The sequence below is a fragment of the Phalangium opilio genome, unplaced genomic scaffold, assembly GCF_054372755.1.
Source record: "Phalangium opilio isolate 3A_F unplaced genomic scaffold, DU_Popi_V2 ptg000041l_1, whole genome shotgun sequence".
In the NCBI taxonomy this organism is placed as follows: Eukaryota; Metazoa; Arthropoda; class Arachnida; order Opiliones; family Phalangiidae; genus Phalangium; species Phalangium opilio.
The window spans coordinates 3,921,085-4,163,307 of NW_028324165.1; the positions used below are offsets into that span (position 1 = coordinate 3,921,085).

General features: G+C 37.2%; 18 protein-coding genes and 7 long non-coding RNA genes across 40 annotated transcripts; 17 read left to right on the plus strand and 8 right to left on the minus strand.

Annotated features, from left to right (window-relative positions):
* The first annotated feature begins 2,758 nt into the window (after positions 1-2,758).
* On the plus strand, positions 2,759-10,291 carry LOC149679439 (uncharacterized). 4 transcript variants are annotated; one of them, XM_089835216.1, is made up of 8 exons: positions 2,761-2,995; positions 3,093-3,158; positions 3,478-3,559; positions 3,629-3,733; positions 4,061-4,171; positions 4,250-5,156; positions 5,528-5,595; positions 5,699-5,845. In XM_089835216.1, the coding sequence occupies exons 5-7, from the start codon at positions 4,082-4,084 to the stop codon at positions 5,560-5,562; spliced, it is 1,032 nt and encodes a 343-aa protein (XP_089691342.1). In that variant the 5' UTR covers positions 2,761-2,995; positions 3,093-3,158; positions 3,478-3,559; positions 3,629-3,733; positions 4,061-4,081; the 3' UTR covers positions 5,563-5,595; positions 5,699-5,845. The 4 variants fall into 4 exon arrangements, with proteins under 4 accessions (XP_089691340.1, XP_089691344.1, XP_089691342.1 ...); XM_089835214.1 differs by lacking the exons at positions 5,528-5,595; positions 5,699-5,845 and adding an exon at positions 10,048-10,291 and having other exon boundaries at positions 2,759-2,995; XM_089835218.1 differs by lacking the exons at positions 5,528-5,595; positions 5,699-5,845 and adding an exon at positions 8,039-8,162 and having other exon boundaries at positions 2,760-2,995.
* On the minus strand, positions 5,303-11,728 carry LOC149679440 (uncharacterized). 2 transcript variants are annotated; one of them, XR_016365771.1, is made up of 5 exons: positions 11,581-11,728; positions 11,383-11,485; positions 10,063-10,107; positions 9,237-9,318; positions 5,303-9,176 (listed from the first exon to the last, which is right to left on the minus strand). It is a non-coding gene; the product is annotated as an uncharacterized LOC149679440 (long non-coding RNA). The 2 variants fall into 2 exon arrangements; XR_016365772.1 differs by lacking the exon at positions 11,581-11,728 and having other exon boundaries at positions 5,303-7,119; positions 7,208-9,176; positions 11,383-11,482.
* A 334-nt stretch (positions 11,729-12,062) lies between these two features.
* Positions 12,063-20,824, plus strand: LOC149679441 (E3 ubiquitin-protein ligase UHRF1-like). Of its 4 annotated transcripts, none has more exons than XM_089835210.1 (7): positions 12,063-13,588; positions 13,657-14,487; positions 16,800-16,906; positions 18,668-18,830; positions 18,910-19,050; positions 19,143-19,373; positions 20,541-20,824. In XM_089835210.1, the coding sequence occupies exons 2-7, from the start codon at positions 14,149-14,151 to the stop codon at positions 20,769-20,771; spliced, it is 1,212 nt and encodes a 403-aa protein (XP_089691336.1). In that variant the 5' UTR covers positions 12,063-13,588; positions 13,657-14,148; the 3' UTR covers positions 20,772-20,824. The 4 variants fall into 4 exon arrangements, with proteins under 4 accessions (XP_089691336.1, XP_089691338.1, XP_089691337.1 ...); XM_089835212.1 differs by having other exon boundaries at positions 12,063-12,609; positions 12,742-14,487; XM_089835213.1 differs by lacking the exon at positions 12,063-13,588 and adding an exon at positions 15,139-15,214 and having other exon boundaries at positions 14,343-14,487.
* Positions 20,825-28,742: 7,918 nt separating this feature from the next.
* On the plus strand, positions 28,743-30,868 carry LOC149679442 (uncharacterized). The gene is made up of 4 exons (XM_089835662.1): positions 28,743-28,876; positions 28,940-29,056; positions 29,121-29,641; positions 29,913-30,868. Exons 3-4 carry the CDS (start codon positions 29,593-29,595, stop codon positions 30,866-30,868), a joined length of 1,005 nt encoding a protein of 334 aa, XP_089691788.1. The 5' UTR covers positions 28,743-28,876; positions 28,940-29,056; positions 29,121-29,592.
* A 36,259-nt stretch (positions 30,869-67,127) lies between these two features.
* LOC149679443 (uncharacterized) lies at positions 67,128-68,094 on the plus strand. Its single transcript, XM_089835724.1, has 2 exons — positions 67,128-67,232; positions 67,302-68,094. The coding sequence occupies exon 2, from the start codon at positions 67,646-67,648 to the stop codon at positions 67,946-67,948; it is 303 nt and encodes a 100-aa protein (XP_089691850.1). The 5' UTR covers positions 67,128-67,232; positions 67,302-67,645; the 3' UTR covers positions 67,949-68,094.
* A 5,270-nt stretch (positions 68,095-73,364) lies between these two features.
* LOC149679444 (uncharacterized) lies at positions 73,365-77,198 on the plus strand. Its single transcript, XM_089835663.1, has 6 exons — positions 73,365-73,439; positions 73,507-73,569; positions 73,985-74,077; positions 74,180-74,316; positions 74,390-74,433; positions 75,811-77,198. Exons 1-6 carry the CDS (start codon positions 73,365-73,367, stop codon positions 76,746-76,748), a joined length of 1,350 nt encoding a protein of 449 aa, XP_089691789.1. The 3' UTR covers positions 76,749-77,198.
* A 2,150-nt stretch (positions 77,199-79,348) lies between these two features.
* Positions 79,349-98,735, plus strand: LOC149679445 (uncharacterized). 3 transcript variants are annotated; one of them, XM_089835221.1, is made up of 8 exons: positions 79,349-79,752; positions 80,867-82,298; positions 82,407-82,472; positions 82,801-82,882; positions 82,945-83,049; positions 91,034-91,103; positions 91,178-91,357; positions 97,696-98,735. In XM_089835221.1, the coding sequence occupies exons 3-7, from the start codon at positions 82,426-82,428 to the stop codon at positions 91,231-91,233; spliced, it is 360 nt and encodes a 119-aa protein (XP_089691347.1). In that variant the 5' UTR covers positions 79,349-79,752; positions 80,867-82,298; positions 82,407-82,425; the 3' UTR covers positions 91,234-91,357; positions 97,696-98,735. The 3 variants fall into 3 exon arrangements, with proteins under 3 accessions (XP_089691347.1, XP_089691346.1, XP_089691348.1); XM_089835220.1 differs by lacking the exon at positions 79,349-79,752 and adding an exon at positions 79,794-79,877; XM_089835222.1 differs by lacking the exon at positions 79,349-79,752 and having other exon boundaries at positions 80,531-82,298.
* On the plus strand, positions 84,062-100,014 carry LOC149679446 (uncharacterized). The gene is made up of 3 exons (XM_089835219.1): positions 84,062-85,933; positions 98,745-98,984; positions 99,557-100,014. Exons 2-3 carry the CDS (start codon positions 98,747-98,749, stop codon positions 99,724-99,726), a joined length of 408 nt encoding a protein of 135 aa, XP_089691345.1. The 5' UTR covers positions 84,062-85,933; positions 98,745-98,746; the 3' UTR covers positions 99,727-100,014.
* LOC149679447 (uncharacterized) lies at positions 99,921-102,661 on the minus strand. Of its 2 annotated transcripts, none has more exons than XR_016365774.1 (3): positions 101,825-102,661; positions 101,536-101,707; positions 99,921-101,387 (listed from the first exon to the last, which is right to left on the minus strand). It is a non-coding gene; the product is annotated as an uncharacterized LOC149679447 (long non-coding RNA). The 2 variants fall into 2 exon arrangements; XR_016365773.1 differs by having other exon boundaries at positions 101,536-101,694; positions 101,825-102,264.
* Positions 102,662-111,496: 8,835 nt separating this feature from the next.
* On the plus strand, positions 111,497-112,778 carry LOC149679448 (uncharacterized). Its single transcript, XM_089835664.1, has 2 exons — positions 111,497-111,966; positions 112,390-112,778. Exons 1-2 carry the CDS (start codon positions 111,545-111,547, stop codon positions 112,775-112,777), a joined length of 810 nt encoding a protein of 269 aa, XP_089691790.1. The 5' UTR covers positions 111,497-111,544; the 3' UTR covers position 112,778.
* A 427-nt stretch (positions 112,779-113,205) lies between these two features.
* Positions 113,206-143,822, minus strand: LOC149679449 (uncharacterized). Of its 6 annotated transcripts, XM_089835226.1 has the most exons (13): positions 143,361-143,822; positions 143,259-143,292; positions 143,082-143,152; positions 136,406-136,471; positions 135,706-135,787; positions 135,528-135,632; positions 135,065-135,196; positions 134,097-134,979; positions 131,449-132,113; positions 122,188-122,243; positions 121,963-122,122; positions 118,742-118,848; positions 118,512-118,663 (listed from the first exon to the last, which is right to left on the minus strand). In XM_089835226.1, the coding sequence occupies exons 4-12, from the start codon at positions 136,450-136,452 to the stop codon at positions 118,762-118,764; spliced, it is 2,217 nt and encodes a 738-aa protein (XP_089691352.1). In that variant the 5' UTR covers positions 136,453-136,471; positions 143,082-143,152; positions 143,259-143,292; positions 143,361-143,822; the 3' UTR covers positions 118,512-118,663; positions 118,742-118,761. The 6 variants fall into 6 exon arrangements, 4 of the variants coding, with proteins under 4 accessions (XP_089691353.1, XP_089691352.1, XP_089691351.1 ...); XM_089835225.1 differs by having other exon boundaries at positions 143,259-143,454; XM_089835224.1 differs by lacking the exons at positions 143,082-143,152; positions 143,259-143,292; positions 143,361-143,822 and adding an exon at positions 139,393-139,531.
* Positions 114,047-114,966, plus strand: LOC149679450 (uncharacterized). The gene is made up of 2 exons (XR_016365777.1): positions 114,047-114,282; positions 114,350-114,966. It is a non-coding gene; the product is annotated as an uncharacterized LOC149679450 (long non-coding RNA).
* Positions 143,823-146,771: 2,949 nt separating the features above from the next.
* Positions 146,772-154,825, minus strand: LOC149679451 (uncharacterized). Its single transcript, XM_089835665.1, has 2 exons — positions 154,798-154,825; positions 146,772-148,788 (listed from the first exon to the last, which is right to left on the minus strand). The coding sequence occupies exons 1-2, from the start codon at positions 154,823-154,825 to the stop codon at positions 147,512-147,514; spliced, it is 1,305 nt and encodes a 434-aa protein (XP_089691791.1). The 3' UTR covers positions 146,772-147,511.
* Positions 154,826-159,151: 4,326 nt separating this feature from the next.
* Positions 159,152-160,327, plus strand: LOC149679452 (uncharacterized). The gene is made up of 2 exons (XR_016365801.1): positions 159,152-159,750; positions 159,844-160,327. It is a non-coding gene; the product is annotated as an uncharacterized LOC149679452 (long non-coding RNA).
* A 1,934-nt stretch (positions 160,328-162,261) lies between these two features.
* Positions 162,262-164,296, plus strand: LOC149679453 (uncharacterized). Its single transcript, XM_089835290.1, has 2 exons — positions 162,262-162,523; positions 162,616-164,296. The coding sequence occupies exons 1-2, from the start codon at positions 162,501-162,503 to the stop codon at positions 164,150-164,152; spliced, it is 1,560 nt and encodes a 519-aa protein (XP_089691416.1). The 5' UTR covers positions 162,262-162,500; the 3' UTR covers positions 164,153-164,296.
* On the minus strand, positions 164,053-166,290 carry LOC149679454 (uncharacterized). Its single transcript, XM_089835289.1, has 2 exons — positions 165,612-166,290; positions 164,053-165,466 (listed from the first exon to the last, which is right to left on the minus strand). The coding sequence occupies exons 1-2, from the start codon at positions 166,084-166,086 to the stop codon at positions 164,280-164,282; spliced, it is 1,662 nt and encodes a 553-aa protein (XP_089691415.1). The 5' UTR covers positions 166,087-166,290; the 3' UTR covers positions 164,053-164,279.
* A 240-nt stretch (positions 166,291-166,530) lies between these two features.
* Positions 166,531-167,617, minus strand: LOC149679455 (uncharacterized). Its single transcript, XR_016365802.1, has 2 exons — positions 167,504-167,617; positions 166,531-167,407 (listed from the first exon to the last, which is right to left on the minus strand). It is a non-coding gene; the product is annotated as an uncharacterized LOC149679455 (long non-coding RNA).
* LOC149679456 (uncharacterized) lies at positions 167,172-168,116 on the plus strand. Its single transcript, XM_089835303.1, has 2 exons — positions 167,172-167,397; positions 167,472-168,116. Exons 1-2 carry the CDS (start codon positions 167,172-167,174, stop codon positions 168,026-168,028), a joined length of 783 nt encoding a protein of 260 aa, XP_089691429.1. The 3' UTR covers positions 168,029-168,116.
* A 2,037-nt stretch (positions 168,117-170,153) lies between these two features.
* On the minus strand, positions 170,154-178,530 carry LOC149679457 (uncharacterized). Its single transcript, XR_016365804.1, has 3 exons — positions 177,057-178,530; positions 176,803-176,982; positions 170,154-170,407 (listed from the first exon to the last, which is right to left on the minus strand). It is a non-coding gene; the product is annotated as an uncharacterized LOC149679457 (long non-coding RNA).
* A 2,494-nt stretch (positions 178,531-181,024) lies between these two features.
* Positions 181,025-183,663, minus strand: LOC149679458 (uncharacterized). The gene is made up of 2 exons (XR_016365806.1): positions 182,662-183,663; positions 181,025-182,592 (listed from the first exon to the last, which is right to left on the minus strand). It is a non-coding gene; the product is annotated as an uncharacterized LOC149679458 (long non-coding RNA).
* A 1,993-nt stretch (positions 183,664-185,656) lies between these two features.
* On the plus strand, positions 185,657-189,194 carry LOC149679459 (E-selectin-like). Its single transcript, XM_089835666.1, has 6 exons — positions 185,657-185,842; positions 186,440-186,617; positions 186,843-187,037; positions 187,586-187,771; positions 187,852-188,049; positions 188,620-189,194. Exons 1-6 carry the CDS (start codon positions 185,657-185,659, stop codon positions 188,853-188,855), a joined length of 1,179 nt encoding a protein of 392 aa, XP_089691792.1. The 3' UTR covers positions 188,856-189,194.
* A 6,579-nt stretch (positions 189,195-195,773) lies between these two features.
* On the plus strand, positions 195,774-198,938 carry LOC149679460 (serine protease 30-like). The gene is made up of 8 exons (XM_089835783.1): positions 195,774-196,174; positions 196,356-196,547; positions 197,378-197,532; positions 197,603-197,696; positions 197,763-197,927; positions 198,031-198,231; positions 198,419-198,631; positions 198,789-198,938. Exons 1-8 carry the CDS (start codon positions 195,979-195,981, stop codon positions 198,833-198,835), a joined length of 1,263 nt encoding a protein of 420 aa, XP_089691909.1. The 5' UTR covers positions 195,774-195,978; the 3' UTR covers positions 198,836-198,938.
* On the plus strand, positions 198,840-200,084 carry LOC149679461 (chymotrypsin-like elastase family member 2A). The gene is made up of 5 exons (XM_089835784.1): positions 198,840-198,959; positions 199,032-199,125; positions 199,188-199,328; positions 199,464-199,664; positions 199,864-200,084. The coding sequence occupies exons 1-5, from the start codon at positions 198,840-198,842 to the stop codon at positions 200,082-200,084; spliced, it is 777 nt and encodes a 258-aa protein (XP_089691910.1).
* A 12,328-nt stretch (positions 200,085-212,412) lies between these two features.
* Positions 212,413-221,027, plus strand: LOC149679462 (complement receptor type 2-like). Its single transcript, XM_089835667.1, has 13 exons — positions 212,413-212,590; positions 212,662-212,892; positions 214,165-214,353; positions 214,416-214,631; positions 214,685-214,870; positions 215,506-215,700; positions 216,542-216,703; positions 216,774-217,004; positions 217,743-217,937; positions 218,581-218,793; positions 220,025-220,243; positions 220,584-220,643; positions 220,957-221,027. The coding sequence occupies exons 1-13, from the start codon at positions 212,413-212,415 to the stop codon at positions 221,025-221,027; spliced, it is 2,346 nt and encodes a 781-aa protein (XP_089691793.1).
* Positions 221,028-223,092: 2,065 nt separating this feature from the next.
* On the plus strand, positions 223,093-225,249 carry LOC149679463 (uncharacterized). The gene is made up of 3 exons (XM_089835668.1): positions 223,093-223,117; positions 224,147-224,353; positions 224,921-225,249. The coding sequence occupies exons 1-3, from the start codon at positions 223,093-223,095 to the stop codon at positions 225,247-225,249; spliced, it is 561 nt and encodes a 186-aa protein (XP_089691794.1).
* The last annotated feature ends 16,974 nt before the right edge of the window (positions 225,250-242,223 follow it).

Sequence of the window (242,223 nt, forward strand, 5' to 3'; positions counted from 1 at the left end):
GTTAAATGGGAAAAAAGGGGATGTACCAGCTTATAGCTTAGTTTTAATCTTAATTTTGTAGTTTAATTAAAAGTTATTTTAATTTTTGTCCCAAAAATGTACGTTTTTGGTCGAATTTTACGTTAATTAAACTTAATTAAGTGAAATTAACGTTGGATTGTGGTTCGGCAGAGTAGATTTAGCTTATAAATTGAGATTAAATAAATAATTCACATTAATATCAATGTTTAATTGAAAATTCAATCCTTGCCGAAAAAACCCTATTTTACCCCAAACTTTTGGAATTTCCTGAATATCGATGAATTATAAAGACAATGTAAATTAATTTTAGTTTTAAATGGGAAAAAAGGGGATTTACCAGCTTATAGCTTAGTTTTAATCTTAATTATGTAGTTTAATTAAAAGTTATTTTAATTTTTGTCCCAAAAATGTACGTTTTTGGTCGGATTTTACGTTAATTAAACTTAATTAAGTGAAATTAACGTTGGATTGTGGTTCGGCAGAGTAGATTTAGCTTATAAATTGAGATTCAATAAATAATTCACATTAATATCAATGTTTAATTGAAAATTCAATCCTTGCCGAAAAAACCCTATTTTACCCCAAACTTTGGAATTTCCTGAATATTAATTTATTATAAAGATAATATAAATTAATTTCAGTGTTAAATGGGAAAAAAGGGGATTTACCAGCTTATAGCTTAGTTTTAATCTTAATTATGTAGTTTAATTAAAAGTTATTTTAATTTTTGTCCCAAAAATGTACGTTTTTGGTCGAATTTTACGTTAATTAAACTTAATTAAGTAAAATTAACGTTGGATTGTGGTCGGCCATAGTAGATTTATTTTATAAATTGAGATTCAATAAATAATTCACATTAATATCAATGTTTAATTGAAAATTCAATCCTTGCCGAAAAAACCCTATTTTACCCCAAACTTTTGAATTTCGCGCTTCTTCAAAGACTTGGCATATTTTTTCATTTCACGCCCATAATATTTTGCCGAAAAAACCCTATTTTACCCCAAACTTTGGAATTTCCTGAATATTAATGTATTATAGAGATAATATAATTTAATTTCAGTGTTAAATGGGAAAAAAGGGGATTTACCAGCTTATAGCTTAGTTTTAATCTTAATTATGTAGTTTAATTAAAAGTTATTTTAATTTTTGTCCCAAAAATGTACGTTTTTGGTCGAATTTTACGTTAATTAAACTTCTTTAAGTTGAAATTAATAGTCGTTGGGGCGAGAGAGGGTAGTTTAGTTAAGCTTATTTAGTTTCTGAAATGGATTTGAATGATTGCTTGATTTAATTGCGACTTTTAGTGTGGGGGCCGTATTTTATATTTTACCCCACTCTTTTGTGCCGAAAAGTGCCGAAACGTTCACTAATTTACCCCGAAAAGGCGAAGGCGAAGCCAGAACAGTCTTGGAAATAGCACAGGTCCACAGGTCAAAAACCAGTTTATTAATTGCTCGGACCAGTTTTTTTTATTCAAAATCCGGGGGTTACTGGTCCTTGGGACCAGTTTATTAATTGAGAATTTTTATGAAAATTCAGGAGGGACCAGTTTAAAAATTCTAGTCATTATAAATTTCTACTCCATGGATATAGTCTCCTAGCCTTGACATTTTCTCGTTCTTGCCTAAGTTGCCTTCCTTGCTACAACCACAGCCACTCGATCACGCTTTGGCTTCACACAATTTTTTTCCTATGTAAAAGCGCGTGTTGGTAATTATGGGCTTTTTCGCTCGAAAAATCCAAGGAGCCAGCTTTTAACATGACCGGCTATGGGAGGAACTCAGGAACACAGTTATTTTGCCCTAATTTTGAAACTACTGGTGCAAACCTCTTGAAATTTTAATGTGCAAAACAGCGTTTGCTATGTTTTGGAAATTTTAAAAAGTTTCCCTTCTATAGTTTTTTTGTATAAATATTAGAACGAAAATTAGCCCTACTTAAAGGGCTTGGTCTTGGAACGGTTTAATAAGTTTTTCCGTTTCACTTGTTCGAATCTCTTGAAATTTTAGTGAGAGGCACATTGAACGGTTTTAAGTTATGATGCAAAGTTTTCGAAGTTTTCAAAGAAACAATTCACTTCCAAAAAATTCATTAAAATTGTGCTTGTGCATAATCCTACAACCTATTTAGTCGCTTAGGGAAATTTTAGGAAAAGGACTATTCGTTTTAGAAGTTGGAAATTTTCCACAATAATTTAAAACCTTTAAATATGCCTTTCACTAAAATTTCAAGAGACTCGAACCAGTGAAGCTGAAGGAAACAAATTTAAACTGTTTGAGACTAAGCCATTAAATTATGGTTCATTTTCGTTTTAATGTTGTTACAAAAAGCTTTGTAAGAGAAAATTTTGCACAAAAGTACCAAACATTATTTTGCAAATCTCATTAAAATATCAAGAGATTTCAACCAGTATTTTCAAAATTAGGACCAAAAAACGGTGTTCCCCCAATGACGCAGTTAACTCTGATTTTTGACATAATTTTGCATCTATAGCCCGATCGAATGGGCTGTGCGTCAACGAAATACTCCCTTAATTTTTCAATAGGATTAGTAAAAAATAAATTAGGGATAGGGTCACTGGTCCCAAGGACCAGTTTAATATTGTAGACGCTGGGGGTCACTGGTCCCGAGGACTAGTTTCAAAAAAATCCTTATTTCCAAGACTGAGCCAGAAGTCATTTAGGATGTTTTAGCAGACGACGCATGGGAGATTTCTACTATTTTAGAATTTGGGGTAATTCGGCAAAAGTTCGGCAAAAATAATTTCGGGGTAAAATAGTGTTTGCCGAATTCCTTTGCTACGGTAACGGTTATCCTTTAATAATAATTTATTGATTATCAAAAAGAGTATCCATGTACAAGAAAAGCTCTTAATAAAAGTGGAAGCTTTTCTCCCAAAGACCCGAAAAACATAAAAAACAGAACAGTGTGAGTAACTGCGAAAGAAAAACGTTCATATAAGCCTTGGCTGGTAAGAATCTATATTGAACTGAGGGGAAAACGCTGAATCTTTGTTTAAGGCCATGTTTTTAATTATCATTAAAATGTTACCTATGTTATCTTAATAGGGAAACTCTACGAAGTATGATGGATTTTGTGAAGGATTGTCGTGTTATGGTCGAACGTTTAAGCTGGTAAGTGATGAATATAATGCTACTTGGGTGTCATAAAGGCGTGTAATGGATCGAAACCTGTCTTGAAAAGAAAAAGATCTTTCTTGCTATTTCAAAATTAAAAAATACTAGCAGAATAAATAATTTATACGAAGCTAGTTGTATTCAAAAAATGGGTTTGAGGAATTCCCTAATCTTGAAGAAAGTTGCAGTGTCAGTTGTCACAATCTTTTGAACTAGCTAAGCATGTTTTCTAAGCTTTGATAGCGAAAGCTACAATTGGGAAACCTTTCTTGTTATATGTTCGTTTTCTTCTGTTTGAAAATTTATTCTATTTTAGGGAAGATTTACAATTTCACAAACTCTCTGCACAAAATTCCGAAATGAGTTTAGTAAATCTTCAAAGGTTGGCCATTAAAGAGGTATTTGCGAAATTATTGCAATATTGGCTGTTTAAGGCAAATATAAAATTAGGGAAACTTTGTTTTTAGGAAATGAAGACTGAGGAAGATTGTAATTATGATCACTAGAGTAAAGATGATCTTATCAATGAAGTTAAAGCCAGGGATGATCGAGTCAGGGAACTGGAAGCCGAGGTATTTTTTACTAGTGTGAAATTAAGCACAGAAATATTGAGACACGTTTGGTATCATAGCCCATTGTGAATGTACAGAATGAGTTGTCGAATCTTATGTCCCTTAAAGTAGAACCAAACTCTGTGGGTGGGTGAATAATTAGGTTTATTTGTGAAAATACCAATCAGGATTGGCTCTGATCTAAGGGGATTGGTAACACATCCCTCTTTAGTAACAAAGAAACCCAACAAGGAACTTTGTTCTTTCTTGCTTGCCCATTTAAAATGTGTTCAGCCAATGAAAGTCCAAAGAATATTTACTGTTAAAATGAAATCTTATTTTGTTTAGCGTAATGTTTTAATTTCAAACATGGGAAAAGAGAGAGTGAAAACAACGTTAACGATAAATAAACAAATAGACGAAATTGAAAGACTCAATAGGGTCAATAAAGAGTTGATGGTATGGAACATTTTTCATTTTCATGGTCGATGGGAAAGAGTTACTCCAAAGGTTAAGAGTTGATTGTTTGAAAAATAGGAGAAAAGTGGAATACATCAATTAGCTAACAGTGAATTAGTGAAATCTGAACCCGTTGAAAATGATTCGGAAATTAATGGCCTGGAGTTATCTCTTCCAATTGTGATGCACAGTGTCGAAGCTGTCAATGTCCAAGGCATGCTGGGTAGAGAAGATATTAGTGAAGAATCGCCTGATTCTGAGCCTCAATATGTTGCCGAGGTTGGCAATGCAAACAACGAAACTGAAATTATCCCAAAAAAGTCTAAAAATGTGGGGTTTATAACGCGAATTACGAATGGGTGTGTCCCTAAATTGATATACAGTGACAATTCGCCACTTTGTGTGCCTTCGCCGAAGCTCGAGGTCGAAAAACAATTGAAAATGCCTCTCGACACAACGACGGAAAGTGATTCGTCACGAGAACCTCTTGAGAACAATAATATTATCGATTCTTATCGTAATAAATCACAAAGTGTCTCGACAGAGGGAGAAACTGACGAAAGATCAACTCGATCGAAGGAATTTCGTGTTCCTGAATTGAATGTTGAAGTTCAAAACCATTTGGATCTTTCTCTTGGCGCAAATGTCGAATGTGGTTCACTAGAATTAGCCGTAGAAAACGATCTCGATGATAACCAATCCAGAATAACCTGGACAGGTGCGAAGAAAACAGATAGACAAAATCGAAGTTTGGTACTGTGTTTGCCAAAACTGAAGCTTGTTGATCCAAGGCCACTGAATGGGCCAGTATGTGTTCCTAAACCAAAACGTAACCCAAATGAACTGTCAGAATTGACCTCCGTCTCTATGGAAATCAATTTACCCGAAGTTTCGATTGAAGTCGGAAATAATAGTTCGGTGTCCAACTTGAAGACATTTCAAGAAATCGCTCCAAAGAATTCCGAATCACGTTGTTCGGAAATTGGTAAGTCATTTTATACTTTAATAGTCTGAGTGCCTAGTGTTTGGTTTCTTATTCCTACGCCCAATGGGGGCAGGGCCGGATTAACAATTTTTCGGGCCCTAGGCAAGGCCTTAGTTCCGGGCCCCCCATCAGACCACAGTTTAAGATAATAGAGAGACATATTTTTAATTTGCTTAACACTTAACAGAATATTTAATTTCTTTTTTAACTCGATAGTTAAATTTCTTTCAAGCTAAAGAAATTTATCAATTATCTCTTCATAGTCTATGAAGTCGTTTAGTAAATCCTTTTCAATATATATATATCAAAGATAAAGAACTTAATTTTTCTTGGGCTACTGTGGTTCTGAATTAGTTTTTCACTCATTTTAGAGCTGAAAAGGATCTTTCGCCAATTGCATTGCTAATTGGCAAACACAAGTAAATTCACAAAATAATTTGTAAGTTTGGAAAAGTTGAAATAATATTATTGTTACGAATAAAGGAATGTAATAATTCTGGGTTTTTGCTTTCTTCATTCTTCACGAAATGTTTGAATTGTAGCAGTTTGTTTTCAATATTTAAATCATTGCAATACATTTCTGCCAATTCTTGGAAACCTCCAGAGAAAGTTTCACCGGGGCATTAAAGTTTAAAATAGGTTTGAACTTTTCATCAGTGACCTTGTTAACTTCGGATCGTTTTTAAGTATTTGTCATAAGATTGTCACATAAGACGTAAAACACTTTTATTTTGAAAGCGTCCCGTCCACTTATCATCGTTTTTAGCTACATTGTATGATGTACATCTACGATAAGGCTCTTAGTTTGGCCTGCCCTGTTGTACTCGTACTAGTATCAGTACCAGTAGACGTGAAATAGTAGCGCGTTTGGCAGTATAGAATTTTTCGTTCGTCATTTAAGGGAGAGTGAATGGGACAGAATTATGGTGATGTGATTTTTACGTTCGTGTATTTTAAGAGGATGGGGTTTATAATAGTAACTTTAAGCATTGCATTTAATTGTACCAGTTAGGTTAAGCATTCTGAATTGTGTTTTACGATTGCTCTACATATTTAAAGCGAGATAGAGGATTATGGTGTTACCTTAATTAAAATGGAAGGTTTAATACTCCCTTTAAAATTCCTGTCACCCGTCGACAATGAGGGTTTCACCCTTTCAATCCCGCTCCCTATTTCAAAATTCAAAGAAATCGAGGGAATTTTTAAAAAGAAAAACGAAGTATATTCCGACGTTATATTTAGAATGGTCTAAAGGAGATGTTTATTATTAGGAGTTACATGTATTTCTCCACAAATCTTGAATAATTTTAAAAGAAAGTACTAGCTTGTGGCCCCGAATATTACAATTATAACGTAAGTAAATTTATTGAAGTAATTATTAAGGGTTATAATTTTTTAGGGCATCGAGCGGCTATTCACTCTCATTCTCTGTACTTCTTTTAATGGGCATTTACGGGTATTTTATTTAACCACTGTTAAAGGATGCGCATCATGCGGGTACTCACGTTTTCCGTTCATGTCATACAATTATAATTATAACAGAAGTAAAAAATTAAAGTAATCAGTTTAAAAGAGTTAAGGTAGCGCCTCGAGGGGCTATTCACTCAAATTTTCTGTACGCCTGTCAAGTATATTACGATGAGGCTACTATTACGAGCCCAACCCTTGGGTCGCCTTGTTCTTTCCTGCACCTTCATCAAAGAACCGTTTTCGTATTTTTTTCCCTTTTTTCGTTATTTTGTTAATTATCTTTTTGTGAGCTGAGCCATTATTTAAAATTTTTCAAATTATCACGAACACCATGAATAGAGCTTATCAAGGAATCATAAAATGCAACTCCAGTGTTTAATGACTGTCAGTAACAACACGAATTCAAAATGAAATTTCATCCTCCGAGGATAGCCACTTCTGAAGATACATTTCCATTGAATTTTTAAGGTTTTTATCGTCTTTTTCTTTATTCCTTTATAAATTGCCACTTTAATGTTTATAAGTCGCCACAATGATTTGGGTAACGGGTTTTTGAACATTAGGCTGCCGTTACAACTCACCTGGCTTTTCCATGGTGTCAGTGACGTTATGTTTCAGCAGAGAGAGAGGGGGGAATATATATATATTTTTTTTGGATTTTAATTATATCAATTTTTGAAAACTGGCTGATTACGGGCCCCTCAGATATGCGGGCCCTAGGCAATTGCCTAACTTGCCTAGTGGTTAATCCGGCCCTGCTTAAAAGGTGCAGCATAGCACGTTTCTGAGTTTGAGTAACACTTTTATGAGTTAGCAATGTTTATAAAGATACCATACCACCTGATGACCAATTTTTTTGTTAATTTTATAAGGGATAAAAACATTTTCTTCAATGAATATTATCTTTTAAAAAAATTTAAAATATTTAATTTAATAATTTTTTTAAATGATTTTTTTATTGTGTGGATTGAATTAACTATTAAAACATTAATAAAGATGGAAGACCTTTTTAAGAAACCCGCAGTGTACTATAATTTTCCATGTTTAATTTAAACGGTGATTTAAAAGTTTCATTTTACACCGAATTTACACCAAAACTCAAGGCAATAAAACTCTCTTTTGGGTGAAAAAAAAGGTTTTCATAAATTATACCCTTTCAACACATTTTAAACACTTCTATTTCTTAAGGTGTAGCTTCATTTTCAAATTATTTTAACACCTTTTATTATGGTATTCGAATGTGTCATTTTATTTAATTTTGGTATCATTTACCTTTTAATGAATGTAGTTTTTAAGCCCTTTTACACACCTTTTATGTAAGCAAATAGTTTATAAAATATTTGCTCCATTTTCATATTATTTTAACACATTTTATTTTGGTGTAATTGATTGTGTTATTTTACTCCTTTTAGGTATAATTTGAGCACTTTTTATCAAATGATATTTTTTGAGGAATATTTTACAACATTCATTAAAGCTAATGGTGTTAATAAAATCAAAAGCGGATTATGCTTCACACATAAAGTACGTAAGTCCCACTTTTCCATAGCTTTGGCCATGGATTTCATGACATTCCCGAAGTAAAAACTAAGCAGACGAACAAAAAAGCTTTTAACCAATCAAAAGCCCCTAACCGTAGATAACCGCTTCAATGCCTGACCAATCATCGATGGTTATTACTATTTTCTTGCATGGGACCTCGACTCGACCTCGCCGTCGACATAACCGGAAAGCTCGGAAGTCAAAATACCGTAATCGTTCGTTAGTCGTTATGTTATATTGAACGTTTTAAAGTTCAAGTTTCGAAAACTTTCGAGTCATTTAATAAGTCTTCAACTAAATATTATAAGATTTTTATTAATTTTAACAGAAAAATAGCTCTGCGAATAATAGTAGACTTGAAAACTACACTAAGCCTTGGCTAGGTAACAGCGGTATCCCGATTCCCGAGCCGCCGGCGGCTGAGCTCGCCGTAACCGCGAGAACAGAAAACATTCCTCGTAAAAAAACAGATACACGGCGTCTTAAATAGTCCAAACAAAAGCTACCCAGATTGATAGGATCTTTGTTCCTTACTGCCAAATAATTTTTGGTATTGTGAATAGTTTTATCTAAAGAATATTTTAGACACCCTATTCAGTCTTTATAGTAGTTCCCTAATTTACGTACCAGGTAAATTGGTTCTTAAGGCGGAAGGATCGCAAGGATCCGAAAAAGCCGCGTTACCGAATTTTGTTCTTCCGCGTAAGGGGAGGTTCTTTCCTAGGAGCTTAGAGAATATCGTGTAGCTCTCCCAGGCACCTGTTACGTACTTCATGTGTAAAGCCTAATCGGTTTCTGATAAAATATCACACTATTATCATACCATTTTAACACCTTGTCAAGGTGTAAAAATAGTGCAAAATAAATTTTACACCACTACAACAGTAGTCCAGCTTTTCCCAGAAATACGTCCCAGTATTTTTTAATGTCCAAGAGGTCTTCTAGTTCTGCATATTCAAATCTCGTAGCCAGGGACAATTGGGGTTCATTTTCATCTACGGACTTTTCCTGATAAAACACCGCAATTAAAAAAAATTAGGCAATTTTAACCACAAAAACATGGCTCACCCATTCCTTTAAAAAGCCGGCGGCGTTGTCTGTAGGACTAAATCGGATTTTTGCGTTGGTGAATTTGCTGATACTTTCCAGACTGTCGATCAAGACGTATTCGGTTGAATCATGAATTTATTTATTAACATGAATATATATCTGCATTGACTAGTTAAACTACATATTCAGGGATGGGAGGGGCTTAGTTTGCGTGACGTCAGAAAATTTCCGGCGGTTTGTTTTTAAAGCTAAAGCTCTTGTCATGCGAAAGGCTAATTATGCTTGTCAATTGATCAACTACCGCATTAATTTTACCTTCAACAGCAGGAAAAGAAACAGCATGATCAATTCTCACCATTTCAGATGTTGATAGTTAATTGTCAACCGTTTCATTTTTTATGGCCAAGGCTTAGCACTTTACCAACAGTTTTCAGTTTTAGATTAGGGAAAACATTGTACGCACTTTATATAATTTCCTTTCAAAGATCAAAATCACTTTCGGACATCGTGTTGAGATATTTATTCACGTATCGGCGATCATTTTTAATATTCAGTTGACGCATTTTGGTAAACCTAACCGAAAATTTTATCCCTCGTACAATTTTGTTAAGCTGGTCGTCTGCTGTTTGAACTTCCAGATGCCTCGATTTTGATTGGCTACCGCGATGACGTTAAACGCGTATGTAATAGAAAGGTCCCTCCCATCCCTGAATAACATGATAGAAAGGCTAATGATACACATATATATTCATGTTAATAAATAAATTCATGGTTGAATATAATTCCGTTTTCAATGCGGATCCTATGTATATTGATATCATTAAAATAGCAATCAGCCACGAACCGATTGTGATCCTCCATGAAATGCATTTCGGAACCCGGACAAAGGCTGGAATATAATTTGAATTTATTTATCTTTTGGAATTGAAATTATCTTTTGGATTTGAAATTAACCTTTTGAATTGAAATTATCTTTTGGATTTGAAATTAACCTTTTGAATTGAAATTAACCTTTTGAATTGAAATTATCTTTTGGATTTGAAATTAACCTTTTGAATTGAAATTATCTTTTGGATTTGAAATTAACCTTTTGAATTGAAATTATCTTTTGGAATTGAAATTACCATTCGGAATAGAAATTTTCTTATGGAATAAAAATTATCTTTTGGAAATGAAATTAAACTTTTGAATTGAAATTATCTTTTGGATTTGAAATTAACCTTTTGAATTGAAATTATCTTTTGGAATTGAAATTATCTTTTGGAATTGAAATTATCTTTTGGAATTGAAATTATCTTTTGGAATTGAAATCACCATTCGGAATAGAAATTTTCTTATGGAATAAAAATTATCTTTTGGAAATGAAATTAACCTTTTGAATTGAAATTATCTTTTGGATTTGAAATTATCTTTTGGATTTGAAATTATCTTTTGGAATTGAAATTATCATTTTGAATTCAAATTTTCTTATGGAATGAAAATTATCGTTTGATATTGAAATTACCTTTTGGAATTGAAATTATCATTTGGAATTGAAATTATGCTTTGGAATTGAAATTATCTTTTAAAATTGAAATTATGTTTTGGAATTGAAATTATCATTTGGAATTGAAATTATCTTTTGGATTTGAAATTATCTTTTGGATTTGAAATTATCTTTTGGATTTGAAATTATCTTTTGGAATTGAAATTATCATTTTGAATTCAAATTTTCTTATGGAATGAAAATTATCGTTTGATATTGAAATTACCTTTTGGAATTGAAATTATCATTTGGAATTGAAATTATGTTTTGGAATTGAAATTATCTTTTAAAATTGAAATTATGTTTTGGAATTGAAATTATCATTTGGAATTGAAATTATGTTTTGGAATTCATTTATCTTTTTTGAATTGGATTTATCTTTTGTAATTGAAATTATCTTTTGGAATTGAATATGTATTTTGGAATTTAAATTATCTTTTAGTATTTCAGTTATCTTTTGGAATTGAATATGTATTTTGGAATTTAAATTATCTTTTAGTATTTCAGTTATCTTTTGGAATTGAATATGTATTTTGGAATTTAAATTATCTTTTAGTATTTCAGTTATCTTTTGGAAATTATGAAATTTGGAAAATATCCACAAGAGAAAGTCAATCGTCAAAAAAAATAAGTACTTACGCTTGGTAATAGTTTTAGTAATAAAATAATTGCCGGGCGGTGGCGACACGTGATTCCCGTTGCCAAGCAGCCATCGAAAAATTATTTCCCCCGACGGTATTTCCTAGAAGTATATTTATTGTAGTTGGGATAGCGAGAGTACATAAACGATGTGGCTTAATTATGGGCTAGACCATCTTGTTTAAAAACGTTTCGCACCAAAATTCCACGTGACTAACATACGGCTGTTAAAATAGTCTTCTTTATATTTTGCCACTCCGATCCGATTATTCATACAGCAGGACCTTCAAAAATCAGCGTATCAAAGATAGAATTTGAAATATTTTCTTCTTGTCGAAGGAAATCGGCTTAATACACTATAGGAAAATCCTCAACATTTCTATTTACATTATTTTAAACAACGGTAATATATTTAAAATGGCGATTCTTCTAATAGCCTTTTTAAACTATTTAAGCTCTCAATTAAAAACCTATTTTAATGCGAATAGCGACATTTTGGGTACTGCATGAAATATTCAATGAAAGAGATGAAAGAGTGACGAAAAAGTGGGGCTTTCTTGCTTGCTATGTGGTAAGTAATGTTATATTTATACATATATTTTTAATTTTTAACAGTAAAAATAGGTCTGCCATCTAGCGAATTGATAATTAGTTCAAAATTGAATTCGAAGTTACATGATATTGCTGATTTCATAGCTTTCCCGTAGATGTAGAAGCATCAGTTTTTTTTATTCACAATTTTAATTACCCACTAAATTTAATTCATTAATGTTCACCATAGATGTAGCTAAGACCCTCTGGATTCAACCTACATTTTTAAGCAGGCATATCTTATCAAATATACCTTATAATTGAACTTATCTATTATTATCAGGAATTTTGCACTTTGAGCTTCATCACGTAAATGTAAAGTATTGTCGAAGAAGCTTATAGCGATTTCCACTGACTGCACTAGAGCACTCTAAGTGCACTCTCGGCGCGTTTTCGTCCGTCACTGGGAACACGAGTGCAACACGCGCCCAGAATCGCGTTTTCCACTGACCACAAAAACTGCCCGAGAACTGCTCTTTCGTGCTCTGAAAAATTCGACGGAGCGACGGTGCTCGAGTATGACGTAATGAAATTAAAATGGCGGACCACGCGGTATCTCATACAAGACAGGCTCTCGCTTATGCTTATATATTTCTGGAATCATCTTCTGAAAGTTCTGAAGATGAAGAATACGAGGTTTTATCATTACTTTAAAGATATTACGCCTCGTCCTTAAACCAATAATTATATCAGAGACGTTGTCGATCATTACTCAAAATAGATTTTTTGTAAATTAATTGAAATGTTAAGTCTATTAATTGGTTTCAGCTCATTTGCGCCAAGATATACACACTTTATTACAATTTCGTCTCCGGCGCCAATTTTGATTATTCAGAGCGCGCTCGGACCTCTCGATCGTGTTCCACTGACGAAACTATTTTCTCCAAAACTCGCTGAGGGCAGTTACGTCATCCTAACCCTGAGAGCACTCTTTGGAGCAGTCAGTGGAAATCGCTATTAGCTGAAGAAAGGCGCGTAATTTTAATTTCCGAAATTAAAAATAATATAATAGGTTTGATTTAATTGATTACGTTAAATTTTGGGAAATTAATCGAAAATTTAACGTTGTAGTGTTCTATACTAAAAATCCACAGTACTTCGTTGAAAGAGGTTGTACCTGGCATATAGAAACACACTAAGGCGTTGGCTCGCTCTTGCTTAACCCTTGGCAGGACTGATAAGAGAAGTTATTCTTAAACTTCGCAATCAGTTTAAACCTGCAGCGTCGCTACTAAGTTAGGTAGTGAATTGAAATACACTATATACGAAGAAACAATTTTATCACCTGCCGATATGACGTGAAGGCGAAAATCAGCCAGCAACGATGGAACATAATCGTAGCTCTTTAAGAAAGAGAAAAACTAATGAAAAAGTTTCAAGCGGTGTCAAAATGATGTGTCAAACCAGTAGCCCTTCAGCGAACACGGAAATAATCGAAATGGAAAATAATGTCACAAGCGACGACGAAAGAATGAGTCAAAATTATACGAATATAAATTTACCACGAATGAATTTTGTTGTTACCAATACAGTTTTGAGCTCTGAAACAAATCACTTTTCCCAAAATGAAACGAATCAAACCACAACAAATGGTATCAAAATTACAAACACTAATGTAGGTATGACCTCTGCGCAATCGTTTTTTGATTTTGATAATGAAGAAAAGAAAATTAATGCCTACAGACCGGAGAGCACTTTTGAACAACCGGAATTGGAACTCGTTCGTTTAGAAAATATATGGTTCAATAATATGCGTATTTAAATGAAAATTTTGAAATTAAAATTGGAGTTAGCTAACCAAGAGTCTAGAAATACGATCTTATTAGAAGAAAATGACGCGTTGAGAAAAATAATCTCGGAAAAGTCATTAGAGAATGAAAAACTAATTTGCAGCCTTTCAAACTATGAGGAAGAATCAAATAAAAATGCCGCAAAAATTGAATCACACATGGAAACGTTTTGGAGGGAATTTAGGGAAGTGGAAAATTTATGTACGGAAGAAGGGATCGAATCGCGTCGTGTACGAACATTAAAGAAAAGCTACTTACAACTTCGTTTAAAGATCAACGAAACTTATAACTCATTTCCAAATACAAAACATAAGCTACAAGAGTATAAGGAAACGCGTGCAATCGCTGTTTGAAATTCTTTCACCTCTGGTGTTTGAAACCGAAAATGGATTCGGTACCAGAGGACGATTATTACTGCCGAGATTGCAAAATTGTCAGACCCGGACAAAAAGTGAAAAAAAAAAAAAATCCGAGAGTGTCCATCGGACCATCCACTCGTGATTGGGGTAAAGGCATGGCTTGCGCCGGAAGAACTAAAGAATGCACGATTGTGGCAATGGATCATTTTGGACCCATACCGGGAATAGTAGTAGGAATGTCCTGGCAGTACAGGAATCTAGCCGCTGGATCTGGCGTTCATCGCCTACCAGTTGCTGGGATACACGGACGGGAAAAGGACGGCGCATTCTCGATAGTGCTTTCTGGCGGCTATGAAGACGATCTTGTTAGTATTCGTAGAGTCTCGATTTTCGATGTACGCTCGATCTATCTTGGAAAAAATTCAAAAAAGTGATGCTAAGATCTGGCTTGTCGAAAAAAATAGGACGCCTGATGGAGTCGCTTAATTCCAGTGAGAGGGGAAAATGGGTTTCTGACTTTAGAATTAAAAAGGTCGTTTCATGATGTGTTGCCTCAAATGCAACGCCAAGTCCTAAAATGGTGTTGATGGATCATAACGTATTTAGATTGCTCTCAAAATAATGGCCCATTTTTCAAGTGCAGCGTAGATCGAAAATCCGTGTAGAAATTTCAAGCGAAGCTTAATTGTATTACGCTTCTAATGCATTGTTCTCTAAAGATAGAGCTCGGAAATATCTATCCATTATCCACGTTATTTTATCTTTATCCATACTCGAAAATTATCCACAGAACTTACGTGTTAAATCGTATTATAATCCACAACTTAGTTCATAAATAATCGGTTATCCACCAATTTGTGGATAATGGATAGAAAATGCCGAGCTCTATCTAAAGATGTATTTTCAAAAGCGTCACGTGTGTTGAGGGCAAAAATCTAGCGAGTGCGAGGAAATTTTAAAAATGATAGCGAAAATTGAAATAAATTTATCCTACCCGGTCCCATTTTTATCCTCAGCAAGAACCAGCGCTTTCGTCTCGCAGCAAGAGGTCCCGGGTTCGAGCCCGGACTGTGGCACCAGGTGGAAATCAGGGTACAAATGATCCTTCTGCGTAGAGTTTGCAAGTTCTTCTCTCCACGCTTGTTAAAAGGTGTTTTCCTCCGCGGTCTAACCCGGTTTCTCCTTTCCTTCAAAACTTGCCGAGGTTAACGGTAATAATTAACGGTAATAGTTAGTATAGGGCGCTGTAGGCTGGCTGTGGCATAGGGGCTAGCCACCACCCCTCTATGCAATGTAAACAAGCCACAGAGAAAGCCTAGATTATTATTATTATTAAAACCCACCTTTAGCAAAAGCGGATTATGCTTCACACATAAAGTACGTAAGTCCCACTTTTCCATAGCTTTGGCCATTGATTTCATGATATTCCCGAAGTAAAAACTAAGCAGACGAACAAAAAAGCTTTTAACCAATCATGAGCCCCCTAACCATAGATAACCTCTTTAATGTCAGACCAATAGGCGACGGATATTACTATTTTCTTGCATGGGACCTCGACTCTACCTCGCCGTCGCCATAACCGGGAAGCCCGGGAAGGCGAGTTTGCGGTATCGTTCGTAGTCGTTATAAAATATTTAACGTTTTAAAGCTCAAGTTTCGAAATTTTTTGAGACATTTACTAGGTCTTCAACTAAATATTATAAGATTTTCATTAAATTTCAACAGAAAAATAGCTCTGCGAATAAAATTAGACACGAAAAGTCGAAAACTACCCTAAGCCTTGGCTAGATATCAGCGACTGAGGCCGAGCGGCGCATCTCGAGCCGCCGGCGGCCGGGCTTGCCGTAACGGCGAGAACAGAAAAATACCTCGTTAAAAAACAGATGCACGGCGTCTTAAATAGTCCAAGCAAAAGCTACCCAGATTGATAACAACTAAATATTATAAGATTTTCTTTAAATTTCAACATAAATATAGCTCTGCGAATAGAATTAGACACGAAAACTACACTAAGCCTTGGCTAGATATCAGCGGCTGAGGCCGAGCGGCCCATTACGAGCCGCCGGCGGCCGGGCTTGCCGTAACGGCGAGAGCAGAAAAATACCTCGTTAAAAAACAGATGTACGGCGTCTTAAATAGTCCAAGCAAAAGCTACCCAGATTGATATTATTTTAACGCCTTACTCCCAAATAATCTTTGATATTGTGAATAGTTTTATCTAAAGAATATTTTAGACACCCTACTCAGTCTCTATAGTAGTTCTCGAATTTAGGTACGAGGTAAATCGGTTCTTTAGACGGAAGGATCGAATGGATCCGAAGGAGACGCGTTACTGAACTATTTCCCTCCGCGTAAGGGGAGGTTCTTTCCTAGGAGCTCAGAGAATATCGTGTAGTTCCCCCAGGCACATGTTACGTACTTCATGTGTAAAGCCTAATCGGCTTCTGCCTTTAGCGTAGTGAGGAGTGGTGCTGCAATGTTCACAAAAGGGCTACTGGTGATTTAAGTCGCACATATCTCGCTGATGCAGTCCTTTCTACGGGATATCACTTCCACTAGTGAATAAAATAATCAGCTTGAACTTCATTTATGTGGTGTTGTTGCGTGTGGGAAACGCCTATTTGATAGAAGCGCAACATTTCATCACGGATATATGAACAGGTTCATTTCTTTTTAGGATGAAGGCGACAGATTCTACTACACCGGAAGTGGAGGCCGAAGTTTAGAGGGCAATAAAAGAACGGCGGAACAATCTTGCGATCAAGTTCTAACCGGAGATAACAAGTAAGTAGTTTTCGACAAGAAAATATGGAAACTGAGCCTCATTCGAGTTTAGTTTTGTTATTTGAAAATCGAGACGGGAAAATAAATTAGGCATACCATATTTTGACATCATAAATATGTTGTCACTATCCGGTTTAAAGATCTGTAGTTCGCGCTGGCGTTAAACACAGGTGAACTGTTATTATTGCTACTTTTTTTCGTGTCATAACAGTGTCGTTAACATCAAGATAACACCAAATTTTTTTTATAATGCTAGAGACTTAATTAAGAGCTAGTTCGAGAACGACAAGCGAGAATTGACTTTACTCGGTTTTGCAGTCCATCTTCCTATTTACACTTCCTTCTACACTAAGCCTTTGACAGCGCCTCACCAGGCGTCGCTTTACGAGAATTTATGACGGTCCACGTAAATGAATCAATGTTGATTTTTTTTAATCGATTATTTAAACCCAGTGAATCTGATTTGGACTGATTTATTTTATCTTTTTAACCACCTTAAATAAAATGAACCTCGAACCGATTAAACAGTGAAATTGTGATATCAGTCATCGGTATACATCACCGTTTTATTGCGTATATGAAATGTATTATTTTTAGCCATATCGTAGTATACGATAGGCTCTTAGTTTGACCCGAGCCGTCCGTAGTAGTGGCCGGGGTTGTCGCTTCGTTATCGTCAGATTTTAGCTTAAAAGGAACTTTATATTACCACAACCCACCCATAGGGGTTACTGGGCTCGGCTAGAGATTTAATTTTAATTGTTTCAGGTCAGACCCGGGAATCGAACCCGGGTCGTTTGGCGCAGTAGACAGACATTCTAACCACTAAACCATAGAGACTTGATAGAAACTCTGAGTTTTTTATTATTTATTTTTATCTCTAAAATGTCGGGGTGATGTGGGGTGGGGTACCTCTTAATCTTTGGGGTCGGAAACTTTTGAATTTTTATCTGTGGGGTCGGATACTTATGAATTTAAATGTTTGGGGTTTTTATATTTATTTCCTTTTATTTATGTGTTAATTAAATAGATAACGATTTTCCCCGTTTCCTACCGCGCTCCTCATGTGTTTCGTTCTCGTTCGGTAGCTATCGCCATCTATGTTATGTTTGACTGGAACGTTTTGGCGGTTAATTCAAATGTGGGTTTAGATAGAGCTAACATAGTGTTAAATGAGCGTTATGGGTTTGATCATTTTAGCATTGCTAAAGGTAATTCGAGGGGATAATCACTAAAATGCGTAATCACTATAACTAAACTTTCTCTATCGAAAGTTTCTGGGCATAAGTCCTTGTTAGAAATTTATAAGATGCGATAAGTGTGCATCGGCATAAGTCTATGTTGTAAACTCATCGAGGGGATTATCACTAAAAACTTTCTGTTCTTCGATTCGCCGGAATATGCATAAGTAAATTTATACGGTTATAATTTAGTCCCTGTTTAGAGTAGGGAATAGAGGGGCTATTAACTCTGATTTTATGCACGGTAAATCAATTAAGCATAGAAAAAGATAGCGCTATTCACTCATTAGGGTAAGGTATAGAGGGGTTATCCACTCATTAGGGTAGGGTATAGAGGCGCTATTCACTCGTACGATATGGCTACTATTACGAGCCTTTGGGCCGTCTTGTTATATTCTATCTTGAGAAACTAATTTCAAATTTAATGACAGATTTACACGCTATTAGCACTTTATGGTTAACATTAGTTGATAGTCGCGATCATTTAAATAACCATAAAATATTTAATTTACTTTTCTAGAGCGTTAGCCAAGAGTTGCGCAACGCCGTTAAATGATAAGGAGGGAGCCGAAGCCAAAGACTGGCGGAGCGGGAAACCCATTAGAGTTTTAAGAGGTTTCAAAGGTTTTAAACACTCAAAATACTGTCCTGAGAAAGGTTATCGCTACGATGGCATCTATAAGGTGAAGAAATAACCTAAAGACTCGTATTTTATGAACCTATTTAGTGTTCAGGTGTAGCTAACTGAAGTTAAAATTGTAGGTCATCAAATACTGGTCCGAGAAAGGCCGTTCCGGATTTAAAATTTGGCGCTTCCTTCTTCGAAGGGACGATCCAACACCAGCCCCATGGACTGAAGAAGGAAAAAAAAAAAGAATTCAAGATCTCGGAATAGAAATGCAGGTAAATTTATTTGGAAGCAACGAAATATTTTGGTTTGAATATTAACAGTACTAATTTTTTAGCAAAGTGTTTAATTAATATTTTCTCTGTAGATGTTAAATGAAGCTTCATCGTCAGAAACCAACGAAGAAAGTAAGGAAAAACCTTCTAGTAAGAACCGGAAAAGGAAGAGATCTCCTCAAGACTCTGATGCTCCCGAACCGAAGAAAACGAAACCGATTCCTTACGTTATACCCGAAAGTGTAGTGGCCCTGATGTCAAAGGATAGCGTTAATAAAAGGATTTGGGAAGAGGTTAACTTGCTTTGTGAGAAAGGCGAAATAGTAAGTTTATATTTTATTACAATTTGATCACTCATTGCCTCCCATATAAGCATGGGCGAATACCACTTTTTACTATCGAGACGAATATCGAATACCCCAAAAATTTTCTAATCGAATACAGAGATGAATAATGAATTTTTAATGGAATATCGAATAATGTGGCTTAACGAAAATATAGTTTTATCGAGTGCTCGTCGAATATTAGGCCTATTATTCGCGAATACTTGGCGAATATCAATGCTAAAGGAGGTTGTTAGTAGCCAGTTTTTACAAAATATTTATTCGAAAATGACTATGCTTTTAGTGAAAGTACATTTTTAGGGATTAATATTTGACTACACACCTTGGTACAAAGATGTACCAAGGCCCTTTGCGAAATTGTCTGTCGAATATTTATCGAATAGTAAAAATGGGTTCAAACGAATACCGAGACAGTTATTGGTCTCGATATTCGATCGAATTATTCGTCATAGACGATCACGAGTATTCGCCCACCCTTACTAAGAAAATAGCTTTCCCCAATCAACTCTTAGCATCTTTAGAATTGTCTCTCTAGGGAGTGGTAAAATGGTGAAATTCCACGCTAAGCCAATTAGGCACATTCCCGCAGTAGGAGGAATCTTAAGCCACACCCCTGAACTCTTCATTTAAGGCCACCCGGTTTATCCTTTCCATCAAAACTAGCTGAGGTTAATGACAATACCAAAAATATATAGATAATATAAAAAGAAAACTTACACATTGTTGTTTAAACTTGTTCGCGCTGTGTAATATGAGAAATTGCCCATTTTTCCTAAAAATTAATTAACCTTTGGATCGCCAACATCGTGTACTATACTTTCTATAAACTCATGACGTCAAGAAGCTCTTACCTAATTGGCTAGTTTCCTCGCGAAGAAGAAATGGACTTGCCCAACAAAATTAGACTAGTTCAAAGAAATATGAACTCTTCGAGTAGAGTTACTAGCTTTGCTGGGGACACCAGAGTACCCGCGAATTTCTAGGGGGAAAACAAGTTGCAGTCCAAGTCTGAGTACCAGCCCAGGCCTAATAATGACCATTCTCTATTCCCCCACCCGTTAAAAGACTTATAATTTACCTTCACGCTTATAGGCTTGCCAGCGAATTGTTTTGCGAAATTAATATTATTTATTGTTATCATTTCAGAAATTCCTTGAAAAAGTGATCGAACAATTTCAGTGCACTATTTGTGGCATTTTAATGAATAGAGATCCCGTGAGTTTAAAGTGTAGCCACACTTTCTGTTTTAATTGTATAAAAAAACAACTAACATCAAAGCAATACGAGTGTTCCCTTTGTAGGACTGTCATTCCGAACGATTTCCGCCCTAGTCCTAACTTAATACTAAGAGAAATTTTAAATACTGTATTTATTTGAGAAAGGATGAAAAAAATGTTGTAGTGTTTTAAATTGTCTTTAAATTAAAGTTTAATTAAAGTTAAATTAAGTTTATTTTAATGCATTTACGTCTCGTAGCATATTGCTCCACTGTGGCTAGACTGAGGAGAGACTTGAGAGGGAGTGATGATCTAATGCTAAAAAAACCGTCATACAAATGGCAAATGGGAAAGAAAGTAGGAATTTTAGAGAGTAGGGGTGACCCTATAAACCCAAAAATTTTACCCCCCTTCCTTCCCCCCTTTCAGGGGGGGGGTTAAATATTTTGGGTTTATAGAGTCACCCATTGCGTTGGGGGGATTGGTGGGGGGGGAATTGATGACGTCACGTTATGGTTTTGGCGGGAAATTTGAATTGTTGCGTCCTTGGCTGTGGATGTTTTGGGGGCATATTTTAGCGTCCTTGGTTGTGGTTGTTTTGGGGGCATATTTTAGCGTCCTTGGTGGTACATGTTGTTCATTGTTGCGCCACCTGGTGGTGGTTTTCTTGATGACGTCACGGCTAATTTTTGATGACGTCACGTGGCTGGTACCTGTAGGGATAGGCTTATGCTATAGTAGGCTTATGCTATTGTAGATCCTGAAAGATAGGCTTATGCTAGGTTATTCTATGGAATATCTTGAAAGATAGGCTTATGCTAGGCTTATTCTATGTTAGATCCTGGGTGGTTTATGCAATTATAGATCTTGAAATATAGGTTTATGATAGGCTTATTCTATGGTAATCGTGAAAGATAGGCTTATGCTATATTAGATCATGAAAAAGATAGACTTATTATATGGTAGATCCTGGCAGGCTTATGCTGTATTAGATTCTTTGGTAAATGCTGCAAAAATATACTCTTATGCTAGGTTATTCTATGGTAGATCCTAGGCGTTTTACAATAGCTTCGTACATGCATTTTATAACTTGATCATTCAAAGGGTTGTAGTGAAATTTCATAAAACTAAATTTCTCGTTCTGTTTCCCTGTCTCGGCCTTTGTTAGAGTGAAGACGCTACCCTCGTTGAATACTATATTCCCCTCCATAACGGTTACTTTTATTTTCAAGTTTAAGTAACGATAATTACCCAAGTCGCCAGTTTCCAACGTGAAGAGATCCCCGTCCACTCCTCCATAAATTCCTTCAAAACGTCTTCCGAGATGCTAACAATGGTTCCATTTTTTTTGTCTAAACTAGGCTTGGCTCGTATCACCCCGAAAACGGCATAACATTCATGCCCATAGTCTAACGAGTGCATTTGCGCAGTTTTCTTCAGAGTACGGGTTGATATTTAGCCTGAGGGTATATTGACTGATGATTGTCTTTTTTTATTGTCCTTTATTGGCTACATACAAGGTGGTTTAGGACCTTAAAAGGGGGCGTGGCTAAAGCGTAACGAATGGAATTTATCCCCATCGGCTTTATATTTATAGGTAAATACGACCAGACGCGTTTTAATGACGTCAGGTGTCTAAATCTTAGGCTTATGCTATAGTTATTCTTGAAGCATAGGCTTTTGCTAGGTTTATTCTTGGTAAATGCTGAAAAATATAGTCTTATGCTAAGTTATTCTATGTTAGATCCTGGTAGGCTTATGCTAGGTTATTTTAGTTGTATAGGCGGAAGAATTAGAGTTTGTATTAGGTTTAGAACATCATTTAATGAGCACGAAAATCTGATTTTTCATAGAAATATTACTACAGTTTTTTTTCATTCGAATACTACTAAAATACCCATGAATATTGATTAAAATACGATCATTTATATAATACTACCTAAAAAAACACAAATTTTACCATGCACAAGTGGCTTATTAGAAATTAATACTGAATTTCATACGAATAATACAAAACTACAAGGAATTTATATAAAATACATGCAAAGGATATGCTGACTACTACTAAAATACCCATGAATATTAATTAAAATAAGAGCATTTATATAAAACAACCTAAAAAAACACCAATTTTACCATGCACAAGTGGCTTATTAGAAACTAATACTGATTTTTCATAGAAATATTACTACAGTTTTTTCATTCGAATACTACTAAAATACCCATGAATATTGATTAAAATACGAGCATTTATATAAAACAACCTAAAAAAACATCAATTTTACCCTGCACAAGTGCCTTATTATAAACTAATGCTGAACTTCATACGAATAATACTAAACTACAAGGGATTTATATAAAATACATGCAAAGGTTATGCTGACTACTACTAAAATACCCATGAATATTGATTAAAATACTAGCATTTATATAAAACAACCTAAAAAAACACCAATTTTACCCTGCACAAGTGGTTTATTAGAAACTAATACTGAATTTCATGCGAATAATACTAGACTACAAGGGATTTATATAAACTACATGCAAAAGTTATAGCTGATTACTACAAAAATACACATGAATATTGAATAAAATACTGGCATTTATATAATACTACCTTAAAAACACCAAACGTGATTTATATAAACTACATGCAAAAGTTATAGCTGATTACTACAAAAATACACATGAATATTAAATAAAATACTGGCATTTATATAATACTACCTTAAAAAACACCAAACGTGAATTATATAAAATACATGCAAAGGTTATAGCTGACTACTACTACTAAAATACCCATGAATATTGAATAAAATACTGGCATTTATATAATACTACCTTAAAAAAAACACCAATTTTACCCTGCACAAGTGGCTTATTAGAAACTAATACTGAATTTCATACGAATAATACTAAATTATACGTGATTTATATAAAATACATGCAAAAGTTATAGCTGATTACTACTAAAATACACATGAATATTGAATAAAATACTGGCATTTATATAATACTACCTTAAAAAACCCCAATTTTACCATGCACAAGTGTCTTATTATATACTAATGCTGAACTTAATACAAACAATACTAAATTACACGTGATTTATATAAAATACATGCAAAGGTTATAGCTGACTACTACTACTAAAATACCCATGAATATTGATTAAAATACTGGCATTTATATAATACTACCTAAAAAAAACACCAATTTTACCATGCACAAGTGGCTTATTAGAAATTAATACTGAACTTCATACGAATAATACTAAAGTACACATGAATATCGACTAAAATACAAACATTGTTATGATGCAAAGTGAAACATACCCTTTTTTTATGAAGCAAAAGTTGAACTATGATGCTTCCACAATTCTATTTCATCTCGAAAGTCACTGCCGTACCTGATTTAAATCTCTGGTGAATCATCTGTCCATTTGTAACACGGGCACAAGTCCTTAATCCGGTATTTAAACTCACCGCACAGAGTACAAAAGTTTCGCTCGTCAAGAAGATGTCTTCGCTCTTTATGGGTCGACATACGGATAAGGTTTTTAGATTGAACTAAAACACAACGTCTGAAGTGCGCACAGTCACGTGATGTGCAGAAATAATTTAATTGGCCGCAGTCAGGCACGTCTTTTAAAGTCCCAGCACAATGAGGGCAATGTAGATGACCCGTACGGGGCATGGGGGCATACCCTAGTTTTTTGAGGTTTTCATGAACATTTTCGGCCATACCGAAAGAGATGTGGTCAGATGAATGAAATATACCGGAATATTACTTATTATGCTAAAACTTTTACCGATCTTAATATTTCCGAGTAAAGTGTACACGAATATGGCTAGACTGTCTCTTGTGTTTTCTATTTAGCACACATTTTAAGGGACATTTTTACCAAAACAAGAATTACATATTACGTAAGGTGCATCGGAGGAAACACGTGATTTCTTACTAGCCTTGTCACCAACCTTTCTCTCCAGAGTTCGGAAGTGAAATGACTCTCTATAGTTTACAAAATCCCCTTTTGGCCACCCAGGTGTATGTTATATGACATTAAGGGGGAGGAGGGGGTCGAACATGGTTCATAACAAAATAATTTATCCCAATCTGTTTTTTTTACTTATAGGCAAACACGTTCAGACGTGTTGTAATGGCTTTTGGGCGCGTGGTCGAACCGGTTGTATTGTTATCAATGGGATTTATTTTGTCCTTTCTTTAATTGGAACACCCACTAGGTTTTATGACATTACAAGGGGAGCGAGGGTAAACTTTTATCCCCATCTGTTTTTTTTATTTGTAAGTAAACACGTTCAGACGTATCTTAAGGGCTTTGGGGGTGGGGGGTCGTACCATTTGTATAGCTATGAATGGAATTTGTATTTAGAGTGATTTATTGCTTTGTTAATTGGTGGCCCATCCTACCACCAAACATTTAATTGATTCCAGGTGGTTGCCCTGAGGGCATTATCCGGACAAGTCTCAACAAGTTATGTTTATGTAGCGTTAGCAGAGATACAACATATCATTAAACCGAAGCATTAACCTAATACGTACTATATTTATCAAAATTGTCAACCTCGTAATCAAAAATTTGTGGAAAACATAAAACGGTATTGAAAGAAGCATCATTCACAACGCATTTCGTGTTAGAAGTAAAAAACAATCGAAACGTTTTTGATCAACTACGTTACATTTTTTCGAAACGAAATTGAGCATTTAAAATTCCTAAAATCCCATAGGAATACATGGGAAAATGAATAGACCACCGAAACGAAATCAGTCGTTTAGCATACATTCTACCGACACGAAAAGCGTCATTTGAAAAACATTTCAAATTGTTAAAAACGTTTCCATAAATTTTAGCTAAATTTATCAAAATTACTCTATGTTTCACCCAAAAAACTTTTAATTTAGCACCGATTAAGAATTTAGGATACATTTCTTAACGGTATATACTCCACCCAAGGGGGGTGGGAGGGGGGAAGGAGATCAACAAAGATGTTAACGGCATGATTGTAAAAATAACTCACTCTGACACGCTGAAGGGTCCGTTACCATTAGGTGCGGGAGGTTGCTACGTTCTCCCCATCCCCATTGTATGTTTTGAGTTGTTATGGAGGCAAGTACACAAAGGTTGACAAGAATACGCCAGATCTTGGAGATCAACCCCCTAAAAACTAATTATTGTACTATTTATTTTATTGATCTTGGGAATGCTGGAATTCCTTAATCTCTGGTTTCAGAGTTTGGACGAGATTGTTTGAAGAATGACGTCATCTTACAAACATGTTGCAACGCGCCCGTAAAGAATAACTTAATCCTTTTGTTAAGAAATACTCTTTGTAATCTCTTTTGTATTTTTAAAAAATAAATGTGTCACCTTTTTAATACTGTTTTCTTTTATTTCATATATAAAGTAATGGAGGGGGGTAAAAGAGAGGGGTAGGAACTATTGGTGATAAATAAATCGAATATTTCTATCATCATATTCATTCATCATCATGAACTCGGAGCTGCAGAGATATCATACTTTTTACTCCTGGCCACAAGATGGAAACTAAAGTAATGGAGGGGGGTAAAAGAGAGGGGTAGGAACTATTGGTGATAAATAAATCGAATATTTCTATCATCATATTCATTCATCATCATGAACTCGGAGCTGCAGAGATATCATACTTTTTACTCCTGGCCACAAGATGGAAACTATAAAAAAGCTTTAAGTACAGCGGGGTTTTATTCGTTACATACCGATGATCTAGTACAGTGCTTCGAATGCAACGGCATTTTATTAGCCTGGAAACCCACCGATAGTCCTTACGAAGAACATTTGAAACATTTCCCTAAGTGCAACTTTATCAGAGGTAGGCACACAAAAAACATACCCTTTAGCATAGATGAAACAGAGACGTACACCAAGTCAATAAATAACAAAATAAAGACCGAAGAAAAAACACCTGAAAAACCCCAAGAAAACCAGGAAGAAATTTATCATACCTTTAAAGTTAAAACTACAGATCTCGAAAGATTAGTCTTGGATCTTTACGTTAGAAAACAACTAAACGCTTTGTATATCAAAGAAAAACTTAACGACTTACGTAAGATTTACAAATAATATTAAAATTTATCATCTTCCTTACGAAGATAGAAGAAATTACTATAGGTTAATCAAATGCAATTTAAAATGAAAATTGAAAAAATATCCTTATTGTTAGAACCTATACTTTTAAAAGAAAATAAATAACTTTTTACTTTATATCATAGTCTTTATAAATTTAATCCTACAGAAGCATCCTTTGTTATAAGCTTACAAAACTATAAGCCTACACAATCAATCAAATATTGACAGGTTGAGAAAAAAAAGAGGGGAGTACGTAAAACCCGGTCCACGCCTTAACAGTGGCCGCGCATCTTGTTTCCCATGCATATTTATGGAATTACAGAAGATGTAAAATATTATTTTCGCTTTGGTCGGTGGCAAAGCAATTGATTCCAAAAATATGTTGTTACACACAGATGGTGCACAGAACTAGGCATTATCTTCTATAAGGCGATGGTACGCTTGCCAGCGTTCTTCTCGATACAGCCTTCCTTTTCGTAGTACTCGGCTACGTATTGGTCTTTCTGCGCTTGGGTTACTACGTCAGAAGGCCAGCCGCTACTCTCCTGTTTTAGCTTCAGAAAGCAGTTGACGTAATTGTTAAAAAGCCCGCCTGATTTAGTTTTGGGGTCGTACTGAGATATTTTGTACGACCAGGCCTCGTGGAAGGAAGGGGGGTAAAATTTTTGGGTTTATAGGGTCACCCCTACTCTCTAATTTTTATCTCCGTTCCACAATTTTAGCTAATGCGCAGGCGCGAGTGACGTCGTTTACTACCGCCAGCAGAGAGAATTTAAAAATTCTCTCTGCCGCCAGCTTCCGCTTCCATCGACTGCTGCCCCACTCACTCTGTTCAACCAACAATCAACGTCTGTTGGGAGGAAACCGAGGCTTAATAAAAATGCCAAATTGTTTTTGTAACGGTTGTAGGAATGATTCAAGGTATTCGCTTAAAAATATATGAAAGGAATATCCTTCCACGCGTTTCCAAAGCCAAAAACCCAGATAGAAAAATGTAAAAGATGGATATTAGCTTCCACTAGCTTCTATTCACTTTCAATAAATTTCGAGCTTTGTTTTTGGTTTGAGAAATGGTTTGAAAACGATATTTACCATGTCGGGTCTTGTTAAATACTTAGGGTTACTTGAACAATTAAAAAACAACACTTCTTATAGTTAACCATGGCAGAAATTCAAACACGAACTTCCCCTTCTAGTTCAAAGCCGGTTTTTAAATTTGACGCATGCGCGCGGACACCGCGATGAGACCCCGAGTCAGCGCCAGAGAGAGACGGGTTTAGCCACGAAGCGAACGAACGCGCCTATTCACTTTCTTTAACTCTACCTCTCAAGTCTCTCCTCCCTGATAGAACGAACGCTTTACATATAGAGACGCGTATTCAAAATCCATCAAGTTAGGTTCGAAACCTTTAACTAACTTTTTAATGGTAATTAAAAACCTTTCACGTACCGTTTAAGCACCGCTGGCAGCCTCCATTTTCTGTTTACTTTGCTCGAGTTTTTTTTTCCTCTAGTCGGAATAAGTCATTCGCGTCTGTATGACCTATCCCCACGGGATCCAATGGGAAAGGATAGAGTAATGACGGACATGAAAGGGGTGGGGCTTACTTGTCCACTAACACCGGCGTAAGAGTAAAAGCCTAAAATCTCGCTACTTATGTCTTCTTATAGTAAATTCCTTTTTGGTTTAATCTATAGTTTATTACAATCGGCCGCAATTGAAGCTTTATAATTGATAATTTGCATATGAATATTATAAATATTCAAGGTCTATTCATTAAGGTTAAGTAAAAAAACCAGCCTTTTACTGGAGAGTTTCTCAAATCTATAAGCGATAAAAATTAACCGAATTATAAGAAAATTTGGTACTGGCCTTTCACTTCAATTTTTATTCAAGTGTTTCTGGAGTTGTAAAGTGCAATTAGCCTTATTCCTGATCAGCGCCACTAGGCTAGTGGCGAATTTTCGAACTATTAACTGACCATAGCCAATCAGAGGGCGCCAAAAACGGAAAGAAATAATTTTTTACATTTCTGCTTGTTTTTACGAGTTAGCGGGCAAAAATCGTCGGTAAACGAGTTTTACGCGTGATTATTTCGTCCTAGAAGAGAAAACATCTTTGAAATGTCTGCTTTAAGGTATTTTTCACGATTAAAAACGATTTCAAATGACTGAAAATAAACTTTCGCCTTTAAAAACAGGAAAAAAGCAAGTTAACACGTTAAGCCTTGGCTCAATATTGACAGTTGAGTTGTCACAGTTTCGACCATGGACATTAGAATACTATAATGGTTTCGAGAAGTGGTTGAGCAGAGAAAGTAAAAGAAAGCTCGTATTTTTTCTCATTCAAACAAGACGGTGAAATTTAATCCTCAAATTTAGTTAAGAAATGTCAAAAAGAAACGCCGAAGAGAGTGTGAGGCCCGAAGTGGACTTGTTGCTTCAACGTGTTTCGCTGAAGAATCTTCGAGGCGCTTATTCTGTATATGTAAGCAACCAAAGGACGTTACGCAAAAGATGTTACAATGTGGGACGTGCTTGGAATGGTATCATCCAAAATGCGTAAATTTAGAGGAAGAAGTACGACTTAATTTAATGCAAGATGAATGGTTATGTCAAGCATGTATTGATGTAATGGCGGTTAATCCAAATATGTCAAAAGAAGATAGGGCAATAAATACGCCTAAAAGGTAATTGGTCAATTGATTATGCAGTTTTTTAATTAGGTTTGCTTAGACTTCAAGGCCGAGTAACGCCCAAGAATGGTTGGGGTAAAAAATTAGAGCTGACCGACTTGTCTGATGGTATAGCGGAAACTCATGCTACAACAAAGCGTGAGCAAAAGCAAGGGTTCATGCTTTATAAAGAGGACAAGATTTTAGGCATTGAATCAAATCTTCAAGGTTTGTATATAAAATAAAATGTGAAGTAATTTACCATAAATAATACATACACATGCTTGTTTATATACATTGTTTTCAGGCTAGGAGGGTTCATACCATTTACAGGAGACCAGGCCACTCCGAGGAAAAAGTAGTCTGCACTTTTCTTCTACATGTAACCTTGTGCCAATGATATGAACCCTTCTAGCACCAATGATATGAACCCTTCTAGCCTGAAAATATTTAGCCCCAAAATTATGAATAATGTATATAACACGATTTTCTGATTTAGGAAACTTGCTTTACCTCCGTGCAACTTGTGATGCTGATAGAAGACCAACTTCTTATAACTTATTTAGTTGTTTCGTTATTGATGAAGAGCCCAATAGACTCAAATGGATATCATGCTCATGCCCAGCCGGAACCAATGGTGATTGTAAACATTCTATCGCGTTACTTTATCAGTTACTGAACTGCGTAAGGGCAGGAGAAGAAACATTACCTCTACGAGGTGTTTGTACAACCCGCCTTCAAATGTGGCATGTGAAAAAACCAAGAACTGACGAACCTCTATTGTTCAATGATTTAGAAATAGTGAAACACGATCCCACAAAGCAAAAAAAGGGTACTTTGGGAAGTCAGATTTCCACTTTCAATGTTATGCCGGCCGACGCTAAGCCATTATCAAGAGAAAAATTAACAAATTTTGTAAAACTTTTCGAACAAATGAACATAAATTTACCGGTTATTGGCACCATTAAGTCAAATGGGTGCGTGCCAGTTCAACCAAGAATAAATCAAAACGGAAGTATAATTGACAAACTGTGGGAGTGGATTGGGAAAACCGGTGAAAGGGAAAGGAACGCTAGTGTTTGCAACTTAACAGAAAACGAAGTCAAGGTTTTAAAGAGTATAGAAGTTGATTTGGCTGTTGCTAAATACATTGAGATTAAAACTCGCTTGCAAAGCAAGTCTCTTTATTGGCATAAACAAAGAAGTCACAGACTAACGGCGTCTATGTTTGGCACATTCGCAAAAATGAGAGCAACTACGGATGCGGTGAAAACCTTTTTGCAAAAGAGATCATTTGTTAAGGCCAAATCATTAGATCATGGGATAAGGCATGAATCAGAAGCGTTTGCATTATTTCTAGAAAAAATCCAAACTCAACAAAACACATCAGTAGGTTTGGTTGTAAACCCACAGTTCAGTTTCCTAGGTGCCAGCCCAGATCGTCTAACCTTGTAATAGTTATAGGAAAATAGGAGATTTACAATTGATTTACAGGAAATTATAGGAGACTAGCTGTTACCCGCGGCATCGCTTGAGTGTAGTAAGAACTTCATCAAGTATGGGTACATTTTACTGATTCGACTAATATTTTTGTAGCATCCTTGGAGCGAAGGCACTCGGCGTCGCCCATCAGCTCGTCGGGCCATTTTTTATTATTTACACGCAGACATACTATAAAGAAGGGTTTTTTAAAATCTGGCCGCCATTTAAAATGATGGCAACAATTCGATCCCGAAAGACCATTCAGCCCGTCTATAGGTTAAAGGAATCCAGTGTACTAAATATTCGTGAAATCGGTTGAAACGCGCGGACTTTCTTACAAAGAGAAGATTTGCTACATTTCTGGGCGTCATTTATTAAGATGGTGGCGGATTGGAAAAATCTTTCTTAGTACGCGCCTACTACTTACGAGTAACGTTCCTCCAAATTTTCAGCCTTCTGGGGCCAGCGGTTTGGGCTGGGCGATGATTATCAGTCAGTCTGTCAGTCAGTCAGGACTTTGATATATATCATGACATAAGCATATCAAACTACCCGTAAACGTGAATCGGCGGAAAATTAGCCACAGGCATTGTCTAGGTAAAACTCGGGAGACAAGTCTTCCTGGTGGCACAAAAGGGAAACTTTATTCAAATCGCGCAAGGGATGCTACCGGAAGCTTAGGAATAAATACAAGGATTAATATATACCTTATTCTTACCTATTATAAGCTCTACCTCTATTAATACTTGTAATCATAACAAACATTGTCGTCTGCTAGTGGGGCTAAAACGTGGATTTTGAAGTTCGCGTAATAAAGGCATGCGGCGACCTACACTTTTTACCTCTCCGTGTGACGTAGTCCAGGAGAGGTTCTGTAACGGCCGTGTCTGTCTGTCTGTCTGTCTGTCTGTGTGTGTGTCTGTCTGTCCGTTGTTATACCCACGTGACCGCGTTCGCAGTTTGCGTAACGGAGCAAACGTGTTCGCCATTTCCGAACTGCTTTCACAGTCACGGAAATGGCTCCTCTACTTGAGTTCTCACACCACCATCTTCTGATCTTTGTCAATCCCACATGAACACCAGTCTGGTACTTTTCTGGCTTCCAACACCATCATCTTCTGTTCTTTGTCAATCCCACATTGACACCAGTCTGCACTTACACTGGCTTCTAATACCACCATCCACTGGTCTTCCGTCTATTCCACATAGACACCAATCTGTATCATTGGCTTCTACTCCATAATCATCGTTTGGTTTTAGGATATACGCGGCGATCAGCTAGGGTTACGAGAAACGTCTAGCCTCCCTAAGGTGGGATCGGCCACCAAAGGTTTTCGCAATTGCGCTTTTTCCTTACTATTATAATGGGATCGAATCGTATATATACCCCAAAATTTGAAGAAAGCGGGCAAGAGGGGTACCCTTCACTTTAAACGTCAATATTAGCAAAGTTTGAGATGATTAATAGGTAAACTTTATTTTAAACGATTTAACTATTATTAATGTTAATTATTGAAGATTAAAATAATTAAAAATAATTATATTTATTTAAATATTAAAGATAAACCTCTCGTACAAAGAGAGATTATCACTGCCTCCTGTATCAACCAAGGCCCGTGCATGCGATATATTTCCTTCATTGCCTCCTATATCTACCAAGGCCCGTGCATGCGATATATTTCCTTCATTGCCTCCAGATCTATCAAGGCCCGTGAATTGTGATATATTTCATTCATTGCCTCCTATATATATAAAGGATGAGGGCAAAAGTGTTTTCATTGGATAATTTTATTTATATAATCTTCTCGACACGGAGAGGTAATATTTTGGCTTTCCCAACTTGTTACCTCTCCGTGTGACGTAGTCCAGGAGAGGTTCTGTAACGGCCGTGTCTGTCTGTCTGTCTGTCTGTCTGTGTGTGTGTCTGTCTGTCCGTTGTTAGACCCACGTGACCGCGTTCGCAGTTTGCGTAACGGAGCAAACGTGTTCGCCATTTCCGAACTGCTTTCACAGTCACGGAAATGGCTCCTCTACTTGAGTTCTCACACCACCATCTTCTGATCTTTGTCAATCCCACATGAACACCAGTCTGGTACTTTTCTGGCTTCCAACACCATCATCTTCTGTTCTTTGTCAATCCCACATTGACACCAGTCTGCACTTACACTGGCTTCTAATACCACCATCCACTGGTCTTCCGTCTATTCCACATAGACACCAATCTGTATCATTGGCTTCTACTCCATTATCATCGTTTGGTTTTAGGATATACGCGGCGATCAGCTAGGGTTACGAGAAACGTCTAGCCTCCCTAAGGTGGGATCGGCCACCAAAGGTTTTCGCAATTGCGCTTTTTCCTTACTATTATAATGGGATCGAATCGTATATATACCCCAAAATTTGAAGAAAGCGGGCAAGAGGGGTACCCTTCACTTTAAACGTCAATATTAGCAAAGTTTGAGATGATTAATAGGTAAACTTTATTTTAAACGATTTAACTATTATTAATGTTAATTATTGAAGATTAAAATAATTAAAAATAATTATATTTATTTAAATATTAAAGATAAACCTCTCGTACAAAGAGAGATTATCACTGCCTCCTGTATCAACCAAGGCCCGTGCATGCGATATATTTCCTTCATTGCCTCCTATATCTACCAAGGCCCGTGCATGCGATATATTTCCTTCATTGCCTCCAGATCTATCAAGGCCCGTGAATTGTGATATATTTCATTCATTGCCTCCTATATATATAAAGGATGAGGGCAAAAGTGTTTTCATTGGATAATTTTGTTTATATAATCTTCTCGACACGGAGAGGTAATATTTTGGCTTTCCCAACTTGTTACCTCTCCGTGTGACGTAGTCCAGGAGAGGTTCTGTAACGGCCGTGTCTGTCTGTCTGTCTGTCTGTCTGTGTGTGTGTCTGTCTGTCCGTTGTTAGACCCACGTGACCGCGTTCGCAGTTTGCGTAACGGAGCAAACGTGTTCGCCATTTCCGAACTGCTTTCACAGTCACGGAAATGGCTCCTCTACTTGAGTTCTCACACCACCATCTTCTGATCTTTGTCAATCCCACATGAACACCAGTCTGGTACTTTTCTGGCTTCCAACACCATCATCTTCTGTTCTTTGTCAATCCCACATTGACACCAGTCTGCACTTACACTGGCTTCTAATACCACCATCCACTGGTCTTCCGTCTATTCCACATAGACACCAATCTGTATCATTGGCTTCTACTCCATTATCATCGTTTGGTTTTAGGATATACGCGGCGATCAGCTAGGGTTACGAGAAACGTCTAGCCTCCCTAAGGTGGGATCGGCCACCAAAGGTTTTCGCAATTGCGCTTTTTCCTTACTATTATAATGGGATCGAATCGTATATATACCCCAAAATTTGAAGAAAGCGGGCAAGAGGGGTACCCTTCACTTTAAACGTCAATATTAGCAAAGTTTGAGATGATTAATAGGTAAACTTTATTTTAAACGATTTAACTATTATTAATGTTAATTATTGAAGATTAAAATAATTAAAAATAATTATATTTATTTAAATATTAAAGATAAACCTCTCGTACAAAGAGAGATTATCACTGCCTCCTGTATCAACCAAGGCCCGTGCATGCGATATATTTCCTTCATTGCCTCCTATATCTACCAAGGCCCGTGCATGCGATATATTTCCTTCATTGCCTCCAGATCTATCAAGGCCCGTGAATTGTGATATATTTCATTCATTGCCTCCTATATATATAAAGGATGAGGGCAAAAGTGTTTTCATTGGATAATTTTGTTTATATAATCTTCTCGACACGGAGAGGTAATATTTTGGCTTTCCCAACTTGTATCTTTTGTACTTATCCTATTCATAAGAAACCAGTTGTACTGTGTACACTACACTTATCACTAAGAGTTTTTCCCAACTTAAGTCTTAAAAGCCCGTACTAAACCGATTACCGCTGCCATTTATTGCAGAAGCAGACGACTGCTTAGATTTCCGGGTTATAAGGTGGTAGAGAGAATCGGGAAGGAGAGAATTGCTTCGTTTTCCCTCTAGGTGGCGTAGAACCTCAAATTTCTCTCTGGCGCCCTTGTACAATGGTGATTACCCGTGGCCTTATTGTGAATTCACGCTTACGGGTGGTTTGATATGCTTATGATCATGAGTGAATTATATACTAGCTCTCTATAAGTTACTCAGCCACACTGGCCTAATGTATCCAGCGTTTTCTTCCCGCCAAAAAAGTGTTACCTATATGCGACCTACAGTGAGAGAAAATAACACTTCTCCCGGCGCTTACGTATTTCCGGTAAAAAGCCGGAAAAGGAGATCAACCAATGAAACTTTGAACTGAAAGGTAGTTAGTATAAGCATACGACGTTTTAGAAATGTTGTGATTGTTTGCGGACGGTTCACAGTCGTATTCTATCTTTGAAATTATTTTAATGGGTTAGGGTTGGCGCAATAGGAAGTTTTATTTTTTTCGCATTAAAATGGCAGAATTTTGGATATTTTTTGACAAAGCCCAAATGATAGAAACTCATTTAAATTCAGACATCAGAGCGTTGCCTACGGAATAAAAAATTTTATTCCGTAGGCAACATTCAGAGGCAGGAACTATTTATGGTGAGAGAACCAAACTTTATCAAAAAATAAGAGCCTAACAACAACTTAATAGTCATCTCTGAAACCTTGCTAAACCTTTTAATAATGCGTCTAAAGAACTAATAGAAAAACTTAAAGAAAGGCCCAACCCATTTTTAACGAAGCCTGTTGTGAAACCAAAATTATTTTTCAATAAGCAAAAGAATGAATGTGACGCAACGAAGTCAAACTTCCAAAACCGTTAATACCATTTGGAACTATCGTCATTTTCAAGTTCTCGATATATTAATTTCAAAGCCCTAAGAGAGGGCGCCGTCTACTATCACTTTCACCCGCCTCCCCTCCTCTCGACTACTATTCGGAAAAAAATGCTGGATACATTACGCCAGTGTGACTGAGTAACTTATAGGGAGCTAGTATATGATTCACTCATGTTTATATAGATAAACTTAAACTTAAAACACGATCGGAATATCTGAATCACAGAAGCGTTAGCCTGTATTGTAAATCCACGGTGGCTGATTGCTAGTAGCAGAAGGGAATAAGAGAGAAGGGAGACATTATAGCCTGCTTTGGTAACGAGAGCCCGACCAACCTCAAGAAAACCGCGAAAACTTTGCGCAAGTACACAGATTTAACCAATTTACTGCAAATATAGTTCTTTAAGTTCTCCGCGGTATCAGGCGGCCTATTTGTCTGCTAGATTTTCATTCCCCAAAGGCTTAGGGCTGTCGATGTTTCGTTCTTGTGTAATTATAACTTAAGTATGTATTTTATTGAAAATAATTTTTTTTTAATATTAATTCAGAATAATTAGTTTTCATCTATTTATTACCTTCAAATTATCTGATGTTGGTATGTTCTCAATACCCGTGTATCTAAATTAATCGTACAGCTTGATTTCGTCTATCAACATGAAATTCGGCCATTTTAATCTCCTTCAATGTAAAGTTGTAAACAAACTACTTTTTATTCGTCAACCGAGACGTCACCTTCTTATGTGACGTCACAGCTAAGACAGAAGTTAGATAGCCAATCAGTGAAGGGTAGTTGATTTGAGGTTAGTAAGACTGTTGTTACGAGTGTAAAGCATTATGGAGATATAAAGTGTGTCCCTTCTCTCTTATTCCCTTCTGCTAGTAGCTAGTGGAAATCGGCATTACTTTCTGTCAAATTTCTGTTTCGAGTGATATATAACAAAACCAAAAGTGAGAGCGCGCAAAATATCTACAATTTCAAAAAATTGGAAAATATAGGAAAATTATCGAAATTATAGGAACTAATAGGAAGACATCCGAAAAAAGGAAAAATTATAAAATTTAGGAAATGTGGTCACCCAGCACAGGTCTATGGAATATGTTTGTGCACAGGTGTATAGATTGTTTTTGTACACAGGTCTACGTAATAATTTTTTAGCCTAAGACTTCGGAATCTATTTGTATTATTGCATCCACTGTGCTTTGCACGTGAAAACGACGGGAAGGCAAATTGACTTGGACTGGGCGTTGAAGCAATCAAGATTAATACTTCTATAATAGATGGTTAGGGCCTTGTTAGTTGAAACGCGGTAACTAATAAACGAGCAACACCACAAGACTTAAATGGAGCGCCTGCTTTACAGTATAAGTTTTAAAATACTAGTTTCTAAACAGTTTTAATTCATATTAAGACTGAAGTGACAGATATTAATAAAAAATGTCTTTGTACACAAAGACGCGAAAAAGTAAGAGCTAAGTGTAGAAATTAATTGTTTGAAGTAACAGATATTCAAATTTTCATTTTTGAAGACGTGATTATAAAACATCAATTATTTGAAAAAATTTCTTATCTTAGTTTTTTTCACAAAAAATTCAGAGAAACTACCTTGATACTACTGTTTATTTTCTAGAAACATTTGCTTCCAATACTCGGATATCTGAAAAATAGAGCTAGAAGAATTTATTTTTATATTTTAAAATTAAAAATATTGCGAACCGAAAATTACATTCGCCCATTGACTGTGATGTAGTTATCAGAGTCAAAAGGATATGTAGCTTGATCGTGATCTTTTGAGAAAGATACAACACGTCAATTTTTGAAAACTCGAAAACTTTAAAATTAACGAACACGTTTTGTTAAGTTTCCATACTTATTTTATTTTGTCTGCTATGAACGATTTTCTGTCCATTTTATTCTCCTTATAGGCCCGAATACTCAAACTATCTCTAAATTTTAAAAAGAAAATAAAATGCATACGTTTTCTATTTTTAAAATGATGCACATGTTTAAGGATAAAATTTATTACTTAAGGAATTTTGGTGAAAAAACTAAGATAAGAAATTTTTTCAAATAATTGATGTTTTATAATCACGTCTTCAAAAATGAAAATTTGAATATCTGTTACTTCAAACAATTAATTTCTACACTTATCTCTTACTTTTTCGCGTCTTTGTGTACAAAGACATTTTTTATTAATATTTTTAAGAGGCGATCGCCAATATTCTTATATTACACCATAAATATTTGTGTTCAATAAAGGGGTAGTGTCAAAATAATTATAGTACACAAAAACTATTATTTTCAATACAGGAACAATTTCTTGAACTTATGTTTATAGTAACATGTCTTATATATTAATAAAATTGAAAATATATACTTAGTTTAAAATTTATGATCAGGGATAATGTTACCAAAACTACAGTTGTAACAAATTTATCCAGTACCAAGAAGGAATTTATTATAAGAAGGCCTAAAAAGGCGTCCGGTGCGCGCGTGATAGTCGACAATCCCCCCTCATGGGTGGGGGAGGCTGGAAACCAAGGCGGGACTTAATATTTTATCTTATTCTATCTTTTCTACCATCTATCCCTTTTTCCTTTTCGTTAAGCCTTGGTTTGGTTTTTGGAACTCACGAAATTATAAGTATAGTACTGAGTGTTTAAGAAATTTTTTGAAGATTTTTTCGGTAGTGACAACGGCTACTGTTCCTGACAACAGCATGAGAAGAAAGTAGAATGGAACGCTGACGCTACTCAGGTCCAAGGCTACTGTGCTTTGCGATGGTCTCTTCCACATGAACTCTTCAATGGAGCCGTTTAACGATAGTTCCTTATACATGAAAACTTGCTTTTCGAAAAACGGTTCTAACCTGTAATATTATAGGCGTTAACGCTGTTAATCGATCATTGAAGAAATTTTTACTGACATCAGCTGGGGGTTCAATTGTGGTGTGCTTTTGATCCAAGTGGTGTTGAAAATTAAATGTTTGTAGTCGAGTTTCAGAACTTGTCGCGAAAAGTAAAATCTTCCCTCACTCAGTACAAGTTCTTTTAAATCGGGATTAGCCTGGTAATATCTCAGCAGGGAAATAATCACGTCTGCGTGTATGATCAGAGCTTTTTTCCCTTCAAAAATAGGAATGAGCACCTCAGACACTGAAGGATAGAGCAGTTTCTCTTCATCGAATCCGTCTAGCCATTTTTTAACATCTGGGTCCAGGGCCACCTGATACGAACCAATGACATCATAATAATATATAAAGGACTTAACACCAAGAAGGTTATTCACCCAATCTTTAATATATTTGAAATCGTCTGGTTCTACAAATGCAGGCTCAATTCCCGATTTGATCAAGTCCGAGAGAGTGTCGATGCAGTTGTAGCTTTCCGTCGAGAAGTCCGTTCGCAAGTAACAACCCAAGAAGAACAGAATGAAAGTCACTCCGATAAGCCACGATGAAGCGAGCAGTCGACAAGTAATGTGAGGCAGAACAGCAGGAATCGCTACAAAACATAATTATCCTATTCGCTTTAGGTCTAAATAAGGGCCCATCTTTCGTAATTAAAGGGGTTAATTGTATCTTCTTTACGAAGGTTTATTTATATGAATTATTAGGGATGATGTATTGCTTACGTTCGGCGCACATGAGCGAGGCGTTTTCCCAAAACTTTTCCAGGGTTTCTTGCGTCATTTTCTTGGCAGCTTTCTTAGTGGGCACCGCTTTATATTTGTTGGTTACGATGGAGTGAATTACAAATAAAATTGACAGAAGGACCAAGACTAAAACTATTAAAATCACCACCTGAATGAACCAAGAATAAAAAACTCAATGAATTTGTTATAAGCTCATTGTTTTTGAGCGAAATTTACATCGGTGTCCATATTTAAGAAGGACAAGAAAGTGGACGTGACTGTCACTTGGGGGCTGGACACGATAATCAGCTCGCTTATTCTGATTGGCGGAGACGGATTAAAATAGTCCAATCGAGTACAAAAAAATGAGCTTAACTCTTCGATCGCGATAACCTGAGATTTCTAAAACCAGCGAAAAGGATAATTACTTTGTGCTTTGTGATTCAACATTAGTCGTAAAATCGAATACCTTGAAAAAACTTGGCTCATAGTATATTTTACCATATTCGTCTGGCTCAATATAGTTCCCTTTGAAATCCAGTCTAAAAGTCATGGTCGAAATTTTATGTTAACATTGGTTTATAGCAGTCCGTTAGCTGTGATTCGTTTCTGAGAGTTCTTTAACCTTGCGTATGGTGAACTCGCGAAAACGCTATCATGAACTTTTGTTATAAAACAATCAGTTAGGCGGGGTTTGCGTATAGTTAGTTTTCACTTAGTTAGGCGGGGGTTTGCGAATAGTTAGTTTTCACTTCTGTAGAAACAAAATTCAAATACTTGCTTTATATAACTCGTTTCTGTATTGTTTCTCACCTTTTGGGGAGAAACGTTTCCAGGAAAAAATTGTTTAGGAGTTGTCAAACTAAATCGCCTCTTTTTGTTAATAATGATATGGTATTTCACCAAATCGTTAATTACAGTTGGAATGCATGGTCTTAAAATACAATGCACTATGCTAGACATTCTTTGAATCGCGTAAATTACTAGATAATTATAAAAACTCTCTATTTTATTGTGATAATTTAACCTTAGTTTTAGCAAGACAAAAAGTAGGCCCAAAAGGTTTCTTAAAAAATCGGGAGTCATTCATTTCAGAACGGAAATGGTGAAAAGGAGCGCGATATTTGAATTGAAACTTTTAAAGGTAGGGTGAAGAGGAAAACGAAATGATTTTTCATTGATTCTTCTACTAATTATAAGACCATTCTGCATAGTGAAACATCCAGGAAATATCTCCGAATGATTTTAAAATTCAAATTAGGCTCAGATTTAACGGATAATTTAAAATAAAGACCTTCGACCAATCGCGTAATGCAATGCCTTCCAGTTAACAAAATATCCGTTGCACGCGCCACGATTGTCACATCGTGAGCAACTTTTATCAAATCTCGCGCTAAATTTCATTTGGGATTGAGTGTGCCACAAGAATTTTGTTAACAAGAAGGCAGGGCGTTACACGATTCGGAGGTTCTTATTTCAAATAATCCAAAAAATCCTCTTAACCCTCCCTTTAAAGGGTGGGCAAAAAGGAAGTGAAACATCCAAGAAATATCACTGAATCCTTTTAAAACTAAAATTAGTTTGAAATTTCTTGGATAATTTGAAATAAGTATATACCTCCTACCAATCGAATAACGCCCTAGTGTCGAATGAAATTTATCGCGAGATTTGATAAACTTTGTGGGCGCTCTGACAATCGTGGCGCGAGACCTGGAGCATGGCATACATTTTTATTGATCTTTATAAAAAATCTCGGATTATCGTCGGCACGATAATAATCGACTTATATCGAGTTTTTCTAAATTCGCACACCCATTGGCTCGAAGGAGACAGCGAAGATTACAACATTAAGTCAATTCTGTCTCGTTCGGTCCAAATAATAGTCGAATCGAATTCCAAGTGTGAAATTTACTTTATGTTGAGGAATCGTTTTAAATATTCTGCCATGAACTTGGCCTTTTCCAATTCCAATTCATCGTCATCAATATTAAAGAACTGACAAGAAGTGAAAGTTTAATTGTCGTCAAGAAAGTAATCCTATATCCGAGAAACACCAGCAAATTTTGAAAAACTCACCGCAGGTATAGAAAAATTAATAGTTGTCTCATTTGCGTACCTATAATAATAAAATAATTTTCAAATCAACGAAAACATTTAGGATTTGAAAATTCAAGGTCTACCTATATTTAAAATAACGATCGTTTCCCACAAATTCAATTTCGTTCAATGCCGTCCTATGCATGGACAGTAAAGAGTTGGTGAGAGAAAATGGTTCTTCAGTAACAGAGTGACGCTAGACGATAGAGTTTGATTTGAAGCAAGTTCAAATCTCTGACGTGAAACCAGACTTTCTAAACTGAAACATAATTAAAGCACAAGTGTAACTTTTTGCTTTCCTTTTATTCCTGGTAAGCTGTCAGTACATTTTAAAAGAATGAATTTCACCTAGTTTATGACAATTGGCCGCAATAGAAGCTTTTGATTTGAATGGTTGCACATGAATATTAGAAAGTTTCTGGGTTACTTCAGTAAAGTTAAATCGATAACCAACCCTTTACTTGGGAGTCCTATAAGCAAAATAAATTAACAGAATTTTGGTGCTGGCCTTTCATTTAAAGTTTTTAATTTAGTATTTCTTCAGTATTAACGCGCAATTACCCCATACGGACATTGGGTAACGCGTCTCTACGCACCCTGTGGCCTGCGTTTTCTTAATCCGCTTTCTAAAACTGCAGTGGATTGGGTCAATTTAAAGAAATCATGAAGCTTGGCGAAATAACGGAAGTTAAATGGGGTTCTTTACTTATTCTTTAGCGGCGAATTAAACCCGGAGAATCTGATCAATACATAGTTTACAGACTAGGAGGATTCATACCATTTACACGGGGAGACCAGGCTTTACATGTTACGCAAAGAGACCCGACTGACTGGGTGAGTCTAAAGTAAGGCCTCTTTGTGTAAATGGTATGAATTCTCCTAGTCTGTAAACTATGTAATTTTGCTATGCAACATAAGAAGAGTTGGACACGCGATAAACTAACACAGGAAAAAGTCGGTTTTCTACGAGATTATATACCCTTTCTGAGACTGAATTCTACTGTAGTTAACTGTATGTACGTTATTTACCGTTTAAAAACCATTAGGTCGGTGGTTTCAGTAAAAGTTACTTAAACTTATCGTAATAATAACTCTTGGCAAATAATAGACTTGATTTTATTTGATAAACTTTTTAAGTGTTTCTAACAAAACATTGTAAAGAAAATTCGATATCCGGAAGCCAAACTTACTTCGTTCGTGCGCTTCAATCCAAGGTTTCAGGAAACGTTATCGCCGTTTCTAATTTAAATTTATTTTTATTGAAAAATGTTATTATGTACCGATGTCCCTCCGTTTGGGTCTTTCAGTCAAAAACAAATGAAGCCCATTTATAGCTTCCAGGTTGGCCTCTACTGTTCAACCTTGCATCATAACTTCAATTATTTATGAAATTGTTCAAATGAACCAAGTTAATCTCAAAAATTAAACACATTTATTTTCTATGGTTGTTCGGGTAGAGACTTTCTGGATTTCGAATCGGGTTCCAGTAAACAAATATCTGCTTGTCGGGTATCAGGGGAGGGGTGGAGGTTCTCAATTGGTTTTTGGGTATCTGGGTAATAAGACTTAGCCAAAAAATAGTTGTCAGGTACCAGTAGAGTATTTAAAGTAAGAAGAAATATTTATCGGGCAAAGTGATTATAATGGGCTTTATTGAATATTGATTACATTGGTGGACAAAATTCGAGAGTGTGTTTTTAAAATTGAAATGGTGACCTTTCATATGGAATTCGAGAGGAGCACGCTCGACATTTTTGTTAGTTTCGGCCAATCATCGATGAACTTTCTTGGGTATTTGTGAAAGCATGGCGCGAGTTTGAAGTCGAGCCTGCCGCTCCCTCTAATTTCCTTAGGACTTGATAGAAGCACATGTGTTTACAGCATATATTTTGCTTTTCTTAACAATTGTAAGGTTAAAGTTTTATTGAATGTTTTTATGAACTATATTTTTCTGAAATTGGTTCTGAATTTTTTATGCTAATTTCCTCGAATTTTAGACTTTAGAATATTCAAGGCCTATTTTTAACTAGAATTTTAATGTAAGGTTACTTTTAATTTTACTAGAAACATTAGAGAAATTCTAGTTAAATTTTAGGTTTTTAAAAGTGGATTTACAATTTTGTTGTACCTATTACATTATAAATATTTATGTGCATTAAAAGTTTAGTGTCAAAATAGTTATAGTTCACTGTAAATATTTAAGTTCAATAAAGGGGTAGTGTCAAAGTAGTTATAACACAATATAAATGTATATGTTCAACGAAGGGGTAGTGTCAAAATAGTTATAGTACACAACATATTATTATGTTCAATAAAGGGGTAGTATCAAAATATTAATGATACACTATAAATATTTATGTTCAATAAAGAGGTACTGTCAAAATAGTTATATTGCAATATAAATATTTATGTTCAACAAAGGAGTAGTGTCAAAATAGTGTTAGTACACAATATATATGTTTCTTTTTGTTCAATAAACGGGTAGTGTCAATATAGTTATATACACAATAAATATTATGCTCAATAAATCGACAATGTCTTGAATTTACGTTTAGTAACAGGTTTTACACTTAATCAAATTGAAAATACACATAGTACAATCTTCTTGAGCCGGGAAAATGCTACCTAAACTACAATTGTAACAATTTTATCCATAGTACAATTTTTAGCCTACATGAATATGCCAGAAATAACCAATAATTAAACATAAGTAACATTTCGCAACAAAAAGTATGTCACTATATGGGAGAGGTTAACGAAGGTCCATGCTTCTGAGTGCAACATCATTTCCACCAAAGCGATGGGTTTTTTTTTTGTCAAACACCGTCGTAGAAGTGATCACTGGTAAGGCAAAACCAGTTGGTACAAACACCAAGTATAATATGGTTTTAGAGATACCTGGAACTTTCTTAAATTTTGTTTCCATGTAAATCCCCTTGGGATTACGCATTGCGGATATTTGAAATGTTATACTTGTTGTGATTATGCTACTTATTTTTTATGAAATTTCTCCTAACTCATGATAGTTGGATCAAACGCAACACAGACTGAAGAAGGAAAGGAAGCAAGACCTAGTCTTGGCAATATAAAATAGAAAGTTCTTTGGATAACCCGACCTCTAGCCAAAGCAAAAATGTATTAATATAGATTTGTAACAATGAGGACGAGATTGTTTCAACAGAGCAAGCGGTTAATCGTTACCTTGAATATGAATATACATGTGCATTCACTAGTTAAACTACATATTCAGGGATGGGAGGGGCTAAGTTTGCCTGACGTCAGAGAATTCCCGGCGGTTTGTTTTTAAAGTTAAAGCTCTTGCCACGCGAAAGGTTAATTACGCTTGTAAATTGATCAAGTTCCGCATTAATTTTAAATCCAACAGCAGAAAAAAACCATCATAATCGTCATGGATTCTCAAGATTTCAGATGTTGGTACTTAATTTTCAACCGTTTCATTTTTTTTATGGCCAAGGCTTAGCACTTTACCAACAGTTTTCACTTTTAGATTAGAAAAAGCATCGCGCTCACTTAACATAATTTCCTTTAAAAGATCATTATCACCTTCGGACATGGTGCTAAGTAATTTATTCAAGTATCGGCAATAATTTTTACTAATATTCAACTGACGCAGTTTGGTAAATCAAACCGAAAATTGTATCCCATTCCCTCGTACAATTTTGTTAAACTGGTCGTCTGCTGTTCAAACTTCCAGGTGTCTCGATTTTGATTGGCTACCGCGATGACGTTAAACGCTTACGTAATAGAGAGGTACCTCCCATCCCTGAATTACATGATAGAAAGGCTAATGATAAACTTATATATTTATGTTAATGAATAAATTCATGATATAACGTGGAGGACAATACTAAGTATCAAATTGAAAAGCTACAACTACAGGGTTAAGACCCGAGAAATTGCGAAACGTTCTTCGTAGGTGCTTCTGATAGCATGCATGGGCTGTAAAATAAACTAATTTACATGTGTTTGTCATACTGGATTGTTCAATTTTGTTTGTGCTCATCATTCTTCATCTAGTCAATGATTTATCACCACTGTTTTATCTGTGCATATTCCTAGACATATTAAACTCTACCTGAATATCCGTGTTTTGCGACTGATTATTTTAACAAAATATTAATACGACTGTTTAGTGATAGTTAATCAAATTCATATCTTAATTTTTTTATTATCACGAATGTCACCTATGTTATAGTGTGGTTTCAAAATGGCGTAACACTCGGTGATTTCGTTTTTTAAGTACAGTTCGAAGAAAAATAAATGTGTTTCTTGTTTAGGGAATTCCATTTCACGTTCCAATCTAATAGTCAGCGTTTTAGGGAGTTAGTAGAAGATTATTTCGGTTATGACAACGGCTACTGTTCCTGACAACAACATGAGGAGCAAGTAGAAAGGAACACTGACGCTACTCAGGTCCAAGGCTTCAGTGCTTTGCAATGGTCTCTTCCATATGAACTTTTCAGTAAAGTAATCTATCGCTTGTTGCTGATACTTGAAAACTTGCTATTCGAAAATCGGTTCCACCCTGAAATAAAAATAAATAATAGTTTTATGTTGAAATTGTTACTGACATCAGTTGGGCGTTCAATTGTGGTATGCTTCTGATCCAAGAGGTGTTGAAAATGAAGTGATGGTAGTCGAATTTAAGAACTTGTTGCGAAAAGTAAAAACCTCCTTTCTTCACCAGGTGCTCATTCAGCTTGGGATCATCGTAGAAATATCTCAAGATCATAATCATAACGTGTGCTTTTATGATCAAAGCTCTTTCCCCCGATAAAATAATATTAAGCGCATCCAATGGACTTTCGGATAATTTTCGCATTTTTTCCTCATCGAATGCGTCTAGCCATTCCTTAGCAACTGGGTCTTGGGCCGCCTGATACAAACCAATGACGTCAGAAGAATAGAGAACTTAACACGAAGAACAATATATTAATTACATTGTTATAGAATAAAATTTACTTCGGTTTGCATATTTAAGAAGGTCCAGGAAGTGGATGTGACTGTCACTTTGGGGAAGGTCACAATAATCAGATTGCTTATTGCGTATGGCGGAGATGGAGTGAAATGATCCATTCGACTGCGGTAAAATGAGCTTGGCTCTGTCCACGCCATATCATGAGATTTCTAAAACCGTCGTAATGGGTAATTACTTTGTTTTCCGATTCCCAATCAGATTGATTAATGTCACGGTTATATTTTTATATCCAAAATCAATAGTTCGCATTTTTAAGAAATTCCTAGTTTTAGCCAATTATTCCTTTATTTTGTAGTCCCGAGATTTCTTCATTCTCACGCTATGACCAAAACTTCAAACCCTTGCCGCACCCTCAATACTAGGCTTCTCGAAGAGCCCCGTTCTACGACTCATCCATCACCCCTTATCTTTCGTTGTAGGCCCAAAAATGTCCAAGCGAATGTTTTTCGGGTTGTGGGTTAAAATGTATATGGGGTTAGAAATATGCTTTTGTGTTTAGTTAGGCGGCTTAGGCCATTTGAACATTATTTTTGTATTGTTGTATTACTTTTAAAATGTATTGGTATTACTCGCGTTCGTTTTAGCGGTGCCACTTAATGGTACCTGGTACCATTTTCTAAATTACTCTCTCTCGGGTGGCTAATGGCATCCATAGATATGCTCTCTCTCTTCTTGAACTTGGAACCTTCACCGCACTCCTGAGAATTAACTAATTGGACTCAAACGCGTTACCTTATTGGTCAAACCGGAAAAGCCCGCGAAAAGAAAGACACGGTTATTGGTCCACTGGAAAAGCCCGCGAAAGGAAGAAATATGGAGACTAAAATTAAAAGTGAAGAGAGTTACTTTTTTGGAGAGGCCTCGACCTGGAAGGAAGGACGCAAGGGTCCGGTAAAGACAAGGGACTCCGCCGAGCTTTGGAAGGAAGTCTGTTTTACACTAAGTACTGACCAGTACTTAGGCGTTGCTTCGGAAGAGCCAAAACCAGCGATAAGATAAACGGGCCGGTATTAACGGTGTGCGTGATTAATTCGCGACTTCACAGTGCGGGAAACGAGATATATACGAGAGAGAGAGAGAGAGAGCGCCGAAGTAAACTGGTACCGTACATGACTTTTGCTAAAAGACTGTTTCGAGTAATGATTATTTTGAGGGCTTTATTGAGCATGATAATTTAAGATTAGTTTATATATACCGAATTTTGCATGTTTAATTATTTTGCGGGATTTTAACATTATTTATGTCGGGGATTTATTTCACTTATTCTTTGTGTTGGTCTGGGCCTTTTGCCCTGACTCAAATTAATGCTATGATATTAAAATTTAATTCGCTTGGACATTCAAACCATTTCTCGTTATTCCACCTAAAATCATACCCCTAGACTCCCTATTCTTATAAATTTTGGTAACCACAATTTTTCTGAATGTAATATTGTTACGTATTACGTACGAGAATTTTGTTAACAAAAAGGCAAGACGTTACGCGATTCGTCGGCAGTCCTTGTTTAAAATAATCCGTAAAATCTGAACCTAATTTGAATTTTAAAATCATTCGGAAGTATTTCCTGAATGTTTCACTATGCAGACTGGTCTTAAAATTGGTAGAAGAATCGATATAAAATCACTTGATTTTCTACTTCACCCTCCCTTTAAGTAAACGGCATTATTTTATTAATTAGTCCGTGCAAAATAAATTCTCTTTATCATATTTTATCGAATATCCGTCTTCTCAGCAAATTGTAACCGTTGAAAAGACTACTAGTGGTGCAAACTTTAAGATTAATTGTCAAGCCACTAACATTTAAAACTATGTCCGTCAAGGTGCTTACATGTTAGTGAACACCGATACGAAATCCCTTTTAAATAATTTCATGGTAAAATGTTTTCGGAAAATGGAATTGTTCTTGAAAAAGAGTAGATATGCAATTTTTTGAATAAATTTAGAGGGAATAAATCGATTAACAGTAAAATCAGTTGATAGAAATAAATTGTGATTAAGGATTAAATTAATAATAATAATAATAATAATAATTATTAAAGAAAAATTGCAATATCTGAAACTTCAGTCAATTGATAAACCTCACTCATATCGTTTGTTTTTCGGCCTTGGATCAAACCAAGACATTTTTGTATAATATCTGTCACTTCAGTCTTAAGGCGGTAGTTAACTCTTAACAGGCTGAAATGTTTGGTGTCGTTTTTATTTCTTGCCGAACTTTATCTATTTAACCCTAAACTTTTGGATTTCGCGCCTATTAAAGTACTTTAATTAAAATTTAAATTACTTTAAGCGTGAAATAGAAAACATTTGACTTTACCAACGGCTTGGATAGTTTTAATCTTATTTAAATAGTTTATTTAAAAGTTATTTCAGTTTTTATCCAGAAAAATGTATATTTTTGGTTCAATTTCACGTTAATTATACTTAATTAAGTTGAAATTAACGTAGGATTCTGTTTCGGCAGTGTCCATTTAGGTTAAAAAATGAGTTTGAATAAATAATTAACCATAATTGCATTTTTGTGGAGTTTTTGATTCTTATTTTACCCTAAAATTAAGAATTTTGCGCCTTAATGTACTGTAAGGATAATTTAAATTAATTTAAGAGTGAAATAGAAAACATTTGGCTTTACCAACGGCTTGGGTAGTTTTTATCTTATTTAAATAGTTTATTTAAAAGTTATTTCAGTTTTTATCCAGAAAAATGTATATTTTTGATTTAATTTCACTTTAATTATACTTAATTAAGTTTAAATTAAAGCTGGATTGTGTTTCGACAGTGTTCATTTAGGTTATAAAAACAGTTTGAATAAATAATTGACTTTTATTGTAATGTTTAGAGGAGTTTTTGATATTCCAACACATTGCGTTCAATTTTTATCATACCCTTGCTAAATTTGCGGTAACGAAAAGAACATCTATGAATTAAGTTAATGAATGATGCTATTCTACAGTTTGGCTTTTATGTCAGTAATTACATCAAATGCGTAAATAATTCATAGCAATTTAGACAAATAAACAAACGGCAATGTGGACTGTGGAAGTAGCGTGTAACCGATTGGCGAACAGCGTAACTCTTTGACTCCCACGTGGTTACGTTGGAAAAAATCTCCGCTGATGTAAACATGAAAATTATTTCACTTATAAAATTACATAACGACACTGTCCTCCTGGATTAACCAGCACCACTGTTACTTATATTTATGGATTAAACAATCCACTGTTGGTAACAAATAGTTTAAAAAATGATTATGTAACATCATTAGGATTAAAAATTGTTTTAACGAATGATGATGCGTTGGTTGAGTTTCAGGAATTATATCACACACCTTCAAATTAGTAGAATTTTAGTGAGATTAACAAATAATGAAACCCTGTATACCTCATATGGGAATGTTGAATTAACTGAGCTAACGTAAACACCACTCGTTTAACTTCCCTAGCGAAAACACATTAAACTTTTTGTCATCATTCTAGTAGTATTTTGAAGTTTTCTAACTTTTCACAAGGTGAAAACAGTGAAAACACTCTATTTCAAGTATCAAAACGTTAAGAAATTGAATAGATATAACATTTTTACTTGAAATTGGAAGGGCTCCGGGACATATTTCAGAATAGCTCCTGGTAGTCGTTCACTTTTCTTTCTATGTTTATTATATGTAAAATTGGATGAAAAAAATTATGATGCAAAAATTTTTCGGCGCAAATGATTATTTAAAAAGTTACAACCGTTTAAGTCTTTGGTTTACGCAAAGGCTTAGAGGTCACGAATTAAGATCTCTGCAGACGAAAATAACCAATTAATTAGCTGGCACCTTTTCCAAAATATTCTCCTATTAATTGGCTGGCACCTTTTCCAAAATACTCTCCTATTAATTGGCTGCCACCTTTTCCAAAATTATATTCTCCTATTAATTAGCTGCCACATTTTCCAAAATATTCTCCTATTAATTAGCTGCCACCTTTTCCAAAATATTCTCCTATTAATTAGCTGCCACCTTTTCCAAAATATTCTCCTATTAATTAGCTGCCACCTTTTCCAAAATATTTATATATATTAGGCTTGGTTAGGTTATTTTAGGTTAGTTTTGGTATTTTCGTCTGCAGAGATTTTAATTCATGACTCCTATACGTGTATGGTCCTTTTTCCACTTATAATTGCTTTTTTAGCCAATGACATGGATCCCTAAGCCTTTGCGTACGCCAATGAATTAAACGCTTGTAACTTTTTAAATAATCATTTGCGCCGAAAACGTTTTGGGCCATAATTTTTTTCATCCAATATTATACATAATAAACATAAAAACAAAAGAGATCTGCTACCAGAAGCTATTCTGTAAAATTGCCGGTTTAATGTTATGTTACCCAGCCTTTTCCTTTAAATATGAGAGGCTAAATTGCTAATAAAACTTCACTAGCCCATCTGGAACAGGTAGAGGATATTAAGCCATAGCCATGTGGTCCTGAGTTAATGTTTGAATGTCGCTAGCCGGAAGACATAAAAACCTCTGGTAATTTATTCCACGCAATGATTACTCCATCAAAAAATAAATATTTCACCGCGTCATTTCAAGAATAGGGAAGGTGTATCTTATGGATGGCTGTTCCATGTGTTATAATTGTTGACGCTGTATTTAAAAAATATGTTTGGTCTGGACTACGTAGTGTAGTATTTTCAATCAAAACAACAAGTCTGGATAAAGGGGAGAGTCCTTAAGAGAGATTGCTTCTTTGGGACATTCTTCAAGTTCAAGAAATATTTTCATTACTTACCAGCTTAAAGGTTTCATCATCACAACACAATCTTTCATAGTATCCATCCCAATACTAAACCAAATTAAATTAATCATTCAAGACTCCGCAAGTCTTATTCTAAGAGAGCGGTAGCTCCCTTAGATAAGGCCTGATGACGGCTTTAATGTATAAGGAAGGTTTTTGGATTGGTTTTAACTTTTTTCGTATTAAGTTTATTGTTTCGAAATTTTTCTACTGAACTAAAATCCGGGCCCTTAATATGTGGTAAAAATTTCAAGATGATCCACCTAATAGTTTATTTTATAAAGCATAAAGTTGCTAAGGGTGGTTTTCATTTCCATAAAATTAATCACAGATTTTGGCGAAAAACTAGAGAATCTCCATAGAAATAACATGGGAAACTTTCCAAACTTACCCGTTTTGTAACTACCCTTACAAAAATAATTATACGTCTGATAGATTTGAAAACGGTCTTAAATGAAAGCCCCATTTTTAAAGTGGGCGCCAATTTTTGTTTCATTAAGAAAAACAAAGTTTAAGTATTGTTTTTAATAGTTTTAAGTACCGGCTCCGAATTACGTGGTTTACCTTTAAACTGTGGAACTTAAGACTTTTTTGCTTGGGTTAAGTAATAAAGAAAGTCATTCTAGGACTTACGTCGTTTTACTGCGGATAATCAAATTGGTAGGGCAATTAGCTAGCTTAATTGTCATTATAACTATTGCGCGTCCAACTAATTTAGTTGCGAAGTACAGATTAAACTTAATTAAACAAAATAAGCAATTAAAGATAATTAAGCAAAATAAGCAATTAAAAATAATTAAGCAAAATAAGCAATTAAAGATAATTACCAATTATAGGTAATTAAATTTTTACACGAGTCTAAACTATAACATCTGTTTGTGTACAAGTCTACGGAATCTGTTTAAGCGCAGACCTACAGAATATTTTTGTGCAAAGGAGTATAAAATCTCTTTGTGCAGAGGCCTATGCAATCATTTCGTGCACAGGCCTATGGAATATTGTTTTACACAGGCCTCTGGAATATTGTTTTACACAGGCCTATGGAATATTGTTTTAAACAGGATTACGGAATGTTTTTGTGCAAATCTGCATGGATCCTTTTGAGTATAGGAGTATGGAATCTTCTGTGCACAGGTCTATGGAATTTTTTGTTCATGGGTCTATGGTATATTTATGTGCACAAGTTTGAAGAATCTTTATTTGCACAAGTTTGAAGAATCTTTATGTGCACACAAGTCTGAAGAATCATGTGCACACAAGTCTGAAGAATCTTTGTGCACACAAGTCTGAAGAATCATTATGTGCACACACAAGTCTGAAGAATCATTATGTGCACACACAAGTCTGAAGAATCTTTATGTGTCCAAGTGAAAAATCTTTATTTGCACAGGTCTACGACTTCTGTTTGTTCACAGGTCTACGACCTCTGTTTGTGTACAGGTCTATGGAATCTGATTTGCTCATTTCTATGACATCTCTTTTTGCGCAAGTCAATAACATTTGTTTATGCTCAAGTCTAAAACATCTGTTTATATACAAGCCTAAAACATCTGTTTGTGCACAAGTCTAAAACATCTGTTTGTACACAAGACTAAAACATCTGTTTGTGCACAAGTCTATTTCATCTGTTTGTGCACAAGTCTAAAGCATCTGTTTGTGCACAAGTCTAAATCATCTGTTTGTGCACAAGTCTAAATCATCTGTTTGTGAACAAGTCTATAACACCTGTGTGTGAACAAGTCTATAACATCTCTTTGTGCATAAGTCTATAACATCTGTTTATTCACAAGTCTATGACATCTGTTTGTGCACACGCGAGTGACTTCTGTCTGAGCAAAGGTCTACGGAATATTTTTGAGCACGGGTCTACGCATTATTTTTGTGCAAATGGGTATGGAATCTTTTTGAGCATAAGGGTTTGAAATCTGTTTGAGCATAGGGGCATTGAAAATGTTTGTGCATAACTCTATGGAATCTGATGTGCACATGTCTATAACATCTCTTTTTGCGCGAGTCTGCGACATTTCATTGTGCACAAGCCTGTGATTTCTATTTGTGCACAATTGTACGGAATATTTTTGTGCACAGGTGTACGAATATTCTTGTGCATGGGTGTATGGAATATTATGGTGAAAATGGATTTGGAATATTTTTGTGCACAGGTGTACGGAATATTTTTGTGAAAATGGATACCGAATATTTTTCTGCACAGGTGTACGTGATATTTTTGTGCACAGGTGAACGTGATATTTTTGTGCACAGGTGAACGTGATATTTTTGTGCAAATGGGTAAGGAACATTTTTGAGCATAGGGATATGGAATGTTTTTGTGCAGAGGTCCATGGATTATTTTTGTGTACAGGTATAGGGAATGTTTTTGTGCAGAAGTCCGTGGAATATTTTTTGTGTACAGGTATATGACTCATGTTTGAGCACAAATCTATAGAATGTTTTGTACACCGGTCTAGGACATATGATTGTGCACAAGTCTATGGCATCAGTTTGTGCAAAAGTCTAAGAGATGTGTTTTTGCACAAATATTTGACATCTATTTTTGCACAAGTCTATGGTATCTGTGTTTACAGGTCTACAAAATATGTTTGTGCACAAGTCTGAAGAATCTTTATGTGCACAAGTCTACGGAATCTCTTGTGCAAATGTCGATGACATCTCTTTTTGAGGAAGTCTATGAAATCAGTTTTTTACACAAGCATATGACATCTGTTTGTGCACAAGTCTATAACATCGGATTGTGCAAAACCGTGTGACTTCTGTTTGTGTACAAGTCTGTGGAATCTATTTGTGCACGAGTCTACGTAATATATTTGTGCTCAAATCTATGGAATCTGTTTATGCGCTAGTCTACGGCATCTGTTTGTGCACGGGTCTACGGAAAATGTTTGTGCAAATGGCTGTTTAATATTTTTGAGCATATAGGGGTATGGAATGTTTCTGAACAGGTCCAAGGCATGTTTTTGTGCACAGGTCCATGGAATATTTTTGTACACAGGTCTATGTCACATGTTTATACAAAAGCCAATGGAATATTTTGTGCATAGGTCAATGGAATCTTTTCGTGCACAGCACAGTTTCATGAAATATTTTGTGCGCAGGTCTAGGGAATATTTCTGTGCAAATGGTTATGGAATAGTTTTGTGCTATGGGTATGAAATCTTTATGTACACAGGTCTATGGAATCTTTAGCACGCAGGTCTAAGGAATCTTTATGTGCACAAGCATATATAATGTTTTGTGCACAGTTCCATGAAATATTTTGTGCACAGTTCCATGAAATATTTTGTGCACATCTCCATGAAATCTTTTGTGCACAGGTCTATGGAAACTTGATGTGCACAAGTCTATAAAATGTTTTTTGTGCACATGTCTATGACTTCTGTTTGTGCACAAAACTATGGAATGTGGTTTGAACATATCTATGACATCTGTTGTGCTCAAGCCTGTGACTTCCACTTGTGTACAAGTCTACGCAATTTGTTTGTGCACATGGCTACGGAATCTGTGCACAGATCTCCGGAATCTGTTTGTACACAGGCCTACGGCATCTGTTTGTGCACAGGTCTACGGAATATTTTTGTGCATAGGTGTATGGAATATTATGGTGAAAATGGATTTGGAATATTTTTGTGCACAGGTGTACGGAATATTTTTGTGAAAATGGATACCGAATATTTTTGTGCACAGGTGTACGTGATATTTTTGTGCACAGGTGAACGTTATATTTTTGTGCAAATGGTTAAGGAACATTTTTGAGCATAGGGATATGGAATGTTTTTGTGCAGAGGTCCATGGATTATTTTTGTGTACAGGTAAATAGAATTTTTTTGTGCAGAAGTCCGTGGAATATTTTTTGTGTACAGGTATATGACTCATGTTTGTGCACAAATCTATAGAATGTTTTGTACACCGGTCTAGGACATATGATTGTGCACAAGTCTAAGGCATCAGTTTGTGCAAAAGTCTAAGGGATGTGTTTTTGCACAAATATTCGATATCTATTTTTGCACAAATATTTGACATCTATTTTTGCACAAATATTTGACATCTATTTTTGCACAAGTCTATGGTATCTGTGTGTACAGGTCTACAAAATATGTTTGTGCACAAGTCTGAAGAATATTTATGTGCACAAGTCTACGGAATCTCTTGTGCAAATGTCGATGACATCTCTTTTTTAGGAAGTCTATGAAATCAGTTTTTCACACAAGCATATGACATCTGTTTGTGCACATTAAAGTCCGACGCCGCCGATAGTACGCCGGCGCGCCGCCACATTTCTAGTTTTTAACCCCGCCGCCGCCGTACGTACTTTTAATCAGCGCGCCGCCCCGCTCCGCCGCGACGCCGAAATATCACCGGCGTACGCCGGCGTGCCAACCAGTCTTGGAAATAGCACAGGTCCAAAACCAGTTTATTAATTGCTCGGACCAGTTTCTTTTATTCTAAATCCGGGGGTTACAGGTCCTTGGGATCACTTTATCAATTGAGAACTTTTAAGAAAATTGAGGAGGGACCAGTTTAAAAATTCTAGTCATTATAAATTTGTACTCCACGGATCTAGACTCCTAGCCTTGACTGGTGCTCATTTCTGCCTTCCTTGCTACAACCACAGCCCACTGGATCACTATTTGACTTCACACGCCAATGTTTTTCCTATGTAAAAGCGCGTGTTGGTAATTTTGGGCTTTTTCGCTCGAAAAATCGAAGGAGCCATAGGCCGGCTATGGGAGGAACACAGTTATTTAGCCTGAATGTTGAAACTACTGGTTCAAATCTCTGGAAATTTTAAAGAGATGTGCAAAACAACGTTTGCTATTATTTAGAAATTTTCATACCATTTACTTTTATAGTTTTTTTTATAAATATTAAAACGAAAATTAGCCCTAATTAAAGGGCTTGGTCTTCGAACGGTTCTTCCGTTTCGCTTGATCGAATCTCTTGAAATTTTAGTGAGAGGCATATTGAAGGGTTCAAACGAACCATTCACTTCCAAAAAATTCAATAAAATTTTGTTTGTGCATAATCCTACAATCTATTTAGTCGCTTAGGAAAAGAACTATTCGTTTCAAAATTTTTAAATTTTTCACGATAATTTTAACACCTTTCAATATGCCTCTCACTAAAATTTCAAGAGATTCGAACCAGTGATGCTGAAGGAAACAAATTTAGACTGTTTGAGACTAAGCCATTAAATTATGGTTAATTTTCGTTTTAATGTTCTTACAAAAAGCTAGGAAAGAGAAACATTTTAAACTTCGCACAAGAAATACCAAACATTATTTTGCAAATCACATTAAAATTTCAAGAGATTTCAGCCAGTATTTTCGAACATGGACTGATCTTGTGAACACCACCACTTCACAACTGAGAACTGCATACGTCATTAATCACTCTTTGTTAACTTACACGCCTCTAACGCCGCCGCCGCCAATAAAATTGTATGCAACGCCGCCGCCGGTTTATAGAACGGCGCGCCGGCGGCGCGCCGTCGCCAATATGCCTAAACTTTGCAAACGCCGCCGCCGACAACTTTTTGGCGGCGTCGGACTCTAGTGCACATGTTTATACAAAAGCCAATAGAATATTTTGTGCATAGGTCAATGGAATCTTTTTGTGCACAGCACAGTTTTATGAAATATTTTGTGCGCAGGTCTAGGGAATATTTCTGTGCAAATGGTTATGGAATAGTTTTGTGCTATGGGTATGAAATCTTTATGTACACAGGTCAATGGAATCTTTAGCGCGCAGGTCTAAGGAATCTTTATGTGCACAAGCATATATAATGTTTTGTGCACAGTTCCATGAAATATTTTGTGCATATCTCCATGAAATATTTTGTGCACAGGTCTATGGAAACGTGATGTGCACAAGTATATAGAATGATTTTTGTGCATATGTCTATGACTTCTGTTTGTGCACAAAACTATGGAATCTGGTTTGAACATGTCTATGACATCTGTTGTGCACAAGCCTGTGACTTCCACTTGTGTACAAGTCTACGCAATTTGTTTGTGCACATGGCTACGGAATCTGTGCACAGATCTCCGGAATCTGTTTGTACACAGGCCTACGGCATCTGTTTGTGCACAGGTTTACGGAATCTGTTTCTTTACAGGTCTACGGCATCTGTTTGTGCACAGGCCTACGGCATATTTTTTTGAGCACAGGTCTAGGGAATCTTTTGTGCAACGTTTTATGGAATCTCTTTGGGCACAGGCCTATGGAATATTTTTGTGCACAGGTCTATGGAATCATTTGTGCAAATGGGTATGGAATCGTTTCGTGCAAATGGGTATGAAATTGCTTTGAGCAAATGGGTATGGAATCTTTATGGAAACAGGTCTATGACTTCTGTTTGTAAACAAGTCTAAGACTTCTGTTTGTGCACTAGTCCGTGGAATCTGATGTGCACATATCCTTGACATCTCTGATTGCGCAAGTCTGTGATGTATTTTTTGTGCAAGTCTATGACATCTGTTTGTGCACAACCCTGTGACTTCCGTTTTTGTCCAAGTATCCGGAATCTGTTTTTGCACATGTCTACGGTATCTGTTTGTGTACAGGTCTACGGAATATTTTTGTGCATGAGCCTACTGAATCGGTTTGTGCAGAGGTCTAAGGAATATGTCTTTGCAAAGGCCACTGCATCTGTTTGTGCACAGGTCTAAAGAACATTTTTCTGCAAATGGATACGGGATATTTTTGTGCAAATGGATATGCAGTATTTTTGTGCACTGGTGTACGAGATATTCTTGAGCATATTTTTGAGCATAGGGGTATGGAATGTTTTTGTGCAGAGGTCCATGGAATCTTTTTGTGTACAGGTATATAACATCTCTTTTTGCACAAGTTTATGACATCTGTTTGTGCGTAAGTCTATGACATTTTGTGCGCAAGTCTATGACATCAGTTTGTGCTCAATTATAAGGGATCTGTTTGTGCACAATTCTAAGGGATCTGTTTGTGCACAATTCTAAGGGATCTGTTTGTGCACAATTCTAAGGGATCTGTTTGTGCACAAGTCTACGGGATCTGTTTGTACACAATTATATGACATGTGTTTTCACAAGTCTATGTTATCTACGAAGCATGTTTGTGCACTCAGGGTGACCACAAATAACCTTGTAATTACAGGAAATTATAGGAGACTAGCTGTTACCCGCGGCATCGCTTGAGTGTAGTATGAACTTCCATCAAGTATGGGTACATTTTACTGATTCGACTAATATTTTTGTAGCATCCTAGGAGCGAAGGCACTCGGCGTCGCCCATAAGCTGGTCGGGACATCTTTTATTACTTTACACGCAGATATTCTATAAAGAAAGGTTTTTAAATATATGGCCGCCATTTAAATTGGTGGCAACAAATCGATCCCGAAAGACCATATAGCCCGTCTATGGGTTAAAGGAATCCAGTGTACTAAATATTTGAGAAATCGGTTGAAACTCACGGACTTTCTTACAAACAGAAGATTTGTTACATTTCTGGGCGCCATTTATTGGAAAATCTTTCTTAGTACGCGCCTACTACTTACGAGTAACGTTCCTCCAAATTTTCAGCCTTCTGGGGCCAGCCAGTCAGTCAGGACTTTGATTTATATAGATATAGATGTATAATTAAAAAAAAAACAAAAAAAAAACAGGAAAAGACAAGAGAAGTACTCTTGAAAAAATAGCAAAATATAGGTTGCAAATGCTTTGAAAGTAATAAGATTTACCATAAGTTCGTAAGATATGTTACATAAATTTGTCACTGGAAACTGAGAGCTTGTCTCGAAGTGACGTAAATGAAACGTCATAGATTCTCGTAAAGCGACGCCTGATGAGGCCCTGTCAAAGTCTTAGTACAGACTAAATAGGAAGATGGAGTAGAAATTCGCGTGTAGTCAATTCTCGCGTCGTTCTCGAACTAGCTCACATTAAGTCTCTAGCATTTCGAAATATAGGAAGTGTCATACTTATGGAACGTAATCTTAGAAACATATGCTATAACTTTAAAACATCAGAGACTTCCCTGACAAATATTTTTAGAGGCTTCCATAGCTTTGGTGATATATAACAAAACCAAAAGTGAGAGCGCACAAAATTTCAAAAAATAGGAAAATATAGGAAAATTATCGAAATTATAGGAACTAATAGGAAGACATCCGAAAATAGGAAAAATTATAAAATTTAGGAACTGTGGTCACCCAGCGCAGGTCTATGGAATATGTTTGTGCACAGGTGTATAGATTGTTTTTGTACACAGGTCTACGTAATAATTTTTTAGCCTAAGTCTTCGGAATCTATTTGTATTATTGCATCCACTGTGCTTTGCACGTGAAAACGACGGGAAGGCAATTTGAGTTGGACTGGGCGTTGAAGCAATCAAGATTAATACTTCTATAATTGATGGTTAGGGCCTTGTTAGTTCAAACGTGGTAACTAATATACGCGCAACACCACAAGACTGGAGCGCCTACTTTTCAGTATACGTTTTAAAATACTAGTTTCTAAACAGTTTTAATTTATATTAAGACTGAAGTGACAGATATTAATAAAAACTGTCTTTGTACACAAAGACGCGAAAAAGTAAGAGATAAGTGTAGAAAATTAATTGTTTGAAGTAACAGATATTCAAATTTTCATTTTTGAAGACGTGATTATAAAACATCAATTATTTGAAAAAATTTCTTATCTTAGTTTTTTTCACAAAAATTTCAGAGAAACTACCTTGATACTACTGTTTATTTTCAAGAAACATTTGCTTCGAGGAAGTTCAAATACTCGGATATCTGAAAAATAGAGCTTAGAGTCCGACGCCGCCAAAAAGTTGTCGGCGGCGGCGTTTGCACAGTTTAGGCATATTGGCGACGGCGCGCCGTTCTATAAACCGGCGGCGGCGTTGCATACAATTTTATTGGCGGCGGCGGCGTTAGAGGCGTGTAAGTTAACAAAGAGTGATTAATGACGTATGCAGTTCTCAGTTGTGAAGTGGTGGTGTTCACAAGATCAGTCCATGTTCGAACATACTGGCTGAAATCTCTTGAAATTTTAATGTGATTTGCAAAATAATGTTTGGTATTTCTTGTGCGAAGTTTAAAATGTTTCTCTTTCCTAGCTTTTTGTAAGAACATTAAAACGAAAATTAACCATAATTTAATGGCTTAGTCTCAAACAGTCTAAATTTGTTTCCTTCAGCATCACTGGTTCGAATCTCTTGAAATTTTAGTGAGAGGCATATTGAAAGGTGTTAAAATTATCGTGAAAAATTTAAAAATTTTGAAACGAATAGTTCTTTTCCTAAGCGACTAAATAGATTGTAGGATTATGCACAAACAAAATTTTATTGAATTTTTTGGAAGTGAATGGTTCGTTTGAACCCTTCAATATGCCTCTCACTAAAATTTCAAGAGATTCGATCAAGCGAAACGGAAGAACCGTTCGAAGACCAAGCCCTTTAATTAGGGCTAATTTTCGTTTTAATATTTATAAAAAAACTATAAAAGTAAATGGTATGAAAATTTCTAAATAATAGCAAACGTTGTTTTGCACATCTCTTTAAAATTTCCAGAGATTTGAACCAGTAGTTTCAACATTCAGGCTAAATAACTGTGTTCCTCCCATAGCCGGCCTATGGTTCCTTCGATTTTTCGAGCGAAAAAGCCCAAAATTACCAACACGCGCTTTTACATAGGAAAAACATTGGCGTGTGAAGCCAAATAGTGATCCAGTGGGCTGTGGTTGTAGCAAGGAAGGCAGAAATGAGCACCAGTCAAGGCTAGGAGTCTAGATCCGTGGAGTACAAATTTATAATGACTAGAATTTTTAAACTGGTCCCTCCTCAATTTTCTTAAAAGTTCTCAATTAATAAAGTGATCCCAAGGACCTGTAACCCCCGGATTTAGAATAAAAAAAAACTGGTCCGAGCAATTAATAAACTGGTTTTGGACCTGTGCTATTTCCAAGACTGGTTGGCACGCCGGCGTACGCCGGTGATATTTCGGCGTCGCGGCGGGGCGGGGCGGCGCGCTGATTAAAAGTACGTACGGCGGCGGCGGGGTTAAAAACTAGAAATGTGGCGGCGCGCCGGCGTACTATCGGCGGCGTCGGACTCTAAAGCTAGAAGTATTTATTTTTATATTTCAAAATTGAAAATATTGCGAACCGGAAATTACATTCGCCCTTTGACTGTGATGTAGTTATAGCTTTGAGAGATATACAACACGTCAATTTTTGAAACCTCGAAAACTTTAAAATAAACGAACACGTTTTGTTAAGTTTTCATGCTTGTTTTATTTTGTCTGCTATCAACAATTTTCTGCCCATTTTATTCTCCTTATAGGCCCGAATACTCAAACTAACTCTAAATTTTAAAAAGAAAATAAAATGCATACGTTTTCTATTTTTAAAATGATGCACATGTTTAAGGATAAAATATTTTACTTAAGGAATTTGGTGAAAAAAACTAAGATAAGAAATTTTTTCAAATAATTGATGTTTTATAATCACGTCTTCAAAAATGAAAATTCGAATATCTGTAACTTCAAACAATTAATTTTCTACACTTATCTCTTACTTTTTCGCGACTTTGTGTACAAAGACAGTTTTTATTAATAACGTCTGAGGAATCTTTTCCCTGTTATTTGTTCTTCTTGGCGAACGAGTTTCTTATTTCTTTTACTAAAAGTTTCTCTAATAATTTTAGTTTACCACTTGACGGTCCATAAGAAGAATGCCTAGCAGACGTAAAAGTTTGCAAAACCTCGGACTTGGACAGTGTGGGAAATAAGGCACTTTCACAGGCCAATAGCCAGTTTAAAAATTACCTGGGCCAGTTTAAAAATTAAACGCTTTGGGGTCTACTGGCCCTGGTGGCCACTTAATTAATTCAAAGTTTTCCCCCTCAAGATTTTGCATCATTAAATAAATACTATGTTAATCCCTAAAATTGTCTCGTCTTTGCTTCTATGCTGTTTGCTCACTTGGCATGAATTGTGATTGTGTATGTGGGAGTGGGATTATGGGTGGGTTTCATATGTCTGTCTACGCTTTACACAGTGTAGAATCTGTAGATGAAGTGATTTTTGCAGTTAGCTAAAGCATGGCTAAAGGGAAGATAATCTCTCGGTAGTCTTGTTTGGGTCTGGTCTCTAGGGAAAAGCAGCCTGCTGCCTTTGACTGTATTAGGGTCTATGGGAAGATAACAATGGAGTGTCAACTCCCTCCCTACGGGCCGAATTTTATAATTTAGCATTACTCAATAGTTCTTAATTTAAGACTGCAATATTTTTAAATACCCATACCTATAAAAACTAACCTACTAAGCCTACGCCCTAGCAAATATTGTCCAGAATAGATAATTTGGCCATAAATTACGAAAGCCTGATTTCTGAGGCTAAAAGTGGTAGGTGGCACCGTGGCCAGTTTTTTAATTAAAATACCTAGGTTCTACTTGCCACAGGTCCAGTTTTAAAAAAATCCTTATTTCCCACACTGGACTTGGAGGCGGTAATATTTTAGTACTGGAGTGGTATTAAGCTAAGAAAAGAATGCGTGTGGCACGTCTGCGGGGTGGGAAATAAGGATTTTTTAAACTGGACATTAGGCCAGCGATCCCCTTGACCTTGACGTGCCCTGGTCACTGGTCATGGTCCAGTTTATTTTTTCCAGGTCAGGGGGGGGGGGGTCGCTGGCCCATAAGTGTCCAGTTTTAAAAATATCCTTATTTCCCACCCTGCAGATGCCTATCCCAACATCCCATGGCCAACTTAGATAATATTCTTTCGGTGGTACAAGGCCTGTCAGCTTCACCCGAGCCCCATGTTAAAAAACGACTAGCAAAATCGCCCCTAGTTCCGACTTTAGCCGTTGGGTGCGCTACCAACCCAGTTTTCCTCGTAATTATTTTTCTATAGACTATATCAGTTGAAGAGGGGAAACTTCACAGTTGGACCTGCCAATAAACGGAGCTGGGTTTCACCCTCCTCCGTGCGGGCCACTGAAGAACTCTCTATGCTAAATTTCCCGCACAATATGACGCCTAGGCGGGGACTAGCGAAACCCCGCCTCAAAATCTCTCCTTTACCCCCCCCCCCGAATTGAAATAGCTCTATAAGAAAAAAATTCGGAAGTGGTCTCGTCTTTAAAGCATTTTTAATATATTTACCCATTTTTTTCGAGGCCAAATTTTAATTTATATTTTGAGACCTATTTCATAATTTTCAGTCCGTTACTTAGCGAATAATCAAAATTCGAGGTAATGTTAATCCATCTATTAATTCATGTGACTTTGTATTTTCCACTTTTCTTTGTTCTTACCTTAATTGGTGTTAAATCGTTAGTTTCATTAGAACTTAATGCGATGAAACGAATAATGAGGTTAAAAGTTCCGTGTAGGTCTGGTTTAATAATTATACAAAAACGAAGTTCATAAGGGTTGTGAATCTCGAAAAAGGAGAATAAGAACAGTTGCATGAACATTTGTAGGAAGTCCCACCATGTGGAGGCTAGACAGTTCCCGTAATCAAAGGTCTAACGATTATAATGGAGTTCAAGGCAATCATTTCAATTCATTTGACGGATTGCTCTCTAAGTGGATTAGTTGGAGACCAGTTGATAATGTATAGCGCAAATGCTTGAACATTTGGTAGATGTCCCGCCATTTGGAGGCTATACGTTACTCGTTAGAGTCGTTACATCTCGTACCTGTGATGGTGGAGTAAGACGACAATGCGACAGATTCGGTTTATGTGGAATGGGCGAGAGACTAGGCAGATGATGGAATAGTGGCCACTAAAACAGTGGATCGGTACTCGAGTAAAATAGTTAACATAGTGAAATACACTTTCCCCAATTACGGGAAAAAGCGTACTCAGTTCAGAAATGGGGAATACGTTTACTTCTATGTGCAACCCGGGAACGCGCTCTATTGTAACAAAGAACAGAAAGACAGACACAGAAACGTCCCAGACAGTACCTCTCAATAGCGTAACGTTCCTATAACAAAGAGGAGAGAGAGAGACGGAGAGATCAAAGAGGAGGGAAATAGGGAGAGAGAATCAGCATAGGCAGCCGTGATCCATGCGTAGTGAGAAGAGGGGAAAATATACGGTACGCCGCGGCGCTTAACGCGCAACTTATTGGCGCACAGTTGACGTGACAGGTTCTCCTCTTTCGGGCTACCAATACTGGAAAGAAATTTCAGTTACGTAGGGGATGACAGAGACAGAGGCGGTCAGGTCCCCCCTTTGCGCGAAAGAAGTGCGTCCTAAATCTTATCGTACCAGAAATTTTTGTTACTACCGCCCTCCACCCTATTTTTTCCATTTTTCGGCGGATTTTATAGAGCGCGTTTCTATCTCTCTATTTCCCTCCTCTTTGGAGAGATAATCAGTATAGGCAGCCGTGATCCATGCGTGTTGAAAACGGTGGTAAATCTACGGACGGTACGTCGCGGCGCCTGAGCGCAGCTTTATCGCGCATAGTTGACACATGGGATGACAGAGACAAGACAAGGAGGTCCATCCGCCCACGCGGAAAGGATATGAGTCCTGAAACTGAGCTTTTAGAAAACTGTTCTAACTACCCCCTTATTTTGCCATTTTTTAGCGCATTTTATAAAGCCTGTTTCTATCACCTTTCTCTCCTCTTTGCCTATAATAGAGGTAAAAATATAGTGTTAAGAATGTTTACCGGCGAAAAAACATAATCCACAAACCTTAGGTCAAATGGTCGTTAAATGTTTCCCTCAAAATGTTTAACAGATGTTCGTGGAATTAATTGCAAGCAAAAGAAAGGAAAATACAAGTTACAAGTATTTATTTGCTCTCCATTGCCCCCTCCCCATTTGCGCAATCGGCAATTCTGTAGCCTTGCAACCACAACAAGATATAGAGGCGTCTCTGTATTTTTTTTTTTTTTACTTTAGCATTAACAGTTACGGCCCATTCATTACAGAAAAGGATGAAAGATGGTTTTGTCCAACAAATTTAAAATGCTCATGTTACGATTAAAATGAAATTTTACATTGTCTAGCAGCCTTCAAGTACATCTAGTCATTCATGTGACTTCTACGTTCATGTTCTGTCAAATAACTCTTCCACGTACTTGCATAGTCACATTGATCACATTTGAAGGGTTTTTCGCCACTGTGAATGCGTTTATGCGCGACTAAATTAATCTTCACTGTGCTGGCATAGTCACACTGACCACATTTGAAGGGTTTTTCACCACTGTGAATGCGTTGATGTTTGATCAAATTATACTTCTTCGTGCATTTATAGTCACACTGATCACATGTGAAGGGTCTTTCACCACTATGAATGCGTTGATGTGCGATCAAATGAACCTTCTGCGTGGATCCATAGTCACAATGATCACATTTGAAGCATTTTTCACCTCTGTGAATGCGTTGATGTGCGATCAAATTATACTTCTTCGTGCATCCATAGTTACACATTTCACATTTGAAGGGTTTTTCACAACTGTGAGTGCGTTGATGCGCGATCAAAACATTCTTCCATGTATTTGCATAGTGACACCGATCACATTTGAATCGTTTTTCTTCGTTACCCTTCTTAATGTGACGTTGTGGACCCCTTTTATAATCAGCAGAATATTTGATCCGAGTTGAACGTTTCTTCTTTAATTTTCCTACAGAAAATTATTAAACGAAATATAAGAACGACACACATACGATTTACAATTAGTATCAAAAATACAGTAATATTCAAGCGCACTTCATAAAAAATGTAATGCTAAGGCCTGTACGAAAACTCAGTCTTAAAGAAAAGAAACAGTGCTGACTGATCAAGGCGCTAGGAGATGAACGAATATCAACTGAAATGCAGGAGAAACCTCGGCGCGAAACTAGAAAGGTCGTATTGATGCTGGGTGAACACAAGTTACCAATTTATTTCGTTCTTGCACCCCCTCTCTCTTTTGTCACGTCTAGTTTTTCACTTTCCTTCTCTGCCTGGCAAATGGGACCCCCGAGGTCTTATTAGTGTTATACTTTCCACATATGTGAAATAAAGTACAATTGACACATAATTTAAAATAACTAATGTGGATATACCTTCGATAGATAAAACTTATTGTTCCAAAAATCTGCGTAACCAGAAACAATATCTAATTTTAGCCAGCAACAAATAAACTCCGAATTTTTATTGAAAATAAGTACCAGCATAAGAAAATAATATATAGCTCCCTATAAGTATGAAACTCTTCATTTAAGCCATGTAAACAGCATTTTCTTTCATTGAAATTTTTAAAAAGGCTCTAAAGCCACCTATTAGGAACTTATGGCGTTAAAAAAGCTGATTATTTGTTTAGAAAATTTTCAAATTTTATATTATAATTAAATCGTTCAAGGTCTTGAAGTTCTTATTATGATAATTACATAGCTGATTAATTGCATGTCAAAATTATCATAATAAATTAATAGATGTCGCGAGATTTCGACGACAAAGGCTAGTCCCTACACATACGAGGTAAGGAGTGTCTCGTGTCTCTACGGGCGTGGCCAGAATTCCCCGGCCCATCGTGCTTTTCACGGACACCTTAGGTGGCGGTTTCGCCCCCCTTTACTCGTAGTGGCAAAACTACTCCCACGGGTAGGTGGCTTTAGAAACTTTTTAAAAATTTCAATGAAAGAAAATGCTGTTTACATGGCTTAAATGGAGAGTTTCATACTGGTACTTATTTCGACCAAAAATTCGGAATTTATTTGTTGCTGAATAAAATGAGATATTGTTTCCGGTTACACAGATTTTTGTAACAATAAGCTTTATCTATCGAAGGGATATCCACATTAGTTATTATTAATTGTGTCAATTGTACTTTATTTCACACCACACAAGTGGAAAATATAACAGTCGGGGGTGCCATTTTCCAGACAGAGATACAAAGTGAAAACTAGACCTGACAAGAGAGAGGAGGTGCAAGAACGAAATAAATTGGTAACTTGTGTTCACTCAGCATCAATACGACCTTTCCAGTTTCGCGCCAAGGTTTCTCCTGCATTTCAGTTGATGTTCGTTCATCCCCTTTTGGTTGATGAGGTCGTTTACTCATCGGCTAACGCCTTGATCAGCACTGTTTCTTTTCTTTAACACTGAGTTTTCGTAGACGCCTTAGCATTACATTTTTTATGAAGTGCGCTTGAATATTAATGTATTTTTGATACTATATTATAAATGGTATGTGTGTCGTTTTTATATTTCGTTAACAATTTTCTGTAGGAAAGTTAAAGAAGAAACGTTCAACTTGGATCAAATATTCTGCTGATTATAAAAGGGGTCCACATCGTCACGTCAGAAAGGGTAACGAAGAAAAACGATTCAAATGTGATCAATGTGACTATGCAAGCACAATGAAGATTAATTTCTTCAATCATCAACGCATTCATAGCAGCGAAAAATGCTTCAAATGTGATCAATGTGATTATGCCAGCACGCACAAGTATAATTTGATCGCACATCAACGCATTCACAGTGGTGAAAAGCCCTTCAAATGCGATCAATGTGACTATGGATCCACGCAGAAGGTTCATTTGATCAAACATCAACACATTCACAGTGGCGAAAAACCCTTCAAATGTGATCAATGTGACTATGCAAGTACGTGGAAGAGTTTTTTGACAGAACATGAACGTAGAAGTCACATGAATGACTAGATGTACTTGAAGGCTGCTAGACAATGTAAAATTTCTTTTTAATCGTAACATGAACATTTAAAATATTGTTGGACAAAAACTTTATCTTTCATCCTTTTCTGTAATGAATGGGCCGTAACTGTTAATGCTAAAATAAAAAAAAATACAGAGACGCCTCATTATCTTGTTGTGGTTGCAAGGCTAGAGAATTTCCAAATGCGCAAATGGGGAGGGGGCAATCGAGAGCGAATAAATACTTGTAACTTGTATTTTCCTTTCTTTGGCTTGCAATTAATTCCACGAACATCTGTTAAACATTTTGAGAGAAACATTTAACGAAGGTTTGTGGATAATGTTTTTTCGCCGGTAAACATTCTTAACACTATATTTTTACCTCTATTATAGGCAAAGAGGACAGAGAGGTGATAGAAACAGGCTTTATAAAATGCGCTAAAAAATGGCAAAATAAGGGGGTAGTTAAAACAGTTTTCTAAAAGTTCAGTTTCAGGACTCATATCGTTTCCGCGTGGGTGGATGGACCTCCTTGTCTTGTCTCTGTCATCCCATATGTCAACTATGCGCGATAAAGCTGCGCTCAGGCGCCGCGACGTACCGTCCGTAGATTTACCCCCGTTTTCAACACGCATGGATCACGGCTGCCTATACTGATTATTTCTCCAAAGAGGAGGGAAATAGGGAGATAGAAACGCGCTCTATAAAATCCGCCGAAAAATGGAAAAAATAGGGGGGGGGGTAATAACAAAAATTTCTGGTACGATAAGATTTAGAACGCACTTCTTTCGCGCAAAGGGGGGACCTGACCGCCTCTGTCTCTGTCATCCCCTACGTAACTGAAATTTCTCTCTAGTATTGGTAGCCCGAAAGAGGAGAACCTGTGACGTCAACTGTGCGCCAATAAGTTGCGCGTTAAGCGCCGCGGCGTACAGTATATTTTCCCCTCTTCTCACTACGCATGGATCACGGCTGCCTATGCTGATTCTCTCTCCCTATTTCCCTCCTCTTTGATCTCTCCGTCTCTCTCTCTCCTCTTTGTTATAGGAACGTTACGCTATTGAGAGGTACTGTCTGGGACGTTTCTGTGTCTGTCTTTCTGTTCTTTGTTACAATAGAGCGCGTTCGCGGTATTCCCCATTTCTGAACTGAGTACGCTTTTTCTCGTAATTGGGGAAAGTGTATTTCACTATGTTAACTATTTTACTCGAGCACTGATCCACTCTTTTAGTGGCCACTATTCCATCATCTGCCTAGTCTCTCGCCCATTCCACATAAACCGAATCTGTCGCATTGTCGTCTTACTCCACCATCACGGGTACGAGATAACGAGTAACGTATAGCCTCCAAATGGCGGGACTAGGGTTCTAAATCGGTAAATTACCATGGTAATTTACCATGGTAACTGTAATTTATGATTTTGTCGGGTAAATTACGAAAACGGTAATTACCGTGGTAATTTACGCTGGTAAATTACCACGATGGTAATTTACCACCGAATTTTCATTTCCTTCACTTGGAAAATGGTCTAAAAGCTCCATATTTTGCTCTACCAGTGCATGCACACTTTTTTCTTCCCATGAGGCATGAGTATGTCTTAAAAGGTCGAAGGAGCGTGGGAAAAATTTGATTAAGGAAATGAAATTTGATTTTCTCGTCTATTCTTATTGTAGAGTTCGTTTGCTTCAGCTGGAAAGCTGTAGTTTTTGGAAATTTCTAGAGATGGGCCCATACCTATACCAATATCGACACCGAAATTTGACTAAACCGATATATCGGTATCGGTTTAAATTGGTATCGGCCCTTCTAGAATTTTGTACTAAAAATGTGAAATAGCAATAATTCGCAAAATTGGTAAGAAGAAGAAAGTGGATGTTGCTGTTCAAAAGTATTTTGAGCTGCAAACATCAAAACTCGGTGTTTAAATAAATAATGTAAGATACTATGCTATAAAAAGAATAGCTGTGTTCAAGTGATATTTTTCGTTATTTAGCTTAAAAACGATCAATATAATTTAATTTTTGAATTTTCGTAAATTATCATGAACGGTAATTTACGCGGTAAATTACGGCGTAATTTACCATTTTCCCAAATTACCGTAATTTTCGAACCCATGTTCAAGCATTTGCGCTATTCATTATCAACTGGTCTCCGACTAATCCACTTAGAGAGCAATCCGTCAAATGAATTGAAATGATTGCCTTGAACTCCATTATAATCGTTAGACCTTTGATTACGGGAACTGTCTAGCCTCCACATGGTGGGACTTCCTACAAATGTTCATGCAACTGTTCTTATCCTCCTTTTTCGAGATTCACAACCCTTATGAACTTCGTTTTTGTGTAATTATTAAACCAGACCTACACGGAACTTTTAACCTCAGTATTCGTTTCATCGCATTAAGTTCTAATGAAACTAACGATTTAACAACAATTAAGGTAAGAACAAAGAAAAGTGGAAAATACAAAGTCACATGAATTAATACATGGATTTACATTACCTTGAATGTTGATTATTCGCCAAGTAACGGACTGAAAATTATGAAATTGGTCTCAAAATATAAATTAAAATTTGGCCACGAAAAAAATGGGTAAATATATTAAAAATGCTTTAAAGACGAGACCACTTCCGAATTTTTTTCTTATAGAGCTATTTCAATTCGGGGGGTAAAGGAGAGATTTTGAGGCGGGGTTTCGCTAGTCCCCACCTAGGCGTCATATTGTGCGGAAAATTTATCATAGTGTTCTTCAGTGGCCCGCACGGAGGGAGGGTGAAACCCAGCTCCGTTTATTGGCAGGTCCAACTGTGAAGTTTCCCCCCAACAACTGATATAGTCTATAGAAAAAGAATTGCAAGGAAAACTGGGTTGGTAGCGCACCCAACGGCGAAAGTCGGAACTAGGGGCGATTTTGCTAGTCGTTTTTAACAATGTGGCTCGGGTGAAGCTGGCAGGCCTTGTACCGCCGAAAGAAGATTATCTAAGTTGGCCATGGAATGTTGGGATAGGAATCTGCAGGGTGGGAAATAAGGATATTTTAAAACTGGACACTGGACCAGCGACCCCCCCCCCTGACCTGGAAAAAATAAACTGGTCCATGACCAATGACCAGGGCACGTCAAGGTCAGGGGGATCGCTGGCCTAATGTCCAGTTTAAAAAATCCTTATTTCCCACCCCGCATTCTTTTCTCATCTTAATACCACTCCAGTACTAAAATATTACCGCCTCCAAGTCCGAGGTTTTGCAAACTTTTACGACTGCTACGCATTCTTCTTATGGACCGTCAAGTGGTAAACTAAAATTTCCAGAGAAACTTTAAGTAAAAGAAATAAGAAACTCGGTCGCCAAGAAGAACAAATAACAAGGAAAAGATTCCTCAGACGTTATAGGACTTGCGGAGTCTTGAATGATTAATTTAATTTGGTTTAGTAGTAGGATGGATGCTATGAAAGCTTGTGTTGTGGTGATGAAACCTTTAAGCTGGTACGTAATGAAAATATTTCTTGAACTTGAAGAATGTCCCAAAGCAGACTTTAATTTTTAAGTCTAGTTTAATCATTTTTAAACTAGTCCTTGGGACCAGTGACCCCCCTAGTGTCCTAAATAATAAACTGGTCTCCGGAGTGGTCCCAGCCTTTATTCTTCTATAGATTTGCAATTAATAAACTGGTCCCGAGGACCAGTAACCCCCACTTTTTGAATTAAAAAACTAGTCCAAGCAATTAATAAACTGGTTTTGGACCAGAGGAAGTGTGCTATTTCTAAGTCTGTCCCAAAGAAGCAATCTCTATTAAGGACTCTCCCCTTTACCCAGACTTGTTGTTTTGATTGAAAATACTACACTTCGCAGTCCAGACCAAACATATTTTTAAATACAGCGTCAACAATTATAACACGTGGAACAGCCATCCATAAGATACACCTTCCCCATTCTTGAAATGACGCGGCGAAATATTTATTTTTTGATGGGGTGTAATCATTGCGTGGAATAACTTGCCAGAGCATTTTGTCTCCTCAGGCTAGCGATGTTCAAACATTAACTCAGGACCACTACATGGCTAATGGCTCAAAATCCTCTACCTGTTCCAGATGGGCTAGTGAAGTTTTATTAGTCTCTCATATTTAAAGGAAAAGGCCGGGTAACATAACATTATACCTTATAAGAACGGCCTTTTCGAGGGCCTTTTTCTAAATATAAAACGGAAATTTATTAAAAAAAAAAATAATCTCTTGTTACAAAAAATGTGTTATTTCGGAATTCATTTAAAGGGTATGGGAATTTACAATTTCATATCATATTTTATCACGAAAGTGGTATTATATTACACTTTCAAGTCTCTACTTTAAAAATATAAAGTTTTTAATATAATTGAACCAAAGTTTCTATTTTTAAAATCCATTGGAAAATCACGAAAACTCAGTTTCGATATACAAATCATTTTGTCTTGTCAGCTTGTTCGGTTGGTTTATGACATCACTATGACGTTGAGGAAAAAAGCGCGGGAAACCTATACGCGCGAGCGCGAGCTATACGCGTCTCGAGCTCTGTCCATGCTTTGATAGCGGAGAGAGTGGCACCATCTCGCGTGTGTGACGTCAAAAAGAAGAAAACGTTGTAGCCTTTCTTAAAAAGTGGATTTTAAATAATTTCATATGAAGCATTTTCAAATGCATATTGCCAAATAACTAGAAATCGGAGAATTAAAAGCTTCATATTTTTGAATTCACAGTAATTAATTCTATCTTTTGCTATATAAATCAGAGGTTTTTCGAACGAAGCTTCTCTTACCCTTTAAATTTTTTCGCCATTTGTAATTTACTCTTTTATTCTGATTTCACGAGAACTGCAAGACATTTCATGCGTATAAAGGCAGACCCCTTAATTTGCAGTTAGAATTAGGCGCCCGAAATAGTGACATTTTTTTTCAATTAACCCAAGATTTAGAAATTTTTGGCAAGTATAAAATGAACCAATTTGATACATTTTCACATAATTGGTATTTAACTATTAAATTTTGAATTTGTGTAAAATAATGTATCTACAGTACAACCCAAACCTTTTCTTGATTCATTTTTGAAGGAAAAGGTCGGAAAACAACATTTTACCTCAATACAAAAGAAAAAAATAATAATAAAAAAGATCTCTTATTACAAAATAATTAGCATTTAATTAATCATAAAAATTAGGGCTACTATGCCGCCATTGGTTTAGTAGCTTCTGCTAATTCGAACCTGATAAGCTCGTGATAGAGCGCACTATGCCCCACCTTACCCTTACTTTGTCTCACAAAGGTCCTGGCAACACTGTAAACTCTTAGTAGTTTAAAATATTAACATTTTTCTCCATTCCTTAATTTGCTTGTTCTTCGAAAAATGTTCCATGTTTCGAAACATGTCTTCATTCAAAGTTTAATTTTAGGAAAGAAATGTGTCTTCACAAACGGTCTTTACGCAAAGCCTATATGAATTTGGTCAATTCTCAAAGAGTTGTTCTCGGAGAGGTATTTGCGATATATTTGAACTATTCCTCGTTCTACTATGAAGTTTAAAATGGCAAAATTGATTTAGGAAATGGATAAGGAAGATTGTTACTTAAGCAAAGATGACAAAATGAAGAAACTGAGGAACAAGGTAATAATTGACAAAATAGTTCCCGCATTATGAGGAAATCTGTGCTGGTAGCGCAGCTAATGGCAAAAAAACGAACCTAGGGGCCATTTCGCCTTGCTTGAGTGAAAGCACCCAGTTTTTCCGTTCCTTATGAAGGGTTTATGAGATACATGATTAAAAATAACATTTCCTGCAGCCTCTCAATGACTAATGAACAATGAACTTTTTTAAATGGCCAATGATAAATTCCATTCTGATTGGCTGAAGGTTTAGAGGATAAAGGTCCCTTGTTTAAAGATTTATTAAAAATGAGGACCATTAATGTTATTTGACGTCATTGGTTTCTCATCTTTCTTGCTCGTCTCTTTAAAAGGCATTCTGCCTGAGGCCCCATGGAAATCAGCTGTAGTAATGGAATCTTACTTGAATTTTTCAGTTTGACGTTTTAATTTCAAACGTGAGAAAATCGCGAATGGAAAATGAATTAACTATTAATGAGCAACGAGAGAAAATTGACCTGCTCAAGAAGGTCAGAGAAGAATTGATAAACAAAGTCAAAGATCTCTAGGTAACCTATGAGGTTAGATATTAGCAATATTCTTTAATCATTGTTAATTGTCTAAAAAATTAGGAGAAAAATGGAGCAATTCAAAAGGCTAACGATGTATCAGTGAAAGTTGAACCAGTTGATTATGATTCAGAGCCAGATAGCCAAGCATTATCCCTACCAGTTGCGGAACAGCAACAACCTCAATCTCAAAATGAAAGGTATTGCGAGAGAAAAAAAGGTGTATTCATTTTATTGTTTTCATGGACTATTTATCACAATTTATTTGTATAGTTCGGAAGGACTCCCTACTGAGGCCAGGAACCGCAAGCAGCCTGGTGTGTAGATTTTCATTTTTAATGAAATACTGAAAGTCTCCCACAAGTCACTCGCTGGGTGCAAAGTTCATTGAACCAAACGCTGATGAGCTAGAACCGAAGCCCCGAAAAGTTTTACGGCAAATTTTAATAGCCTTATTAGTCAGTGGTGATGGTATGAAGTTGGGCAAGCTAGTTTTTGGAATCCTTAATGAATGTAGATTATACGGCAATGCAATGAACTGCTTCGAAGAATTTGATGGCTTAACATACAAGAATGAAATCTACTCGACCCATGTTGGCGAAAGTAGCGAATCTGATTTTATTTCGAAACTACTGCTGATGCCAATCGAAAAGATTAAGACATCGGCCCAAAATAGAAAATATTTCGAATTTCTCAACAGTCTTTTGAGGATCGACAGAGCATGCTGGGATATAACTTAGATAATCTGATAATCTAACCCATGTTCCAACCTTGACGTACTTTTAGACTCAACTATAACCTGTTTCAGACTAATTGTTAGTGGATCAATTTGGTTGACTTTTAACCTGTTGTTACCCACGTATATCGTCATTTGAACCACGCATTAACTTATTTTTTATTTATAACTTTAACCTTCTATTTTCGGTAAGGTTTAGCACAAAAATTCACCCCTAGGTCAAAAAATTTGGTTCTCTTAAGCCTTTATCAGTTTTAAGGAACAATAATAAAACCACATACAAGACATTTTCCATCAGTGCTAAGGAGAAATAGTTTAAGCGAAATTATTCTTGTAAAAATATAGTTTAATGAGACGGGAAGATTTTACACTCGTTCTGCTCTGTGGCTTGGTTTGGCGCAAACACAGGGGCTACACCCCAGACTATTTCTTTCGGGGGTTTCTAGAATTTACAAGTATTAATATAGTGGCGTTACTTGGTCCAAGTTTATATTTAGTGAGTGACAGAACGCAACCCTTGTGTATTATTTCTATTTTGTACATTTTGTATGGAACTATTAGATATTACAATAGGTGATTGATAAAATATAACACCACCAACTAGCCTCGCATTGGTTTAGAGAGAAGAAACTACTTCTTTTCTTTAATGTTGTGTCTTCACACGCCTAATTGGCATTCTAGCGCCCTTACAGAATTCTAAATACAATATATTTAATGTTAATTTGTAAACCACGATTGAATATAACTAGGAAATAGTAGACGCGACTCTGGGAATCTTTCGCGCGCTCCCTGTCCCCACTGTGTAACGATAATAAGTGGGCGGATGCATCAAAAAAGGGTATGATACAAGTTAAGACCACATCCTATAGTATCATCGCGATTTCCTCGTGTCGTATCTATATTTTCCGGATGTTACGTGATTATTTCCTTAATGAAACATAGTTTTTGCTTTTTGTAGATAAATCCAAGGAAAAACATAATCCTGAAGACAAAAGAGGTCTAGACCATAACATTAAAATTCTTACTAGAGGAAAAATCTTCAAATGTGATCAGTGTGAATTTTTGAGCACACAGAAATGTAATTTGACCAGACATGAACGCATACACAGTGGTGAAAAACCTTTCCAATGTGATCAGTGTGATTTTATGTGCGCTGACAAGAGTAGTTTTATCAGACATCAACGCGTTCACAGTGGAGAAAAACCTTTCCAATGTGATCAGTGTGACTTCGCTACCAAGTGGAAGTCCGTATTGATCACACATCAACAACTTCACAGTGGAGAAAAACCTTTCCAATGTGATCAGTGTGACTACGCATGCGCGTGGAAGTCTATATTGATCACACATCAAAGCGTTCACAGTAGAGAAAAACCTTTCCATTGTGATCAGTGTGATTTTAGATGCGCTGTCAAGGGTAATTTTATCAGACATCAACGTGTTCACAGTGCTGAAAAACCTTTCCAATGTGATCAGTGTGACTACGCTAGCGCATGGAAGTCTGTATTGATCTCACATCAACGCGTTCACAGTGGAGAAAAACCTTTCCAATGTGATCAGTGTGACTACGCTAGCGCGCGGAAGTCCGGATTGATCACACATCAACGTAATCACTCTGAAGAAAAACCTTTCCAATGTGATCAGTGTGATTTTGGTTGCGCTGTCAAACGTAGTTTTATCAGACATCAACGCGTTCACAGTGACGAAAAACGCTTCAAATGTAACCAGTGTGAATATTCCAGCACTCACAAGAATAGTTTAATCATACATCAACGCATTCACAGTGGTGAAAAACCCTTCAAATGTGATAAGTGTGACTATTCCAGCGTACAGAAGCCTAATTTGACCAAACATCAACGCATACACAATGGTGGAAAACCCTTCAAATGCCATCAGTAAGACTTTAGGTGCACTGGCATGAGTACTTTCATCAGGCATCAACGCGTTCAAAGTTGGGGGAAAGCCCTTTAAATGTGCTCACTGTGACTTTACTAGCGCATGAAAGTTCGTTTTGATCACACATAATACCCTTCATAATAGAGAAAAACCCTTCAGACGTGACTGTTGTGAATTTTCCAGTAAATATAAGAGTTCTTTTATAGGACATGTTCGCATTCACAGCTGTGAAATACCATTGAAATTCGATTGCACGACAGACATACATTCACGGTGGAGAAAAACCCTTCAAATGTGGTCGTTGTATATATTCAAAATAATTGAAAATGAAACGTATCAAGTAGTAATAGTGGAATGTCCATTATTCATTATACGTTAACACTGCTTTTTGAAATAATGTAAATATTTTACTTAATATGCTGATTTTATTGTAAGATCATTTTAATTGTTTGAGTTTCTCATTTGTAGAAATAGTAAGTTGTTCAAGCATTAAACATTCTAACTAATATTAAAATTCATTAATCGTGTTTAAATTAAATCAATTTTCAGAAGGTAATTTCAATTGAAGTAAGTTACCTTACCTTGGAACATTCTGAAAAATATGGTCAATTCATGGGGCAACATCATACTCCGCCGCTATTTCTTTCATATGAGCTGAAATGAATCATATAACCCTTGCTTGTATTGAGAATGAAAGATCTATATATGTTGAAACGTCTTCAATATTATGTTTTTGGGTCTTCGGGAGCCTTTTGAATATATTAGAGCCCCTTAAGAGACCTTGTATTAGACATATCAAAAAGATATCTAGAAACAGAGTGCCGTGAGAAGTCTTGTGTTAGACATATCACTAGATATCTAGAAATACAACCAATGATACAACGCCCTAAGAGAAGCCAAAAAAGTAGGTTATTAAGCAAAGAGCATTTCTCAGAAGTCTTAGAAGTAGAGCGCCCCATCTCAGAGGTCCGACATTCCCAAAAAAATACGGGATTTCGCGATTTTGCCAATGATTACGATAAAGATTTCGTGATTTTTGCCAAAGATTTCGTGATTTCACGATTTCACAAAGATTAAAGCAGGAATGAAGCTGAGACCACCTAATATGGCTACCAGAACAGCGGTAAGACTTGGGAGGGTGTCACGTACTACTATCCCATTGTTACTATTTCCAGGCGGCACCTAAGGTTTATGCCGTCCCACCGTCTCCCCCAGTTAGAATAGGGCGAACGGAAGCGTGGGAAATAAGGCGGTGGCACAGGGCAAATGACCAGTTTAAAAATTGCCTGGACCAGTTTAAAAATTAGATCGGAGGGGGTTCAGTTAAATTCAATTGGTATGCCCTACCCTAGTTGCAATTAAGGAGATGTGGATCATTCAAAAGAGGAGTTCAATTAGAATCTATGTGCCTAATTTGAAGGATATTGACCGTTTTCATGATTTTTCCCCGCAAAAAACCAGTATTTTAATTAATAATTTCGGTTATTTTTGATTAGAGTAAGTCATTTCATGAGGTATATTTAATTGAGAAAATATGGATTGATTTAATTGGGAAATATCTACTTTTACATAGCTTATCCGTAAAATTATTAGTTTGCTCTGAAAATGGTTATAGGTATTTTTTGTGGTTTAAGTCTTGAAGAATCTCTGATATTTTACCGATATGCTACTGCTAGAACATAGACTCTGTACGACCACAGTGTACAGTCACCACACTGATCATCAAGATCATTTTTCCGTCTGGAGGGTGACGACTGACGGGCCTGAGGCTGAGCCTGACGGCGGCTAGGAAAAGGTTAAAGCTATCTGCTAGAAGTTCTCCTGTTTAGTTTGGCGCTGTGACTTGTAGTGAATTCCTTTGTCGTTCCTCCTTTAAAGGCATTAATGTAAGTTTATTGATTATTAAAATTAGTATCCATATTCAAAAGTGGAAACGTTTACTCACGAAGACACGAAAGTGAGGAATTATAAACGATAAACGTCATATTAGCCCTTATTGTTTAGAATTTATATTAAACTGAGGGGAAACCCCATAATGTTTTGAAGCAAAATGTCACTATTTTACCCCCAAACCTTTAAATTTCACTACTCTTAGTGTATTTTAATGATTATTTAGATTAATAGAGCTATCTCAGTTGTGACGTCAGTGTCTAGGTAAAACGTCACGGGTTTAGCTTTGGCAGTGGGCGGCCATGTTTGGTACCGCTTTGGTTCTATGGGCAAATAGCATGGGTGACTTCACCATAAGCCTTCTGAGATAGCTCTATTTAAACGTTTAGTAGTAAAAATTACGTTCTACGAACGTTTATTGGAGTTTTCGTCTATTTAAATTTTACCTCTTAATTTTGTACCGGAACTCACTATTTTACCGAAACGACAAAGCCAAACGTAATTTTGAATGTTTTAGCAGACGACGCATTGGAAGTTTTCTACTATTTGGAGTTTGAGGTAATTCATAGCGTTTTCCTTTGTGTCCTCGCGGAGCGCTCCCAAGGAGCAATAAAAATGGTAGTAGTAGTTTCCAGCTTCGTTAAAGACTGTTTTTGAAGAATAGGATCTCCTAGTTTCATTCCTCCATGGGAGCGCTCCGCGAGGACCCAAAGGAAAACGCTATCAGTAAAAGTTGGGCAAAAGCACATTTAGTTTAAAATAGTGTTTCCCGGAATAGTGTTCATAACTTCATATCATCCCTAGCCGGGAGTGTGGCGCACTCCTGTAAGCCAAGCTTCTGGGTGGCAAAGTTTGAGGGAATACGACACATGTCGGCGATCCTACCCTATAGGTGCCGACTGTCCCGTGTCCGCCGGAGGTGACTTACCCCAATTCCACCTTCCGTCACCTCCCAAGTAAACCTCATTTCCTTCCCTGCTTATACACATTCGACCTAGCGGCCCCCGTCAGTGCTGGGCCGCGTAGGGTCTCCCGCTAAATTCTTCCTGGTGCTCAAGGCCTCACGGCTAAGCACTAGTGTTAGTAGGTGGCAAAAAAAAAATATCATCCCTAACTGGTAAGTAATAATGTGTATTAGCATGGAGAAAGGGGGTATTAGTGACACTTAAGTCTTTGTTTGGGTAAAATGGTAAAATAGTATTTCCCAGAAAAGCCTTCAGAACTTCATATTAGCCCTGACTAGTAAGTGACGCAAAATCTTTGTTTATGGCGATATTTTTATTAATAATAAAGGCTTTCGGATGTCATTTCGGACATATTTCAGAATAGCTCCTGGTAGCAGGTCACTTTTGTTTTTACGATTATTTGGGATGAAAAAAATTATGGTGCAAAAATTTTTCGGCGCAAATGATTATTTAAAAAGTTACAAGAGTTTAAAACTTTGGCTTACGAGAATGCTTAGGGCTCCGTGTTGCCTGCTACTACTAGCTGTGCCAACTTCAATAGAGCTATCTCAGAAGCAATAGTGTGACGTCACCCAAGCTATTTTCCTGTAGAACCAAAGCGGTACCAAATATGGCCGCCCACTGCCAAAGCTAAGCCCCTGACGTTTTACCTAGGCACTGACGTCACAACTGAGATAGCTCTATTCATAGACTTAATCCCCCTGCAGACGGAAAATCGCTTATCACTAGGTTTGGTTGGGTTGGGTTGGGTTAGGTTCGGTTCGGTTAGGTTGGGTTAGGTTTGGTTCGGTTAGGTTGGGTTAGGTTAGGTTTGGTTGGGTTGGGTTAGGTTGGGTTAGGTTAGGTTAGGTTTGGTTGGGTTAGGTTAGGTTAGGTTTGGTTGGGTTGGGTTGGGTTGGGTTGGGTTGGGTTAGGTTCGGTTAGGTTGGGTTAGGTTTGGTTGGGTCAGGTTAGGTTAGGTTATTTTCGTCTGTATTGATCTTAATTCCTGGCTCCTGTACGTGTTTGGTCCTTCTCTACTTATTATTGCTTTTGTTGCGCACGGTATGCATCTCCAAGCCTTTGCGTACGCCAAAGTATTAAACAGTCATAACTTTCTAAATAATTATTTGCACCGAAAAAGTTTTGCACCATAATTTTGTCATCAAACTTTACATAAAACAAACATAAAAACAAAAGAGACCTGCTACCAGAAGCTATTCTGTAAAATTCCCGAGAAATGATTAATGAATCTATATCTTTTTAATAAAACCATGAACGAAATAGTGAACAATCCAGGACATGCCTTTAATGGAAAAACCCGTCCACTATGTGTAGCAAGCGACTACTAGTTCCCCCTGTTGAGACAAGTTCACGCCAGTAGAACTACGTCATTTTAGGGACAAAATTAAAGGTCACATGAGAGGGTGGCTATCTAAAGCGGGATACACGAAATAAAGAATGCGGATTATGTAAACAGGGGAAAATGAGGTAAGCTGTAAATACCTGCTATCACTGATACAGTTTGGAAACACACAGTGCTTATTCTTAAATAACGACCAAATTCTAATAATTTGAAGAAAATTGAACCAGAGGTAACGTTTTACGCCATTAGATTTGAAAATATCTAATATTATTCTTTATTTGTTCACTCGCAGATGGCGTTAGCAAAACCGGAAATTAGAGCTTAATTTGTCCGCAATTTATTTTTCACTCTCAAACTTCCGTCCCCTCCGCCTATCTTTCCACCCCCTTTTTGTTACAATTAGTGGATATCTCGGTTTGTACGTGCAAAGGGACGGCTGTTAAGTCCTGGATTGTTCACTATTTCCTTCATGATAAAACAGAGCACACGACTCATATGACTTGAATCCCTAATTTAGTTTCGAAAGTTACCGATAGATGGCGTTTTATACGGCTACCCCCAGAAAATAGCGGCTGTCTGCTCGTTGCCCCTTCCGCGTCGACCTCCCATTGAATTGTATATCTACCCTTTTAACATATCTATGGATGTTATCTCAACTATTTTAATTATCCACTGCTATTTTAGCAGACGACGCATCCTGGTCAATGGCAGGGCTCTACATAAGGCACTAGTCAAGGCATTTGACTACTAAAAAAATGCCTTGACTACTAAAAAAAATGTCTTGACTACTAAAATAAATCGAAATCTGGGGGTTCACTAGTCAACTTGACTAGTAAAATAAATGCCCCAAATATTCGTAAACCATGCGTCTCACTAGTCAGTGACTACTAAAAAAATTGGGATAGGGGGCTCACTAGTCAGGCTGACTACTAAAAAAATATCCTTATGTTCATGGATCAATTTATTTATTCCAGACCAAGGGGGTGGCTGGCCCAGTGTCCAGTTTTAAAAAATCCTTATTTCCCACCCTGTACTCCCAAGGACTAGTTTAAAAAATATCCTTATTTCCCAGACTGATTGACGGCGGTTAGGAAAAAGTTAAAGCTGTCTGCTAGACGTTCCCTGTTTTTGGCGTTTGTACTTTGTAGTGATTAGTGAATTCCTTTGTTACGGTAACGGTTCCTCCTTTAAAGGCTTTAATGTATTTTTATTGATTATTAAAAAGAGTATCTATATACAAGAAAAGCTCTTAATAAAAGTTGAAGCTTTTTCTCTTTTTTAACCCCAAAAACAGAACAGTCAACAGTGTGAGTAACTGTGAAAGAAAAACAACGTTAATATAAGCCTTGCCTGGTAAGAATGTATATTAAACTGAGGGGAAACGCCCTTTTCAACACTAAATCTTTGTTTATGGCCATACTTTTTATTATTATTAAAATATTACGTATATTATCTTAACAGGGAAACTGTACAAAAAGTGATGGAATTTGATAAAGAATGTGGTGTTATGGTCGAACGTTTAAGCTGGTAAGTGATGAATATAATGCAAATTGGATCATGTTAAACAGGCATAACGGATCCAAACCTATTGAAACTATTATACCTTGAAAAGAAATAGATCTTTCTTGCTATTTAAAAAATAAAAAATGCTAGCAGAATAAATAATTTATACGGAGCTAGTTGTAGTTGTATTCAGAAAATGTGCTTGAGAAAATCCCTAGTCTTGAACAAAAGTGTCACAATTTAAGCATCGCTATGTTTTTCTTAGCTTTTTATAGCGAAAGCTACAATGTATGGGAAGCTTTCCTTGTCCGTTTTTGATTTACCTTCAGTTTGAGAAATTATTTTATTTTAGGGAAGATTTACAATCTCAACAACTCTGTTTTCAAAATTCCGAAATGAGCTTAGTAAATCTTCAAAGAGTGGCGATTAAAGAGGTATTTTGTGAAATTATTATTTATTTAAGACAAACTGAAGATGACGAAAACTTTGTTTTTAGGAAATGGACTACGAGGAAGATTGTAACTATGATCATTTGAGCAAAGATTATCTGATCAATGAAGTAAAAGCTAGAGATGATCGAGTTAGGAAACTGGAAGCCAAGGTATTTTTCAAAGCGTAGGGGTTTTTAAGGAGTGTGAAATTAAGCACACAGATATGAGAAAATTTAAATGGACAGTTGTTGAATCAGGTGTCCCTTAAAATAGAACCAAACTCTATGAGTGGGTTAATTAATTAAGGTTATTGGTGAAAACACCTATCAGGATTGGCACAAAGCTAAGGGGATTGGCAACACGTCCTTCGTTTCTTTATTAACAAAGAAACCCGAAGAGGGCCTTTGTTGCTGATCCCCTTCTTGCCTGTCATCATCTTCCCCTTTTTCTCGCTTGCCCCTTTAAAATACTTTCAGCCAAAGAAACTCCGAAGATTGTTTTGTAATGGAATCTCATTTTGTTTAGTGTAATGTTTTAATTTCAAAAATGGCAAAAGAGAGAGTGAAAACATCATTAACGATTAATCAAAACGTCTTGGATTTAACCAAGACCTAAAAAGTATCGATAAGAAGAGAGTTAAGCAAGTGACTGAAGGCCCAGATATTAAAAGTTTTTTTTAAATTAAGACTTACATGCTTAAGATGCTGTTCGGACAGTGGGACAAAGGACGATCTTCCTCATAGAGCTTAACATGGCGGGTGGGTAAAAAAGGAGAGGGCGTCGGACAGCCCCTTTAAGAAACTTATGTTCCATCACCCTATTCCATTGAATAAACTTAATTTACTGGTAGTCAATTTATTCCCTCTCAATAATTTGAAAAATTTACTTATCTCGGGTTTTCGAGCACAATTCCATTCCCCGTTTACATTTTATAACCACATTTATCATTTTTAGGAGAGTACGTGCATGGATAAAGAATGCGCGTGAGGAAATTGGTTTTCACTCTACAGGATAGGCAACTCCCTATCTCGAACGACAGCCTATTCTGTATATATTCTGTTACAACATCGGTTGTCAGCACGCGTAAAGCTAGGTCTCTATGTAATCTAGCCTTGCGCGTGCTGACAAGAGACAAAAAACTTCAGGATATTTTAAACGTTTTTAAATCCTGAAGATCCTGAAGTTTTTTGTCTCTTGACAGCACGTACAAAGCTACGTTACATAGAGACCTAGGTTTACTCGTGCTGACAACCGATGTTGTAAAGAGTATATACAGAATAAGCTGTCGTTCGAGATAGGTAGTTGCCTATCCTATAGCGTGAAAACTATTTTCCTCACGCGCATTCTTTATCCATGGTACGTGTATGACATTGTGTCGTTAATAGGTTGCTAACATATCCGCGTTCATGGCCTGAACGATTTATAGTGAAACCTATTGTTTTTGTGCAAATTTCAACAATGGCGGCAAATTCAATAGGGAAGTTATGATTTTTAGTCTTGGTTAAACTGAATATATGTAAGAGGGAAAGACACGGGGAAAATAGTTTGCCTTCCATCTCGGTCGATGGAAAGATCATAAAAAGAGTAGAGACGTCGAGGGGTCAACCCCCTGTATATCCCGAAACTGAGGAAGGATTGACATGTCTCTTTTTTAAGTAGAAAGGGTCTATAGCAGCGCTACGACAGACAAGGGTCACACGGTCCTATGCCAGGCCCATGGCGTCTCTATCATTTCTATGGCTCGCAAGCAGTAGGGGGGTGCATACTCTTCGAATTTTTTTTAAGGGTGTGAGAGTGTCAGCTGGACTCAGCTTAGTCGTAGGCCGAAAATTCTGACTTGGCTATTTTGTAATATAGCTTGCGTTCACCGAGTCGCGTGATCTAGGAGGCTGTGACTCGACTCTGCTACTTAGTCTGTATATATTCAGGAACAAGGTTAATGAAAGTATTAACGGTTTTTAAAGGAATATGGGATTTATCAGGGATAGCCCTGCATTTATATACTTGTCGCTGCTTATCTTATCTTCCTATATAAATGTAGTATTTCTAGTAGCCGCAGAGACTTCTGGTGGCACTCTGTATGCATTTGGTAGAATACTTTTATAGAAATTGAAATAGTAAAAAATATTTATAAAATAAAATTTGGTCGAATTATTTCGTAGTTGTCCTACTTCAAGCCGAGGAATGTTCTCAAAAACAATTACTATTTGGTGACGAATACCTTAAAAAGTACGTTCACACGGAATTTTGGATCAGCTTAACGCGTAATTGAGTGGGCTATTGCCTTGGTGACGAGGCCAGCGAAAGAAGGCATGACGCATTGACGCCGCATGAGAGTGGCACAAGGCGTACTTCTAGCCAGGACGATGTATACAACCAGCGTGGGAAATAAGGCGGTGGCACAGGGCAAATGACCAGTTTAAAAAATGCCTGGACCAGTTTAAAAATTAAATCGGAGGGGGGTCAGTGGTCCACGGGACCACTAAGAAAATTCAAGGGTAACCAGAGTCCAGACATTATCTCAACTATTTTAATTACCCACTTCTTTAGTTTAGCAGACGACGCGCCCTGGTCAATGGTCATGGACCAGTTTATTTATTCCAGGCCAGGGGGGTCGCTGGCCCAATGTCCAGTTTTAAAAAAATCCTTATTTCCCACCCTGTAACAACGCATCCTCCTTGCTCGTATCGGGCATAGCAGAGGCTAAAGCAGACTACGACTAAATCGTTTTGTCATTGTTACGTGTTATCATGGAGATACGCGTGTTATGGTATTTTTCATCACGAAATCCCCTAAAAATGATAAATGTGGTTATAAAATGTAAACGGGGAATGGAATTGTGCTCGAAAACCCGAGATAAGTAAATTTTTCAAATTATTGAGAGGGAATAAATTGACTACCAGTAAATTAAGTTTATTCAATGGAATAGGGTGATGGAACATAAGTTTCTTAAAGGGGCTGTCCGACGCCCTCTCCTTTTTTACCCACCCGCCATGTTAAGCTCTATGAGGAAGATCGTCCTTTGTCCCACTGTCCGAACAGCATCTTAAGCATGTAAGTCTTAATTTAAAAAAAACTTTTAATATCTGGGCCTTCAGTCACTTGCTTAACTCTCTTCTTATCGATACTTTTTAGGTCTTGGTTAAATCCAAGACGTTTTGATTAATATCTGTGACTTCGGTCTTAATTTTTATTAATTTTGTGTAGACACGTTGGTGGTTTTATATTGATTATTTCAACGCTTATTTCTGCATGCCATAGAATAGGGAGCTAACAGTTCTGACCCTGAAACGTCACACCCTTTTATCTCTTACTGGAGTTTCATCCCCCCTAACGGTTGGAAACAGTATTCTACGCGCAAAAATGCCAACCAGAGAGGGGCTGCGTGACATCAGACTATCTCTTCCCCCTAGCCAGTTGTTAGCTCCGTATAGGAAGTAGTTCATCATTCAATAGAAAATTGTTGAGAGATCGGAGCTATGGGAACGTCACATCAATATTTTTAGTCTAAATTGTATGACCAAAGCTGACAAAGATTGTAGTATCACACTATAGAGAGCTTTCAGATGGGATAGTAGTACGTCACACCCTCCCAAGTCTTACCGCGGTTCTGGTAGCCATATTGGGTGGTCTCAGCTTCATCCCTGCTTTAAACCCACCAATATGGCGGCGTAAATTACGTCACGAGACTCGGCTCCTCCTCCAACTGAAAGCTCTATTTCAGGTGGACCAAGACCAGATGCTCTATTAGAAATCTTTGAGCCCCATTTCCAATGTCATTATTTTAACAAGATCTTATTCAAAATGGATAATTTCTTTTAACCTTGATAGGAAATGAAACATATAGAATATGCCATCTTTAGTGGCGTTCTAACTTTAACCTAGTTTAAAGAACTAAGATAGTATTTTTTGTCGAAAATGGCATTAAATTAGTAAACTAGCAATACTTTAGCAATATTTCGGGGTGAAAACAAATCCAATTTTGCAATATTTTGGGAAAGATGTCAATTCGATAATAATAAGAAATACAATAACAGGCACACATTTAGTTTTAATGTTATTAGCTCCGCCCTTAAGTACAATTCTAATTGGATTCAGCCTTTGGGAAATTGAAGTTGGTGTTTAAATGATTTGCCAGAATGCTAGGAGGTCAGGCAATAGAAGTATGCTTTGATTTATCATTAAATATAGGAAATAACAGGATTAAATTATTATTTACTTGTAATCATGAAATTAATGTTATTTTATGCCCTGTAAACTATTTTATTTTTAATAAATAAAGTTAAATGACAGTTACGGTAATTTATTGATGACAAAATTTAGGGTTAATAATATTATTTCATATAATAGTTAAAATACAAATAGGAATGTTTTTAAGTAATGCCTGTTTAAAAATTACTTTCAAGTACTAAATTGCATTAAGAATGTTTTTGTTTGACTATTTTCAAGTTTTTAAACACGCATGATTATGATATTGGAAGGCGCAAATTATTTATTTAAATAAACATTTGGTTTGATACTTGCCACGTTTATTTACAGCATGTAATTTGGGCTTAATTTCCCTAGTTGTTATTTAATTATGGTATTCATTATAAATTTATTCCAGTCAATAAATATATTGTTTTTTACGTTTAAAGGTAAAAGTTGCATATTTTAAAGGGTTTTTCCAAAGAAAATTGTTTTTGACACCAGAAAGGCTTTTGAGGATAATTAGCGATTGCGTCCTGCTGCCAAAAAATAGACCTTAACAGGGAAAAGCTAAGAGTAACTATAATTAATTGTAAATGAATCTAAAATGTAAGTTTCACAATGAATGCGTGAGAGGGATTAAAAAAATGTTCAAGGACAGTCATACGTGAAGGTTGGATTTATAAAGTGAGAGACTTCAACATTATCGTATGAATGCCTATAATAATTTTGTTAATCTCTCAAGTGAACAATTCAATGATGAAAAAATATTTACACACATTTAATCCTAGGATTGTCAAATTGAGACAATATAATTGCCAGAAAAATAGTAAGCATGGGTTTTAATGTTATATTTTTTTAAGGTATAAAAAAGGGAAGGGGAGTTTGTTAAATTAGTCCTAATATACTTAAAGATGCTTTTTAAAATTGGTAGTGATTTGTTGGTGTAGAATCTGCAGTTTAGTTCAGAGAGTTAATGAGGTGCCTTGTATTTCGTTAGTGACATTTCCAATCCAGTTGATTTTAGGTTTTTTTCTATATTTATTACTATTGAACTCAGATGGCGTTGGGAGTTAATGTCATTAATTGTAGTTTTTTTACTGGTTCCATCGCGCTTGATTTTGTTTTGTTGATGTAGAATCTGCAGTTCAGTTCAGAGAGTTAATGAGGTGCCTTGTGTTTGGTAGCGACATCTCCAATCCAGTTGATTTTATTTTTTTTTCTATATTTATTACTATTGAACTCAGAAGGCATTACTGCTTAACGTCATTAATTGGCAGCAATTTTTACTGGTTCCCTCGACCTTGCTTTGTTTGGCAAACGTCCGTTAAACAATGTAATATACCATCATGGTATATTAGCTTTAAGGCGTTTTGATGAAAATTGAAATCCAAGGTTAATCAGTTGGTATTTTAGTGTAACGAGTGAAGTACTTGAGGTTTAATCGAGTGGTGAAGGAGGGGGGATTTGGGGTATTTCACCACCCGCGGACGCGGGGTAGTCAGTTCCTGTAGGGTAGGCATGCTGACAAGTCCCTTATTCCCTCAAAACTTTGTCGCCCAGAAGCTTGGCTTACAGGAGTGCGCCCAACTCCCAACATAGTCAAGCACATAATTTTAGTAACAATCCATTGCTGTTCTAAATTTTAACAACGTTGAGGCAACTTTTTGCCCGGAAAAGGTTTTTTTGCGAATCTATAGCTGTTATGAACTTCTATTGTGTTGATAAACTTGTAGGCGCGGCTTGCCAAACCGTAACGTAATTATATAGGGAAACCAAAGAGTTGACATGTATTATTTGGCCTTGATACAGCTTGATGTTCTATAGACACTGACTCAAGCCAATAGAAAGATTATTTCTTTGAATATCTTTGCTGTTCTTAATCCAAAGACGCTCTCACTCTTTGAACACGCCAGTATAAAGTGTCTGTTATTTCGGTGGAGAAGTTGAATATATTTCTTGATTTGTCTATCGAAGTCTTGTTGCGGGTTTTTTTCTAATGATGATGATCATCATATTTTTGAGCTGTGTAGGTTTAGTCTTTTATTATACTGGTAATAGCTATGATGAATTATTTTTCTGTTGAAGCTTAGCATGTAGTTGTACGAAATTAGTCTTTAAATTGTATGTTTCAAACTTGAAAATATACACTGCTTGTAGTATTTATTTCGGAATAATTTTGATCTTCGTTATATTAGTTACGTAAAGGGGCGGGGGTTGAAAGAAAACTTTACAATTTACTGGCAATTATATGTTCATTTAAATATAAGATTTTGAGGGTCTATTTTTAAAATTTTGTCACGCAACTCTTAACTTTAAGTTTGGAAACAGTGCTGCTAGAACATGGCAATTATTGTTTTGCGCGTGGGTTACCAAAGGGACAATGAAAAGGTTATTAATTTTTGGGGAAAAAAAATATTCCAGAAGGCTTTGCAAATTGTACCCCTGTTGGATTTACGCAATGCAATCTGCCACGCAGACTACCCCAGCTGGTGAGAAACACAAAGAGACTATGCAAAACTTCCTGGAATATTAATTGGAAAAATGGTTTAGTTGTTTTAATTACAAGGGTAATGTCTATATATAATATTGGTAACCACAATTTGGGAAATAATTTTCACACTTTATAAAAACAAATTATACAACAATAGTAGGATATTAGTTATAGGACAAATTAATAAGTTCATACGGCTTTTTTTAAGCCTAACTAATAAATAGTTTAAAAATCAATTTTTGTAAGTGGCATCGGATTGGGATGGGTAAACATTATTGATAAGTTATAGAAAGAAAAGGTTATATTAATAGATAATATTTAAACATAAAATCTTTGCTAATCTTTGATATTGTAACAGGATAATATTAGATTAGATTAATTTAATTTAATGTTTTTGAATGGTTTTAAATTGTTAATGTAAAAAAGTTATGGGCGTCTTAATTTAAAAAAAATAGCGCGCTTAAAAGAGAAAAAAATGGAAGATGCGAAACTGATATTTAGAAAACTCTTTGAATATATTAATTTTAATCAGTATTTATTTAAAATTTGGATACGAGTGTCTAAATCTCAGTTCAAAAAATCTGTTCAATGTTAACTAATAGGATGAGTTTGTCTCAATAGTTTCACCAGCTTATTAAAGAATTATATTTAATCACATAGCATTACCAACAGGGGTTACGTTTTTAGCGTGTTTTTTACATAAAACACAATTGGGGCAAGACTAATACAGAGTACTAAAAACCCTTCACTAGAAAATTCTAAAATTAATGCAAGAATCATCGCCTTTTTTTCGTAACAATAGCATGGCCCTACAATCCTCCCTCCTCTCCCTTTCACGGTTATTATAGTAGGCAACATCAAAATTACTCCAGAACCATCGTTAACCTTAAACTTGCTCTAGGATTAACAATCTTACCCAGTCATAAATTACTTTAAAGGGAATATGAAACTATTAGTATATCTTTGACAGATATGATGCTCCTTTCTGGTATGAATATTGAAATTTTGGACTTTACTCGGGGTAATTTTGATATGGATTCTTCAAGCACGTTAGATTCTCTTTAATGCGTTTGGACTCTTTCCAAGAGCAGAACAGTGACGTCAGTCAAGTTACTGACGAATCTCTCCCTTTTTCTGATCATTGTATCACTGACCTCGTACCAGCCGTTGTCTTTTCTCACAAAGTTCACATAATGTCCCTCACCTTTATGAATAATCACCCCTTTAGTTTTAAAAAGCATCTTACTCATAGTGACATTTTGATTTTCAAAACTTGATATTTTGGTCGAAATCTTAATTGGTCGACCATCTTTGTAATCGCCACGGAGAAGACACAAAAATACGTACTTCCCGCTGGATATTAATACATCACGCTCTTGTATTTTTGGGTTGTTACAAAATACGCATGGCACCTCTGTTAATCTCATCCTTTTTTCTAGAGATTTCCAATCAATTTTATCTCGGTTTTCTAGTGGAAGATTGAAAATGTTGCTTTCAACAATATTCTCCGAATTTTGTTCAACTTGACAATTGGGGCATTTGGTAACGTTTCGCGACTTTGACCAAAAAAGATCTTTTAGAACCTTAGAGTAATCGGCTTCCATTTCTTGGCTTAGTGTCGTCAAGAGGACCATCAAAAATTCACTGGCGTCTTGTTGATCGTTTAGCGTAAAATGATTTCCGACAACCATTCTCAGTTCCAACCCTTTACGACTGAAGCTTCCTTGAGAACTCTCGATGTCGTTTATCGTGTTATGGAGGCAACGTAAAACTGGTTTTTCAACGAATGATCCATTGTAAGATTTAACCAATTCTCTTAATTCCGGCACTAATAAGAGTAGTTGCAAAACGCTATTAGAATAGCACGTTACTTGGTCATCGTTAGCTAAACCCTTCAAGGGAAAACTATCCAAACTCTGTTGGGTTTTCCTTTTCTTCTTCGGTGTTTCTGCACATCTCTCTTCCTCGCCTTCTAAAAGGCTTTTAGATAGTGTAGGCGCACTTCTTTTCCTACCTCGACTTTCTTTCAACTCCGTTATTTCCAAAAGAGGCAGATCTGGCCTATATTTTTGCGAAGCCTGTTATACTCCATAATGGCTCGTCCATCCACCTTAATTTTAGTCGGATCGAACTGTAATAGATGGAGTCCGGCTAAGGACGTCACTCTCGATAAAGCCACGTACGCCATGCCAGTTCCGAATAAATTCGGACCCAAATCCATAATGGCGCATTTTAAACTCATGCCTTGGCTTTTGTGTATCGTAATAGCGTACGCCAGGATGACGGGAAACTGGGAGCGTTTAACGTAAATGTTTGCCATGAGCAAAAATTTGACGCAAATTTTCTCAACTAAAAAGTCAGTGTTAGCGTCATCGTTATTCGGTTCGCGATCTACTCTGAGAAAAATACCAGTAACGTTTCCTTGTTCGTCCTTCTTGAATCCAGTTACGAAACCCATCGTACCATTTACAACGCCTTTTTCAAAACTGATATTCCTTCTGACCATTATTCGGCAGCCAACGCAAAGAACTAACTCGCTCTCCAAACCGCCTGTTTTGGACGGTTCGTTTTGTAGCCCTTGCAGTCTCCTGAGAATGTTTTTATTCATTTTTTTCCCATAGTCAGCGAGTCTATCCTGACAACGAATGACTTCAACTTTCTCGCCGTTTTTTCGCAGCATATCAAAGTTGAATTTTACGCACATGGCTAATTTAGGCATCAAACAAATTGGGTGAAACCCTTCATTGGACAGCTTAATGAAAAGGTCCATAGCCACCTCGATGTTTTGACCTCCCTCAACCAATCTAGTTCCTAAGGTTGCAACATCAGCTTCGGAAATATTTCCAATTCTAACTCTGCTTAGAATGTCGCCGTAAATTTGGTCGTTGGCTTGTCTAACATTTTGCGTTAGTTCATCGTATTTAAAAAACTTCCAAAGATCACTTCCTCCGATGCAATTGAATCTAAGTCTGGCTTCTTCGGAAGTGATTTTGATAAACGCGGGATTTCCTTGAACCGGTGGCAATTGGAAAAAGTCTCCCAAGACAAGAATAAATACAACTCCACCAAATGGTTGGTTCATTTCCCAAAATTCGTTCAGCCTCAAGTGAACGTGTGTCAGTAAAACCGATGAGACCATAGAAATTTCATCAATAATTAACAGTTTTAAATTACCCAAAGTTTCTTTCATAATGCTCATATTGTCAGAACTTAGGGAATGGTATTCGGCAATACGCCCATGATCTACCGGCAACATTAGTAATCTGTGTAATGTTACGCCATTAACATTCAACGCTGCCAAACCCGTTGGCGCGGCAATTGCCACGCTAGCAGGATTTTGAAAGCGTCGCCTTACGGCGTTGGCGAGAGTGTCGATAAGAAACGATTTGCCAGTGCCACCAGGTCCCGACACAAAAAGGCACTTGTTTCTACATTTTTCTCCCTCTTGGGAGAAGTGATCCATGATGTGATCATAAATTCGCCTTTGATCCGAGTTTAGTAACGCCACATTGTCAACATCAGTCTCGAAATTCATTTCCATGGCAGCTTCCACATCAGCCATCGCGTGTTCGGTTTCGATAACAATTTCCTTCCCTTGAAGCGCATTTTCATTGTCGTCACTTTCAGTCTCCGAGACTATGGTTTCTGGCTCTTTCGCCTTTTTAGAAGCCTTCCGTTTCTTTTCAACTTCTTTGGAAACCGAGAGTTTCTCGTGGTATTCTCTCATGTCTTTTAACACCGAAAGCGAGTTTTCGAAAGCATCGGCGTATGTTTCAAAATCGCCCAATAGCTCAGTTTCGTCACGCCACGGTTTGAAGAGGATCAGTAGAGCGTGACAATACTGTTCTTTCTCCTCTATCGGGTCGTGAATGAAGTGCTCTATTATGTACGGCTTAATTCTCTTTCTCATGAAACCCAGATTGTTTTTCAACTGGATTACATTCGCATTTTTCTCGACACCCTCAGAGCGCATCGCATAATCGTAAAACTGACCAAATTCCCGCAAACTTAGATTTTCCAAGCTGTCAGGACGATTCGGATATTTGTCGTCGACGAACCCTTTTTGGCAAGTGTCCGTGCTTTCGGGGTCAGTTTCCCTCAATCGCGCGAGTTCCTTGTAACCTTTCAAAATTCTCGATCGGTTTTCTTTCAAGTTAGTGTTTATAAATTTAGTGCTGTCAGACTTGTTGAAAAGGTCTTGGCCCAGCATCATATCGAGAGCTTCATAAATTCCTATTTGCTTGCACGTCAAAGATTTCAATCTATAGGCAAATAATTTTTTGGACAAACTTTCGTTGCCTAACTCGGCAAAAGTTTGGTCCATGTCAGCCCGGTCTCCCTTTGTCACGTAAGCCGTGACATAGTTTGCCACTATTTCCGATTTGTCGGCGACAAATTGCAAATCCATGTTGGCTTTGGAAGCCAAAAGTAGCGTGGGATTGTAATCATTGATTAAAACTTCGTGCTGTTTTCTCGGCAAGTCGTACAGTCGTTTCTGCACCTTTTTCATTTTACGGTGACGAGTAACTGATCTAACAGAATTCATAGTAGCAATGTTTGTTACGTTTCGAGGGAAACCGTAACGACACACTTTCAATCCTTTTTTAGAATTTTTCACCTGCATTTGTGAGTTTGGAATTTTTTTACCAGCCGGTGTAGTTCCGGACTTACCGATGCTCTTGGCATCGAACACGTGACGTGTTTTTGCACGTAATCCAAAATAGTCTCGGTCGAAGAAGTTCCAATCTTTGGAGCGTCCTTGGCCCACAAAAGCATATGGTAGTGAGGTAAACCCCGAGATTGGTATTCAACCCTCCAAAAATGATGTTCTATCATGCCAAGAACTGGATTTTGCTTACACAAGACAAAGTTGTTTAACAGCGACCGCACTTTGTTGTGAAAGTGCAAATTGACGCTAAGTGGGTCTAAATTCAACAATTCAGCCACCGTCATCGACTCTACTCCTGGAACGTCTGAATTCACTTTTCTCAAGTGATCGTGCAGTTCCATATCATCGTACTCGGCCGGATTAAAAGTTAGAAGCCAGGTGGGAGGACCAAATTCCCGAATCATCGCTAAAACGTATCTAAGAACTTTATACCAGTAGTCCTTCGTTCCTCGAATATGACCCAAGAAAGTAGCTAAATTACTCTCAAGTTCTTTATCGCCAGATTCAACTCGATTGAGCAAATTTTCAACCCCAATTGGCATGGGTTTTTTAACACGAAGAACGTAGTTCAAACTGCTAGAAATCGCTTTCATTTCGCATTCTTGATAAGAATGGAACAAATAGGCGTAATCTCGTCTAAAAATTGGACTTTTGTTCAAAAGACGGGATAAACGATACTCTGTTTCCGTTATTTTCCCAAATGGTCTATCATCGTGCTTGCCAAAGCGACCCCGAGGGAACAAATGAACGAAGCTCATGTATTCCAGATTTTTGTCCCAAGTGCTAACCGGCTCCGCCTCGACGCGCTTCATTTGGTAAGCACCCAATAAATCCTTCGGTGGTTGGACGTTCACCGGATGAATAGAGTAATGATCGTACAGATCATTGGCTTCGCCTTCAGAAAGTTTTCGCAACAAAGCCTCGGGCTGTGTTAGAATTTTGTAGGCGTCGCCTGGTGCAAGGCTAGACTGATTTTCATCGTGCTCCTGCATGTTCGAAGCGTTTTGGTCACCTTGGACGTCGTGACTACTATCCGCTGGTCCTTCTGTTGGAAGCGCAGCGGAAGCGCGTGTCAACGCATCAGATCCATCATTAATTAACGCAAGTGGATCTGTTACGCTCAGTAATTCTTCGGGAGTCAATGAATTTTCATTTCCATCAATTTGTTGCGTGCCACAAATATAATCCTCGTTCATTGTCGAAATATCAATGTCTTTGTAAAAAGGGTTTATCTTTTTCAGCACACTGAATGCTTTCAACACTTTTTCGAGGCAAACAACCTGTTGCCAAACTTTTTTGTCCGCTGTGGGAACGCCATTGACCAAGATATGCAGTTCGTGATTTTTGGGCAATGTCTTGGGAATCATCTTCAAATTTTTCTCCACGGGTATTGGAAGATAAATTACTCTTCCCTTCAAAGCTTTAACCGTGCCAAACTGCATGTTGGAGTTGGTTTTGGTGCCTAACCGCACCACAGTGTGGAAGGCCTTCACAAGCTGAATTAAAACTTTCTCAAACATGTTTAAACTGGTGACATCTAGTGGAGGATTGTCAACTGCCAAGTTGTTCAGAAAACATCTGATGGGAACTTTACCCTTTCCTAAATCCGTAGCGCAGTAACGACATAGTAGCATGTCTGCTTCTCTCGTGTCGGAATTATTCATTATCCAGCCAGCTCTTAAAATCAGATAGGCCTCGTTCTCAAAAACAGCTCTGTTTACCAGTTTTTCTACTGCTCTTAAATCAGATTTTTTCAGTAATCTTAAACAGCAGTCGCAGGGCGTGTCGTGAAACTCGTTGGTGTTTAGCATTGCCCGAGCGAATTGATTCTCGTAAAGACTCAAGATTTGACTTTCATCGAGACTCGGCTGAGGAGCGTTAACGCTTCCTTCGGGAGCATCGTTTTGTTCCTTATTTAAATTTTTCCCACGTGTAGCAAGGGTTTTCCTTAATTCCGCCATGACATTCGTCACAGACTCGTAATCACCACTTTCAATTTCAGTTGAGATTTTAGTTAACGCGTTGAGTAACGCTTTGACGTGATAAATATTATTCAGAATATTTCTAATTCCCGAATAGTGAGGAGCCAGTTCAGCTAAAGCACGCAAATGACTTTGGCACTCTTCGCTATCAGCGCAGTAAGCAGTGTGTCCTAGGAACGGAACTATTCTCACCACTATTTCGTCCCCATCTGGTGGTATAGACACGTTTGATTTTTTGCAAAATTGTTTTCTTAATTCGCAAAGGTCCAAATCAGAGTCAAAAATTTTAGTCAAAGATTTTTCATTCGCATTGGCAACTGTGTTTACGAAAGCTAGTACTTTTGCAATGGCTCGAGTTCGAACATTACAAATATCACTGCATTCCCAATATACAGTTTTGTTTAAGGTTTCAATAAACCCACCTTCATTGATCACAAAATTTGCTTTTGGATTCTTCTCTTCAGTTTCAACAATGTTGAAGAGATTCGTAACAACACCCGACTCATTAACTTGTAAAACTAGTTCAACATTACTAGTTGCGTTATTGTTTTTCATGTCAACGATATTTCCCATTTCGTCAACAAACAATTCTTTAGTCGAACTGGTAGCACGGTCTCTCAGAACTTTTCTTATACTACCATCAGAATCCAATTTAAAAATTTTGCCGTAATGTGACTCATCGCCATTTTTCAATATTTTACCATTATTTCCAATCACATAATAGGTAGTTTCATGAAAATAGGCCTCTTTCATGCTACTGTGAAGCCTTTTCCCACCCACAACTTCTGTCAAATTGCCAGGGTCAATGGACCCAATTTCTTTGATTTTCTGAACAAAATCCTTAAATTCACTAACAATGCTCGTTAGTTGGGCGTGGTAAGCCGAATATAATTGCCTTTTCAAATGCAATATTCTACCAGCTAGCACTTGGCATTTTAGCTTGTGAGAGATAGACTTCGTGCGTTGTTTTTTAGTCTCACCGTTAAAAGACTCTGACGCCACCAGTCTTTCAGCTAGACGTTTGACTAAAAACCTTTTATAGCTTTCGGCTATAATTTTTTTGTTTTTCGTTTTGAAAATCCCCGCATTGAGGAGCTTTTTCGCAAAACCAAATTTATCTACTTTAGTTGGTTTATGTTTGGGTTTTAATTTTTTTGAGCAAAAAGCAACATTAGTGGTGCCACCTGGTGCCATAGCCCTTTTACAACCTTTTGCTGTACCAAGCGCAAGTTTACGCTGAACATAGTTATTTGCATTTCTTCTCTGAAAATTGTCTTGGTTTTTCAGATATAATTTCTTATTCTTAACTCGGTTAGCTTTCTTTTTTTGCAAAGCTTTACTGTTAACTAACAGTTCCAATTTATTTTGGGCTCTTTCTTTTTGCTTTGCTAAGCATTTATTTTTTCTCTTTATTTTCTCCCGACAAAACATTACGAAAATTTACGAATCGCACAAGAAAGCAAATGTTTTTCAACCTCTGCAGAGTTGTAATCAGTTCAAGCAGTACCGTATTTGACACAGTTTGCAATGGGTCACAAGGAAACCTTAATCCCACACTGGAACTTGCAATTTGGATACACAAAGAGATCCAATTAATGGACACAAAGAAACCCAATTAATGGGAGCACAGAGAACCCAATTAATGAGAGCACAAAGAACCCAATTAATGAGAGCACAAAGAACCCAGTTAATGAGAGCACAAAGAACCCAGTTAATGAGAGCACAAAGAACCCAATTAATGAGAGCACAGAGAACCCACTTGCCAAACACAAAGAATTGGCTGAATAAAAGGTACACAGGGTACCTTTTAGGCGCACAGAAAGAACCCAGTGTCAAAAAAAAACTTCTGACAGAATTGCAAATTGTAAAAAGAAAAAAAAAATACAATATAAATTAATGAAGATAATATAATTACAAGGGAAAGTGAAACCTATTAAGACTAAGAGTAAATAAGACAATTTCACAATCTGAAATGAGAACAAAAGTTATTGTACAATAGGAACATTAAAAAACCAAAAATACTTAAGTTTATAAATCATATAAAACCTTAAAAATTAAGATTCGTGGCAATTAATATTCTTTTACAAGTCTTCGGAATTGTAAGAGAACGGAACGACGTGGAAATTGTAACAATTCCCGCCAAAAAAGAAGCCAAGAGAATAAGCTTTTTTAATTTATTGCCCTCTGGAGTCTGGAACAGTAGCATGGAGCAATTATACCTGGAAACGTTTCTGTAAAATCATGCTATCACTCCAGTTTAATTGCTCTATGGTACTTCCCCTAGCCCGGGGAATATTTTTGGCGGGAAAGTACTATTACTTATTTACTTGTTAAAGCAAGCCGTTTATCAACCTCGTAAGTATGTTTTAAACACAATTTTTAATAGTTAAAATTATTAATTAACGGGTTTTGAAGCTAAGTCATAAAATTTGAAGTTATAATGTTTAAATTTATTGTCAAACTTTAAACTAGATAGAAAGTAATTGATTGTAAACTATTCAATAAAATTTCTGTTTTTCGGTTTGGGCTTAGTAATGGAAGGCAAAAACATTAAAGTCGTTAATGCCTACTTCTACGGCGGCGGCGGCGGCGGTCGCGGACGGGGCGGCCAGGGCGGCGGTCGCGGACGGGGCGGCCAGGGCGGCGGTAGCGGACGGGGCGGAGGACGAGGCGGCGGACGAGGTGGCGGTCGCGGACGGTGGCAATGGGTCCGCACTTGCTACAAGTGCAAGAAGGCCGGCCACATAATGCGGGAATGTCCGCAAAACGGAGGTACTAAATATTTTCGATTGCTTTTCCCAGGGCTACCTAAAAACTTCTATGCACTTCGTTAAAAATCTCATTTAGGGAAACTAGTTTTAAATTTAATAAAATGTTATAGAGAGCTTTCAGTTGGAGCCGAGTCTCGTGACATAATTTACGCTGCCATATTGGAGGGTTTAAAGCAGGAATGAAGCCGAGACCACCCAATATGGCTCCCAGAAGACTTGGGTGGGTGTGACGTACTACTATCCCATCTGAAAGCTCCCTACTGAATTTAAAAAAGACAGTGAAGTTCCCTGCTATCCCTAGGTAGCCCTAATGCAAGCAATCTTAGTTAGAGCCCTTTATCGCCATGGCTCTCATAGCGTAATTTTTTTCTAATATTGGCAATAGGGTAGAAAGATATTCTATGGTATAAAAGTATCTAAAGAAAATGGGATATTAAACTGAAATTGTAGGATTGAGAAACTCTGCATGTAAGACCAAAATGAATTATAAAAAAGTATATCGTACACAAACCAGCCAAAGGTGTTAAAGGCTCAAGCATATATATAGTTGTCTTATATACGGTTACATGATAGGTAATGCAACCACCACTACCACCACCACCCCAAGCACAACCACCACCACCCCAAGCACAACCACCACCACCCCAAGCACCACCACCACCACCCCAAGCACCACCACCACCACCCCAAGCACCACCCCAAACACCACCATCCCAACCAACAATATGGAAACACCACTGTAAATATTTTGTAAGTATTAAACCACATTTAAAAAAGTTAACACTTTTATTATATTGGGGCACAGGAAAAGAAGTTACTATTGGGGTTTTTTTTTTCATTAATATCTTGAAAGCCTAAGTTTTAAATATTTTTGCATTCTCAATTCTTTTCTTGAGTTTCAATTAAAAATTTTCATTGAAGATAATTAATATATTTTTTCTTATATTTTTTGTAGCATCATCACCATATTAATTTTCATTCAATTTTTTTGTCAAAAAGCATTTAACCAAATAAATTAATTTCATCCAAAATTATTGCATTCTTTTTAATTCATTTTAATGGACTAATATTCCATTCTTATTAATCCATTTTAGAAAAGTTTTATTTCCTTTAAAATAATAAATGGTTACCCCCAATCATTTGTTTATGCTTTGAACGGGAGAAATGGTTTCCCAGCCATTTTGTAATACCTTAAAGCAAAGCGCGGGTCCAGCGGGTCCCCTACAAGGCGACTTTCCTCCTGTACTCCCGTTTTGGCTTGGCAAAGGCTAGTGGGCGGGATTTATATGGGCACTTATAAATCCCGCCCACAAATGCCTCCTGCCTTCTCCAAGCCAAAACTGGAGTTCGTAAGGAAAGTCAACTTGTAGGGGATCCACTGGACCCGCGCTTTGCTTTAAACTTAAGACACTTTTGACCCGCAATTACGTTATTCCTTGACTTAAAAATGGTTATCTCTTGAACCAAATAATTTTTTCCATCAATATTCATCTATTTAATAAATTAAAGGACCGTTCTAATTAATCCATTTTAATAAATTTTATCCCTTGAACTTAAGAAAGCGTTTCCCAGTTATTTCTTTATCCCTTGAATTGAAGACTCATTTTCCCAGCCATGTTGTTATTTTTTAAAAAATTCAATTAACTTTCCCATCATTATTCCATTCTTTTTGATCCATTTTAATAAATTAATGTTCGTTCTAATTAATCCATTTTAATAAATATTATCCCTTTAACTGAAGAAAAGATTTACCAGTCATTTCATTACCCCTTGAACATAGGAAATGATTTCCTAACCATTTTGTTATCTTTTGAAAAAATAAACTAACTTTTCCTTCCTTATTCCATTCTTTTTGATTCAAAACCATTTAATTTTCAAGTTATCTAAAAAATGGTTGACCCGTTTGAAGCTACAAATATATTTCATAAAAACATTTTCTTATCCCTTTAACTCCTATTAACAGAAATAAACAATTTATACCAATATGAATGTATCATTAATTGCTGTAAGCAAATATTAATAAATGAAACAATTTCTTTATCAACTCGCGTTAATCAATTTCTTCAATCTTCATAACTCAATGAAACTTTGTCGAATTTTAAAGCAAATAAATGGTGTGGTTTCGATTAAACAAACGTTACTAGATGGTCCCGTAGTCCAAGAGTGGGGTTGACAGGGTTTATTTGTTTATCAGTGTGTAAACGGATTTAATTAGCCTCTATGCCTAATTGCTAATTAAGTCATAATTGTCCAATTGCTAATTCCAATTCAATTAGTTGCCAGTTAATTAGCACAGCTCTGGTTTTTTTGGTGACACGGTTTTGTGATCGTGCGACTTAATCAATCATTTATTCTACCAGCAATTTGACAAACAATTTATCTTCGTAGCAGTTATCATTGGCACCTGGTGATAATTAAAAACAGGCTATTGCTTATTGTTTTCTTGGGCAATGTTAAAATAATCATTATATAAATAAACTGGTCATCGTTTAATTTTTTCTTAGGTAACTAAAAATAAGCACTAAAAAAATAATAAAAAATTTAATAGTTACCCAACAAAAATGATTGGAAGAGTCTGAATAAAAAATATTAATTGGTTTGTTGACAGGGTTTAGTGATCGTGTGATCTATCGATTAATTTACCAGCAATTTCAACGAACAAAATGATGTACGTATTTGTTATCATTGGCCGGTGACACCAGTTTAGAAACCTGTTAACACACCCTTATGCGTAGAGTTTGCAAAAAGACATGAAATTTAGCACTTAAACTTAATTTTTCTCAAAATCCTTAAAAATGGTCCTAGAAAAAGGTTTAAATTTTCATATGCAAGGCCTAATACCGTTTTGCTTGACTGCATGTCGCCGTCAAATTCCTTTTAAAGCCTAAATCATACTAGTATCCACCCTTGATTTTCATTTCGTAACACACGTTGGATTCCTAAACCTCGACGCGCACAACGATTAGAAGCATTAAAATGCAAACACAACAACACACTGAGCGCATACATTTAAAACAAAAAACCCTCCTTATACATTAAGAGCAGTATGAAGTCATATCTGAGATAGCGATAGCTCTCTCAGAATAGTAAATAAAATTTCTCACTACAGCTGTTTTCAGGGCTAAAGCGACCGAAAGACGGCGGTAAAGAAAAATTCTCCGGCCCATTAAAGGGAGAGAACGAAATTCAAATGCAAGGCGCGTCCCATCAACAAACAACATTGAATTCGTTTTACGCAATTATAATATTGAAATAATATACAATGAAGTAATATTTAAGAAAACAAAGCACTACTTTCAAAGTCTAAACTTAAGTACGACGATACGAGAAGGCGAAGTAACGGGCAACGAGAGGTAAACATTTTTTTAAAAGGCAAAAATTAATGGTAAGCCAAGGCTTAGCGCAATTTCACCGCCTTAAAAAAAGTGCCAAGTTTAGAAATAGATTGTGGGACAATAAAAAGGTGGAAAATTATGAAATTAGGCTTATATTAAAGCTTGAAACCTACTTTATATTATATTTAAAATCCATCCATGAGCAAATCCTCAAAAAATATGAAAATGGCAACGAAAAAGGACCCACTCTCAAATTTTTTTCCCCTTAAAAAAAATGGCGGCCACAAACGGGGTAATTTATCACGGCGGCAATATTAAAGCAGTCTTATCACACTATCGATAGGCCATTTCAACCAAAAGGCATTAAGAAAAAACAATCGGATTATTATTACGCAACTATACGTAAAAAAAGGCCAATATTGGTCGCGCTGATATTTACCAATAAAACAGCGTATCCATGCTAAAATATCGCAGATTGGGGTAGTTTTTAAAATTTAAAATTAAACATACTTAAAATTAATTTTTCTCAAAAACCTTAAAAATGGTCCTAGAAAAAGGTTTAAATTTTGATATAAAACCGTTCCCAAACGTAACAAACGAATATTTCATTTCAAAAGGGTGGCGACAAAATGGCTAAATTTGAAAAAAACTCCATGTTATTTCTATGGGAAAATTTAACTTTTTCACCAAAAGGGCTGATTAATTTATGGAAATGAAAACCACCCTTAGCAACTTTATTTTTTATACAATAAACTAATGGGTGGATCTTCTTGAAAATTTAACCACATATTGAGGGCCCGAATTGTAGTTCTGTGGAATTTTTTCAAAGCAGTTAATACGATACAAAAAAAGTTATAACCAATCAAAAAACCATCCTTATACATTAAAGTCGGTATGAGGTCTTATCTAAGAGAGCTATCGCTCTCCTAGAATAAATAAGAAAATAGACGAAATTGAAAGACTCAATAGGGTCATTAAAGAGTTGGGAAATAGAATCAAAGATCTGATGGTATGCAACATCCTTCACTTTCATAGTCGATTGGAAAGAGAATTACTTTAAGAATGAAAGTTATTGTTAATTGTTTAAAAAATAGGAGAAAAGTGGAATACTTCAATTTCCAAATGATGAATTAGTGAAAACTGAACTCTTTGAAAATGATATGGAAATTAATGGCCAGGAGTTAACCCTTCCAGTTGTGATGCACAGTGTCCAAGGCAACCCGTGTAAAGAAAATATTAGTCAAGAATCACCTGTTTCTGAGGTTGGCAATACAAACACCGAAACTACCTTGAAAAAAACTGAAAATATGGGGTTTATAACGCGAAATACGAATCCGTGCCTCCCTAAGCCGAACTACAGTGACAGTTTGCCTCAAAGTGCGCCTTCATCTAAAATTAAGGTTGAAAACCAATTCGAAATGACTCCTGACACGAACACGGAGAGTGATTCGCCACGAGAACCTCTTGAAAACAATATTACCATTAACGACTCTCTTCTTAAATCGCAAAGTGTCTCGACAGAGGGGGACACTGAGGATAATTCAACTCGATCGAAGAAATTTCGTGTTCCTGAATTGAATGTTGAATCCGAAAAACATTTGGATCTTTCTCTTGATGCAAATGTCGAAGGCGATTCACTAGAAAGAGTCCTAGAAAACGAACTTGATGAAAACCAATCCGAAATCGCCGTGACAGATGCAACGAAAAGTGATGGACAAAATCAAACTGTGGAACAGTTTGTCGATCCGAGCTCATTGTGTGTGCCAGTGCATGTTCCTGAAGTAGAACGTAACCCAATTGAACTATCAGAATTGACCCCCATCTCTATGGAAAGCGATTTACCCGAAGTTCCAATTGCAGTTCAACATAATAGTTCGCTGTCCATCTCGGAGACATTAGAAGATGTCGCTCCAAAGAATCCAGAAGGTAAAACCTCATCGCCTCGTTCGGAAATTGCACGTAAGTCATTTCATTCTTTAATAGTCTTGAGTACCTAGATTGAGATATCATATTTCTAAGCAACTATTTCCGCCTAATCGGTATAAAGTCTAGTCGCGTATTTCTTTTAACTGCTCGTAATACAAAACGAATGTATTTTTCCCCCTCCGAAAAACGCGAATGATGGAGACAAGCCTCCCTGCTTTTGGACGTAATTCCGCTTTAAACTTAGATGAAAACTAGGGCTGTGCGAATAGTGGTTTTTCAAACCGAATCGAATACGAATCGAATAGTAAATCTCCTATTCGAAATCCGAATCGAGTACTCGTTTAAACGAATATTATTCGTTTTTAAAGAAATGTAGTTCGAGCACAAGGAAGTGTGTTGTAGAACGAGTAGAGACTCGTAGCTTCCCCTCTACTAAAAAGCTAGACCTTATTTGTCCATTAAAAGGGGTATGCATTTTGATCCTCCCTCCGTAACTAGACAAGCCCCTGTAAACATGAAAGATGACCGTGAGCCACTGACGTTGAAACCGGTTTTCGGTTAACCGATTAATATAAATGGCCGTTTTAACCGCTCCAAAAAACTGGACAAAAAACTGGTTTGTCAGAAAACCGATTTTTATCCGGCCGTTTATGATAGATGTTGAAAAATCCTATATTCCAACATAGACCCGAAGACCGAATATTAGTACGAATAGGTAGTACTAATAGGCGATAACTAGGGCCGTTTTCCATTGGCATTCTAGAATATACCAATGGAAAATTACTCCACAGGTTTTTCTTGGAGTGAGAACGAAAGTTCCTTTAAAATTGATATGTGTCCATGGTGGTAGATTGCTAGAAGTAAACAGAAGGTAAGTAACAAGTGTCGAAAAACTAAAACTTTTAATTTTGTGAATTGAAAAAACACTGATCCGGTTTTCGGTTTTCAATTCAAAAAACCGACCAAAACCTAAAAATTGAAAAAAACGGTGCTCCGAAGAGTAAAAAAACCGGTTTTCGGTTAAACCGGGCGGTATTTGACATTCCTAGTGTATCGAGTCGGAGTGCAGGGAATTTCTCAAGCGTTTGCAAATCTTATTTAAAATGCCTTTACTATTTTTAAGCTGTTTGCCTATAGGCAACAGCTTTATACGGCGACCGCTGGAAGCAGGCTGGCTGGCTTGCTGGCTAGCTGGCTGGCTAGCTGGCTAGCTGGCTGGCTAGCTGGCAGGCAGGCTGGCTGTTTCACGTTCGCGTTCATTTTCGTAAATTTAAATTACGCGGCAGAGTTTGCCGGAATTTCATTATCCACCGCACTAGCGACATCTATACTAAATTCGATCATATTTTCGACGAGAAAATCCTTACACTCGGAGGCATCGGGACTAGATCTCACGAGTGAGTGACGACGCCGGTGTGGGATGCGGATACTCAACGTTTGCGCCACTACGGATTGTTGTTAAGCTATTGATATTTTTCCTGTACTTTTCCACGCCTTGCTTATTGGTAGCGGGAATCCCTAATTTCGGGTTTTGTTAAAGACAATATCACACTGCAAACAGCGTTAATATGCCTTGCGCATATCTTGTTTCTATTTATATTAACTATAATATGGACAATATTCAAAGAGTTAAGCCGGGAAAAAAGAAAACTACGCCTTCTTTGAAACGCGTGTTCTCTAGGAGAATGGAGAAATGGCGTCAGAGATTGTAGGCTCGGTATGCGCAAAAATTATGCGAGGAACACTAAATGACTAGTACGCTTATGTCTAGGCCCTAGAGGCCCAGTCTCTACTCCTTCTACAACACACCTCCGTGCTAAGATTGAGTATTTCGTGAGGGAAAAACAAAACACCAGGAACTGCGCATTCGCGTTGAAATTCAAAAAGAAAAAAAAATGAAACCGCTCTATATATGTTATGTGACCATACTAGCCGTTAACATTTTCAGTCGAATACTCGTTTACTATTGGAATTTAGCACCTAGGAAACGATTACTCGGTTTATGGAACTATATTCGTTTTTAAAACGGTTATTCGAATTTCTTTTCGAATAACCGTTTTGTGAATCGAATACTCGTTTTTGTCAAAATGGCAAATTCGATTCGTCGAATCGAATACTCGATTCGAATTAAACGAATAGTATTCGATAATTCGAGTATTCGCACAGCCCTAATGAAAACTAATCTTGGGTCGAAAGCTCCTAAGCGATGCTTATTTTCAATCGTTGTGGTTGTAAATACTTAATAACAGTGGCATGAGGCCATATAGTTGCACACTTTAGTGTAGTTATACTGCTTATATTATTGAAGCGTACGCTGATTCACGTGATCAAAGCCCTTACTTTTCTTCAACATTGCTTGTTCGTACAACTTGACATTCTATTCTTTTCAAGTGCGTCTACACAATTCTACGTATTTAATGCCTTTTTTTTGCAAACTTTATGTGATGAGTACATCGTTAATTCTACCGTGAATGGTTTTTCTTCATCCAGGCTAAATTAATTCAGTATCAAACTTAGTAAGGATGAAATTTGTAACGTCCCATTAAAACGCGAATCAGAAAAACCTAAAATGAGATTAGTGTTCCTTTGGAAGCACGCAAGAAATTAATTTGATGAAACTCAATGCATTTACAAATTACACTAAGAAACTTCACATTTCTAGCCGCCATTTTTCAAGATGTCCGCGGATTCTGTATTTGTCTGAGGACCGTTTCAGTGATCAAATTTTAATCTAAAATATTTTCGGAAGTTGTTTATTTGTTTATGTTTATTTTTTCCGAATTTGACCGAGCTGCCTGGTTTATATCGGTAAATTTTAAAACTGATTTGATTGAGTTCTTCTATAGACTGGTAATGCGGCGAACCCCTGGCCTGTTAGAACATACTATTCTGGACCCGAAACATCTGAGCTTTATTATTAACCACTATTAAAGCATCGTTACATAGAATTTGAAAACTTTTTTAAAAAATAAAAAATAGAAACAATGCGGGCAATTCTCTAACTTTTTAAGCGAGTTATCTCAAGTGATAACTTTCGTCTAAAGGGTTTATGCCAACCTCGTGCCGTCTATGAGAGCGCGATATCTAAATAGGTGATTAGTCATAGGTGTCGTCAAACCTTGAACGAAAAGCGGCGGATGTTTCGCGAATTCCCCTCGTGCTAATAAAAAACTAGGTGGTCAAGTTAAAATTTCACGGTCTCTAGTTATAAAGCAAGCTATAACTTATGGACCAGTTTAACCCTTTCGATAAGTTACCACTCTCTCTGGTTTCGAGCCAAGTTTTCTCCTCGCCATTAAAGTTAATCTTCATCCCCTTTTTGTTGATATGCTCGTTTACTCATCAGCACTGTTTCTTTTCTTTAACACTGAGTTTTCGTAGAGGCCTCAGCATTACGTTTTTTTCTTTTAAGTTCGCTTGAATGTTACTGTATTTTATTTTTAATACTAAATTATAAATTGTCGTTTTATATTTCTTTTATATATATATTCTGTAGGTAAATTCAAGCAGAAACTTCGGTTAAAGTGCAACGTCACGTTAGAAAGGGTAACGAAGAAAAACACAAATGTGATCAGTGTGACTATGCACACAAGTATAAGAGAAATTTGATCACACATCAACGCGTTCACAGTGGTGAAAAACCCTTCAAATGTGCTCGGTGTGACTATAAATGTACCCAGAAGATTAATTTGATCAGACATCAACGCATTCACAGTGGTGAAAAACCCTTCAAATGTGATCAGTGCGACTTTTCAAGCACGCAGAAGGGTAATTTGATCGTGCATCAACGCATTCATAGCGGCGAAAAACCCTTCAAATGTACTCGTTGTGACTATAAATGTACACAGAAGATTAGTTTGATCGCACATCAACGCATTCACAATGGTGTAAAACCCTTCAATTCTGATCAATGTGACTATGCATGTACGCGGAAGAGTTCTTTGATAGCACATAAACGTAGAAGTCACAAGAATGAATAGATGGATTTGAAGGCTGCTTGACAATGTAAAATTTCTTTTTAATCTTAAAATGAACATTTTAAATTTGTTGTACAAAAACCATCTTTCATCCTCTTTTGTAATGAATTTGCCGAAACTGTTTACGTAAGAATCCATTAAATTTCTCCTTTCTGAATTGTATTAACGGAAACGGTGCGCATTGCCATTGTCAAGGACAGGAATCTTGGTTCACTAACCACCACCGTTTTCAGAATTAATTTTAAATTAAATGACGTTACTAAAATAAAAAATAAAGAGACGCCTCTTCCTCTTGTTTTTGGGTGCTTCTCTCCAGGCTAGAAAATTTCCAAACGTGCAATCAAGAGCAAATAAAAATTTGTAACTTGTCTTCTCCTATCTTTTGGTTGCAATTAATTCCAAGTGTATATGTTAAACATTTTGAGTGAAAAATTAAACGACCGTTTTACTTCCTTTTTATTAATTTTCATCACATTTATATCCATAACTTTTATTCGCCCTTAAACATACCTTATCAACGCTATTTTTACCTCTATTATAGGAACGTTATGCTATTGAGAGGTACTGTCTGAAACGTTTCTGTGTCTGGCTTTCTGTGCTTTGTTACAATAGAGTGCGTTCACAGGTTTTACATGGATGTAAACTCGTTCCTAATTTCTGAACCGCGTACGCTTTTTCCCGTAATCGGGGGAAATTATATTTCACTATGTTAATTATTTTACTCGAGTACCGATCCACTCTTTAAGTGGCCACTATTCCTTTATGTGCCTAGCCTCTCGTCCATTCCACATAAACCGAATCTGTCGCATTGGCTTCTAACTCCACCACCATCTATTCCGTATGAAAGAAATATTTCAGATTACCTTCTACTTCAGTAAAATCGTTAGGGGTACGACATGTAACGAGTAAGGTATAGCCCAAATGGCGGGGCATCCACCAAATGCTCACGCTATTGATTTGGGTTAATTTAAAATTATCGTTCAGTAAAAGACACGCATTATCCGTAAAATAGGAAACATTTGAGGCTGTACGAACACCATCTGAAGTTTTATCTTAATTTGTTATTTAATCTAAAATTTATCCATGTTCTTACCGAAAAAATTGTAATTTTGGGTTAATTTCACGTTAACTAAGTTTAAACAAACGTTACATCGTTGTTCATTAGAATAATTTAGTTGAAAAAATGAGCCTATTTGCAATACATAGTGGAGTTTTGGATCCTTGCCGAACATTCACTATTTCACCACAAACTTTTGAAGTTCACGCTCTTTTTTAAAGGCTCGGCATATTTTTCCATTTTACCCCATATAATTTTGCTGAAAAATGCCAAATAGTCACTATTTTACCTCAAAACTTTCAAATTTCACTACTGTTAGTGTATTTTATTGATTATTTAGATAAACTTAAACGTAAAATAGTAAAATGAGGTTGGACGAACAAATTTTGTATAAATTAGCTAAGTGTGAAATTGGAAACGGCTCGTTTTTAAATCTTAATTAAGTAGTTTAATTAAGGATATTATAATTTTTATCCAAAAAATGTATATTTTTGGTCTAATTTCTCGTTAATTATTCTTAAGTAAGTGGAAATTAACTTTGGATTGTACTTCGGCAGAGTAGAAAATGAGTTTAATAAACAATTCACTTTAATTGCAATGTTTAATGGAATGATTCTTGCCGAATATTCCCTATTTTACCCCAAACCTTTGAATTTCGCGCCTTTTCATGTACTTCGATGAAAATGTAAATGAATTTAAGCTTTAATGCGAAACATGGGGTTTGACCAACGGCTCGTGTAGTTGTAATCTTAATTAAGTAGTTTAGATATGAGTAATTCGAGTTTTTATCCCAAAAAAATTTATATTTTTGGTATAATTTCATTTTAATTATATTTAATTCATTTGACATATACCTTGAAGCGTATAAAACGAGTTGAAATAAATAATTTTCTTTAAATGCAATGTTTAGTATAGTTTCTTTTATTTTTATGTAAGACTTCGAAACCTTTTTAGTTTAATCTATGGCCAGGGATAAATTAAATTTTAGAAGTAGGAATGGAGAACGGTTAGTATTTACTTCAGTCCGACTCATAGCCCGGTATAGAGCCCCTCCCTCCAGCACGTAAGTGACGTTGCTGATGGGGGCGTCAAAAAATACGTAATTCCTTTTTGCCTCTGCAGCGTCTCAACATTTAATAGTCTGTGTTAGATTGTAATTCTTGACCTTTAACCTAATCTAGAATCTCACAGACCACTGACTGAACCTCGATAACCTTAAGCCTTGGTCTCGAGCTTTTATCGAACTTTTTTCCGAGGCTCGAAAACTTGTCGAGCCTTTCTAAAGTTGCTTATCGAGCCTCGAGCCGAGTACTTGGCTCGAGACTCGATCGAGCTTTCGAGTCCTATCGAGTACTCGCACAGGCCTACAAAAAATTGCAAGAGCTTCAAGAAAAACTAACAGACGCACAATGCGAACTAAGACAGTACCAGCAAGGCGCTTTCAAGAAGGTCAAACGAATTATCGAAGAAGCTGATGAAGGTTGTGGAGAAGCTTCTTTCCTCTTGGACCTTATTTACAACTTTCAGAAGAAAAGGCCTTCTTGGAATTTGGAAGTAGTTCGACAGTGTGCTGTTTGGAATTTACCTCACCAAAAGGTTATAACCATCCAAAGAAATCTGGATTTCTAACTCTTCCTTCGAAAAGTACACTTAAAAGGTATACTGTAAAAGGTATACTGGTGGAGTTGATGGGGAGACTGGTTGTACCAAGTTGGTGAAGGAACGCCTTGAAGCAGAAGCAAAACGTCTAGAACCCCAAGAAATATTTGTATCACTGATCATTGACGAAATGGCAATAAACCCCAAACTAGTTTATGACAAACGCATTGATAGAGTGTTTGGGTTGAAAGACTTAAAGAAACCACCAGCAGAAACCTCTTCAAATTTGTCAATGGATGACATTGATGAGTGTCTAAGTGAAAGGCCAAAGGAACCTGTAGTCGCAAATCAGCTCCTGTGCTTTGTGATTAATGGTCTTTCTACATCATACACAATACCAGTTGCTTATTTTTTTACCAGACAGACCACTGGGGAAGACTTGCATCGCCTAGTTATAATGGTCATTAAGGATGTTGAAGAATGTGGATTTTCAATTGTGAGAGTGGTCACTGACAATGCCAAGACAAATGTGGCCATGATGCGCCGAATGAGCAGTGGCCCTCGTTGCAAACTGGAATGTAACATTCAGCATCCTAATGATGAAACCAGGCGCCTTTTTTTAAGCATTGACCCAAGTCATATCTTAAAGAACCTCAGAAATAGATTCATGAACATTGAAACAGATGATGATTCTTCACTGATATCTGGAAAATTCGTAATTCAACTTTACGAACTTCAAAAAAACGAAACGGTCAAGCCAGTTAGACGTTTGACACGAAAACATGTGTATCCATCTAGCTTTGAGAAAATGAATGTCCAGAGAGCAGTTGACATATTTTCTACACCAGTCATCGCTGCCATTGAATACCTGTGCACGCATTGCAACAGTCACCCGCAAGCGTACAAATTTAGAAGGGCTGGACCTACTATCGAGTACATGAAAATGGTGCAAAAGTGGTTCGATTTGCACAACATCTGCAATAAGAGGCACTGTTACCAATCTCGTAATGACAACAAAGCACCATTCACCACCATTGATGACGAGAGACTGGAGTGGCTCCAAACCACTTTTTTACAATACATTAAAGGGTGACAAACAGCAAAATCAAAAAAAACTGAGATTTTGTGCCTAAAAGGTAGAGCAGAAAAAACTATCCAAGAAAATATATACTTTTAGTACATTCAGAGTACATTTTATAGTCGCAAAATTGCAAAAACCAAACTTGGCAAAATTTAAAGTCTGAAAAATTTCTGGGGGGCTCTATTTTAAATAGAGCCCCCCCCACGCGCCAGCGATTAGAGACATTGGAGATTCTCGTTCCGATTTCCCACGATTACTGCCTTGAGGGCGCGTGACCCGGCCTGCCGATCGCGAGAGGGCGAAACATATGCTTTTCTACGCGCCAGAAATAGTTTTAAGCCACGCCCCTAAATTGAAAATGTGAATTTCGCGTGGAATTTTTTGTGTAAAAACGGTGTTTTGTAATTCTTATTGTGAAAAAACGACTGAATATTTTTAAGTGATATTTTGTATGAGCACGTTTTACATCATTCCTCACAAAAAAAAAATAGGTTTCAATTAAATTTAATTTTCTGCACCTCCCCCTTTAACGACATTCAATTTGATAAACAGAAATTCTTTTTTACAACAGAAACTTTCGAGGCATTTAAGGTCACCACCGAGTCGACTGTCGCTTCTGTTGGCTATCTTCTCGAGCAAGGTTTCCACTACGTTTTGACCAGGAAGCTAACGAGTGACAATGTTGAGCTCTTTTTCTCTAAACTTCGGTCTATGTCAGGTGGAAATGACATGCTTGATGCCAGAGCAACTCTGTTTAGTCTGGAAAACATTTTGAAAAAAGGGAAAATTAACGCTTCTTCCAGCGGAGCAAATGTTTAAGCTGAAGATTTCCCAGAACATCCTGCCCATTCTAACACCGATTTTCATGACCAATTAACTACGTCAGGTACAGTATTAGAACCAAAACTTCCCTTAAACGTTATTTCCATTCTAGATGAGCTATCAGAACTCCCAGCTCCGCAGAGAGCAACACTAAACCTGGCTAGTGTTGCTGGATTAGCGGGATACATTATCAGATTGATGCAAGAAAGGAAATTTTGTGGCTTTTGCCAATTAAACATATCTGAACCACGTCTTCGAACACCTCTGCTTGACCTGATAAGAAGCACAGATCAGGGTGAACTTCGCTATCCAAGCCCAGCATTTGTCTCGCTGATATCCACAGTGGTATCTTTCGTAGACAGAGCAGTACCGCATTTGCAAAGCGCTCCTCACATCCGCGCAAATATATAAGAGCAATTTTGGAGAAAAAATCCAACGTTCACCAGTCCTTCTGTGTGAGTTTAATGATGGGGAGCATCCTTTGCTAGTTGCCAAACTCATTTGCGAAAAGCTTGTGCCCACTTTAATTGACAATATTTCTCGAAAAACATCAGAGAGATACGAGAAGACCAAAGAACTCGTCTCAAAACCACTATCAAGAAAAATTCATAAAGTGTAATCTTTCACTTAGGCCATGTAAAAACAGACTTTAATAAAATATTTTTGCGTTTGTGGTTTTTATTTAATAATCCTTTTGTTTCTCAACCAACAGGTGAAAAATTCGAAGCACCTTAATTTTTAGTTCTTGGTTTTTCACTTATTTACCAATTAATTGTGGCCATTAGTTAATTGATACAATAAATAAATAACACTTTTATTTGCCTTAAATACCATATTTTATTCAAAACACTTTTAATTTTTCAAATAAATAATTTTTCCTTCCAATACTTGTAGTTCTTGCTTTTCACTTACTTGCCAATTAATTGTAACCATTAGTTAATTGAAATAAATAACACATTTAACTTAAATACCATGATATTTGATTCAAAACACTTCAATTTTTCAAATAAATAATTTTTTCCCCCAATACTTGTAGTTCTTGTATTTCAGTCACATATTTCACAAATAGTTTTAACGACTAGTTAATTGTAATAATAAATAAAATATAAGACCTTAAATACAGAATTTTGATGAAGAACATATCAGCGGGATTGTTTGGGCCTAGTGTTTATATTTTTACTGAAAAACTATTCACTCTTGAAACTTGAAAATTTGTAGGACTTTAGAAAACGTTACTACGCACCTCTTCCGAAAATTTCACGACATCAGAAGAAAATAGGGGAAGTGGGTAGCTTGGGCAACTTCGCGAGGCGTCCCGTTTACGGATTTTTCGCGCCATTTCCCTCCCCGTGGGGGTGAAGAGAGATAGGATTTTTACGCGCATTAACACACGAGTGACGTGATTCTGTGGACAGTACGGTCCTACGCCTTCCAACTGACTAGAGGCGTCTGCTAGAGGCAGTGAGGCACTCAGGCAGAATGGCAGAGGCTGGAATCGAGTGGTAAGTACTAAATTCATAACTTATTTTAAAATATGTCTTTATTTTTAAAAACAATGGTATTTCTAAGTTCCAGGGATAAAATTAACTTGTCCGAAGTTTTAAACTGTGATAGGGAAGAGTTCAAAGTAATAAAGTTGTATCCAAGTTGTTGTAGTTTGATTTTTAACATTGGGATTGGTTTGGGTAGATCTTACTTTTCCTTTCAACACAGCCTGAGTTTTCTTATCGGTAGTTTCCTTGTACGTTAAATCACACTGCGTACTCTTAACGACATTCATTTTATTAAATAACCGAATTTTCGTCCTTAATTAAACCAATATCCGCATTAACCCGTTGCCTGACGTAACCCTAACTCAAACTGAAGCACAGCAGAAATATAAGCAGACTACACAAGTTAGTTCCACAGTTCGCTACATGGTGGCGTTCGCAATGAAATCTGGTACTATTTTATGCTTCGCGCCGATTGGCCAGATTCAAATTTTAAGGGTGGTAGGGGAATCGACCATTGTAAGTGAGAATCACTGGACGACTTGTATGGCTCAAGGCTACGGCTACCCACTTCTCCTATTTTCTTCTGACGACATTTGATCCACAAAAAGCGAAATTACGCCCATTTTACTTCAAACAAGACGGCCCCGGCCAGATTAGAGCCCCATCGTAGTATCCGACCCCAAAGATACAAATTCAGAAGTATCCGACCCCAAAGACACAGATTCAGAAATATCCGACCCCAAAGATACAAGTTCAGAAGTATCCGACCCCAAAGATACAAATTCAGAAATATCCGACCCCAAAGATACAAATTCAGAAATATCCGACCCCAAAGATACAAGTTCAGAAGTATCCTACCCCAAAGATACAAATTCAGAAGTAACCGACCCCAAAGATACAAATTCAGAAGTATCCGACCCCAAAAATACAAATTCAGAAGTATCTGACCCCAAAAATACAAATTCAGAAGTATCCGACCCCAAAGATACAAGTTCATTTAAGAATTAAATTCGCCACTTTCATTTTAATTAATGAAGTCTGATGGAGTATACGACCCCAAAGATACGATAAGGCTAAAAACCCCAAACATACAAATTCATAAGTATCGACCCCACAGATAAAAATTCAAAAGTTTCCGACCCCACAGATTAAGAGGTACCCCACCCCACATCACCCCGACATTTTAGAGATAAAAATAAATGATAACAAGACGGCCCAAGGGCTCGTAATAGTAGCCACATCGTACGAGTGAATAGCCCCTCTATACCCTACACTAATGAGTGGATAACCCCTCTATAACTTACCCTAATGAGTGAATAGCGCTATCTTTTACAATGCTTAAATGATTTACCGTGCATAAAATCGATGCCCTACTCTAAACAGTGATAAAATTATAACCGTATAAACTTACTTACGCTGTAATTCTAATATTCCGGCGAATCGAAGAACAGATATTTATGCCCAGAAACGTTTGAAAGCGAAAGTTTAGTTATAGTGATTATCCCCTCGAATTACCTTTAGCAATGCTAAAATGATCAAACGCGTAACGCTCATTTAACACTATGTTAGCTCTATCTAAACCCATACCCCAAAGATACAAGTTCAGAAGTATCCGACCCCAAAGATACAAGTTCAGAAGTATCCGACCCCAAAGATACAAGTTCAGAAGTATCCGACCCCAAAGATACAAGTTCAGAAGTATCCGACCCCAAAGATACAAGTTCAGAAGTATCCGACCCCAAAGATACAAGTTCAGAAGTATCCGACCCAAAGATACAAGTTCAGAAGTATCCGACCCCAAAGATACAAGTTCAGAAGTATCCGACCCCAAAGATTCAAGTTCAGAAGTATCCGACCCCAAAGATTCAAGTTCAGAAGTATCCGACCCCAAAGATTCAAGTTCAGAAGTATCCGACCCCAAAGATTCAAGTTCAGAAGTATCCGACCCCAAAGATTCAAGTTCAGAAGTATCCGACCCCAAAGATTCAAGTTCAGAAGTATCCGACCCCAAAGATACAAGTTCAGAAGTACCCGACCCCAATGATTCAAGTTCAGAAGTATCCGACCCCAAAGATACAAGTTCAGAAGTACCCGACCCCAAAGATACAAGTTCAGAAGTACCCGACCCCAAAGATACAGGTTCAGAAGTATCCGACCCCAAAGATACAAGTTCATTATAGTGATTACCCATTTTAGTGATTATCCCCTCGAATTACCTTTAGCAATGCTAAAATGATCAAACGCATTACGCTCATTTAACACTATGTTAGCTCTATCTAAACCCACATTTGAATTAACCGCCAAAACGATCCAGTCAATCATAACATAGATGGCGATAGCTACCGAACGAGAACGAAACGGGGAAAATCGTTATCTATTTAATTAGCACATAAATAAAAAGAAAATAAATATAAAAAACCCCAAACATACAAATTCATAAGTATCCGACCCCACAGATTAAGAGGTATCCCACCCCACATCACCCCGACATTTTAGAGATAAAAATAAATAATAAAAAACTCGGGGTTTCTATCAAGTCTCTATGGCTCAATGGTAGAATCTTTGCTTACCACGCCAACGACCCGGGTTCGATTCCCGGCTGCCATCCGAAAAAATTTTTAATTAAAATTAAATCTCTAACCGAGCCCAGTTACCCCTATGGGTGGGTTGTGGTAATATGGAGTTCCTTTTAAGCCAAAAAATAACGATAACGAAAGCGAAAACTCCGGCCACATGTACTACTACTACTACTACTACTACTACGGCTCGGGTCAAACTAAGAGCCTCATCGTATACTACGATGTGGCTAAAAAACTCGGGGTTTCTATCGAGTCTCTATGGTTCAGTGGTTAGAGTGTTTATGTACTACGCCAGCGACTCGGGTTCGATTCCCGGGTCTGACCTGAAAAAATTTTAATTAAAATTAAATCTCTAACCGAGCCCAGTTACCCCTATGGGTGGGTTGTGGTAATATAAAGTTCCTTTTAAGCTAAAATCTGACGATAACGAAGCGACAACCCCGGCCACTACTACTACTACCAGGAGTTCATAATAACCCCCCTTCGGGGGGGAAGTATGAAACTAGCCATAGAGCTAATGGTAAAAATCGCGAACAACAAGATTCTGTCGTTGCGCATAGAATGGATTAGCCTGTTTATGGACATACAAGTAACCTTACAGTATATCGTAGTGGTATCTATGCTCCTTGGTTTTCGTTACAAAACTTCCGTTGGCTGGGATCTCCGTCGAAAAGAAAAATGGCGATATGGTGGACGTAGAAACACGTTGCAATTCTTATATTAAAGATACTGGGAATAAATTTGTCCAAACCGTTTTAATTTAACCACGGAATTCTCACTCACACGTATCACAACAAAACATCATTGACGATCGTTTAAATGTTTCGTAGAAAACTAGAAACCCCGACTAAAAGCCAACTTCTTAGCCACCTAATTACACCGTTCCGACAGAAGCAGACGTGAGCCATTTTCGCTCCCAAAATCACAAGATAAAAATAGTGCTAAACCGGAAGTGTGGAAGTTAATGCGCGTGGGCATAAAAATGGGGTTACTATTTCTTTGGGAGTTAAGCGGTGTATAAATCCGCTGAGCTTTACGGCGAAACTTTGTTGTTACGGGCTTTTTAACCAGTTTCGTACTTCGGGTTATTATGAACTCCTGCTACTACTACTACTACGGACGGCTCGGGTCAAACTAAGAGCCTATCGTATACTACGATGTGGCTAAAAACGGCATTTTCCCATAGAGATAATGCTAATTCTTAGACTGCTTTGACGAACGTTATCGGTTGGGCCTAGTGTTTATTTTTTTACTGAAAAACTATTCACTCTTGAAACTTGAAAATTAGTAGGACTATAGAAAACGTTACTACGCACCTTTTCTTAAAATTTCACGACATTTGATCCACAAAAAGCGAAATTACGCCCATTTTACTCCAAAAAACGGCATTTTCCCATAGACATAATGCTAATTCTTAGACTCGTTTGACCAAGGAGTACTAATCGGTCATATTCTTGACTTTTCGCTGTTTGAACGGGCTTCTATAGCGCAAGCAACTTGCGTGATCGAGTGGGCTGTGGGACGAGGCACCAATCTGTATACTTAGCCTTCCCACCACCAATTCTGAAAATGTTCACTGTGAAGTTAATTATTCTCAGTTTTGCTGCCTCGGAATATCAGTTGCAACAGTTCGGACTGAACATAAAAAACACACAATGCTTCGTTGATTTTGATATTAAGTTTAATTTATTAAAATTTGGTCAATTTATATTTTACATTATTAGTTAACATCGAACAAACTTTCATATTACAATCTTGAATCATTTTCACTATTTACATGATTTTTGTTCTGATTACTCGCTAGTTGGGTCCTAAGAAAGCGTGATAGTTTGTTTTTAAAAAAATAGTTTTAGTTTTTAGACTATTTATAATGAAAGATTAAAACTAACCTTTTCACCACACTGCCTTTTCAAGCGCGTTGTAAATTTTTCGGGGCCCTTCTCTTACGTGGCCTTCCAGGGTTATACGCTGGATTACCCTTACGACTATTTGGAGTCTAAAATAGAGACGTTTCAATAGTATTTATTTATTTTCCAGCAAAAATTAATTAATTAACGAACAAGTTGGGTAAACAAAATTATACCTCTTTGAGGCGAGAAAATAACTATCTACCCACTTATTTACCTCGAGTTGCAATTATTGCTTTCTATTGATAAGAAACTGCTAACGTCAAAATGAAAATTATCAATTATACGTGTTATAAAAACTAATGTTCACAACTCGGTTGACGTGAAAACACTATCCTCTCGTTATACCTCAACAATGTATAGCTTTATTGCTAACTTTTTAAAATACTAAAGCTGGATTGTGTCTTACCTCACTAATATACATATATATATATATATATATTCATTTTATGTTGTGGAAAATTAAAATATTAAGGTTTGTGGGATTACTTAACATATTAGAAGATAAAAAAGTAGGCTAGGGTATGAAACAAAGAGTAGAAGGTGTTGTCTGGTATATTGTTTTACAGGTATTTAGGATCGAAGGAAAAATCGTATTCTCATTCATCAAAATACACCAAGAAACATTATTGTCTAACTATTTCTTTTACCCTTACAACGGAATAGTATTTGATAATAATATTCAAGGTAGACACATTGATTATGAGTACAATGCCGCAGTACTACTACTTATTTCTAGCCTTTCTAACATACTGATGGTTTTCCGTAAAACAATCAATTATAAAAAGTTTAGCAAAGCATTGCCAACCTAGAGTATAAAGGCCCGTTCGCTCGCGGCAAAAAAATCAGATTGAGGAAATTCAGTTCGCCAACTTTTCCCAATAGAGGCGCGATTTTTCATCGCTTAACTCACGTGATGTCAGAGAGTTTAAACATCTGACGACGGTTGGAGCAACTGGTTGCCACTTGCCAGTGGCTGGAGGTTTTTGAACTTTTTGTTTTAGTGGTCGACAATTATTTTAAGGTAAGAGTTTGCCATTCTTTTCTAATTTTTAATTAATCTGCACAATATATTGAATACGTAGTAACAATTTTGGAACTTTAAAATATAGTAAGCGTTGCTAAATAGTTGATTCCGCAGCTTAGGGCCTAAGCCTTTGCCTTACATAAACTTTGAAGTTTTTCAATTGCAATTTTTTTCAAGTTTGATTGTTATTTTTTCTTTTTTTAGAATTTGTATTTTATTCACACCGTTGAATAATATAAAATAATCTGATTGCTTTTGCATAAGTAGGAATATTACATATCAATTTAATTAGGTAAATACACAATTAATTCACCTTTAAATTATTTTTCGTTGAAATAGATGAAAATCTGTAAATTGCATACAATATGAAATAACTATTTAGCCAATATTGGATATCTAGTCAAGATCAATTTCAATAGTAAGAACAAGACCACACAAAACTTTGAAAAAACGCGCCCCCTATTGAGGAAAAACGACAATCCTATACAAGCCAAAGCCCCCCCCCCTAGTATTAGAGGCGCGAACGGGCCTTTATAGTTTATACTACAAGAGGTTACAAGTAAACCCTTACAATTTTGTCGCGCTTTCTAATGTATTTTAGCAATGTATAATGAACTCCATATTGATTTAATAGCAAAGGATAATTATTACAAAAACTATATTTAGGCACTGTATAATTAATGCCTTACTTATATACAGTAACATTGCTAATTAATATTGAAATCGTATAAAGAATATCTCCTCAACAAAAGCCGAGATACAACAAACCCCAAAAAATCCTTATTTCTCAGCCTGTTACGGCTACAATGACAGGGAGCCGAACATAAAGAGGTCACACAAAAGACACGTGTCCTTGGAATGACCCATATTAGTTTAAAACACGTTTCCGCACAATTTAAATGAGATCATAGTGTTTAGCAGACGGCATAATGAATTTTAAACTTTTTAGGACGGTCTGAGACAAGGACTAGGCAATATCCCCGTCGGCGTTACAGCGTCACTTTCGGCGAAAATGAGCCAAATAACGATGAAACCGAATTAAAAATAACGATGAAACCGAATTAAAAAATTAAACACCGTTAGCGGAATGCAGTGAGCAACAAAAAATGTCGAGTCCGCACGTTTAATTACCGAAATTCAAAAAATAACAGCGAAAACATGAGAGTGGAGGTATTTTTAGTAAGGTCTCAAACACAGTTATAGAAAAGCCCCGTCATGAGTCCCGAGGAACAAACAATACGAGCTTTTCCAAGACCTATGGCAAAACGCTGCCAGTAGATAAAACCAAAAGACGGCGATAACACGAAAAATAGTTTAAATCACTGAAAATTAAGTTTGATTACCGTTAACGGAAGGCTTTAGAAGTCGTTATGTGCAAAAATCAAACGAAGCCAACTCGATCACGCGCTCAGCAAAAAAAATCCTTATTTCTCAGCCTGTTACGGCTACAATGCGGCTCTGGAGCAATGAGTTAGATCTCTATGAGATAGATAGAGTTACAATTCAAATACTCGCGTATGCGTATTTTATTTAACACGTTTAAAAACTATCTTGACAGCTTGTTACACAGATTATAGCAGCAGACGTTAATAAAAAAAGTTCTTAGGGTGGCGCCACCCGTATTTGATAAAGATTCATGCTCGATAAAAGGTGTATTGCGAAACGTCGATCTCGAGATCTCACGTTGTGACTCTAGGTTTCATATATATATTCCATCTCATTGCTCTGGAGTAGTTTAAAGAGAGCGAAGGCGAGACGACGACGAAGGCGGAGCTGACGACGAAGGCGGAGCTAATCTTCCGTTTTTATGTCTTTTATGTCTCCGTAATATTTTTTCTCCATCATAGATGGCGACAAAATAATAAATGAGCAAAGATATTAGAGATTGGCCGATACGATACCAACAACGGCATCGGTACCGATATTTGGCTAAACCGATATATCGGTATCGGTTGAAAACTGTATCGGAACGTCTATAGAGATGGGTCGATACCTATGTCATATCGGTATCGGTACCGATATTTGGCTAAACCGATATATCGGTATCGGTTTAAACTGGTATCGGCCCATCTCTGATTTTAAGATATACTCAAATAAATAAACGTTCATCTGATCACTTACACTCTGTATAATTTAGCAGGAGGATTTTAGGGATTTTGAAAGAAATTGTACTAACCGTAGGAAGGTATAGAGGTAAACGATCCCCTTCTGGGAACACTCCGTGAATCCGAAGTTCGTGTAGTGCACGTTCGTTCGTTAATCCAAAATAACTCTCGCAGCCATCCACTCTACATGGAATGTAGAGCTGGTCTCTATGCTTTTTTTCGTGCAGTTTTCTATACGAAATGCAACGACGGTTAAAAAATGGTTTCGGGATATGTATAATTATAAAACTAATTACAGGCTGCTACGGCATTTATAAGAGCGATGGCAGTCTGGAAACGTGCATGTAAATTCCTAAAAAGAAGGGAAAAAGTTGAATGTTACAATCCTATGTTTTAACTTGGTGAAATATTATGGCTTTAAAGTAGTGTTTATTATTAGAAGTTACGTCTATTTCTCCATAAATCGAGAAAAGTTTTAAAAGAAGATGCTAGCTTGGGGCCCCAGATGTTACAATTATAACGCGAGTAAATTTATTGAAGTAAGCATTAAGGGTTATAGTTTTTGCCAGGACATCGAGGGGCTTTTCAGTCTGATCTTCAGTATTTCTTTTAATGGTTATTTTCGGTTATTTCGTTCTACCACTATTAAAGAATGCGCATCCGGGGGGCCGGTACTCACTCACTTTTTCCGTTCGTATCACATTATTACAATTATAACGGAAGTAATAAAAGGAATAATTTTAAAAGAGTTAAAGGTAGTGCATCGAGGGGCTATTCATTCATATTTTCTGTACTCCTAATTTTACGACTAAATTCCACAAATTTCGCTGATCAAATTCATCAAATTTCCCTGACCGAATTTATCAAATTTCCCTGACCAAATTTATCAAATTTCCCTGACCGAATTTATCAAATTTCCCTGACCGAATTTATCAAATTTCCCTGACCGAATTTATCAAATTTCCCTGACCGAATTTATCAAATTTCCCTGACCGAATTTATCAAATTTCCCTGACCAAATTTATCAAATTTCCCTGAACAAATTTATCAAATTTCCCTGACCAAATTCATCAAATTTCCCTGACCAAATTCATCAAATTTCCCTGACCAAATTCATCAAATTTCCCTGACCAAATTCATCAAATTTCCCTGACCAAATTCAGGAAATTTCCCTAACCAAATTTATCTAATTTACCTGACCGAATTCATCAAATTTCCTTGACCAAATTCATCAAATTTCCTTGACCAAATTCATCAAATTTCCGTGACCAAATTCATCAAATTTCCCTGACCAAAATCATCAAAAGCCCCTGACCATTTGCAATAACTTACATGGCGAACATTCCCGGCTGCGATTTGAAAAAATTTTAATTAAAATTAAATCTCTAACCGAGCCCAGCTACCCCTATGGATGGGTTGTGGTAATATAAAGTTCCTTTTAAGCTAAAATCTGACGATAACGAAAGCGAAAACGAAAACTCCGGCCACAACTACTATTACTACTACGGCTCGGGTCAAACTAACAGGATTCATACAAATTTTGGAAATAAATTTCCCTGAGATTTCCAGGTTTTTCCCCCATATACTTCCCTGAGTTTTCCAGGTTTTCCCGTATATGGAGGATTCTATGGAGCAAATGCTATCGAAGGACGGTGGGCTAATAGGACTATAACATACTAAAAGGACATGGCCGTATCTCTAGTAGAACCAAAGTTATGAGCCTCCTAATATAGTGTAATGTTAATACTATGGACTCCGTATGGAGGGTATTATTAGGAACATTTTGCTTAATTACGCGACCCCTGTTTGACAAAAATTTCCCTGATTTCCCTGAATTTTACTAAAAGTTCTATATTTCCCTGAGGTTTTTGTCAACTATTTATTTCCCTGATTTTTCCAGGTTTTCCCGGTTTTCCAGGATTGTATGAACCCTGTTAAAGCAAGGCGCGGGTTCAGTGAATCCCCTACAAGGTGGCTTTCCTTGCGAACTCCAGTTTTGGCTTGGCGACGGCAGGAAGCATTTATGGGCGTGTTTTATAAGTGCTTTTCTAGATCCCGCCCACAAGCCTTCGCCAAGCTAAACCCGGAGTTCAGGAGCAAAGCCACCTTGTAGGGGATTCACTGAACCCGCGCCTTGCATTAAATTAATTTCTTTAAGTTAATTTTTCTACATTAGCAATATGTTTAATCATTTTTACCTTATTAATAATTTTGGAGGTTTTTTCATTGTTCAAATTACTGCCTGAAATCAGATATATAAGTTTGATATTTAATCTTAACAATTCGCCACAGTATCAATGATCCAAATATCTTATCGTGAATGAAAGTGAATAGGCCTTTCCGAAAAAATTTCCCAGCCCGGGGCTTCTTGTTTAAATGGTCCTGCGCACGCGCACATCAACGAATAAACGTCACTGATACGACAGCGGGCGACATCTGGCGCTGGATTATTGGGATATAGTTAGGCTAAGCGCTTTTTTTAACGTTAATAAATAGATAATATTTACCCTATATTTTACGAAATTAAGTATGAATATTAACTATAACAAAAGCTGGAAACTCGTAAGTACAAAAATGCGACTATGACGTTGAATCTTAGACAGAAAGTGGCATTTATAAGTATAAGAGCAGGCCGAAGGAGGGGACTCCACTGCTTCTCCCTCGCTCTGTCCACCTTGCGGGGGGAAAATAGAAGAGCCCTCCAACAGCATACAGTGCGAGGATTGCGGGGACTGGTTTCACGCCCCCTGTGTCGATATCCCCGACGATGTGTACGAAGGGGTGACCAACGACTCGCGCTTCCATTGGCTGTGCTCCAAGTGTAACCCGTTCCTGAAACTCTCGTTCCGCTCTTTACAGGATAAGATAGATGAACTTGAAACTAAAGTCACTAAGATAGCGCCATCTACCGCTAACTGGGCTTCCTTTCGCGCCTCGGTTTCTGACTGAAGAGCCTCTGAAGAGCCTCGAGTCGGCTTGTGACTCCGATCACGCCCTACTCGCCACTGCCACTAAGGACATAGCTCAGTTACAGGCTGACCTCAAACAGGCTTACGATAGCCTTTCCTCTGCACAGGATACCTTACAGGGCTCGTTCCAGACCCTCACCCATCGGATAGACCACCTTGACGAGTCGATCACTTCCTTCAAGTCAGACCTCTAGGACAACTTCAAAACTTTTGAGGCTTCCCTCCTTGAGAAGTTCTCCCACTTGAGGCCCTCTGCCCCCACCGGGAGTTCGTCACTCCAGAGGTGCTTGACCAACGTGACCGGCGACTGAATGCCATCCTCTTCGGGGTGCCCGAAGACCAGTCCCCCGCTAACGACCAGCATCTCCTCGCTGAGCTGTTCGCTTCCTGCGACGTCGCTCCCTCGCCTCCGTTTCGCCGCCTCGGGCCGGTGCCCTATGGCGCCGGTAGTCGCCCCAGACCCATACTAATTACCTTTCCGCACACCGACGCCAAATGGGCCTTCTTGGGGCTCATTAAATTTCGCCGTGGAAGCGATCGCTCTTACGCCCTTTCGGCGCGTATCGATCGTACGCCTCAACAAATGGAGGCCCACCGCCGTGCCTGTGACGAACTGACAACGCGCCTTCGCAACGGTGAGACAAATCTCGCCATCCGGAACGACTCAGTCGTCATTCTGCCCCGTCCCACTGCTTCGGCCGACCAGTCGGTCCCGCCTTTTGCTGGCCCCACCCGCCACATTCGGCCGCCACCGCCTTCCCAGGGGTACGCCTACTCCTATCATCCGCCTCCCACTCGTGGTACCGGTAATATTCCATTCCCGCCGAACTTAATCTACCGCCCTTCGCCCGCCACGACTCCAAAAAACCTACTGCCCCCGCGCTTCCAGTCCTAAGCGAGGCGCGGCTCCCTCGCTCCGCCCTTAATCCTTTGGCCCTACCGTTTTCTCCCACTGATCGCTCCCCTCGCCTCTCTCGCTCCTGTTCAGTGCTTTCTGCCAATGTCAGAAGCCTGAACAGTCTGTACCGTAGGGACAAACTGTCAGCTCTAGTGCGCGACCACGACGCTCGCTTCGTTGCCCTCACGGAAACGTGGCTAACCCCTGCCACTCTCGACTGTGAACTCTCCGTTCCGTCGCTGGTCCTCTATCGCCGGGATCGCCACCCTTCCCTACGGGGCGGTGGTGTCGCTCTCTACGTCTCCGCTGCCTTCGACTCCCGTGACCTTTGCCTCTTTACCCCTGCGGAACTCTCGGGGTGGTCCTCGGACTGTGGGCTGGAGGCCCTCACGGTCTTGTGCCACAACACCCAGTCTAGCCTCCTGGTCTGTGTAGTCTATCGGTCCCCATCCTTTGACAACCACGGCGAACTTCTGCGGCTCTTGTCTCGGGTGAACGACTACTGCGCCACCCACTCCTGTAGTTCCCTCATCGTCGGGGACTTAACTACCCTCGCCTCGACTGGTCCTCGCTCGCGCCCGAAGCACTCGCTACACCTCAGGCCAGGGTGTTCCTCGAACACGTTGTTGACCTTCATCTCACCCAGCTGGTCACGTCTCCCACTAGGCAGGGTGTCTCCGCTGACTCTCGTCCCAGTTTTCTGGACCTTGTGCTTGCGTCTGACCCCGATCTGGTCTTCGACGTCACCAACTTGGCCCCGCTGGGAACTAGCGATCATGATACACTGCTTTTCCAGGTCGCTTTCCCCACCTCGCCTGCTACGCCGCCGCTCAGACCGATGCGCTATTTTTTCAAAGGGCGTTCAACGCCTACCTTGCTGCCACCGACTGGGGCTCGGTCCTAGGGGCCGCCTCTCTCGATGACTGCTGGGATGCTTTCCTGGCCGTGATCATGGTGGGCGTCGACAGTTTTGTCCCGTTTCGAACCATTCGCCCGGCGTACCCATCTAAATCTGTTCGCTCCCTTAAGTCCATTGACCGGAAAGCCGCTACATATAAACGGTACTGCCGCTTAAAGCGCCGCCAGGCTAGTCCCTTGTTGGTCCAGAAAGCCTACCGTGACTTTCGCGACGCCCGCTCTGCCCTCACCAAGGCCCAACGTAAGTTTAAGCGCAGAAAGGAAGCTCACTTGGAGTCGCTGATAGGGTCCAATCCGAAGGCCTTCTTTGCTCACGTGAACAGCAAACGGAAGAGCAAATTCACCATCACGGCACCGGAACGCGCTGATTGTGCCCTCACTACCCATCCCGTCGAAATCGCCACCATATTCAACAGCCACTTCGCCCAAGTTGCCTCGAACTCGCTCCCCCAACTTCAACAACGTTGCCCCTCTGCCCTGCCCAGCGCTACACTGACACGGTTCTCCTGTTCGGAACTGGACGTGCTCCGCCAACTCACCAGACTTCAACCCTCCAAATCGGCTGGACCCGACGGCCTTCACCCCTACCTGCTTCGCGCTCTGGCCCCGACACTGTGCGGTCCCCTGTCGATGATTTTTAACGCCAGCTTCGCCCAAGGCACCGTTCCGCAAGCCTGGCGTCTGGCCCACGTCACTCCCATCTACAAGAAGGGTGGTCGCTCCAAGGCCGCCAACTACCGTCCGATTAGCCTTACCAGCGTGGTTTGCAAAGTCTGTGAACGTATCATAAAAACCATCCTTGATGCCCATCTTGACGCCACGGACTTCGTGCACCCCTCCCAACACGGCTTTCGTGCCCGTCGCTCTTGCGAAACCAACCTGCTGGAGGCATCTCACTCGTGGGTTACTTGGCTAGATGATGGCGAACCAGTCGACGTCATATACCTCGATTTGTCGAAGGCGTTTGACACCATCCCAAGGAAAGGCATTACTGAGGGTCTCATCAGTGCAGGCATATCAGGCTCGGCGCTCAGCTGGTTAACCTCGTTCGTGACCGGCCGCATGCAGCGTGTTGTCTTCAAGGGTCAATCCTCCCCGCCTCTGCCCCTACACAGTGGGGTTCCGCAAGGGTCTGTCCTGGAGCCGCTCCTCTTCGGAGTGTTCATTAACTCGCTCCCCGCTGTAGTCAACGATTCGCTGGTCTTATTGTTTGCGGACGACTGTAAACTCTCCCGACGGGTCTCTGGCTTGGCCGACTGCCTTGCCCTCCAGGCTGACCTGGACGCTGTCCTCGCCTGGGCCGCAACCTACGGCCTCCACTTCAACGCCGGGAAGTGCGAGGTCCTGCACCTTGGAACGCGCAACTCACGCCACCAGTACCATGTTGGCAGTGCCCCCCTGCCACCTTCGTCGTCTGCTACCGACCTCGGCACCCTGGTCGACGAGGACCTGCTGTTCCGCCGCCATACCTCTAAAATAGTCGGCCGCCTGAACTCGATCTCAGGGCTGGTCAAACGTAACTTTTACTTTCGCTCCCCACGGTTCATGAGTACCATTTACAACTCCCTGGTTCTCCCATCCGTCGACTTTGCCTCGATTATATGGTCTCCTCCGCAGACGGGGCCCAAGACGTCGCTCACCAAAGCCCATAATCGTTTCACGAAACTTACCAAGGGCTGTGAGCGCCTACTCCCTGCCCGGCGTGACTCTCGGCTTCGTGTCTTGCCGCCGGTCCTCCGCCATCGCGTTAACGACCTCGTTTACCTGTTCGACTTGTTCCGCGGTGCCGTCGACGCTCCGGTCGCCAAGTACTTCGCACTTGCCCCTGAGACGCGTACCCGTGGCCATCGCACTCGCCATCGCCAGCACCACTTCACTGCCCGTGTGGTGAATGACTGGAACGCACTCCCCCCGCCCTCCTCGACTCTCCTGGCCGAAAGTCGTTTCGACTCGCCGTCTCGACCTGGCTCTCTTCCGTCCCCTAACCGCCGGTTCCCGTGTGCCCGTGTGTCCCTTAGTGTTTTTATAATTAATTTATTTTATTGGTTTTTGTTTTTGTTTTCTGTTTATTAATATTGTTCCTATCTATGTACTACTATGCTGTTTTTGTTTTTACCATGGAGGGGGGTTGTACCCAAGCCCTGGCGGCTTCACAACCCTATCCCTCGAGTTGCACTAAATAAATAAAATAAATAAATAAATAAATAAATAAAAGTAATATAAGAAACCTTCCTTCGGCTGCTTAAGTTAAGTCAATTTCATAGACTCATTGTAATTTTAAACTTTTCCAATGAAATAATTCATGCATCATTTCTAGATTTTGATGATAATCAATCATTAATAAACAGGCAGTGACTCGATTATAGGATTTTCATAGGTCTTTGCATAAAGTTTGAATTAAACCCTTACCTTGCCAAGGTATATGACTAACACTATCAGGAATACATAGATTTACTACTGGGAATCTTTAAGAGGCCATAGACCCCACACAAATATCTGATTGACTGTGAGGGGAAGCGCCAAAAACTTTTAAACCGCCTGCTCCTCCTAACTCGCGTCTTATTGGTTATGCGAATTTGTGGGACAGATCGAGATCATGACCTTTTAAGCTATCGTCTGCATCAGTTTCGGCTCGGAAATGGTCGGGAAGTGCGAGAATTTGTAACAGCTTGACGTTAACGACGTTTTTGAAGCGGAAATTTCTCTAACTGAAACTAAAGTCGACGATTTATTAGTTAGTGTAGCTCGAAATTCAGTATTGAAAACGAATGACGTTTGCCTCCCCTTAAACCCTAAGCCTTTGCATAAGGATACTGATGTTTTGTTTTTGTATAACTTTGGTGAAGAGTGGAAGGAATTAAATTGTTACTCCACCCTGTGAGAATTGTAATATCGAGTTGTTAACTGAAAGCGAGTCTCCAAGTATTTTCGCCTTTTTTTTGTGAAATGTAATCCTAGTTCTACTCGTTCAGACGACGTGTCAGGTTTACATACGGGTTCACCGCGCATAGGTCGCGGGAGTCGCGGCGCAGGTCGCAAAATACGTCAATGTCAAGTGGTTTTTAAGATCAAATAAATTATGCATGACGTCAACGGTGACGGTTTCTACACCTCCTCTCCTTGCAGTCAAGCACCCAGGCCCATAAAATGGCCTCTTAATGATTCCAAGTAGTAAATCTATGTATTCCTGACACTATACATAGATAGATTTTAAAATGGTGTTATTATCTATCTCGAAATTTTGTTCTTGTATTCATAATTTTCATCTTCTTCTTGGCTTCACAACAAACTAGATTTTCGTTTCGAAATAACCGTATGTGAATATTTATTAGCAAAATCAGGAATCTTCTATTTCTTTACGACAGACGGCTAAGCAGCAGTGGCGTCACTAGGCCTTTTTTGGGGGGGCTATAGCCCCCCCCCCAAAATAATCCGTAAACCCTACCAAAAAATTGCTGTTAGCAACCTAAAATTCTGTAGCAATATATAAAAAATTTTCAATATGAAACAGTAAAATTTTGAAGAAAAAAACAGATGGAGACAAGTAAAATGTTTCATGTTCTTTCGAAGGGAGCCCCAATAGTGTGGACTAAAAGCTAACCAAAACTAAAAATAAACCTAAGACGAGTGAAAATCCTTCATAATCGGTTCCGTAGTCCTTATCAATAAAAGGTTGTACATCTTTAAAATACGAAAAATTTCATGTTGACACAAATTTACGGATAGTTTTAAAGGTCTACACATTTTTCAAAGAACCCATTATGCAATTTTTAGCCACATCGTAGTATACGATAGGCTCATAGTTTGACCCGAGCCGTAGTAGTACTGGCCGGGGTTTTCGCTTTCGTTATCGTCAGATTTTAGCTTAAATGGAACCAATGAGCTCAGTTAGAGATTTTATTTTAATTAAAAAAATTTTCACACCGCACCCGGGAATTGAATCCGACTGGCTGGCGCAGCAGTAAGATACGCTACCACTCTGGGGTCGGACACTTCTGATTTTTTGTTTAGGGTCTTTGAATTTTTTCTTTTTATTTATGTGCAAATCAAATAGATAAAGATGTGGCTACTATTAAGTCCTGGCCATTGGGCCATCTTGTTTATATTAAGTTCTTATAATAACTTTAAAATAGTTTGCCCAGATTTAGCCCCCCCCCCCAAATTTCAAACCCTAGCGACGCTACTGCTAAGCAGACTACACTATAGTTTGAAGCGCTTTTTCCTCTTTCCCAATTCCAACGACCATATCAAAGGACTAAGATCTACCGTACCTTGTCCGTGAGCAATAGTGTCTGAATATGGTATTTGGCGGTTCGAGGATGTCTCGCGTGTTTTAACGTTATGCCTATGGCGCCTTGTATACTTCCCTCCCGTAGGGAGGTTTCTTATATTACTTCTGGTTTTATCAACAAGAGGCCGCGAGGCTTTTGACTGCAATAGCCCTATTTGACAAAATTTAAAAGGATGTACAATCCGTTACGTAGGGGTGTGGCCTATATGAAGCTTATCTTCCATGAAATAGAGCTCTACTGGGCATGCGTGGATTTCGTAACATTATCAGTGCATTGGAATGAGCTTCGGAATATCCCTTTGAATCCATGAGCCGAGTCATTCCACGTGACATTACCCAATCACTACTCCAAGAGAGAGTAACACTACTACTTCAAAATATAGCTCTTGATACGCCCCCTTTATAACGGATTGTACGCCCCTTTAACACATCTTTGCATTTATCTCATTGAAAAAATTTAAGGGCAGTACCCAGAACCCACCTTAATCACGGCAGCTTTTCTTTTCCTATTAAATCTAATTGGCGAATCTTTCTCATCTGAACTCAAACCGGCAGTGACGTTTGTTTTATTTACATCTTGCTTATTAGAATTGACGCCATATGGAGGAATGACGGTTGTTTTATTTACACCTATCTTATTAAAACCACTTTCGCATTCTCCATCTATAATCGCGCACTCTTCCGGTGTAAGAACGAACACGTCATCGTCATCCATTTCCAAGTCAAAAAATGGTTTGGCGGGTAGATTCAATCTTGAACCGCTGGGCAACACATAATCAACTTTTGCCACTTTTTTAATCGATTCACTTTCAATCAAGTTGACGGAATCGATATTATCTTCTTGAAAAATATCGACGGATACGTTTGCATTACCATTTATTTGTTTCGAACTTTCTTGGAAAACGTTTGGTGAACTAGTTAAAATTTTGGATTGAAACCTGACTGCGGCTTTAGGTGTAGATGTACCGCCGAGTCTGTGGATGATTTTAGCGTCCAATATTTCCGTGTCCTTCCGCTTACACGCATAATCACACTGTTCACATTTGAAGCGTTTTCTTTCTTCACCCTTTCTATTGCGACGTTGTAGGCCCCTTTTATATTCAGTTGAATATTTGAACCCGGTTGTACGTTTCTTCTTCAATTTCCCTACAGAAAATATAAAATCACAAACATCATTTACAATTTAATATCAAAAATACAATAACGTTCAAGCGAACTTCATAGTAGTGCGTACGAAAACGCAGTGTTACAGAATAAAAAAGGTGTGTTGAATCCATTATAGCAATTTTTGCTTTTTCCACTAACCTTGTGATGAAACAGTGTTGATTAAAGGCCTTAGCAGATGAGTAAACGAGCATATCAACAAAAAGGGGATGAAGATCAACTTAAATGGAGGAGAAACCTTGGCTCGAAAACAGAAAGGTTGTGCAACTTTTCTTTGACCTCAAATTAATTTTCATTCAATAGTTTTCAGACAGGTTCATCAGAACTTATTGCAAGATGAAACTTATGTTGAAGTATGAAGGACTGATTTAATAATAAAAATACGAGGTTCATAATTGTCATGAATCATTAAAGAGCAGGATAAGAACAGATGCGAACATTTGTTGTAAGTTCCACCATGTGGAGGTTGGACAGTTCCCGTAATCTTATCCGTAACGATTATAATGGAGTCGCAGACTTGCAGGCAACCATTCGAAGATGAATAGCGAAATTCCGGGAAAATTTTGCGTAAGCCCCGCCCCTTGGAGGCTAGACATTCCTAGTACCTCTAACGATGGTGATGAAGTAAAAGCTTATCTCAAATATACGAAGTAGATGGACACCAGAAGGTGGTGGAGTCAGAAGCCAATGCAAGAGATTCGGGTTATGTGGAATGGACGAGAGACTAGGCAGACGAAGGAATAGTGTATTTTGGATCCAATTTTTATCGACCATCGGAAAACACGGACACTTTTACTTCCATATGCAACCTGCGAACGCGCTCTATGGTAACAAAAGACAGACAGACACAGAAACGTCCCAGACAGTAACTCTCAATGACATGTCACTTGGAGAGGTAAATAGTAGCGTTGATTAATAATGTTTACTGAGGGAAAAAGTTAATAATCACCCATAGTCACACTGATCATATTTGAACGGTTTTTCAGCACTATGATTGTGTTTATGCGCGATTAAATGACACTCGCGCCTGAATCTATATTCGCACTGATCATATTCTTCGTTACCCTTTGAAATATGACGTTGTACACCCCTTTTATAACCAGTTCAATATTTGAACTTTAGAACCCCGTTGTACGTTCCTTCTTGACTTTCCCCACAGAAAATATATAAAAAACGACGTATATTGTCGAACGGTCGTATTTCAAACTTTTTCTTTGCTCTCAAAATATTCAACGGATTTTTAGGGAATCAAATGCCTGGTGACGCTGCATGATGACAAGTTACCCCTTTAATTCGTCCTCTCTATTGAATTATTTTTGGTCGAAATAAGTACCAGCGATGATAAGAAAAAAGTAAAGACCCTTGGGAGATTTTCATTGTTCAATTCAATAAATGTTAGGTTGAATTTTAAAAATAACATTAAAGTGTGAACGTTTTGTCCAACACATTTAAATATGTTTCAAATAGGATATAAAGGACATTTTACTCGGCTCTGTAGCCTTCAAATCCATTGTATTCGCCTATGCTTTTCCCAAATCTAGAGCGTTCTTCCTAAGGCACATTGATCACGAACAAGGGTTTTTCCCCCCATTTGTTAATGGCTTGTTGTTTGTCCAAATTAATTTCCCGTGTGCTTCCCAAAGAAACACTAATAACAGTTGAAGATTTTTTTCCTGCTTGGCGTTTTAATGTGGTGTTATAGATTTTGAATTAATATAACCCAAGATTAGTTTTCATCTAAGTTTAAAGCGGAATTAGATCCTAAAACTGAACACTGCATTCGCGATTTTTGAAAGATTGGGGAAAAAAATACATTCGGATTTTATTAAGCAAATCGAGAGCGATCTCAGAGCATTCAAATGGAATACGTTATTAGACTTTATACCGAGAAGTCGGAATAAGTTCCTTAGAAATACGACTTCTCAATCTAGGTACTCAAGACTATAAAAACTTAAAATGACTTACCTGCAATTTCCGAACGAGGCGATGAGGTTTTACCTTCTGGAATCTTTGGAGCGACATCTTCTAATGTCTCCGACTTGGACTCGGAACTATTATGTTGAACTGCAATTGGAACTTCGCGTAAATCGCTTTCCATAGGGACGGAGGTCAATTCTGATAGTTCAATTGGGTTACGTTCTACTTTAGGAACACACACTGGCACACTCAATGAGCTCGGATCAACAAACAGTTCCATAGTTTGGTGTTGACAATTATCAGTTTCCTTTGCACATGTCAAGGAGATTTCGAATTGGCTATCATCAAGATCGTTTTCCGGGGATCCTTCTAATGAATCGCTTTCGACATTTGTGTCAAGAGAAAAATCCAAATTTTTTTTGACTTCAATATTCAATTCAGGAACACGAAATTTCTTCGATTGAGTTGTAATATCCCCAGTGTCCCCCTCTGTCGAGACACTTTGCGATTCAAGAAAAGAGTCGTTAATGTTAATATTGTTTTCAAGAGGTTCTCGTGGCGAATCACTCTCCGTGTTCGTGTCAGGAGTCATTTCGAATTGGTTTTCGACCTTAATTTTTGGTGAAGGCGCACTGTCACTGTATTTCGGTTTAGGGACAAGACACGGATTCATATTTCGCGTTATAAACCCAATATTTTCATATTTTTTTGAGGTAATTTCAATTTCTGCGTTTGTTTTGTAAACCTCCTCCTCATATTGAGGTTCAAAAACAGGTGATTCTTGAATAATATCTTCTTTATCCAGAATGCCTCGGACACTGTGCATAAAAATAGGAAGGGATAACTCCTGGCCATTAATTTCCAAATCATTTTCAACGGGTTCAGTTTTCACTAATTCATCGTTAGGAAATTGAAGTATTCCACTTTTCTCCTATTTTTTAAACAATTAACAATAACTTTCATTCTTAAAGTAATTCTCTTTCCAATCGAGTATGAAAGTGAAGGATCTTGCATACCATCAGATCTTTGACTCTCCATTCCAACTCTTTATTGACCCTATTAAGTCTTTCAATTTCGTCTATTTGCTTATTTATCGTTAACGTTGTTTTCACTCTCTCTTTTGCCATTTTTGAAATTAAAACATTACACTAAACAAAATGAGATTCGATTACAGAACAATCTTCGGAGTTTCTTTGGCTAAACGTATTTTAAAGGGGCAAGCAAGAAAAAGGGAAACGCAAGAAGGGGATCAGCAACAAAGGCCCTCGTCGGGTTTCTTTGTTAATAAAGAAACGAAGGGCGTGTTACCAATCCCCTTAGCTTTGTGCCAATCCTGATAGGTGTTTTCACCAATAACCTTAATTAATTAACCCACTGATAGATTTTGGTTCTATTTTAAGGCACACCTGATTCAACAACTGTCCATTTAAATTTTCTCATATCTCTGCTAAAAAGAAACCCTATATGCTTTGAAAATACCTTAGCTTCCAGTTTACTAATTCGATCATCTCTAGCTTTTACTTCATTGATTAGATCATCTTTGCTCAAGTGATCATAGTTACAATCTTCCTCATCTTTCATTTCCTAAAAACAAAGTTTCAATAACTTAACTCAGTTTGCCTAAAACAAGGAATATTCCAATAACTGCGCAAAATACCTCTTTAATCGCCAACCTTTGAAGATTTACTAAACTCATTTCAGAATTTTGAAAAGAGAGTTGTTGAGATTGTAAATCATCCCTAAAATAAAATAATTCTTCGAACTTAAGGTGTATAAAAACTAACAAATAACAAGAAAAGTTTCCCCACGCATTGTAGCTTTCACTATCAAAGCTAAGAAAACATGGCAAAGCTTAACTAGTTCAAACAAATTGTGACAATCAATACTACAAGACTAGGGATTTTCTCAAGCACATTTTCTGAATAGACCTAAAAATAAAATAAACAAGCTGGCCATATATATCCGCCTGTTAAGGGGCAGATTGAAAATAAAGCAAGCGCCATCTAGTGAACAGAAATACAAACTCAAAGGTGACATTTTTTCATTGGCTGAAAACATTCTGACACTAAAATTCTGCCTCTGCGCATTTCTAAGCGAACCAATAAGATCACCCCTCATTCGTGAAAGCCCGGTTTAGAAACTCGTAAGGCCGTTGTAAATTTTGAATGAATTTATTTTTAGGTGTATACAACTACAACTAGCTTCGTATAAATTATTTATTCTGCTAGTATTTTTAATTTTTTAAACAGCAAGAAAGATCTATTTCTTTTCAAGGTATAATAGTTTCAAATTTCAATAGGTTTGGATCCGTTATGCCTGTTTAACATGATCCAAGTTGCATTATATTCATCACTTACCAGCTTAAACGTTCGACCATAACACCACATTCTTTATCAAATTCCATCACTCTTTGTACAGTTTCCCTGTTAAGATAATATACGTAACATTTTAATAATAATAAAAAGTATGGACATAAACTAAGATTTAAATGAACGTTCTTCTTTCACAGTTACTCACACCGTTCTGTTTTTGGCGTTAAAAAGAGAAAAAGCTTCAACTTTTATTAAGAGCTTTTCTTGTATATAGATACTCTTATTAATAATCAATAAAAATACATTAAAGCCTTTAAAGGAGGAACCGTTACCGTAACAAAGGAATTCACTAATCACTACAAAGTACAAACGCCAAAAAAAAGGGAACGTCTAGCAGACAGCTTTAACTTTTTCCTCACCGCCGTCAATCAGTCTGGGAAATAAGGATATTTTTTAAACTAGTCCTTGGGAGTACAGGGTGGGAAATAAGGATTTTTTAAAACTGGACATTGGGCCAGCCAGCCACCCCCCCTGGTCTGGAATAAGTAAATTGAACCATGACCATTGACCAGGACGCGTCGTCTGCTAAAATGAAGCAGTAGATAATTAAAATAGTTGAGATAACATCCATAGATATGTTAAAAGGGTAGATATACAATTCAATGGGAGGTCGACGCGGAAGGGGCAACGAGCAGACAGCGCTATTTTCTGGGGGTAGCCGTATAAAACGCCATCTATCGGTAACTTTCGAAACTAAATTAGGGATTCAAGTCATATGAGTCGTGTGCTCTGTTTTATTAAAAAGATATAGATTCATTAATCATTTCTCGGCAATTTTATAGAATAGCTTCTGGTAGCAGGTCTCTTTTGTTTTTATGTTTGTTTTATGTAAAGTTGGTTGACAAAAATTATGGTGCAAAACTTTTTCGGTGCAAACAATTATTTAGAAAGTTATGAGTGTTTAAAAATTTGGCTTACGCAAAGGCTTGGAGATGCATACCGTCCGCAACAAAAGCAATAATAAGTAGAGAAGGACCAAACACGTACAGGAGCCAGGAATTAAGATCAATACAGACGAAAATAACCTTACCTAACCTAACCTAACCCAACCTAGTGATAAGCCATTTTCCATCTGCAGGGGGATTAAGTCTATGAATTGAAGTTGGCACAGTAGTAGCAGGCAACACGGAGCTCTAAGCATTCTCGTAAGCCAAAGTTTTAAACTCTTGCAAATTTTTAAATAATCATTTGCGCCGAAAAATTTTTGCACCATAATTTTTTTCATCCCATTTTTCATAAAATAATCGTAAAAACAAAAGTGACCTGCTACCAGGAGCTATACTGAAATATGTCCGAGATGACATAAAATATACGTGTGTCCCCAAAATTGGTGTTTTCATTTTCCGTCGAAAACTGTTAAATTTTAGGCTGAAACGTTTCGCCGCTTTCACCTATTTTATCGGTCCGCGAACACATTTTGAACTAAAAATCGGTTTAAATTAAATTCTTAAGTGATTTGTGCCTGAAAGTTGTGCGCTAAGGATAAATATTCACCTCGAAAGAAGACTTAGGAGTAAAAAACTTAGCCCTATAATAGTGAACGAGGAACCAGCTCCGTACTCAACAAAGTCGCGATAGTATTCAACATGAAATTTATGTCATAAATAAAACGAAAAATATCTGTGAACAGTTTTTTTATTACGTGCTTTATATTTTTGAGCTTAATTACGGCGTTATAATTAAGTTAGGAGAAGTTTAAGTTAGCTAAGCGGCTAAGCCTCGGCCATCATGTGTGCGCGTCATCCAAGCCTTGGATTCCAAGGCAGCTTATGAAGGCGGCGGTGGCCGTATCATAAATACGCGTGTTAAGCCTTGGTCAAACTTTTGCTAATCTTCCAAGTTCATCTTTTTTCAACTGTAAAACATGGTTCGTGGCCGATGTTCAGACACCCAGCCTAACTCACAAAGTCCTCAGCCTACAAGAAAGACTCCCACTGAGACGCCAAATTCTCCTCTTCTTAATGAAATATCCGACCTCAAAGCCAAAGTGGACAACATACGGGCAAATTCTACAAACTTCAATGCTTCACCCATAACTCATTCAGTAACTCCACCCTCATCACAGCAACCTCCCTCTGGAAACGCTCAGAGCACCATTGCAAATGCTTTACCAGATAATACTCTCACTATGCCAATAAACTCTCTCCAAGTACCTGACAATAACCTTCCCGCCGACAAAATTTGCACCAGTTGCACACAGACCGTACGTAAAAATCAAAAAGCCCTCATTTGTGATATTTGCAACACCTGGTGTCACGCAACCTGTAACAACATCAACGATGCACTCTACAAAGCCCACGTAACCCACCCGTCAGACTGTTTTGCCTTTATGTGCTCCTCTTGTGTCAGCACTGGTCCTAAGCTAATCTCCACCATTTCATTAGCTATCTCTAAGATCACGCAATTGGAAACTGAAAATCTTCAAACATCCAAATCGGTTCCTGTCTTACTGAACGATATGTTCTCTCTTCAGGTCTCTCTTGCTTCGCTACAAACTCAATTGAAAACCCACTCTGATATTCTGCAAAGTGTTGATCTCCGTAAGCTGCAACAATCAATTGATACTTTTAAGTCTAACTCTGCCTCTCACGCTACTCGCCTCGAGGCCTTAGGATCACACAACATTCCCTGCCAATTAATCGATTTAACTGACAATTTTGACAAAACCACCTCAGAGTTAACTAACAATATTGACAAAACCACCTCAAAGTTATCTGACATTCACAAACGTTTATCAACACTTGAGCAGGCTGGCCCTCGAGCCTCAACTTCCTCTACAATTAACGACCCCTCCCAGTCAAATGTTTCTCCGAGGCAATACACTAACATCTCCGGTTCAAGAACATTTGAAAACTCTCACGGCCAGACCAAAGACACTTATAGTGTAGACTATCGTAAATACAACGCCCTAATCTTCAAGGTTCCTGATATAAACTCTGAATCTTCTGACCAATCTTTTATTAATAACTTACTTCAACAACTTGACTTCTCCCTAGCTGATTGCAATAACGTGTGTTTTGACCGGATAGGCCAATTTCATCAAGATGCTACTCTCCCGCGACCACTCAGACTAAGATTCCGTTCGGTCTCTGATCGCCAGTACTTTGTTCGCGAAGCGTCTTCCCTTCGTCGCTGTCAAGATTCAGGTTTCTCCTACCCTGTCACTCCTGATCGCTCCCACCAACAAAGACAATACCATCGCCAATTAATCCAAGAACTCAAAATGCGTAAAGCAGCTGGTGAAACCAATATATTCGTCCGTCAGGGTAAAATAGTTCACTCAAACACCACTGTGACACCGAACTGCTCCTTACGACACGATTCTCAACCACTTCTACCCACCCCTTTTCCCACTCAGCCTTTTCCACCCGTTTCCTTATCACATTTACCACCTCTTTTCCCTGCTTTTTCTCATCACCACACATCCTATCCTAACCCAGCCCAACAACCCTTCCACCCATCAAATTAGTATTCCCATTACCACTTTCTACAACTGCTATTGCTACTCCTAAATTAATTGCTTCGTCAAAACTAAACCCATCTGCACTGGAATTCCTACCTTCTCCTTCATCATATCTAAAACTCTTACCAACCTTACCGCCTGCCCCTCATTCGCAGTCAACTGATTCAAATCGATCTACTACTCAAGTATGCTTGTCAACAAATGTTCGCAGTGTTAATAGCGTTTTTAAAATCACCGATCTTCAACAATCCCTAAATTCATATTCCCCATTACTTGTGGCATTAACGGAAACCTGGTGGACAGAAGCAGATGATTCAATTAACCCTTACTATCCTGGATACATTGTCTATCGTTCTGACCGTCCTATCTCAAATGGAGGGGGTGTGGCTCTTTTAATACAAGATAAATACCCTTCGCGTCAAATCGATCCACAAGATTATCACCCTCTGCCTCACACTTCATTCTATGTCGGTCTTGACTACTTAACTGTCTTACTTACCTTACCACACGAAAGACTATTAATCAGTGTCGCCTACCGGTCTCCGACTTTTGACAATCACCTAGCAATACAAAACTATATGTCAGCATTACTCGATTTCCGTGAGAAAGAAAACTGCCCATTAATCCTCCTTGGTGACTTTAATTATCCTAAGTTAGACTGGTTAAGCCTTATACCTCTAGCAGGTGCGACCATTTCCGCGAGACAGTTCCTGACCTTTGTACAAACTCAAGCGTTAACTCAATTTGTCACTGATATTACAAGACACGGAGGTCTGGAGAGCAATGATAGTATACTCGATCTCATTTTAAGTAGTGAGCCATACCTAATTACCGATGTATCAACCCTTGCCCCGATAGGCAACAGCGATCATGCTACTATCAAATTTACGCTAAAGTTATCTTCATTACCTTACTTTCGTCGTCGACTGCGAAACTATTTTAAATGTGACCTTGCATCTCTTGCAAATCAATTACACTCGATCCAATGGACTATCCTGCTCCCTACACCTTTTGTCAATATAAACGCATCATGGGAACTATTTCACAATCTTCTCTACAATTATCAAGAATCACTTACACCTCTTCGCACGCTAGGTGGCAAGCCCAAATTATCCCCACGTTTAATCAGATCCAGAACCTTAAAAGTGCAAGCATGGCGTTCTTACATAAAAGCAATGAAGACATTTGCATCTCAGGCTGTCATTTCGGAAAGATACGATCATTACAGAAAAATGAGAAATGGTTTGACTAACCACTTAAGGAATCAGCACAGACGTCTAGAAAATACCCTACTACAACAAATCTCTCACAACCCAAAAGCTTTTTATGCCTATGTCAACAAACGGCGTAAAACCCGTTTTCCTATTGTTCAACTTCAGCGGCAAGATGGTACCTTTGCCACCAATACCTATGACAATGCAACACTGCTGAACAACTACTTTTCCTCCACTGTTGCTGATCCAAATGCGCCATCATATTCACCGTTACCTATGCCTGGCCTTCAAGATTTTACTTGTACTGAGCAAGATATCCATGCCATCCTAAAAAGTCTTCCAACGAACAAATCCCCCGGTTCCGATGGTCTTCACCCCTATATCTTGCGCAGTCTTGCTACTCAACTGTGTTCCCCAATTTATACATTAATCTCTCAGTCATTTGCAATTGGACTTCTCCCAAATCAATGGAAACAGGCAAATTTAACACCGATACACAAAAAAGGACCTAAAGTACTCCCTAACAACTATCGACCTATCAGCTCCATAAACGTTGTTGCCAAAATTTGTGAAACTCTTGTTCAACGTCAAATTATATCCCATCTAGAACAAACCAACTTTTTTACTACAGCCCAACATGGCTTCCTGAAGAAAAGGTCATGCACCACTAACCTTCTCCAAGCCACTGATAAATGGACTGAATGGTTAGATGAGGGTTACTATGTTGATGTGCTATATCTAGACCTAGCCAAGGCCTTTGACTCAATACCTCATGCCAAACTTTTAGAAGCGTTAAACTTGGCTGGCATAACTGGTCAAGCCTTAAACTGGATGAAGGACTATCTTACCCACCGTACCCAACGAGTTGTCCTTAATGGGATAGTGTCTGACTGGGCGTCAGTGGCAAAAGGTGTCCCCCAAGGATCAATTCTCGGACCCTTATTATTTAACATTCTTATCAATTCGCTTCCTCAAGTAGTGCAATCTGCCCAAGTGTTACTTTTCGCTGACGATACGAAACTATCCCTTAAAATACGTACTATCTCAGACTCACACCTACTACAAGCTGACCTCAATTCGGTGGAGCATTGGGCTGAAAACCACGGTCTCAAATTTAATGTGGACAAATGCACTGTCCTTCATCTGGGTCATTCGAACCCAAAATTCACCTACTACCTGTACGGTCGACCGCTATCTACCACTTTATCAGAACGTGACCTTGGAGTGCATATCGACACTGACCTTAAATTTACTACCCACACTAATAAAATTTGCAAAAAACTCCACAGCATCACTGGCCTGGTTAGGCGTAACTTCCTACGACGCTCACCGACTCTGTTACGTACTATATACAATGCTTTAGCTTTACCCCATATTGACTACTGCTCATCTATTTGGACCCCTTCTGGAAAAAATGTAATGACATCGTTGCAGAAGGCCCAAAATCGGTTTACAAAATTATCACCACTATTAGAAAAACTACCAGCCGCCGACAGATTATCTAAACTAACCATCAACCCCATCCATCAAAGACACCAGATAAATGACTTGTGTCTTCTTCATGACTTTTTTAATAACAAACTAGATCTGCACTTCGATACATTTTTCACGTCTTCAGTGTATACTAGTACGCGCGGTCATCCTCATAAATTGTCTAAACCACGTGCTACAACAACCGTCCGTCAAAACCATTTTACACGCAGCATTATAAACCTATGGAATGATCTCCCAGCAGATTTAGTATCCCTTAAAGATAAGTCTTGTTTTCGAAAGGCCCTTATATTACATTACACCCAAAATACCAACACAAATTACTATTAGTTCCTACCAACTATTAAAAGCTACTGTTATTTAGCCAATAATTGTTTCAAGGCTGTGTTTTATTTTATTTTTTTTTATTTTATTTTTTTTTTTCTTCTCTGTGTATTTTTACTTTATATACCATTTACTGTGATAACTATAACCAAATGTAAATATTTCTTACTTTTATATGCAATACCTGTGATAATTATAACCATTTGTAGTACAAGGCGGTCTCCAAAAGTTAACCTATGACTTTATGTACCAAACAACAAATAAATAAATAAATAAATAAATGACATCCGAAACATTTTATTAATAATAAAAATATCGCCATAAACAAAGATTTTGCGTCACTTACTAGTCAGGGCTTATATGAAGTTCTGAAGGCTTTTCTGGGAAATACTATTTTACTATAATTTCAATTTGCCCAAACAAAGACTTAAGTGTCATTCTTACTTACCAGTTAGGGATGATATGAAGTTATGAACACTATTCCGGGAAACACTATTTTAAACTAAATGCGCTTTTGCCCAACTTTTACTGAATTACCTCAAACTCCAAATAGTAGAAATCTTTCAATGCGTCGTCTGCTTTACCATAGCCCACTTGATCACGCACGCTGGCTGCACGCGCTCTAGAAGCCCGTCCAAACGATTTTTTTACATGTTAACTCGCGAATACGGCGCGTCACATAGGTTCGGTCTAAACTTTCAAACCCGTCTGGTTTTAACATGGTCGTCTATGGGAGGGGACCAGTTTTTTCAACGTTTTTGACAATATTAGTGCATCTACTGGTTCAAATCTCTTGAATTTTTAATGAGACGTGTATTGAAAGGTTTGATATTATCCTGTAAAATTTAAAGTCTTCAGCTATAATAGTTTTTTTTATAAAAAATAAAAATCATCACATAGTAGAGAAATTGAAGGATTTCTCTACCATCCAGACGGGTTTGAATTTTAGACCGAACCTATGTTATTCTCATTTTTAGGGTCGATTGAGCGGGCTTCTATAGCGCGTGCAGCCAGCGTGATCAAGTGGGTTATGGCTTTACATTCAAAATTACTTTTGGCTTTGTCGTTTCGGTAAAATAGTGAGTTCCAGTACAAAATTAAGAGGTAAAATTTAAATAGACAAAAACTCCAATAAACGTTCGTAGAACGTAATTTTTACTACTATACGTTTAAATTAATCTAAATAATCATTAAAATACACTAAGAGTAGTGAAATTTAAAGTTTTAGGGGTAAAATAGTGACATTTTGCTTCAAAATATTATGGGGTTTCCCCTCAGTTTAATATAAATTCTCAACAATAAGGGCTAATATGACGTTTATCGTTTATAATTCCTCACTTTCGTGTCTTCGTGAGTAAACGTTTCCACTTTTGAATATGGATACTAATTTTAATAATCAATAAACTTACATTAATGCCTTTAAAGGAGGAACAACAAAGGAATTCACTACAAGTCACAGTGCCAAGGATCAATTCTCGGACCCTTATTATTTAACATTCTTATCAATTCGCTTCCTCAAGTAGTGCAATCTGCCCAAGTGTTACTTTTCGCTGACGATACGAAACTATCCCTTAAAATACGTACTATCTCAGACTCACACCTACTACAAGCTGACCTCAATTCGGTGGAGCATTGGGCTGAAAACCACGGTCTCAAATTTAATGTGGACAAATGCACTGTCCTTCATCTGGGTCATTCGAACCCAAAATTCACCTACTACCTGTACGGTCGACCGCTATCTACCACTTTATCAGAACGTGACCTTGGAGTGCATATCGACACTGACCTTAAATTTACTACCCACACTAATAAAATTTGCAAAAAACTCCATAGCATCACTGGCCTGGTTAGGCGTAACTTCCTACGACGCTCACCGACTCTGTTACGTACTATATACAATGCTTTAGCTTTACCCCATATTGACTACTGCTCATCTATTTGGACCCCTTCTGGAAAAAATGTAATGTCATCGTTGCAGAAGGCCCAAAATCGGTTTACAAAATTATCACCACTATTAGAAAAACTACCAGCCGCCGACAGATTATCTAAACTAACCATCAACCCCATCCATCAAAGACACCAGATAAATGACTTGTGTCTTCTTCATGACTTTTTTAATAACAAACTAGATCTGCACTTCGATACATTTTTCACGTCTTCAGTGTATACTAGTACGCGCGGTCATCCTCATAAATTGTCTAAACCACGTGCTACAACAACCGTCCGTCAAAACCATTTTACACGCAGCATTATAAACCTATGGAATGATCTCCCAGCAGATTTAGTATCCCTTAAAGATAAGTCTTGTTTTCGAAAGGCCCTTATATTACATTACACCCAAAATACCAACACAAATTACTATTAGTTCCTACCAACTATTAAAAGCTACTGTTATTTAGCCAATAATTGTTTCAAGGCTGTGTTTTATTTTATTTTTTTATTTTTTTTATTTTTTTTTTTATTATTTTTTTTTTTTCTTCTCTGTGTATTTTTACTTTATATACCATTTACTGTGATAACTATAACCAAATGTATATATTTCTTACTTTTATATGCAATACCTGTGATAATTATAACCATTTGTAGTACAAGGCGGTCTCCAAAAGTCAACCTATGACTTTATGTACCAAACAACAAATAAATAAATAAATAAATAGAACTAAACAGGATAACTTCTAGCAGATAGCTTTAACCTTTTCCTAGCCGCCGTCAGGTCCGTCAGTCGTCACCCCTCAGACGGAAGAATGATCTTGATGATCAGTGTTGTTCTAGCAGTAGCATGTCGGCAAAATATCAGAGATTCTTCAAGACTTAAACCACAAAAAATACCTATAACCATTTTCAGAGCAAACTAATAATTTTACGGATAAGCTATGTAAAAGTATATATTTCCCAATTAAATCAATCCATATTTTCTCAATTAAATCAATTCATATTTTCTCAATTAAATCAATCCATATTTTCTCAGTTAAATCAATCCATATTTTCTCAATTAAATCAATCCATGTTTTCTCAATTAAATCAATCCATATTTTCTCAATTAAATATACCTCATGAAATGACTTACTCTAATCAAAAATAATCGAAATTATTAATTAAAATACGGGTTTTTGCGGGGAAAAATCATGAAAACGGTCAATATCCTTCAAATTAGGCACATAGATTCTAATTGAACTCCTCTTTTGAATGATCCACATCTCCTTAATTGCAACTAGGGTAGGGCATACCAATTGAATTTAACTGAACCCCCTCCGATTTAATTTTTAAACTGGTCCAGGCAATTTTTAAACTGGTCATTTGCCCTGTGCCACCGCCTTATTTCCCACGCTCCCGTTCGCCCTATTCGAACTGGGGGGAGACGGTGGGACGGCATAAACCTTAGGTGCCGCCTGGTTATAGTAGCAATGAGATAGTAGTACGTGACACCCTCCCAAGTCTTACCGCTGTTCTGGTAGCCATATTAGGTGGTCTCAGCTTCATTCCTGCTTAATCTTTGTGAAATCGTGAAATCACGAAATCTTTGGCAAAATCACGAAATCTTTCTCATTAATCATTGGCAAAATCACGAAATATTTCTCGTAATCATTGGCAAAATCACGAAATATTTCTCGTAATCATTGGCAAAATCTCGTACGTTTTTTGGGAATGTCGGACCCCTGAGATGGGGCGCTCTACTTCTAAGACTTCTGAGAAATGCTCTTTGCTTAATAACCTACTTTTTTGGCTTCTCTTAGGGCGTTGTTTTTCTAGATATCTAGTGATATGTCTAACACAAGACTTCTCACGGCACTCTGTTTCTAGATATCTTTTTGATATGTCTAATACAAGGTCCCTTAAGGGGCTCTAATATATTCAAAAGGCTCCCGAAGACCCAAAAACATAATATTGAAGACGTTTCAACATATATAGATCTTCCATTCTCAACAGTAGCAAGGGTTATATGATTCATTTCAGCTCATATGAAAGAAATAGCGGAGTATGATGTTGCCCCATGAATTGACTATATTTTTCAGAATGTTCCAAGGTAAGGTAACTTACTTCAATTGAGATTACCTTCTGAAAATTGATTTAATTTAAACACGATTAATGAATTTTAATATTCATTAAATGTTTAATTCTTGAAGAAAATTTTCTTTCTACAAATGAGAAACTCAAACAATTAAAATTATCTTACAGTAAAATCAGCATATTAAGTAAAATATTTACATTATTTCAAAAAGCAGTATTAACGTATAATGAATAATGGACATTCCACTATTACTACTTGATACCTTCATTTTGAAAAATTTTGAATATTTAGAACGATCACATTTGAAGGGTTTTTCTCCACCGTGAATGTATGTCTGTCGTGCAATCAAATTTCAACGGTATTTCACCGCTGTGAATGCGGACATGTCTGATAAAAAAACTCTTATATTTACTGGCAAATTCACAACAGTCACGTCTGAAGGGTTTTCTCTATTATGAAGGGTATTATGTGTGATCAAAACGAACTTTCATGCGCTAGTAAAGTCACAATGAGCACATTTAAAGGGCTTTCCCCCAACTTTGAACGCGTTGATGCCTGATGAAAGTACTCTTGCCAGTGCACCTAAAGTCTTACTGATGGCATTTGAAGAGTTTCCCACCATTGTATACGCGTTGTTGATGTATGGTCAAACTAGGCTTCTGTACGCTGGAATAGTCGCACAGATTACATTTGAAGGGTTTTTCACCATTGTGAATGCGTTGATGTATGATTAAACTATTCTTGTGATTACTGGAATATTCACACCGATTACATTTGAAGCGTTTTTCATCACTGTGAACGCGTTGATGTCTGATAAAACTACTCCTGACAGCGCACCTAAAATCACACTGATCACATTGGAAAGGGTTTTCTCCATTGTGTACGCGTTGATGTTTGGTCAAACTAGGCTTCTGTACGCTGGAATAGTCACACTTATCACATTTGAAGGGTTTTTCACCACTGTGAATGCGTTGATGTATGATTAAACTAGTCTTGAGAGTGCAGGAATATTCACACTGATAACATTTGAAGCGCTTTTCATCACTGTGAACGCGTTGATGTCTGATAAAACTACTTTTGACAGCGCAACCAAAATCACACTGATCACATTGGAAAGGTTTTTCTACACAGTGAACACGCTGATGTGTGATCAATCCGGACTTCTGCGCGCTAGCGTAGTCACACTGATCACATTGGAAAGATTTTTCTCCACAGTGAACGCGTTGATGTGTGATCAATCCGGACTTCTGCGCGCTAGCGTAGTCACACTGATCACATTGGAAAGGTTTTTCTCCCCTGTGAACGCGTTGATGTCTGATAAAATTACCCTTGAGACCGCACCTAAAATCACACTGATCACAATGGAAAGGTTTTTCTCCACTGTGAACGCTTTGACGTGTGATCAATATAGACTTCCACGCGCATGCGTAGTCACACTGATCACATTGGAAAGGTTTTTCTCCACTGTGATGGCGTTGATGTGTGATCATTACGTACTTCCACTTGGTAGTGAAGTCACACTGATCACATTGGAATGGTTTTTCTACACTGTGAACGCGTTGATGTCTGATAAAACGACTCCTGACAGCGCACCTAAAATCACACTGATCACATTGGAAAGGTTTTTCACCACTATGAATGCGTTTATGCGCGATCAGGCGACACTTCCGAGTGCTGACATGTTGACACTGATCACATTTAAAAGATTTTTCACCACTGTGATTGCGTTCATGTTTGATCAAATTACTCTCATTTGTGCTCAAAAATTCACCATGATCACATTTTAAGATTTTTTCTCTAGTAAGAATTTTTATGTGATGGTCTGGACCTCTTTTATCTTCAGTGTTATGTTTTTCCTTGGATTTATCTACAACAAGTTGGGAAAACCAAAATATTACCTCTCCGAGTCAAGAGGTTTACTACTACAAACTTATTTATCTAGAAATGGAATTATTTCTCTTTTTTGAAGTAAAAATTTACGAAATATTGAAGCAGTATTCCAAGCATAGCGAATAATACAGTAAAGCAGACGACATTTTACATCCAATAAGGATAAATCTTGGGCACATGGAAATCAGTCAATGGGGAAAAGATCAGGAAATGAAGTCTACGCTTCAGCTGTTTACCGTATATTCGATAGCTACATTCACAACTGGTTTGCAGTGTAAACACTATCGTCTCGTCTCACCTCAACAATATTCTTAGTTTGCCAACATGAATGTTAATGTTAAATAACACCAAAGCTAAATTGTAGCTAGACGCACTAATAGTCAATGCGCACCATAAAGAGAAAAAAGTCTGTAGCTACTACCCGTTCACCATTAGCCCTTTTACTATTCTAATTGCCACCATGATCTTTTCTTCTATTATAATATCTTAACCTGATTATTTAATAGTGTATTTAACTTTCGGCTCACTCTTAACCGTTGATGTCTCTTCATTTCAGACACGAAAATCAAAGCCACAAGTTTACTTCACCTCAGGCCTCAATTATTTACTCTTTGTTTCACTAAGCCTATTGCGGATGATACTTAATATACCCGCTGGAGTCTAGGCCTTAGTTTTCTTCATGAAATCACTAAACCAGGGATTATTCTATATGCAGATGTAGTATAGCTTAAGTAATATATAAGCAGCCATTTCAAAACACAATATTAAAAAAAATCTTTGGAATATCAAAATGAAACAGAGCTTTAAAGCTACAAAAGTACTAAATGCAACATAATTACGAAAAATACTTCCACATATTCACTTTATATTATGGAAAAGGGAATATTAAGGTTCTGTACGATTTCTTAACACATCAACACAAGGCTAACTGCTAACGCGACGCACTAGTGTAACAATGGACGGACACACACAGACAACAAGTTGGGAAAACCAAAATATTACCTCTCCGAGTGAAGAGGTCTACTACTACAAAGTTATTTACCTAGATATGGAATTATTTCTCTTTTTTGAAGTAAAAATTTACGAAATATTGAAGCAGTATTCCAAGCATAGCGAATATACCGTAAAGCAGACGACATTTTACATCCAATAAGGATAAATCTTGGACACATGGAAATCAGTTAATGGCAAAAAGAACAGGAAATGAAGTCTACGCTTCAGCTGTTTACCCTATATTCTGATAGCTACATTCACAACTGGTTAGCAGTGTAAACACTATCGTCTCGTCTCACCTCAACAATATTCTTAGTTTGCCAACATGAGTGTTAACGTTAAATAATACAAAAGCTAAATTGTAGCTAGACGCACTGATAGTCAATGCGCACCATAAAGAGAATAAAAACTCTGTAGCTTAGCCCTACTAATCTAATTGCCACCATGATCTTTTCTTCTATTATAAAATCTTAACCCGATTATTTAAGAGTGTATTTAACATTCGGCTCACTCTGAACCGTTGATGTCTCTTCATTTCAGACACGAAAATCAAAACCCAAAGTTTACTTCACCTCAGGCCTCAATTATTTACTCTATATTTCATAAGCTTATTGCAAGTAATACTAGATATACCCGCCGGAATCTAGATCTTAGCTTTCTTCATGAAATTACTAAACCAAGGATTATTCTATATACAGATGTAGTATAGCTTAAGTAATATATAAACAGCCATTTCAAATAATAATATTAAAAAGAATATTTGGAATATCAAAATGAAACAGAGCTTTAAAGCTACAAAAGCACTAAATGCATCATAATTACGAAAAATATTTCATCATATTCACTTTATATTAAGGATAAAGGGAATATTATGGTTCTGTAGGATTTCTTTACACATCAAAACAAAACGAACTTCTAACGCAGCGCACTGCGGCACTAGTGTAATAACGGACGGACACACACAGACAATAACATAGACTGCTTTTTAACTCTTTCCGTATTAATTTTGAATTGAGAAACAAGTTTATCTTAAATATTAAAATAAATATAATTAATATTTAATATTTTCTTCGTTAGTTATTCGCCTTATTGAACGTTACATCGTTTTAAAAAAGAACAATTAAACATTCTTGAGAGACTTGACTAATATTGGCGTTTGAAATGAAGCATACGCCGGTTGCTTCGCCTTAATCAAATAGGTAGTATATAAGGGTTTCGAATCGCAGTTATGGATAAGAACAGCGCAATTGCGTGAACCTTTGGTGGAAGCCCCACCTTAGGGAGGCCGGACGTTTCTCGTAACCCTGGTCGATCGCCGCGTATGTCTTAACCTTAAGGATGATGATGGAGTAGAAGCCAGGTGTGCAGACTGGTGTCCATGTGGGATGGACAAAAACAATGACCAGAAGATGGTAGTGTGTAGAAACCAGTGTGTACAGACTGGTGTCCATGTGGGATGGACAAAGACCAGAAGATGGTGTTGTGTAGAAGCCAGTGTGTACAGACTGGTGTCCAAGTGTAATGGACAAAGACCAGAAAATGGTGGTGTGTAGAAGCCAGTGTGTACAGACTGGAGTCCATGTGGCATGGAAAAAGATCCAAAATGATGGTGGACTATAGAAGCCAGTGGGTAAAGACTGGTGTCCATATGAGATGGACAAATGGCCAGAGGATGGTGCTGTTAGACAGGTAATGGATAATAGCTATGGTAAGTGGAATCCAAATTTCCGGGAACTGTAAATGCGGTCCGGAATTTGGGTAAACGTTTGCTCCGATTTGAAAACTGCGAACGCGGTCCCCTGGGGTGTAAGTCAATAACAACAGACAGACACACACACAGACACACAGACAGACAGACACACAGACAGACACACAGACAGACAGACACGTTGAAATTAGAACCTCTCCGTGACATACGTCACTCGGAGAGGTAAAAACATAGACTGCTTTTTAACTCTTTCCGTATTAATTTTGAGTTGAGAAACAAGATTATCTTTAATATTTAAATAAATATAATTATTTTTAATGATTTTAATCTTCAATAATTAACATTAATAATAGTTAAATCGTTTAAAATAAAGTTATACCTATTATCATCTCAAACTTTGCTAATATTGACGTTTAAAGTGAATGGTACCCCTCTTGCCCGCTTTCTTCAAATTTTGGGGTATATATACGATTCGTTTCCATTATAATAGTAAGGAAAAAGCGCAATTGCGAAAACCTTTGGTGGCGATCCCACCTTTGGGAGGCTAGACGTTTCTCGTAACCCTAGCTGATCGCCGCGTATATCCTAAACCCAAACGATGATAATGGAGTAGAAGCCAATGAGACAGATTGGTGTCTATGTGGAATAGACGGAAGACCAGTAGATGGTCGTGATTAGAAGCCAGTATGTACAGACTGGTGTCCGTGTGGGATGGACAAAGACCAGAAGATGGTGGTGTGAGAGGAGCCATTTCCGTGACTGTGAAAGCAGTTCGGAAATGGCGAACACGTTTGCTCCGATTTGTAAACTGCGAACGCGGTCACTTGGGGTCTGACAGACAGACATTGCTTGCCATAATAATTCGGGTTATTTCTTTCGTAATCTGGACCAATTTTGACTTAATTTATTTTGAACATTTCAATCACCTCCATACCGAATTTAAATCTAATTTAGATTAAAATTTATAATTAAATATGATTTTTAAAGAGAAAAGCTTACCGAGTTTAGTGACTTCTGGAGTCTGATTGGTCAAGGGAAGTTATACAAGAGTGTCCCAAAAATCAAGAACAAATCTCGTTTGGGCGTTTCGAAGAAATATACGAATAATACAACAACGTTGAATCGCCTTATTGTCTGGACAACTACAGTCTAAGGGGAGTTTGGTTCACGTACTGAAAGCGTTTAATATTCCAGACATTTGCATAAATTTCGTATTATTTAAAAAAAAATTCATCTCGTAAACAATACGAGCAGATCTATTATGTTTTGATGTTCACTTGACATGTTTTTGCGATCTACGTTTTGGGTATAAACAAATTAAAAACTCGTTATGTACCAGAGTCGTTAAAGGGATCGTGAAAGAGTTTCGAGTGAATATTCAATGCTGCTTCATCATCCCGTAGCAACAACCTAAGGTTTGAAAAACTGAGGTTTTCGATCTTTTCCGTTTATTCAAGATGATTGCAGTCTTAAAAATGAAGTTATTCCTACCCATCAGTTGAGTTTAATAAAGGAGAAATTTTAGGTCAGTTTTGAAACATTATCCATCGTCACTGTTCCTTTAAACCATACTTTCCCCTTCCCATGTTTAATTAAAAAAATCTGATAAAAACGCTTGACTGGTCTTATGAAGGAGCCATTGCCTTGCCAACTGTACAAGTTCCTCGTCAACTAACCAACGACAAACGTTCGCCGAAACTGTTCATTGTCATCGCTTCACTTGGCTGGTAAGTACAACCATAAGACTCGGCTTGAAGCGGAATTCATATTTTAGAAAATCATAGACAAAAACTTTGTAAATATCTTTTGAACTTCAATGTCTCGAGAGTTATTACTGAATTGTCTCTAGAACTTAACAAGACGATCGCTTTTAAGAAAATCAGGAATACAAACGTGTGGTGTTTCGCTAACTTTTCTTTTCGAGATATCGTTGAACAATGGGGATGTAATCGGTTGTCCGATTATGTTGGGAAAAAACAAATGGGGATTGAAGTGAATGTCCATCTTTTAATAGCCAACGTAGTTCTATAATTAATTTTTGGTGTTTTGAATATTTACTTTAGTTTGTAGACTTACAATTATTCAATGTTTTACATCACATAGAAAATGCTGTTCAGGTGGGTCTTTCTCATTCTGATGGTGGTAAAGCTTCACTCCCGCCGTATTGCTAGAACTCATAGTAAGTATATCGAACTGGAATCTAAACAATTATTTATAAAGGTGTGGCTACAACAAATTTTAACATATAACTTGATTCATTCTCGGGAACGGATAAAGACAGATTAGGTCTAGACTCGGAGAGGGGATATTTTGGATTTCTCAACTTGTTTTAATTATGATGTACTCTAACGCAGCATGTCCAGAGGACAGGATGAAACTCTGTAATGAGACGATGCAATGCCCGAAGGACACGAAGTTGCAATGCGTCTTTCACGCGCCACGTCCGAATCACGGAGCTTCTAAAGGTAGAATATTAAAGGAAATAAATAAAGTGGAGCATTCATGCATTGCAATTTAATGCACTAAAACAAATACGATTTCCCCTAATCATTTTATAGGGGGGAAACAACTAAATGATAGTAGGGTAATACTACAAGTCCTTTGCACTGCGTGAGCAGAATTATATACTAATGGACATTATGCACATTCTTAATAATAATTATATTGTTTTTGACTTGATTGAAATGTGATTAACTCGCACTTTTTGTAAATTCATGTATCTTCCAATATAATGAACTGTCACGTGGTAAAATTATGTTCTGAATTATTTTCTGTAAATAACGCTAATCAAATTGACAAGCGATGCGTGGTATAATACGTTGCAAAACAGCGCCTTAATCATGACGTCATCCATTCACTAAAAATGGCGGGGTAATTGAAACATCCTCATTGGTCCGTACATTACAACCAGAGTTGCCAGGGAATATAGAAATGCGGCCCCCTAATGAACCAGGGTGTTTATAATTTCAATACGATCTTCCACTAATTTCAGCAGAGTAGCAAACATCTTAAGGCGCAGCGCCAAATATACTTGGGTTATTTAACTTTGGATGGCCAGCCGCAGTATTAGGCACGCTCAGTACAAACCAAAAGCAGACATAAACTTCCAGACATAACTTTCGCCACGTCGTCGTATTGTCATAATCTTGGAGAAAAAAAATTCCAATTTAATTTCGTAAGAATAATATTAATATAATATTTCAAATAATACTTCACGATCTGTCTACACTTAATAGTTACGGCAGTCACAAAAAAAGGCATAAAATTTAAAAACCCATGACGTACAAGAATTGTTCAAGTGATGGTGAAACATTTTCTAGCTATTTATCAACGAGACATTTTAGAAGAATTATCAAAATATCATAATGTTTAAGTATGCAGTTTCCAAGATTAAATTGGATTCGATTATTGTTCTAAATAAAGCCAATTTAAGATGACAGTGTTTAAATATAACTAGACTAGGAGATTGCTTTCAATAGTTAAGGCTAGTCAATAAGTACTTTCGCCTTAAATATCCCTTTAAACTTGTTCATCTTGTCAAATATACTCCCTGGCCTCGTTATTTAAATCGAAAATTATCGTTTAAAAACGTTTTACAGTGTCATTCGTGCAAATGAAATGAACCAGTAAACTAATATGGAAGATTAATAAAATATAATTTCAAATATTACTTTATGATCTGCCTATACTTAAAAGTTATTGCAAGCATAAACTGTAAACAAGTTGGGAAAACCAAAATATTACCTCTCCGTGTCAAGAGGTCTACTACTACAAACGTATTTACCTAGATATGGAATTATTTCACTTCTTTGAAGTAAAAATTTACGAAATATTGAAGCAGTATTCCAAACATAGCGAATGTACAGTAAAGCAGACGACATTTCACATCCAATAAGGATAAATCTTGGACACATGGAAATCAGTCAATGGGGAAAAGAACAGGAAATGAAGTCTACGCTTCAGCTGTTTACCCTATATTCTGAAAGCTACATTCACAACTGGTTTGCAGTGTAAACACTATCGTCTCGTCTCACCTCAACAATATTCTTAGTTTGCCAACATGAATGTTAACGTTAAATAACACCAAAGCTAAATTGTAGCTAGACGCACTAATAGCCAATGCGCACCATAAAGAGAATAATAAGTCTGTAGTTACTACCCGTTTACCATTAGCCCTTTTACTAATCTTATTATTATTATTTAAGAGTGTATTTAACTTTCGGCTCACTCTGAACCGTTGATGTCTGTTCATTTCAGACTCGAAAATCAAAGCCAAAAGTTTACTTCACCTCAGGCCTCAATTATTTATTCTTTGTTTAACTAAGCCTATTGCGGTTAGTACTTGTAATACGCGCCGGAGTCTAGGTCTTAGTTTTCTTCATCATGTCGGTATGGTCAACCTTATTTAAACGTTGGTAAATTCCTTTTCATTTCACCTTGTTGACAACCAATAATTAGCTGTCCTCTTTTATTCAAAATTCCCCTTTTCTTAACACGTAGAGAAGAAGAGTATTTTTGTTAATTTTACTAGGCAATAATAGGTTGGGGGAAAGTAATTTATGTATAGTCAGTTCCCAAAGATCACTTTTATTCGACTAAAGTTCTTATTCTGAATTAGAGATCCCCCTAAATACCGGTACATCCCTTTGGTAACGATTTGTTCACAACCAATAATTACCGGACCTCTTTAATTTCAAGTTCCCCTCCCTTTTCTTCACTGTTTACATATTGACAAATTCGAAAGAGGCGTATTTTTAAGGGCTAGTAATTTATCGTTTCTAGGAAACTGTTGCTTTTACACGAAATAATAACGCATTTACTGTTTTTAATGTTGACATGATGGCAAATTCAAAGAAAGGTATTATTAGGTAATTAATTTTGACAGCTTCAACATGTAAGGAGTCGCCGTAGAGAGTGCGAGGGAAGGGGAAGTTATGAGACGCGAGTTGTTGTTTTGGACGGTCACTTTTTCAGTGAGCCCCCAAACTGGGCGACCACTTTTTCATACCAATTGATACTACAGGGAAAATATATTTCAGAGCGAAAATCTTTTTGGGTTTATAGGGAAAGATATTTTTTTACAGCTCGAGGGTGGCATCGTCACGATTTCCTTCGGGGTGAGAGGGTACTCTTTAAGCTTAGAATTTTTCTTTTCAGATCTTGTTTAAAAGGGTATGTTGTAGTGGAAAAAACAAGATGGTCAAGACCCCAATATAAGTTTTAGTTTTTTTTTATTATTATCCTTTGGAAATAAATTTTCAAATTTTTATTAGGGTAAACGTTGGTTAGGATACACCAGATATATATTTTGACGCACTGAAATTTTATTAGATTAGAGATTACGTAAACACCAAAATATTGTTGTACACAGTACAAATATAAATAAATAATAAAATTACACGATATAAGAATCAATAAATAATGAATTTCATAGTATTCAATACAAATATCAAGGCGTAATAACTTTCATATAACAATTTAAAGTAAAAGCGTCACCTTAAGAAATACAAATGAAAAAAAAATGTTTTACAACAACAAACCTTTCACGAAAAAAATAAATATATTATAGACCTAAAATAAATACCATTAAAAACTAATAAACCAAAAAAACATTTTAGGCGATTTTTTGATATTTACTCGATGCGTAACCCCTCTCCTCCTTATTTAGTTTATACACGAGTTTGTTTCTTGGGCGACTCACCATTACGATAATACGCGATACAAACCCCCCCTCTCTTCTCCTCAATTCGTTTACACGCGCCTTGGTATCTTGGACGACTCGCTTGGATGTCGGTATGGTCAACCCTATTTTAGGGAAAATTGTGATGTCCTTCGAGTCGAGAGGGGTACTCTTTAAGCTTAGATTTGTTCTTTACGGATCTTATTTAAAAGGGTATGTTTTAGTTAAAAAACAAGAAGGACAATACCCAAATATTAATTTAAAGAAAATCTATTTTCACAAGATTTACAAATCTTTTTCCAATTTAGTTTTAAAATATTTTTGTTGGGAAATTATTAAGCTATGAAGGTTAAATGGTTTTAAAGTACACTTGCAATTTTTCTTTTCTAAGGTGTCTTTAAATTTATGAATTGTTTCCGTAGGAGTATATAATTCATAATATAATTTAATAATTCGTTGAAGTGTTCGTAGAATGATTCGTGAATGGTTCGTCTTCGAATAAATATTTGTTAAGTTTGAAAATAATTTAGTACACAGTTTCAATCATACATTCCATAGGTCAAGTAAGTTCTAAATGTTTCGTTATTTTAGGTATGTGTCTGTTTAAAGTAAGGACTTCTATAGGGGATATTTTAAAATTAAAATCTTCGATATCTTGAAAAGTAAAAATTATACCCCCGAAAAACGTGTTAAGTTTAATATAATTCTGTTCTGTCTTATCCTCTAAATTTTAAAATTCTTTAGTTTTTTATCAGGATTCGAAGTTAGTAATTTATATATATCAGTCTATTTTTCCATAAAATGTTTCCAAGTTTCGAGAGGTAGAGAAAATCCTTTAAGATGGTTTTTTCTACTAAGAAAAATTTCAATTTCCATAGTAAGATAAAGCGTTTTACTTACATGAAATTTTGAATTAAGTTTCTTAAGACGTCCTTTCACCTTGTTTCTTTTAATAACGATAGATTCTGAATTATCGATAGGTCTTTTATTAGAAATTTCAGAAGTCATTTTGCAGATGTTTATTCTTCAGAAACAAATTGTCAAATGTCTATTCGAAGGTGCGTTGTTTGCCCTGAATAATGGCCCCCCTCTTTTATTCGAAATTCCTTTTTAGAACAGTAGTGAAGTAGAGTTCTTTTGTTAGCAAAACGTAGAGAATTGGAGTATTTTTGGTTTGTAATATTTCACTTTATCAATAATAGCCAAGGAAAAGGGGAAAGTAATTCGTATATTGTCAGTGTCCAAAGACCTTTTATCCGAAATAATGCCTTTTTTATTTCTATAAGAGATCCTCCCCCTCAAAGATTTGTAATTTATAGACTTTTAACGCCGTAGATACCTTTGATTTTGATTTCTTACCAGGTTGAAAACCAATAATTATAGGTTCTGTTTTCGAAATTTCCCTTTTTTATGGTACGTGGGGAAGAAGAGTATAATGTTTGGTTACTAATATTTCACCTGACAGTGATAGAAAATAAATTATTATATTGTTAGTACCTGAAGTCCTCCTTGTATTTAAAATAATAAAGAGTTGGGTAGTCAAAATTGGTGCAACTCCTCTTTAGTTAACTTCACTAGTGCCCAAAATCTCTTTTTCTCTCTAGACGGAGTAATTCACGACAAATGTTGGTTTTTTTTTCAGAATTCTTTATGAATGTTATTTCAAGAGATACGTTGTAGTCAGAACCCAAATAATAGATTTAATAAAAAGATTTTAAATTAAAAGATTTTCAAATCTTTAACCAAATATTTCTGTAACAATATTTCAGTAAACTCGTAACTTTAAAAAATGAAAATGCATATTCTAGGAGAGCGATAGCTCTCTTAGATAAGACCTCATACCGACTTTAATGTATAAGGATGGTTTTTTGATTGGTTATAACTTTTTTTGTATCGTATTAACTGCTTTGAAAAAATTCCACAGAACTACAATTCGGGACCTAAATATGTAATTAAAATTTCAAAAAGATCCATCCATTAGTTTTTCTTATAAAAAATAAAGTTGCTAAGGGTGGTTTTCATTTCCATAAAAATTTTACGATATTTTGATGAAAATCATGAAATTTTCCATAGAAATAACATGGGAAAAATTTAACAGATAGCCTTTTTGTGGAAGCCGTCATGAAATAACTATACGTTTGTTTGATTTGAAAACGGTTTCAAATGAAAGCCTCATATTTAGTATTTGTGCTTTCCAGCTTTCATTGATTAATTTTAAGTTTAAGTATGTTTAATTTTAAATTTTCAAAATTACCCCAATCTGCGTTATTTAAGCATGGATAGACTGATTTACTAGAAAATTGCAGCGCGACCAAAATTGGCCTTTTTTTGCGTTTAGTTGCGTCATATTAATCCGATTGTTTTTTCTTAATGCCTTTTGGTTGAAATGCCCTATCGGTAGTGAGATAAGACTGCTTTAATATTGCCGCCGTGACAAATACCCCGTTTGTGGTCGCCATTTTTTTAAGGGGAAAAAATTTGAGAGTTGGTCCTTTATCGTTGTCATTTTCATATTTTTTGAGGATTTGCTGATGGATAGATTTTAAATATAATATAAAGTAGGTTTCAAGTTTTAATATAAGCCTAATTTCATAATTTTCCACCTTTCTATTGTCCCACAATCTGTTTCTAAACTTGCCACTTTTTTTAAGGCGGTGAAACCCGTGAAATTGCGCTAAGCCTTGGTCGCTTCAGCCCCTTTAATGCTTCTAATCGTGGTGCGCAGCCATGGTGAATTAATTTCTCTAAGCCTTGGTCAAAACAATATCCATAGTGCACCAGGCCCGTCAATCTTATTTCCCATCCTGGTTTCCTCATATATGCTCTGTCTTCGAAGTCTGCTTTGTATTATGCTATGAATTTATGCTTTATTTATTTCGTAAGCATAGGTAACAGTAGTGATAGTTAAAAATGCCGTTATTTATTTACTCAAATCAGGGTTCCATTGTATTAATTAAAACCTTGTATTCTACCTAAATGATTAAAATGTTTCATTTGGTAATGCTTTATGAAAAACAACGCTCACTACAGAAGATTTATACACATATTCCTCACCAACGTAACACGTTTGTTTACCTTGTAAACTATTAAATACAATAAATACTATTGCCATTAACGGTGATTTTCTGGAAAGTATTGACAGCAAACCTTATTTTCTTAATTAATAGTTTACATATTTATAATTTAACTCAAACACACTTTTAACAAGTTATATTAATTGTGGTTATATGTAATATTTCATGAATGAAGCTCAGTTTCGAACAAAACCACTATTAGTGAGCCATCCAACAAACAATGGTTTGGAACTAATAATAATAATAATAGATGGAAATGATTAACGCAAGTTGATAAAGAAATTAATAATCTTTTGATTAATTATGTTAGAAAGGAAATGATTTACGCAAGTTGATAAAGAAATTAATAATCTTTTGATTAATTATGTTAGGAAGGAAATGATTTACGCAAGTTGATAAAGAAATTAATAATCTTTTGATTAATTATGTTAGGAAGGAAATGATAAACGCAAGTTGATAAAGAAATTAATAATCTTTTAATTAGTTATGTTAGGAAGGAAATGATTAACGCAAGTTGATAAAGAAATTAATAATCTTTTAATTAGTTATGTTAGGAAGGAAATGATTAACGCAAGTTGATAAAGAAATTAATAATCTTTTAATTAGTTATGTTAGGAAGGAAATGATTTACGCAAGTTCATAAAGAAATTAATAATCTTTTAATTAGTTATGTTAGGAAGGAAATGATTAACGCAAGTTGATAAAGAAATTAATAATCTTTTGATTAATTATGTTAGGAAGGAAATGATTTACGCAAGTTGATAAAGAAATTAATAATCTTTTAATTAGTTATGTTAGGAAGGAAATGATTAACGCAAGTTGATAAAGAAATTAATAATCTTTTAATTAGTTATGTTAGGAAGGAAATGATAAACGCAAGTTGATAAAGAAATTAATAATCTTTTAATTAGTTATGTTAGGAAGGAAATGATAAACGCAAGTTGATAAAGAAATTAATAATCTTTTAATTAGTTATGTTAGGAAGGAAATGATAAACGCAAGTTGATAAAGAAATTAATAATCTTTTAATTAGTTATGTTAGGAAGGAAATGATAAACGCAAGTTGATAAAGAAATTAATAATCTTTTAATTAGTTATGTTAGGAAGGAAATGATAAACGCAAGTTGATAAAGAAATTAATAATCTTTTAATTAGTTATGTTAGGAAGGAAATGATTAACGCAAGTTGATAAAGAAATTAATAATCTTTTAATTAGTTATGTTAGGAAGGAAATGATTAACGCAAGTTGATAAAGAAATTAATAATCTTTTAATTAGTTATGTTAGGAAGGAAATGATTAACGCAAGTTGATAAAGAAATTAATAATCTTTTAATTAGTTATGTTAGGAAGGAAATGATTAACGCAAGTTGATAAAGAAATTAATAATCTTTTAATTAGTTATGTTAGGAAGGAAATGATTAACGCAAGTTGATAAAGAAATTAATAATCTTTTAATTAGTTATGTTAGGAAGGAAATGATTAACGCAAGTTGATAAAGAAATTAATAATCTTTTAATTAGTTATGTTAGGAAGGAAATGATTTACGCAAGTTGATAAAGAAATTAATAATCTTTTAATTAGTTATGTTAGGAAGGAAATGATTAACGCAAGTTGATAAAGAAATTAATAATCTTTTAATTAGTTATGTTAGGAAGGAAATGATTAACGCAAGTTGATAAAGAAATTAATAAATTAATAATAATTTGATAAATATTATGGGGAAGAATATAATACTTCTTTTCCCCTTCTGATATGGGAACTCATGACGGAGACAATAGGGAGCTAACAGTTCTGACCCTGAAACGTCACACCCTTCTATCTCTTACTGGAGTTTCATCCCCCCTAACGGTTGGAAACAGTATTCTACTCGCAAAAATTCCAACCAGAGAGGGGCTGTGTGACGTCAGACTATCTGTTCCCCCTAGCCAGTTGTTAGCTCCTTATAGCTTTTAGACCAAACTACATTTTAAATGTCAGGAAGCTTTGACTGTAATACACCCTAAAAGAAAATCGTTCAAATTTCCTAACCGTCTTTTGAGGATTGACAGAGCATTCTGGGTAATCAGTATATTAATCTGATTGGTTTAGACGGCTATGGGCCGATTTTGCGCAGTAGTGGCTAGGAGTATTTAATGGCGGAAGTCGGGATCTGAAGTTTCGAGTTAAAATAATTTAGGAACTGGTTTAGAGCTTTACCACAAGCTCACAACTTAATTACCTTGTTGTTTTTGAAATGGAGTCTGAAATCGTAGAAAGGTAAGGAGATTTCCTAAGCTTGTCATTGAAAATTTTGAAATTACACAGTTTTAGATTTTGGCAAAGGCTTAGTAAAGTTTTTATAATTTCAGACCTGCTTTGGCAAACCTTTCAAATGAAGTTTACGCCATTCCAAAAGGAAACTGGACGAAACTTCTCAAGAATATCCCTAATACTTTCAATGATCAAACTATTCATAGGCACCATTTTTCAAGAAAGAGCGGGAAGCATAAACTAAAAGGCTATCGAATGTTCAAAGCGCAAAAAGTAACCAACGTTTTAATATCTCACGAGAAGAGTAGATCAATCTCTCATGTCAAATCTAAAGTCCACGCTTCATATACTGCTAAATCCATTTATTCTGTTCATATTGTAATGGATTCTGTTAGTGGCAATATAAAGAAAGGGGCTTGTGAATGTAAATCAGGTCAAGGAGGGGTTTGTTCTCATGTGGCTGCAACATTGTGGTTTCTCTGGGACTGTATCATGCAAGGTTTGACATTCATTCCGAATGATGTTTCACGAACTGACATTGCCCAAAAATGGGGGAAGCTGAACGTGAAGAATAATTTGTCCACAACGAACTTCAGTATTTTAAATTTTACAAAGCATACTCCTGGGAAAGAAGTTAGTAAAAGAAGCTCAAGGAAGCTGTGTGTGTCAAATTACGTTTCTTTGCCTGTTAACCCTTCTTTCGAAGAAAACAAGTCTCAACTAGAGAAGTTGGAAGTGGATTTTAAATCTCAAAACAAAAGGAGAATGTGGCAGGTGATCTTAAGACAGGAAAATCATATGCCATCAGAATTCATTCCAATCACCTATGGTCATATTGTTAACCAAAATGATATTTGTATTGACGAGTCTTTGAACAGCGAAATAGAGAGGCTAAAACTACCTACGCAGCTTATACATAGAAGTTCAGAATTGGATTTTCCAGAATCAGTTAAAGTGACTGTAGAAGAATCAAGGAAAATAGAAGAATACACAAGAGAGCAGTCTTCATGCCAATTATGGAAAACTGAAAAGAAATCTAGGGTGACTACATCACATTTTGGGTCAATCATTAAAAGAAAAGCGAAAGTGACCCCACAATTTGTTGCGACAGTTCGTGGCGGTGTAGATATAAGCAAATTAAAGTATGTAAGAGAAGGCTTAGACAATGAAGCAACTGCTCTTCAAAAATATTGTGCAATGAAAAACAACAAGGTTAAAACCTTCAAAGTTGGGTTAATTATTAATCCAGGTATGCCTGCGTTAGGTACGTCTCCAGATGGGCTCATTTATGATGAAGATATTAAAGAGTTTGGCCTCATAGAAATTAAGACCCTAGCAAAGGCTAAAGAACTCGGACTCAGTATTGACGAAGCTATTGCTGGAAACAATCTGAAAACCAAAATATGTTTGAAAAGAGACGTAACAGGAAAAGTCATTTTGAACCGCACTCATAATTATTTTTATCAAGTGCAAGGCCAGTTAGGCATAACTGGTTTGTCATGGTGCGATTTCTTTGTCGACACAGGAGTGGACTGTTTTTGTGAAAGAATCCAGTTTAACCAAGAATTATTTTTTGAATCAATGTTGCCAAAACTTGAATCCTTTTACTTTGATCATTTTTTAATTAATGTTTAGCTAAATTGTGATTAACATTTGTGATAAAGGTACAAAGCTTTAAAGAAACTGTTCCTATTTACATTTAACAAAGCTAGTTGTGATAAAAACACAAAGTACAAATTCCTTCGTTGCTCAATAAAAACTTTTAAAATTCCATATCCACTTGAATTGGGCATTCTTTTCTGTCTAAAAGTGGTTCATTTATAAAATTTTGCAGGTAGCAACAAATGTACCAAATTTTTTCTAAACTTGCATGCATTGAATTGGGAAACGTAAATTTAAGAATACGGAAACTTTTAATCTCTTTGATAACTCTTTCTATGTGAATTCTTACATTCGCAATTTCTCGAGTTCTAACTTCATCTGATAATGATAATTGTTTCCTACCACCTAAGAATGGGGGAATGTTTAGATCTACTCCTTTGGCAGCTAATAGATCATGTATTAAAAATCCTCGGTCCGCAAGAACCATGTCACCTTTTTCCAATTTTTCCAGAAGACCACTTTTGGCAGTTATTTCCACATCACTTTCTCTACCTGGAGCTAAGGGGGAGATAAATGATATAAAACCATTTGGCGTAGCTCCTATAAGAGCTTTTGCTGTCGTATGCCGCTTGTAATTTGAGTAGGTATCGCACTGAGTACCATAGTCAGAGGGCCTTTCAATAAAAAACTCAGTGCAATCAATGATAACCCTGGTTGTTGGAAATTTTTCCTTAAATTCATTTGGCATGTACTCGTTTATAACTTGTCTTGATGGCCAGATAGGGATGATGGTTAGCTTTCTGTATAATAAATCTAACCATGTAGTTATGTAATTACTAACACTAGTCAGAGATATTTGAAAGCGGTAAGCCAAGTCTTGGTTTAGAAGCCCAACTCTCAGTTTACATAATGTTAAAAATAACTGGTCCTTAAATTCTATAACCATAGGCCTTCCTCGAGAAGATTCATTCCTTTCCGTTGACCTTATATAGCCACCTCCTTTACTATAGAGTGAAACATTAGGTAACGCTGGTTCAATTTGTCGGTATAGAATATTCAGATCTTCAAGGCAAGAAAATCCGGTATAAAATCTTAACATCTTATCGCTTTTCGAGACATTTTCCAAACGAAATTTATTATTTTGACTTTCGGACTCTTTTTTCTTAACATCCTCTTGTAATCGCTGAAGTTGTATTTTCAACTGGGCGTTCTCTGTTCTTAAACAAACAATGGATTTTTCTGATTCCATCAAATCCTGCTGCAACTTTTTCTCGTTGATCCTAATCAAATCCAACTGTTTTCGAAGTTCATTAACTTGGATATTAATACCAGAAGAATATGGGTGTTCTGTAATGAAATTACAAATGTAATAACCACTTATGTATTTTACTATTCTTGCCTTAATAAGCGGAAGATATCAATGTCGCAGCTGAGGAAAGCTATACTTCTCAAGCTCTAACAGTGGCATCTTTGCTCATGGCTAGAGGAATACCTAAATGAAACATTTGCAGATTATTTTTATTCTTTACAATGGTTTTGACAGGGCTTGTTTCTTGCATGGACACTTTCGAACCCAGCTCTACTTCCGCTCCTATCTCCATAAGAATTCCTTTCGGATCGCTATCCAACACAACTATGTCCGAGATGAAAATGTTTTTTGGCAGTACATAATTGCCGATATATATTGGAACTTTGTCTTCATACTTCCGTTTTCCATCGTGATTAAAATGAAGGCCACAAACAGCACTATATTTTTTTGGTTGCCATCTTAGTTTTTTCGACGATCTAGGTTGATTATCACCATCCATATCAAAACTAAGCTGAATTCTGGCGATCCATTCTTCCTTAAGGGCAACATCATTAGGAAAAACAGAAAAACTTATCTTTTTATCAACTAGGTCACGGTGAACACGTGAATAACTCTTGCAGTTGTGTACACAACATGCTGTACCACGGTGACTAGTCATTGTTAATAATTTGTTTGTAACCACTTAAGTTCTAATACACTAACAGTTCACTAAGCCTTGAACTTTTTTGAAATTGAAAGAGCAGACGAATAAATTTATTCAACGAAACCTTTCGCCACTAGATGGCGTTGGTACTCTATTCGAAAAAATCCCGACTCGGCGATATAAGGTGTCCAGCTTGTTTATTTTCTTTAAGGGTCTATTGGCTTTAGGAATATTTTGAACTAATAATTCTACCCAAATGATTAAAATCTTAAATTAGGTAAGGCTTTATGAAAAACCACGCTTTCTACAGAAGATATCCACATATTTCTCGCCAACGTAACATCTTTGTTTATCTTGCAAACTATTAAACATAAGAAAAAGCACTGTCGTTAACAGTGATTTTCCAAGGAAAGTAATGACAGCACACCTTATTTTGTTAACTAATGGACCCCAGATTTATAATTTATCTCAAACACTTTTAACAAGTTTTATTAATGTTTATTTTGTTACATTTTAAATATTTTTTGTTTTATTACATTTTTAAATATTTTTGGTTTAATACATTTTAAAAAGTTTTGGTTTATTAAATTTATATTTTTTGACAGTTATGATTATTAATTTTTTTGAAAAAAGACGCTCTACAGTGCTGCCCCCAATAATTCGTCTTCAGCGCTAGCTACGTTAGTGGTGGTCTTTAGAACTTTCGTAACCGACCAATCAAAATTGTTTTTGCTGGTTTGCAATCAGGGTTGGAAATAAGAAATATTTCTTATAGGACGTGTGTCCAGTGACCCCCTATTTGACTCGAAAATTTATAGGACATTGTAACTGGAGTGTGCGTGCCAAAATATTGTCGCTTCTCCATAGTCAAGATATCAAAATTTCGGGATACTCATTGGTCAAACTGTCCATAGTTTAAAAAAAAGTTATGGGACATTTTAAAATTTTATTAGACAATGTCCACTGTCCTGTGCTTATTTTCGGTTTCGGGCTGCCAGATTCTGAGTGAGTCTGACGTAGCAGACGACAAATGAGTTTTCCTTTAAAATCCTCATAGAGTGGCACAGGCTTAGCAATTTTAATTAATATTTTAGTTAAAAATGGTTTATTGTTCAGTTTTTAAGTGTAAAAGTCGCACGGAAAAAGATAAGGGGATTTCGTTTTACTGTTTTCCTTGTGTAAATAAGAAATATGGGCCTTATATTGAAGAACTTTCGCGTAAAAGAAGGCAGGCTTGGGTTAACGCCTTTCATCTTGAAAAAAAATTTTCAACTTTTGATCTAATACAGAAATGGCATAGAATATGTAGTCGTCATTTTATTTCAGGTAAGAAATACTAAAATTAAAGAAATGGTACAAGTTTTAAAATTTTTTCATTAATGCAATGTATTTTAATTTAGGAAAACCATCAAATTTGGAAGATGAGACGCACTCTGATTGGGTTCCATCACTTTTCCTGGGATATAGAAGTGTGCAAAGCTTAAGATCTCCAAAATCTAGACTAGATTTACATAATCGGTATTTAGAGCGTTCTGAGAAGAAGAGAGAATTGGAATCAAAAAGTGAAAATGCGATCTCAATGTCATCATTGGGAAATGATCTCTTCGTTTCTGTGTTAACGGAAGATAGTCAAGATGATTCTGTGTTAACGGTAGACAGTCTAGATGATTCTGTGATTATGGAAATAAGCATTCTTGAAGACAGAATTGAAGATTCTGGAAGAGCTGAAGTTGCTTGTCAATGCGTACCACTTTTTTTAAATGCATCTGTTCAAGCTAATGTTAAAATGGTGGAGGCATCGAGTCAGACAAGCAATAATACATACAAAACTGCCGAAATTCAAACTGATCTAACCATAGAAAATATAAATTTTTATGAAGACTTCAAAAAATACAATCAAATGAAACGAGGACCGTTTATTATACTTGCCTTCCATCAATTCTGTAGTATCATTTGATTAGATTTAAGATGTTCATAGTATATTTTTGCAAATTTTAAATTTTTTATTGCACAATTAAGGTGGAAGGAATAAAAATTATCACAAATTAAGTTTTATCACTTTTTCTTTCCTGGTCTACCTCTACCTCGGTTTTTGCGTTGGTTTTTAGAAAATATTTTGTACTTGGGGCCTTTGTAATTTTTAAAGATATGTAATGAAAGTTATTATGAAACTATTTCTATCACAGTTCTCATTATCACAAGCTATCATTCTCCCCTCTTCCCCTTTACCGCAATAACAATACTTTTTATTGACCAGATTTTTACAATTGCGGCTAGAGAGTTCACTGGAATTTCTCTAATGCCATTATAGAGAACATTTCTTCTAAAATGCTTACAAACCAATTCTAATAATATGCACTTGTAAAAATTTTTTATACATTTTTGAATTATTTCTTCCCAAAGTTCAGTCAGGTAAAATTCTTTCAATTTTGACTTCATTCAGTGTCCAAATGACAAAAATCACAATAACTTCTATCACGGATCATCATTTGGGTTTGTACTTGATAATAGTAAGCGTAACTAGAGGACAGTTTATACTTCTTCGTTTGTTAACAATATTCCAAGCATGAAGATTTCGTAGTTGCATACTCGTCTATTTTTATTTCTCTTACTGAATAAGGGCATTTGATTTCTAATAATCCAAGACCGCAGCATTCGCAAGAAATTTTGTTATCAGGTGAAGCTCCCATGAATGGGAAATCTGGGTTTATAACCAATCCTGACATAAAACACAGATTTGCAGGAGCATGTTTTGAAATTTCCAAAAATATTCAAACAAACATCTCACCTCATGTCATTGTTTTCAAGCAAATTGCTTTAATTTTTAAACGTTTTCTTCCCTTTTATGACTGCATACTTATACTTTAAGACTTGGGCTCTTTCCACTAACATCTCTTTCTGCCACTTTCTACAAACTCTATATACTCCAAAAGGAGAATAATCGTTTGTTCAACAACGTTCAATTCTATGATATAAATGTAATTATAATTTTGCCCGTTAAAACCTAAAAACTACCCTTATGTGATAGATTTAACCAAGGTTTAACTAGTAAAACTTCCTTACATACAGCCGCAATTTTTTTTTTTTTTTTTTTTGTCCACCAACGTACACTAGTGCTTAGCCGTGAGGCCTTGAGCACCAGGAAGAAGTGAGCGTGAGACCCTACGCGGCCCAACACTGACGGGGGCCGCTAGGTCGTATGTGTGTAAACAGGGAAGGAAATGAGGTTTACTTGGGAGGTGACGGAAGGTGGAATTGGGGTAAGTCACCTCCGGCGGACACGGGACAGTCGGCACCTATAGGGCAGGATCGCCGACATGTGTCGTATTCCCTCAAACTTTGCCGCCCAGAAGCCTGGCTTACAGGAGTAAGCCACACTCCCGGCTACAGCCGCAATTTTGATTTTTAATAGGGCACCTTCCCCCTCTTTAAAGTTCACTTTTTTTCGGCTTTTCGCCCTTACCACACCCCACTCAGGGAGCACATTATCCTATTTTTGAGCTCACTGCCCCACTCGATCACGCAAGTTGCACGCACTTGCGTGATCGAGTGGGCTACACCCTTACGAACTCTGCCTCTTCAAAGTTCACTTTTAGGCGGCAACTTTCCGAAGCCAGGCTTAAGGTTCGTATTCCTCTATTAAAAACCTGTATTTAATTATATCTATTACTTCAAATTATATTTAGAAGTATTTTATGGGTTAATAAGTTGGTTATTTAAACCAACTTCATACATCGTTTGTGCTCAATTATTTTTTTCTTTCCAATTTTCCTTTTGTTAAAGTTTATGATAAGCCTATTTTTTATTACTCACATTTCATTATTACCTACATCATTGAAATCTGAGTGTTTTGCAAAGGGTTCTTTGTGTACCTTTGCAAATTCAAGGGTTTCTTTGTGTACCTTTGCAAATTCAAGGGTTTCTTTGTGTACCTTTGCAAATTCAAGGGTTTCTTTGTGTACCTTTGCAAATTCAAGGGTTTCTTTGTGTACCTTTGCAAATTCAAGGGTTTCTTTGTGTACCTTTGCAAATTCAAGGGTTTCTTTGTGTACCTTTGCAAATTCAAGGGTTTCTTTGTGTACCTTTGCAAATTTAAAGGGTTTCTTTGTGTACCTTTGCAAATTCAAGGGTTTCTTTGTGTACCTTTGCAAATTCAAGGGTTTCTTTGTGTACCTCTGCAAATTCAAGGGTTTCTTTGTGTACCTTTGCAAATTCAAGGGTTTCTTTGTGTACCTTTGCAAATTCAAGGGTTTCTTTGTGAACCTTTGCAAATTTAAAGGGTTCTGTGTGTACCTTTGCCAATTCAAAGAGTTCTTAAAAAGTTCCTTGTGAACTGCTGGGTGTAACAAACATATTTGCAAAACCCGTTGCAATATATTATTAAATACATTATTGTGACAGCCATTCTTGACTATTTAAAATGGTTACTCGAGAACAAGCTAAGCGGAAAAAAAAACGCCTTGCAATGGGGAAATCTAGAACAGAAGCTAACTTAAAATTGCAAGCTGAGAGTAAAGCTTTGCAAAAGAAGCAAAGTAGGCAACTTTGCCTTAAAAAGCACTATTTGAAAAAGAAGGAGTGCTTTCAGAGAAAATACGCAAATAATCAAGTTGCGCGTAAATCTGGCCTTGGTATTGCGAAAAAAAAAAAATTGGACTAAACCACGTGGTGGCACTACTAATGTGGGTTCCCAATCAAAAAATAAAAAAAAATATATGAAACCCACTAAACAAGATAAGTTTGGTTTTGCAAAAAAGCTTCTCAATGCGGGAATTTTCAAAACGAAAAACAAAAAAATTATAGCTGAAAGCTATAAAAGGTTTCTAGTCAAACGTCTAACTGAAAGACTGGCGGCGTCAGAGTCTTTCAACGGTGAGACTAAAAAACAACGCACGAAGTCTATCTCTCACAACCTAAAATGCCAAGTGCTAGCTGGTAGAATATTGCATTTCAAAAGGCAATTATATTCGGCTTACCACGCCCAAGTAACGAGGATAGTTAGTGAATTTAAGGATTTTGTTCAGAAAATCAAAGAAATTGGGTCCATTGATCCTGGTAATTTGGCAGAAGTTGTGGGTGGTAAAAGGCTTCACAGTAGCATGAAAGAGGCCTATTTCCATGAAACTACCTATTATCCTATTGGAAATAATGGTAAAATATTGAAAAATGACGATGAGTCACATTACGGCAAAATTTTTCAATTGGATTCTGATGGTCGTGTACGAAAAGTTCTGAGAGACCGTGTTACCACTTCGACTAAAGAATTGTTTGTTGACGAAATGGGAAATATCGTTGACATGAAAAACAATAACGCAACTAGTAATGTTGAACTAGTTTTACAAGTTAATGAATCGGGAGATGTTACGAATCGTTTCAACATTGTTGAAACTGAAGAGAAGAATCCAAAAGCAAATTTTGTGATCAATGAAGGTGGGTTTATTGAAACCCAAAACAAAACTGTATATTGGGAATGCAGTGATATTTGTAATGTTCGAACTCGAGCCATTGCAAAAGTACTAGCTTTCGTAAACACAGTTGCCAATGCGAATGAAAAATCTTTGACTAAAATTTTTGAGTCTGATTTGGACCTTTGCGAATTAAGAAAAGAATTTTGCAAAAAATCAAACGTGTTTATACCACCAGATGGAGCCGAAGTAATGGTGAAAATAGTTCCGTTCCTAGGACACACTGCTTACTGCGCTGATAGCGAAGAGTGCCAAAGTTATTTGCGTGCTTTCGCTGAACTGGCTCCTCACTATTCGGGAATTAGAAATATTCTGAATAATATTTATCACGTCAAAGCGTTACTCAACGCGTTAACTAAAATCTCAACTGAAATTGAAAGTGGTGATTACGAGTCTGTGACGAATGTCATGGCGGAATTAAGGAAAACCCTTGCTACACGTGGGAAAAATTTAAATAAGGAACAAAAGATGCTCTCGAAGGAAGCGTTAACGCTCCTCGGCCGAGTCTCGATGAAAGTGAAATCTTGAGTCTTTACGAGAATCAATTCGCTCGGGCAATGCTAAACACCAACGAGTTTCACGACACGCCCTGCGACTGCTGTTTAAGATTACTGAAAAAATCTGATTTAAGAGCAGTAGAAAAACTGGTAAACAGAGCTGTTTTTGAGAACGAGGCCTATCTGATTTTAAGAGCTGGCTGGATAATGAATAATTCCGACACGAGAGAAGCAGACATGCTACTATGTCGTTATTGCGCTACGGATTTGGGAAAGGGTAAAGTTCCCAACAGAAGTTTTCTGAACAACTTGGCGGTTGACAATCCTCCACCAGATGTCACCAGTTTAAACATGTTTGAGAAAGTTTTAATTCAGCTTGTGAAGGCCTTCCACACTGTGGTGCGGTTAGGCACCAAAACCAACTCCAACATGCAATTTGGCACGGTTAAAGCTTTGAAGGGAAGAGTAATTTATCTTTCAATACCCGTGGAGAAAAATTTGAAGATGATTCCCAAGACGTTGCCCAAAAATCACGAACTGCATATCTTGGTGAATGGCGTTCCCACAGCGGACAAAAAAGTTTGGCAACAGGTTGTTTGCCTCGAAAAAGTGTTGAAAGCATTCAGTGTGCTGAAAAAGATAAACCCTTTTTACAAAGACATTGATATTTCGACAATGAATGAGGAATATATTTGTGGCACGCAAGAAATTGATGGAAATGAAAATTCATTGACTCCCGAAGAATTACTGAGCGTAACAGATCCACTTGCGTTAATTAATGATGTATCCGATGCGTTGACACGCGCTTCCGCTGCGCTTCAAACAGAAGGGCAAGCGGATAGTAGTCACGACGTCCAAGGTGACCAAAACGCTTCGAACATACAGGAGCAGGATGAAAATCAGTCTAGGCTTGCACCAGGCAACGCCTTCAAAATTTTAACACAGCCCGAGGCTTTGTTGCGAAAACTATCTGAGGGTGAAGCCAATGATCTGTACGATCATTACTCTATTCATCCAGTGAACGTTCAACCACCGAAAGATTTACTGGGCGCTTACCAAATGAAGCGCGTCGAAGCCGAGCCAGTTAGCACTTGGGACAAAAACTTGGAATACATGAGCTTTGTTCATTTGTTCCCTAAGGGTCGCTTTGGCAAGCACGATGATAGACCATTTGGGAAAATAACGGAAACCGAGTATCGTTTATCCCGTTTTTTGAACAAGAGTCCAATTTTTAGACGAGATTACGCCTATCTGTTCCATTCTTATCAAGAATGCGAAATGAAAGCGATTTCTAGCAGTTTGAACTACGTTCTTCGTGTAAAAAAACCCATGCCTATTGGGGTTGAAAATTTGCTAAGTCGCGTTGAATCTGGCGATAAAGAACTTGAGTGTAATTTAGCTACTTTCTTGGGTCATATTCGAGGAACTAAGGACTACTGGTATAAAGTCCTTAGATCCGTTTTAGCGATGATTCGGGAATTTGGTCCTCCAACCTGGCTCTTGACTTTTAATCCAGCCGAATACGATGACTTGGAACTTCACGATCACTTGAGAAAAGTGAATTCAGACGTTCCAGGAATAGAGTCGATGACGGTGGCTGAATTGTTGAATTTGGATCCGCTTAGCGTAAATTTGCACTTTCACAACAAAGTGAGGTCGCTGCTAAACAACTTTGTCTTGTGTAAGCAAAATCCAGTTCTTGGCATGATAGAACATCATTTTTGGCGGGTTGAATACCAATCTCGTGGTTTACCTCACTACCACATGCTTTTGTGGGCCAAGGACGCTCCAAAGATTGGAACTTCTTCGCCCGAGACTATTTTGGATTACGTGCAAAAACACGTCACGTGTTCGATGCCAAGCGCATCGATAAGTCCGGAATTGCACCGGCTGGTAAAAAAATTTCAATTTCACAAATGCACCTCCAGTTGTTACAAGAAGGTGAAAAATTCTAAAAAAGGATCGAGAGTGTGTCGTTACGGTTTCCCTCGTAACGTAACAAACGTAGCGACTATGAATTCCGTTAGATCAGTTACTCGTCACCGTAAGATGAAAAAGGTGCAAAAACGGTTGTACGACTTGCCGAGAAAACAGCACGAAGATTTAATAAATGATTATAATCCAACGCTACTATTGGCTTCCAAAGCCAACATGGATTTGCAATTTGTCGCTGACAAATCGGAAATAGTGGCAAACTATGTTACGGCTTACGTGACAAAGGGAGACCGGGCTGACATGGACCAAACTTTTGCCGAGTTAGGCAACGAAAGTTTGTCCAAAAAATTATTTGCCTATAGATTGAAATCTTTGACGTGCAAGCAAATAGGAATTTATGAAGCTCTCGATATGATGCTGGGCCAAGACCTTTACAACAAGTCTGACAGCACTAAATTTATAAACACTAACTTGAAAGAAAACCGATCGAGAATTTTGAAAGGTTACAAGGAACTCGCTCGTTTGAGGGAAACTGACCCCGAAAGCAAGGACACTTGCCAAAAAGGGTTCGTCGACGACAAGTATCCGAATCGTCCCGACAGCTTGGAAAATCTTAGTTTGCGGGAATTTGGTCAGTTTTACGATTATGCCATGCGCTCCGAGGGTGTCGAGAAAAATGCGAATCTCATCCAGTTGAAAAACAATCTGGGTTTCATGAGAAAGAGAATTAAGCCGTACATAATAGAGCACTTTATTCACGACCCGATGGAGGAGAAAGAACAGTATTGTCACGCTCTACTGATCCTCTTCAAACCGTGGCGTGACGAAACTGAGCTATTGGGCGATTTTGAAACATACGCCGATGCTTTCGAAAACTCGCTTTCGGTGTTAAAAGACATGAGAGAATATCACGAGAAGCTGTCGGTTTCCAAAGAAGTTGAAAAGAAACGGAAGGCTTCTAAAAAGGCGAACGAGCTAGAAACCATAGTATCGGAGGCCGAAAGTGAAGACGATGAAAATGCGCTACAAGGGAAAGAAATTGTTATCGAAACTGAACACGCGATGGCTGATGTGGAAGCTGCCATGGAAATCAATTTCGAGACTGATGATGACAATGTGGCGTTACTAAACTCGGATCAAAGGCGAATATATGATCACATCATTGATCACTTCTCCCAAGAGGGAGAAAAATCTGGAAACAAGTGCCTTTTTGTGTCGGGACCTGGTGGCACTGGCAAATCGTTTCTTATCGACACTCTCGCCAACGCAGTAAGGCGACGCTTTCAAAATCCTGCTAGCGTGGCAATTGCCGCGCCAACGGGTTTGGCAGCGTTGAATGTTAATGGCGTAACATTACACAGATTACTAATGTTGCCGGTAGATCATGGGCGTATTGCCGAATACCATTCCCTAAGTTCTGACAATATGAGCATTATGAAAGAAACTTTGGGAAATTTAAAACTGTTAATTATTGATGAAATTTCCATGGTCTCGTCGGTGTTACTGACTCACGTTCACTTGAGGCTGAACGAATTTTGGGAAATGAACCAACCATTTGGTGGAGTTGTATTTATCCTTGTTTTGGGTGACTTTTTCCAATTGCCTCCGGTTCAAGGAAATCCCGCGTTCATCAAAATCACTTCCGAAGAAGCCAGACTTAGATTCAATTGCATCGGAGGAAGTGATCTTTGGAAGTTTTTTAAATACGATGAACTAACGCAAAATGTTAGACAAGCCAACGACCAAAGTTACGGCGACATTTTAAGCAGAGTTAGAATTGGAAATATTTCTAAAGCTGATGTTGCAACCTTAGAAAGTAGATTGGTTGCTCGAGGAAAAAACATCGAGGTGGCTATGGACCTTTTCATTAAACTGTCCAATGAAGGGTTTCGCCCAATTTGTTTGATGCCTAAATTAGCCATGTGCGAAAAATTCAACGGCGAAATGCTGCGAAAAAACGGCGAGAAAGTTGAAGTCATTCCTTGCCAGGATAGACTCGCTGACTATGGAAAAAAATGAATAAAAACATTTTGAGGAGACTTCAAAGTCTAAAAAACGAACCGTCCAAAACGGGCGGTTTGGAGAGCGAGTTAATTCTTTGCGTTGGCTGCCGTATAATGGTCAGAAGGAATATCAGTTTTGAAAAAGGCGTTGTAAATGGTACGATGGGTTTCGTAACTGGATTCAAGAAGGACGAACAAGGAAACGTTGTTGGTATTTTTCTCAGAGTAGATCGCGAACCGAATAACGACAACGACAACGCTAACACTGACTTTTTAGTTGAGAAAATTTGCGTCAAATTTTTGCTCATGACAAACATTTACGTTAAGCGCTCCCAGTTTCCCGTCATCCTGGCATACGCAATTACGATACACAAAAGCCAAGGCATGAGTTTAAAATGCGCCATTATGGATTTGGGTCCGAATTTATTTGGAACGGGCATGGCGTACGTCGCTTTATCGAGAGTGACGTCCTTAGCCGGACTCCATCTATTACAGTTCGATCCGACTAAAATTAAGGCGGATGGACGAGCCATAATGGAATATAACAGGCTTCGCAAAAAATATAGGCCAGATCTGCCTCTTTTGGAAATAACGGAGTCGAAAGAAAGTAGAGGTGGGAAAAGAAGTGCGCCTACACTATCTAAAAGCCTTTTAGAAGGCGAGGAAGTGAGATGTGAAGAAACACCGAAGAAGAAAAGGAAAGCCCAACAGAGTTTGGATAGTTTTCCCTTGAAAGGTTTAGCTAACGATGATCAAGTAACGTGCTATTCTAATAGCGTTTTGCAACTACTCTTATTAGTGCCGGAATTAAGAGAATTGGTTAAATCTTACAATGGATCATTCGTTGAAAAACCAGTTTTACGTTGCCTCCATGACACGATAAACGACATCGAGAGTTCTCAAGGAAGTTTCAGTCGTAAAGGGTTGGAACTGAGAATGGCTGTCGGAAATCATTTTACGCAAAACGTTCAACAAGACGCCAGTGAATTTTTGATGGTGCTCTTGACGACACTAAGTCAAGAAATGGAAGCCAATTACTCTAAGGCTCTAAAAGATCTTTTTTGGTCAAAGTCGCGAAACTTTACCAAATGCCCCAAATGTCAAGTTGAACAAAATTCGGAAAATATTGTTGAAAGCAACATTTTCAATCTTCCACTAGAAAACCGAGATAAAATTGATTGGAAATCTCTAGAAAAAAGGATGAGATTAACAGAGGTGCCATGCGTATTTTGTAACAACCCAAAAATACAAGAGCGTGATGTATTGATATCCAGCGGGAAGTACGTATTTTTGTGTCTTCTCCGTGGCGATTACAAAGATGGTCGTCCCGTTAAGATTTCGACCAAAATATCAAGTTTTGAAAATCAAAATGTCACTTTGAGCAAGATGCTTTTTAAAACTAAAGGGGTGATTATTCATAAAGGTCAATCGTTGGCCGAGGGACATTATGTGAACTTTGTGAGAAAAGACAACGGCTGGTACGAGGTCAGTGATGCAATAATCAGAAAAAGGGAGAGATTCGTCAGTAACTTGACTGACGTCACTGTTCTGCTCTTGGAAAAAGTCCAGACACATTAAAGGATCTAACGTGATTGAAGAATCCATATCAAATTTACCCCGGGTAAAGCTTAAAATTTCAATATTCGTACCAGAAAGGAGCATCATATCTGTCAAAGATATACTAATAGTTTCATATTCCCTTTAAAGTAATTTATGATTGGGTAAATTTGTTAATTCTCGAGCAAGTTAAAGGTTTACAATGGTTCGAGATAAATTTTGATGTTGCCCAGACTATAATAACCGTGAATGGGAGAGGAAGGAGGATTGTAGGGCCATGCTATTGTTTCGAAAAAAGGCGATGATTCTTGAATTAATTTTTAAATTTTCTAGTGAAGGGTTTTGCCTTGCCCCAATGGTATTTTATATAAAAACAAGTTAAAAACGTAGCCCCTGTTGGTAATGCTATGTGATTAAATATAATTCTTTAATAAGCTGGTGTTACTATTGAGACAAACTCATATTATTAGTTAACATTGAACAGATTTTTGGAACTGAGATTTAGACACTCGTACCCAAATTTTAAATAAATACTGATTAAAATTAATATATTCCAAGAGTTCTCTAAATATCAGTTTCGCAACTACCATTTTTCTCTTTTAAGCGCGCTATATTTTTTTTACATTAAGACGCTCATAATTTTTTTTTTGCATTAACAATTTCAAACCGTTCCAAAAATGTCCACGAGATTTTATAAACAAAATTAATTTAATCTAATATCATACTGTTTTAATTTCAACCCCTGTAGCGAAGATTTTGTGTTTAAATATTATTTATTAATATAACCTTTTTTTTGTATAACTTATCAATAATGTGTACCCGACCCAATCTAATACCACTTACAAAAATTTATTTTAAAGTATTTAATAGCCATATGAACTTATTAATTTGTCCCACTAACTAATATCCTACTATTGTTGGATAATTTGTTTTTATAAAGTTTGAGAATTATTTCCCCAATTGCGGTTACCAAAAAATATATATATATATTACATTACCCGTGTAAATAAAATAAGTAAAACATTTTTTTTTCAATTAATATTCCAGGAAGTTTTGCATATTCTCTTTGTGTTTCTCACCAGCTGGAGTAGTCTGAGTGACGGGTGCCATTGATTAAAACCAACAGGGGTAGAATTGCAAAGCCTTTTGGAATAATTTTTTTTCTTCAAAATTTTATAACCTTTTCATTGTCCCTTTGGTAACCCACGCGCAAAACAATAATTGTCATGTTCTAGCAGCACTGTTTTCAAACTTAAAGCTAAGAGTTGCCTGACATAATTTATAAAAATTGACCCTCAAAATCTCATATTTAAATGAACATATAATAGCCAGTAAATGGTAAAGTTTTCTTTCGCCTCCTCCCCCTCCGCCCCTTTACATAACTAATATACCGAAGAACAAAATTATTTCGACAAAAATGCTACGAGCAGTTCATATGTTCAACTTTGAAACATGCAATTTAAAGACTATTTTCGTACAACTACAAGCGTATTGTATCAACACGTGCCAGCTGCTAAGCTTCAACAGAAAGATAATTCATCATAGCCTTTACCAGTATAATAAAAGATTAAAACTACACAGCCAAAAAGTATGAACATCATCATTATATAAAACAACACCACAAGACTTCGATAGACAGATCAAGAAATATAAATATTCAACTTCTATGCCGAAATAACAGACACTTTAGACTGGCGTGTGCAAAGAATGAGAGCGACTTTGGATTAAAAACAGCCAAGATATTCAAAGAAATAACCCTCGTATTTGTTGAGTGAGTGTCTATAGAACGTCAAACTGTACCAAGGCCAAATAATACGTGTCAATTATTTAATTTCCCTGCATAGTTATATAACGGCTTGGCAAGCCTTGCCTTCAAGTTCATCAACACAATAGAAGTTCATAACAGATATGATTTTGCTAAAAAAAACTTTTTTGAACAAAAGTTGCTTCAACGTTATTAAAATTTAGAACAGCAATGGTTTGTTACTAAAATTATGTACTTTACTATGTTGGGAGTTTGGGCGCACTCCTGTAAGCCAAGCTTCTGGGCGACAAAGTTTTGAGGGAATAAGGGACTTGTCAGCATGCCTACCCTACAGGAACTGACTACCCCGTGTCCGCGGGTGGTGAAATACCCCAAATCCCCCCTCCTTCACCACCCGATTAAACCTCAAGTACTTCACTCGTAACTCTAAAAAACCCAACTGTGATTAACCGCCTAATCACCTTGGACTTCAATTTAAATTTCCATCGAAACGCCTTATGAACGTTATTTTACGGACGTTTGCCAAACAAAACAAGCTCGATGGAATTAGTAAAATAAAGCTGCCAATTAATGACGTTAAGCAGTAATGCTATTTGAGTTCAAAAGTAATAAATATCAAAACAAAATAAAATGGACTGGAGATGTCGCTACCAAACACAAGGCACATCATTAACTCTCTGAACTAAATTGCAGATTCTACATTAACATAACAAAATCACGCGCGATGGAGCTAGTAAAAAAGCTACCGATTAATGAAATTAACCACTAACGCCATCTTAGTTCAATAGTGAAACACAAGGCTCCTCATTAACTGTGAACTAAACTGCAGACTCTACATCAATAAAACAAAACCAAGCGCGATGGAACCAGTAAAAAAAGCTACCAATTAATGACATTAACCACTAACGCCATCTTAGTTCAATAGTATTAAATATAGAAAAAAAAATAAATCAACTGGATTGAAGATGTCACTAACGAAATACAAGGCGCTTCATTAACTCTCTGAGCTAAACTGCAGATTCTACACCAACAAATCACTACCCTTTTTAAAAAGCATCTTTAAGTATATTAGCAGTATTTTAACAAACTCTACCTTCCCTTTTTTATACCTAAAATAATTTAACATTAAAACCCATGCTTACTATTTTTCTGGCTATTATATATTCTCAATTTTACAGTCCTAGGATTACATGTGTATAAATATTTTTTCATCATTGAATTATTCACTTGAGAGATTAACAAAATGATTATTGGTGCTCTAACGTTAATGTTGAACTTTTCACACTTTTTAAATCCAACCTTCACGTATGACTCTCTTTGAACATTTTTTTAATCCCTCTCATGTATTCATAGTGAAACTTACATTTTAGATTCAGTTAAAATTAATTATAGTTATTCCTAGCTTTTCCCTGTTAAGGTCTATTTTTTGACAGTTAGGACGCTATCACTAATTATTCTCAAAAGCCTTTCTGGTGTCCAAAATAATTTTCCTTATAAAGTTACGAATGAAACCCTTTAAAAAATACGCAACTATTAGCTTTAAACGTGAAAAATAAAATTTTTATTTACTGGAAAATAATTAACAACCAGGGAAATTCAATTCCAAATTGCGTCCTATAAATAAATGTAGCAATTATCAAACCAAATGTGTTTTTAAAATAAATCTTTAGCACATGCCAATAAAATAATAATCATACGTGTTTTAACTTTGAAAAAAAAGTTTAACAAAAATATTCTTAAAGCAATTTATTGTTTTAATGACTTTTAAGTAATTACTGAACAGCCATAACTTTAAAAAATTACAATTTATATTTTAACTATTATATAAAATAAATAATACTATTAACCCTAACTTTTGTCATCAATAAACTACTGTAACTCTCATTTCACTTTATTTATCAAAGGTAAAATAGTTACCATTAGTTTCATAAATACTACTAAATAATTTGTTGATCCTATTATTTCCTATATTCAATGATAAATCTAAGCACAGTTCCATTGCCAGACTCCCGTAGTACGCTGGCTAATCATTTATCATCTATCCCAATGGCTAAATCCAATTAAAATTGTACTTAAGGACAGAGCGAAAAATAAAATATGCCAAACTACCACACTATACGGAAGAGAAAATCTTTTTAAGACGCGTTATATTTATATTATATTATAATTATTATGATATTGCCAGCTTTTCCAAAACACTACAAAATTGTATTTCTTTTCCCCTGAAATATTGCCAAATTATTGCTAGTTGTCTTATTTAATGCCACTTTTAACAAAAAAAATTACTATTTTAGTTTCTTAAATTAGGTTAAAGTTAATCACAAAAGATGGTAATCTATATGTTGAATCTCGTGTAAAGGTTAAGAGAAATATCCGTTCTGAATAAGATCTTGTTGACACAATGACATTGGAAATGGGGTTCAAAATTAACGTGAAAGCAACTGGTATATTCTGGTCTGGGTTCATCAGAAATAGTCGAACTAAAATCTTTGTCATGACATCACACCCTCGTATATCTACGAATTTCATCAGCTTAAATTAAGACTAAAAATATTGATGTGACGTCCCCTTAGCTAATAACTCTCAGTCTATTGAATGACAAACTATTTCCTTTTCTGCAGCTAGCGGGAATGAGCACTGAAATAAATTAATCACCACCGCATGTACGCAAAATTAATAAAAATTAAGACCGAAGTAACAGATATTAATCAAAACGCGTCTTGGATTTAACCAAGACCTACAAAGTATCGATAAGAACAAGGTTAATCACTTGACTGAATGCGCAGATATTGAAACTTTTTTTTTAATTAAAACTTACATGCTTAAGAAAGTATGTTCCATCACCCTATTCCATTGAATAAACTTACTTTACTGGTAGTAAATTTTTTCCCTCACAATAATTTGAAAAATTTACTTATCTCGGGTTTTCGAGCACAATTCCATTCCCCGAAAACATTTTATAACTACATTTATTATCACTTTTAAGAGTTTTCGTGTGGAAAAATACCTCATAACTAGTAACTACACGTAACAATGAAAAAACGATTAGGGGGTAGTCTGCTTTAGCTTCTGCTGCGCCCGATACGAACAAGGAGGATGTATAGTTGTATACCCCCCTTGATAGAAGTACGCCTTGTGCCATTCTCATGCCTTGTCTTTCGCTGGCCTCGTCACCAAGGCAATAGCCCACTCAATTACGCGTTAAGCTGCTCGAGAATTCTGTGTGAATCACTTTTTAAGGTATTCGTCAGCAAATAGTAATTGTTTTTGAGAGCATTCCTCGCCTTGAAATAGGACAACTACGAAATAATTCGACCAAATTGAAGTTTAAATATTCGAACAAATCTTATTTTATAAATATCTTCTACCATTTCAATTTCTATAAAACTGTTCTACCAAATGCATAAAGAGTGCTACCAGAAGTCTCTGGGGCTACTAGAAATACAACATTTACTATAGGAAGATTCGCAGCGACAAGTTTAAAAATCCCATATTCCTTTAAAAACCGTTAATGCATTATCCTTGTTCCTGAAGATATACAGACTAAGTAGCAGAGTCGAGCCACAGCGTCGTAGATCACGCGACTTGGTGAACGCAGGCTATTTTTCAAAATAACCAAGTCATAAATTTCAGGCTACGACCACGCTTAAGTTAACAATTACAACAAAGAAAATCAAAAAATTACGAATATCATGCACGCCCCTACTGCTTGCGAACCATAGAAACGCCATGGCAGAACCGTTTGAACATTGTCTGTCGTACCGTTGCTATAGACCCTTTTTACGTAAAAAAGAGATGTCAATCCTTAGTATCGGGACATATGGGAGGGGGGGGGGTTTGACCCCTCGCCGTCTCTGCTCTATTTATGATCTTTCCATCGACTCGACTCACTCGAGCGAGATGGAAGGCAAAGTTTTACCCCCGTGTCTTCCCATGTCGAAGTGGTCTATTAACATAAGTCAGTTTAACCAAGAGTAAAAATCATAACGTCCATGTTGAATGTGCTGCCATTGTTGAAATTTGCACTAAAATTAACAAAAGGTTTCACTATGGAGCGTTCAGGGCATAAACGGGGATATGTTAGCAACCTATTAACGACACAATGTCATACACGTACTCTCTTAAAAGTGATAATAAATGTAGTTATAAAATGTTTTCGGGGAATGGAATTGTGCTCGAAAACCCGAGATAAGTAAATTTTTCAAATTATTGAGAGGGAAAAAATTTACTACCAGTAAAGTAAGTTTATTCAATGGAATAGGGTGATGGAACATACTTTCTTAAGCATGTAAGTTTTAATTAAAAAAAAAGTTTCAATATCTGCGCATTCAGTCAAGTGATTAACCTTGTTCTTATCGATACTTTGTAGGTCTTGGTTAAATCCAAGACGCGTTTTGATTAATTTATAAAAGATCCTCAGGTAAATTTATATAAAAAACCGTTTTATGTATATAAAACTAATTAGGGAAAATAACAAACGTATTTGTTCTTTAAGAAGTCAATTTTAGGCTAATAATTAAGGAAAATAACAAACGTATTTGTTCTTTAAGAAGTCAATTTTAGGCTAATAATTAAGGAAAATAACAAACGTATTTGTTCTTTAAGAAGTCAATTTTAGGCTAATAATTAAGGAAAATAACAAACGTATTTGTTCTTTAAGAAGTCAATTTTAGGCTAATAATTAAGGAAAATAACAAACGTATTTGTTCTTTAAGAAGTCAATTTTAGGCTAATAATTAAGGAAAATAACAAACGTATTTGTTCTTTAAGAAGTCAATTTTAGGCTAATAATTAAGGAAAATAACAAACGTATGTATTCTTTAAGAAGCCAATTTTAGGCTACATGTCGTATGAAAACAAGATGATCAAGAACATAATAATGTATTTTCTTGTTATTTGATAACTATTTTACGTAGTCTCATAAATTTTATTTTATGGTAAATGTTCTAGTTGAAAACAAAGTGGCCAAGACCCAAAATATTAGATTTAAAAGAAATTTATTTAAAAAATATTTAGAGATTTTTTACAGTTTAGTTTTAAATATATTTGTTTGGAAACTTAATATATAAAGATAAAAGGGCTTTAAAGTATAAGTAGAATTTTTTCTTTGCTAATTTTTCTTTAAATGTATGAACGATTCACATAAGGGTAATACAATTCATAATGTAAAGTAATTTTTCATTGCAAGTGTAGTAGAATAATTCTAGATTACGTATTAAGGAGGTCGTCTTGCAATATATATTTTGTAAGCTTAAAAATAACAACAAATATAGGTTCAGTCATGCATTGAATAGTTAAGGTAATAGAATAAAAAAATTATAGATTTTTGGATATTTTAGTTATTTGTCGGTTTAAAGTTTTACTTCTTTAGGGGGTATTCCAAACTAAAATTCTTCGTCATATCGAAACCTGAAGATTATTTCGTCGATAGATAAAGGTTGTTTATATTTAAAAATATAATCGGCGCTCAAGTAAAATCATAACTTTATATAGAAAATAAGGCATAAATTGTTCTAAAATTTATTTTAGGATGTTTAAAAACTCATACAGTAATCCTTAAAAGTTACGGCTAACTTAGGTTTGCCAATTCGTTTTGTCTCTTGGATTATGATTTCTATGCACCGAAAAAGATAAACAAGCCACGAATACTACAATATTTGTCTTTCTCAAAGAAGGTATTGTTAAAAAAAATGAATCTTGGAAGTTTATACATGGAAAATATTTTTGAAACATATGCCATCTTAAAAAATTTCTATAACGAGATTATCAACTATAAGGTATGAAAACCGTAAAAAATAAAGACACCGCGAAGACTTCAATATTTGTCTCTCAATTCCGAACTTATTCGTAAGTTTCAAGAACTTTCTTGGTACAAAAGAAGTTAAATACAATTGAACAAAAGGGGTACATTATAATTTACTATAATCAATTACAAGTAAAATCGTATCTTTAAAAAGTTAATAATCAGAAATTTATACTACATTTTCAAAGACCTCTTTGTCATACTATCATTGCAACTGCTAAATTTGTAAGCAATTTCCTAATTTTTTCTTCCTAATATTAATTTTATAATTTGGAAACGAGAACCGTAATTTGAAATATTTCTACAGACACGACAGTTTTTCGAGCAATATTTAATACGACGAAAGCTTAAAGACTATTGAGTTATTCAGAAGGCTCGTGTTGCGATGTAGTGTCCCCCTAAGACAATTGTTAAGGCGCGAAAAATTTCAAAATTACAGAAAAGCCAAACGAATATTAGCTGCAACAGGCTTTGCTATCAGTAATGAAGATTTAACCGTAATTTATCGATAATACTTTATGTTTCAGTGACTGGCTGTCTAGATCCTGATATTCCGGAGAATGGTCGAATTTATCAAAGATTTAAAAATAATCTCTCATCAAAGTATTACTCATTCGGTGATTTCGCCCTGTTTTCCTGCACTGAGGGATACAATATCGAGCAAGAGTCCAACCAGACTGAAAATCAAGAGTCGAAGAGTCTCTGCACCTCTAAAGGAACGTGGACTAAAATTCCTCGGTGCATCGGTAGTGTTTAATTAATAATAATAGAACAGTCGGAGGTAAAAAACCAGATGACCCAAAGGGCTGGGGCATAATAGTAGCCCCGTTGTTACCTATTTAATTAGCAAATAAATACATGTATAAGAAAAAGAAATACAAAGACCCCTAAGATACAAATACAGAAGTACCCGACCACAAAAATACAAATTCAAAAGTATCCGACACAAAAATACAAATTCAGAAGTATCCGACGACACAGAAGTAAAGATGGTTCCCCCACTCCCCATCACTTTAGGGGTAAACTAAAGGAAGAAAACTCCAAGATTTTATGGAGTCTTCATGGTAAAGTGGTAGAGTGTCTTGTTGGTGAAGGAGACCGAACTGGGACATTTCAGAAACAATTAAGTTAGATTGGAACGGGTTCTTTATAAGTCTTTTTTCTTATATAAAATCAATCGATTGATGATAGTCTTATTTCGATCACCCCAATTAAAACCCACAAAATTAGGGGCTTTTTTTGCTTCAAATTGCGAGGTTCTAAAATCTTTTACGCTCAATTTGATAAGATTTTGACGCTTCTTCATTTCGATATCAAACTATTTTTTATTTTTGTCGCTTAAGAGATCTACTGTTTGCGGCAAATATCTAAACCTTCTACCAGAAGAAGGATCTCACTATCCAATGGACTACATCCTACCCTTTGAGTGTGATCCAGGCTACACCCTAGAGAACCCAAACAAAAAAAGCCGTAAATGTCTCTCAAATGGCAAGTGGACCAGTTACCAGCCCAAATGCATCGGTGAGAATTCATATACAGTGTGAATTAGGAAGCAATTTTTCCCTCCATCAAATTTAACTGAGGATCAGAAATTTCCATTTAAAACAGGGTCGATAGAAACGTTGGTTTAAAGTGAAAATTCTACAACCTGAGTTCAATTCGTGTAGATTATAGCAACTATTATTCCTACACAAATAACGCGCTGAAGTTTGAAAGGTTCATTAATACACACGTGCTTTCCTCTAGAGGTTACATGTGACAGTCCACCCAAAATTCCAAATGCCAGTTTACAAATTACTGCACTCGTGAGAATGACAGCTGGATTCAAAGTGGTTTACGACTGTAACGATGGACACCATATGGTGCCGAAGGGAGAAGATCCTCCGGGACTTAAATGCACTGAAACAGGCCAGTGGTCCGAACCAAACTTCGAATGTCAAAGTGAGTTTGTCTTTTCGTTAAAAATGCCAATGAATCACATATATATTGTATGTTTGTTCTTCCTGACACGCTCCAAATTCATAACAAAATTTGGCCAAACTGCATGCTTTGTTGATATCAGTAACATTTGAGGTAGGTTTTAAAAGTGGTTTTCGTTGAGTTGCACAAGGTTGAGACCGCGAACCTACAGCCATTAAGCCTATTAAGAACTTCCTATTATGGACCAGTAACATTAGAGTTTTATGATTACCACCTCATCGTTTAATTGAAATTGAGAGTTGTAAAAAGTTCCTGAAAACAAAACAAAAAATGGTTGAGAAAATTATGCTTCTAAATAATTAAAAATACTCCTTGGCAAAATTTTTAATTTCAATAATGGAATCTAGGTGGTATTTTATATAACAACAGATGCAATAAAATTAACAAACCTGCGAACGAAAAATGCAACGTTAACTGTATTTTTTTTATGTTTTTTTTTCTGTACGAAAAACTTGGTTAGCGAAGCAAACTTTTATTAATAACTCTACCTACTAATAACGTTATAATAGCAATAACCTGCGTCAAGCCACCGAACATTGAAAACGCAGTATACGAGAAAATATCAGACTCTGGAAGCACTTTTGACTACGGAGATGAAATTCGTTTCGATTGCTTGAAGGATTTCGTTTTGGTAGGCGCAAAAACACTGAATTGTACTGCTAATGGTTGGTCTGACGATTTTCCATCATGTCAAGGTATTTTTAACTTTGTTCCTCATATATGTATATACATATATATTCCCCCACACACACACTTTTGCATACTTATCTTGTAGCTATCTATTGCAAAAACGTTGACCTCCCGGAAGGAGTTGAAATTGAACGTTCTACCAACCCTCTAAACAGCCAAAACAAGTATCCATATCAGACGGAGGTTTTCTACAAATGCGCCTCTCTAAACTACGAACTAATTGGTAGTTCATCTCAAACGTGCACTGAAAATGGATGGAACGGCCGAGAACCGTTTTGTAAATGTACGTATGATACTCGTTAAAGCAAAGCTCGCGTCCAGTGGATCCCCTACAATGTAACTTTCCTACTGAACTCCTTGTTTAGCTTGGCGAAGGCTAGTGGGCGGCATTTCTTATAAATCCCGCCCACAAATACCTTCTGCCTTCGCCAAGCCAAAACTGAAGTACGTCAAGAAAGTCACCTAGTGACACGAAGTCGATGAGATACAGCAATTTACCAGAATAATCTTGAGGGATTTTCACAAGTTTTTGAATTAAGCCTTTAGCTCTGTAGCTCTACAAAATGGAATACAGAAGTTTCAAGTATGTTCTTCTTCATGACCAACTGTATTCATTAATCACCGGACAATTCTCTGCAATTGAAGAGGTCGCATTTCAGAATCGAAACGAAAGCTCAAAGACTATTGAGTTATTCAGAAGGCTCGTGTTGCGATGTAGTGTCCCCTAAGACAATTGTTAAGGCGCGAAAAATTTCAAAATTACAGAAAAGCCAAACGAATATTAGCTGCAACAGGCTTTGCTATCAGTAATGAAGATTTAACCGTAATTTATCGATAATACTTTATGTTCCAGTGACAGGCTGTCTGGATCCTGACATTCCGGAGAATGGTCGAATTTATCAAAGATATAAAAATAATTCCTTATCAAAGTATTACTCATTCGGTGATTTCGCCCTGTTTTCCTGCAACCGGGGATATAAAATGGAGCATGATTCCAACCAGACTGAACAAGGCGACCCAAGGGCTCGTAATAGTAGCCACATCGTACGAGTGAATAGCCCCTCTATACCTACCCTAATGAGTGGATAACCCCTCTATACCTTACCTAACCTACTGTGATTGTTCAATCCTTTACTCCTCAATTCGAACTAGGAAACGATAAAAATGTACTGCGCGTGTGCGACAATTTAAACGAACGTCAACAACAACCAAAAATTATTAATTATAATAAGAAATTACTAAATAATTGTTAAAAGAAGTTAAAAAAATATTCCGCAATATCTTAGCACCAAAAAAATAAACGTCTCTTCGTTTTGAAGCTTTTACAAGAATGAAAGGAAAGGAATGCTGCCCCAAGCTAGTACCTTCTTTTAAAACTCTTCTCGATTTATGGAGAAACGACGTAACTTCTAGTAATAAACACCACCTTTCCAAATACAACGTCGGTATATAGTTCCTTTTGCTTTTTAAAAATCCCCCTCGATTTCTTTGAATTTTGAAATCGGGGGGTGAGATGAAAAGCGTGAAACCCTTATTGTTGACGGGTGACAGGAATTTTAAAGGGAGTATTAAACCTTCCATTTAAATTAAGCCAATACTAAATTCCTCTCTCTCTCTCTCTCTCTCTCTCTAGCTTTAAATATATGGAGCAAACGTAAACCACATTTCACAAAGCTTAACCTTACCTGTACAATTAAATGTATGCTTGCACTTACTATTATAATCCCCATCCTTTTAAAATACACGAACGAAAAATATCACCTCACCACAATTCTCTCACATTCACTCTCCCTTCAATGCCGAACGAAACGTTTTATACTGCCAAAGCAATAAAATAACCATTTCTTCGGTTAGCTCTGACTAACTATTTCTTTGGGTAACTCTGACCACATTCCAAATCGCGAAAAACTACTACGACCACCACACCCACCACCACACCCACACCCACAGGCTCGCGGGACAAACTAATAGCCTCATCGTATATATACGATGTGGCTAAAAACAAGCGTCGAAAAGTCTCTGCACCTCGGACGGAACGTGGACTAAAATTCCTCGGTGCATCGGTAGCGATTTGATTAATAACAGAAGTCCATTAAATTAGTGTTAGGTGTGTAGATATCGTAACACGCAATCTAATTACAATAGTATTTATTTCTCTAATTCATTTCCATACTACAGGTTACGAGCCGCGGTACATAATGATTTATTCGACTCCTGTTATCTTAATTGTAAACTAGGAAGCAACGCCCCCTTTGGTCAATAATCCCCAAAGCTAAAACATTAAAATATATATATGTCTACTGTATAAAAAAACATTAAGACGCTAAAACAAAACATCATTTCCTTTTTTTTTTTTTTTTATAATAATAATATGAAGTTAAAGTTAATTATAGTTCCGTATAGTCCAGGATGTTGCGGAATGTTCTTTCTCTAGTAGACCTCCTTGGCTCAATACGTGGCGTATCCGCAAACGCATGTTGCGACCCTTCGTTGATTCGGGATTGATCGCGTGGATGTATGACCTCTGCTAGTTTGGATGGACCAGGTCCCTTTTCTTGCAACTCTCTTTGAACTGAACTGGAGCTTGTCGATGTGTTTTCTTGTTGTTGCTCGTCTGGTGGTAGCGATTCTGGCGCTTCTGTCGTGGCATCACTAAGTTCGTTAGCTTTTTGTTTTGTTAGGTGGCGACGAGTTCTGTTCCGTCAATCCTTCAGGTGATGAAACGGGCGCCTTGGTGCTACTTGTGTCGACGATTGCAAGGAAACGCAATTGGTTGCGGTGTCTTCGTATTGTCAGTCCTGACTTTGTTCGGACCTCGTACATCAAGAGACCAAGCTGCTTGGTGATGACACCTTGGATCCATTTATCGCCTTGGCCGAAATTTCGTGCGTGTACGGGTTTTCCTAAGAGCCCATGTTCTTCTGTGTTGATTTTAGGGTATACGAGTTGCGATGGATGAAATAAGTCCAGCCGTGTTAGCATTGGTCGATTGAGCATCATTTCCGCTGGTGATGGTCCGCCGTTTATGGGCGTTCTTCGATAGTTCATTAAGAAACGTGCTATGCGAAGTTCTAGCGATCCCACTGTGTGTTTTTGTAGACCCTCGTCAATAAGATTGAGCTCGTGGGTGGAACCGCCGGTGATTTTCTTCAATGTGGTTTTCACCGTGCGCACCGATCGTTCCGCCTGGCCGTTGGAGGCGGGATGATACGGCGCTGTGGTGAGATGGCGAATACCGTTGTCTTTGACGAAGGATTGGAATTCTCCGCTCGTGAAGCACGTGGCGTTATCGGTGATTAAGAGGGGAATTATGCCGAAACGAGTCATGTGTTGTCTAAGGTGTTTTATGACTGTCGCTGATGATGTCGAACTGGTTATATCCACCTCTATCCACTTGGAATACGAATCAACTGTGATCATGAGGTATTTTTGTTCTATTGGTCCAGCAAAATCTATGTGGACCCTGCGCCAGGGTGCTGCGGCAGATGACCATGGTGAAAATTGCTTCGGCGGCATTGGTGCGTGCTTCCTGCAGGTTTCGCAGGAGTTAGATGTTTCCTCTAGATCTTGATCTATGCCCGGCCACCAAACTTTTGCTCTGGCCAATTCTTTCATGGAACGCACTCCCTGGTGTGTACTGTGAAGTTCGTCCGTTATTTTCCGTCTAAGAGCTGCGGGTACGATGACTCTGTTGCCTATGAGTAAGATGCCATTGGCGGTTGATATGTCTGTTGAGCGTCTATGATATTTCTTCAATTCCGATGAAAGCGACTCGGTGTCGCCCGGCCATCCGTGTATGACATGTTTGGTAACCCGGGATAAAATCAGGTCGGACTCCGTTTCTTTTCTCATTGCTTTGGTATCAATCGGGCCGCGGTCGATAGCTTGAATCAGGAACACTGTTTCGGTTGGTAGAGGAGGTTCCGTGTCTCGAGTGGGTAAAGGAAGCCTACTCAATGCATCTGCGTTGCCGTTCATGCTTCCTTTCTTGTACGTGATTCTGTAATTGTAAGCAGATAGCATCAATGCCCACCTCTGCAGGCGAGCTGCGGCCATCGCAGGAACGGGTTTATCTTCTGAGAAAATAACAGTGAGAGGCTTGTGATCGGTGACAAGGGTGAAGCGCTTGCCCAGTAGGTAGTCACGGAAATGTGTGATGCCGAATATTATAGCTAATGCTTCGCGCTCAATTTGGGGGTAGTTCTTCTCGGCTGAGTTTAAGGTACGCGACGCGAACGCGATGGGCCTCTCTACGTTGTCGATGCGGTGCGATATGACGGCGCCGATGCCGACGGGCGAGGCGTCGCAAGCTAGTATGACTTCTCTACTCGGGTCGAACAGCACCAGCAAACCTGATGACTGTATGGCTTGTTTCGCCTTGGCAAACGTGTCTTGGTGTCTTTGAGCCCATTGCCATTTCGTGGATTTGGTCAACAACTCATATAATGGCGAAAGCATGGTAGCCGCATTGGCAACGAAGCGGGAGTAATAATTGATAAGTCCCAAGAATGATCTGAGCTCTTCAACATTTCGCGGTGCTGGGGCATCTCGGATAGCGGCGATCTTCTCTTCTTGAGGGTGTAATCCGTCAGGGTCGAGGCGATAGCCCAAGAAATCAACAGATGTTTTCAAGAATTGGCACTTTTCTTGGTTAAGCTTGAGTCCGGCATCCTCAAATGTTGTAAAAACCTTCCCCAGTTTGTTCAACAGGTCATTTTCGTCTATGCCACCCACGAGGATATCGTCTTGGAAGGGAAGTGAGCATGGATGATCTTGCAATAAGAGTTCCATATGCCTTTGGAAGATGGCTGAAGAGGAAGATACCCCGAAGGGAAGGCGGTTATAGCGGTAGAGGCCTTTCGTGGTGTTGATTATGACGTAGTTCTTTGACTCGTCGTCGAGTTCTAATTGATTGTACGCGTTCCGCATGTCGATTCGGGCGAACGTTTTACACCCCGCTAATTTGGCGAATATGTCGTTGACCTTCGGTAGTGGATATATTTCCGTGTCAATTATCTTGTTGGTAGTAATTTTAAAGTCTCCGCATAGCCTCACGGTGTTGTTTTTCTTGCGGAGAGGCACAATGGGTGTGGCAAAATCCGCATACGCCACTGCGGTTATTATTCCCTCTGATTCCAATCTTCGAAGTTCGTCTTCTACGTCCTCTTTCAAATGGTACGGCAAAGATCGAGCTTTGAAGAACTTCGGTACTGGGGCGTCTTTTCGGATGTGTAACTTGACCTTCACGTTTTTTAAGCAACCCATACCAGGTGAAAAGAGTTGTTTATGTTTCTCCAGTAACTCCTTCAAGGTGTTTTCGCTTGGTTCGATGCGCTGTACCACGAGGTGTGGGTTTGGTATGATGTTGAACTCCGAATATATCCAGTTTCGGCCCATTAAGCTGGGGCGTTGGCCAACAACTATCACCAACGGTAGTTGGAGCGTCTTGCCCTTGTACGTGACGTCGACGACGATGTGGCCTTTAATGTCCAAGGCGTGTCCCGTGTAGGCGACTAAGCGTCCTGGCCCTGGTTGCAATGGTCCGTCATACTTCAATTGGGTTCGTAATGTCGCTTCGGACATGATGGTGTATCCCGAACCGGTGTCGAGTTGGAATGATATCAGGTTGTTGTTTACTGAACAGGTGATCTCTACCATTGGCGGTGGTCCAGTGATGCATACTCTCGACCCACGGGGCGTGGACTGCTGGCCTCTGTCTTTTTCTGAGATGGCGTTTGTCGTGGGTGTCGGTTCGCGCTCTTCGTGTACAGTGAATATGTCATATTCAGGCGAGTGTGTATTTGGCTCGACGTTGTTAATGTTGTATGCTGCATCCGGTGTGTTTGCAATGTGGTTCGCGCTTGTCGGGTATCGTCTCCATTCTGATCGTCCCCTTGTGGGGCGGGTCGTGCGGTGAATGAGTTTCTTTCGGCATGCTTTCGATAAGTGACCAATGGTGTGGCAATCCCGACATTCGTACGTCTTATACGGGCATTCCCATTCTGGATGCCCTGTGCTCGTACATCTTATGCAAGGCTTGTGCTGGAAGTGTCCTGCACGACTTCTAGGGGATGTGTTTCTTGGCTGGGAAGCGGTGTGCAATTGGCGTGACCCGCAGTTCGGTTGAGTGGAGTTGGATATGCGGTTGACAGCTGTGTCGTCGGATGTTTGGCCTTTGATGACGCGGATGTCATTGTCGATGGATTCTAGTGCTACCGCCTTGGCTGTGGCTTTGTCAAGGTCGATGTTTTCGATGTCTAATAGATGTTTTTGCATGCAGTCGTCGTTTATGCCGCAGACGAGACGATCACGCAACATTCGGTTCAGCACTGTTCCAAAATTACAGAATTCTGACAGGTGGCGGATGGCGGTTATATACTCGGTGACGGTTTCGCCTGGTTTTCTATCACGCTTGTAGAATTTAAAACTCTCGACTATTTCCTTCGGGACTGGTTCAAATTGGGCGGAGAGAATGATCATCAATTGGTCGTACGTTTTCGTTTGTGGCTTGTCTGGTGCTACTATGGTCCGTAGTTGAGTGTATGTGGCGGTGCCGATGACCGTCAGGAGGATTGCCCGTTTCTGTTCTTGGACTTTTTGATTATGTATGGCGTTGGCTTCGCTGGTGGGTTTTTCTTTGATTCCGTTTGCGAGGAACACTAGTTCTAGACGTTCCGAATATATCACCCATTTGTCGGTGTCTGGATTGAAAGGCGGAAATTGTCCTATGGCAGTTTGTACTTTCGTCATTTTCGATGTTGTTGTTGTTTGTGGTCTTGCGATGTTTTACGCGGTGGGCGCACGGGATAACTTGATTATGTTTGCGGGGCCACGGTTTGTGACAGTGGCGCGATGTCGGTACGCGTCGTGGTGTTAGGCCTATTACTTTATTTGATTACTACTACTTAGCTCGACTTGTGCGCGATAGTCCGTATCCTATGTCCGTCGCCATTTGTTAGGTGTGTAGATATCGTAACACGCAATCTAATTACAATAGTATTTATTTCTCTAATTCATTTCCATACTACAGGTTACGAGCCGCGGTACATAATGATTTATTCGACTCCCGTTATCTTAATTGTAAACTAGGAAGCAACGCCCCCTTTGGTCAATAATCCCCAAAGCTAAAACATTAAAATATATATATGTCTACTGTATAAAAAAACATTAAGACGCTAAAACATAACAATTAGCTTAGGAAGTAAACAATTACAATAGCTGGTATATCGTACGTCTCTGCTGGGGTAAGAACTCATTATGTCGAGCTCCTTTCTTGGAAGTCTTTCTTCACGTGAGCGGGGCGTGACTTCTTCAGCCCATGAACGCTGGATCTCTAAAGGGACCGGAAAACGGGGTAGACCACTCAATATAGCACGTATCATAAAAAACTGAATGACGTTGACTGTTCCCAAATTAACAGCCCCCATCTCTTACCATTTTATGCTAGAGATGGCTCGGTTTTACAGTGGAAGTGGGTGTTTTCCTCTCCCTTCAGAGATCCAGCGTTCATTTTCAGCCAATAGCTGTTTCTGTCTAAATAGAGCAATTTTTAGCGTACGAGTCGGACCTAAACCGGAGATCTGAGAAAAGTTATCGCGATGTGGCGAATGTGTTGCCCTTCTTCAATATTGCTACACAAGAGAGGGAGTCCCAAACCCCGCTTTTGGTTACTTCCTAGGCTAATTTAATGGACTGCTGTTAATAATAATAGAACAGTAGGAGATAAAAACAAGGTGACCCAAAGGGCTGGGGCATAATAGTAGCCACGTCGTTATCGATTTAATTAGCACATAAATCAAAAGAAAAGAAATATAAAGACCCCAAAGATGCAAATTCAGAAGTATCCGACCCCAAAAATTCAAATCCAGAAGTATCCGACCCCAAAAATTCAAATCCAGAAGTATCCTACCCCTAAAATTAAAATCCAGAAGTATCCGACCCCAAAAATTCAAATTCAGAAGTATCCTACCCCAAAAATACAAATTCAGAAGTATCCGACCCCAAAAATACAAATTCAGAAGTATCCGACGACACAAAAATAAAATAAATTTTCGGATAGCTATAAAGCCAATTATAATAAATTTTGTTACTAATTTCCTATAACGACTTTCAAATAGTTTGCCCAGATTAAGCTCCACCCCCTCCAAATTTCAGACCCTAGCAACGCTCCTGTTTTTTAATAGAAAATGTTTTTATTCTTTTGCGTTAAGAGATGTTCTGCTTACGGCCAGAACATGCGGAAAACGGCAGATACCAAAACCTTCTACCAGAAGAAGGATCTCACTATCCAGTGGACTACGTCCTACCCTTTGAGTGTGATCCAGGCTACACCCTAAAGAATCCAAACATTAAAAGCCGTAAATGTCACTCAAATGGCAAGTGGACCGGTTCCCATCCCAAATGCATCGGTGAGAAGTGTGGATTAGCAAACAATTTTTCCTCCTTCCAGTTCTAAAATCTTTTATGTTCAATTTGATAAGATTTTGACTCTTCTTTATTTCGATATCAAACTATTTTTTGTTTTTGTCGATTAAGAGATCTACTGCTTACGACAAATTTCTTAGTGATTTAAATGAATTACCTAAATAGGTTTGCAGTGTGGACCTCCGCCACGAATAAATGATGAAACTTTGCGGTATTATCAAAGAGATTATTATCCTGTTGGATCGCGAGCCGGTGTGCAGTGCTACCCAGGATTTATCAAAAGAAAAGAAGAAGTTACTTGTCTTGAGAATGGAAAGTGGGATGTTGAGGATACGCTGTGCCAGGGAAGCTTTAAAGGTTTAAATGATAATTCATTATCGGGAAGTGTAATTTTATTATAAAATCAAGCATTTCTCAGCTCGCGATTGTGGTCCTGTTCCTCCTATTGAAAATGGCGCCTTAAAAATTTACCCAAGTGATGAGTTATATTTTATTGGGGCCGTGACCGTTGTACGTTGTGATCGTGGCTACCTTCAAAAAATGCCACTAGATACTCCCAAAATCATGGGGTTGAGTTTAATGGCTGTTTTTAGCTCCGCCCTCATAGACTAGTTCTGATTGGTTCCTGCCTTTGGAAAGGTAAAATTTATGTGTTGAAGATCAGCCAGAATATTAGGGGTGCCACAGAAGCCGACATTTTCTTTAAATCATTTATAAACGATTTAAATGCTGACACTAGCTCAATTTACCATTTTGGAACGTTTATTAAAATGTTCGCCAGCCACCCTGCTTCGGTACCTTTCTCATCGTCTTTGAGCGGATTAGAAACTTCCAACACTGGTATTGACAAATCAGATTTTTGTCTAATTCGAGGCAGTTGCTATCCCACGAGCTGCATTAAAGGCTCATTTAAAAATAAATGGAGCAATCGGAATCTGTACTTCTTACTTCTTCTCTCAGTTCTTGCACAATAATGCAAACGTTTATTCCGCAATATAACCTAGTCGAAAATGTTTAATGGTCAAAAGGACGAAATATATTCATATTCCATTAATTTTAAAAAAACAACTAGTGCACTTTACAGTAATATTTCTAGCACGCTAGAAGAAAATACTGCTTAACCCGAACATTTCCCAGCGTTTCGAAAAAACTATCAACCCTTAACTGGACCAATTCTTTTAATTTAGATTATTCAGTGTGTGGTAAAGGCTTCGATAGTTCGAGTGTGGTGAATAATTTGTCAAACCCAAATATTTCGGACGCCGATAACTCGACGTTGCAAAGATGGCCTTGGACGGTGCAATTATTTACCATAAAAAGTGGCAAAAGCTACGTACCAACGGTGGGTCTTTTTTATCGAAATAATTTACACAGCTATTTCAATCTGGATATAAAATCATTATTTATTGCAGTGTCTAGGTTCTTTGATAGACAAAGAATGGGTCTTAACCTCCGGGCTTTGTTTCGCAAAAGACATTAATCCTCGTCGTATTTTAACGAAAACGGGTATGGTGCGCGTTATATTGGTAACGCATGCAACTTTAATAAAGTTAAAATTTGGTATTCTGGTAGGCTTCGATAAATATCATCTCTCAGTCGCCAAAAGAATAGTGCCTGTTGAAAACAGAGCTGAAGATAAGAATATGTGGATCGCAAATGCTGCCTTAATTAAGCTCAAGAAACCAGTTACATTTTCACAATTCGCTCATCCCGTCTGTTTACCAGAAGCACTAGAAGGTAAGAAACGTTCCTTTTCAAGAAGGAATTTTATGGGGACAGCGCTGATAAAATAGATTCTATAAATTTAGCAATTAAATTTTACTAGTTAATTTTTTCGTAGTTTTTTCTAAACCTCGGGGTCCTGAAAAGACTGTCTACAGTAGCTCTTGGTCGAAAGGTATACAGAACGGGAGACATGGTGATATCGGGCAGATGCACATGGCGATTCAGACAAAAGAAGACTGCTCTAATAGCCTTAGTAAAGATTTGGCCAGTGAAAAAAAATTGGACCCAAACATATTTTGCGCAGTCGACAACGCCGGTGAGTATTAAAACCAAAACGTTTGCATCTTAGGGTATAAATTCGCTTTTTGAACAGGTACATTTTCTTAATGGTGGTTTCGTCTCAATTATTTAAAACTATTACCAATAAGCTAACATGCCACATATGTTTGCTAATGGTAGTAATTTGAGGGAAATAATAAACCAAATGAACGTTTTTGTTTCAGGAGTTCTTGACGTGTGTGGACCAGATTTGGGTAGCCCCCTGTATCAATACGTCGTAACTTCAGGAAATCAAGCGCGGTGGGTGCAAATGGGAATCGCCTCGGCCTTTGAAAATCAGGTCAACGGAGAACTGAATTGCTTAAACCCGAGTCGCTTCTATGATCTGTTCCTTGACGTTTCGAGGATTGTATCTTCCATTAGAAACATAGTTAAAAGTAAGGGTCCCTATATATTTTTATAAGTAATATAAACCGAACAACTAGTACGCTTTACAACAATATTTCTCATACACTAAATTTAAATACTGCTTAACCCGATGATCACCTAGTGTTTCATAAAAACTAGCGTGTTGATTTCATGTATTGTACGCAGTTTCCATTCAATTCAGATTATTCAGTGTGTGGTATAGACTTCGATAGTTCCATGGTGGTGAATGGTTTGTCAAGTCACAATATTTCGGACGCCGATCAGTCGACGTTGAAAAGATGGCCTTGGACGGTGCAATTATTTACCATTAAAAGTGAAAAAAGCTACGTACCAACCGTGGGTCTTTTGTTATCGAAATAATTTAGAACAGGTATTTCAATGTAGATATAAAATCATTATTTATTGTAGTGTCTAGGTTCTTTGATAGACAAAGAATGGATCTTAACCTCCGGGCTTTGTTTCGTAAAAAACTTTAACCCTCGTCGTATTTTAACGAAATCGGGTATGGTGAGCTTTAAAAATTAGTAAAGCGTGCAACTTCAATAAAGTTATGTATTTCGGTAGGAATCGATAAATATCATCTATCAGTCGCCGATAGAATAGTGCATATTGAAAACGGAGCTGATAAAATGTGGACTGCAAATGCTGCCTTAATTAAACTCAAGAAACCGGTTACAATATGTTCATACCGTCTGTTTACCCGATGTACAAGAAGGTAAGAAATGTGTCTTTCCAAGAAGGCATTTTTAGGGGAAAGCGCCGATAATATACATTGTCTCAATTCAACGTAACGGTATTGACTTAGGTTATAATAAATTTTACGAGTTAATTTTTTCGTAGGTTTTTCTAAATCTCAGGGTCCTGAAAAGACTGTCTACAGTAGCTCGTGGTCGAAAGGTATACAGAACGGGAGACATGGTGATATCGAGCAGATGCGCATGGCCATTCAGACAAAAGAAAACTGCTCTAATAGCCTTAGTAAGGATATGGTCAGTGTAGAAAAATTGGGACCAAACATATTTTGTGCTGTCGACAACGCCGGTGAGTTTCAATACCAAAACGTTTCCGTTAGGGTATAAAACGCATTTGAAACAGATTCGCTTTGCTTATGGTGGTTTTCGTTAGATAATATAACAACGTCTGCAATATAAACATCAAAAATATGTCACCATATTTAATCAAAATCCAGTTTCCTTCTTTGTTTTGAAATGATGAACCCAAATGAGCGTTTTTGTTTCAGGAGTTCTTGACGTGTGTGGACCAGATTTGGGTAGTCCCTTGTATCATTACGTCATAACTTCAGGAAATCAAGCGCGGTGGGTGCAAATGGGAATCGCCTCAGCCTTTGAGAATCAGGTCGACGGCGAAATGAAGTGCTTAAACCCGAGTCGTTTCTATGATCTGTTCCTTGACGTTTGGAAGATTATATCTTCCATCAGGAACATAATTAAAAGTTCCTAATATAGTTTTGTAACTCTTGATCCATAGTTATTAACCACACTTTGTAAATTTATCGATTACGTTGAGAAATAAATACAGAAATTTTATCATATATTAGTACATTCTTTTCAAGTGTTAGAGCATTACTTTGAATCGGTAATTGCTTTAAACCCTGACGATGTAATATAGTCACTAATTCACAATTTTTAAAAAGTTTATCTGGTCTATTTTTTTCTACAAAGTTTAATATGGAATATCACTCCGCATGGCTTTGAAAATATGTACAAATGCACCAAAACGCTATCAAGCTTTAAAATTCTCAAAACATGCTTCTTTTTTTTCAGTACCAAACTTAAAATCACCGAATTTATTTCAAAATGTCGCTTGAAATTACTTAACCGCACTTATTGTGACTGCACAGTCTGCTCTCTTTAACAGGTTAATTCCCACATTTGACCGATTTCGGAAATAAATTACCTTTTTCCCACCAGAGAGAATTTATAATAGGGAGTAGAAACTGAGGAATATTATGTAGCTCAAAAATCACGTAATCAACAAAACTGGTCAGGTCTATTTCCGGTACTATTTTTTGTGGCCCCTCCCTCTAGGGTGGGTCTAGAATGTTGTGGGAGGGTCTAGGGGAGATGGACACTACCTTTTTAGGGAAAGGGAAACGCCTGACTTAAAATAACTCCAAATGGCGCCAGTCGCACTCGAAATCGCGAACCATTATTGGGTAATTGTACAAGCAACAGGGATTGATGGCAAACTTTAAAATTAAAGTAGAATCATGTGACCGGAAATTTACCTGGCCAGTTTTAGCGTCGCAAGCTACTTGTTTGAGCTACATTGTATTTAGCACTGTCAAGGGCAAGAACTTCCACTCCCTAATATAAATTCTCTCTGTTCCCACAGAGCCTAAAACCATACCAAAATTTCCCGCACATTGGCAACACTGCGCGGCACCCAACGAAGTGTCGCCCAATGGTGTCGCTTCCCCAAAGAGGAGAGAGAGGAAGATAGAAACGCGCTTTATAAAATCAACTGAAAAATGGGAAAATAGGGGGGGGAAGTAAAAACAATTTTCGGTACGTTTAGTTTTAGGACGCACATCCTTTGCGCATAAGGGGATTGACCTCCTCGCCTTAACTCTGTCATCCCCTGTCAAATGTGCGCGAGAAAGCAGCGCTCAGGCGCCGCGGTGTAGCGTAGATTTACCCCCGTTTTCACCACGCATGGATCAAGGATGATAGGGGGTGGATACGAATTCTGAGAGAAATACGCGCCGTAACTTCGGACGCGATTGGGTCTGGTGGGACGCTAAAAATTGGGGAGGAATTCTCGGGACGAAAGGCAGGTGGGCTACCTCAGAACTAGACCCTATTTAGCGCCATCGTCTTGGCCTAATTTTGCATACATATGCCAAAGTTATTTTAAACTTTTTTCTCATAAATAAAATTTGCAACTGATACGCTTAATTTTATATAGAGTTAATATTTAATAAATATTGCTTCGAAATTGTTCCAAAAATAATAGTGTACGTAGATGACGCTGCAATAGGGAAACGCCGGTAGGGATTTATTTGAACGCACTGGGCGTCACCTAGAGTTGTTACTTCCTATTTCAAGGATGATTGAAAAGATTAATCATTTGGTTAAAAAAATGGAATTTAACTTCTAAGGAAACCAAACATGATTTTACTATGTTTGAAAAAACTTACATAGATTTTTAAATCTTTTCTTCTTTAACGCATAAAAATGATCATTTTACGCCATAGTTAGAAGTTGAAAACATTATTTAATCAAATGTTTGATCTTATAATCCTTTCAATCCCCCTTGAAAGCGGAACAAATAACTCTATCAGACGCGTTTAGCGCCGTCAAAGAAATTCCTACCGGCGTTTCCCTATAGCTGCTTCAATAAATTTTCTATCAAAGTTTCAAGTAGGAGTAATAATCTACAGAGTTGGGCACTCCACCTTAGATAGATTTTTTTCCTATCAAACTATCATAGATGGCGAAACTATCAATTCTTCTGGCTATATTTTAGAGTGGAACTCCTTCTTAGATAGATTTTTTTCCTCTCAAACTATCATAGATGGCGGAACTATCAACTCTTCTGACTATATTTTAGACTGACATTGCTGGTTAGATAGATATTTTTCCTCTCAAACTATCATAGATAGCGAAACTATCAACTCTTGACTATATTTTAGACTGACACTGCTGGTTAGATAGATATTTTTCCTCTCAAACTATCATATTTGGCGAAACTATCAATTCTTCTAGCTATATTTTAGACGGGCATTATTTGTTAGATAGATTTTTTCCCTCTCAACAAATCATAGATGGTGAAACTATCAAATCTTCCTTCAATATGTTAGATTGGCTCTCATTGTTAGATAGATTTTTTTGCCTATCAAATCAAATTGAAATCTTTAGGAACGACTAAATTAATCGATTATTTAATTTCCGGACTTTAAATTTGATTGTTTTCGATCAAACTGATTTGGGCTCTACCTAATTTTACTCTGTTTAATCGATTCCTGATATTTCCTGATTTTGTAGAATTTCTAATATTTTCATATATTCATATAATTTCCATAATCTCATTTCTCAAGTTTGACTTTTAACTGTCTATAGTTCAAAAGCTACTATCCAAACTTTTTCAAATTATTCGCCCTTGATTTAATCTAAACCATCTACTATAAACGGTTAACTAATAATAATTAAAGCCAAAAATTGCAATTAAAAACTGTGGGTAGTAAAAATCAGAAAATCTACACTTTAATTTATCTACTTCTACGTTTGGATGATTTCGTGGAATCGCTCTTCCTCCTCGAGTAGTCGTTCACATCAGTGACAGCACGGAGCTTCTATATACAAGAAGCTCCGTCTTCACAGTTTGAACTGTTGAACCATCGTTTATTTTATTTTTATTTATTTGTTTGAGAGGGTTATAACGACCACCAAGTACAGAATCTTCTTATAGAATAAACCTACACTTGCTCACGTTCAAATATATTAAAAACTTCGATATCATTCAAAAAACGACTTATCTTTCCTGAAATTTTCATAACTATCAAAATTGCCTATCAAAGATTAGCAAATAATTTTTTAAAATGAAATCAGAAAAGAGATGTCGCCAAATAAAATCACTCAAAGAATCAATATATTTCTCAAGGAATAATGCCTATCATTTTTTATGATTTCTAAAAGATGGGGTTAGTAGCCAGATCACGTTGAGAATCGATATTTTTCTCTAGAAGATTTCAACGAATCAATGAATCATATCAACTTCGAGTGCACTTTCTAAGCTATCAAACTCAATCGATCATTATAATTCAAATTTTTCTCGAAAATAACTATCAAAATTGATACTTTGATAGGGGCAGATTTAGTTTTCTATCGTATCAAGTGGTAAAACTATCAAATGATATGATAGTGCCCATCTATGATAATCTAACGCGAGGACAGGAGATGCAGCTTCGCGGCAGAATAGACAACATATTTATCTTTGTGGTTTTGAAGAACGCGTCGTCTGCTACTCATTCTGGAGTGAGATGTTGAAGAAAAACTTGAAATATGTAAACTTCAAGCACAGACTCAAGCAGTGCAACCGTGTTAGGGGAAATACCTGTCGCATTGCCGAATGCGATAGCTACACATTTTCAAATAAAAATACAAGTTTTCATCGGTTTCCCAAAGAAGAACCCGTTAAAAACTGGATTTTTGGCATGGCGCGACCGATTTTTTTAACCGACGGTGGCGCGAGCAGCTTGCCTCGTGAAGCGCGTGGTCGGGTGCGCTATGCCAGAATTTTTCTATCAAAGTTTCCCCTTTTCTCTCGTGTCGGGGGGGAAACCACGAAGAGAGAAATTTTTTGAAAGAGCTATTGCAGCGTCATCTACGTGCACTATTATTTTAGCAACAATTTCGAAACAATAATTATTAAATATTAACTCTATATAAAATTTAATGTTTCAATTGCAAATTTAGAAATTTTATTTATGAGAATAAAGTTCAAAATAACTTTGGCAATATGCATGCAAAATAAGGCCAACACGATGGCGCTAAGTAGGGTCTAGTTCTGAGGTAGCCCACCTGCCTTTCGTCCCGAGTATTCCTTCCCCATTTTTAGCGTCCCACCAGACCCAATCGCGTCCGAAGTTACGGCACGTATTTCTCTCAGAATTTGTATCCACCCCCTATCATCCTTGCATGGATCCCGGCTGCCTATACTGATTCTCTCTCCCCGTCCCTCTCTTCTTCATCCGCTCCAGCGCCCTTATCGATCAAGTCGATGCGCAGCGACATCTGTTTGCTGAAGGTTGAAACGGTCGAGGCGCGAAATTCAAACTAAAGCTTACGGTTCTAAGTTCTAATATAATGTTATGTTACCTTAACTTTTCCTTTCAGCTTTCTCTTACTCGACAAAGTAATCTTATTATTAATAAAGTATTTTAATTTGAAATACATGTAATAAAATGTTAAATGAATGATAACTAAACTTGAAAACTAAGTTTCACAGGTCTGCAGTTTCGTTTACCGATATTTTCGATATACAGACGTATAGTGCTGCGAGTTTCGGATAGAAAACTTCTTGCATTAATCTCCCACATACTGTATGTAAATGTTTCACGAAGAGTGAGTAAAATGACCCTGACTGACGTCTTGTATAGATACCGATTAAAAGATGAAATTTCTTATCAATTTTATTCCAATTTCTGTAATTTGACTCCGTTTATTTGAATTGCTTTGCTCAATTCTAAGAAATCTTTACGTCTCAAATATCATTCCAAAATTGTTTGGATCATTTCATAAATACGTATCCTAGGCAATCGCGAGCAAAAATGTATAACTATTAATATATTTTAAGTAAAAATAGTTTACCCATGGTTTTTTGTCACGTTTAGGAAGTATCCTCTCAAAGTTAAGAAAGGTTGACATCGAGGGGGAAACCACTAAGAAAATTTTGTACACCTGATTTCAGATTTCAAATGACTTCAATTGAACTATCATAGACTTCATTTGACTTCAAAGACTTCACTAACTGTATTTGATTTCAGATGACTTCAATAAAATTTATAAAGACTTCAAGTGACTTCAATATAATTTATAAAGACTTCAAGTGACTTCAATACAATTTATAAAGACTTCAAGTGACTTCAATACAATTTATAAAGACTTCAAGTGACTTCAATATAATTTATAGACTTCAAGTGACTTCATTACATTTTATAGACTTCAAGTGACTTCAATAGAATTTGTAAAGACTTCTAGTGACTTCAACATAATTTAAAGACTTCAAGTGACTTCAATAGAATTTATAGACTAGAGCCGATTTCTATTTTTTTCTCAAGACTTCATTAAATTGTAATAATTAAAAATATCTATGTACTTCGCTATTAAGTACTAAGGTGCAGCGCAACCGAAAGCAATATATCTATGCAGAATTATTTGGCGCAGATACAAGCCCGGATAGTATACTGATCCATTTGATCGTCGCTTATGTCTCAAGAATTCTGCGACGTTTCACGCGGTAAACTATGATCACGTGATCGGCATAGATATGTTAAAAGGGTAGATAGATACACAATTCTTAGACCTTTTCACACTTATGGCCGCGCATGAGCAGTTGCAAGTTTGTTGCCACGAGTTTTACACTTCTATGGAGTTAACGTGTAAAATAAACTACGATGGACGTGTTTTAAAACGTTTTGTAATTTAATACTAAAATAAAATGCCTAGTATTCAAACCGAGAGAGTAAAATTAAAACCATGTTAAGAAATAAACAGTGTTTAAGTTCTAATGGGGACGGTGCAAAGATAATAGTTGGTTAAAACTCACTAAGCCTCGGCGATCGTATGGGATAATCGCTTCATCGGCGGACATCGCCGATGCCGTGCCGTGCCCGGCCCCGAAAGCGCCGCGAATAACACGCTCGTAAGCCTTAGCGCCCAATTTGGTCTCTAGAATTACTAGAATATTATAAACTACCCCAATTTTACGTCTATCAATTGAATTCGATAAAATTTCACCTAGGAAGTTCAATTTATACTTTTACAACCATTAATACAACACTGTTTTATAAGAATAAACTCGAATGCCTAACTAGTAAGGTAAAAGCAATGGTTACATAAATACGACTGGCAACAAACATCGTTTCTGCGCTTGCTCACCTCTCGAGAATTTTACCCCCTTTTCACCCTCGCTCTAAGTGTGAAAAGGTCTATTCAGTAGTTTTTGCAAGGGGTCGGTCATTCATGAAATTCCGTACGCTACCCGCGAAATCCAACTTAAGAAATCTCACAAAAAATCCGAAATCAATAACGAAATAACAAAACAGTAAAGAAATCACAAAATCAGTAGAGAAATCACAAAATCAGTAAAGATACCACAAAATCAACAAAGAAATCACAAAATCAGTAACGAAATCGCGAAATCCATTAGAAAATTCACGAAATCCAAGCTCAAAAGAAATCACAAAATCCAACGAAATCAATTGAAATATCCCAAAATCTGCCGAAATCATGGAAAAAATCCGAGGAAATCACGGGGAAAATTGCAAAATCCGTTGCATTTTATCGAACTTTGAAATCAAACAAAATCCGACGAAATCAATGGAAATCCGACGAAATCAAACGAAATCCGAAGAAATCAAATTGGATTTCGAAATCCCGTACACTTTTTCCAAAACGTTTGACCCCTCAGGTTTTTGAAACTGATTATCGTCTGATTCATACTCGAATTCATAGTTCAGAGAACTAGAAGACACAATTTTTAAATTGGCTGCTTGTATGCTGTATTTTGAAGGTTCCCAATTTAGTTAAATAGTAGTTTAAATTAAGCCAATTAAACTTCGCCACAAACAAAAATATATAGATTTTACGAATATTCTTTGAAAACGGAATGATTAGCAGACGACAATAAGTTCAAAAAGGAAAAAATTCTGGGGAAGAGTGTCTGGCACAAGAGTCTGGTAGCATTGCACCTCCGAAAACGGCTGAAAATTGAGGGATCAAGACCAGGGCCCCCCCTGTTTGACTGGAAAATTTATAGGACATTGTCCACTGTAGTGTGGAGAAATAGTATCACATCTCCATAGTCAAACTATCAAAACTTCCAAAATTTTATTGGTCAAACTGTCCAGTGACCCCCTTAGTTTTTAACAAAATTATGGCACATTTTAAAATTCCAGTGTCCTATGCTTATTTCCGGCCCTGATCAAGACTATTGAAAATAAAATTTGAAGAAAAGGAAATTTCCACTTATGAAAGACGGAATTTCAATAGACTTCAAGGGATTTTTCTAGCACTTCATTTGACTTCAAGAGATTTCCAACGGACTTCGTATGACTTCTAAGAGACTTCAAGAGATTTCCGAGAGACTTCAAGAGATTTCCAAGAGACTTCAAGAGATTTCCAAGAGACTTCAAGAGATTTCCAAGAGACTTCAAGAGATTTCAAAGGGACTTCGTATGACTTCAGAGAAACTTCAAGAGATTTCAAAGGGATTTCGTATGACTTCAAGAGACTTCCGAGAGACTTCGAATGACTTCAAGCGATTTCCAAGGGACTTCGCATGACTTCAAGGGATTCTCTAGGGACTTCCTAAGACTTCCGAGATTTCAACTAAACTTTGCGATTTATAGAGACTTCAAAAACAATTTATGGACTTCAATTGTGATTTCAAAAATTTTGTACACCTGATTTCACAAGTGGTTTCCCCCTCGGTTGACATTTTAGAAAATGTCTACCACCAGTTCATACTTAATTGTGGCCGCAAGTCTTTGTGCTATTTTACATCTATCACAACAAAACAGTCAGTATATACTACCATAAGTTTATAAGATATGTTCCATAAGCTTGTCACTGGTTACTGAGAGCTTGTCATGAAGTGACGTAGGTGAAACGTCATAGATTCACGTAAAGCGACGTCTGTTGAGGCGCTGTCCAAGGCTTAGTACAGACTAAATAGGAAGATGGACTGCAATTTTAACCGAGTGTAGTCAATTTTCGTTTGTCGTTCTCGAACTAGCTCTCAGAAAGTCTCTAGCATTAAGAAGTATATAATAATAATAATAATCTAAGCTTTGCCTACGAAGGGATTTCCACACTAAGCCTGTGGCTTGTTTACAGGTGGGTCCCTTTACAATGCATAGAGGGGTGGTGGCTAGCCCCTACGCCACAGCTAACCGACAGCGCCCTAAACTAACTATTACCGTTAACCTCTGCAAGTTTTGATGGAAAGGAGAAACCGGGTTAGACCGCGGAGGAAAACTCCTTTAACAAGCGGGGAGAGAACTTGCAAACTCTACGCAGAAGGATTTGTTCCCAGATTTTCACCCGGTGCCACAGTCCGGGATCGAACCCGGGATCCTCTTGCTGCGAGGCGAAAGCGCTAACCGCTACGCCACCCCACATCATATGTAGTTTCATACTTATGGAACTCATCTTATAAACTTATGATACTACAAGGACCCTTTCCAAAATAGATTCGGGGCACAGTATCGACTGCTTGATATAGGGTTAAGCCGGAACATCCAGTTTGTGGACACAAAGACGTTAGATAAGGCTTCAAATGTACCAGTTTACAAAAGTTCTTTTGTTAAAAGCCATATCTAATTTCTTGGTTGTCCACATACCGTTTGGATGTTGCTTCTTAACAAAATAAGGTGGTCAAACCCCAATTTTTGTTAACTATAAAAACATATGCTTTTAATTTCAACCAGTATCGTCCTCGATTATTCCACATAACTTGACACAAGTTATTTTGGTTTTTGAAACCATGCAGGCTTGGTTTTTTTTAAGTCTTGAAAAACAAACTCACACACGAGACAGATTATTTTCCGCAATAGTCAACGCTGGCCCTCTATACAAGGAAAATGGCTGTAGAAAAGCCTAAAGATCGAAACCTTCGCTATCGCTTACATCCGCATGAATAGGGGCCTTTTAGAAAGCACGGGGCTAAATCATGAGTACTTGGTTCTGATTGTTATATTGTTTTGCATAAAAACCGAAACAAGTCTTCTATTGCAAATATATTTAGTTATATAGTGGAGATTTCAATGCAGCGAAAAACAATATTTGTTGTATAAAATATGAGCCGTTATAAAAATACAACCACACCCAATATTGTACAGCTTCCAATTTGTTGTTTTCGCTAACAAGAATCTCATAAACCTTATAGGAGTTGGGTAAAGTGGACGCTTTGACAATAGCATAACCAAACAACGAGAAATTTGCGATTAGAATTCTAGTATACGAAGGTCACTCTAAACTTCACAAATCAGTTTAAAGCTAGTTTTTTAGTGGTTTTTTACTTTTCTTACTTTTTTCATTTTAACCCATATTCATCTGAAAATTAACGAAACTATGGTTTTACGTACAGTTCGGTTATGCGGAGAGCCAAGATTAATCAACGGAGGCTACAAAATTGAAGGGTCGTTTCTCGTTTTTCTTTGTGACGATGGCTACCAACTTAATGGCCCAGCAAGGTCTAAATGCATTGGACGAAAATGGCATCCTGATCCTAATTCGGTGGAATGTCAAAGTAATTAATACACTGCAAGCGGAAAATTAAAAAAAAATTAATTATTGTCTTTTGACTAATTTGTTTTTAGAAAAATCGGAGGATATGATTGAGGCGAAAGAAAATGATGATCAAAATTGTCCGACACCACCCATTATCAGAAACGGAAAGGTGGGTCCGCATAGAGAGAATGACGAACCCTATCGTGTTGGAGATGTACTTCTCGTGCATTGCGACTTTTACTACAAGGCTGTTCAAGGAGACACTTACCTTCGATGCATAGAGGGCCCACGATGGAGCGGCACATTTCCAATATGCCTTCGTAAACACTTTAACACATTTCTTATCACATAAGAAAGTTTCCCTTGTTGTCTACATATTGCGAAAATGATGGATCAGAAATGCGGACTGAGTATATCACTCTTACTATCAAATTTTCAGCTCAATTTCAATCTTATTCTCATGAAATTATCATTAATATAATTTTTGGAAGTTTTTAAATCATGGAAACAATTTTCAAGAAATTTGACCGAGTTTAACTTAATTAAAATATTTTGATCACAAAAATTATGAAAGTTTTCTGGACATAAAGGGTTTACCCAATCCAATTGTGATCCATCGTTCTTTATTAAATTCAGTATATATTACAACTGGAACAAATATAAATCTGAACGAGGTGTGACCAGTGTGATCAAGTTAAGATGCAATTCCCATTTTTGACGCGTAATGAAATTCAGATAATCGAGATCTTTTAGATTGAGATTGGCTGATTAAAAAATAAAAAGTATAAATCTTGCCAGTTTGTATGCAACTTTAGTTCTGATTTTCAAAGGGATTTCGTTCGATTACGGAACGGTAGCCAGGCTCATACTCTGTCTAATAACTTAGCAAGAGCCTTTATTTATCCAAAAGGCGTGCTTTAGAATTTCAGAGACAACCCCTTCCATGGATAAAGAAGGCTCGTGAGAAAATTTGTTTTCACACTATCTTATGGCATTAAAACAAATTTCCTCACGCGCATTCTTTATCCATGATCTTACGAATTTGAGCGCGAGCATTATTTTTCCAGAGTAGAAACGTCACTCGTGACGATTTGTTATATTTTTCAATTAGCTCCTCCTACTTTATATATTTACCTATTGTCTCATAGTCAATAACTCGGTTCCGTGCTCTTTATCAATAAAAGTTTGTATATCTTTAAATTACGAATAATTTCACGTTGATACAAATTTTCGGATAGCTTTAAAGGTCTACACATGTTCCAACGAGCCAATTATGGTAAATTTTGTTACTAATTTCCTATAACGACTTTCAAATAGTTTGCCCAGATTAAGCTCCACCCACTCCAAATTTCAGACCCTAGCAACGCTCCTGTTTTTTAATAGAAAATGTTTTTATTCTTTTGCGTTAAGAGATGTACTGCTTACGGCCAGAACATCCGGAAAACGGCAGATACCAAAACCTTCTACCAGAAGAAGGATCTCACTATCCAGTGGACTACGTTATAACCATTGAGTGTGATCCAGGCTACACCCTAGAGAACCCAAACAATAAAAGCCGTAAATGTCACTCAAATATCAAGTGGACCGGTTCCCATCCCAAATGCATCGGTGAGAAGTGTGGATTAGCAAACAATTTTTCCTCCATCCAGTTCTAAAATCTTTTATGTTCAATTTGATAAGATTTTGACTCTTCTTTATTTCGATATCAAACTATTTTATGTTTTTGTCGCTTAAGAGATCTACTGCTTACGACAAATTTCTTAATGATTTAAATGAATTAACTAAATAGGTTTGCAGTGTGGACCTCCGCCACGAATAAATGGTGGATTTTTGCGGTATTATCAAAGAAATTCTTATCCTGTTGGATGGCGAGCCGGTGTGCAGTGCTACCCAGGATTTATCAAGAGAAAAGAAGAAGTTACTTGTCTTGAGAATGGAAAGTGGGATGTCGAGAATACGCTGTGCCAGGGAAGCTTTCAAGGTTTTAATGATAATTCATTATCGGGAATTTTAATTTTATTATAAAATCAAGCATTTCTCAGCTCGCGGTTGTGGTCCTGTTCCTCCTATTGAAAATGGCGCCTTAAAAATTTACCCAAGTGATGAGTTATATTTTATTGGGGCCGTGACCGTTGTACGTTGTGATCGTGGCTACCATCAAAAAATGCCACTAGATACTCCCAAAATCGTGGGGTAGAGTTTAATGGCTAGTTTTAGCTCCGCCCTCATAGACTAGTTCTGATTGGCTCCTGCCGTTGGCAAGGTAAAATTTATGTGTTGAAGATCAGCCAGAATATTAGGGGTGCCACAGAAACCGACATTTTCTTTAAATCATTTATAAACGATTTAACTGCTGACACTAGCTCAATTTACCATTTTGGAATGTTTATTAAAATGTTCGCCAGGCACCCTGCTACGGTACCTTTCTCATCGTCTTTGAGCGGATTAGAAACTTCCAACACTCGTATTGACAAATCAGATTTTTGGACTAATTCGAGGTTGTTGCTAACCCACGAGCTGCATTAAAGGCTCATTTAAAAATAATGGAGCAATCGGAATATGTACTTCTTACTTCTTCTCTCAGTTCTTGCACAATAATGCAAACATTTATTCCGCAATATAACCTAGTCGAAAATGTTTAATGGTCAAAAGGACGAAATATTTTCATATTCCATCACTCTAAACTTCACAGATTAAAGCTAGTCGCACGAGGGAGGGAACGGATGATCTGTTATTCTGTTTTTTTTTTTAGTTTTTTTTTTTTACTTTCCATTTTCATTTTAACCCATATTCATCTGAAAATTAACGAAACCATGGTTTTACGTACAGTTCGGTTATGCGGAGAGCCAAGATTAATCAACGGAGGCTACAAAATTGAAGGGTCGTTTCTCGTTTTTCTTTGTGACGATGGCTACCAACTTAATGGCCCAGCAAGGTCTAAATGCATTGGACGAAAATGGCATCCTGATCCTAATTCGGTGGAATGTCATAGTAATTAATACACTGCAAGCGGAAAATTAAACAAAAAATTAATTATTGTCTTTTGACTAATTTGTTTTTAGAAAAATCGGAGGATATGATTGAGGCGAAAGAAAATGATGATCAAAATTGTCCGACACCACCCATTATCAAAAACGGAAAGGTGGGTCCGCATAGAGAGAATGACGAACCCTATCGTGTTGGAGATGTACTTCTCGTGCATTGCGACTTTTACTACAAGGCTGTTCAAGGAGACACTTACCTTCGATGCATAGAGGGCCCACGATGGAGCGGCACATTTCCAATATGCCTTCGTAAACACTTTAACACATTTCTTATCACATAAGAAAGTTTCCCTTGTTGTCTACATATTGCGAAAATGATGGATCAGAAATGCGGACTGAGTATATCACTCTTACTATCAAATTTCCAATTCAATTTCAATCTTATTCTCATGAAATTATCATTAATATAATTTTTGGAAGTTTTTGAATCATAGAAACAATTTTCAAGAAATTTGACCGAGTTTAACTTAATTAAAATATTTTGATCACAAAAATTATGAAAGTTTTCCGGACATAAAGGGTTTACCCAATCCAATTGTGATCCATCGTTCTTGATTAAATTCATTACAACTGGAGCAAATATAAATTTGAACGTGTTGTGACCAGTGTGATCAATTTAAGATGCAATTCCCATTTTTGATCAAAATATATTGTTCTTAATAACCATTCAAGTGTTGCATAACATATCATGAGGAAAGGTGGCTATAATTGTGGCAAGAGTTTAAACAGACGGGAGGGTTCCAACGCTATCGCGGTTTAAATAACAATAGTTTCATTTCACACTTTTAGAAACCGCATGATTTTAACCGTAAATATAAAGCTTCCAAAAATCTGTATCGATCAAATACAGGACGGTCGAAAACGTATTCTAAAACATTTCATAGTAGCAGAAGTGAGATGAGACTAGAAGTGAAGGGCTCTATAGCATTGTAATAGATCCTGGCACTAGTGAACAGATTTGAGAATTTTATGCCGCTTCAGTTGCGCCTACACTAGAGAGAAAAAAATTGGTTGACTTCCAAAAAAATTTCCAATCCCCTTACCCTCAACCTAAAGCGGCGGAACACGGACGCGGGTGCTTGAATCTAGTTCAGCCGTCTACCACCGCGAGCGTCTCACGTTTTGGAGGGGAAATTCAGAAACCGCCACCAGAGGGCCAACCGTTGGTGTGTTATCAAGAATATTCACTTTCGCCAAGTGAAGAATTTGGTTAGCTCATTCCTTCTAGTCTCATCTCACTTCTGATAGTAGTCATCAAAAGTCATAAAATGTGAATATTATAAGTGTACTGTATACTTGGCTACGTGCTACTGAAAGTTACGTAATACTAGGAATGAAATACCTATATGGAAATTCAGAGTTATGTATAAAGTCTTACATGGAGCTTAGGCTGTCATAAATAACCAAACCCGTTAATTAATATTTGAAAAAACTCTTTCAAAAACCAGTTAGCAAAGGCTTACCCGAGCCAATAATTGAAACACAAACAACTAAGGCACGCGACTATTATTTTTATTTAAGCCACTTGCAAACCACTTCTTCAGTATGACAACGGTGAATGGAAATTCGAAGATAATGAAAAAACGAAAGAACTAGAAGCCTATTTCGTCTGCAAACCCGGTTATCAATTAACTAGAGGATTGCAGGGTCTAAAGTGCATCTTAGGATATAGAGGTTACCAATGGATTGGTCAAAATCCTCAGTGCCAAGGTTTAACACTCAGTTATTTTGATTAAAAATTGAAATGAAATTGAAAAGATTGAATCTAACAGAGTTAGAGTTTACAATTGAGGACAAAGTGAAAACCTGTCCAACTCCTCCAAAGATTGAAAATGGTGACGTCTTGCCCAAAAAGATGGGTGAAAGTTACTTCGTGGGTGAAGAAATAACCATCGAATGCTTCCCTACGTTTCACACTGTTGATGGGGGCTCTGTGCTTCACTGCACAGATGATGGAACCTGGAGCGATGATTTTTCTCAGTGTGTCGGTAGGTTAGCTTCCATTTCCATTGCCATACGCGTTAACAAAATATCTTTTAAGCCATGACCTGCTTAATCGAGTCTCACCCTCTTAATGGGAATATTGCGGAACTACGTACCGAAAATCAGGTCTTCAAATACGGAGACGTTCTAACTTACTCGTGCACTCAAGGACACAGGCTAGAAGGAGAAAGGAAAAGAATGTGTCTTGAAGCTGGATGGAGTGAAAAGGATCCCAAATGCGTTCGTAAGATCAACTGTAGACCTTAGGTGTTTCTGAATAATCTGACATATATTAAAGTTGGAATTATTTGGGTCAAACTGAAGGGAAGTGTCAAAGAGCATTGGCTCTACAACATTTAGTTATGGAGATATGGGCTCCCTAACACAAGAAAATTGTCACTCACAGCAGCCTGCCCATCTTTTTTAGAAGTATCAGAGAGTTTCAGTTTCAATACCTTCGATCTAAGATCTTTATTGAACCTTCATCTAACAGAAGTGTGCTATGGTTATAAGTGACACTTTGAATTAGCTTTACCATACCAGCGTACGCACACTTCTACAGAATTAATAATACACTTTTGCTAAATAAAGGTTCAGTAACGTTCTTAGATTGAAACAATTGAAATTATAAATCTTCTAAACAAGGTTGGCAAACTGTTATATCTTATTCCCTATGCGCGACTATTTCCTTCGTTAAGCGGCCAATGTTTGGGTGTCCATTTATCTTCGCAACTAAATGTTGTAGAACCAGTATTCTCTGACAGTTTCCACTCGGTTTGATCCAAAGAATATACCCTTTAATTTATGGGAACCTTATCAGAAACAGCCTGCATGATCTAGTCCTTTATAAATTTATATTAAGGTATTCCCTCATTTTAGTGATTGCTTGCGGAGAATTACCGCCTCTCGATTACTGTATGCCGAAAGCTTTTCCACCAGACAAGATATGGCTTCCAGGCGACGACCTGCAAATGGATTGCCTCTTTGGATTTCGCAAAGGTGTCCGCGATAAACCACTTTATTTGTATTGCGATGAAAACGGGCAATGGGATCAGACCTTTGCTAATTGCGAATGTAAGTAGTTATACCTTGATATCAGGGATAGATTTAATTTTAGAAGTAGGAATGGAGAACGGTTAGTATTCGCTTCAGTCCGACTCATAGCCCAGTATAGAGCCCCTCCCTCCAACACGAAAGGAAACGTTTCCATTATCTTATTGGCTCACTAAAACTACGTTTTGATTACGTTGCTGACGGGGACGTAATTCCTTTTTACCTCTGTCGCTATGACCCGCCTTTTCTTTCATACCGCCCGTCCCGTGGAAGAGGGTCCGGGACTTTGACGCGCGCCCACATTATGCTGTTCCCCATTCCTACTTCTAAAGGGGAAAGTAAAATGACTAAGCACCCATTTCGTGCTGATAAGCGCATTCTTCGTGGCGCAATCCAAGTGCCACGATGACTCTAGTTTATTTGCTTGGACAGATAAATGACCCTTTTCTTCCAAACGAAACATATTTGATATTATGCGTAAGCGTTGGATTAATATCGTGATTATGTCTTTACTATCGAAAAGCTTGAGATTCTAAATTGAAATAACTCAGTAGAAACGAGACTAAACGACTTTTATCTACAGTTGGTCTGTGATAAATTGTTGACGAAATAATGCTATTAAATAATTAGAAATAGTCTAAGTCCTTTATATTTAGCAAAACTATTGAATTTCATAGTAGAACCTAGGTGATATTTTTTGTATAACACTAGATGCAAAAACGAAGGTCACTCTAAACTTCACAGATCAGTTTATAGCTAGTCGCACGAAGGTAGGGAACGGTTGATCTGTTATTCTGGTTTTTTTTTTACTTTCCAACCCATAATCATCTGAAAATTAACGAAACTATGGTTTTACGTACAGTTCGGTTATGCGGAGAGCCAAGATTAATCAACGGAGGCTACAAAATTGAAGGGTCGTTTCTCGTTTTTCTTTGTGACGATGGCTACCAACTTAATGGCCCAGCAAGGTCTAAATGCATTGGACGAAAATGGCATCCTGATCCTAATTCGGTGGAATGTCAAAGTAATTAATACACAGCAAGCGGAAAATTAAAAAAAAAATAATTATTGTCTTTTGACTAATTTGTTTTTAGAAAAATCGGAGGATATGATTGAGGCGAAAGAAAATGATGAAAAAAATTGTCCGGAACCCCCCATTATCAAAAACGGGAAGGTGGGTCCGCATAGAGAGAATGGCGAACCCTATCGTGTTGGAGATGAACTTCTCGCGCATTGCGACTTTTACTACAAGGCTGTTCAGGGAGACACTTACCTTCGATGCATAGAGGGCCCACGATGGAGCGGCACATTTCCAATATGCATTCGTAAATACTTTTACACATTTCTTACATAAGAAAGTTTCCCTTCTTCTCTACCTATTGCGAAAATGATGGATCAGAAATGCGGACTGAGTATATCACTCTTAGTATCAAATTTTCAATTCAATTTTAATCTTATTTTCATGAAATTATCATTAATATAATTTTTGGAAGTTTTTAAATCATAGAAACAATTTTCAAGAAATTTGACCGAGTTTAACTTAATTAAAATAATTTGATCACAAAAATTATGAAAGTTTTCTGGACATAAAGGGTTTACCTTATCCAATTGTGATCCATCGTTCTTGATTAAATTCAGTATATATTACAACTGGAGCAAATATAAATTTGTACGAGTTGTGACCAGTGTGATCAAGTTAAGATGCAATTCCCATTTTTGACGCGTAATGAAATTCAGATAATCGCGATCTTATAGATTGAGATTGGCTGATTAAAAGTATAAATATTGCCAGTTTGTTATAGTTTTATGTATTTAACATAACAAATTAAAGTCGGTTTAAAGTAGGCAACTTTAGTTCTGATTTTCAAAGGGACTTCGTTCAATTACGGAACGGTAGCCTCATACTCTGTTTACCTAACTTATCAAGAGCCTTGATTTATCCAAAAGGCGTGCTTTAGAATTTCAGAGACAACCCCTTCCAACACAAAGGGTTGGGTTTAAGGGGCTTGCAGTATCACTACTCGATAAATTTCTTAACGATTTCCTTGCACGACTTATAAAAGGTTCGCATTGTGGACCGCCGCCTTCAATAAATGATGGATATTTATCGTATTACGATCAACACGATTCTTATCCAGTTGGATTTCAAGCCAGTGTACAATGCAACTCAGGATTTACGAAAAGAAAACAAGAAGTTACTTGTCGGGCTGATGGCACATGGGATGTCGAGGAGGCTATGTGCCAGGAAAGATTTAAAGGTTTTAATGATAATGCATTATGCCTCACTCTTCTTTTTTGTAAAATCAATATCTCAGATCGCGGTTGTGGCCTTGTTATCGCATTAAATTTCCAGACTGATTTCTTAATGATTTCCTTGAATGGCCTAATTTATATTCGCATTGTGGACACCAATTGTCTCGCTATTTAGCCAAGAAAAATGTGTAAAATACTGATTGACTATAGCCTACGCTGTTTGGTATAAGGATCGAAACCTTCGTTATCGTTTACATCCACATAAATAAAGGCTTTTAGGAAGTAAGGGGCTAAATCATGTACTTGGTTCAAAGTGTTGTATTGTTTCGTGTAAAAACCAAAACAAGGCTTCTATTGCAAATATATTTAGTTATTCTAAGAGAGCGGTAGAGCTAGTGAATCTAGCTACGAAGACTCTTGCATAAACTGAATTTCTAGCTTCTATGAAAAGGCTCAAAACAGTTCAGAGAATCGCATGATCTGAACTTTGGTATAGGTGTCTTTTGTATGACATCATTACAATAATGCACTTTAAGTGATTTTTTAATATATAAACTCCATTCTTAGCAGGAATTTTGCGCTAGTGTGGACAGTGGGCTTGTCAACAGTGAATAGTGACTTACGTTAATATATTACAATTCCACGCAGATTGTCTACTCCCTCAACCTCCAAAAAATGGTTATTTGATAAGCGAACCATTGGGTAAAATTGCGCATACTGAATATGATCCTAAGATTATAAAATTCATACCGGAAGATGAATACGTGTCATTTTACTGCGACGATAAATACAAAATTGAAGGCAAGGCAACGATTTACTGCGACGAAGGTTCACTGGAGCATGAAGTACCTGTTTGTGTTAGTGAGTATTGTCAACATAATATATAGGTTCCAGATTAGAAGTACCGTGGATATGTATAATAATAAGTTTTAATTAGGAATATTCACATTCTGATAAAATCTGGTCTACAAGAGAGTCCCAAAAAAGTATATTAAATTAGACAAATTCAAAACAAAAATTTTAAATCATAACTTATTATGGATTCCAATATTTTACCCGATACAAGGTATTACGTTTAGGCTGCCGTTGAGGAGATTAAAAATGTGACTTACAATTGCCCCCCCCCCCCACTTTGAAAGTGAGAGGGAAACTCGTATTTTTTTCTCTCTGCGCATGGGCAAAATTTCAAACCCACCACTCAGGATACTCCGTTCCATTTATTCCATAAATTGCTTTCCCCCACTCTATTCGGGAAAGTAGGGCCTTCATACAACCGGGCTGCCAGGCCTTTAGTGCGGTTTCTGATAGGAAACCGATCTATATGATTATAAGCACTGAGCGCATTTAGTCTTAGAGCTCGGCATTATCTATCCATGTTCCACGTTATTTTATCTTTAGCCATACTCGAAAATTATCCACAGATCTTACATGTTAAATCGTATTATAATCCACAACTTTGTTTATAAATAATCGGTTATCCACCAATTTGTGGATAATGGATAGAAAATGCCGAGCTCTATTTAGTCTTGGCTTTTAAAGTTGCGAAACGGCAAGCTGAAACTTCACTTAAGCGGTTAACCCTTGGCTAAATTTTTCCAAACAAAACCGTCCGCTACTGCCGATAGCCGAAAGGCGGTGCACGTTACAGGGCTGCCGGACTAACAAAATGTAAAATCCACAAAATAGCGAAATCTTGACTAGTCCATTTAGATATTTTTATTTGGTCTTTGTCGACTATTACGGTTTTCCTACCCCCATTAATGGAACGGTGTATTCTCTGGAGAGATATAGTTCATTTGCCCAACGTGACCTACCTATTTTCGTTTCGACTTACAACCGTCTCGCATCCGCGGGAGTAAAGCAAACTTATTGGCTATTTTTTGGCCTAGTTGGGAATCCATAATACGTTAATATTTATTAATGTCCATGCTTGGACATTTGATTCGAGTTTTTTGAAAACCAACCTGAAAAAGTGCCAAAAATCGATCGCTAAAGTTTGAAAACTGTTATAAAAATTGGTCTGTGTTTCATTTTAGGCATACATAGTTTTACCCTCAGAATACCGCGCAATTGAAATCTTTTTGAATTTCAGCGAAATATTGCGACAGCCCACCTTCTATTGAAAATGGATACTACGCCAAAAGGATCTCTAAAAAGAGAGTATTCAAGAAAGAAATGTACAGGGAAGGAACTAAGTTGTTCGTCAATTGTACAGAAGGGTATCGGCATAAGATTGGATCACCTAAAATAGTTCAATGTCTCAGGGTTAAAAACGATCTTTTATGGAGTTCGGATAATCACATATGCGAAAGCAAGTTTTTATTTGTCAATTTATCTAAGTTCAATAAAAATTAAAGGTAATTTGTTTCCGCGTGGTTATGTAATATTGCGCTACTGATCAGTGTGTACAAGAATGGGGGGTGTGTTTGTGTGAGGGGCATTTGAACAAGATGCAAAATCACAATCTTTTTTAAAATGGCCTATTTGTGTTGTAACTGTTGTTATACTGGTCAAGTGCGCTTTTCTCGCGGAGGTTATTTCGTTTGAGTTCCTTACTGCTCTTTTTATAAAAGTACACAGTTTGTTTACCAAATATGAGCGTTAGGCTTAGCATTTTAACTATTAAAACATCGAAACTTTTTACATTTCAGAATATTCGCAATGTGGCGTATCCGTCGCCGAAGAAGTTAAAAACCGCGGCCGAGTCTTAGGTAATGAAGCGAAAATCTATTGGCCATGGATGGCTATGCTAAGGCAATACAATAAATATGGAGTAAGTTTGAAAGACTCCACTAAAATTGTTAAAGTGAGGCTGATGAAATGGATAATTAAGTGGTTTTTTATCGCTTTGACTAATAATTGTTCGAATAATCTGCATAATGAAATATCTTCGAATGATTTGAAAAATCAAAACTATTAAATTAAAAGTTAGACCTCGGCTAAACATTGTTAGTTGGAATGCGAAAGTGGTTGCTTGGAAGTCGATGGCTTTTTGATTCTATTTATATAATTAAAATCCTTCAGAGACATTTCATAAATGCTTCGCTGCCCAGAAAGGTATCTCGATAAGGGACCATAAAATGTCAAACGTCTGACCAGAGAGGTTAGAAATTTATTTGAAAATTACTTTATTTTCCTTTTCACTCTCTCTTTGACGATATACTTCAAGTTCCCGAATTCTTTAAATAAACCACAATTTAAACCTGCAAAGAAATTTACGAATTGCATTTTAAAATATTTTCTAATGTCTTGGCAGTTTTGTGGCGGATCAATCATTGACCGAGATTGGATACTGACTGCAGCTCATTGCATGTATTATGGTGCAAGGCCAATAAAGTGGAAAATGCGAAATCCCGAAAACGTCTATGTTCGCCTGGGCAAGTATTAGTTTTGGTTCAGAAAAAGGAGTGGCTCTAAATTTTTAATAAAAAATTTTAACAGGCTACACGAAATCTCTAAACGATACCAATATTCAAAACATTAAATCGTCCAAAGTATTCATTCACCCTGAATATTTCAAGTTGGAAAAGTTTGACTATGACGTTGCACTTATTAAACTTGAGCACTCTATCGAATATGAAGATCGAGTTAGACCTGTGTGTTTATGCCCACCAGCCAAAGGTGTGTTCAATTTTTAAAACAAAAAAATAATTTTACTAGGATACAGACTCATCCGTTACCTAATATTGAAAGTTGAGCACCCACGTTTTTTTAAGTTTTTCTTGATAGTGAATTTTTGAATCAAGATTATTTTTCCGGTTCTCTCCACCAGACGTCGTCATTCCAAGGCTCTTCATTTATTTATACGTTAATATTTGCGTTCATAATTACTTTTAGCCATGCGTTTTCAGTGCTGAAAGATGTTCATAGGGCATGGGAAAATGGAGTGGAGGAATATAAGCTTGGGTGGTTGGTTAAAAACCTCCACTATGTTTCCTCCCTCCATCAGCAACGGTCACTTGACGTGCATCTTGCAACGATTTGCGTGACGAACGTTGTCTGTAATTTAAAGCAAAGCGCGGGTCCAAGTTAACTTTCCTCCTGAAATCCGGGTTTAGCTTAGCGAAGCTGGGCGGGACTTATAAGTGCTCGTATATATCCCGCCCACAAATGCCTCCTGCATTCGCCAAGCCAAAACTGCAGGAAAGTCTCTTTAATTTAAATGCGCAACTATATGTTTTTCGAAAGTTGCTTTTTGATATGAAAATTAAATAAACGAAGAATTTTAAAAGAAAGACGGACCTAAAAGAAGCAGGGCTTCGTCGTTGCTACGATAACGAATGGGGAAGAACGAACTGCAATCCTTTGCAAAAAAAATTAAGCGCAAGCTTTTACACCTAGGTGGAAGTAAAATCATAGTTTTGAGTTAGGCAGGAAAGTTTCACAAAGGACTCCAACAAAACCGATTTCAGCTCTGTAATGTCATCTGTATGCTAGGAGATCTATAACATAACTGAAACCATTTCTAATGGTCTTTGCAAGAGTAGCTATACAGAACGAATTTTGTCAAGCCCGCAGTTGAAGAAGAGAGTGGGATAGAGTCTAAATCTCCATGTACCAATAACGTACCCTCTCTACCCCCATTTAAGACAATGAAGTTCTCCCAGCATCCTCCATGTTTCGGTTGTGTCGTTCGGTACAGCTAAGACCATTAATGGTTAATGGTCTTAGGGTACAGAAACATCGAGGATGATAACTGTTTCTTCAAAAATAAGCAAGTTCTCATACGAATACAAGGGCGCTAAGCGTCAGCGCTAACAATCGCCTACGGAAGGAAGGGGGCATGCGCAAAGTTTACTAGGAGAGTTTCATGCGGCTCACGGCCCACGCCCATTTCGATTGTATCCCACTCTCTCCTTTAAGTCCGCAGCATGTAAATAAAACGTCTCTTTTGAGAAATTTAAATTGGACCCAAGCTCGTCATAGCACCCAGCGCCTCATTTTCAGCATCATTTAATGTTTTCAGATATTCCTGATGAGTCAAAATTGTACGCTGAAAAGACTGAAGGTTGGGCCATAGGATACGGAAAATTCACGAATAAGCAAGTTAATAATCAAGAAAAATATGAAACCCTAAGAGAAGTTGCCTTAGAAATTAGAAATGACGAAGAATGCAGCAACGGATTCCTTGGAAGCGAATTCAAAACATACACAACAAGAATGTTTTGTGCTGGCGGTGAAAAAGGTATAGTTACATCCATCAACAAAAATACATGCTATAATACTCCACAACTTTGCTATGAGGTCAGTTTAATCTACAAAAACCTCTCTTGTACAGTATGTTTTCGTCATCGCAAAGTTTCAGGTGGCACCATGAATTCATGGTGGTATTGCTTGTGGTTCTGGTCGCCCAATGCTCTTTTTTGTCGAATCTAAGAGGAAAAGGCAGGGGTAAAAACCTGCCGTCCATCTCGCTCTTTGGTGAAAGCGCTGTAGGCGTTTTGGATCCAGAGAGTGCGTAGAGACGGCAATGGATCTAACCTCTTTGTATGCGGAGTCGCTGATTTATTTGATTTTTTGAAGAAAAAAATCAGTAAAATCGATTTTTTATTTAAATCGGGTTTTTATTGATTCATTTTTATTGAACTACTCGTTCGTAAATTACGAACCTGAAAACGTTTGAGTCAAAGTGAAACAAAAGCAAAATAACAATATAATGACATTTACACAGCTATTAGATATTTTCCAATGAGTTAAAAGTGACCACATGAGTGACAAGAAAAGTCAGGGAAAAAATTAAACTGAAATATGACAAAACCATGAGTGTTTTTCATACGAGGCCTTTTCTAGTTAACTTTCTTAAACTAATGCTTGGTATTTTAGAAAATTAAAAAATAAGCAAATATTTGATTTTAATCAAATAATTTTAAAAATCGTTAGATTTTAATCAGACAACCCTGCTTGTATGTCTCGATACTGGGGGTACCTACCCCTTTTTAACGTCTAATGGTCCAAAAGCATTTTGTAACCATGTCGCCATCTTGGCAGGCAGGCTTAACGCATGTAGGCTCTTATTTGGTTTCATATGCTATGTGGATAAAATGTAAAATATTCATTATTTTGTAAGTTTTTTCGATTAGAAAAATTCCGTGTAAAAATTTGTCTTAAAATATATGATGGAAGGTTTTTTCTTGAGCCTCAGATAAACACAAAATTGCTGAATTACAGCGTCTCCCCCAAATCCTAAACCTATTGAATTTTAAAACTATTTCAGACAAAGACACTTGCAATGGAGACAGCGGAGGTCCATTTATGAAACAGCAGAATAATTCTGATGGTACAGTTTCCTGGGTACAAACTGGCATTACTAGTTTCAACCCGAGAAACACATGCGGAGAAAGAGGAGAATACGGGTATTACACTAATGTAGCCACCGTTAGGGATTGGATCGACAAAACCATTCAAGTCCATGGAAATAACAGTACATATTCTTTTCATGCTCTCTTTTGAGATCCTATTTGTTTTTTCACTGTCAAGAAAGTGTCAGCTATTGCCATCGTCATCAGGTCACTTTTGTACGCTATCATTACGAAAAATGCTGCTTCAATTTATTTTTAGCAACGTTTCACAACCAAAGTACACGATGACAAAGCCAGCTTTAGTAGCTATACCGAGTCCATCAAAAATTAAGGGGATGTTCTTTGGGCGATTTTGAGCAGAAAACGTTGTAAGACATTTTCCCGTCAGGGTCACTGTATTTCACGGATGACCCCTTAAATTTAACTAAGAAACTGAAAGACGATAATTTCTATTTTAGTTAAGGGGTCATTCCTAAAATACTGCAATCATAACTCAAAAACAGTGGCCCAGACGGCAAAATGTCACAGAAACAAAATCATCCAAAGAAATTTTGATTGACTTTGCAGCGCTTGATTATTTCTATTAACGTCTTCCTGCGTGTCTGCTTTGCTGTAATTTCACCTAGTTTTTGTAGTTTATTGCCAAGGGGTAATTGTGACTTACGTTTATATAGTATAATTCCTCGCAGACTGTCTACTCCCTCAACCTCCAGAAAATGGATACTTGATAAGTGACCATTGGGGCACAATTACCCATAGTAATTATGACCCTGAAATTATAAAATACGTAATGGAAAATACATCGGTATCATTTTCCTGCAACGATAAATACAAAATTGTTGGCAAGGACAAGATTTACTGCCAGGAAGGTGAACTGGAACATGAAGTACCCATGTGTGTCAGTGAGTACTCAATATCATATCTAGGCTTTCGAAGAACTACTATGATAACAGAGGTCACTGGCTATATGAAAATTACAATACTAAACATATTACACAGAACTGATAAGAACTTTTAACTGACCTATAGTTTTAAGTTCAACAGCTCTTCAACTAAGCTAACTTTGTTTTAAGAGTCTACCGATTAATATCGTTTGAACAGCGATATCCTGTGAAACGCCACCGAGTATTGAAAACGCAATTAACCAGAAGTTATCAGACCCTGGAAGCGCTTTTAACTACGGAGATCAAATTCGTTTCGATTGCTTGAAGGATTTGGTTTTGGTTGGTGCAAAAACATTGACATGTTCTGCTAAGGGTTGGTCCGACCATTTTCCATCATGCCAGGGTATTGCTAACTTTGTTCTAGTAATATATATAAATATTTACACACACTTTTGCACACTTATTTTGCAGCTCTGAATTGCGATAATCCTGAACTTACGGAAGGAGTTGAAATTGAAAGTTCTACCAAACCCCTAAACAGCCAAAACAAGTATCCATATCAGACCAAGATTTCCTACAAATGCGTCTCTCTCAACTACGAGCTAAATGGTAGTTCATCTCAAACATGCACTGAAAATGGATGGAACGGTGAAACACCGTTTTGTAAATGTACGTATGATACTCGTTAAAGCAAAGCTCGCGTTCACTGGATCCAAGCCTAAACTGGAGTAAGTAAGTAAAGTCACCTTGTAGGGGATCCACTGGACCCGCGGTTTGCTTTAATTATCGATTCACGCGAAGTCGATGACACGCAGCAATTTACCAGAATAATCCAAGAATATTTTCTTGAGGGATTTTCACAAATTTTTGATTTAAGCCTTTAGCTCTGTAGTTCTTCGAGAGGGAGTAATAATCAGAATAGGCGGATTGGTTCGCTTCGTGGCTAAACACATCTCCTTCCGGAGCTAGCCTAGTCACTCGCCGCGGTGTCCGCGCGCATGCGTCAAATTTAAAAATCGGTTTTGAACTGGAAGTGGGAGCTGGCGGTAGTGTGGGAACCGACGCCACTCGCGCCTGCGCGTTTGCTAGAATCGAGGGAGAGAGATAAAAATTCCTACCCTCAATTTTTCCACCTTTCATTTACATTACTGCTTCTTTAACATTAGACTAACACTCTCTCAAGTCTCTCCTCCCTGGTTCGTCAAAACGTATTACAAAAGTTACAAGTTTATTCTTCTTCACGAATGTAATCATTAATCACGTGACAACTCTCTGCGCACAATTGAAGGCCTCGCAATTCAGAATCGAAACGAAAGCTTAAAGAATATTGAGTTATTCAGAAAGCATGTGTTACGACGTAGTATCCCTCTAAGACAATTGTTAAAGCCCGAAAAATTTCAAAATTATAGAAACACCTATCGAATAATAGCTGCAACAGGCTTTTCTATCAGCAGAAGTCTATTAAATTAGCCTAGGAAGTAACCAATTACAATAGCTGGTATAGCGTACGTCTCTGCTGGGGTAAGAACTCCTTTTACCTCCATTTATGGGGGTGAGAGTTTTTCCCCCTTTCCTAACTCTGTTAGAAAAAGTCTTTCATCTCGAGAGCGGGATGTGATTTCTTCAGCCCATCAACGCTGGATCTCTGAAGGGTCCGGGAAGCGGGGTAGATCTTGACCCTCAATTATAGCACGTTTGCTTTTTAAAAATTTAAAAAGGAACGGCCACGGTCGTTAAATATCTTTTTTTTTCTTTCTATTTTTTAAATAGGTTTATGAAGAGTCATAAAAACCGAATTGCCTTGACTGTTCCCAAATTCACAGCCCCATCCCCTCCCCCTATTCTATGCTAGAGAGGGCTCGGTTTTTGCGGTGGAAGGGGGCGTTTTCTAGTCCCTTTAGAGATCCAGCGTTCATTTTCAGCCAATAGCTGTTTCTCACCCAATAGGGCAAATTTTGGCGTACGAGTCGCACCTAAACCGGAGATGTGAGAAAAGTTATCGCGAGGTGGCGAATGTGTCGCCCTTCTTCAGTATTGCTACACAAGAGAGGGGAGTCCCAAATGCCGCTCGCTTTTGGTTACTCCCAAGGCTAATTTAATGGACTTCTGCTATCAGTAATAACAAAAACGGATTTATGTACTAACGTCGGATCGGAGCCTCCGGGATGAACTAGGCCCATGCGTGTGGCGAAGCGAGAATATTTTTTTAACTAATTTAGTTCGCCGTGTTTTCCCGTTTGGGGCGCTGATACGACCGAAAAATAAACAAAGTTCAACCCCGTGACCCTGTCGACTGCTTAAGTATTTGGGCCAAGGTCGCGGATTGTAAGTATACGTTTTTATTACTCTTACTGAATTATTTTAATTGAAATAATTTATTTTGTTGTCATCAATACCATATAACCGAAAGATTCAGTAAAAAGTGAATAGCCCCAAAAACATTTACGTTAATTTTAGGATGAAACTTTTCTCTATCATAAAAATTTTACGACTGACCCCTAAAATATCAACGATAATTTAAGGAAGACCCCTGTCACAACGGAAAAATAAGCGCCATCTATGGTGAAAATATTTTTCCTAACAAACTGGATATTTCCCCACATAAAATTTGACATGCATGGGCCTAGTTCATCCCGGAGGCTCCGGTCTCCGCTTTAGCCTCAAGTACCCTCCTCGCATACTTTATTGAGAAACTTCGTCTGCTTATATTTTGACTCCACCCACAAATTCTGAATATAGCGACTTCTAGAGATCGAAAATGTCATTCTTATCTCTATTTTCGTTGTTAAATATTTTTTCCGAAATTCCGCCACCGGTATAAAAGCAAAGTGGTTAACAATGCGATATAACTCCGGATTTAGTGGAATTAAGTTTTAAAGTTAAGAATATAAATAATTGATGTTTCTTTTTTTAAGTATCTAGTTTTTCTTTCTTTGTACTAAAATTTTTATTGTAGTACAATTATAAGTTATTATTATTATTTACATGCCTTATGCAGTATCTATTTTTTTGAAATTATAAGCCACTCCCATCAAAACATACAAAGTTTATCCACGGAGCTTCTATTACAGGGAGAGGAAACTCGGTCTCTTCCCCCTCGCTCTTAGCGTACCTCGGTTCTGCGCACCGTTTTCATTCCTCGCGCGCACACTGAGCCGAAGTAAACAAAGTCTGACGTCATTTTCTTGTCGTAAGGAAGTTGGAGGAACGCGACCCCTGCTTGTAGACAAGGCTTACCGACCGCCGTTGAAAGTTTGAAGACGTTGAACGTGGTCGTGTAGCTCCGTTGTGCTCTGAACAAATCCAGATTATATTAAGCTCCGTGATTATGTTGAAAATAAAGGTTTTGTGACTATACAAATGGAGACAAAAGCCTCTCTCCCTGCTAAGACTAAAAAGGTACGGACTATAAACTTTAATTCCTGGCCATAAAAGGACGATTTATATCGTGAATCGCTTCTACAGCTTCCGTAAACACATTTATTCTTCTTCCCCTTTTTACAAACTAACTGATTGTAATCGCAATCCATTTTAATTTTTAAAATTGTACCAATTATTATAGCAATTAAACATTAAAAAGTCCGAGGCTTATGTCTTTCTACGAACGAGTGAAGGCGGCCATCTTTGTTGTTTACCTAGGCTCCAATTTTTTACCAGTGAAAACCGAGGGGGGATTAAAAATGTGCCCCTTTTTATGGACAAATAGTGTCTACGTTTCCTAAGGGCCTTTACAGTACTTGAGGGGAAGGAAGTTTCCTCTCCCTGTTAATAGAAGCTCCGTGGTTTATCGAGGATGGGTAGTGAATTTGCGCTGCTGGCCCATTGGGTCGAATCCCATTAGACCAAATGTTCCATTGAACCGAATGTCCCATTGAACCAAATCCCGTTGGACCGAATATAGCCAAAATGTGCGGGTTTATAATCTTAAAATTATCATTGCTATTAAAAGATATATTTTTTCGCCGTATTTTAAAACCGAATTAAAAAATACCTCTTTTGGTTTAAAGAAAATGCCCTTGTCCTTAAGCTTGCGTCTATCAATACACTTTCCTATATAAATAATGATACTGTGATGGTCAAATCCCAAGTTTAAAAGGATGTCTCTATTGTAACCGAGCCGAATCAAAGCCAACCTGAAATAACCCGTAAAACCATCAATATTTTGGAAAAGGCATATATTTATTGATCAAGAAACTGAATAAATGCAGCGTTAATTGCTCCAGAATCTTTATAAAAATAATTTGTTGGAAAAGGCCGCTTTTATTATGCAAGGACCTCAATGAAAATAAAAATATTATGGCAAATCGGTTATCCTACCACTTCCAATCCTAACCTAACCAAACCCGACCTAACATGACCTGACTTAACCTAACCTAACCAAACCTAACCTGAACTGACTTAACCTAACCTAACCTAACCTAACCCAACCTAACCTAACCCAACCTAACCTAGCCCAACCTAACCCTACCCCAACCAAACCTAACCGAACAAAACCTGACCTTACCCTACCTAACCCAACCTAACAAAACATAACCTAACCAAACCTAACCTAACCTGACTTAACCTAACCTAACCTAACCCAACCTAACAAAACATAACCTAACCAAACCTAACCCAACCCAACCCAACCTAACCTAATCTAACCTAACCCAACCCAACCTAACCTAACCTGATTTGACCTAACCTTAACCCTCTAAACCCTCTAAAATATTACCGTAATTTTAATAAAATTTACGCAAAATATATCAAATACTCAAAGCCCATTATTGCAATAGTATTTTTTTATTACTTCATAGTTTCCCACACTGTCTAACGTAACTGCAATTAAGTTCAAATGAAATTAACAATCAATTGCATGAAACTATTATTACGTAGTTTACTTTTTCTTTCGGGGAATCGATCCAAGGACTATCGCACGGTAGTCCGATACTCTTCCACTGCGCCACGGTGAGACGAAAGTTCCTATCGCTAAATTAACTTATATAGCCTTATAAGTAATAATAATATTCCTAATAAAAAATCCCAATAGACATCATATTTCAGATAAAATCGGTCGATTGGGAATTCGGACGAATGGGATTCGATCCAATGGGAGGACACCGAATTTGCTACGTTAGTACAAAGAAAGAAAAACTAGATACTTAAAAAAGAAACATCAATTATTATATTTCTAACTTTAAAACTTAATTCCACTAAATCGGTGGTTACACCGCATTGTTGTCCACTTTGCTTTTATACCAGTGGCGCAATTTCGGAAAAAAATATGTAACCACGAAAATAGAGATAAGAATGGCATTTTCGATCTGTAGAAGTCACTATATACATAATTTGTGGGTGGAGTGAAAATATGAGCAGACTAAGTTTCTCAATAAAGTATGCGAGGATGGGTAGTGAATTTGCTACATTCAACGTTCTTCTTACATAAATCCGTTTTTGTCGATAATACTTTATGTTTCAGTGACTGGCTGTCTGGATCCTGATATTCCGGAGAATGGGCGAATATATCGAAGATATAAAAATAATCCCATATCAAAGTATTACTCATTCGGTGATTTCGCCCTGTTTTCCTGCAACTGGGGATACAAAATGGAGCATGATTCCAACCAAACTGAAAAACAAGCGCCGAAGAGTCTCTGCACCTCTAACGGAACGTGGACTAAAATTCCTCGGTGCATCGGTAGCGATTTGATTAATAACAGAAGTCCATTAAATTATCTTAGGAAGTAAACAATTGCAATAGCTGGTATAGCGTACGTCTCTGCTGGGGTAAGAACTCATTATGTCGAGCTCCTTTCTTGGAAGTCTTTCTTCACGTGAGCGGGGCGTGACTTCTTCAGCCCATGAACACTGGATCTCTAAAGGGACCGGAAAACGGGGTAGATATCGCGATATAGCATGTTTGCTTTATAAAAAAATAATAAATTGAACGACCGCGGTCATTAAATTGTCTTGTTTTTTTTTCAATAGGTTTATGAAGAATCATAAAAACCGAATGACGTTGACTGTTCCCAAATTCACAGCCCCCATCTCTTCCCCCTATTTTATGCTAGAGAGGGCTCGGTTTTACAGTGGAAGGGGGTGTTTTCCTGTCCCTTTAGAGATCCAGCGTTCATTTTCAGCCATAGCTGTTTCTCTCCCAATAGGACAAATTTTGGCGTACGAGTCGCACCTAAACCGGAGATCTGAGAAAAAATATCGCGAGGTGGCGAATGAGTCTCCCTTTTTCAATATTGCTACAAAAGAGAGGGGAGTCTCAAACCCCGCTTTTGGTTACTTTCTTGGCCTATTTAATGGACTTCTGTTTATAATAATAGAACAGTCGGAGATAAAAAACAAGATGGAACATAATAGTAGCCACGTCGTTATCGATTTAATTAACACGTAAATCAAAAGAAAAGAAATATAAAGACCCCAAAAATTCAAATTCAGAAGTATCCGACCCCAAAAATACAAATTCAGAAGTATTCGACCCCAAAAATACAAATTCAGAAGTATCCGACCCTAAAAATACAAATGCAGAAGTATCCGACCCCAAAAATACAAATTCAGAAGTATCCTACCCCAAAAATACAAATTCAGAAGTATCCGACCCCAAAAATACAAGTTCAGAAGTATCCGACCCCAAAAATACAAGTTCAGAAGTATCCGACCCCAAAAATTCAAATTCAGAAGTATCCGACCCCAAAAATACAAATTCAGAAGTATTCGACCCCAAAAATACAAATTCAGAAGTATCCGACTCTAAAAATACAAATGCAGAAGTATCCGACCCCAAAAATACAAATTCAGAAGTATCCGACCCCAAAAATACAAATTCAGAAGTATCCGACCCCAAAAATACAAATTCAGAAGTATCCGACTCCAAAAATACAAATTCAGAAGTATCCGACCCTAAAAATACAAATGCAGAAGTATCCGACCCTAAAAATTCAAATTCAGAAGTATCCGACGACACAAAAATAAAGAGGGTTCCCCCCTTCCCCATCGCCGTCACATTTTTATACTGTCTTTATGGTAAAGTGGTAGGATATTATATGAAGTATTTGGTCTTGAACTTGTTGAAAAGTAAGAAATCGTCATCACAGTTGTGCGCGATTTTGCACGTGACGTTAGTCTGGTGATTTATTGTTGAGCCATGGATAAAGAAGGCTCGTGAGGAAATTTGTTTTCAAACTATGTTATTCAATTCAATTCAATTCAATTCAAATTTTATTGACTCTATGCAACAACATGCTTTCGCACTTTTTACAGATGCACAGAGTTTAAATTAAATTTTGTCAACAATGGTTTTTATATAAAATATAACTAGTATAAATAAATAAATAAATAAATAAAAATAGTCTAAATAAATATGTAAAAATGGTTTAAATAAATAAATAAAAATATATTATTGTCATAGGCAAGAAATTACTAAGGTAAAAAAACAATTGGTTTACTTAGCATCTCTAAAAGTTAATGCTGGGTACTTAGTAAAATAGCTTTAAGTTCGTTTTTAAACTTAATTTTGCTTCCGGTAAGAATATTTGTTTGGTCACATATAGCGTTACTTGTGTCCTGGGCTCTCTGTATACTGTTAAGTCTTGGTTTGTCGCAAAGATGAAATAAGGATGGGTTTCTTGTATTTTTAGAGTTAACGCGGAAATTTAGCAACGGAGTAAATTCCAAGCAATCCGCTTTATTATGTAAGATACTGTATACGAACATAATTTCTGTATATTTTACTCTATTTTCAATTGAAAGTAAGTGGTTTTTTTTTAATAGCTCGTAATAACTATATTTCTCGTTTTTGAGAAAGTTTTTGTTTAAAAGCTCAATAAACTTCCGTTGTACCCTTTCCATCCGCTTAATTCCTGTGTTCGCGCATCCACCACATATAAGGGAGCAATATTCCAGCTTTGGTCGGACTACTGCTATAAATAGAGAGTTTAAGCATCCCCTATACGCGTACGTGTAGCCACCTTTGACAATGCATTGGTCTAATGCACTGTGGAAGGTAGCTACACGTACGCGTTTAGGGGATGCTTAAACTCTCTAATAGCTTTATAAAAACGGATGCACTTTTTAAATTCCTGGCTATCCTCAGAATTCCATATAAAGTTCTCAAGCAGGTTGAAACAGTCACTGAGATATTGTCGTTAAAATATAACTTGCTGTCTAGTAGACAGCCCAAGTCTTTTATGAGATTTGTTCTCTCTACAGCGATATTGTCGATTTTGTATTGGTGGGTTATTGTGTTTGTCTTTCTTGAAAAAGAAGTCACATAAGTTTTTAACGCATTAAGAGGCATTTCATTTTCTTTGCCCCATTTTGTAATTAATTTTATTTTTTCTTCTAGATGGTGACAGTCTTGTACGGTTTTTATTACGCGGAATGCCTTATTATCATCAGCAAATGCTCTTGTTTGCGTTTCCGAACTTGGTTGGTTATATAAGTCATTTATAAAAATTATAAAAAGCAACGGTCCCAAGGATGATCCTTGCGGTACACCACGCTCCGTTTTGTATGTGACTTCTGTTAATTCCTCGTTGATTTTGATAATGTTATTTCTTCCTGTTAGATAACTTTTAAGCCAATTGAAAATATTGCCGCGTAGTCCGTAATGTTCAAGTTTTTTAAATAGCATCGGATGACTCATCCTATCAAAGGCCTTGGATAAATCCATAAAGATGGCGTCGACTTGTTGTTGATTTTCAAGTCGTGGTGCGACGTAATTTATAAAAGATGCTAAATTAGTTGTTGTAGATCGCGAGTTACAAAATCCATGCTGTTCAGCTGCAAGCATTGGCTTGAACCAGGCACGAATGTACTTGTGCATTACCATTTCAAATACTTTGGAGAATACGGAAATTAAAGATATTGGCCTATAATTCTGGACGTCTTTCTTAGGGCCTTTTTTATAAATGGGAATGATTACGGAGGTTTTCCAATCCTCGGGAAACTGACCGCTGGCAATAGACTGGTTGAAGATATGTACGAGTAGCGGAGTAAATACTTCTATGCAGCCTTTTATAATGAAAGCTGGTATTTGGTCTAAACCGGTAGATTTTTTGGGCTTCAAATTTTTAATGGCAAAATATACATCCTTATGAGTAATGGTTAAATGGTGAAAAGATTCACAATTTCCATAGTCAGAAGGTAAGTTTATTTCGCCACCAATACTTGTTTGTCCTATCGTTCCAAACAGCTTTGCAAAGTTCTTGGCAATTTCTTGATTTGAGGTAATTAACATACCGTTTTCGTCCGCAATTATAAGAGACTCCCTATCTTTAGGTTTGAGTCTATTATTTACATATGTCCAGAGCCTACCAGGTTTTTCTTTTATGTCGGATACTATTGTGGAACTCCAAATTTCAGGATCGATTTTTATTTGCCTCTGTGCTTGTCTTCTATTGTCCTTAAATCTCAGAAGATCATCAGTGTTGTTTGTGCGTTTATATTTTTTATGGTAATAATGCTTTTTGTTGAGGCTTTTTCTCAGCTCTTTAGAGAACCATATTGGATATTTTGAACATCTCCTTCCAGATTGAGGGACGTTTTCTCTTATTATTCTTTGCACTTGTTCTTGTAGGATTTGTACTGCTAAATTAACGTCTTTAGTTTCCGTGACATCCGTCCAGTTACGCTCGTTGAGACCTTTGTAGATATTGTCGTAGTCTCCTTTTTTAAAATTCAGTTTGTTTGATTTTCTAGTTTTAGTCGGGGCGATTTTGCTGGTTCAATTTTGATTTCCAGGGTAAGTGGAGGATGGAACTTATCAACTGGCATGATGTTTGTCACGTCCAAATTGCAGCTAATATTTTCCAAGTTTGTTAGTACCAGATCAAGGATATTACCCGAGCAGTTCGTAATGGAATTAACCTGAGTTAGGTTTAGTGCGTGAATGAATTCCAATAGAACGTCGGCTTTTGGTCTGACCATGCTGTTGCAGTAATTAGATGTCAAAACTGTCCAATCGACTTGAGGTAAATTGAAGTCACCGACAATAACTATTTTTCCTTGATATGATTCTAGCTTCTCTTGCAAAGGCGTTAGATAGTTTTCTAGATACTGACTTTTAAATGTGGTGCAAAATAGTGATTGCCGAGAAGAATGTTACCACCGCGGTGTCCAGTAATTTCAACCCAAACGCATTCGTTAGTTAACTCTAGATCTGATCGTCTTATTAGGTTTAGTGTTTTTTTTTTGCAATAATAATAGCACCACCTCCTCTCGTCGAATTGTCGGAGTTTTGTTGCCTGTCTGCTCTGAATGCCACCAGGTCGTTAGGTAGGAAATCTGCATCGAAGTGAGTGCCATTGAGGAAAGTCTCCGTGATACATATTAGTTCAGTGTCGCTTGATGTTAAATAGGTATGTAAAATGTCCAGCTTTGTACGGAGTCCTCTTACATTTTGATATTTTATCTTTACGATCGTGCTATTCATTGCGTTGGTCAGAGTTACTATTTTGCTCCCTCTTCGACTTGCTGATCACTATCTACCTACGGTTTACTAATGCATTCTTCTTCGGTATAGGTTAGCTCTATTATTTGATCTTTTTGTCCGTCGTATTTGCGATTACTTCGAAGCCATCCCCGAAAAGGTGCAACAATAGAATTTTCTGGCCATATTTCGGGATCATTTATAATGTCAAATTCGGCATTGCTAGCTGCGACGTGGAATGATGCGTAGCTTGGAAACCTAGTTTTGAGGCGGGTTGCCACTATTGATTTTAGTGAGTATTCCTTTAGCAACCAACTGCAAAGTTCTGACGCTGTTAAATGCGGATCTAGTCTTGTAATAAAAACCGCTTTTTTTCTGAGAACTTTTATGCCTTCTGGTAGTATTGCCTTAATCGTTGTAGTTATTCGTTTTCCAAACGTTGGCGCTTTTTTGCTGCTATTTTTCTTTCTTTGTTTACTTTTATATTCCGGTTGGTTGCGAGACCTCGTAGTCAATACTGAAAGTTGATCCACATTTCTGGTCGTTGCATTGCTGTAGGACATCATTGGTGGTGTATTTTCATTTTGTTTGTAAAATTTATCTATTTTTTCGTCTATTATGCTCATTTGACCTGTTATGACGGAGTTTTGTGTTTTTAGCTCTTTTAGTTCAGCCGTTACTCTGTCTATTCCCTTGTGTGTATCATCTCTGGAGGTTGGACTGGTGTCATTCGATGTTTTAATATCCTTCAGGAGAGTTCTTATGGACTGGTTTTGTGTCTTGAGATCCGCAATTTCACTTGAGACGTTTTCAATTCCCTCCTCTAGGGAAACAGGTCTTTTTTCTATATTTATTCTAAGATCGTCTAGGGTTTTTGTCATTTGCGTTGCCATATTTTCGACTGCAATTATGTTTTCAACTAGCTGCGGTTGTTGTTTTTGCACTAGGAGACACAAGTCATCCCTCATATTGCGTTGTAATTCGCTGGCATTTTCCGTAACATTTGAGAGTATATGATTCTTCAGAGTACTCATATCTTCAAGTAACTGGATATTCTGTTCTGTTGTTACTACTATTTCTTTTCTAAGTGATGCGATTGTGAGAATTGATTTATCCAACTTTACCTCTAGATCGACACTTCCAGTTTTGTCTATGTTGCCAATAATTACATTCTTCAACAGAGTGAGTTCATCCGATACTTTTTTCTGCTCTAGCTTCATTCCTTGTAGTTCTTCCAGTAGTTCAGTCATAACCATTTTTTGGCCATTGAGTGCGTTCTCGAGAAATTGAGGTATAGCTCTGGTTAACTGTGCGATAATTTCTCTTCCCTCAGCTGTGAGAAAGCCATCTTTAAAGTTTTGCTTCAGATGCTGTGGATTATTTGTAGTCGGTGTAGTCTGTGAGGGCAAGTGTTGACTTCTGGGAGTGATATTAGTTGTTTGAGGTGTTAAAGTAGCGGCGCCGTCTTTCTTGGTATTTAGTAACGAATGCATTTTGGGACATGCGGCGCATACGAAGGCTTCCTTTTCGAAATGAGACAGCTCTTTGTTGATAATACATTTCGTATGTATCCTGATGTTACATTTTGAACATTTTATGCTTTCTTGCCTACCATAAACTTCGCCTTTACAATTTGAACAAGGATTTTTACAGGCCGGCATGGCAGTATTCTTCGTCCGTATATTATTTGTTGAAAACTCATTCAAAATAGAATGTAATTAAGTTAAAAGCTCACTCAAAATATAATGAAATTAAGAATATATTATCCACTTTTCCTAAGCCTTAGTCAGATTAAGAACGTTTCACAAACAAGCCGAGGCTTAGCGGGAGCTCAAATGGCATTAAAACTAATTTTCTCACGCCCATTCTTTATCCATGTTCTTACGAATTTGAGCGCGAGCATTATTTTTCCAGAATAGAAACGTCACTAGTGACGATTTGTTATATTTTTCAATTAGTTCCTCCTACTTTATATATTTATAGTCAATAACTTGGTCCCGTACTCTTTATCAATAAAAGATTGCATATCTTTAAAATACGAATAATTTCACGTTGATAAAATTTCCTATAACGACTTTCAAATAGTTTGCCCAGATTAAGCCCCACCCCCTCCAAATTTCAGACCCTAGCAACGCTACTCTTTTTTAATAAAAAATGTCTTTATTATTTTGCGTTAAGAAATGTACTGCTTACGGCCAGAACATCCGGAAAACGGCAGATACCAAAACCTTCTACCAGAAGAAGGATCTCACTATCCAGTGGACTACGTCCTACCCTTTGAGTGTGATCCAGGCTACACCCTAGAGAACCTAAACATTAAAAGCCGTAAATGTCACTCAAATGGCAAGTGGACCGGTTCCCATCCCAAATGCATCGGTGAGAATTCATATACAGTGTGGATTAGCAAACAATTTCTCCTCCATCCAGTTCTAAAATCTTTTTCGTTCCATTTGATAAGATTTTGACGTTCTTTATTTCGATATATACTATTTTCTATTTTTGTCGCTTAAGCGATCTGCCGGTTACGACAAATTTCTTAATGATTTAAATGAATTACCTAAATAGCTTTGCAGTGTGGACCTCCGCCACGAATAAATGATGGAACTTTGTGGTATTATCAAAGAGATTCTTATCCTGTAGGATCGCGAGCCGGTGTGCAATGCAACCCAGGATTTATCAAAAGAAAAGAAGATGTTACTTGTCTTGAGAATGGAAAGTGGGATGTCGAAGATACGCTGTGCCACCTTGTGTCCCGTTCGACCGAACGCGTTTACCATCAAAAATAAATAGGGGAAAGTGTCGGACTCTCTCCTTCGTCTGTGACATGCATTTGGAGGGGTGAATGCATACTCGCGAAATCTGTTTCATCCCCCTCGCCTATTCACCACGTACCTAAGATAATTTGTGATTTTGCGCGTGGAGAAATAGTGCGGTTTTATTTTACATTAGCTGCTTTTGACTGAGGCTAACCGTGGCCACTGCAGTTTATCGCCACAATTTAATTTGATGATGTACATGATTGTATTAATGTGGCTTGCTAATATTGATGTTATTTACTAATATTAGAACGTTTTAGCTTATAATGACAACTCTGGGCCTAAGTTTAAACGAAATTCTAAAGGATTTTAACGATGAGTTTTTTTAATTAAATGAGGATTTCAAAAACATCTGCGGCAATTTTAATTTAATTTCAGCGTGCTAACGTTTTAAACAAACTTTAACCTTGTTCAAACTTCAAACGCGAAAATAACACTAAAGAAAGTAGAACAGAGCGTTGTGACTCTTCCTTGAGATACGCCTGTGCCAAATTCTCCCGTTTGGTGGCGTACGAGCGTTATTTTCGGGAAGAATGACGTCATCAACTACAAATCTGATTGGCTGATACCATTTCGCGTGCTCGAGCGTCTCGAAATGCATGTCAAGCTAAGGTAAAGGCAGGAAAATTTCACAGTCCGACACTTTCCCCTATTTATTTTTGTTACCATTCAAAAGTGCGGGCTGTTGAATATGCATATCAAAACATTTTGGACTTTCTTCAAGAGTGATTGATAATGGAGAGAATTGCTAATAAAGGCGGCTTTCTTTACATTAATAATGGCTACTTGTTACAATTAAATAAGAAAAAGGATAAAACTAGTTACTATAATTGTAGAAATCCCTCCTGTAAGGTTCGAATAATAGAAGTAACCTAACCTAACCTAACCTAACCTAACCAAACCTGACCTAACCTAACCTAACCTAACCAAACCTAACCTAACCTAACAGTAATGTTTTGGAAAAGGCATATTATTTGAGAAGTCAATGAAGCTAAACATGAATATTTTGGCAAAGTCGTAACATTGTTAAATGATTTATAAAGTATTACTAATCTAACTTAACCAAACCAAACCTAACCTAACATAACAGTAATGTTTTGGAAAAGGCATATTATTTGAGAAGTCAATGAACCCGAGCCTCTGAATTAAAGGCCTGATATTCTACCATGCTGCTGCGATGATTCGAAATCCTCACAGACATTTAATTAACTAATTCTTTCAAATAAATTCCCATTCAGCAGAAACCCGCCATTGGGCTGGAAATTTAAATATATTCTCCATAAAAAACCAAAAAGCGGTTTCGTTCCAATGGGATTCGGTCCAATGGAACTACACCCTGGGCCAGGTAAGCTTTAAAGGTTTTAATGATAATTCATTATCGGGAATTGTAATTTTATTATAAAATCTAGCATTTCTCATCTCGCGGTTGTGGTCAAGTTCCTCCTATTGAAAATGGCGTCTTAGAAATTTACCCAAGTGATGGGTAATATTTTATTGGGGCCGCGGCCGATGTACGTTGTGATCGTGGCTACAATCAAAAAATGCCACTCCCAAAATCGTGGGGTAGAGTTTACTGGCTAGTTTTAGCTGCGCCCTCATAGACTAGTTCTGATTGGCTCCTGCCTTATGTGTTGAAGATCAGCCAGAATATTGGCGGTGCCACAGAAGCCGACATTTTCTTTAAATCATTTATAAAACATTTAACTGCTGACACTAGTTCAATTTACCATTTGGAACGTTTATTAAAATGTCCGCCAGGCACCCTGCTACGGTACCTTTCTCATCGTCTTTGAGCGGATTAGAAACTTCCAACATTCGTATTGACAAATCAGATTTTTGTCTAATTCGATGCAGTTGCTAACTCACGAGCTGCATTAAAGGTTAATTTAAAAATTAATGGAACAATCGTAATCTGTACTTCTTACTTCTTCTCTCAGTTCTTGCACAATAATGGAATCGTTTATTCCGCAATATAACCTAGTCGAAAATGTTTAATGGTCAAAAGGACGAAATATTTTCATATTCCATTAATTTTAACAAAACAACTAGTGCACTTTACAGTAATATTTCTCGCACTCTAGAAGAAAATACTGCTTAACCCGAACATTTCCCAGCGTTTCGAAAATTGTATCAACCCTTAAGTTGACCAATTCTTTTTATTTAGATTATGCAGTGTGTGGTAAAGGCTTCGATAGTTCGACGGTGGTGAATGATTTGCCAAGCCGCAATGTTTCTGACGCCGATCACTCGACGTTGCAAAGATGGCCTTGGACGTTGCAATTATTTACCAGAGAAAGTGGCAAAAGCTACGTACCAACGGTGGGTCTTTAGTTATAATTTACACAGCTATTTCAATGTAGATATAAAATCATTATTTATTGCAGTGTCTAGGTTCTTTGATAGACAAAGAATGGATCTTAACTTCTGGACTTTGTTTCGCAAAAAACACTGATCCTCGTCGTATTTTAACAAAAACCGGTATGGTGAGCATTAAATTGGTAACTAGTGCAACTTCAGTCAAATTAAAATTTGGTATTCTGGTAGGCATCGATAAATATCATCTCTCAGTCGCCAAAAGAATAGTGCCTATTGAAAACAGAGCTGAAGATAAGAATATATGGACCGCAAATACTGCAGTTGCTCGTGGTCGAAAGGTATACAGAACGGGAGACATGGTGATATCGAGCTGATGAATATGGCGATTCAGACAAAAGAAGACTGCTCTATAGCCTTAGTAAAGATTTGGTCAGTGAAAAAAAAATTGAACACAAAGATATTTTGCGCAGTCGACAACGCCGGTGAGTATTGATACTAAAGCGTTTGCGTCTTAGGGTATAATTTCGCATTTGAAACAAATTCGCTTACCTTATGCCAATGGTGGTTTCGTATCAATTAATAAAAACTAATACCAATAAACTCTCACATTACGAACAAAAACATGCCACAATGCATTATCACAATCGCGTGTCGTTGGCGTATGGTAGTATTTTGAGGGAAATAATGTACCAAATGAACGTTTTTGTTTCAGGAGTTCTTGACGTGTGTGGACGGATTTGGGTAGTCCCCTGTATCAATACGTCGTAACTTCAGGAAATCAAGCGCGGTGGATGCAAATGGGAATCGCCTCTGCCTTTGAGAATCAGGTCAACGGAGAACTGAAGTGCTTAAACCCGAGTCGCTTCTATGATATGTTCCTTGACGTTTCGAGGATTGTATCTTCCATAAGAAACATAGTTAAAAGTAAGGGTTTATATATTTTTATAAGTAATATAAACCGAAAAACTAGTACGCTTTACAACAATATTTCTCATACACTAAATTTAAATACTGCTTAACCCGATGCTCGCCTAGTGTTTCAAAACAAGTTGGGAAACCAAAATAAACCTCTCCGAGCCGAGACGAATTTACTTTCTAAACACAGGTCCACCAGCCAATGAGAACAACAGGAAATAAATGATTCAAAATGGCGAAATATTGCCAAGGTCTTTAGCAAAGGCTTAAACGTTTAACAATTTCCTTTGTATCCTCAATAATTCTAATGAGGACCCAATATGTATCACTGAAGAGTGTATTTAACTTTCGGCTCACTCTGAACCGTTAACGTCTCCTATAAGACGAGGCGAAACAAGGTCATTTCTAGTTTAAATCTAGGGTATCTTATTTCACAGACCCAATCGTTTCAGCACTTGTGGATAGATGAAGAATTAACACCCATATTATCTAATGAATATAAGAAATGCGATTACACTATATATATAAATATAGTAAAGCTGAATTAAAAAGTAAACACCAAATTTGAAATGCTAATATCAAAAGATGTTCTTGGGATATTAAGATGAAACGGAGCTGCAACTACTTAAAGAATCGTAATG

Bases quoted from the DNA above. Each gene is read 5' to 3' on its own strand.
- LOC149679445 (XM_089835221.1), top strand. From the start codon at position 82,426: ATGGAATTTGATAAAGAATGTGGTGTTATGGTCGAACGTTTAAGCTG. The intron at 82,473-82,800 runs GTAAGTGATGAA...ATTTTATTTTAG, and splicing joins ATGGTCGAACGTTTAAGCTG to GGAAGATTTACAATCTCAAC. The intron at 82,883-82,944 runs GTATTTTGTGAA...CTTTGTTTTTAG, and splicing joins AAAGAGTGGCGATTAAAGAG to GAAATGGACTACGAGGAAGA.
- LOC149679451 (XM_089835665.1), bottom strand. From the start codon at position 154,825: ATGTTTCACCATCACTTGAACAATTCTT. The intron at 148,789-154,797 runs GTACGTCATGGG...AACTTGTTGTAG, and splicing joins CCATCACTTGAACAATTCTT to ATAAATCCAAGGAAAAACAT.
- LOC149679454 (XM_089835289.1), bottom strand. From the start codon at position 166,086: ATGACTAGTCACCGTGGTACAGCATGTTGTGTACACAACTGCAAGAGT. The intron at 165,467-165,611 runs GTATTCCTCTAG...ATTTCATTACAG, and splicing joins TCTGCAAATGTTTCATTTAG to AACACCCATATTCTTCTGGT.
- LOC149679439 (XM_089835214.1), top strand. From the start codon at position 4,082: ATGGGAAAAGAGAGAGTGAAAACAACGTTAACGATAAATAAACAAATA. The intron at 4,172-4,249 runs GTATGGAACATT...TTTGAAAAATAG, and splicing joins GGGTCAATAAAGAGTTGATG to GAGAAAAGTGGAATACATCA. The intron at 5,157-10,047 runs GTAAGTCATTTT...TCATTAAAATAG, and splicing joins ATCACGTTGTTCGGAAATTG to CAATCAGCCACGAACCGATT.
- LOC149679444 (XM_089835663.1), top strand. From the start codon at position 73,365: ATGTGTCTTCACAAACGGTCTTTACGCAAAGCCTATATGAATTTGGTC. The intron at 73,440-73,506 runs GTATTTGCGATA...AAATTGATTTAG, and splicing joins AAAGAGTTGTTCTCGGAGAG to GAAATGGATAAGGAAGATTG. The intron at 73,570-73,984 runs GTAATAATTGAC...TGAATTTTTCAG, and splicing joins TGAAGAAACTGAGGAACAAG to TTTGACGTTTTAATTTCAAA.
- LOC149679453 (XM_089835290.1), top strand. From the start codon at position 162,501: ATGGAGTCTGAAATCGTAGAAAG. The intron at 162,524-162,615 runs GTAAGGAGATTT...TTATAATTTCAG, and splicing joins GAGTCTGAAATCGTAGAAAG to ACCTGCTTTGGCAAACCTTT.
- LOC149679456 (XM_089835303.1), top strand. From the start codon at position 167,172: ATGGTTTATTGTTCAGTTTTTAAGTGTAAAAGTCGCACGGAAAAAGAT. The intron at 167,398-167,471 runs GTAAGAAATACT...ATTTTAATTTAG, and splicing joins TAGTCGTCATTTTATTTCAG to GAAAACCATCAAATTTGGAA.
- LOC149679443 (XM_089835724.1), top strand. From the start codon at position 67,646: ATGAAGATTAATTTCTTCAATCATCAACGCATTCATAGCAGCGAAAAA.
- LOC149679463 (XM_089835668.1), top strand. From the start codon at position 223,093: ATGTTTTGTGCTGGCGGTGAAAAAG. The intron at 223,118-224,146 runs GTATAGTTACAT...AAACTATTTCAG, and splicing joins TTGTGCTGGCGGTGAAAAAG to ACAAAGACACTTGCAATGGA. The intron at 224,354-224,920 runs GTACATATTCTT...AATTCCTCGCAG, and splicing joins TCAAGTCCATGGAAATAACA to ACTGTCTACTCCCTCAACCT.
- LOC149679449 (XM_089835226.1), bottom strand. From the start codon at position 136,452: ATGGAATTTGATAAAGAATGTGGTGTTATGGTCGAACGTTTAAGCTG. The intron at 134,980-135,064 runs GTATGCAAGATC...TTTAAAAAATAG, and splicing joins GGAGAGTCAAAGATCTGATG to GAGAAAAGTGGAATACTTCA. The intron at 122,244-131,448 runs GTGGGTTCTGGG...CCTTCTTTTTAG, and splicing joins GAAAAGCTGCCGTGATTAAG to GAATTTACATGCACGTTTCC.
- LOC149679461 (XM_089835784.1), top strand. From the start codon at position 198,840: ATGGTGGTGAATGGTTTGTCAAGTCACAATATTTCGGACGCCGATCAG. The intron at 198,960-199,031 runs GTGGGTCTTTTG...TATTTATTGTAG, and splicing joins AAAAAAGCTACGTACCAACC to TGTCTAGGTTCTTTGATAGA. The intron at 199,665-199,863 runs GTGAGTTTCAAT...TTTTTGTTTCAG, and splicing joins TTGTGCTGTCGACAACGCCG to GAGTTCTTGACGTGTGTGGA.
- LOC149679441 (XM_089835211.1), top strand. From the start codon at position 14,149: ATGGATTCGGTACCAGAGGACGATTATTACTGCCGAGATTGCAAAATT. The intron at 14,488-16,799 runs GTTAGTATTCGT...ATTTCTTTTTAG, and splicing joins GCGGCTATGAAGACGATCTT to GATGAAGGCGACAGATTCTA. The intron at 19,051-19,142 runs GTAAATTTATTT...TTTTCTCTGTAG, and splicing joins ATCTCGGAATAGAAATGCAG to ATGTTAAATGAAGCTTCATC.
- LOC149679459 (XM_089835666.1), top strand. From the start codon at position 185,657: ATGGTCGAATTTATCAAAGATTTAAAAATAATCTCTCATCAAAGTATT. The intron at 185,843-186,439 runs GTAGTGTTTAAT...TTGTCGCTTAAG, and splicing joins TAAAATTCCTCGGTGCATCG to AGATCTACTGTTTGCGGCAA. The intron at 187,038-187,585 runs GTGAGTTTGTCT...ACGTTATAATAG, and splicing joins ACCAAACTTCGAATGTCAAA to CAATAACCTGCGTCAAGCCA.
- LOC149679446 (XM_089835219.1), top strand. From the start codon at position 98,747: ATGGAAGGCAAAAACATTAAAGTCGTTAATGCCTACTTCTACGGCGGC. The intron at 98,985-99,556 runs GTACTAAATATT...GTTACATGATAG, and splicing joins GGAATGTCCGCAAAACGGAG to GTAATGCAACCACCACTACC.
- LOC149679448 (XM_089835664.1), top strand. From the start codon at position 111,545: ATGAACATTGAAACAGATGATGATTCTTCACTGATATCTGGAAAATTC. The intron at 111,967-112,389 runs GTGACAAACAGC...AAACGACTGAAT, and splicing joins TTTTTACAATACATTAAAGG to ATTTTTAAGTGATATTTTGT.
- LOC149679462 (XM_089835667.1), top strand. From the start codon at position 212,413: ATGGTTTTACGTACAGTTCGGTTATGCGGAGAGCCAAGATTAATCAAC. The intron at 212,893-214,164 runs GTAAACACTTTA...TTTTTATTTAAG, and splicing joins CACATTTCCAATATGCCTTC to CCACTTGCAAACCACTTCTT. The intron at 218,794-220,024 runs GTGAGTATTGTC...TTTGAATTTCAG, and splicing joins TGAAGTACCTGTTTGTGTTA to CGAAATATTGCGACAGCCCA.
- LOC149679442 (XM_089835662.1), top strand. From the start codon at position 29,593: ATGCTTTATAAAGAGGACAAGATTTTAGGCATTGAATCAAATCTTCAA. The intron at 29,642-29,912 runs GTTTGTATATAA...TTTCTGATTTAG, and splicing joins CATTGAATCAAATCTTCAAG to GAAACTTGCTTTACCTCCGT.
- LOC149679460 (XM_089835783.1), top strand. From the start codon at position 195,979: ATGTTCTGCTTACGGCCAGAACATGCGGAAAACGGCAGATACCAAAAC. The intron at 197,533-197,602 runs GTGGGTCTTTTT...TATTTATTGCAG, and splicing joins GCAAAAGCTACGTACCAACG to TGTCTAGGTTCTTTGATAGA. The intron at 198,632-198,788 runs GTAAGGGTCCCT...TATTGTACGCAG, and splicing joins CATTAGAAACATAGTTAAAA to TTTCCATTCAATTCAGATTA.